Source organism: Apodemus sylvaticus, chromosome 9 (assembly GCF_947179515.1).
Source record: "Apodemus sylvaticus chromosome 9, mApoSyl1.1, whole genome shotgun sequence".
NCBI classification, from domain to species: Eukaryota; Metazoa; Chordata; class Mammalia; order Rodentia; family Muridae; genus Apodemus; species Apodemus sylvaticus.
The window spans coordinates 43,490,769-43,779,126 of NC_067480.1; the positions used below are offsets into that span (position 1 = coordinate 43,490,769).

At 39.2% G+C, this 288,358-nt stretch overlaps 1 protein-coding gene across 9 annotated transcripts; it reads left to right on the forward strand.

The window, feature by feature from the left end:
- The first annotated feature begins 31,516 nt into the window (after positions 1 to 31,516).
- On the forward strand, positions 31,517 to 180,335 carry Ikzf2 (IKAROS family zinc finger 2). 9 transcript variants are annotated; one of them, XM_052192542.1, is made up of 9 exons: positions 32,973 to 33,076; positions 33,397 to 33,500; positions 34,997 to 35,045; positions 35,877 to 35,984; positions 136,504 to 136,770; positions 143,952 to 144,119; positions 165,818 to 165,955; positions 172,302 to 172,445; positions 177,974 to 180,335. In XM_052192542.1, exons 2-9 carry the CDS (start codon positions 33,471 to 33,473, stop codon positions 178,696 to 178,698), a joined length of 1,629 nt encoding a protein of 542 aa, XP_052048502.1. In that variant the 5' UTR covers positions 32,973 to 33,076; positions 33,397 to 33,470; the 3' UTR covers positions 178,699 to 180,335. The 9 variants fall into 9 exon arrangements, with proteins under 9 accessions (XP_052048507.1, XP_052048505.1, XP_052048504.1 ...); XM_052192548.1 differs by having other exon boundaries at positions 136,504 to 136,692; XM_052192543.1 differs by having other exon boundaries at positions 35,880 to 35,984.
- Positions 180,336 to 288,358: the final 108,023 nt, after the last annotated feature.

The following is a 288,358-nucleotide window of genomic DNA, read 5'->3' on the forward strand; positions in this document are numbered from 1 at the left end:
AAGGACTTTGGAAGAATGTCTTGCCTTGTGGGACTGAGCAATCACTAGATCCTTGGACTTCCATTCACAACTGCTGCTAATCATTTTTGGAGCTGGACTACAGACTGTAAGTCACCAACAAATTTCCCTACTATATAGAGACTACCCATAAGTTGTGTCACTCTAGAGAATCCTGACTAATACACTGCCTCACCACAGCAGAGAGTTATAGGTGAACTGATAGATAGAGATAATCTGGGCTACGGGTAAGATTAAAATGTTCAACATTCAAACTAATTTCTTAAGTAATATGTTATTGTGATGGAAAGATGATTACAACACAGGGCTACCTGGCTCATTTCATAGTAAGCTGCTTGCTTATTTATTTATTTATTTATTTATTTATTTATTTATGAGACTAAATTTTGCCATGCAGGCTTGTTTGGCCTGGATCTCACTATATAGACTTGCTGTATAAACTTTTGTCCTTTGTGTCAATTCTATTGTTGAAAATGACCTCTTCATAAAATAGATGTCTTAGTAATAAAAATGATTTTATTTTAGTTTTTTACTCGCACACATTTTATTTCACTTCCAGTGTTTATTTGGTCAGAGGTTGCCATTAGAGACTCTTTGCTCATGCACCCTAATAATCTGAGCTTTCTGAAAAATGAAGGTCCCTAACTGTGGATGTGGCAGGGGAAACCCAGTTTATTCCCATTTTCAGTCCCTTAGAGCTCACATGGATGTGGTTGAGTCATTCTATGGACGTGCCAGGTAACTTGTATTGGTCCCTCCGTGCTTACCCCTTGACCCTTCCATTTCCTCTTCATCTGGGAGTGAGCTTGCCCTCAAGGATTTTCACTCGTGGGCTGGCTTGATGTCAGATGCTGTAGTATTTTATATTAATCCTGGTTACACTGCCAAACAGATCTCTGCAAAAAAGAGAAATAGTCCTTACTTCTATGGTAGAGGTCAAATTTTAACAATGAGTGAAATAGTAGTTACCTTACTCTTTCTAAAGAATCACACTAAGGAGGGTATCCCTTGAAAGGAGACTTTTGCAAAGGTATCTACTATCACACAATTTTTGAAATGGTTGAAACAGTCTAAATAAATTTATCATTTTTTGTTTTTTGTTTGTTTGTTTGTTTGTTATGGGATAGGGTTTCTATGGCTGGATTCAAACTCACAGAGATCCAACTGCCTCTATGTCCCACGTCCTGGGATTTAAAGTGTATACCACCACTGCCTAGGTAAATTTCTCATTTTTAAAAAGCCAAGGTTCATATCCTGGCTGTTAGATCATTTAATAATACAATTTCTAATGTAGTTAAAATATTTCAGTAGGCTTAAAAGCTACATATCAAAATCAAAATGGTCCATATTACTCTGTGAGACTACTAGTTGAGATTGGGGAAGATGAAAATTTAAGTTTACAAGTAACTTTTTAACAAGCTCTGAACAACTTTGGAGACAGGATTGAAAATCACAAGCCTTTCAGTGCAGAAAAAATGAACACATTTTCATTCAGCTGTGTCTGTCATTGTTTGGGGTCTTTAACAATGGCATCTGTCATTCCAAAGTATTACAATAAGCAGAACTTCCAAACATATCTCTACATATATATATACAAATCCAACCAACCAACCAACCAACCAACCAACCAACCAACCAACAAAAAACAAAATTCAAAATAGAAAGAACCTATATCTTTCTATCACAACACTGTAGGCTGGCCATCATTAGCTCGCAGCATTGTTATGTGGGTAAAAATACACTTTTATATATTGAGCCACGGTGATTTTAGTGTTTAGTTACAGCAGCTATTCTGTCTTGATCAATATCTGCATTGGCACTCTGAGATGTGCTATAATTATAACATCCCCCATAGGCACACCAAATAAATGGCATTGGTTTAACTCGCGGCCAGCAGAGAATGAGGTTCAAGCCTTGGAAGCTGGATGTCTGTAAAGCTCTCCTGTGCCTCAGCAGCTTCAGTAGAGCTGTTGTGAGACGATGTGAAAGGCAATCCACACAGCTACCGAGTTCGTCGTTCTGGGGCATGTAGAATATTAGGGTGTTGGCCACAATACAAGCAAGAAAGAGATGCACCCCCAGGGGCTTGGAGGGTCGACAGTTCAGAGATCAAGGATCTTACATGGTTGAAATGCTGATTAATTTCAGATCCAGAAGAATAATTTTTAAAAAAGAAAAAAGGCTTTGAGCGGCAAAGGATTCTCCAACATTTCAGCCCCTCAGCAAACATCAGACTATAAGAATAAGGAGATAGTTTTCTACCCTGGCATGTTGTTTCAAATAGCCTTGAGGTGTCTGCCACTAAATCGAAGGAAAGGCATGGGAACTGGGAAACAAAGAGTAAGGCCAACTCAGTAACTGTCCAATATATACCTTGACAATGAGAAGGATATAGAAGCAAACATATCCAGTCCTTACTATGGAAAGTCTTAAGAAACTGCATTGTTAAAGAAACTATGACTCAGGGTAAAAAGGAGGAGGAAGAAGAGGTGGAGGAGAAAGATGAGGAGGGAAAAGAGGAGGAGTAAGAGGAAGAGGAGGAGGAAGAGGAGTTGGTGGAGAAAGAGGAGGAGGTACTCTCAAGCCAGAGAAGTGGCTGAGTAGCTAAGGGTGTTTGCTGCCAAGCCCAAGAACATGTGAGTTCAATCCCAGACCCACATGGTAGAAGAGAAAATAAATTCCATCAAATTGTTCTCTGATCTACATAAACACAACATGGCATAAGCCCTTCCCCAGGAAATAAGTATATATAATTTTTAAAATTAAAAGAAGAAAAATAAACTTGGTGAAAGCAGCTGTAGTGATTATTCCTGGTTGTCAACTTAACTATATCTGGGATGAACTACAATCCAGAATTGGAAGACTCACCTGTGATCCTAATCTGGAGGCTGAGAGATACAAGTTTCTGACCTGGATCGTGGCTTGAAGATCTTGAGGCATAGTGGCTATGAATCCCAGAAGATTAAGACCAGGAGATCTCTGAGTTCAAGGTCATCTAGGACAAAGCAAGTCCCAGATCCAGGTGAGGTGGCACACAACTTTAATCTGGGATACAACTTCTGCTGGAGACCTACATGAGGACATTGGAAGAAGGAAGATTTATTCTCTCTTCTCCTGCTTGCCTTGTGGTACTGAGAAACTGCTAGATCCTTGGACTTCCACCCACAGCTGCTGCTGACTATTGCTGGGGAGTTGGACAACAGACTCCAAGTCAACAACAAATCCCCTTACTTTATAGAGACTACCCATAAGTTCTGTGACTCTAGAGAACCCTGACTAATACAGAAGTTGGTACCAGAAGTGGGGTATTCCTGTAACAACTCAATGTTTTGGGGAGGACTGTTGGGAGGACTTTGGAACTTTGTGCTAGAAAATTAGTTTGGTGTTAAGAAACATTCCTCTATGGCCTCTGCATCAACTTCTGCTTCCTGGCCTGCTTGAGTTCCAGTCCTGACTCTAAATAAACCCTTTCTTCCCAACTTGCTTCTTGGTCTTGATGTCTGTGCAGGAATAGAAACCCTGTCTAAGACAGCAGCCAAGCATCACAATTTCAATGCATTTTCTTAATTAAATCAGGGAGATAAAAATGTGTGTCTAATTGGAAGTAAAATGTCCACCAGAAGGATTTAACCTTTTTCTAGCTCATTCTCTGCCATGTATACCCCCTTTCTGAATACAAGTTTTTATTGTAGTACACTGGATAGACAACATAGGCTACCAGGTCTAGGGCTGTGTATAAAATTTGCAGATTCTAAGACAAAATAAAAGACAAAATCACTTGTTTAATAAAAAGCAGAGCACATATATGATTGAAAGAGTTAAGATGTATATTTCCTTTTCTCCTAAAGAATGTTTTTTTTTTTTTTAACTTTTGGACATGCATATTACATGTCCATTCTACATCCCCAGGAGTTCAGTATCAGGTAGACCAGAGAAACCAAAACAAACACACCCTAGATACCCTGGGCTTAGAGCTAGAATCAGAGGCTAATGATGACAATGTGAATGACTGAATTAATTAATTAATTAATTAATTAATTAATTGTGAATTTAAAGAAAGAAATTTTCATTCACAAAGACTTTTTTTTTCAGGGCAGAGTCATACTACATATTCTAGCCACTCAGGGTTTGGTATAGTCTGTAGTTAGGTTCTCTACAATGGAACTGTACAAAATGCAAACAGATGTTCAATGTCCGACCAGTAGATGTTGCAGATTATCCATGTCCAATCATATTAGGGCAGTGAAAGGCCTGTGATTAGACAGAAAAAAGGAGGCGGAGATAGGAATGTGGGGGGCAGAGGTCACAAGAGGAGAAAAGATGAAATCAGATAGCTTTGGAAGTAGACCTGTGTGGCATCTACTAGCCAAAAGAGCTAAGTTTTTATAAGGTTAGAAATACTGGGTGTGGCAGTGGTGGTGCATACCTTTACTCCAAGCACTTGGGAGGCAGAGGCAGGCAGATTTCTAAGTTCGAGACTAGCCTGATCTACAGAGTGAGCTCCAGGACAGCCAGGGCTACACAGAGAAACCCTGTCTTGAAAAATCAAATATATATATATATAACGCTTTATCTTAACCAATTGACTGAAATTACTGAATGGCATCTTGTAAATTGTAATATTATTTATACATAAATCTGATTGGCTAATTAAGCTTTAAGAGCTTTGATTTTGCTGGGTAATTAGTAGGTGAAGAGGCAGATTGTGGGATGTGGCATGGTAGTGAGAGGAACTCAAGGGTCCCCTGCTAGAGAGATGGCTAACTGAGGGATCGCTGAGTAAGATGGCCCAGCACAGGCCCTATGGCCCTGCAGGGCTGGAGTGTTTGCCGGCCTAGAGACCAGCAGATCCAGAGAGTTGGCAGCAGCGTGGTCAGAACCCGCAGAGAATTGGCTGGTCGACTTCTTTAATATTTCACGCAACAGTAGAAACCTCCTCTAAGATTTTAACTCATTAGTCCCTTATCTGACAGGCATATACAGAAGAATCAGAAAAGGACTCCCCTCCCCAAAGGAGTTATTGAACAACAATTTTAAAAAGATCTGTATAAAAAGAATACAGATGGAATGCAGTCACTGATAAGTGGATATTAGCTCAGAAGCTCTGAGTACCCAAAACACAATTCACATATCACATGACTCCCAAGAAGAAGGAAGGAGAGTTCCCTGGTCCTGGTCCTGGAAAGGCTTGATCTAGCATTGTAGGGGAGTACCAGGACAGAGAAGTAGGAGGGGTTGGGTCGGAGAACAGGTGGAGGGAAGAGGGCTTATAGGACTTTTGGGGAGGGGGAACCGGGAAAGGGAAAATCATTTGGAATGTAAACAAAGAATATAGAGATTTAAAAAAAAAGATCTGTGTATCAGGAAGTGCTTTCAACGATACTGATATCTGGGGAAGTGGGAGAGGGGTTTGGTCAAATGTTAATTCCACACAAACAAAAGAAACTTTCCCTCCCGCTCAAACAACTTTTAATTCAAGGACTTATCATGGCGTGGAGGGGCTCACACAAGACAAGGCAAGGCAGAGATAATAACCTGACTTTGTAGACCCCGTGGACCTATGGGATCTGTTAGGTTTGTGAAGATTTTCATGGCATGAATCACTGGCCATCACCAGTCGATTATGGCATCTGCTGACTGTGAAACTTAACAGTTGCACTTTTAGTATGTGGTAGGCCAGGCTAGCTGGAGGAACAATTATTCCTTAAATCCTGTATGTCTCTGAAAAAGCCTTCAGTAATAGCTCACAGGCCCCCTTCACCGCAGAGTCTCAGTCCTAATAAGAACACGTTGTTTATTCCCTGGCCCACAATATGCATCATGGTTATCCATGTATTTGCTAAGTATTTCTTCATTGCCTACCTTGTGCAGTGTTTCCATGCGATTTTCTTCTTCACTCTCACTAAGCCTTGTGTCTCTTAGAACTGAACAGAAGAAAGGGAAATAAATGTAGGAATCACAGCCAGTCACTTAATATTGTAACCACTTCAGACTCTTTCCAGTTGGTTCCTGCCCTGCCCTCTGGGACCACCAGAAGAAAATGCCCTATTTCTAGGCTGAGTCTTGTGTGCATGTAGAGTTCCAAGGTGGACAACCTCTGACCATTCCTTAGGCATCTATATTTTGAGACTTCCTTTCACTTTCCTGGTATTTACCAAGTAGTCGAGGCTGCTTGATCAGCAGACCTTTGGGATCTGCCTATCTGTGGATTGAGATCAGGCCTTTGTCCTCCTGTGTCACACACTGTACTGACTGAGCCATCACCCAGCCCAAGTCTTTCTTGCCCCAGGCAGTGGGATCTTTGCAACACAACAACCCCCATTTTCTTCTTAATTAGTCTGACATTTTGGCATTTGCCATTGTCAACTTGACAGATGCTAACATTCGAATCCGTGTGACATGTAGCCAGGCTTACAGGACTATTTTCTAGATTAGTGATTGATGTGGGAGGTTCTATCCGACTGGGGCAGTGCTGTTCCTAGGAAGATAGTCCTAGATTATGTAGGAAAGCAAACAGAAGGAGCCAGGGGATCAAGCTCATCAGTAGTGTTCCTTGCTGAGTTTTGTGTCAGTTCCATGTTTCTTGTCTTGGGACCTTGTTTTCTTTCTTGTCTTACCCTTGGCTCCCTAAGGGCAGATGGTAAATATAAGCTGAAATAGATCCTTTTCTTCCCAAATTGCTTTTTCCTCCCCAAGTTGCTTTTTCATTCTTTTTAGAACAACAATGGAAACCAAAGTAAGACCTTCTCCCTTCCTCCCTGCATCCCTGACTTCTGCATAGAAACATCTCCTCGAGATGGACTCTTTGGCCTTGGTATTTGTAGCCATCCTCTTCATTCCTAACTTCTGACCTATATTGTGACTGACAGTTCTATGTATTTACTGCGAATGTAGCTGACATAGGCTTTATACCTAGGTCCACAAACTTTGTCTAATGGCCAGCTACTGCTCTGACTCCACCATCCCAGCAACCTGCCTCTGAGCCTTCTCTTTCCAAATCTTAATCCAAGATAGAATAGCTTGGCTTAGCTAATCAGCTTTCCTGAACTAACTATGTTTAATATCCAACACAGACACTGTTGAAAAGAAAATGAACAGCTTTAAAAAAAAAGATGAGGATTTAGTGGACAATTTCCTAGTAAGGCTAGTATTTAAGAATTAAACTCAAAGGAAAGAAAAGAACATGGATCTAGGGGTCATGTCGTTTTGACTTATTTCATTTGTTTGCTCCAACATAGTGCTATGCACATTAGAAGCACTCAGTAAGAGCTTGTTTATGGGTTGCTCCTTTATTATATCTAAAAAATCATAATTTTGAGGTGAAAACATGGCTCTGTAGTTAAGAGCACCAGCTGCTCTCCCGGAGGACTTGGATTGAATTCCCAACACCCGAATGGTATCTGACCATCATCTGTAACTCTAGCTCCAAAGGATCCAACATTCCTTTCCTAGCCTCTGTAAGGCATCGGGCATTTACATGGTATATAGACATGCAATAAGGTAAGGCATATATGCATATAAAATTAAATAATAATTTAAATAAACACGCATCATCTTAACAAATCTTAAGGTGATCAAGCTTGTCAGGCATTCTCCCTTATTCCTAGCTAGCATTAGCTGCTATGACTTGCTATCCAAATGATTATATTCCAAGTCCCTCTTTGCCACGTTTCATCACAGGAGTGACAACTCTGAAGTGGCTGAGGGAATGCAGTGCCTATTCATAAAAATGTTTCAGGTAAAGGACTTCAAGTTCCTTCCAGCTGTTATTTAAATCTCTGCTGTTATCTCCAGCAGAACATAAAACATCTAGGTCCCATATTGAACCAGCACCGGCCGAGCCGCAAGACAGGGCATTGAGAGTAAAATTAGTCACCTCAGAACCCTTTACTCAAGTATTCTGTTTGCCCTTCCCCCCATCTCTCTAAACTTTGCATAATTAGAACTCACAGTTACATGCATGTTAAGAGAATTAAATGCAACAGGCCAAAGCTTTGGACCCCATGCTGTGGACACAGATCTCTGAGTAGTTGACACAAATTAAAAATTGGACACTTTGCTCCTGCAAGCATCTTATAAATTTTATCATTAAAAAAATGCCAAGCTGGTTGCCATGGAGATGATTATGATGTCACAGAGGATGATGACTTCTCATAATCTATAAGCAGCGAGAGCAGATGTGCTTGTAAGAAACAAAGATCTTGTTTCCATACAAATGTTTCTCAAAATAAAACACAATGGGAGAAAAATACCCAGAGCACATAATGTGAAGAAAAAGAATTGCTTCTAAATAGAATGTTTTACAAAGTTTCCCATAAAGCCTCAGCTGTTCCTCCAAGTACAACCAGCTTGAACATGGATAGCAGACCTGAAATTACAGTATTCACAAAATTAGCATGCAGCCTGCATAATCTCTCCTTTCAAAGGCTTCATGCATACTTTATGTGTGCACAATCATAGAAGCAGGTAATGAGAGCGATTCTGACTCCCCCTTTGTTATTATTGTACTTTAGCTGGATAAGACTTAATAAAAAATGCTTTGTTAAAAATAAATCTAAGCAATAATTTATTAATTCTGTTGAAAAGATCTTTTGGCTCTTACTATGGGTCTTACTGAATGCTTTCTCTAAAACACATCTTCCCATAGTTATGGAATACAGCTTCTTTTAGTAGAAAACCAAAATCTCTTAGTAGGGACAAAATGTAATTTTTTTGTTATTACACACCACACTTAATTCACTTTAATTATTAGAGTATTTACAGTGATAATCAGTCTATGAGCATCAGCTTCTGAAATGCAATTGTTATGATAAAATGTATCAAATGAATGGATTGTTTCAAAATATAGTAAATCATTTCCATTACATCTCCTTATATCTTCATGGTCATGGATACTCTATTAAATTAATTCACTCAAATCTCTCTTTTCTCTCTCAATATTTTCAAATATTTCTTAGAAATAATCAGAGTTTATATAATAAAATGAGTTAATTATAATAACATACTTTGTCTTTGCAATAAAACCATCCAAAATACCTAATTCGTGTGACATGAGTATGCCAACAAAATTTCAATCTCTCCTATAACTAAATGAAAGCTATACATAGTAGAAAAGAGATGAATCAGCTGTTTTGATAATTTCCCTTAAAGGAAAACTCCCATAGGATACTTTAAAAAAAATAGCAACAAGGAAGATTAGGACCAAGACAAGTTAAGCTTGAGTCCTGAATTTCTATTAGAAATCTATATAGTTTACGTTGAAATAAGCATTTCGATTAGTTCTGTGTTCATTGAGAAACACAAAGTACTAGAAGAATTACATTAAAAGCAAAACAAAAAAAGGGTGAGAACTAAATGCTTACTGTGTTTTCCAGTATGGCTTAAAAGAAATTGAGACTAGTCAACAGGTGCTTCTGAAAGCTCAAACTTTAATTCTCGTTTTAGTTCAGTGACCATATTGAAGTCATATACTATTTTAAGACATAAGCTCACTTTTTAAAAGCACATCACACAATTAACGTATCCTAAGTGGACAGTAGTATTTGAGTCATATACTGTGAATTAAAACATTCCAATCAGTCATAATGTCTGAAAAAGAGGACTCAGAAATGCAACCAATAGGATGTTTAAAAATACTAGAAAGATTGAGGAGAAACTAAACTCATGATTGTTTCAGGAGTACAGAAGGCAGAAATGGCTGGGCTATTATAAGCTAAGTGCAAAGGACATCACAGGAGATAAATAGGCTTCTGAATTTAGCCAAAGAGAAGAGAAACGGCATCAAATAAGCTGTGAACTTCACAATATTGGAATATTGTGTTTAGGAAGAGTATCATGTCTATGAAAACTTTGATTAATAAAGGTAGTACAAAATCTGTATTAAGCATTGTATTCTAAGAAAGAAGGAGGAGAAATGAGGAAGGAAGGAAGTCAAAATAAAGACATACTATCTTTCTCTTTGATGGCTCTTAGAGTACAAAAGAACATGAGAAAATATATTGTATTTTCAGATAAGGGAGAATGCTATTGACATGGATAGCAAGTTAGTGAGCTAGTTAAGTTCACATTTGTAATTTCTGATATCGGCATAGTCCAGCTGCAGAAATAAAAATGGACTGTGCAGATGAGTTAGTGGAGTGGAAACTGCAGGTGAGCAGGGGTGAGAAACTGGGAGGCTGGTCTCTGTATGCTTTTCTTTTTCCTTTATTTTTTCTTTTCTTATCTCTTTTCTTTTTTCTTTTCTTTCCTCATTTTTCCCTTCCTTCCTTCCCTTCCTCGTTTCTTTTCTCTCTTTTCTTTCTTTCTTTCTTTCTTTCTTTCTTTCTTTCTTTCTTTCTTTCTTTCTTTCTTTCTTTCTTTCTTTCTTTCTTTCTTTCTTTCTTTCTTCTCTATCTCTCTCTCTCTCTCTCTCTCTCTCTCTCTCTCTCTCTCTCTTCTTTCTTTCTTCCTTTCTTTCTTTTGTATCTATGCTTTGACTGCATCTAAATACCTTTGACAAACTTAGCTAGTTTAATGATTCCTAATAAGGACAAAGAAAAACCAGTTTTTACTCTAGGGTAATGACAACTTATTTGACGAATTGTTCTAAACTGGATCAGTTCATTTTAACACATGAGGCCTTGCCAAGCCAGGACCTAACTGAGGTCTAAATTAAACCAAAGCAAAATAATGATAATAATGATGAATAGTAGTAGTAGTAGTCATAGTAGTAGTAATAGTAGTAGTAGTAATACAAAATGAACCCAAGAAAACACAACCCCAAAACTACATGTGACATATTTTATAAGTAATGCTGCATTTTGAAAATGAACTACCACAAAAAGAAGGGGATGTGCCCTGCTCCATGTAGAAGAAAATGTGTTTCTCATCTTTCCAAATTAACTGCTAAAAATGACCTTATCTATTTTGAGAAAAAAATAAGACAAATACTGATAAGAAAATCTATAGAAAAATAAGGTACAAAGCAATGATCAGCTTTTATGTTACCACCATCACAAACTATAATAGCAGACTGAAGAGAGGGCTCAGCGATTAAGAGCAGCACTGTTTGCTCCTCCAAAGGTCCTGAGTTCAATTCCCAGCAACCACTTGGTGACTCACAACCATCTGTAATGGGATCTGATGCCCTCTTTTGGTGTCTGAGAAGAGTAACAGTGTACTCACAGACATTAAATAAATAAATAAATAAATAAATAAATAAATCTTAAAGACAAACAAAAACAAAAATCAAAAAAGAAAAAGAAAAAGAAAAACTATAATATCTTCGAATTACGCTGAGTAAGAAGGCCATTTGCCAAAGTGCTAATCAGGCTGCTTGTTGCTTATTTTAAGAAAAAAGCATAAAACTCACCAGGGTGCAGCATTATTCCGGACTTGAAAGATACAATGTTACCTCATATCGTACTTTCCCAAAACATGTGGTGAGATAACTTCACTTATCTATATGTATTTGTAACAATGAAGAAGTAGGATTAAGAAATATGTACGCTGTGAAATAACCCAGTAGATAACTCCATTTGACCCTATCCTTTTAGATTGAATGGTCATGATCATTTTCCACCCGTGATATCATTGTCATTACACTCTAAGTCAAATTTTAAATTTGTAGCACTAAGACACAGGGGACCATACACACACAAATCACATGCTCACATGTGCAGGCACACACACACACACACACACACACACACACATTCTCAAGTGTTTGAAATTATTATAAGCATTGGTGGTATAATTCTAACAGTTTTCTATTTACTTTTTATAACGAGAATTTCTTGGATAATTTACCTCCTTGACTCTTAATTCTTTTCATTATGTGCATAAGTGCTTATATTCATTTTGTTATTCTCTGAATTTACTGTGATTTAGTTTTATAGAGCGTGTTGGTGAATGAATCAATCAACAATTTCAAAGACTAGCCATAAATCAATCTTGTATAATTCAATCAAAGAACCACTAACAGTCACTTAAAATGAACTATGGCTAAAGTGTATCTTTTAACTTTTAAGAAAATGTATGTCCATTAGTTCACTCACTCACTCACTCACTCACTCACTCACTCACTCACTCATTCATTCACTGCTCAGGTGCAGTAGCCATGAGGCTCCTCTCACAGGATGCCAATGAGGTTAATATCTTTTGATTTTGCCGTCCTAGGTAAGTGTGGAGAAAGAGGAACACTCCTCTACTGCTGGTGGGGTTGCAAATTGGTACAACCACTCTGGAAATCAGTCTGGCGGTTCCTCTGAAAAATGGGCACCTCACTTCCAGAAGATCCTACTATACTACTCCTGGGCATATACCCAGAGGATTCCCCACCATGTAATAAGGATACATGCTCTACTATGTTCATAGCAGCCCTATTTATAATTGCCAGATGCTGGAAAGAACCCAGGTATCCCTCAACAGAAGAGTGGATGCAAAAAATGTGGTATATCTACACAATGGAGTACTATTCAGCCATTAGAAACAATGAATTCATGAAATTCTTAGGCAAATGGATGGAGCTAGAGAACATCATACTAAGTGAGGTAACCCAGACTCAAAAGGTGAATCATGGTATGCACTCACTAATAAGTGGATATTAACCTAGAAAACTGGAATACCCAAAACATAATCCACACATCAAATGAGGTACAAGAAGAAAGGAGGAGTGGCCCCTGGTTCTGGAAAGACTCAGTGAAGCAGTATTCGGCAAAACCAGAACGGAGAAGTGGGAAGGGGTGGGTGGGAGGACAGGGGAAGAGAAGGGGGCTTACGGGACTTTCGGGGAGTGGGGGGCTAGAAAAGGGGAAATCATTTGAAATAAATTATATCGAATAAAAAAAATTAAAAAAAAAATGCCGCCATCTTATGCCTTTACTCCAAAGGTAGAAAATAAAACTCAGTGGATCAGGATATCTCATCTCCTTTTAGCCTTAATTCTGCTACTAATGAGATGGTTAATTAAGAGGTATCAAATCATTTCAATTATAAGAGACTTATTATATGGCCACAATTTTATGACAGAATCCTACTCCTTCCAGCTCCCTACTCTGTTCATGTGATAGCACCATTCCTTTACGTCACATATAAAGGAGAAAGGTTAAGATTAATAAGACAACCCAGCCAGAATGAAACAGTTAAGGACAGAGTCAGAATTTGAACACAGGTCTTCTTTGGCATCTAGGACTATTCTTTATAAAATTAGAACTTGCAGATACAACCCCTCCTCCTGTCCCTTACATTGAAGTTATTCTCAAAATGATGTCTTTTCTATTTTTGTAAAATTTCCACATGTAAGCAAATGATGGATATTATTTCCTGTGTTATAGATTAATCAAAATTATAATCTAAAATTCTTTCAAAATTGATTCATTTCACTCAACTCTATATATACATAAATATTTTACAAACATATACATAAATATATACAAACATAAAATCATATGCACCTCTGTCTCATGGAATGGCTTAGATTTCCATGTTTTACAGCAATGAGCTTTACATCACAGCTATTATTGGCAGATTTATGACCTCATTGACTCACAGATCTTCTATGTAATGCTGTTTACATATAATATAGATCATATATATATTATATATCTGTTTTACATATACATGTATATATAGACAGAGCAAGAGAGGTACATAATAGATATGTATTTATTGATAAATGCTGTATATGTAGATGTGATATAGTATCAAATATATATAGTATGAAATAGTAAATCACATCAGTGTACTGTAATACACAGTAACAGCACACCAGTACACCTAATTTATCTATTCTCTTGGCTTCAATTCTTGTTTTTTACTCCCATATATACTCCATGGGAAATAAAACTGTGTTTATAATTTTTATGAGAACCAGAAAATGCATATATCTCTGAAGTAAAAGTTTATTTTTAAATTATTTTTATTCTGTGGTAACATATTTTTCTTCATTTTCTTCAATTTATTTCCACATTCTGGTGATAAATCAATAAATATAGAACCCACTGATAGGTTTAGCTAGGCAACCGAAAAATGCTGTTCTGCATGTATAATTTTCACACTGCTGTAACACTTCAATTTTTTTGATATTTCAGTAGGAATGAGTGGGAACCTGGGACAGAAGGATAGTGCAGTTTAGAAAGTTTTCAGACAATGAAAGATGCAACTATGTAGCTATCATGTTGTCAGGGATATATTAAACATGTGGTTGCTTAGTAACAGATAACATGCATATGAACTATGGTTTCTTGGCTGATGTCTTATTGTGAGATAATACTAGGAAGAAACTGGATATGGATTTTTAAGTAAGCAAGTCACAGTTTGAAGTGATGTTACAAGCTTATATTAAAGGATTCTTATGCCCAGCTAGCACTTTTTTTTTTTTTTTTTTTTTTTTAAAAACAAAAAGTGCTTTTTATTTTTAGTTTTGAGGGATGGAAAGCATCTTTTTATTATGAAGTATAACTCTTTTTTTTTTTTTTTGTCTTTTTTTTTTATTTGATATAATTTATTTACATTTCAAATGATTTCCCCTTTTCTAGCCCCCCCCCACTCCCCGAAAGTCCCGTAAGCCCCCTTCTCTTCCCCTGTCCTCCCTCCCACCCCTTCCCAGTTCCCCGTTCTGGTTTTGCCAAATACTGTTTCACTGAGTCTTTCCAGAACCAGGGACCACTCCTGCTTTCTTCTTGTATCTCATTTGATGTGTGGATTATGTTTTGGGTATTCCAGTTTTCTAGGTTAATAACCACTTATTAGTGAGTGCATACCATGATTCACCTTTTGAGTCTGGGTTACCTCACTTAGTATGATGTTCTCTAGCTCCATCCATTTGCCTAAGAATTTCATGAATTCATTGTTTCTAATGGCTGAATAGTACTCCATTGTGTAGATATACCACATTTTTTGTATCCACTCTTCTGTTGAGGGATACCTGGGTTCTTTCCAGCATCTGGCAATATAAATAGGGCTGCTATGAACATAGTAGAGCATGTATCCTTATTACATGGTGGGGAATCCTCTGGGTATATGCCCAGGAGTGGTATAGCAGGATCTTCTGGAAGTGAGGTGCCCAGTTTTCGGAGGAACCGCCAGACTGCTTTCCAGAGTGGTTGTACCAATTTGCAACCCCACCAACAGTGGAGGAGTGTTCCTCTTTCTCCGCACCCTCTCCAACACCTGCTGTCTCCTGAATTTTTAATCTTAGCCATTCTGACTGGTGTAAGATGAAATCTTAGGGTTGTTTTGATTTGCATTTCCCTAATGACTAATGAAGTGGAGCATTTTTTAAGATGCTTCTCCGCCATCCGAAGTTCTTCAGGTGAGAATTCTTTGTTTAACTCTGTACCCCATTTTTTAATAGGGTTGTTCGGTTTTCTGGAGTCTAACTTCTTGAGTTCTTTATATATATTGGATATTAGCCCTCTATCTGATGTAGGATTGGTGAAGATCTTTTCCCAATTTGTTGGTTGCCGATCTGTCCTCTTGACGGTGTCCTTTGCCTTACAGAAACTCTGTAACCTTATGAGGTCCCATTTGTCAATTCTTGCTCTTAGAGCATACGCTATTGGTGTTCTGTTCAGAAACTTTCTCCCTGTACCGATGTCCTCAAGGGTCTTCCCCAGTTTCTTTTCTATTAGCTTCAGAGTGTCTGGCTTTATGTGGAGGTCCTTGATCCATTTGGATTTGAGCTTAGTACAAGGAGACAAGGATGGATCAATTCGCATTCTTCTGCATGCTGACCTCCAGTTGAACCAGCACCATTTGTTGAAAAGGCTATCTTTTTTCCATTGGATGTTTTCAGCCTCTTTGTCGAGGATCAAGTGGCCATAGGTGTGTGGGTTCATTTCTGGATCTTCAATCCTGTTCCATTGATCCTCCTGCCTGTCACTGTACCAATACCATGCAGTTTTTAACACTATTGCTCTGTAGTATTGCTTGAGGTCAGGGATACTGATTCCCCCAGATTTTCTTTTGTTGCTGAGAATAGTTTTAGCTATCCTGGGTTTTTTGTTGTTCCAGATGAATTTGATAATTGCTCTTTCTAACTCTGTGAAGAATTGAGTTGGGATTTTGATGGGTATTGCATTGAATCTGTATAGTGCTTTAGGCAAAATGGCCATTTTAACTATATTGATTCTACAGATCCATGAGCATGGGAGGTTTTCCCATTTTTTGAGGTCTTCTTCCATTTCCTTCTTCAGAGTCTTGAAGTTCTTGCCATACAGATCTTTCGCATGTTTGGTAAGAGTCACCCCAAGATACTTTATACTGTTTGTGGCTATTGTGAAGGGGGTCATTTCCCTAATTTCTTTCTCAGCCTGCTTATCCTTTGAGTATAGGAAGGCCACTGATTTGCTTGAGTTGATTTTGTAACCTGCCACTTTGCTGAAGTTGTTTATCAGCTGTAGGAGCTCTCTAGTGGAGTTCTTTGGGTCACTTAGGTAGACGATCATGTCGTCTGCAAATAATGATAGTTTGACTTCCTCCTTTCCAATTTGTATCCCTTTGACCTCCTTATGTTGTCGAATTGCCCGAGCTAGTACCTCAAGTACAATATTGAAAAGATAAGGAGAAAGGGGGCAGCCTTGTCTGGTCCCTGATTTCAGTGGGATTGCTTCAAGTTTCTCTCCGTTTAGTTTGATGCTGGCTACCGGTTTGCTGTATATTGCTTTTACTATGTTTAGGTATGGGCCTTGAATTCCTGTTCTCTCCAAGACTTTAAGCATGAAAGGATGCTGAATTTTGTCAAATGCTTTTTCAGCATCCAATGAAATGACCATATGATTTTGTTCTTTGAGTTTGTTTATGTAGTGGATTGTATTGATGGATTTCCGTATATTGAACCAACCCTGCATTCCCGGGATAAAGCCTACTTGATCATGGTGGATGATCGTTTTGATGTGTTCTTGGATTCGGTTGGCAAGAATTTTGTTGAGTATTTTTGCATCGATGTTCATAAGGGAAATTGGTCTGAAGTTCTCTTTCTTTGTTGGATCTTTGTGTGGCTTTGGTATCAGCGTAATTGTGGCTTCGTAGAAGGAATTGGGTAGTGTTCCTTCTGTTTCTATTTTGTGGAATAGTTTGAAGAGTATTGGTGTTAACTCTTCTTTGAAGGTCTGGTAGAATTCTGCACTGAAACCATCTGGTCCTGTGCTTTTTTTGGTTGGAAGACTTTCTATGACTCCTTCTATTTCTTTAGGCTTTATGGGACTGTTTAGATGGTCTAGTTGGTCCTGATTTAATTTTGGTATTTGGTATCTGTCAAGGAAATTGTCCATTTCCTCCAGATTCTCCAGTTGTGTTGAGTACAGGCTCTTGTAGTAGGATCTGATGATTTTTTGGATTTCCTCAGTTTCCGTTGTTATGTCTCCCTTTTCATTTCTAAGTTTGTTAATTTGGATACTTTCTCTGTGCCCTTTGGTCAGTCTGGCTAAGGGTTTATCTATCTTGTTGATTTTCTCAAAGAACCAGCTCCTAGTTTTGTTGATTTTTTGTATGGTTCTCTTTGTTTCTACTTGATTGATTTCGGCCCTGAGTTTGATGATTTCCTGCCTTCTACTCCTCCTGGGTGAAATAGCTTCTTTTTGTTCTAGGGCTTTCAGGTGTGTCATTAAGTTGGTAATGTATGCTCTCTCCATTTTCTTTTTGGAGGCACTCAGGGCTATGAGTTTTCCTCTTAGCACTGCTTTCATTGTGTCCCATAGATTTGGGTATGTTGTGTTTTCATTTTCATTGTGTTCTAAAAAGTCTTTAATTTCTTTCTTTATTTCTTCCTTGACCAAGGTGTCATTGAGTAGAGTATTGTTCAATCTCCACGTGTTTGTGGGTTTTCTGTTGTTTCTGTTGCTATTGAAGACCACTTTTATTCCATAGTGATCAGATAGGAGGCATGGGATTAGTTCTATCTTTTTATATTTGTTGAGGTCTGTCTTGTGACCAATTATATGGTCGATTTTGGAGAAGGTACCATGAGGTGCTGAAAAAAAGGTATATTCTTTTGTTTTAGGATAGAATGTTCTATATATATCAGTTAAATCTAATTGGTCCAAAGCTTCAATTAGTTTCATTGTGTCCTTGTTTAGTTTCTGTTTTCCTGATCGGTCCATTGAGGAAAGTGCAGTGTTGAAGTCACCAACAATTATTGTGTTAGGTGCAATGTGTGCTTTGAGTTTTAATAAAGTTTCTTTTATGAAAGAGGGTGCCCTTGCATTTGGAGCATAGATGTTCAGGATTGAGAGTTCTTCTTGTTGTATTTTTCCTTTGACCAGCAAGAAGTGTCCCTCAGAGTCTCTTTTGATGACTTTGGGTTGAAAGTCAATTTTATCTGATATTAAAATGGCTACTCCAGCTTGTTTCCTGAGACCATTTGCTTGTAAAATTGTCTTCCAGCCTTTTACTCTAAGGTAGTGTTTGTCTTTGACCCTTAGGTGTGTTTCCTGTAAGCAGCAAAATGTAGGGTCCTGTTTACGTATCCAGTCAGTTAGTCTGTGTCTTTTTATTGGGGCATTGAGTCCATTGATGTTAAGAGATATTAAGGAATAGTGATTGTTACTTCCTATCATTTTTGACGTTATTTTTTAAATTTGATTGCTTAACTTATTTGGGTTTGATGAAAGGTTACTATCTTGCTTTTTTCAGGGTGGAGTTTCCCTCCTTGTATTGGTGTTGTCCTCCTATTATCCTTTTTAGGGCTGGGTTTGTGGATAGATATTGGGTGAACTTGGTTTTGTCGTGAAATATCTTAGTTTCTCCATCTATGGTGATTGAGAGTTTTGCTGGATATAGTAGTTTTGGTTGGCATTTGTGTTCTCTTAGAGTCTGCATGAGATCTGCCCAGGACCTTCTAGCCTTCATAGTCTCAGGTGAAAAGTCTGCTGTGATTCTGATAGGTCTTCCTTTATATGTTACTTGGCCTTTTTCTCTTACTGCCTTTAGTATTCTTTCTTTGTTTAGAACATTTGGTGTTTTGATTATTATGTGACGGGAAGTATTTCTGTTCTGGTCCAGTCTGTTTGGAGTTCTGTAGGCTTCTTGTATATTCATGGGCATCTCTCTCTTTAGGTTAGGGAAGTTTTCTTCCATAATTTTATTGAAGATATTTGCTGGCCCTTTAAGTTGTAAATCTTCACTCTCATCTATGCCTATAATCCTTAGGTTTGGTCTTCTCATTGTGTCCTGGATTTCCTGGATATTTTGGGTTACAAGCTTTTTGCACTTTGCATTTTCTTTAACTGTTGAGTCCATGGTTTCTATGGAATCTTCAGCATCTGAGATTCTTTCTTCTATCTCTTGTATTCTGTTGTTGATATTTGCATCTCTGTCCCCTGATTTCTTCCCAAGGCTTTCTATCTCCAAAGTTGTCTCCCTTTGAGTTTTCTTAGTTGTTTCTACTTCTGATTTTAGATCCTGGATGGTTTTGCTTAGCTCCTTCCCTTGCATGTTTGTGTTTTCCTGTAATTCTTTAAGAGATTTTTGTGTTTCCTCTTTCATGAGCTCAGCCTGTTGACCAAAGTTCTCCTGTATTTCTTTAAGAGATTTTTGTGTTTCGTCTTTCATGACCTCAGCCTGTTGAGCAAAGTTCTCCTGTATTTCTTTAAGTGTTTTTTGCATTTCCTCCTTGTTGGCTTTTGTATTCTCCTGGATTTCTTTCAATGATTTTTGTGTTTCCCTTGCAAGGGCTTCTAACTTTTGATCCATTTTCTCCTCAATGACCTTCATGTGTTCCTGTACCAGCATCATGACCAGTGATTTTAAATCCAAATCTTGTTTTACTGGTGTGATGGGGTATCCAGGACTTGCTGGTAGAGGAGAATTTGGTTCAGATGTTGCCATATTGCCTTGATTTCTGTTAGTGACGTTTCTGCGTTTGCCTTTTGCCATCTAGCTCTCACTGGTGTTACTTGGTCTTGTCAGTGCTGGACTCACCAGTGCAAGCTGCCCCTTCCCCGTTGGCCTCTGGTGCACAGCTTACACTCTGCACTGCCTATAGACAGGGTGCTGTTTTCCAGGCTGTTCAGATCCCAAAGCAGGCACCTGAAGGCTCTCGCTGGGGCCCGCAGGATTTATCGGAGCACACCGACTTTTCCCAGCTGGCCGCCCGGAAGCCCCCACTAGCCTCTTGAGGGACCTGGAGATGTGGCGGCCACCCAGGCTGATCTGAAGCGGAGAGATTTGAGCTGGGGGCTTGCCCCAGATTGTGTCTGTGGACCAGGTGGAACCCGTGTGCACCCCCAGGGAGCTCCGAAGGTGAATGTTGCTGTGACCTCCCCTGTGCTCCGCTCACTCCGCTGCGCAGCCGATTTCCCCAACCGGGCTGGCGCACACTAGGTTAGCCTTGTCGCCTGGGCCCTGAGTCCAGGCAAACGCCTGGGAGGCCAAGGTCCGAGCAAAGTTCCCCTAGGGCTATGTCTGTTATTTGGGTCCGCCAGGTGACCCGGATGGCGGGCGTGCGCGTCCGCGCTCCGCGAAAGCACCGGGTGAGTCTGTTGTGCTAATAACCTCCTGGGCTGGTTGACACACAGATGGCCCACCAAGCTGCCCAGTTCTTGGGGTCAGTCCTGTGCCTTTTGGGGCCTAGACCCCCGTTTTGTTAGCCTCAGGCTACGCTTGTTAGCAGTCTCTGCCCTCCCGAGCACTCTGGCTCCTGTAGGCAAAATGGCGGCGCGTGCACCGGCCGGGGCAAAAAAAAAAAAACTCCTGGCTGGGTTGGCGCCCCGATGGCCACTCGAACAGCCCAGGGCCTGGGTGCAGGCCAACGCCCGTCTGGCTCAGACCCCTGCGGTGTTGGGCCTAGGATTATGTTTGTGTACCTCAGTCTGACCGATCTCTGGAGCCCGGGATCAAGATGGCGGTGAGTCTCTCCTGACTGGCGGGCAGCCGAGTTCTGAAGTGGCTTCCGTGCAGCGAAAGGCTCCGCAGAACCGCAGTTGCTTGCCGCCCGGCTGGTCAGCGAAGGTCAGTGGTCGTGGGCGCAGGGCCTAACTGGACCCTGTGTCGCCTTGGTTCCACTGCTGATGGCCCTTCAGCTGGAGCAGCCACTGCTACCGCCGCCGCCGCCGCCGCCGCCGCCCATCCAGCTAGCACTTTTGTAAACTGAATTTTTTTTAAATAAGCAGGTATTTTAACTTATGTGTGTATCTGTTAACTGGGATTTTAAACATAAGTACCTCTTTTTTTCTTATATGCCGTGGCTATGGAACTCTGTGGCTGTGGTTCAGAGTGGCTTTACTTCCATTTCCATATGTTACAGTAATGGTCTTCAGATCTCAGTTACATTAGGGTGTATTATTTGTATGGTCCCGTTGACTGGACCATCTATAGTCATGCTGTCATGGGGTCCTCTATGTTTAACAGAAAAGGATCATTTATTTTAAAAGAAAACCATGAGTCTGATGTGGTGCTTCATGCCTTTAATCCCAGCACTCGGTAGGCAGAGGGCAGGTGAATTTCTCTGAGTTCCAGGCCAACCTGGTTTGTAGAGTGAATTCCAAGATATCCCTGACTGTTACCACAAAGAAATCCTGTCAAATATCTGTGACTACTTGAAAGAGACTCTTAGGAAATCAAGCCTCTATGGCATGAGGCAGGGAGCTCATGAACCTTCCATGAGTTCTATAGGAGATCATTACACGTAATCGCCCCAATTATAAGATTATAAGAGATAAATGGCTGGTGTGTTGAGACACACTAGGGCACCTTTCCATGCCTTACCTATGCTGGGGTGAGGGTTTTCCAACGATGTAGTTGCCCCTTAGTCGCCCATGCTCTTAAACATAAGCTCAGAAAATTTCATTGGTTCACCAAGCTCTACTTGGATTGAATTCTTTCTTTGGTCTGTCCATGCTTTCCTTCTGCAGTGAACAGATGTTTCTTAACATCATTCTGGAGAAGTCACACATCATGGGTGCATGATAGATTGGACTTAAAATTGCCTACGGATGGGACTAGAATCATAAGAATAATTTTATGTTTAACAATGGCGGCAATCTCTACTTGCGTTTTCTATTTTCATGTGATTTAAGCACGATCATCCTTTTGTCATTAGCACTTAGTGTACAATCTAGTGGCTTGAGGAATAAACCAAAGTCCTCATTTGGTCCAGAGGTTTTCAATTGCCTCATTTTCTTATTCTAATTTTAAAATCAGTAATAGAGTTGAATTAGCAGAGAAAGCCAAATCTTGCCTGAATTTAGAACAAAGAACACTTAACATGTAAGTACCAGGGCTGGAGGTTGATATTTCAATCAGTGACTGCCATTTGTGCATAGTGATTTGTGGAAATGTATATTCTGGGGGAATGTATTTGGTTATCAAGATCTCTTAACTGATTCTGGCTTCTTGTAATACAATAGCTGCTGTACCTATAGCCATAAAGTAAAGATTCAAATAATACTGACAATATTTAACCTCACGTGGCTTGACTATCCATCTGAAAACAGATTTGAGTAAGGAAATTGAGAGGGAGCAGAGGGGAGAGAGAGAGAGAGAGAGAGAGAGAGAGAGAGAATGGATATGGGGATGTCTGCTCAGGTCAATTCGTCAAGTCATTCTTCTAAAATCTTGGTTTTTCACATTGCCTGGTCTCTCCCCTATCTTGAAAATCCACTTCCATACCCCCTACATACTCTTAGATTGGCTCCCAAGAGAAGTAAAACAAAAATAATCTGCATCCTCGTGTTCTTCAACAAGGACTTTATTTCCTAAGTGAAACAGATCTTTTTTGAACTGCCAGCTTCCTTTTCACTAGGTTGAGCAGGTTCATTCACAAAACAATCTTTACTTTTAAATTATATTAGTAATTATGCTAAGACTGCAGCTATCTTGAAACCACTCATTGAAAACTAAGTCTTAATCTCATCCCTCATACAGCAATCTCCCATGATTCATCTCCCTCTGGATTTGAGTATAGAGTCAGCCCTAACAGTTTAGATAATTCTGGGACATGCACTTCCATGAAATACCCAGCTACCCTGACGCTTGTTATTTCCTACCACCCTTTCCCCAAACACCCTTCTTACTACTATTCGCCCTCATTATTACCAGCTGCTACACATTCCTATTCATTATACATCTCCGGATTAGTCCAACATTCTGGCTAATACAACTCTTAGCACTCTTCTCTCCTCTTCTCTTCTCTTCTCTTCTCTTCTCTTCTCTTCTCTTCTCTTCTCATCTTCTCATCTTCTCATCTTCTCATCTTCTCTCCTCTCCTCTCCTCTCCTTCCCTTTCCTCCTCCAACTTTTCCTCCACCTCTTCTTCTCTTCCTCCTTCCTTCCTTCCTTCCTTCCTTCCTTTCTTCCTTCCTTCCTTCCTTCCTTCCTTCCCTCCTTCCTTCCTCTGTCTTCCTTCTCTTTCTCTTCTTCTTTTTTTTTTTTTGTATTTTTTCCCCCCAAGACAGGGTTTCTCTGTGTATCCCTGGCTGTCCTGGAATTCACTCTGTAGACCAGGCTGGCCTCAAACTCAGAAATCCTCCTGCCTCTGCCTCCCAAGTGCTGGGATTAAAGGCATGCGCCACCACAGCCTGGCTCTCTTCTTTTTTTTAATACCTTCTTTTCTATCAGAATGTCAACTCTTTGTACAGCCCTATGGTGTATTGTCATTCCCTTACCTGAAAGCTCATGGGGCCTGCTTAGCCTATGACTGTTTTCTTCCTCTCCCTGTTCTGGATCTGTCACTATCTTTTATGCAGCTTATTTTTTGCCACATTATTCCAATATTCTTCTTTGAATCAAACTGAAGTTTTTTGATTCAATGTCTTCTAGTTCCCTCTCTAGAAGAACTACTAGTTTTCAGTCTGTAACTTGTTCTTTTCCAGATTATCCCTGTTTGGTGAGCTCAGAGGCAACTATTCTATTGTGCATATTTATAGCTTCTTTGTGTCAGCTTTAGCTGGATCTTTGACTATAACTTTTTCTGTAACTTTTTAATTTCCATATTCTTCTAGTGGCTGTTCCATTTATTCGTAGTTAAAAAAAATAATTGACAGTGTCTTAAAGCTTTCCTAATTTACCATTATGAAAATTAATAAGCTAACTTGCATCTTTGTTCATTCTTTTCAAGCCCAAGAGGCATGTTTTCTTACCTGATGCTAATCAGGCCATCTGTGTAACAGAGACTTTTTTGTCCTTGCCCAACAAAGTCACCTCTTGATCAGTCTTCTGCTACCTTCATTCAGTCCCTTCATCGCTGTTGATACTTTTACATCAGCACTAGGAAATGATGAAGTGTTCCTTTAAGAAAAAACAATCAAACAACTAATCAACCAAGCGCATGTTCCTTTAGCCCTGAGTGACCTTCTAGCGAATTCTTTATCTGTTATTGTGAATCTGGTCATTTCTTTTGTGTGAACTCCCGGCCTCCATCAGCTCTCTTCCTATACTCTCCTTAAGCACTACCTTGTCTGCAGCTGTCATAATTAATTCCAGCATTTCATTCCAGTCCAAGCTCTTTTCCCGTTTTAAACTTTGTTTGGTTTTCCCCTTACAGTTCTGAGGACTTCTATTTGGACAGGCTGTCTCAGAAGTCATGAATCTCCCTCACCAGAGGGAATTGGTGGAGGCTGAAGGAGCCATTGAAGTTCTAAAGCAGGCAACAGGGTGAGGCCATTATCTTAAGGAGTACCTTAGAATGACTCAGTCTTGGTGTGTTCCACGGTCAAGGATTTGGCTATTAAGCATGAAGGGTCACAATTACTCAAATTGAAAGTCACATTAATCCACTCTTCTAAGAAAGCAGAACCATAAATTTTCAAACTTATACAAAATGGATATAAAAATACCATAAACATCATTTATTTATGAAGAGATAAATGATTTTTCAAGTATGTTCTATCCTCATAGAAGAATCATATAGAAAATCAAAATGTCATCCAGTAATTGTTACTATTGGTTTTATTTTTGACAATGGGGTTTTTGGTAAACTTTGATATGGCAACAGGATTTAATGTCCAACTCTATAGAAGAAATTCTGAAACAATTGTTTCCACAGACTTGAAAGACCTCTCTTCCACCCATATTATGCTGTTTTTGTCTAAATAGTCAACAGTGTTATGTAACACATTCACTCTCTAACATAAATATCTAGAAATTAGATTTATAAAACAACCTTATGAGCATATAAATATAATCATATTATTTATCAATTGATTACTTCCAGATATTTGAGTAGCTCTTCTGTATGTGAACAGGTAATCCTATAAGTCTTAAATTTTAGCTAAGTTCCTCTGCAGCCACTAATAAGCTTCCTTAACAACATCTTTGTGTTCAAAGAAAAAATACCATTTTATTCTTAATTAAAAATAAACCCTTCTATAAGAAAACCTGTCATCTGCATTGTTTTAAATGTAGTGGTATTGAGAAAAATATATATTATACAGAATTTATAGAAATTTATTTTACTTGTTTTGTTTTTTTGAAACAACATCTTGCTATGTAGCCGTGAATGGCATAGACCAAGATAGTCTCAAATTAATTGATTTACCTTTATCTGCTTAGTTGAAAAGAATGCAAGCACTGGGAATGGAATTCAGTTGGGAGAGTCTGTAAAGGCTTCATTCAATTTCCAGGAATGTGTAATATTGGGCATAGAGGCACACACTTGCAACCCTAGTACTCAGAAGGGATGGTGGGAGGATCAGAAGTTCAAGAACATCCTCGCCTATATGGTGAGTTCAAGGCTAGCCTTAGATACATTTCTCCCATTGGACAGTTACTCAAAGCACAAGATGAAAACAAACAAATAAACAAAACCATTTTTTGTTTTGTTTTGTTTCGTTTTACTAAAAATGTAGGCAATATAGGCATGATGAGTTCAAACACAGGTGTTTTAGAATTAATCTGAAGCTGTAGAACTTGAGAAAACTTAATTAAATCTCCAAGCTTCAACATCATGTGGAAATAAGGAATATACCACTTTATGAATGATAGTGGGTTTTAAATGAGACGATACACACAATGTTCTTTCTTTACCTTGGTACCTGGCACAAGTAAATGCCTATAATAATGATGGTATATGTGGTCTTTCTAGTAAGCTGATACTCCAGCTTTTTGGAAGTATAAGTCTAGAGTGCTGGCTAGCCGCCCTGTCACTGAACCCCTATAATCCCAGCACTTGAGATGAAAGAACTGGAGAATCACTGACAATTTCAGGTCAGATTGGTCTACAATACTGAGTTCTAAGACAACTAACACTATATAACAAGACCCTGTCTCTTAAATAGAATGCTAAAGAATCTGCATATGTTTTTATTTCTCAACAATATCCCATTTAAAACAAATTATTCTACCATCTGTAGAAGTTTCTGGATCAAACTTTATAGGACCCTTAGTGATGATCTCCTGGGTTTCCCCCAGGTGTCTAGTTTACTGTGATTTCCCAGGTGTCTAGCATATTACCATGACATCAAATGTTAACAACTCTTTGAAGGTTCAGCGTAGCTGCTGGGGAAAGGTACTGATGGTGTTATTCTCCCTATCTATATCTTAAGACACACAGTTCAGAGTGGAACACTAACTCCTCTATTAAGCTAACCTTTCTCTAAACCACAGTCTTGAAGACTGGGTGGAGATGACATTTGACTTTACTACCAGTAGATGACCTTTCTTTGAGTAAGATACCCTTTTTATGGTATACATTGCTGTGTAGAATTGTCAAACAACAAATGGCTCCCCGGTTATATTTCCCAAGACTCTTAGTTACTGAGGTTGTGCCTGTCTGACAATTAAAGAAGGAAGGCTGAATCCCTGGATCACTGCTGGCAACACAGTTCCCGTGTTCTTTTCCTTAATTGAGATTGATTAAGTGAGCAATTAGACTGCAGTGCTGTGAACCAAGTTGGTTTTGAAGTCCTTGAAGCTCCTCACAGTCCCAGGACAGGGACTTCCATGAGCTTTTCACACATCTAAAAAGACAGGATGGGGTGGCTGCCGATACTGGCTTGGTTATCAGATGCTTCCTAGGAGATATAACTTCTCAGGCATAATCCAGCCATTGCTATACAGAACTTTCATCCAGTGCATTGTACTTCCCCCTCCAAATTTCACAACTAAATGATCATTTTGGGTTTTCCATCCCATTCCTGGCAAACTTAAGTTTCCCACCATTTGACTTCAGTTGCTAAATATATTCTGGGCTTCTGGGGGTGAGTTTTGTTTTGTTTTGTTTTTTTTTGTTTTTCATCTATGTCTGAAGAAATCAGTGTTCATGCTCACTAGACTAATTTTCCATGTTATTGCTATCCTCTATTTCTGAGATATGTTCCCAGACAATTGATGTGCTTGTCTCCTTGGGTCAATACTTTATCAGGCATCTCAACAACTTTACTGCAGTTTTTGTGTGCTAACATCTTGGGTTTCTTAGAATTACCTTCTAATGACTCTTAGATAGGGTTGGTTTTGCAAGGTACCACTTATTGTAGCTTGAAGCTCCAATTTTGTAAAAATAGAAGGCTCTAAGATTTTTCAAACGCAGAACGCATTTGCCTTTTTAAAGCAATTATGATGGGTTATAATGACAGCTTTAAAAATACATGCTTCCATTTGTGTTCAGAAACCTGTGAAGTCCTCACCTTCTTTGTCTGTCTCTCGATTCATAACTCTCATCTGTGATAGTCTGAGTCCCTCATCGGCTGTAGGACAGATGCCTGCTCCCTACTAGAAAACTCTTTCGAAGCGTAAATTCATCACGTTCTCTTTTCTAGGGATGTGGGTATTTGAACAAGAGTCTCACCTCTAACTGCAAAGTAATACTCTTTCTTTTTTTTTTTTTTGGATTTGTCTCCCCCACCCCCCAGACAGGGTTTCTCTGTATAGTCCTAGCTGTCCTGGAACTTACTCTGTAGACCAGGCTGGCCTCGAAGTCAGAAATCCGAAAGCCTCTGCCTCCCAGAGTGCTGGGATTACAGGCATGTGCTACCAAAGTAATACTCTTTTACAAGTGTTAACAAGACAATGTTGCAGAGAGGTTGGGAACATGCTTCAGATTTAGACCTCATGGGGCAAGCAACCAGACCATAGACTCCTCCTATACTTGGAGAGGCAAAGCTGGCAGATACCAAATATGCTGATTTAGCAATTTGGGATTTTGGATCTTAGAACGTTTCCCCGGAATTCTGGGAAGCCAGAAACAAAATCTCAATGAAAACATTCTATTTCTGGCTTCCTACTTCTTCAGTGTGCAGCTAAGTGGAGAGAAACAGCATCATTCCTTCTCCTGCTTAAAAGGATAATATTAAGAGTGTCCATATACTTACACAGTTTTAAATTCTGTTTCCCTAAAGGCCAAGGGCTGCTGCACCATGGACCACGGAACCATCAAAAATGTATATATACTTTTTAAAAAAACCTTTGTTATTACATAAGAGTTATAGTTCTCTGATTTGTTCTCCTACTACACACACGTACTGAAAATAAAACCAAAACTTTAAAATGTAGATTTAATTCCCAGAGCAAAACAAGATAAAAATGAGATTTCTATCTAAGTTTCTTTAAAGGGAATTGTTTTTTAAAGCTAACACAATTAACACAAACCATTTAGGGGAGAAAAATTCTTATTTTATAATGTGTCTTTTAGCCACAGTACCTTGTAAAGTTTTCATTTTGCTAATTAAACTTAGTGGTTATAAAATTAAATGGGCTGCATTGGCTAGTCACCTGGTTTCCTGAATTGTCAGCGAGAAGTAATTTGTTCTGAAGTTGAAGCACCATGGAAGTGCATTTTAATGGACACTACCTTTATAAAGATTTTTTCATTTTTTAAAAATACAATTTGGCTTCCTTTACAATTGACATTTTTTGATCTATTTGATAATATCTAGGAAGACACTAACAGCTGTCATGTTGACAAGCCAGAACTAACACACTAAGGACACCTGTATCATGACTTACAAGCTAAGAACTGACCCAATTCATTAGGAAATCAGAATTTGTCATTGCCATTTTCATTCCTTGACAATAGCTTAACACATGGGAGGAGTATATGTGTTTTTCCCTTTATTCAACCATTCAGTAAGTGTTTATTACAAATTTAGTGCCTAACAGTATGCTGGTTCTGAGAAGATGATGACCTATATAAGACATAATCTTGCTTTTTACAAGAGTAAACTCAGCCAGGCAGTGATAGCACATGTCTTAAATTCAAGCATTGGGGAGGCCTAGGCAGGGGAATTTCAGAAGCCAGCCTTGTATTCAGTGGGTTCCAGGACAGCCAGGGATACACAGAGAAACCCTGTCTTGAAAAACCAAACCAAACAAACACATAAGAAAAACAAAACAAACAAACAAAAACCAAAGAGTAAATTCTAGTTGAAGAGCTAGGCTTTATTTTGAAAACCAATACCTGAGTAGAATACCCACAACCATGTTGCATAGGAACAGGCTCTGGAACGATGGTGGGAAGGATCAGCTTCCAGTTTGAACAGAAAGAATGAGAAGGAAACAGAAATTGGAGAAACAGCGGAGAAAAGCAATGCTTTGCTTTGTTGTCATAACTGTCCCCAAAGTGAAGATTGACCCTTCCAGTGAGATAAGGAGGACTCTCCCCTCTGGTGCTTTCTTTTCTTGCACAATTCAAGCACATAGCTGCTTAACAAATTGCATACAGGGTTGCTATGGCTAAGGGCATAAGTAAATCCATTCTTTAACCACTACCAAAATATTGTGGAGGGAAATCTTGACCAAAATGAATTGCTACGAGTTATAATATGTCACTTTCTCATGAATGAATTAGACTCTGAGTGAATTTCATAAATGAATTAGAGTCTGAGTGCCACGATCAAACTTCAGAGGTATGAAACAGAACTACCCAAATTTAGCTTGTAAACAGAAAAACTGATGAATCGTGGTCTGTGAATGAGAAAGGAACATGGGACGTTTTTAAAAATGTTCTCAAATTCTCACTCTTCATAAAGCCCTCCTAAAATTTGGGCTTCATTAGTGTCTGCTTAAATAGCTTGCTCTTGGGGGAAAGACTGTGGCTGCTAGTAAACTGTCCGAAGGTTTAACCACTAGAGGGAGAGGGTGTGCCTCTGGTGGCTGGGGAACCAAAGACAGCAAATCAGTAAAGGATAAGCTTGGGAGGATCTAAATCAAGCAGCTGTCAGGTAGGTGCAAGGACCACATCGACTATGGGAGCTTGGTAACTTTAGAATGGTTCTTCCAGATCTCACAATGAATCTTCTTCTGCAGATGGATTCTGCTGCTTTTAACTAGGAAGACCTTTCCCTTTAGTACTGAATTCCTTAAGTCTTTTCTAAGGACCACTGTGACTTTGCATATACTCGAAACCACTGACACTTTTCAAGTGGGAAGGAACACTCTGAGAACTTCTTTCACACTTCATAGTATGTCACCTTTTCTATACTGTAGAGTCACACGTGCCAGCTTTCTGAATTTTCTGTCTGTTGCATTGATTTGAACGACTCCTAGACTCTCTTTAGTTTGACCTTTCCAAATCTAACTTTACAGGGGAAAAGCATTTTATTCAGATAGCTGACAAGTAGGTTAAAATGTCAGTTTTAACAATGTCACATATATTGCAACTTTAAAGAAAACCATCAGGAAATTATTGAAAACCTGAGCACTGGTGGTTTACTTCCAATGAAATGGTTTGTTTGCTTTAAATCATAATTTTCTATAATTAAAAAAAATGAACTGAGCCTATAAGTACAATTGCTTAATAACAGCTATAGATATAATAACATTTTTAAAAGTAAAAATAAATACACTGGACGCCATTTGGGTATTCATTGTGTACCACTGTGAACCTTTGTTCACACCAAAATCTAAACACAGGGCAGAGTTGCGCTTAAGGTGAAAGTTGATTTTATTTTCAATGTGTCATATGGCTTGCTTCCACGGAAAAGGCGGGGAGGGAGAAAACTCTTAGCAACTATTTCTGGGATTCTTTAAAGGAGTGGGAGGTACAGCGCCTGCTCCTCTTTCAGCATTGATTTTCTACACAATTTGCGATATGGTTTCTCAGAAATGTTGTTTGGCACTCCTAATAATTTCATGTGATTTCAAACTTAAACCACCCAGACTACAGAGTTTAATATTTTCAGCTCCTTTCATTTTCCTTTTCTCTTTAATTATAGAGGTCTCTATTCCCTTTTCTGTGGTAAAGAAAGATAGTAAATGCTGCTATTTGTAGATTGAACAAATGCATTTGTTTTTCTCAGAACGATTCCTATGTTCTTCCTCCAACAATCGCAAAGTCGTGATTAGCAAAAGGCTAGGCTACAGTTCCAGGCTAACAACTTTTTCGACCCTCACGGTTCCTTTGCCTCGGGTGGATGTGGCACACGCCAGGACAGGGGTGGATATAAACAGCAAGTAAACACTCTAATTTTAAACTTGCACTGGAAAGCACTTTCACAATGGGGACAGTGGCGCTCGCTCCGTGTCTCCCAGCGCACTCGCGAGGGCCCCTCTGCCGGGTTCAGTGTCCCAGATCCTCCCGGTGCCGGGATCTGGGAGTCCGGGGAGGTGCCGGGCCAGAGAGAAAACTTCCTGCGGCCGACATGAGCCGGGGGAGCCCGAGATCTTCCCTCCCGCGCGGCCAGCGGAGAACGTGAGCGGGGCTCCGGGAGCGGGGGAGAGGGGCGGAGCCGGCGCGGGGGGCGCGCGGGGCGCGGAGGAGGCGCGGAGCCGCGCGGCACTTGTCCTGTAATCGATTGCCGAGCGCGCCGAGCAGGCGGCCGAGCGCGCAGACACGCGCCCCCGCCCCGCCCGCGCGCTCGCTCGTTCGCTCGCCGGTCTGCCCGCCCCGCTCGCGGCTCTCACGGACCGGGCGCTCGCGTACGACACCCCCACCCAACCCCCTCCGGGCGCGCGCCTCCTAAGCCTGTGCGCGCCACCGCCGCCACCGCCACCACCGCTGCCCGCCCTCCGCCCGCGGGCGTCTGCGCGAGCCCGGCCGGCGGGGGAGATGTGCTCGGGCTCCGCCGGATCGGTTTCTCGGGGTTTGACCAGCTGTCCCGGGCTAACCCTGCTCCTCGCTGAAGATGGAGGAAGTAAAAACAGGATTACCCTTAGCTACAGATCCACTGCCTTAGTTTCCACCACCAACTGCAGTGCACAAACACACGTTAGGCACAGGAAAGAAAGAAAGAGAGAGAGGGAGAGGACACACTAACAGTAAACACAAACAAAAGGGTGATGGGATTATTTTACTGCATGCACTGCTGAGGTAAATCTCCGCTTGGCTTTTTGCGTGGGGAAGAACAGCTCTTATTTGTCTTCTGATTCATAGATTATCTATCAATTTGTGTATGGTTTGCAAAGGGGTGGGGGAGTGTTTTCAAAGTTAAGTGTAATGATATGGAATCTTGTTTAACAGTGTGGTGTGATCGAATGACTTGTTGCTGTTAACCAGTGGTAATAATAATATAGGCGCTTTTCTTTGGGGAGGGATGATGGGTTGTGGTTCTGATTAGGGAAATGATTTCTGTAAAGGACGCTCAGGGAATTTCGTTGAAGATGATGTCCTTTGCCTTAATGTATTGTCCCCTCCTTGTAATCTGCTTCTGGGATGTTAATGGATTAATCAGTCTTCGTCTTTATAGCTGTCATGGATTTAGACTTGTTTTTGCTTTGTTTTAACTTGAATTCCAAGAAGAAAGATCGGATAGCCTGGCATAGATTGCAGCTGTCTAGATAGAGGCTATTATACTGTTGAGATTGAAAACAAAAACAATAATAATAATAAAGATCTGGTGTGACACATTGTATAAAAGCTGCAGTTAAATCGCTTTGACAGGTTCTGGTATGGACGAAATAGATGGAGTGAAAATTTAATTTCTTTTTCTTTCTTTCTTTCTTTCTTTCTTTTTTTCTATTTTGCCAGAGGCCACAAAACAGTCCTGTGAAGTTGGCCTAGGTTCCTTGCTGGGTTCTGCCTGACTGTCCCTCCCCTCGTACCCCCCCCCCTTCCCCTTTTTCTTTCAGTTTTCTTGTCTTAGCTTTTGGTCGATTCTTAAGGAACCGGTGGATCAAGTTTTTTCTCTTCTTGTTAATCGCATTGCTGTAGCACTGACTGACCTCTCTCGTTCTCTCCCTCCCTCTCTCTCTTTTTTCCTCTTTCCTGAAAGTACGTGGTGCCATTCCTGAGTGACTTTTCCTACTAAGACCATCCCAAAGGGACGAGGGGGCGGGGGCGGGGGAGGAGGAGGACGAGGAGGAGGAGAAGGAGGAGGAGGAGGTGTGGGGGGGAGTGTTCCTTCTCTCTCATTTCTTGGTTTTGTTTATCAGCCGATCTGTTTGCTGGATTTGGTCTTGGAATGACCCACCTGTAAAGGGCTTTCCCTCCGCCTCGCCTTCAACTCTGCAGGGGGCTTGGCCTGGAGGGGGCCAGGGAGGGAAGGGGGGGGCACAAAAAACTTCTTTCTTTCTTTCTCCGATTCTCTTCAGCCCGACATTGTCACCTCCTCTTTGAGGGGTTAGAAGAAGCTGGGATCTCCCGACAGAGCTGGAAATGGTGATGAATGTTTTTTAATCAAAGGACAATTTCTTTTGTATGTACATTTCGTTTCTCTTTCTCCCTTTTTCTTTTTCTTTCTTTTCCTTCACTGAGGGTTTAACAACCCTTTCACTGTTGGGGCAGACTTCTTTTGCTTCTAACTGACGCTTCTTTTTAGTATGTGTGTTAAATGTGTACATTTTTAAAGAGATAGACTCATTTGTAAGATCTCGGTAGAAACTGCTCCCCTGTAAACTTTACAGATCCCTTTCTTTAAAACCTTACGTAACCTAATTGAAAGAATTTGATAAGAGTAGAGCAGGTCGGAATTTAACTGCTAGGTAGTTACTGAGAATTTGATCTGATTATACCATAAAGAAAGAAAGAAAAGTTTTTGGGGGGTGGGAGGGGGCAGGGAGGCTGGTGGTGAAGGGGAGGGGAGGGAGAAGGGAAGTGGTTTTGGAGACAAGAAGTGAAGCTGCCTGTTTTCCAGTAAGTAATGGAGAAATTCCAGGAGCCAGGGCTAAATATACTTGGCGATCAATACAGAAATGGCTCATTGTGAATAATTTAGCTGCTGGTGCTGTGAGAGTTTTGAAACTAAAGGCAAAAAGGACCCGGGCCAAAGGGGAAAAAAATAAGTAAAAATCTTTTCAGGACTTGTCAATTCTTTAACTTTTCCCCTCAAAGAATACAGTTAGATTATCGATCTTCTCATTATGTGAATCAAAGCTAGGGGGTGTTGTCTCATAGAATTTACTTTTGTTTCTGGAGATTAGCTGCTATTTTGTGTTATTGATGCATGAAAATCATTCCTCATACTTGGGGAGAGGAAAATGATTCCCTCGTGCACAGCCAAAGTTTCTGAAATGTTGGAAATCCAAATGTCTTAAGTAGGCTTGGCATTTGTGGCCAGCCATAGTCTGGCAGGAAATTAGGGTACGTTGAACAGGTGCTTACACAGAATTTGGGGTAGGCTAAAATATCAATTCAAGCCAGAGTTGGCCAACTCCTGCAGAAGTCTTTGGGATACCGTCTAGTACTGAGTAGTTTTGTTTTGTTTTGTTTTCTTATGTTTTGTTTATCCTCCGCCCCCACCCCATTAGAACACGATGAACCAACTTGCAACAATTGTGAATAGAACCGTCTGTATACTAGGGAAGTACTCAAACTGCAGGGCGATTGTGGGAAGTAGTGAACAGTAAAAGACTTAGATAGCAGTTAAAGTTGGCAAATTCAAGATTACCACCTCCTCCTATATTCCCCCCAATACAACAGGTAAATTTTGTTTAAGAGAGTCTTTCTTCTCTTGCTACAGCCCATCTCACAGGACACTTAGCGTCCTTATCCTATCTCCAGCAGGAATCAGATCATTTGCAGTGAGTTCAGTGACTTGCAAATGAGCACGCACAGTACATTGTAGCATGTTTCTTGGGCACAGGTTGCAGGAGCAACATGGACTACCTGCTTGGGGCTTGAAATAGGTGAAGAATTTAATGGCAGATACGGGGAGGAATCCTTGGGTAAAGGTTGCAATCTTCTGTGTTCCAGCGCTGCACTTTGACTATGGAAACAGACGCTATTGATGGCTACATAGCATGTGAGTATTCCTTTTCATTAATTTGCTGTGGGCAATTAAGTGAGCTTCGTGCTACCTGTGCGCGAGTTCCGGAGCCATGAGTTTTTAGTACGGGCGTTCTAGCTTTCTTTGCTGGTCACCATTTCACCTTGCAATGGATACAAGGAAGTATTATCAGAAGCAAACTAAGAAAGGGGCATAGAAATCTACTTATTTCAGAAAAGACATTATTTAAGGCTTGTAGCCAGCAGATCTTTAGTTTCTTATTTGATTGGTTTCCCTGTTTAATTTAAATTTAGAATATGTCAGGTTATAGTTATTTCTTCTAGTGTGTGTATGTGTGTGTGTGTGGGGGGGGGGCATATACTAAAGATTTACTGCTAGGTAACCTAATTTTCCCAGACACATAATATGAAAGAATTAACTTTTTAAGTTCATCTTTTTTTTCCTAAAAAAGCAAGCTCATTTGAATCATCCAGCAAACATTTTTTAAGATACTCACTTTAAGTACTTCATATTGATTAAATTAGATTATTAAAAAAGTCTTACTGTTTTCACTACAATTATTTTGGACCTCAGATGGTCTCTATTGCCATTGACCTGTAAGAGTGTTATGATAATAAAGTTTGTTCACTTTTTTATTATGGGCTAGGTATGTGTGTGTGTGTTTTCCCTGCATTTCATTCATTTGCTGCGTATTTTATTTTCTTGTAGTTTCTCTTTAAAAAAAAAAAAAACCAGCATGTTTCTTGAGTGTTCAGTTCTGCATGTTCTCTGAATATTAGGCAGTCTGAGTAATTAGATGTTACATGACAATGAACAGAAACCAAAAGAATGTATTTTTTTTGAAAGCAGGTGACAATGAGCTTTCACCTGAAGGGGAACATGTCAGTATGGCCATCGACCTTACCTCGAGCACACCCAATGGACAGCACGCCTCACCAAGTCACATGACAAGCAGTAAGTCTTCATTTTATGATTGTTATTTTTTTAAATTCTCAAGTGAGAAGTTTAGATTTGTCAGGTCTGTGGGGTCTGCTCACTCTGGAATGTAGCTACTGCTGGTGGCTTTCGCTAAGAAAAGAACAACCCAGATTTATTTCCGTTCATTCTAGTATCATAAAACATGAGCCTACTTACTAGTCTGAACTGTCCCAAGGTGGCGTTTGCTAGCTGGTGCCTACCTCTGCCGGGTAAGAAATGTTATTAGCATTGGCTGACTATTGTTTTCAATTTGAGAGTCACGTCTAGATTTGTTGTTTGATTAAAAAAAAATAGAGAAATGTAGACTTACCAAAGGACTCTTCATGGTTATTTAAAAAAAAAGAAAAAAGAAAAAAAGCCAAAAAAGCCAAAAAAGAAGTAGAAGAGGAAAGGTTTTGCTGCCTTGGTATGAAGAAGCATCAGTGGTAAAATTGAAGTGTTATTTGCTTTTTCAGAAAGGAAGAAAAAGCAATGTACAAGTTTCTCCTCTGGAGGATTTGAAGTGACATGCCATTGAACATTTGTGGAACTTGTCGTTCGCATCCATTTCTTTAAAAACATCATTTTGTTTTACATTGTTCGGAAGTGGGGAAAAGAGTGTTGGAAGGATGTTTTTTGGTTTGTATGAATGGCAGTTTGGCTCTTTAGTGTTTCTGACATGGGATGTCATAGACAGTGTTGAGTGTGACAGAAAGGCATGCTGTCACTGTGAGAGGACAAGGTGCGTTTATTTGTTAAGTTTGTCTTTTACCTAAAATGTCTTGTCAGATTAGTTAATTCAGCGCAAGTGGTCTGCCACTCTGACTCAGAAAAAGCTTGAGGTGTTGATTCCTTTGGACTTTGGGTATATGTTGCAGTCTTAAACTGAAAGGTTGATAGTAAGTTTAGTTTAATTTAGAACTTTTCTTTTTTGGAGATGAGGGAGACTTTTCTTCTTTGAAGATTTAACAACTGGAGAAAACCGAACCAGCATCTTTATTACAAGCATATTTTTAAGTCAGTTCTGGTTATCTGAGAGAACTTTTTTTTCCTCCTCTCTTCTAGACTGACTTAGGTTATTGTAAAGTTAGAAACTTTATAATTAGTAAAGACTGCTGAATTCTAAGCACAAGTATATAAGTTACTCTTGGATATATTTTATATGTCTTCACTCTCAGGTGATTTTAGCCATTGGCTTGAAATTCTGATTGAGCTATTTGACTTTACTTCATTTAAAAGTTTTCTTTCTCTTTATGAATGAGGGAAACTTATTCAGGACATTTCTTTCTTGAAGCAAGCCTTTTTGATGTAGAAAGGAAAAAATATTGGTGTTGTTGCGATTCATGCTGAAATATATTGTTAATCTCTTGTAATGGATTTGTAGCACTTTGTTTTTTTGCTTATTGATTTGAGAAAAGTTATATTACTGTAATAGTATATTGAGATTTTTCACTTTAATATTTAATATTAGTACTTTGGTAGTCTATGGTTCATTTGTTAGAAACAACTTTTTCATAAAAAATGTCTAGTAGGTTAAGTTACATTTACATAGAGCTTCTATGGTATTGTAGTTACTTTTTACCTACTGTTAAAAAGAATAACAGTAATAATTTTACATTAAGTAATTTGCATTACATACATAATTACATAAAGTATGTAAAATACAGAGTAGTTGTTGATTGGACTAGCCTGTAGGCTCTAGTCACAACCAGAAAATTAGCAAAAGAAAAATAAATAAATAAATTAAACGCTTTCATACTTAGTTGGTACTTTGTGATCTGCTTTTCTTATTGCTTCAATCAAAAAGGCATTTCCCTTCTCTTTTAAAATAAACATCACAAAGTATAGAAATGGTTAATTTGAACAAATAAGCTGCTTTTGTTTCTTTGTCCCACACTAGGGCTTTTCTCACCCAAGAAGAGTAAACTGAGGTTTGGTAATTTTGTGAGTTTTGTTTTTTTAATTTTCTAGCCTGTGGCAATTCCATGTTCGTACAGTTTTTGGCTGAGTGCTACAGTGTTTTCAGAGTTGCTGCTTAAATATTTTGGCTCTCACTTCAGAGCTGTCTGGTGCATCCTTTCTGTAGCCTCTATTTACAGTATCTAGGTTACCCACTTAGGTGTTAGATGGGGAAGATACCCAGTTTTCCTCTCTGGTAGATCTAGGAGAATCGTCAGCATTTCACATTGCCAAAGCAAGTAGAGTTTGAGAAAGACTCTTGTCTGTTAATTAGAACAGAGTCCTAGAATTGGTCACTCTGATGTTTGAAACTTGGAGTAAATTTTGTATGCAAGGCCAAGCATCACTTGCTTCGTTATCTATTAACATATGATGTTGCCATTAATAAATGGGAATGACATGTTCTCTGCATTAAAAAATATATTCAGATATATTTCTTATGAGGCTGTTTCTTTCATGGAAGGAGTTAAAGTTTGTATTGGAAGTATTAAAGCTAGAAGTCAGTGTGAAAACTTTTCTGATTGCATAAACTAGTGTCTAGTAGCAGGAAAGAGGCATTTATGTGTAACTCCATTAAGGAATGATAACCTATTTACTCTGCCTTCACGAAAGGGGTCAGCATCACTATAAGGTACCGATCATCCGTTTAGTGGGCATGGTGACTGTTCTAAGATGAAGAGCATCTGTACACTGAGTGCCATCTATAGCATAAAAATAATGACAGCAGCCATCATTACTTGACAGTCCTAGAATAGAGCCAGAGCCACTCCGGAGAGAAGGAAGAGGGTTAGGAAGTCCTGACACATACAGGGTTTGGGGTTTTAAATTCACGAGTAAGATAGCCTTCAAGGAAGTAGCAGATATTAGTGATCCTAACATCTTGTAATGATTCCTTCTTGTGTTTTTAGGGTGATTTTTTCATAGAACACTTCAGGCTTTTTCTTCCTGGAATACAGATCTCTTCCATAAGAGGATGAGCACTGTTGCCTGAGATCATTAGTGTCTCTGTTGAGATCGCTGACAGTCTTTGGTGTCCGGGATGACAGTGTGTGCCTTGATGGCTATTGGAAACACTCAGAGTTAAGCGATTTTAGAAACAGAATCTGGAAGTTAAGGATCTGAACTAGACAACTCAGACAGAATGATATAAAAATAATCTGTATGATGTTCTGGCCTGTGAGATGAAACTTAACCTCGTGAATTTCAGTCTGCTTTCTGGGTTAGCTCATTCCCAATTCTTGGATTCCCACTTCTTTCAGTATCAGTTTTAAGCTACTCCATACTTACAAATGACTGTTTTTAACATTTAATTGTTTAAAAACAACATTATCTCACTAACTAATGTGCATGTGTGTGCACATGACACGGTGTGGACAGCAAGGCCACAGACAAGGCCAGCTCCTGCCGTCCACTGCGTGGATCTCGGGGATCAAACTAAGGCTCCCAGGCTCGGCCACAAGCTTTTTTGCCCACTGAATCATCTCAGTGGTCTTTGAACATTGTTTTAAGGTTCTAAATTCATAATTTTTCTTTCATCTACTCTTATGGCCATACATGGCTTGTCTTAGCAGGTTATAACATACATGATAGGAAACTACCCTGGGACTTAAACTTTAACGTTTCTATGACTTCCAAGCTCCAGGAGGAGTGGCTCTGCAGTCAGCGCTGTTGATGGCCAGCCAGCCTGACGGCCAGGTGGCATGGATGGAATCGGAAGAAGTAGTCATTCTAGTTTTACAAGGCCCCCACCAGTCATCAGGTCAGGGAACCCAGTTCAGTCTTCTCATGGTGTTTGTTTCATTCCTTCTTTTCACAGCGAGTTTCCATTTTTAGAACACAGTGAGGCAGACGTGTATTATGAGGTTCTAGTTCTTACATGTGCCAACTGAGGCTGGAAGAAATCACTTGACCTCTGGCATCGCCTAAGAGAGACCAAATGCCCACAGTTAGGATGTTATCTGACGAATTGATTAGCTAGCTGTCTCTGTAATGTCACCCTGGATGGTGTCTGCTGAGTCCAATGTGGAGTTTTAGTGACCAAAAAACAAAAACAAACAAACAAGACAAAAAACCAAAACAAAACAGAATTTCAGAAGTAGTGGAGAATTGTTATGAAGGTGGCACAATGTCAATATTCTTGTCAAGCTGCCCTCCAGTGGGATTTGTATAATTTAGCTCATTGTAGGATTCCTTGGCTTTCTGAGCTTCTTCTGCCGCTTAATTTGGCAGTCACCCTCGGTTGCATTTCCATAGGGCACACCCTAATGAAACACCAGATTAGTTTGATATAAAGCTTAGCTTTACATTTTTGGACGCTTTGCAATGAGGTTCGGGTATGTGTGTGTGTGTGTGTGTGTGTGTGTGTGTGAGTGTGTGTGTATGTATGTATGTATCTCTCTTTGTGTAGGTTTGTGTGCATGTGTGCATTTGTGTGTGTATGTGTATGTGCAGGCAGCTGCATGTGTGTCTGTGTATGTGTGTATGCTCTGTGTGTGTCTGTATGCATGTATGTATCTCTCTGTGTGGATGTATGAATGTTTGTGTGCATTGGGTATTTGTGTGGGTATGTGTGTGTACAGGGGGCTACATGTGTGTCTGTGTATGTATGTTTGTGTGTGTATGTGTGTATGTATCTCTCTCTGTGTGTGTACGTGTCAATATATATTGACATTTAGTTTTCATTTGCTAGAATTTGAAAACCACAACCAAGAACCCTGATTTCCCAGCTGTCAGTTAAGTGTCATGACTGTATCAAAAGCAGGAAAAAAAAAAAAAGGAAAAAAGTTTAAAAGAAAGTAAGCAGGCCATTGACAGCAAGCCACTGCATCTCTTCCTGTGTCCCTCGTCCAGCCTGGCCACTCCATTTAGGCAGCTTAGAGGTGCGAGTTAAGGTCTTAGGCAAATAAGACAACTTTCTGTCGAGAAGTTATATACCTGTGTTGAACTCTCTCCCTACTATTGGAAGTCCCTTTTTAATCTTTTTAAATGTGATATGGTTGATTAAGTTCACTGGGAATCTTCCTGAGAGCCAGAAAGGCCCGTGGATCTAGTGCTTCTCTTCCCTTTGATATATTGATCAATTTTGAATACTGATCTATTTTGATCTTATGATATTCTAGAAACTAAGTATTACAGTCCAAAACCGAATCAGAATACACTGTTGTATTTTCCTTTTTTTTTTCATACTTGGAAATGATATGAAATATTTAGGAATACTTGTGAACTTCGTTTTCTTTACAACTCTTATCACTGTTGGATTGCGGGGAGGGGGTCGGCTTGCCAATGCTATTGAGGCCACACCAGCTTCTTAAAGACTGTGCGAAATGCTTTCCATACTGTTTGCTCAATCTCCACTGCACTGCTCTGAGGAGGGGAAAGAATTTCTCCATTTGAGAATTTCTCCATAAAGCTGAGCAGCAAAAGGTGTGTGAGCAGCCAGTGACTTGTGTTAGAATTTCTGCTTCTTTGATAATCTACTAGCTGACCCCTCCCCCACCCGCCTCAAATATGAAGCACGCCATTTTACTTGACACCTGTTGGCTTCCACGGCTCACCTATAATTTGAAGGTAACTGAAACTGACCCCACCGGACTGTTGTGATGAGGTTTAAAAGTGGTCACTGATGAGAACTGTTCAGCAGATCTCCCGACATATGGTTGGATCTGATGCATGGTCACTGAGGGTATTGCCCAGAAAAGTCCAGTTAGTTAATTCATTAATTAATTTTTACCTATAAATGGCTCACAAAAGAAAGGGGTTGGATCTATTGATCCAGATACATTTGGAATCTGCATCTATTGGTCTGGCTGTTTACTGCATGGGGCCATGAGACAGAGACAGTATTTCTGATAATTTAGTATAAAAATAGAAGAAAGATATCAACTGTTCTTTAGTGCATCTACAAAGCTTTTAGCTAGAAAGTCATAGAGTTGGTTCACATGCTGGATTTTTCTTTTACTGATTTCTGCATTCATAAGTAAAAGTTTTTCATTTGGGTCTATCTATTTCAGTTATCGTTTGTGCCCCAAAGACACCAGTCAGTAAGAGCAAAGAGAAAGCCCTAATGGAATTTTCTATCCATGTGTACGAACAGTTCTTTTCTACAGTTCCCATCAAAAACTTAATATCATTGAATGCTTCTGAATTTAGTATGATAAATTCTGTTATAAACATATTATTTTCATTATATTCATGAGTGTGTCTATATGGGGATAACTTGATACAAGTTCAGGTGCCCATAGAGAAGGGAAGAGAGTGTCTGGTCCCTTGGAGCTGAAATGATTAGGCAGTTAATTGGTTCTGGGAACCAAATTCAGATCCTCTTCAAGAGCAGTATATATTCTTAGCCCTTGAGCCATCCCCCCATGCCAGAGTGCCAAAAAATGTATCTCATAATCACTTTGCAAGCCACATTATACATTTTTGGTGTGATAGTTTAGTTGTTTTTAGTCAATTTAAAATATGATTGTCAGTCTTATACATTTGGCACTTTGCTTTATTATTCTAGTTGTTCATTTAGCAAATGTTTGTCCGCTGGTCTCTACAAGGTGAGATGGATGGAGAAGTATAATATACTTCTCCAGTACTCTGGAACAGTACTCTGATGGAATACACAGAAATTTACTCTCAGTATCGTACTGTGGAAGGCACAGTCTTGATTATAGGAGGTGAAAAGTCATATGATATCAGAGGGAATTTTCTAGAGAGAAGCTCTTTGAGCTGACATGTTGTAAGTATAAAGGAGTTAGGGGGAAAGTGAAAGACTTTTATTAAATGGCAACTCAGAGTGAGGGGTGAGAAATACCATAGGCATTCTGGGAAACAGAAGCAAGAAGGTTGGTATTTCTGGAGTGTAAAGAGGCTCCAAATTCTTTAGGAATCTGAAGTCAGAGGTGGCTCTGGAGAATTAATCAAGGTAGGACACTGGAATACCTTGTGTGACAGGAAGCCTGGCTTTAACTTTTAGTGGAGCCCAGGGTGCTAACAAAGCAGGTGACTTGAGGTTTTTGATTGCCGTGGTTTTAGTGACTGTAACATAAGGGGTTTTAGGCTGTGGATGGGCAGTCGGGGAGAGGGGCATCTTGACCAGGCTGCTGTAATGATTACGTGGATGAGACTTTGACAGTGGAGTTAAGGAAGACTAGTGTTGAGGATGATCCTTCAATTCCTGGTCTTTTTGGAGTGCATTCTGTCAGTCAGCAAAGACAAGGAATTCTTAAAGCTAAGTTACTGGGAAAAAATTCTAGTTTTGAATTTGGGAGACTATAGTACTGGGACGGGCTTGATGGAAGTATAAAATCTTCACTGGTGACTGCTCTGCCTCTTCATTTCCATTACTTTGCCCCTGTTTTACTTTAACACTAGTTTAGTGTTTCTTAAAAATCCATTCATCAGGAACTGTTAGAATTTTGATCAGTGGCCTCATTTACACCAGTAAGTAAAAATTCTCTGTTGAAATGAATAGCACATAGCTTTGTAAACTCTTTGCTTAACAGAATCCACCTCCCCCTATTTTTTTTCTATTTTCAGAAGTTAACTTGTGTGATTGACTCACTGGTTTTTAAATAAAATATTGCAACCCTTCTCTTTGTAACATTTGTGGTATATTTAGTATTATAAGTTATATATATTTAAAAGCCACAATGCTAATATGTGCCACAAATCCAAATGTTTATACTCTAGTAAATTACCTTTATTCTGTAAACTGTATCTTTCTTAACAGCAGTATAGTTTATAATACTTGACTAGTTGCTAGTTAAGTGCCAGTTAGTTTTCTGCTCCATAGTCAAACAGTTTTAGCATTCTAGTCCAGATTATTTTTGAGAACTTTGAAATACACATGTGGCTTCTATATGTATTATTTATTTAAAAACCTATAATATTACTAGGGAATAATGTGTTACAACTTATTCCTTAATTAACATTTTATTTAAAAATATATATTAGAGAATTCGATCTAAAATTGTAATTTCTTAAAATGCCATCATATTTCACATTAATGTTAATGACAAAACATCTGAAATTTACTTTACGTATGAACTTCAGTACTCTCTAAAATATGTATTTAATTGACCTAATAAACATGTATTAAACACTATCTTATGTAATACATGGCTGATATTAAGGAATTGAAAACCCTGAGGTGTTTTGAACAGACCATCTTTAAGGGTTCAGGTGAATTGCTATTTCATTCCAGAACACTGGGTCCCCTAGTCTTGTGAACTGACTGCATGAGTAATGAGCAAAGGTGCGAGGTACAGATTCAAGTATTTAATGGTATAGTGCATTCAACCCCACAATGGAGATAGTGCTGTCTATGGCGCTGAAGTTCTTTGATCCAGTTTCTTCCCCTTTAAATGGTAGTGGCTTTAGGCTCCCAAGCTCTGGTTTCAGCCCAAACCTCAGTAATAATAATAATGATGATGATGATGATAATAATAATAATGATAATAATAATAATAATAATCTTCCTCCTCCTCTTTTTCTCCTACCTTCCTCAGCTAACTCAGCCAAATCCCATTTATTACCTACATTAACACATGTAATCAAGTTATAAACAATACTTCCTGGCTTGATATCTATTCATTTTCTTTAACGTGATTTATATCTGTCTTAAATGTATTAAATGTTGGTTATATAGCTCAGCTCCATGAAGGCAATATCACATTGTCTGCACAGGCTTCTTCAACTCCTACTGTCATCAATTTCAACTCAGATTCACAGAAATGTTGACCACAGGTGGGGTGGTCAGCAGTTTAAGAGGCTTGAATGCCGCCTCAGAGCTCTGATACCTGGAAAAGTCGACTTTAGTGAGCTCAGGATTGAAAGCACAAAACCAAAGCATCAATTCCCTGGAACCGCTGACACCATCTGACCATCGCAAATGAGAGTCTATCTCAAAATTACAATACTAAATATTAGCTATTATAAAAGATACTGTAAATACTGAGTGTTACGTAAAGAATATTTTTCAGAAGTATTTATATTATAGGACTACCTTAAAGAAACAAGTCTGAAATTTCTTCTGCTATCATTGAAGCCTGTGGTCATATTTTAGCTGTCTCTCTAGTTCCCATGTGTAGCATACCCTATAGGTACTTACTTAAGCTCATCATATTGCATATCTATTTGAATGAGGTGATTTGACCAAGTTGAATGAATTTGGAATTTTGCTTTCTTAGATGTTAAGTAATATAAAAAAAATTGCCTATATTTTTCTAAGTATGTGTTTATTTTATAATATCTCTTATCATCTTGAAGGCAGTCCCCAACAGATGATCTGTTCGGTTTTATAGCCCTCTTTATGTTTTCCTTTATACTCATTTTCAGCGGGGCCCAAGATAACGATGCTTTAAGTGCTTCCATGAGGTATCATCGCCTCTGTTGCTATTGTGCTGTCTTTATGCAGAACGTTTAGAATTTACGGATTGAATTCTATATGTAATTTTAAAGGCAGCTCTCTGTCACTTACTTAAATCTGTTTTTAGTAGCATATACAAGATGAAATGCTTCAATTAACTTTTCTTGTGCTCTGAAGATATTTTGAAGAGCAGGCAATTAATCAGTGAAAAGTCACGTTCTAATAAATTAGCATTCATGGTGTCGACACCCTTGACACTCTTGTCATTCCTCTCTTATTATCATTGAAGCCGTAGATCTCCTTACACCTGACTGTGTCAGCTCTGCCTACTTCGTACTAAATGGAAGGCTTGGCAGTGTTCTGAAATGCTGGAGGTACTACTGTGTCCTCTTCCAGATGAATTAACATGAAGCATTTCTAATTGAGTTCTAAAGAGGCACCAAATTCCTTCCTTCCTTCCTTCCTTCCTTCCTTCCTTCCTTCCTTCCTTCCTTCCTTCCTTCCTTCCTTCCTTCTCTATACTATTTAGAAAATTTCTATTATGGCCATTCTTGTAAGGGTTCAATTTTTCCTTTTGTTTTCTAAAATGTACGCATTTCACTGCATGATAGTTAAATGCAGAAATAGATTTTTCTTATAAACTGCCTTATATATGATCTTTGAATTAGACCTGCCAAATCTTTATCTTTTAGATGGTGAGGTGTCACTTAAGTTCGAATACACTGATTACTGTTTGAGTTGAAAAGTGGACTGAAAATTTGTTTAATTAATTAGTTAATTCATCCATTTCTTTTACAAAAGGGAGAAAAGCCAAGATCACTTCTTTATCATTGGAAGTTGAAAAGTAGGCCCTTTAATAGAATTTGTACCTGTTAACTAATAAGTAGGCAGTACCCAATCATTTAGGGTAGTTCCTTAAAATTACACACAGCAAAACTACTACAAATACATTATTTTGAAATATAAAGTGAATTCTAGTATGATATTAAACCTTTATAAAGTTTTGAAAACAGTAGTTAACTCTGCTGCTGTAGACTGAGACCTAGAAAAAGAATACTGGCATTTGTTGTGTATCTGAAATTCTCAAGAGTGTGATCTGTACTCTGTTCATCTGTCTCGAATTTAGGACTCAGTGACTATGTAGGCTCCAGATCTAAGGAACCGAGCAAATTAATAAGTAGATGCCCGTGCATCTTAAAGCAACATGAAACCGCAGGTTGTTTTTGTACAAGTGACCACAATGAAGCTAATTCTGTTGATGTTCTAATGAGCTTGAGTGACTTTAGTGTGAGCAAAAATCAACAAATCCGATCCTATTAATTAATTAGACAACAGATCTCATTCCGTTTTATACACGATAATTCTTGTTATAGTTTATATATGAACATGCGCATAAAACTACAACTAAGATAAAACTTTATTCTTTGTACGCAGTTTTACGATTTGTAAGTGTAGGCAGGCCTTCTTTTGTTTTTAATTCTAAAGCAGTTTACATTTTTTTCTTTTTAAATTTGTTAAAACATTTATAAAGAAAAAATTACATTTGTTGCTTATGCAAATAAAATAACAATAAATGAATGTAGGTAGCCATCTTTCAAAGAAATAAAGTGTGGAGCTGTTCTGTAAGAGAGCTGATTACACCTGGGGTACCCGGAGCGTAACCCCAAGTGATAATGACATTGCACCCTCTGAAAATGGTCAGGTGCTACAAAAATACTGAGATCTGGGGGAACTTCTGCATGCAAATATTATCCTCATATCTACTGAAGCCTAATTTGGTTTCTGTAAAGTTTTGAGATTTTGAGTTTTGTTCTGTTTTGAGACAGGGATTCTCTATAACATTGGCTGTCCTAGAACTTTCTCTTTAGACCAAGCTGGCCTGGAACTCATGGGGATTTGTCTGGCTCTGCCTCTTTGTTGCTGGGATTAAGGGCGTGTGCCATGCCCCCTGCTGGGTGTGTGCCACCCTCCCGCCTCCCCTGCTGTGTGACATATTTGTCTTAATGACCATACCACAGTTGAATTTACACATAATGTTTTATTCCCAAATGTGGGTGATATTCATTCATAGGTTAAGATGGCGTGCACTTAACAGTGCACATCAAGATGCTAAAATGATTTCCAGCAAAAAGCCAAAGGAGACATTGTAGCAGATAATGGCAAAAGAAATCCCAGTAGGAGTTAAAATTTGCACAGAGATTTTCTGCTCCGTTTCCTATAGGATGACAAGCTTTCTTCTCCTAATAGCCACCTTCTCTCTTTTGTGTGCCCATCAGTGTGTGGCTCCATTGAGTGTTGCTTCTTTTTTTTTTTTTAAACATTTTGTTTGTCTACTTTCATTTCTGTGTGTAGGGGCATGGGTGAGACCAGCAGTCAGTGTAGGGATCTTCCTCTGTTTCTCTCTATAGTGCTGTTATGAGAGCAGACCTCTCACTGAACCCAGTGCTCACCAATTTGGCTAAACTGGCTGCCCAGTAAACCCATGCGATCTGCTTGTCTCTAGATCTTCCAGAGCTAGGAATGCAGGTGCATACATCTGTAACTGGCTTTTTTTTAAAAAAAGTGGGTTCTAGGGATCTGAACTCAGGTCCTCATGCCTGTGCAGCAATCTACAGCAAGCAGTTTAGCCTCTTAGCCGTCTCTCCAGACTAAGTATCGCTGGTTTTGTTTTTGTTTTTGTTGTTGTTTGTTTTGTTTTGTTTTTAATGTGAACATATTTAGACAGAAACTGGTTTTAGTAAGATGACTGTGGTATACTGTTAATGTATGGCATAGAACCAGTGAAATAAGGATGGGGGTGGGAGAGAGAGAGAGAGAGAGAGAGAGAGAGAGAGAGAGAGAGAGAGAGAGAGAGAACACAGAGGTAATGGGGTAGGGAGAGTGAAATAAGAAAAAGAAAGAATGAGAGGGTGCAGAGGTGTAAAGTAACAGAAAAATCAAAAACAGCTCAAGAATCAGAATAGGGAATTCATCAATGAGGAAAAAACTACTCTATTGAAATTGGTAAAATAAGAGTGAGCAGAGTCAACAGGCAAATGGAAAAGGATCCCGCTGTTCCTTTTCTCTCAGAAAATGTAAACAACAGAAAAATGAAAATTTATCAATCAAGGACACTTCTTCCCTGAGTGAGTAATCTGCCATTAAGAGTGGCTCCCATGGATAAACACTAGATTCAGACCACGGGCTTCTTCGGATACCTGGATGTGGAAGGATGCGTGGTTGGGGAAACTGGTGTCTTCAGTGTTTGAGCCTAGAAGCACTGGCTGGTAAAACTGCATCGAAGGCAAGGGCAGGGCTTGCGATGGAGCTCAGTTGGTGCAGCGCTTGTCTGGTGTGCACAAGGCCTTGCGTTCTGGGTCCAGCAGCACGTAGACCAGGTGTGGGAGCATGGGCTTGTCTGTGATCTTGGCACTCGGAAAGGAAAATCAAGATCAGGAGTACAAGGTCATCCTGTGCACAACCAGTCGGAAGCCAGTCAGTCCAAGCTAAGTGTGTGTGTGTGTGTGTGTGTGTGTGTGTGTGTGTGTGTGTGTGTGTCTGTGTGTCTGTGTGTATACATATATAGCCAGCAGTGCCTACAACAGATTGTCTAAGGAACTGGTGCTGTGACTGAAGGCCACCTTGGGCTCATTGATGGGTTTTATCTTTTCCACAAGGCTTTGATACTGTACTTTGTATATGAGCTATCCCAACTAGTATATTCTAAGATGGCCAAGGCTGCCTTAAATATAAGTCTTGTTACTAAGCCGCCATTTTCCTTCAGTGCAGTGGGAAAAGGCCGGGGTGAGACCTGAGTCTGACAGTAACTGTGAGGACTCTCCCTGTCCCTCCCCTTCTGGAAGGTGACAAGGACAAAGGCACTTGATGCTCCTTCAACACAGGAGATGGGTTTTTGCATCCAGGTGTGTTTCCAACCTGTTGTCATTGCCTCCTGAAGTGTCTCCTACCCAAGTACTGAGTGAAAAGAGTCTCTCTGTAAGTCATACTCCTCCTTCTGTCAGGGTTTCAGAACCCCCATCTTAGCTTTTACCCGTTGAACCATTTTTTTTTTCCTGAAATTAACCCTGTGTTAATTCTTCAATAAAACTTTATGAGTCACGAGATGGAATTTATGTGTAAAGAATAAGTTTATGGAGCTCATAAATAGTAAGGTCAAGCTGAGCATGGAGGTTCAGGTTTTTAATGCAAGGATTAGGAGGCAGAGATAAGTGGATCTCTGTGAGTTTGAGGCCAGCCTGGTCTACCAAGTCAGTACTAGGATAGCCAGGGCTACCCTCTTGAGAAAATAAGAAGTGAAACAAAATCAAGGAATGTGCTTAACATGCTCAATGAAATGATTTCTAAAATGTATTAAGAGTAGCCAGGAAGTTGTTCTATGTGCCTTTAATTCCAGAACTTGGGAGAAAGAGGCAGGTGGATATCTGAGTTCAAGGCCAACCTGGTCTCCAAAGTGAGTTCCAGAACAGCCAAGGCTACACAGAGAAACTCTACCTTGAAAAACCAAACCAATAAACAAACAAACAAATAGACAAACCTATTAAGAGTAATTATTTTATTTGTAAGATATATTTTGTAAAATAATTTCACATCCCAAATATAATATCTAAATAACTAAAATTACATGCAATATTTAGTTAATCTCTCTTAGTCAATCTCTTTCCCTGACCCTGATTCTTTTTTTAAAAAATATTTTTATTTTCTATATTCTTTGTTTACATTCCAAATGATTCTTACTATGTGGGTATCCTGGAAAGATCCCTTGGGATCTCAGCCTGATTTGTAAAATGCAGGCATTACCCAGTCATGGTAGTATTAAACATTAGAAATGAGGAGTACATGTTCTCTAGAGTGATGACTAGCATATAGTAAGTTGCACAGAATGATAATTATTAATGAATTGTTTATAAGATTTGTAAGTTGAGAAAAGCTGAGGAAAATGCTAAGAAGGACCCCATGTCTCTGTTAAATTCAAGTTATGGTATTATTGCAGGGTCTTTTAAGAGAGGAAAGATTTTACTCTTTAATTTTCATTGACATCATTTTTTTTAAAGTAGCCTAAATAATTATTCAAGAACTTAACAAGCGACCTGAATCTCTCGCTAGATATTTTCCTTTTCATATGTATGGGTGTTTTCAGGTAAACAAACTCACAAATATTATTTGAAGCTAAACATGTACTCAGATATAAAGCAGTTATTAATGCTGTTGTATTCAAATCAATTACTGAAGCAATGAAAACGAAATTACCTAATTAAAGCAAATCACAAACAAACCTTCGATGTTTGTGTGGGGAATAATTGAAGTGGTAATTACGCAGTAGTAATGCATTTCTTTTAAGAATGGCGACCCAGAAGCTCTGTTTGGGGACAGGGCAGAGCTGCAAGACTTACACGCCTTCCTACTTATCTGGGTCCAGAGTGATGTACTCTGCTTCGCCTTTGTAATTCTTCTTTAAGGTGAGCTTGTTTGCTTACATGCTAAGATGAGGCCGTGAGCAGGCTCCTGAGGTGGGTTCTACTGGTTCACGAGTTGCAATACTAATCGTCCTGTATGCCCTTCATTATACCGCCTCTCTGTTCCATACCGCAGAACTTTGTGTCAGACTGCTTTCTCTCTTATCCTCTGAAGAGTCAAGGGCAAGACAGAATGTCCTTCCCATGGATTTCATAGCAGAATATATATAAAAAGGTTTTTTCATGTATAGACATTAACTGGTCTTTGTTCAGTTTCCTAGGTGGACACATGATCGATATCTATTGCCTACCCTTTGTTTAGCAGAGTTGTCTCTAAAACTTGGGAAGAGTTCATCTCTTCTCTTCTTTCTCATTACTTGCTGACAGTGGCCCAGCTTATTTCTCCAACTGCTTGGGGGCAGGGAAATGACCATCTATGTGTGATTTGTGTAACCTGAAGGCAGCAGACAGGGTGAAGCTTTGAAGTTGGGTTGCACAGTGTTTTCTTTGTTTTTTGTTTGTTTGTTTGTTTTGATTTGATTTGATTTGATATGAATTACTAGTTTGTAAACTAGGGCAGGTTGATGCTTGTCTTTTCTGGCTGTAGGGATCTATACAGGAACCTCAGAAAGCTTTTCTTACAGTATCTAAGGCATTTCAAAAACTCTGTTGGTTGTTGTTTGTTTGTTTGTTTGTTTGTTTGTTTTAATGAGTTCCCCATTTACACAAAGGCTAGCCAACATGGTGCCCAATGTGGTCTCTAGGTAAAGAAAGCTGTCTATGGACTTTGGGGTTCATATCAAGCTAATCTGTGTGAATTGGCTGAGTGAATTAAACCCCTGTCCTAGTTAGTCTAATGTCTCCTGATTAAAAAATAAACAAACAAACAAACAAACATGTGTTTGGTCATTTCAATTATGTTTTCTGTGGAGAACACCAGAGAGCACATCCTCCAGTTTTAAGATGGCTGCTGAGTGAGCTCCAGCTTAGACTTTGGTTAAATGTCTTCTCTATACTCATCCGAGCAGAACACTCAATTGGAGTAAAAGCTCAGGGTGCTTGGGGAGTTTATGTGGCTTCAAAATAAAACACTTCTTCCTGGTGGCATCACTACTGTTCAGAGTGTTTGGTGCAGGAGTGTTTGGTGGATAATAGCCAGATGTTCACACCACCCAGACAACCGTTATATAACATATATATATAACTTATATATATATATATATATATAAGTTAAGAGGCAGAAATGGTTGGAGTTGTAAAGTCACTTTTATTAGTCTTCTTTCTAATGATGTTTCAAATCTCTCGGATCCAAGTGCTTTCAAATATAAACTGTCCCTTCAGAAGACCCATGCAACACTATTGGTTTTATTTAATTTTATCCTGAATTTAGAACTGAAAGATCCTTGAGAAACGTAGGACTCCAATGGGTGTTTTTAGAACTGTCGGGCTGCTCTGTCCATAGTGGAGGGGAGGCCAGACCTCATTTCTCCTCCAGCGATTGTAATTATCACATCTGTCCGTGATGTCCTTATTACAGTAGTCTGTGGGGTGAGAGACACAACCTTCCCAGAAGGTTTCTCCCTCAGTTTAAGCTTTTCCTTGAAATATTGTTTAAATGTGTCTAAAACATGTCTAAGCTGTTTGTCAATGAGCATCCCTTACTTAGTCTTGCAAGATCCCTAGAGCTGAAAGGCTGTGAGCTCATTAGTTTAGAGAACATCGAACTGTCATTGTTTCTTAACAGGGCATCTTTTCATTGAAATTACTCTCTCTCTCTCTCTCTCTCTCTCTCTCTCTCTCTCTCTCTCTCTCTCTCTCTCTGTGTGTGTGTGTGTGTGTGTGTGTGTGTGTGTGTTTGTGAACATGCAGGCACACATAAGGTAGTCATTGGACAACTTTCAGGAATAGGCTTCCCTTCTTTCCTACAATATCTTCCCTACCATCCTGTGGGTCTCAGGATGAACTCAGGTCCTCTGGTTTGGTGGTGAGCATCTATGTCTGGCCATCTCCCCTCCCCAGGCCATTTCTCAATATGAAATCTTTTTCTACCCATAGCTTTTTTTCCCCTTAATGTTACAGCAAAATTGTGTGCCATTTTGCAAGCTTATAAAATGTAATTTGGTTGGCACAAAGATCTGTGAATTAAGTCTTTAATATTTAACTGGAAAGCAGCAGGTTTTATCCTAACTGAAGATCCAGGCTTGAGTTTGTAAATCTGTAGTAGCAATTTAATGGTAATGGGTCCTATGCATTTATAGGTTGAAAAGAACCTTTCGTGTTAATCAATATGTAGTTGTCTGTCTGTTTTTTTCCCTTTTCTTTATTTTGTGAGTGTTTGAGCCAGTATAAAATATTTTTTAATGTGCTGTAATTGTTTTAAATCTCAGTTTCAAAATTTGGTGCCCCCCCCAGATGCCCCAGGACTCCCAGGGACTAAACCACCAACCAAGGGGTATACACGGTTCCAGCCAAAAAATGTGGCAGAGGAATGCCTTGTTGGGCATCAGAGGGAGGAGTGGTCCTTGTTCGGTGAAAGCTCAATAGGTCGCCCCAACAAAGGGAAATCGAGGCAGGGGAGGTGGAAGTGGGTTGGGTGGAGGGACATATACTTGGAGTCAGGGGGTGGGAGAAGGGGTTGGGGGTTTTTGGGGAGGGGGTAAACCCGGGAAAGGTTTTAGCATTTGAAATGTAAATGAAGATTATATTCAATTATAAAAAAATTTGATGGCCCCAGGTGTCCTTACCTTGCTACAGTGGACAGACATTTCCAGTCCTATCGTGACATAGATAGCCCTGGTTAAACTAAATGGGTCACAAAACCAATCCAAAAATTGTGACCCTGGGAAAAATAGGTCTGAATGGGAGGTGAGGGTTAGTGGAGGCAGAAAAGAGTTAAGAGAGAGGGTGGAAGAGAATAATCAGGATATATTATATACTTGTATAAAATTGTCCAACAGCAAATTCAGTTTTTTAAAAAAATGGTTCAGTTTTAAGGACAAAATCAAGGAACTGCATGGCCCTCAAGGACAGTCGGAGTTTACCAGCTCCACCTGCTTCCTTTTCATTGTTAAACTTATGGCTATTTGAAATTGTGTTTTCAGGATTATGTGTCTGAATAGTCACGACTCTGTAGACTGTTGCTATTAATTGTGCTTATCATCTTATTGCAAAGCATTTACTGTTTTAAAAGTCCTCATGCTTTGAATGTGGTGGGCTCACTTTGTGAGCCCCCAGCTTAGCCATGAATATGGTTTCCGGTTTTCCTTTTCTACTATGTTTGCATTTTCTGCATTGTTGTGTATTGAGGTAGAGGAGTTGACCCACCACTGAGTTAGCATCAGCCAGGAGAAGTGTGAGATGTGTCATCTTTTCTAAGGGAAGGAAATGGGGGAATCGTCCCCTTCTGCAGGCATTGTGTAGTCAGTGGAATAGAGAATCTACTGTTTCCCTTCATCTTCAGACAGTCTGTCTCCATCAGCAGATCCTCTTCTCTCAGGATTTCTATAGAGGCTTTAGATAGATTTGACAACAACCATCTCTAGGACCTTTGTTTTCTCCAGACTTTCCAGTCATTCGTCACCCAGTGATTCTCAAGTAGTTCCTGAATGGAGGCTGGTTTTACCATACACTGTCCTGTAACTTGTTAGCAAGTATTTATGCCTAAAATGTCGAGGCCATTTATAACTGGTGTTCTGCCTTCCTTATTATTTCCAATAATCTCTACGGTCAATAGAACTGGATTTCCTAAGCCAGACTCCATTGCTATGAATGAACTTTGCATTGAAGCAGAATAAATGCAAGTCTGTTTTCAGTCTGTAAACCTGGCTTTTTGTTTGATTTTTTTTAACACATAAGCATATTCTAAATATTAGAGCAATCAATTAAAAAAGAGACATATATTATTCTATTCATTCTTTCCTGCTTTCTCTTGATTTGACAAATTAATTCCCTTCTCAACACTCTTCCTATATCTTCACTGAAGATGTCTTTCTTTCTTAACTCATTTCTTTGGTTGCCTCTTGACTGAAGCTCAATAGTTGTATAAGCCCTTCTTAGACATTTGTTAATTTTTTCAATTTTATTCCCTCCACACTGTCTGAAATAATTGAATTTATGTTTTTTTTCTCCCAGTACGTACTTGAGGACCTTTATCAGTCTTGGTTGCTGTGGTAGCCTCAATATAGAGTCATGAATTAGTTGATGAGAACTCTCTGTGAAGCAAGCATGGTATTTTATACTCTGATGTCCACTCCAGAGCCCGCACTGTAGAGATCTGTATGCAGAACCAAGATCACATAGGAGAGACATGGTGGTAAAAGTGGGCTGTTGCTTTCTCCCATCCCATTTACCTGAGTGTTTGCTTCATTTATAACACAGTGGGTACTTGGATGCTCTGGACCACAGCTGACCATGGATAATATATTTCTCTTTTTGAATTGATTGCTATAATATTTAGAATATGCTTATGTGCTAAAAAAAAAACCAAACAAACAAAAAGCCAAGTTTACTCTCTCTAAATTTCACCCTCACAAATCTGTTTTTTTCACAAACCTATTTTTGTTAATTTTACAATGGTAACTTTATTTAGCTTTCCTATTTGATTTTGTATTATACTTAATAGTATTTTAATTATTATGGTTCATTATCATTGGAATTTAATGGTCTTATAGTACTTAGGAAAGTAAATGCTTTATAACAACAATCAAATCTCATTTCTTTAGTTCCTAGAATGTTTGGAAATACAGTTTTTTAAAAAGTTAGTTAATTCTATAAGAAATACCTCATTGCATTTTAGAAAATCAAATGTATATAACTCAAAATTTTGATTAGGACATGAAAACATGCATATTATATAACTATTTTCATTATATGACCATTGCCCATCATGGCTCAAATAAGGTGTTCAGAGTGGGATTAATTGTCTGGAAGCAGGTGGTATTATTTAAACCCCACAACTGGAAAATATGGGTATTAAGACGTTAATTGATTAGTACTTTTACACGTTGTTATCCAGTGATTAAGGAATGCTGGGTGGAACCAGCATGATGGGATTTTCTTTTGGAAAATAGACTCTTAATTGTGATGACGTCCCACTGGGTATCCAATAAAAGTGATATTTAGCAAGAACAGTTTAGGGTTTAAACATACCTTTGTGTTGTGGTCATTTACAAAGCTTCTGATGCAGATCTTGAGAGAGGCTTGATGTTTTATGAAGCATAGCTCTCGCCAATGTTCCATGGACCCTGTCACCACAACCTGCCAGTAATGAAAGGCCTTTAATAAGCATAACTGTCTTCTACCTGCTTATTTACAGTTTTCATAGCTAATGAATTAAAAGAAAAGTCCACAAGGACTTGATTGTTCACCTCTCTAATAGCAATTTACAGATGATAGGTGCAGTGGCTCTTACACACAGGGCCCTATAATAGCTTTTGATGTAAGGAGCTGTTCACCATTCTGTATTGTGGTTGGAACCAGAGAAACAGAAAATTGGTCATTTCCCGGCAGAGAGCAGTAAGTTTCAATTCAGTCAAAATGTTGTATGTACTGTGATAGGTTTATAATTATTACCCAAAGATTGATGTTTTTTTGGGTGAGTGTAAATTTGTGCAGTGGTAATCCATTAAGAAATCAATAATCAGGCCACTGTGATGTGTGGTTCCTATTCACTGTTATAAATGTGTGCCAGAAGCTGAACCTAAGGTTTTTGTTTTGCTTGTGTGTTTCATGTTTGTGAGTATATGTGTGTGCATGTGTGTGTGTGTGTGTGTATGTATGTGTATGTGTGTGTTTGTGTGTGCATGTGCGTGTATGAGAAATCATAGCTGGCACGAGAAATAAAGAAAAAACATATATGTATATTTCTTTTTATTCTTATTTTTATGTGGTCTATGCATTTGTTCATGCGTATGCATGTGTGTATGTGTGTGTATGTGTGTATATGTGTGTGTGCATATACGTTCATGTACTTGTGCATGTCAGAGTATGATCAGGTGCCCTTCTTGTTACTACTTGAGACAGTCTCTTACGGAACCTGGAGCTCACTGATAGCTTCAGGGATCCCTGTGTCCCTCTCAGCACTGGGATTACAGGTATAGGGCTCTGAGTCTAGCTGTTTCTCTGGATCCTGGGGATCTGAATCAGCCCCATGCTTGTGAAGCTGGCATTTTACCAATGGAGTCCTCGTCCCAAGCCATTTTACTCTTCTCTTTTGATCAAGTGTCCCCATATGGAACATTTGCTTAAAATTTGCTTGTTTCCCCAAAGTTTTAGAAAACTTCCTTGGATCTCTTTTAGATGGTCCCGTCTCTTTTGCTTCAATGATGCTTTGTTGTTTAGTATTGGGAATAGTATTTGTATGCTTTAATTAAATAGTCGTTTCTCTAATCTGGAAGTAATTTATTGCCACATCTGCATGGTTAGGGAAGTTAAAGATGCATGCTTTTTAAATTAAAATCCTAACCTTAAAGCTATGACCTCACGACAAACAAATGTAAGGTTTACTTATAGCCAGTACTTTTTAAGCTCTAAGTTGGATGTCAATGGAAGAAGTCAGGCATAATGCAGAACTGGCCCTGTTCTCAAAAGAGCTTGTGTTTCACCGAGAAACAGCAGAGATCTGGGGAAAGGCAGCTGCTCTGCAGCCTTCCTCTCTGTAGCTAGAATTTCGGAGTTAACGTGTAATAGTGCTGGACATGATAAGGTGTGCGGTGAGTTTCATCCCACAGGATATTGCAACATTCTACAGAGTCTGAGACTCAAGAGCCAGCCATTGAAATAGAGATTATAAATCAAAATGTTGTAAGAACCTAATATTCAGTTAAAACAGTGAAGAAAGATGTAAACAAGAAGTGAAGCCTGACTGGTTTTTGCAGCACCAATGCTTACGTATCCATCGCATCTTTTAATGTGTACTGCCACGTGCACTGTCTGCGCATATATCCCCTTTCTTGGTGACAGTGCTAACCGTGTGGTGTGTATCGACCCATGGCTTGATATTTTTTATTTATATTTTTTTCATATTTCTTCTTTGTTCTTGCCCTCACATACCAGCTATATATTGGAGGTGTATGGGCCTCTCCCTCACTGGAAGGTTTATTTGTTATTTATCTGATCTCTGCGGATGAACATCTAGGTTGTTTCTAGCTTTCAGAAGGAATGTCTGTGTCCACCCCTGTCAGTGTGTGTCCTATGTCCCGTAGAATGACATGACTCAGTTCTTTCAGGATGATTAACTCTGCTGGAAGTCCTCCAATGGGCATTTCGGTAGATAAAACAGAAAATTGTCTTTTGAAAATATTATTGTGCATCACCCCTAACATTGTGTGAAGTTTTGGGATTGGTTTTTGTTTTGTTTTGTTTTTTTCATTTGACAAAAGTGTATCTTCTCATTTTGAGGGTATCTAAAAGGGAAGAAAATGGTATGTGTGCATAGTTAATGTTTTTGAAATGATATACTTAAACATCATTTCACTTTTGTTGGCGAAAAGTCTGTTTAATTTTTGCCCCAGACAAACACTTCTGCCTAATCATTTAGGAGGTATTATAGTTTAAAACAATATTAAGAAATAGCAGCTGGGAGGTGGCACACACCTGTATTCCCAGCACTCTGGGAGGCAGAGACAGGCAGATTTCTGAGTTCGAGGGCAGCCTAGTCTACAGAGTGAGTTCCAGGACAGCCAGGGCTATACAGAGAAACCCTGTCTCTAAAAAACCAAATCCAAAAAAAAAAAGAAAAGAAAAAGAAAAAACCAAAAAGAAAAAAAGAAAAGAAAAGAAGAAAGAAAGAAATAGCGAAGAAAAACCATTTTTGGGGGGGAGGGGTAACCCTCCGTGTAGTGGACTGTGGACATGGGCTGTGGACTTGATTTCATTTGAAACTGTCCCCAGGCTGCTGGAGTCTGCATCGCTCCATCCACATCTGTTGAGTTGCCCAGAAACCCACAGCCTACGCCTAGTGCCCAGGAGAGCTGGGCTCTGGCAGCTTGTCCTTTATGGCCTCCTCATGCAGGAGCCTTGAGTCTGGAGGAGAGCTAAGACAGCTCATCGTGTGACGCGGTTTTTACAGGAGCAAATATGCATGGAAGTGTGTTGTAGCATTTGGCTTCCTCTGAGACTGTCCCAAGGGAAAAAAATGGTTCTTGACCTGTTGAGAAATATGCATATAGGCACAAGTTTGCTCCTTAACATGAAGAGAATCCTGAGGTAGGAAAATCCTGTGTGTCCTGCCCTTCTCTCAGAATGGCAGTTTGAGGGAATAATTGACAACCCCCTTTTGCTCTGTGCCTGTGAAACCATTTTTTAAAATATCAGATTGTCCAAGTTGGCTTCTGGAATACAACTGTGTGTGTGTGTGTGTGTGAGCAAGAGAGAGAGAGAGAGAGTAACATCTCTGCTGAAAATAACCCTTGAGTCAAACACTTGGACAGGACCCCAAAGGTCATTTAGAACAACTTCCTAAACAAAACAAGAATGTCCTTGACAGCTCGAGTGACAGGTGGGCTCTGCAGTTTGAGTTCTCTAGTGCGGTGCTGGCTGAGGGAAGACTGTCAGGTTGATCAGCTGGGATTCCTAGAAAGCCCTTCCTTATGGCTAGTCCTCTGACTCCCAGAATGCCACTGTTCCTTTTTACTGTGCATTTTCCCTCTAATTATCAAGAGACAATTGTCTGTCTGTTTGTCTGTCTGTCTGCCTATTTGTTGACTTGGTGCTTGTGGACCAGGTTTTCTTGTAGATATTTTTCTACAGGTTGTTTGTTTTAACTTTTATGATTTAAAATCTATATTAATTGCTTATGAGGAATAATAACACTTTAGACACGCTTCATGTTGACATTTTTGTCACTTGCCACCTTTGTCCATGTACTTGCAAATAAATCATCCCGGTGTGCTAAATAACAGAAGGAAGATCAATCCTGAATGGGTTTTCCCTCATTTATATCTTATTTATGCTACCTTTAGACATTTTAAACTTAAAGCTTTCAAATTGTTGACTTGGCAATTCAAATTTGTTTATATTTAAAGTAGTATTTTGCTTGAAACCACTACATGTTTTGGACACAAATATCCTGTTTTCCATTCATAATGTAACACAAAGCTGTGTGTGTACATGGGAGTTTGGATAGTAAGCCTGTTATTCTAAAACCAAACACTTTGTGACATAAAAGTAATAAAAAGGGAATGGAGGAACAGGGTAGTGGTGCTGCATATCTTTAACCCAGCAATCGGGAGGCAGAGGCATGCAGATCTCTGAGTTTGGGGTCAGACCAGTGTACAGAGTGAGTTCCAGGACAGTCAGGGCTACAAAGAAATCCTGTCTCCCCTGTATAAAAAGGCAATCTCCAACACACACACACACACACACACACACACACACACACACGCACGCACGCGCGCGCGCACGCACACACGCACGCACAAGCATGCATGCGGGTGCGCACACATACACCAAAGCAAGGGAGGGAAATATAGAGACATGTTAGAAAGCTCATGAAATCATCTTTGAAGGTTTCGTTCAGCATTGGATGTGGAAATTTGCCATAGTTTTCCAGCTGACATTTCTTATGAAAGATTTCCAGGTGAAAAATGATAATACCAAATTTCTAAAAGTGCTTCTGGTCCCTGGCCTTTATCCCTCTGAGGATATTAGCAGTGTCTGAATTGGCTTACAACCCTGCCTTGCTCCCTCGCCTGAGTGGCAGTTTTACTGATCCCTTATTGGATTTACGGTTGTAATTCGATATAGAGTTGTGCTGGGAAGCATATATTTCAATATGTTCACCTTAGCAGTCTAGATCGTTGTTAGGTCGGTGACTCACTCACATTTACTAGGGAAATTAGCTGGCTCTGTCTGTGTGAACATTTCAGGAGGAGCTGGCCCTAACTGCAGGGATACCATCTTCCAGGTCACCTGTGGCAAAATCCAGCACTAAACAGGCTGGAATATTTTTTTGATTAGCCAGGTTAAATTTTGTTAGGTATATATTTGCTTTAGTTTGGAGAATTATCTTCTTTGGAGAGTCACCGGCTGGGAAATGATTAGCTACTCAGGTAAGAAGTCCATTAGCTCTTTTAGTTATACTACTGCAGACTTGTTAAGGATACACGTCAGGTCAGACGGTATCCTGGAGGCCGTCCATCACAAAGAAATTATGGAATTTAGGGAAGTAATTATCCTCACAGACAAGCTGTTTAACAGTCATTATGTCACACAGGTCCTGTTTGCCAGTCTGGTTTGGTCATGAGAATCATCGAGGATGGCTTTTCAAGCAAAGGTCTGGAAAGACCTTACCCGAGGTATTCCGAATCAGAATCCTCTAGGGAGGAGCCTATAACTCAGATCTAGATCATCAGGAGGGCAGGTTTGAGAAACTTTATCAAGCAGCGTTATATGTGGGGAATGGGAGCAAAACTGATTGGGACTGTAGGTGGAGGCTGCCGTGTGCATCAGACAGTGGCGCTAGCTTTGCAGCAGAAGGCAGAACGTGACCAGACTGTCCATAAAGTTCAATATAAGAAAAAAAAAGAATTAAAATGTAAATGTATATCACTTGTGTAATCTTCTGTAATAATAATAATAATAATAATAATAATAATAATAATAATAATAATAAAACTTCTCTTCCCTTTCCTTCCTGCACACACTATTTGTACCCATGTTTCATTTTTTTCCCTTTTCCTATCTTTGTTTGAAGTGCTATAATAGTATCAAGTGTAATATTTTTCCCCTGAATTTCATGAGACTGAGGTTTTTTTCCTCTCTACTTCTAAGTTGTATTCCTTCAGCTTGTTGATACAAAATATATACATGTTTCTGTTTCGGCAAGGGGCGGGAGTGGGGTGGAAGTGTGTGTGTGGGAGCTTGTACATCTGTTGACACTTCAGAAGTAATCAGTTTAGATTTCAGCAGCTGATTAGAGCACCCTTAACCAAGCTAAGAGCCAACTCTTCAGAATGACACGAGGTATCATTCCACTTATATTTCTGTGAAACAAATGCAATAATGGCAAATTTAGGCCAATTCCAAGGTTACTAAACTCCTGCTGATTTTTTTTTTCTTTATTGGATTGTATAAAAGTTTTAAAAAAAACACTTAGTGGCCTGTCCTACACAAATCATACACCATAATTAATCGGGGCCTTCTAGTGGAAGCCTTCCATTTGTAACAACTCTACAGATGTTAGAAAGAATGCTGGTAGAGTCTAGGAATATCCTCTGCAACCTGCTGCAGTTTGTAGGGACTCCGAGCTTCCACATTGAATTGAATTACTGGTGAATGTAAGAAATATACCCGATGGTGTCAGCATGGCACCCAAGTCCTGATTAGCCTAAGATAGGAAGTCATAGCCCCAAGACCTGCAGCCAAAACGAAAGCAGAGCTGTGTGTTTTAAATAAGCTTGTGCAAACACTCACCCAGCTGACCTTCTGTTTCTTCAGCAGCCGAGAGAATACATGTAGAACACACGATCTAGACCAAAGGCCCCGCAGGGTGATGACTACACATGCTATTTAGCAAGTGCTTTTTGAATAACTTAAACAAATGCCTAGCATAGGCGAGGGAAGTTTGGATTCTTCTGTTAAGGAGAAGGAAATTTTGCAGGATGAGCTTGTAAATTAGAAAATTGAAATATTTGAATATTTTAGGTGTGGCTTTGAGACACTCAGGCAGGTATAATGGCTTGCAAATGATATCCATATAATTAAAATACAAGATCACACTGCCTGCTCAGGAAGAATTGGAGGGCGTCTACCTTCTGGTTAAATTCTTAGAATTACCATTTTCCTTCTATAATCTTTTCATCATTTTCTGTAATAAAATCTGTTTGCTATCTCCTTCCTGCAAACGTTAATGACTCCCTTTACCTATGACATGAAGTCTGATACACTCCTTTGTGTTTTATTCTATGCTCCTTGTTAAACAACCCAACCAGTCTTTTTATTGTTATCCCCTGAATTGGCCCTATTGTCTGCTTCCAGTCAGACACTTGTCATGTCCCCAACATAATATATGTCCTTTCATTTTTGCCTTAATGTTGCACAGACCTTCTTTCCTGAGTCTCTGTCCCCTTTTCAATCCCTGTACACTCCCAATACTTCTCTGAAACATCAGTCAATCTTATTATCCCGTAGCTCCAAGCCTGGACAGTTTCCATTATGGTATTTGGCCTATTGTATTGTTATTGTTTTATGGTTTTGCCTCCCGGGGTGGACTTTGAGATCCTCCAGGGAAGAGGCTGCAGTCTCTTTTTCTCTATGACCTGTTGTCTTCCTGCCTATGTACCTCACACAGAGTGAGTACAGTCTTCTGTCCTGTCTTCTGGACAGCCGACAAGGGGAGGGCCTAGGGGCAGGGACCTGAGGTACGGACCATTTAGGGAAAGAGTTGGAGTGACTTCCTTAACTAGGAAGCAGGAGGGGGGGGTAGGGTGAGAGAGGGGTGGGGGAGGGAGAGGGTGGAGAAGAGAAAAGGGTGAGACCCAGGCTCTTGTAGCATAGCTATCTTCAACACAAAATCCTTTCTCCAAACAAATAGTTATGCCATTACTAAGGTCAAATAGGTAAGGTTTCTCCTTCCCAGGTTGGGCCTCTCCTTCCTTCCCTGGATACCTTCCTAAGTGTATGGCACTCATAAGTTCATTAATGATTTTTTTCCATGCTCTATAATCCCAGAGGAGATTTTACCTGCTCTCGGGGTAACAGGATACAATAGAGATCCATATATGTTGGTGAGCCTTGGACCCAGATCACAATGCAGGTCCACCTTACAGTCAGTGCTAAGAGTTCAATTCATGTTTGCTCTTCTAATTTGGAGCTAACCAAGATGGATGTGTCTGCAGCCGTTCTTCTAGTGGGGTAGAGTATTAATAAGCACATTCCTCTGGACTTCCTTATATGTGTCATCCGTAACAGAATAGCAGTGGTACACCCTTTCTTCTTTGTCCTTCTCATGTTTCTTCTTCCCACACTTTCATCTGTCCTGTTTGTGCTGGCTCATGGCTTTTGTCTTCTAATGAAACTTCCTCTGGCTGAACTCAGGGAAATGTGTTTCAGCTTTAGTCATTTGCCGTTTGTCAGGCTGACCTATTTAAAAAAAAAAGAAAAAGAAAAAGAAAGAAAAGAAAAGAAAGGAAAGGGAAGGAAGAAACAAGATATTGTGGTGGGGTCAGTAGCCAGGGGAGCACGCCAGGTTGCTCCCACTGGGGTTCTGGAGTGCCAGGCTTGCCCTAGCTAACGTTATATGTGTTCTGTAGTTTGGGCTGACTCTGATGAAGTCTACGGATTGTCTTTGGGCCCCCTTTAACATTCTATTTATTTTTCTTATCCTGTTATTTATAAACCCACTTCCCCTCAGGGTAGAGAAACAGCTCAGCTCTTTCAAACACCTGCTGCTCCTCTAGAGGACCGAATTTGGTGCTCAGCACACATACACAGCTGTTCACAACCACCTATAACTCCTTCTCTAGGGGATCCAACACCCTCTTCTGGCCTCTGTGAGCAAACAAGAGGAACATGTGCACACACAGACACAAACTGTATACATACATAAAAATAAAATAATTATTTTGTTATCTGTCTGCCTGCCTATCATCTATCTATCTATCTATCTATCTATCTATCTATCTATCTATCTATCTATCTATCTATCTATCATCTCTTTGTATCTATGTATAAAAGGATCTCACTATGTAATTCTAGATTTCCTGAAACTCATTCTGTAGACTGGGCTGGCCTTGAACTCACATCTGCCTTCATCTCCCTCAAGAGTATTGAGATTAAAGGCCTTTGCAACTACACACCTGGTTTAAAACGAGTCTCCAACCAATGATAAAAGCAGTTCCTCTGTGATTCTTGTGTGCTCTCTGCTGCCCTGTGGGCCCCGCCATCTTCGTTTAGGATTGCACAATGCTGACATGAGTCTTCACCATCCTTAGTGCAATTCAAAACCTGTCGGGAGGACCAGGCACTCCTGTCTCATCTTTCCATCTTGTCTTTGAGCAGTTTGAGGCAGCTAATCCAGGCAGAGGATTTTAGAGAGTGACATAGCTTAATGGATCACTGCTACTTTATGGTGTGTATGTGTGTCTGTCTGTCTGTCTGTCTGTGTGTCTCTAGCACTTCCCACTCAAACCACAGTAGTAAATCTCAAGTAATAGGAATTTCAGGTAAGACATTATGCAAGAGGGCTCGAAGGAGATTTTCTAGCAATGAACAATGCATGAAAGATTAATTTCTTCCCATACAGTAGTATCAGATCTGAGTTCACATTATAAAAGCATCAAATAAGTGAGGTCTGAAACAATAATTTTGAACCAATAATCAGATTAACAGTTACTTTTCTCCGCTTGTTTTGATAGTGCTTTTTACTTTTGGTTTTAATATAAAGACCCTTTAGCTATAGTTTTGTATAAATGCAGAAGAGACTTCTTCAATTTCTGCATAAATATAATGGAATATTATACAGATTTGTAGTTGACACCATCAGGAGGCCGTTTCAACCAATGACAAGTAGCGCTCAGTACTCTACTGTTAAAGATGTGTGCTTGTTAAATCATTGTCAGTGGTTAAAATTCTTTTGTAGAAGAGAATGGGCTGTTTTATAAGCCCCCCACAAGTCCACAGCTTCTAAATACCCTTAAAATCAACAGGCCATAGTTACAAAAACAGTATAACTGTGAAAAGGTATACCAGAGCTTTCTGCAGGTAAAGAGTGTGCCTGTTGCAGGTAGGTGTTAAGAGCTGTGGGAAGGAAGACAGAAGAGAACCTTGCTCTTGGTTTCCTTAGAGGCTACTCTTCTACTGTAGTCACACATGTTTCCATTCTGCCCTGACTGTGGTGACAAGCATACCCTTCCATAAGAGTTGCAGACTGATGTGGTTGTTTGCTGGCATCTCCTAAATGTTTTTGTTTTAGAACCTTAATACCTAAATTCAGGTGCTGATGGTGTTTGTAGGTGGAGCCTTCCCTGAGACAACTGAAATCTGAGTTGGGTTTTCATGAGTTCATGAGGGTGGGACCCCCATGAAGGGGTTAGTAATTCCCCAAGACAACTGAAATCTGAGCTCTCAAGATGCTCTCCGTGTTATGAGCATGTGATGTCTTCCAGCATTCCGAGCTGGAGCTAGCTCTCTGCCTGTGCTTTTGTGTGGCGTCCTAGCTTCCAGACTATGAGGACTATGCCTCTTCTTTTACTAAATTCCCTGGACTCAAAGATTATGCTTTAGTAGCATAAAAATGGACTTAGAGAACCTGTGTATTGAATGGAGAGACTAAAAGCCTAGTTTCTCTCATTAACTTAAAAAAAGAGAGAATGGAAGAAGATTTTTCATTTAAAGTATTCTAGAAGTAAGTGGTTATATTTCCCCCAAATAATCAATGGACTGGCTTAATTCATGTAGAAATAGCAAAATTACACAAATTAGCACTATTTTCTTAGGAATTTGAGAAATGCATTTTTCCCATTCACAGTTAGAAATGGGGAACAGAGCTAAGGTACCTAGAATTCTGGTCATGGCTGGGGGTGGTGATGGACACCTTTAATTTTAGTATACTTCTGAGCAGAGGCAGGCAGATCTTTGTGGATTTGAGGACAGCCTGCTCTACATAGTGAGTTTTAAGCCAGCTAGGACAATGTAATCAAGCCCTGTCTTAAAAGGGGGAAAAATAATTCTGGTCAAAGTGGTGGTGCAGTCAATTGCCAATAGTTGTTGGGCTCAGAGTGACACACAGAAAGTACTAGAGTGAGGAGATGGGTAGGAAGCACAATGAGCTAAGTGAGAGTGAACAGCGAGATGCTCTGGGATACTGCTGTGGCCAAGTAGGGTGACTGGAATACAGCAATGCACTGTATATTCTAAACAGCTAGAGTGATAGAATTTTAATGTTTTTCTCCATAAAAGCAAACATACTTTAGAGGGGATAGCTATGTTTATACACAACCTATATGGATACCAAAATGTCACAGTATCCATTAGTTGTATAATTTCCTCATTAATATAAATCAAATTATGACAAAACCAACAAATATATATAATGATAGGTGGGTGATAACAGTTGGAGACCCTGGGAAAGCTGAAACCTTCACTCTTGGACCTATGTACTAATGTGTCTTCCGTTACTATAATAAAATAGTTGAGGCTGGGTAACAGAGAGAGGAAAGGAGTTTATCACACAGTTTTAGAGGTTCAGGCAAATGGCTTATATCATCTCATATCTGGTGATGGCCTCACGTGCTATACCTCATGGTGGATAGTATCATGGTAGGTGGGTGTGTGTACAGGAAAAGGCAAAGGGAGAGATCACACGGTGAGATAGGAAACCAGAGACTAGGGAGGGGTCAGTCTTGCTCTTTTAGCATTCTCCCAGGAGAGCTAGTGTCTCATGAGAACTCCCTCAGTAGCTTCTGAGAGACTCACTCCCCATGACCCCCATGGGGGTCATCATTTTTTTCCCACCATACCCACCTCTTCATGGTTCCATTGTCTTTGTCATTGACACACCAGGGCCACACTTTCTACAAAAACTCTTGGTACTAAGTCAAAGTTAACCCATAGTAGCAGTTCTAAATTCTGCTTCACCTGACATTTAGTCCTTACTTAGTAGGTCCTCAGGAGAGAACCACTAGAAACCATCATGCTGAAATACAACCACTCACCAGCCCTACAGTCTTGACAAGTCGTTCTACAGAACATGGAAAGCTCCTCCTGGGACTGTTGGAAGGGTTGACTGACATTAGGCACTAAAGCTGGTAACAGAGGTTGGGACACCCAGTTGTGTCACACACTAGATGTTGCAGTAAACGTCGGAGGTGGTTGTTTGCTAACTGCGGGAGCACATAGCAACTCTGAGGTCTCATAGAGTTGTGGATGTCCTGTTGTAGTAATTACTTACCTACTTCTTCACCTGGGCTTAGCCTTTCCATGAAATTAACTTATTTCATAGGAAAGTACAGATTTCCAAGATGCTTAAAATTTTAACAGTTATTCTCCATACATCCTTTTGATTTTGAGCCAGTTTCACTTTGGGATTTTTTTTTTTACCTTAAAGGTATTGAGCAAAATGTATTAGGTACATCAGCTACATAAGGGGTTTATAGTATGGGCTTATTTACTTGGACTGTGATTATTGGATGAAAACTGTGATTTTTCAAAATGTGTGTGTGTGTGTGTGTGTGTGTGTGTGTGTGTGTGTGTGTGTGTGAGAGAGAGAGAGAGAGAGAGAGAGAGAGAGAGATGTATTCTGTTCTTTGCATGTTGCATGTGGCCGTCAGAGGCGGGGTCAGCTCTCCCTGTCCACTTTGTCTGCAGATCAACTTCTGGTCATCAGCAATTGAGCGAGTGTACTTTCTACCCTCCGAGTCACCTCACTGGCTCCTAAATTGGAGATGAATGATATAGAATTTATGGTAAGTGGGATGAAGCTATGTTAGTTAAGGGAATAACAAAATAATTGATTTTACAAGTGACAAGCATCACTAGGAAGGCGTAAGCAAAAGGAGAGCGTCACGTGCAGTGGCAGCCTGAGTCACATAGTGAGTTTCAGGATAGCCTGGTCTACAGAGAGCGGCCTGCAAAGTGATACCAGTGGAAAGCCTCATAAAGTATTTACTTAATCAGGCAAGTCCTAAACACTTTGCATATCATTTTCTTAACTGCTCCAAGAATGTCTGTTTAGGTTTTTTTTTTTTATTCCCATGTATACACATGAGTGCAAAGAGTAATTAATAGAAACTATTCATGGTATAATTACATATTCTTAACACTAGACATTCCAAGCCTTATTTTGCTGCTAAGCATGTATATAATATAGTTTTAAACAGCTACAGTTTTGTTGTTGTTGTTAATTTTGTTCTGTGATAATCAGCCTAGTGGCAGATAATTTCTGTGCCCCTGCACCTAAAGGAGAGTTTAACATTTAATACATTGATAATGTGATGTCACTCTGTACGTGCTGTATTATGAACTAAAGAGACAGTAACTCTGATCTGATGTTCCTTCGAGGTCAGTGAAGCCCAGTCAGTCACTTACATTTTTAAGAGTTTTACTTTGTTTGGTATAAGACTTCTGTATTTGTTTTGCCATGAAAATACTTTGGCTTTCTTGGTTGCTGACATTTGCTGGCTGCATTTTTAAAAGGACTTTTGAGTTGTATTGACAAATAGCCTCAGAGCAAGAGTCATTCCCCGTGACTGGAAATGGGATGGCCATGCTGAAATCCACATGGTTTGAGTCATATGGTGCCTTCGCCTTTTCCCTTAACTTATTTTTAAGGCAGAAGATTAGAGTGATGGATCAGTTTCAGGGTGTGAACACCAGTCTCTGATTATCATTCAGGAGATATGTGGATCTGAGGTTGATGGGCAAGCTGCCTGCTTAGCCACGAAAGCTTCCATTATGTCAAGAAGCTGGACTGATTAGTCCTATCATTTGGAGAGACTTCAGTACGAAAGCAGACATTTTCCCAGGGTAGCAGAGAGCAGAGGGAGATGTCCACCTTGAGATTTAATTCTCTCATTGTTTCGAGCTGATAACATTGTGTCTCAGTTCAGCCTATTTAAGTGGGTTCAAAGAGTTTTATTATTTGCTTACCACTGACTCTTCTCTTCCAATGTCAAATCGGGACCTTGTCATATTTAAGGCACCAAAATGCCTTAAGTTTAATTTCTTGTACCAACTCATTGGCTACAACTTTAGTGAACTTACCAGAGAGCCTTTGAGCAAAATTAGGTTAAGACCCAGATAGTAACATAAACGATGACTTACCATGTATGATCATCCAGCTGTTTCACAGTTGCCATGTTCTGAACTCAGCTGTGGATTTGCCTTCATTGAGCCAGATGTGAAACTGCTCTTTCGCAACTTTAAAGACTTATCATGCATTTGCACTAATTTTGGAACTCTTTCTCTGATGGGTTTATGCTTTTGTTTCTTAATGGGTCCATGGGTCGGCCAATTGTACTGAAGCAAATGTTACAAAGGGCCTTTGTATTTTTTAATGGGACTTTAGGGATATTTTTTTTATCTGACAAGTGTCTAATAGAACAGACAGCTCAATGGATATGATCACTCCTACATTTCTCAATTCTCCCCAACAATGAATGAGTGGCAGAAAGGTGTGAGGGCCAGAGCAAGGGCCCAGGGAGAGGCAGGTTTTCCTTAATACATTATTTAATTTGAACAGTGCTATTAGCGTAACATTTTAGATTCTATCAGATGAAGACTATTGGAGTATATGTTAAAAATAAGTAAACAAAATCCCCTTATGTCTGAAACTTATCAATATTCTCTCTTTTTCTGCCTTTCTGTTTCTGGCAGACATAACTTTTACTTTAGAGCAGTGGTTCTCAAGCCGTGGGCCACGACCACACAGAGAGGTCACCTATCCAATATCCTGCAAATCAGATATATTTACATTACAATTCATACAGTAGAAAAATTACAGTTATGAAGTAGCAACAAAAGTAACTTTATGGCTATGGGTTGCTACAACAGGAGGAGCTATATTCAAGGGTCCCAGTCTTAGGAATGAGAACCATTGCATTAGAGGAAGGCTTAATGTCTCTGAGAAAGAAAGCACTTTTCTCTTCCAAGAAACTGTCCTTTGCAGACAGGAATAGTAAAAACACGCTACAGAGTTTCATTTAGCTGGTATTTAGATTCTGAGATTTGGAGTTGGGTGTTGGTGAAATTCCTGAAGACACCCAAGGGCAGAGAGTGCTACCAATTGTCCTAAGTCCGTGTGGTATTCCAGGAATATTAGGATGAGATACCATCCTGGTTGTGGTGCTGTGCCAGCTTTTATAAGTATAAAAATACCCATTTATGTTTATTTCTGTCAAACTTGTGTACCTTTGCCTCTCCTTGCCCAATGCATGCCAACTGCAAGACTATAATCCCGGTCAGGTTTAGGAACATGATGAAACAAACAAACCCCTCCTTTCACTCAAATGCTCCTACAAAAAGGGAAATGCATATGCTCAATGTCAGTAGAAGTGATAAACAAAATGAAACAAAACCAGACGTCTTGTTTCCAAAGTGAATTAACTTTGAACATGACTTAAATTTTTAGAAATAGCCCTGTGCATTACTACCGATTTCTTCTCAAGACTGTATGTGGAATTAAAGTGGTAAGCATGCTTGGCAAAGTCCGCTTACGTATCAACACTGTTTGATACATATTGAATGGGTAAATGCCAGCAAAGTGGTATTGCAGTAAAAATATGTCTAATTCTTGGCCTCTCTAAGTTTCACTTTAGGTTAGCGCTGCAATAGGTTTCTATGTCCTTAAATACCATAAAGATTGTGAACCTGCCACCACAACTTCCCCCACACATCTGGAGATTTACTTGTGAAGCTGGGCCGGGAGCAGGCTTGGGTATGATAGTCTGGGTAAACACAGAAACAAACAAACAAAACCCACCTCATTTTCTATTACCGTGGTGGAGCTCGATTACTAAGGCCTGGTACGCTTGTTCACTCTCTACCCTACGCTTGTCTCTCATCTTCCCTTGGATTTTCTAGGTATTGTGTAGAAGGTAGGTATTGAGAAGTAAAGCTTACTTCTACCTCCTATGAGGATTGTTGACTAGCTCAATGTCACCAGCCTCTTCAGTCGGCAGTTCAGGTGACAGATATTGAGTTCATGGATTCCAGGAATTGTGTACTGAGTCCCCTATGCTGACCTTAGTTGTACTTTCTTCACTACTACATTAAAGGGAGTAGGAGAAAACAGAGAGGGCTCAACAAGGTTCCGGGAGAGCAGCTCCCAGCAGCCTAGAAGACAAGTGTTTGCTTTATCATGTTCCCAGATCTGAACTCTGGAGTATAAAGCTATCTATCCTATTCCAGAGAGCATTGGTCACAACCATGGAATAGTTAACAAACACACTGTGTAGTTAAGCTATGCACAGTGCTTTAAGATGAGCTGCTAAGTTATAATTTCTTAGTTAGGTTAGTGGTTTTCACAAAAGCCTTAAGATAAACCATGTGTACTTGTGTGTAAAGAAGGAAAGAGAAAGACTTGCTGTTTATTTAATCCAGCAAGTACTAATTCCTTAGAAAGAAGGCATAGCCCAGGTCTAGTTTTAAAACAGACATTTAGATGTTATTGGCACGGTGGGGATTATTTTTATTAGATTATAAATAACTTCTTTTTTTAAATAATTTGTTTCTTTCAGGATTTATATTTGAGGGATGTTGGTTTCCACTTAGCAACCGTAGAAACAAATGATTTTCTTTAAAGAAACTCAACCTAATCAGATATATTTTAAAAGAAATGTCTGTATTACTTCACTAAAAGATCTGTGAGGTAAATGTTAGCATTGCTTTTGTCTGTCTGTATGCATACATACAATTGTATTTGTTATTTATTTATGTATTCTGTGTACCTTGATCATATCCTCTCCCATTTTACCATTTTATTTCACTTTTTTTTTTAGATAGGGTCTCATTATGTAGCGTAGACTGGCCTCCCATCTATGATCCTTGTGATGGAATTTTATATGTTCACCACACCTCTTTGCGTTCCTTCATCCTATGAATTAAAAATTAGATTTAGTTAAAGGCTGACAGGCAAGGCTATCCAGATGTCACAACTCAAATTTGTAACCCTAACACTAGAAGCTGAGGCAGGGGGATTAGGACTGTGAGGTCTTCTGGCATTCATAGTGGAATTCTGCCTTAAATAATCAGAGAGGCAAGGTGGTCAAAGGAGGTAAGATGGTGTGGATAACATTTAGCTTATCTTGCCTTCAGATCTTTGTCCATAGCTAATAGGACAATATTTCTCTAACAGAAAATTAGTACTGATTATCAGTTCGAAAATCAATATAGTCTACGGGAGTCAGAATTTTAGTAAAATAGCATGGGATGGAGTGGGATATGAAAGTTATGAAGTAGGTGTATCGTTTTAGAATACTCTTCTCATAAATATTCTGAAAATATTCAGACACACAGACATGTGTGTCTATACCGCTTTGCCATAAAAACATTTTTATTGTTTATCTGATCAAGTCCATAAACTTAGTAGTTCACAGCTTAAAATCTTCTGAAAATAGTAGGAATTCAGTGATGCTGAGTTGAGTTGGTGTGTTGTTAAATAGTGAACAAACAGAAAATAGAAACTTCAGACATAGTATTTGTATGACATTTCTCTAAGGAGTAAGACTCAAAATGTTAATCCGTGTGTATAACCAACGGGGCACAATCAGCTAATTTATACTGGTTCCCCAAACAGATTCAGAACCTTGTCCACGAACCTTTCTAGAAGATACTAGTTTCTTGCTTTCACTTTGGTTTCTCTTACTCTAATATTATCAAATATCACAATTTAAATATCAATGACAATTGCAATATAGTAAATTAATGTAGATTTCCCTGAGGTAACATTGCATTATTAACAGATAAGGTTTATTTTAACAACGTGAGGATGGTTCCTTTATGGGAAGTCGGCTAACATTTGTTGTATGAAAAGGAAGAAAAATCACGATTGTATTGAGAAACATAAAAAAAAAAATCCTAACAAAAGTTCCCTGTATTCAGTAAGGTATGAATAAAGGGACACATTTCTGTTACAATAAAATGTGTTTACAGTCTATCCAAAGGCTGCTGTGATTTATGGGAGAGAGCACAGATATGTTCAATAGTACCAGAAACAAGACCAGTGCTGTGCACAGTATCACTTCGTTTAAGTACTGCTCTGGAAGACATTGTTAAAGCAGTTAGAATGGAAATAGGCCTAAACAAATGGAATGGCAGTGGTTTTAAAAAAATTTCTCACAAATGGCAAAGTGCTTTACCCAAAAACGTCAGATAAGCAGCTGACTGGCAGTTCCCAAACAATGAAACAGTCCCGATAGAACGGAAACCTAAAATTAAGGTACATCTCTTGGAGAAATTTGTTTTGTTTGTGTTAAAACTTATGTGAAAGGATTCTTAAGAACTGGAAGACGTACTTTATTAGATGCACATGGGCCCATGTGCCAGCATCCATATCTCATAATGAACTGCGGGATACACTCTGAATTGGAGCAAGTGGAAATGAAAAATATAACTTGTTTGATGAGTAAAGAAATAATCTCCATGATGTGTCCCATTGCCTAGTGATTAAGAAGATAACTAGGGGAAATCTGGTCAACTTCTACTAAAATGTAATTCAAAGAACTACAGAATTGGTCCTTTCACATGTAAAGAGTGATTTAGCTTCACTCCAAGTAAGAGAAGCCACATATTGATTGGCATTCAGCATGAGTCAAGGCCCTGTCGTAAAGGATACTCCACTGACAGAGATGCAGGCCACCAGGGATTCTCATGGGATGTTAAATGGATGTATACGTAAGTTGGAACAAACACATACAAACTTAGGCATTACATATACTAACTAAATGTCAGCTGTTCAAATTTATTCATTGTTTTTGTACGTATGAGAAGACGAGGAACATTTTGCAGGCAATGTTCATTAGTAGGGGATTGGAGAGACAAATTAAGCAATCAACCGTAAGGATATCATGCAGGACAAACATAATGAGAAGACTCTTGCGAGGATGAAAAATTTTTTCCTAAATTTCGTAGTAAAAAAAGGAGGTCAAAGTATTAGGGCAGAAAATCTTAGTTATGTTTGTGCAAACGGAAAGGGAAACATTTTCCGGCAGGTGTACAAAATGGAGATATAGACATGAAGTGGCTCATCTGTAAACTCAGTAAGGAGTTTTCAAAGTCAAAAGAGAAAAGAACAAAGGAGAAGTGACTGGTAGCACGTGAAGCTAGAACAAGCGTGCGCTCTGCAGGTCCTAGCCATTGCCAGCGGAAGGATCTGCTACCTGCTAGCGGGAGGATCTGCTGGAACGCAACCACGTTTCCCAGCACTCACCACCACTTAACATGTGCTTTCTTCTCTCTCCAACCATTCAATGATAGCTTTCTTTCTTTCTTTAGTACATTCAGTGATTCTGATTGCATTGGATATCTCGGTTCTTTACATTTGCACGCAACATGCACTTGCCAACTGTGTATAAGTGACGCTCTTTAAACATAATCTGTTGGAAGGCTTGGGATACAGCATAGTGCCAGAGTATGTTCCTGAAGTATGTGAAGTCATGGGTTCAAATCCTAGTGCAATTACTAAAGAAGATAGCAGACCTATTCCCAGCTTGCAATCCCAGCACTTGAGAGGCCACAGAACAAAGACCTCTCAGATTTGAGGCCAGTCTTAGTCACAGCATGAGACCATGTCTAGAAGATAAAAATCCAAAGCCAATCACAGCACCACCATGATACCTCACCAGTTGTATAGAATCAAGACAGATTTTCATTTTAGGAAAAGAAAAGAAAGAGTAGAAAAGAAAAACGAGGCATTTTTATACAGTGTGCATTTTGGAATCTATAGAGTTAAAAATCTGTATATGTTACAACATGTCTGATCCATGTAGAAAACGGTGTTGCTGAATTGTTATACTTCAACGATAGTAGTAGTGTGTGTTCATTAGCATCATAGTACAGCTGATAACTGTGACTAGAGATTACTGACTTCATGTGAGAATGCTGGAAGTTGTTCAGATATGGAAATCAAGAGCTACCATATAAGTTTTGGTGTGTGAGTAGTTCCTCAAAACTGAAGTGTGTTCAGGCATACTTAACATAGTTTCTCAGACATAATAGAAACCAAGTATAGACATTTATCATTTATTATGTTAATTATGATCTGTGCCCCTCTCATTGGAAGACAGATGTAAATAAACTGGTATGCCGATTTTTACAACTTACATTTCATCTTCTTGAATAAATAGAGGTATTGATTATAAAAATTCCACTGCTATGATTTTGTTTGCAGATATTCTCATTTACTGAAAGCTTGTAGTTTCATCTGTTAAAATCCCTTTAAATAACATATCCAGAGTGTTTGATAGAACAATCAACTATTACACTGAAACACTCAGTCATCCAAACAATACATAGCCATCAAATAGAATAAAACAAAGTATTAAAAACCATGTTCTGGAAAGAATACTGTAGTGGAAGAATTTTCCAGGATATATACACTTGAAAAGTTGTGTGAGTTTGTATCACATGATTTCACATTTTTAAATAAAAGGCTGGCATATAAATGTATATATTATTCAAAGGAGGAGATAAGTATCATTGAACATTTCATGTTCAGGTTCATCGTGGCTTTTTTTAAAACCAGTGTCATTCTTAGATCTATTGTCATTATCAGTATATTTTACAGTGAAAAGTCCACTGCCTACTTAACAAGGAAAAATATAGTAGTATACATGCAAGTATTTGCTGAGACTGCATTCAGGATGAATAGTATGAATATAGGAGCTCCTTTGAAAGAAAAGCAGTCCTCCACTATATTAGCTTAGTGGAATCTTATCCCAGAAGAGTAGAAGTTGGCACCTGCAAGTACCCTTGGAACGTGTTCCTATTGAGGGGGGGATTATTTTGGTAAAGTAACACTATCACTGTAGCCTGAAGGCCACGGCAGTGGAATCAGATCTCAGGTCACATGAGTTCAGTAGCTCAGCATGGAGCTCAGTACTCTGAAATTATGGGCCACAGTAGAGTTTCTCAGAAACTCTGATCCCAATATCTTTCCATGCACATAACCTTCTGTTCACAACCACAGGGAATTGAGGATGGAAGTTGCAGCATGGTATACTAATGTAAGCTAAATTATTTTGTACAAGGACAGAAGAGACAGTTAACATGTGTGAGGGTCACCATGCCACTGTACACATCCTCTGTCATTGTCTCCACCACATCCCTTACCAGGTGTTATGTAGTAGCCACCAGAAAAACCATTTTGGGTACTTGAAATTTCAATAAGATTTCCTCAGTTCAGCCTGTCTTCCTGAAAACACATTATGGTGTCATTGTTGCTTGCCTAATTTGACAACATATTCCTGATTATTTATATTTCATTTAATCATACCTTTAGTGCAATACTTCTGAGAGAAAGAGAGAGAGGTGGGGAGAGAGAGAGAGAGAGAGAGAGAGAGAGAGAGAGAGAGAGAGTCAGACAGACAGACACAGAGACAAACAGAGACAGGGACAAACAGACTGAGAGTCAGACAGACAGAGGGAGAGACAGACAGAGACACACACACAGAGAAATGGGAATAGACAGATAGGGACAGATGGAGAGAAACAGAGACAGACTCAGGAAACATTAAGGAATTTTTCTCAAGTTATTCAGTCCAAAACTTTGTCCTTTGACATACTGGTCCAGAAATTCATTGTGTTCTACCACATTCCAGAATGTATGTTAATTCTCTAAACGTTACCAACAAGCCTCTAGGACTTTTGTGATATTTTTCAAGGAGTGAGAAATCTGTCTGTCCACATTCTGTCTCTTCAGTTAAGAAGGCATATCTAGATTGTTACACACACACACACACACACACACACACACACACACACACACACACTCACCAAGTTTTACATACTCTTCCTGTTAAGTTCCACCCCAGGTTCTCATGCAGTTGAGCAAATCTGCAGTTTTTGCAGGGAAAGAAACATCTAGAAGTAAGTTTTAGATGCTAATGGAAAGTAAACAACCAGGTGTGGGCACAAGTACTTAAAGCATCACCAGGGCTTGTCAGGGTATCTGCGGTCCTGTTCTCCACTGGAGATACGGCTGTAAAGGTAGGAGACTGTAGACTTAACATTCTTGATATGAATGTAATATATCTTATGCAGTTTAGACAGAATTATGCTTTTCTCTAAGTGTTAGTCTTCTCCAGGGCAAAGGTTACAGAGCTTCTTCTGAGGACTGTTACTGCCTTGTCTGCTGCCTTTTGGTGGCCCTTGTCTTCATCGCCATGTGTGAGGGAATCCTGCATATTTCTGAACCAGGGTGGTTTACTGTGGCCATTAAAGACAAATGGGACTACTGGCAAATGGGAGAGTCCTTCTCACTCCAGCCGCTGTACATGATCAATTTAATCTAAAAATTTATGATTTCCTCCCTTGTCAACTTCATTATATACGTTCTCTTTACCATTTGAAGATTTTCTTGATGAGTGACATAATTTGAATGAAAAACTGTAACAGTTATTTTATCTAATAGAGATTGAAGACTCTTTTGTTCTTGTGTGCAAGCATTACATATTAATCATATCCATGCCTTAATGTGTTCATAGTACTAAATGTGAGAGATCAAAGAATAAAACTGCTATAATTTGCTTTTAGAGTTTTTCAGGTAGAGAAGAGCTTGTAGATATTGGGTATCTATAATGGAAAGTGCGATGAAGATACAGTTCAAGGTTAACTGTGTGAGTAAATCCCCCAGACCAAGTCCCCAAAAGAGAATCTACCAGGAAGAAATATTTTCCTTACAAGTAGATCATGCTTGCACCTTTTTTTAAAAAAAGAAAGAATCTCTTGAACACACACAAAAAAATAGGTGTTCTTGTTCTATGCATTTTTCCAAACCACAGAAGAAATAAAAAGTTTGTATTAATTTTCTGAATATTTAAATAATAATTACTCTATTACTTTAAGTAATTATAGTGGAGATTTTTTTTTTTTACAGATAAGTAGTCACTCAATAGGTTAAGTAAACTTATATCCTAATAGGAAAAACACCTTATCCTTATTGCTGTATTTCTGTTTGTTAGAATATATTATTAAAGAGATATTAGCAGATTACTCAGTTACCCTTTGCCCTGGAGATCGTGTTATTTAAAGTAGACCAAAAGTTAAAACAATGTAAGAGACATTGTTTAGAAATCTTCAGCACTTAGAGCCAGTGTGATAGTGAAATAAGATTCTGAAGGTGCTTGGAGAAGCAGGATCTACAGGACAGGCTGCTGGAGAGGGATATTCTGACCTGTGTCAGTCTAGCAAGAGCTTTATCAGAAGGCTTTTACTGTTATTTGAAAATATTTCAGATCTCCAGGGCTTGATAGGAGGTGTAAATGACTGTACTTGCATTTTGATTTGCTCATAGTTTTCTAAGGAAGTTTTGTAGAAAAAGATGATACATATACATATGACTCATACATATACACATATTCTGCACTTATTTACGAGTTCCCAATGGAAGCATTTCATCAAGAAATTTGTGCATGTTTGAGTGTAGCCTAGGTGGTAGGATATACCTCTATATGTTGTATAGAGATGGAAGTAGGAGCAAATGTCAGGAATTATGGTGCCATTAAGATATGTATATGTATGTATATATGTATATGTACATGTATATGTATGTGTATATGTATATGATGTATGTATATGTATATGATATATGTATGAGTATGTGTTTATATATGTGTGTATCTAAACAATATATGTGTATGTATATAATATATATGTACATGTATGTGTTTGGGTGTGGTATGTATGTATGTATGTATGTACGTACATGTGTATGTATAGAGATGGGGAGAGAAGTGGGGAGAGAGAGCACTGTTGTGCTTCCTTCGCTCTGTGGTATTCTTCCACCTCCTCGGACTCTCTGGGGGATTTTCACTCACAGTGATGTCAGGTTAGGTTCTTCTGGGAGCAGGTGGAAAGGAAAACAGCAAGGGAGAAGAGGACTGGATCTTGAGGGGATGCCTGGGAGGAAGGCAGCCTTGGGAATTGGTTTCTATGGGAAGCTCATGGGAGAGAACTTGGCAGTAGAAGTCAAATCTTTTGGGAGGTTCAGGGAAATAGAAGGTGCTTAGTTAGGGTTTCTACTGCTGTGACTAAACACCACGACCAAAAGCAACTTGGGGCGGAGAGGCTTTTTCCATCTTACACTTCTGGTCACAGTCCCTCACCTAGGGAAATCAGAGCAGGAGCTCAGGACAGGAGTGTGGAGGCAGGAATTGTGGCAAAGGCCATAGAGGAACACTTCTTACTGGCTTGCTCTTGTATACAAGCCTGGACCACCTACCTAGGGGTGGCACTATCTATACTGGGCTGAGCCATCTCCCGATCATTAATCTAATTATCAATTTAAAAAAATGCTCCCAGACCTGCCTATAGACCAATTTCATGATAGCCTTTTCTCTGTTCAGTCTCTTTCCAAATGGTTCGCGTTCATGTCAAGTTTGCATACAAGTAACCAACACACAGGGTCAGGATTCGATTCTTTAGGGAGTTGCTGTTAATTGAAACAAGGAGAGAGCAAAAGAGTAAGAAAGCATCTTTGGGATAAAGCTAGTAAGGGGAAAATTGAAGGACTATTTCCTCAACCGCCCTTGTTTATGTCTTCAGGTTAGACCTGGTGTTTGAGGGTCTACAGTGTGCAGGCGTATCTGTGCTAGCTGTCGAAGTCTCTTTGTGTTTGAGGATGTAATTCAGATTGATTTTCCCCTTTTCCTACAGTCTCCTCTGAATATGGGAATGACTGAAGGCTTTATTGCTGTCTGAGGGTTGCATGCTATGTGGATCTTTCAAGGTGTGACCTTATCAAAGTTGACATCTAAATGCAAAGGAAAATGCAGGGCAAGCTTGTTCTAGTTGAGGTTCCCTGTCACCAGACCGTAGCTGTGTGGAACAATGGATGCATTACCTGAATTCACTGGGTGCGAACAGAGTCCCTGTTTCCACGAATACCCACCCTATCAATGTTTCAATGTTTCAAGTAGTACCCAGGACTGTGAGTCCTGTCCACTGAAAGAAACCCAGCCACCCAACCAAGCAAAACTCCCAGACACCTCCTTCTCATTCTCTTCCTTTCCTTTTCATTCTTTATTTGGGGGTATTTGGGGGAAGGTTTTGGTTTGTACAGTTAGAAAATGTGGAAAAACAAGATTACTAAGTCAGGTAGAAGAATGAAACTTTTCCCCCACTCAGTAAAATGATACTTTTGGCCCCAGGCCAGGAGCACAGGAGAATTAAGGATGGTGCAGACTGGACTAGTCTGTTAAGGAATGGGCTTAGCATGCCTTGTCTCTGCCCAGTGGTTTCCTGATGCAGTCTGACTTTTAACTCTTTGTTGACTGGAAATAGTTCTCCACAAAGCCTTAAAAACCACAGTCAAAGGAGCCGTTTAAAACACACTGCTGCATAGTCTAAGAAGAAAGCTCACAGGTTCTGTTGTGATGATACTTAGTGGGTTGCTGAGGGTTTCTGATAACCCTCAGGTATGAGAGAGTTATCTGTTTTCTTCCTTGCCATTTTCTCTTTGGTGCAAAAAGACATGTGAAGTGCATGTTATTACATGGATACCGTACACAATTCTACCTAGAAGCCATCTCCCTGATCTATACTCCCTGTTGCTACTTATGTAATTGCAATCACTCAATATGTTTCAAAACATCCTATTATGAGCAATATTCAGAGTACGTTTTAACATATCCTTGTATCACCAATCATGATGTTTATAGCAAAGAGAGAACTTTAGGAGCTTTTTTTGAGCTTTGTGTATTTCTCCAATAACTGTTTGAAGATACAGTGTCTTCAACACATTCATGGACACCTTAAAATTACTTGTTCTTGATATTCTTGATATACGTTGCCTTCATATATTGTATTGCTGTCTCTCCTAATTACTCAAAGTTTACAAAGTAAATGCCTTTTGAAAGTCCAGTCCATAGTTTTGTATCAAGAAGATATTTTCTTCCACTGAATGGAAGAATAAGAAATATCTAGGCATCACGTGCTTGTTAATGGAGCCTGCTGGATTGCAGATGTACTTGCTAGCATACACTTAAGCTCTGTGTTGGATTCTAAGCATTGTATAAAGCTGGTCATGGTGGTACATGGGAAGTAGAGGCAGGAGGATCAGAAGCTCATCAACTATATAATGAAACCATCCACCTACCCCATCTCAAAACACACGTCCCCCTGACCTGCCCTTCACCAAAACATGCCCAAAACCAAAAAGAAAAATCAATAAATTAAAAGGCTTGATCATTTATCACTAGTCTCATAAACTTATTCATTCTTCAAGATACTGAACTTTCATTAATTGTTTCTCTTTCAGTATGTTGAGTTGGTAAAGTCAGTTATTTTGTAAGCATCAATAAAATATTTTATTAATCTTTTATAACTGTTTATTAAACTATCAGCTTGGAGTCTGGAGACAGTTAGCCTCTCCTAGACTCAAATCTAAGTGTTACCATTGGCTGTGCTATTCAAGAAAGATGTGTCTGTTTACACAGATGAATAATTAGCTTCTGAGTGACCTTGTATGAATGAGTTGATATCTCTTGGCCTTGGGTACCTGGACGTATGGTTAGGAGACATATTTGCAGAGACTGTTAGAATGAAGTGGAATCTTACTTCATCTAGGCTGCTGTCATCATGCTCACCCTCAATACGAGCTGGGTTCAATGCTGGCTTATACCTATTGCCATTAGGCTGAGTCCCACACTATTCCCTAGATAAAAATAACTGTGTGTGGAGGGTGGGGAAGATGTTTCTCATACTTGCTTCTTCCTGGATGCCCCAAGGGCCTTTGGTGCCCACTAGTGAGCTGGGAATATGAAAAGGTGAGCATAATTTGATCCTTTAGAGTACTTCTGTAGAGTGACTCTAATCAACATCCCCTCCTTCATTATTGTATTTTTTATAATTTATCTTATGTAGATTTTAATGCATTCTAACTCTAATGATGAAGTTATCAAAACCCTATAACTGTGATATATATATATATATATATATATATATATATTGTTCCATTTAAGTTTTCATATTGCTCGTACATTGAGAACAAACAAGTAAGTGTATACAAACAAACTTAATTGGTCTTGCCTATAACGGACAAGGGCTGTCTGCCTATTCATTCAGCACTGCAAAGTCTCTCTGTGAAGAGCTTTGGCTTTTCTACTTTCTCTTTGTGTATCAAGAACTCCCTACCTTTGCTCCAGCTGGATAAAAGTTGGGCAAACAGATACCTTGACAACTGCCAACACCACCATGCATGACCTTCCTGGGTACAGAAAGTAGTTGGTATTTCTGAGAGTAGCTTTATGTCCCCTGTGAAAAGATTCAACCACAAAGTCCAATGAAAAGATAATATAGTAGATTTGAAATTCTAAACTAGTGTGTATTAAGATACCTATATTATATGTGCTCTTTCCTGGTCTTATCAAAAACAGTGAAAAAGTCTAGGCAGCAAATTAAAGTCGATAGCCTGCAAATTGCTTCCTGTTGGCTCCTGTGGTGACACTGTTCTACTGGACAGTTTTGAATACTAGTAACCTGTCACGGATCAGCTACCTGAAATGGCAAGCTTATTTGTTAAGGGAGGAATGACATTATTTCATGTACTTTAGACAGAACCGAAGTGAGAATAAAGGGGTAAGAATGTTCCTTTGCACTTTAGGTGTGAATGTCCGATCATTTGTGCTACTGATTCGATGACCACAGCTACTATCATTAGCGTCTTGGATCAAACGTGGAACAAGCTGTACTGTGTTTCATGTATGGTGGGGCCCGGAGGCTGATTAAAAATACTCTGAGAGGCATAAGCTTATTACCCAGTAGCTGGCTGCAGCCTTACGTCTCTGGAGACTTGAAGGTTTTTAACTTTTGGACATTAAACATTTGAATCATTGCTTTAAAAACAAAACAAAAATTCGGATCCTGACACCAAATTTTTATTATTAGAAATGTTAGAATTGTCTGAATAGTTGCTGAATAGTTGCAGAAAACCTTAGTATAAAGAGAATTCATATATCTCTTTCTCCTGGTGTGTTCTTTAGGTGGATTGGAATTAAGATTCCATTTAGACTCTGTTGTGTTTTATGTACTATCTGAGGTAAAGATTGTCTTAATGTAACATCTAAAAGAAGAAAACCATCTTCCAAGTTGAAGAAATAACACTATTTCTTTCTGAGATAGAGACTGCCCCTTGCAGTTCTTTCCAACCACAGTCCACTAAAGTATTTTCATTGAAACCAATGTGTTTTCAGTGTAACCAATGAAAATTTTCATGTTTCCTTAGATGTTTTTAAGTCAGGCTTGAAGGTAAGATGTGACTTACCTATGACAAACCAAACTGAATTACAATAATATTTGTCCATTTAAGTTTGTTGTGCTATATTCTCTTAAGGATAGGGAATGTACATTTTTTATTATTTGCTTGTATGTGTATATATGTGCATATATGCGCATGCATACATATATATATATAGGTTAGCCAGAATAGGGTTCAATTCTATTGGTATGGTCTGTTGCTAAATTGCAGTAAAACCAGAACTGCTAAAGTGTTCCATTGAAACCATTATGTAGTAGACCACACTGAATAAAAATTTTGTTTTCCAAATAAACTTTTAAAACTAAACTTTAATATATATCATGGACGTTGGTGTTTTATAATTTCAAGGATTCTCTTTATATAGGTATCCCTCTCACATTCTTTTCTTACAACCTAATTTAATAACAATTTGCCACATGTCCCAAGTTTATTATAATGACATAATCTGAAAACATATGAGGTTACTTTATTGGTTGTGTTTTGTAGTTATTCTGTAATGTCCTGTATATTAAATTACAACATAGTAGCTTCATTAAATAGCTTTATATGACAGTGCATTAAATATATATTTTTGAAGGAGACAGTGTGGTGTATGGGCTGTCTTGCTGCCATTTTCTTTCTCTCCATTTAGTATGGAGATGTGTTCAAATGAATATCATTGCTAAGAGATTTTAGTTTATTTTTTACTTGTATCTATTGTTTCTGATGTCAAATGTATTTTTTACACTTTAGTTTCCTATGTGTCTGCCTGATGTACCAGATATATGCAGATGAAGGAGCTGAGAAGGTCAGAACAGAGAGTTAGTAGTGGACTTAGGGATGCTTGTGAGCCACTATGTCAGTACTGCGAATTGATCCCCGGCCTTCTACTATAGATATAAGTATTTCCAATTGCTGAACCACATTGCCTGTTCTTCAAGTATTCTTTAGAGGAGTCTCACACTACAGTCTGTGGATTAGGCTGTGTTTGTTTACAGCCTCCCTTGACATTATAAGAAAAAGTTTAGAGTTTTTATACAATATGACATACTAATAAAAATTGAAGGCTGAGTGCAAGAATTGGTCAATTTTTCACTTTTATTGTCTTATACAAATGTATTTGTGATGAATTTAAGATTTAAAAGATTGGACTTTTCCCATTCATCAGTTGAAGAGTGCTATTTAAGCTACACAAGATTGAGTGTGTTCATTGTCCTTTGGCTTAAATTCTACATGTGAAATACACACATATCTTTAAACCAAATCGTATTGCTGGCCTATGTGCAGATAGCAATATGGTTTGTGTGAAGAACGCCAAAATACAAACAAACCTTTCACTAGCTTGCAGCATCGCTTCTGCTCATACCCTTAATAGTAATGTCGTATACTGGGTGCTCACAGTGTGTATGTATAACAGGGCTGGTCTTCTAAGTCTCAGTTAATCCTATAAAAGAAAAGTGGTCTAATCCACATATTACCCTCATACTAAAGGTGTGGAATGAACAGTGAAAAGGGTATAAATTAATGTTCTGGTGATCATGCAGCTAATGATTAGGCTTCCGTACTTACTGCCTTTCCAAGAGCAAGTGATATCCCTATACCACGAGAAGATGCTGCTTGGTACACATATGTAAAGCTTTTCTTGTTTGAATTAAAAGAAAAAATTCATTTTATTTTCAAAATGTAATGCTGTAATTCAACTACCATGTGAAAATCTGGTGTTATATGTCCTTAGTTAGTTTGCTTTTTCTTGTGGGGGGGACAAAATATTTTGAAGCTGTTTTATGTAGCTAGGTTAATTCTAAGTTGATCATGCTGTGGGTAATGGCAAAGCCTAGTGGGTATTTTATAGATTCACCTCACAAGTCCCAAATGCCCATATACCTTTCTTAGGGTGTTAGTTATAGGTTCTAAACAGAAACTGATATATTCAGTATTAACTGATTGAGCCAAATATAAGCCTCTGCAGGCTGACTTTAGTCTGTTCATAATCGCTTTCTGTATACAACTTCCCAGGGACCGTCTGTTCTACATTTTATTTAACAAATCCCCTTTGGATATGTGTCTCGATGATTTCTAGCTATTTACATTATAAATTTGATCACTGCAAGTAACAAAGTAGCTACAAGTTTTAGTGTCTTAATCAAAGTACTTCCTTATGATAAATTCAGCATGTAGATGTGTATTGTTAAATCATTGTAAAGATTTGGGTATTTTAAAATTACTTTTCAGGGGTCTTGTGTCAATTAGTAGTCTCTCTGGGAATATGCGTAAGTGTCTGCTTTCACACAAATGCTGATTTTACTTGTATTACTTTTACATAGAGTGAAGGATCTTAGGAATTTGTAATATTAAATTTCAGCTATTCTGTAGGGGATTGTAATTGTATTAGGACATACTATGAAACTGGAGACTGATAGGATAGGCTGTTCCCTTCTTCGTCAAAGGAGTGAAGGAGTTGCCAAGTGTATGTCTGCCTTCAGTGAACATATGCAATTCTGGTTAATTCTTGTCAGTCATTCTGTGATGACATCTCTGGCTTCCAGATGGGAAAGCCGGTGAGTTCAGAGATGAAGTAACTTGTTCTAGTCAGATGGTAGAGCCGGGAAGTAACCGTCTCACCGAACTCTGTGAATCACATGCAGTTATCTTGCTTTGCACGTTTTTTTCCTATCTCTTGGAGAAGAAGTTGGGGATTTGTTAATTTTGTCTGTTAGGGCCAGAGATGGCAGTTTTAGATGCGCATGTTTGTTTTAGTAACAGGAGAAAAGTGATTACATAATGTTTGGTGCCCGTGTGGGTTTTGCTATTTTTTAATGTGCCATCTTCTGATATCAGGACCTGGTGAGAAGTTACAGAGGAGAGGTGAGGCATTTGTAAATCTGCAGTGTTGAGTCTATTGGCGGCCTCTTCAGACACAGGTTGAGCCTGATCTTATAGGACACTAGCTCAGATTTTTAAGGTTAACATGTGCAAATGATAGAGACACAGTGCTACACTATTTAAGGTGAAATATATTCTCCAGACAGTTAGAGAGGTCCTTTCTGAGTGGTATCTTTGTACTTTCTGTAGATGTGATAGTCGCCTTCCAGAAAACACACATAACACCCGCATAGTACTTAAGATGTTTTCTCCTCTAACTTCTTTAGTTGTCTCTGCAAAGAAAAGAGAGATAAAAGAAGGCAAAAGGGGGGGGGTTAATGGTAGACAGGTGGGTGTATGGTCTTCTATTAAATATGATGTTAGAGCCTCATCAGTGGGCAGGTAAAGTCAATTTACTATATGCTTTGCATTGGTAAAATTACATAATTTCATTACTAATACTTCATTGGATTTCTATTTTGTTTGTCTTCATGTGATAAACCATGCTGCTGTCATGGTCCTCTGCCTTATTCATTCTGAGCTGACTTTCAAGACTGAGAATAAAGGCAGGCAGCAGCTGAGGAGGTAACCAACTCCAGGGTTCTCCGCTGCCCTTCAGGGGAACAAGTGCCTGCATGTGTTGGATTTTGTTAGTTGGATCCAGCTCCAGCAAAGAGACACCCGAGGTCACAGCAACACCTTGGAAGGCTGGGAAGCGGGAAATAGAGATAGAGCAGCTGAGCCAATCCCCAGACAAACAGGTTTTAACCAGGACAAGAGTGAGAGCATGCTTGGCTTGGAAGCTCTTTGCCCATCACCTCAGGCAGTGGTTCTGTTTGTATTTGTTTTTCTGATGTTTGCACATTTTTATGGAGACTCATTTCCCCTTATATATGATAGGAGATAATTACTAATTGTTACTTTATTCTTTGATGGTGTTATTGTTGTCTGTTTTCTTCAGAGTGAGAATGAAAGTGAAGTTTAGAAATTAAGGTTGCCTGTCAGGAGCACCAAGGCTGTAGTGAGGACTATGATTGTTGGCTGTCAGAATTTTGTGTAAGGATAAATGTCAGTTAAGAGTGGCAGCTTCCTCAGAAGTGGCTTTAACTATTTCTAGATTATGTAGTATTATACGCTTAAATGTTCTGTGACACAGGAGTCAAAGTTTCTTATGATTCATGACAACAGAGTCCTGGATTCTAGTCTCTGAACCTGTGGGTTACGACCCCATTAGCAAATGTCTGTCTCCAAAAATATTTACATTCTGATTTGTAACAGTAGCAAAATTACAGTTATGAATTATCAACACAAGGAGTCACAACATGAAGAACTGTATTAAAGAGTCGCCACATTAGGGAGATGAGTTTCTCTTGTCCCAGGGTTTATTTTGTACTGTTTTTAGTAACTTCATTTCCCTGTACCTTACAATATAGTGATACTCAACTGCAAACATGAGGACCCCTGGGGATGCTTAAAAAGCAATATTCTGGCCTTACCTCATACCAGTATGCAAAAGATCCTTTCAGGTTATACTTGGACATTTGTTACAATTTGTAATGTCTTTGAATAATTATGATGTATTTTCAAGACCCAGAACCTTGAAAGGTTATAGCTGTGCTTACTTCTGTGATCATGTTGGGTTCACTGGCTCTTACTAACTCTTCTAATCATCCATGCAAGGTCTGTTGATTTCTCCAAAGATTGAAATGGTAAAACATCTTTAAAATGAACATGTACTTAGATAATACTCAATAATTAATAGATTATAAATATGTTTGGCAGTGGATATTGTAAATTCGTGATTATGTCATATTATACCAATGTGAATGTTATTGATTGACCTCTGAATGCTATGGCTGCACAGATGTTTTCTGTAATTCATTAGCCTCTAGGAAAGAAATCTTGCTTCTTTTCATTGTGAACAAAGGAGTCAGGACTCTAAGAGTTTGTTAAGTAATTGAATTTGACTGACATAGAATCTCCAGACTGTAACTTTACAAGTCACCTGAGTAGCTCATCTGTATTAAAAAAAAACTATATGATTATGCTGGCATTCTAGAAAAACGGTAAAATTAGGAGTTGGAGAGATGGTGCAACTATTATGGGGACATATTGCTCTTCCAGAAGACCTGAGTTTGTTTCCCTGTGCCCACATTGGGTCGATCTGTCATGTCTCTGGCCTAGGTGGCAACTATACTTACACGCACACTTGTCTCCCACATACACATAAGTTTTAAAACTTAACCTTTAAAAATATAGTATTAGGAAAGAGTTATGGGATTTAAATTGCAAAAGTAAACAGAGAAAAATAGTCCTGCAAAAGGCTCTATTAAGTAATATATTACAGGTTTATGTAGTAAGGTTGTTTAATAACTTAGTTTGTGTGTATTTTATTTGGTAATTATAGCAAAGAGTATATCTTTGCTATTCTGGATATAGTTATTCAATAGTGAAAATATTTAAAATGTCATATGCTGGTCTTTTATTATCTAAGGGGGTATGCTCCGAGATCCTAGAAGGAACCGGAACCAGGGGCAGTATGGTACAATGTGCATATGTTTTTCTTATATGTACTTATTCGTATAACAGTTTACTTGTGAGTCTGATAGGGTAAGAGGCTGACAGCATCCAATAATAAAATAGAATAATTAAAGGAGAAAGCTAGCAGCATGTTCTTTCACAGTATCTTCTGAAAGTCCAGCTTTTCGGTTGCAGGAAGCACCTTGCACATTCTGTTTAGCCAAGTAGATAGATCAGAGCCGTTGCCGATATGCTTTCAGCACTGTGATGCAAAAACCAAAGATTGCTTGGGCACAGGTACTGCAGCAGCACAACATTGATGTAATAAATAAGACAGTAAGCAATTCAGAAGACTTGTGTCCTGGGAGGTATGGAGCAGGACAGGGTGAGATTTAACCATACTGCTCAGAACCATTTACAGTTTAAAACTTATAATTTCTTCACTTATGGAATTTTTCATTTAGTATTTCACAATATGTTTGACTGACATAAAATAACTATAATATTAGCAGTAAGCCCCCAGATTAGGAAATGCAGCAGTATTAGTTTTCTATATAAATGTGTTTGTTCATAACCACTGCATATTTTTGAGAACTACTGTAGTCAGATCGAACATTCAGAATGATACTTCAGTTGTATTAAACAACACAGTGATCTGACTGTCCTGCCATCACATAGGATGCTATGGCTTATTCAGCATGCTGTCTTTTTTATTTTAGATATAAAGTCAAAGTTAGTTTTGTTTTCCAGTGACTAATAAGGTAGCATTTTCATAAAGTATTTTAATTATGGGAGTTAATGAACCACACAACAAACTCATCATTGTAATGCCTCAAAAGATAAATAATAAATGTTCCAAATGCACAAAAGATACACCATGTTTCAAACACACAGGATATTTTAAAAATTACTCTCCTGAGATTATCTTACAATAATAATCTGTTGATTTTGTAACATGACACTATACTAATAGACTTGATTATTTTAGGCATTAGTGATAATAATGCAAATTAATGCCTTGTTTTAGATAGAAATTCTATAAATTAGTATATGTATATTTTGGGGTTTAATGAGATTTCTTTTAATTCTCTGATCTTAAGAAACTAATAAAAATACAGACAAAGGCTTATGTTTGCCAGATATTAGAATAGTCACAACTTGTTGCTTATTTTCATTTGCTTGCATACATTTATTACATCCTTTTACAGTGGTAGCTATCATTGATGGTGAGGTGTGTTTCAAACAAACAAGAGCAAAATTAGATCCTGTTTCAAAATCTAATCTGTTATTCCTTGTTATGTTATCATGGAATTAAACCATTAGTATTGATAGTTACTGTTGAGCAGTGTGTATTGATTCCTAACCCTTTGTTGTTTATGGGGTTTCCTGAACATATTATGCTTGTTCTGGAACTTTTTGTTTATTCTCCATGACATCTTGGGTATATTTATCAGATGCTCTCTGTACAGCTGGTTTAGTGGTCATATATTCCTTTAATCTGTTTTTTATCATGGGAAATTTATCTTTCTCCTTTAATTTTTGATATATAATTTTTTTGTGTGTAATAGTCTGGGTCTACAGCTTTCATTGTCCAGGATTTGAAGTGGTTTTAAAAGTTTTTGTAAAAAAACCTTGTTTTATTCTGAGGGGCCTGCCTTTATTATTATTTGGTCTTTCTCTCTTACAACTTTTAATGTTTTTCTTTATCATTTTTTAATGTTTTTAATGTTTTTACTACACTATGTTGTGAGGAGTTACTTTGCCGGTCTTGTGTATTTGGAGTGCTGTAGGCCTGTTGAACCTAGATGAGCATTTCATTCTCTAGATGTGAAATATCTTATTTTCTTCTATGCTTTTACTGAAAATATTTTTGGGCCATTGTTATGATATCTGTTTCCTTGTATATCCTTAATCTGAAGGTTAGATCTTTTCATGATATCCTGTAGCACAGATTTATTTATTGTTAATTTTAACTGAGTGACCCAGCCTGTCTACCTTGTCTTTTTGTCCCCATTCTGTTATCTAAATGATCCTTTCTGTCAATAAGACTTTGGATTGAGATTTTTCATTTGGTTTATTTAGTATTTTATTTTCAACACCTTTCATTTTCATTTTCTTCTTTGAGGTGTTTGAAAATACTTACAACCATTCTTTTGAATTGTCTAAAAGTTCTTCCATGTCATTTTCAATGAATGTCATTAATGGAGGATTAGTAATTTCTGGAGGATACATGGTACCTTGATTTTTCTTGTTATTTCTGTTCTTGCACTGGTAGTAGTGCATCTAACTTGGTGTTGTTTGTTTGTTTAAATTCATTCATTTCCTTTCTCTCTTGTTCTTTCTTTCTTTCTTTCTTTCTTTCTTTCTTTCTTTCTTTCTTTCTTCTCTCTCTCTCTCTCTCTCTCTCTCTCTCTCTCTCTCTCTCTTTCTTTCTTTCTTTCTTTCTTTCTTTTTTCTTTCTTCCCTCCTTTCCTTTTCCCTTCCACCCCTTCCCTGTCTTTTTTTTTCTTTAAGTTAACTTTTTCCTTACAGTGGAAGCATTTAATATATTCAGGAGAATAACAAGTATCAGCAGCATAGAAACACGCGTTTTTCTGTGTGGGGCTGTTGCAGAAAGTTTGGAATGGCACGGGTGGACGTAGGTAAGTGAAAGCCAGGGCCTCCCTGTTGAGGGGCACCATGCACGCTGGGCTCCTGTACAGCTGTTGAGATGAATGCAGACGGCTGTGGCCAGTGCCTAGAATGTGATTCCCAGGGGGTCAAGGGAGCCTAAGCAGGAGAAAGTAGGGCCTTTACTTGAGTCAGGAAGCCATGGGGGCAGGAAGTTCACAGGTACCATAGGCAGACCTCAGACAAAGGTCTATGAATAAATACTATAAGTAAACATTAATAGAAATTATTTGGGAGAGATAACATCTACCTTATTCCTTAAGGTAAACTAGGCTTTAGAATATTTTAGAGGAGTAAATTGTGATATACATCTATCTATCTATCTATCTATCTATCTATCTATCTATCTATGTAATATATATATATATATATATATATATCCATACTTTTCAATAAATACAATCTTAACTTTCCTTGAAAAGAAACAACAGAGAGATATAGTATATTATTTCTGTTTTCTCCTTGTGGCCAAAACACCTGATAAAAGTAAAATAAATTAATATTTAAATATTTATTTATAAGTTTTATCCATTCTATGTCATGGTTTCAGAGTCTCCGTTATGTTAATGTGATACTGTATGCTTGCCACATATCACGGCAGGAATGTGTCACACAGGAAAGGGCTCCATTTCATGACTGACTAGGCACAAGACAGTGACAAGATATAATTAAAGATAATATATCCTGGAGGATCTACTATTAATGACCCACCTTCTCCATGTAGGCTCCACCTACAGAAGTTTCCAGAACCTCCCCGAATAGCACCACTAGTTGGAAACCAAGCATTCAGTCCTTTGGGGGCCATTTTAGATTCAAACTGTAACACATACTAAAATGTGAAGAGTGTAGGCGTGCTTGGGTGTTAGTCTACAGAGATTGTTATATGCCAGTTTTGAATAATTAAGATGCTCCTACACTGATAATCGCGAAGAAAGTGGAGCAAGGAACCAGAACAAGATTTACACATTCTTAGAGCCATGATTGGGGAAGGCCAAGCTTGGTTTTCAATGAGAGATTCTGAGATTTGAAGACATTCATTGAGCCAAACTTTTCTGTCAGTCTGGCTGTGAAGTTGCTATCATGTGTGCTCTGTATCCAGTTCAAGGTGTGGTAGTCTCTGAATTGAGCCACAGATCATATCCCTTCAGCACACAGGCACAACAGTTTTCTTTTAACTCTTCATTTCATATACTTTCAAGAGTAGTTCTTGTAGACTTGTATAAGTGTATTCTCCCATGGACTCTTATATTGACAGGTTACTATCACCAGTGATGGCTTGCTTAGAGCTTTCAACTACTATTAAGAAAAGATCAATAAAGTGTTCTATTTATTTTAAAAAAAACTCTAAGTCAGTGGTTTTCAACATGTAGGTTGTGACTCTTTCGGGGTCAAACAACCTTTTCATAGAGGTTGCCAAATACTATTGGAAAACACAGAGATTGACACTGTGATTCATAACAGTAGCAAAACTACAGTTATATAGTAGCAACAAAAATAATTTTATGGTTGGAGTCATCACACCCTGAGGAACTGTATTAAACTATATTACACAGCTTTAGGAAGGTCGAGAACCACTGCTCTAAGTGAATCTGGAAATGATGTTTCAGCTGTGCATAATCATTTGTGTAAGCTTTCCGTCATCTCATGGAAAAAGTTCTTTAGATGAGCTAGGAACCCTACGTTAGAATCCCCCCACCCCAGTCTTGCTTCTTCTCATGGATATGCAGCAGCTTATTTTTCATTAGAACTAATCACAGTGAAATGTGCTTCTTAGCATGAACTGAAAGATTAATTTGCTCAACAGCCTTTTATTATATTTTTTACCATAAGTATCTTCAGAAGAACTAAAGCAATCTCACCAATATGATAACTTTTATGGAAATGTTATTTTTAAAATTATTTACTTGAAGGAGCCTACTATACATCTTGGATTGAGAGACATATTTTAAGTTGAATGTTGGTGAATTGACGAGATAAATCCACAGTTAAGAGCAGCCATTGTCCTTGCAGAAGAACAGGTGCTCCTAAAGAAACAAGAGTTTACAGAAACTAAAGGTTTAATAGTTTGTTTTATCCAGCATGTATCAAGTTATCAAACCTTTGAATTATGCTGTTAGCTGTTTAATTTTAAAGGTTGCTTTTTAAGTTGAAAATGGAAGTTTTATTAAAAATTGCGCAATGGATTTTATTTCAGGATTAGGACAACCTTTCCATCACTTTATCTAATGGTCTAGCCACGCTTTGCCCATTCTGTACTCCATATTTATAAGAAGAAGTATTTTTAGCATTGCTGATTATAAAATCTAAATATTGGTGTCTTGGTTGCTTTTCTATTGCTGGGATAAAACACCATGACCAAGGTAGCTTAAAAAATAAAGCACTGAATTGGGCTTACAGTTTCAGAGGTTTGGAGTCCATGATGACAGAATATGGCAACAGGAACATCTGAAGGCCCACATCTGAACTGGCAGGCAGGAGATTGCAAGGCACAGTGGGAATGGTTCCAGTCTTTTGAAGCCTCAAGGACACCTCTAATCCTTCCCAAACAGTTCCACCAACTTGGGACTACTAGAGTCAAATATATATGAGTTCTGGGGGACTATGCTTATTCAAACCACCAGAGTGGATCAACTCTGAAAACATGGAAGATGTTTTGTATTTTGTAGGATCACATTCAACCAAGACTTTGTCCTTTATGTAAAACTGCATAATAAGCACATCCACTTCATTGGTGGACATATTTGCTTTTATTTTTAAAAAAAAAAATGTAAAATTATCTATCCACCAAAATCGTTTTGAGGTAACTCTATTTTCACTAAATGTTTGATTTATTTCACATTGTGTATCTGTTAATGTCAACATTCTCTATCAAAAGGGGCAGTCACAGAATAGAAAAAATTAACAATCACCAGTGTCGAGCGTGGCGGTATTAAATTACAAGTGAGAATAAAAGGGGGCATCAGCAAGAGCTTCTGGGTCTTTGCTTCAATAACTCAGTGAATATTCATGGGACTTCTTGAATGGAGAGGAGTAGACTTGGAGATTAACAGGGAGAGCTCTAGCTGAAACAGGAGAATGTTCAGATTCATTTCTAGAAGTCATGCAGATGAACGTGTCTTCACCAAACCAAGTGTCTGAGCCAAAGGATTACAGAGTCAGATTGCTCTAGCTCACGGTGGCCATTGTGAAACTCCTAAAGAGTATGGTAGAAGACCAGGGCTGCCAGGAGGTTTTATGACTTGGCATCCTCATGTGAAAGTCACCATATATTCCTTGTTTCACTGGGTTGTTTTGAAGATTAAAGCGGATCATGTTGGTGAATCCCTGACAGTGCCTGACATGCAATTAACACCCAATAAATATCTTTAATTGTTTTTAATTGTTGTTGTTGTTGGCAAAAGGAGGACTATTTTTAAGCTGAGATTAAATGTTTTGGAATGTGATTAGGATTTGCACTGATCATATCTTACTTGAATTGTATTGTTGTCCTTCATGGAAGTATTATTACCCACAAATTTGAAATCTGTAAGTATATGGGGGCTTATGATTCATCAGTATGTTTACTGCTGTGAGACAGTGTTCATGGCCTCTTAAGTAGAATCTACCATATTTTATGCAAATCAAAGTTCTCACAGAAATAATGGGTCAAAATGCAATCAACAGGTCACCTTTGGATTGCCAGTTTCTCCTGTGCTGCACTTGAGTTAATCTTTAGGTTGAATTCCACAACCTTTGATTTTGCTCTGGTTTTCCACCAATGAGACTTTCCTTTACCCTTGACCTTAAAAGTTAAGATTACTGCTTTCAAGTGGATTCATATTCTAGAATACTTGTTTTGTCTTCTTTTTTTGTAGAGTCAGTGTATACTGCAGGATTTTGAGACACCCCTTATTGCATTAACAAAATCTTAAGGAGCAAAGGCCAGATCACTTAAGAAAACCACAGTCTCTTTGGCAATAGTGTTGAACCTGGAGGGAAGCCAGCCACAGCCAGTATAAAGTTAGATTCCATTCCATCAGCATAATAGTTAATAATAGTTGGCTGATAGGGATGTGGAGGGTCCCCCCTGTCCCTCCCCCTCCTTCCATTCCACACTAACCTCTCTACCTAATATACCATTCCTTTCCCCATTCCTAAAATTCTTTGCTTGAGCCTAGCTTGGGGGCTGCTGAGCTTGTGGCTGCTGTGTAAGTGGCCTAGTGGGGTCTTTCTGAAAGCACTGATAGTCCTGGTGGTGACTACTTAAAAAAAAAAAAAAAACGAGGAGCCATTTCCAGATGTCTTTAGGAATGTAAAAGAAAGCCTCCTCTGTTCCTGTTTATGTGCAAACAAAACTAAAGTCCTGTCACTCCAGGTTGTCAGGGTCATGTCTCCTTTCTTCTAGCCAGGTAGGAAAGTTGGGATTATTTTAATGAGTTTAGTCATAGTAAAAGTAAATTGGTTACATTTGCAGTTTCTAGCCCCTAAGTGCACCCCCACCTCTTTTTTGGATGCAGGTATTTGTAGGGTATGAACTATTCAAACAGTTACAGCATTCCAGGAATTCTTTCCCTGAATTCCACATGCTCACATTTGGAGTTTCATTTAAATAGTGAGAAACACTGCTGGCTGTGAGTGAGATCCACTAGTGTAGTGTTTATGGGAAAATTCAGCATCTTTTCCTGCACCTGAACACTTCTTAGCAGGACCATGTTCCAGTAGTGAGCAGCCTCACGTTGTGTAACTGTTGATGATAGCATTTGGTGCTACCTGTAGTTTAGGGTAGCAGTTGTCCTTTACCCTACATCTCACCACTACAGAGACACTTGCTAACTTTTAATCACCTGCTTCTCAAGTTTAAGAGCTTGGCCAGAGTGATGCCGGAAAGTCTCTGCATTTTCCAGTGAGTAACGTCCATCTCTTCTGGGGATCTTGACACCTACCTATCATTAACAAGTCCTCAGACTCCTTTAGAGAACTGAGCAAGGAGACCAGCTGCCTCCGCACCCCCCCCCCCCACAAAAGTATAGTAAAGCATAACCGGGTTGTACCTGAGGATAACTTATTTCTCAATAGAGTGCATTGTCCTGGCTGCCCGGTGGGCCCGATGTCTTGTTGCCTCCTTCCTTCTACAGATTATATTGTGGTTTCAGGTGTTGTTCCCAGGTCAGTTTCCTGGTCATTAATGCTGCAACACCTCTGCTGAGTAGATATCTACTCTGTGGTTCTTTTATTACACTACTGTGTAACCAGCACTGGAGACTCAAGGACTGAGGCTGTTTGTAAATAAAACTTTTAAAAAAGTTCCTGGGACAAGACTGTAGAGAATAAACTCCTACATTCTATTTTTGAACAAAGCTTCATTTAAGTGGAATCACACTGAACTAAGTCATTGTGATCGTTAATATGTTAATCTCCGAACCACTCAGTCTCTATGATTCCAGGGGTATTACTCACCCTACTAGTAAATGACAGCATGTGTCCAATCTATGTAATTATACAAGTAATCTAACAGTATATAGCTGCTGTCTCTAGCATCCTTTTAATAATAGCACATTCTTACCATTTGGTTTTAAGATGATTACCATCATTTTCTAAGAAATTTTATACCAAAAAGAAAAAGATGATTTGAGAAAGAATTCTGTTTAATTCAGTAAATGTTCTTTGAGCATTGCCGTGTGCTAGCCTCTGAGTTAAGTGTTTAGAATGCAGAATGGATGAACTTGTCCCTGGGTCACAGTGTACAGTATAATAGAGACAGTTGGATCATTTCATGCCCCTTACAATTGGACTGTAGAGTCGCTCTGCCGTTAAAAGCCATTAGTTTTGCCAGAATTGGTCAGAAAGGGTTCTTATCCTAGGAAATTACATTGGGTCTGAACCTTGAATGATGGGAGCTGGTGAAGGAGGGCAAACTGAGGTGTCCAATGCAAAGGAGTCATACACAAGCCAACTGAGAGCAGTGTACACTAGGGAGATGGAATTGCTTCAAGGTGGCAAAATATGACTTGCACGTGTGTCAATGTTATTCTTGTCAAAGAAGGCCATATATGACATATATAAATGACCCTCAGATTATGCTCAGGTTTTGGAGTCAATTTTTTTTTTCCGAGATGGGGTTTCTCTGTGTAGCCCTGGCTGTCCTGGAACTCACTCCGTAGACCAGGCTGGCCTTGAACTCAGAAATCCACCTGCCTCTGCCTCCCAAATGCTGGGATTAAAGGCGTGTACCACCATTGCCCAGTGATTGGAGTCAAATTTGTAAGCAAGTTAGAAGAGAGTTACAGAAGATAGATTTGGGCTTGGTTTGGTTTGGTTTTTAAAGGTGTGTGTGTGTGTGTGTGTGTGTGTGTGTGTGCTCTCACTCACTGTTACAGGCATTCCTGAGCTTCCCTGAAGTAGGTACTGGGAAGTGAACTAAGGTCCTCTAGAAGAGCAGCATGTGCTCTTAACCAGGAGCCCTCTCTCTTTCTGAACACAACCGTTTCTCTGCACATAATGTAAAACTAAAAGAACGTTTCAAATGAGTAAAGAGGATTTCCTGAGCTTGAAGGCCTCATGTTTTTGTTTTGTTTGTTTGTTTGTTTGTTTTTGTTGTATTGTTTTACCCTTGCATACTCTTCAACTCATAGGATACATAGTGCTCTGGGTGAGGACATCAGCTGTCTTAAATAACCTGATATCTGCCAGTGTAGAACTTTAAATGTATGCCAAGGCCATAACTTCTCTCAAGCATATTGTCATTTTTGAGTAGCATAGATGATGTTTAATTTTTTTCTCCTTGTTTCAGAAGCATTTTGTACTTTGACTTTGGTACTTTTATAAGATCTAATATGTGCTTATTTCCTTGACCTACATGCAATAATTGGTAAGTGATTTTCTAACACTGACTAAGGCAGTGGGTGAGGATTGTTGTGAGCAAACTCTAGCCTGGGAGAATTCTTTGGAGCAGGAAACAGGTGAAGCTAGAGTTGGCTATCTCTGTGGGCTAGACTCTAAGTAAGGACACTTCTTGTAACTATTTCATGTGTGTCACTCTTTAACGCATCCATCTCTGGAAAGCGGTGGTTATGTCTGGAAATTCCAAGATCAAAGAAATCTTCTAGGATATGGAAAGCAAGGCGAGCTAACAGACCCCATGACAGAGCCCTGCCAACTATCAGACTTGGGCTTTGAAATGACGGGTGAGGGTTCTACCTCAGGTGCTGACTTCTCTGTAGCATGAATGGGTGTTCGTCCATGACCAGTATTTAAAGGCAAGGCTTCAGTTATTCCAGCATCTGTGTTTGTACCTCTGAACTTCAAACACTGACTGACCAAATAACAGTCAGCATTCCCAACATAAGGCAACTGGCAGTTTGGGGGTGTTTTCCTATGGCTGTAGGTTTTAGTGGGTTTGTTTTGGCTTTTGTTTTTGTTTTCCATACACTTGCTGCATTTTAACAAAAGGGTTTGAGAGATCCTTTTCTTACAGCAGAGGTAGAACATTGCAACCATGTAAGCAGAAGCAAGAGCACGGTAAAGATAAAATGTGGCCCTAAATATATTATTATCTGCATAGCCAAGTCGCTCCTTTGGGATTTTATTTTGCAAGCCCATTTTGGAATGGCAAAAAAAGGAACACTTGAACGCTCAAATGTTGTAAAAGTGTCCCAGCTTTTATGGATGCTATAAGTTAATTAGCCGAAAGTCCCAAGTAAAACAATTATCGCCAAATTTATGAGGGGGTCCTTTGGTACTCAGTCAGGGCTGAAAACACTAACTTACCCATGTTCTCCTGATTCATAAAAAAAAAAGGTATTTGTAACTCCGTAAGATGTGGTCTAAGTAACTGTAATGGTGAGGGAGGTGTCTGTGCACATGTGTTCAGATCCAAACTCTGTTGCAGTCATCTTAGAACTGCCTGGACCTGAGGACTGGTCTCCTTGCCTGCAACAGCCCAGCTTTTATAATGGACATTTCCTCTGTTGCCACTGCCCTCTTCCTGTCACCACTGCTGTCTGACATCGGGCCACATGCCCTGTAAAAAGGACACCACCGGCCAATTAAAAGGACAGAATTCATGACAGGTTCCTGACTTTGTATAAATGCTCATCTGTTTAGGCAGCTGTTTTATTTCCTTAATTTGGCTTTAAGCTCTAGAGGGCAAAGCTCATTCTCTCTCATTGCCTTTATTCTGGAAAGACATCACGATTGTTTTATATAGCAAACCTTTAGTATGTTTCTTTATTGCTACTGGATTTTATAATCAGTTGTTTCAACATGCATTGTGTAACGCTGAATAGGGCAAAACTGGGGAGAACATAAGTATCTGATTTGTGCAACGTAATTCACTTTGACTTTAACCTCATCTAGGGATCCATGAGTCTTCAGTCTTTTATAGTATAGGCAATTCTTATAAAATATAACTTGTTTTAGTTCCTGAGAAAATACTGTTAATTCCCTGCCTGTCATTTTAGCCTCAGACCCTTGCAGCTGAACAGTCATATAGACTCAGCCATGATCCTAACCAGGGAGAGTATTAGGAGCTATAAGACAGGATCCAGGGTCACCATAGATTTAACTGTTGTGTTATGCATGGCCCCTCTTGGTATCTTACTTCCTCCAGCTCTGAATAGGTGCATGCTTGCAGGGATCTGGTTTTCTTGCCCAGTAAGAACTTCCTCACCACCAGCTGTGGTATTCATTCCTCCACACTCAATTGCATTTATACTTTTCATTCTCCCTGCCTGGCTTAACTGTCAAGTCCCTTTTTATGTTGGAAGGTGAGGTTTATTTCTCTTTGGCAACTCTTTTTTAAACCCTCCGAAACCCCTCGGGCACTCTCTGCTCTATCTCTGCCCACAGTTCATTTAAGGCACTCCTTGTGATGTGTTCTCACCGTCAGGCTTCCGTCTGCATTGCATCTTGAGCTGTCTGCATGTTTGTAAATGTTTTAAGTTATGAGTGACTTGGGCGGCGGCGGCGGCGGCAGCAGCGGCAGCAGTAGCGGCAGCAGTGGCTGCTCCAGCTGAAGGGCCATCAGCAGTGGAACCAAGGCGTCACAGGGACCAGTTAAGCCCTGCGCCCACGACCACTGACCTTCGCTGACCAGCCGGACAGCAAGCAGCTGCAGTTGTGCGGCGCCTTTCCTGCACGGAGGCCACTTCAGAACTCGGCCTCCCACCAGTCAGGAGAGGAGGATCCATCTTGGTTCCGTACTCCAGGAATCGGACAGACTGAGGTACACAAACATAATCCGAGGCCAACACCGCGGTGGTCTGAGCCCGACGGGCGTTGGCCTGCACCCAGGCCCTGGGCGGGTCGGGGGGCCATCGGGGTGCCAACCCAACCAGGAGGTTTTTTGCCCAGGCCTGCGAGCGCGCCGCCGCCATTTTGCATGCAGGACGACAGAGAGCTCAGGCGGGCAGACCTGTAACAGGCATAGCCTAAGGCTAACAAAGCGGGGGTCCAGGCCCCAAAAGGCACAGGACTGACCCCAAGAACTGGGCGGCTTGGTGGGCCATCTGTGAGTCAACCCGCCCAGGTGATTGTTAGCAAAGCAGACTCTCCCGGCGCTTTCAGGGAGCGCGGGCGCACACGCCCGCCATCCTAGTCACCTGGCAAACCCAATTAACAGTCAAAGCCGTAGGGGAACTTTGCTCGGACCTTGGCCTCCCAGGCTTTTGCCTGGACTCAGGGACTGGGCGGCCAGGCTAACCTTGTGTGCGATAGCCCGGTTGGCAGATCGGCTGCCCAGCGGAGTGAGCGGAACTCAGGGGAGGTCACAGTAGCATACACCGTCGGCACTCCCTGGGAGTGCACACGGGCTCCATCTGCTCCACAGACACAATCTGGGGCAAGGCCTCAGGCAGAAGCCCTTAGCTCTACTCTCTCCGCTTCCGGATCCAGATCAGTCTGGGCGGCAGCATTACATCTCCAAGTCCTGCAAGTGGCTAGCTGGGCTTCCGGGCGGCCAGCTGGGAGAAGTCAGTGTGCTCCAGTGAATCCAGCGGGCCCCAGCGGGAGCCTTCGGGTGCCTGCTTTGGGATCTGAACAGCCTGGGCAGCAGCACACTGTCTACAAGCAGTGCAGGAGGTAAGCTGTGCACCAGAGGCCAACTGGGAAGGGGCAGCTTGCACTGGTGAGTCCAGCACTGACAAGATAAACTAACACCAGTGAGATCTAGATGGCAAAAGGCAAACGCAGGAACGTCACTAACAGAAATCAAGGCAATATGGCAACATCTGAACCCAATTCTCCTCTACCAACATGTCCTGGATACCCCATCACACCAGTAAAACAAGATTTGGATTTAAAATCACTGGTCATGATGCTGGTACAGGAACACATGAAGGTCATACATAAAGAAATTCAGGAGACAATGGATCAAAAGGTAGAAGCCCTTGCAAGGGAAACACAAAAATCATTGAAAGAAATCCAGGAGAATACAAAAGCCAACAAGGAGGAAATGCAAAAAACACTTAAAGAAATACAGGAGAACTTTGCTCAACAGGCTGAGGTCATGAAAGACGAAACACAAAAATCTCTTAAAGAAATACAGGAGAACTTTGGTCAACAGGCTGAGCTCATGAAAGAGAAAACACAAAAATCTCTTAAAGAATTACAGGAAAACACAAACATGCAAGTGAAGGAGCTAAGCAAAACCATCCAGGATCTAAAATCAGAAGTAGAAACAACTAAGAAAACTCAAAGGGAGACAACTTTGGAGATAGAAAGCCTTGGGAAGAAATCAGGGGACAGAGATACAAATATCAACAACAGAATACAAGAGATAGAAGAAAGAATCTCAGATGCTGAAGATTCCATAGAAACCATGGACTCAACAGTTAAAGAAAATGCAAAATGCAAAAAGCTTGTAACCCAAAATATCCAGGAAATCCAGGACACAATGAGAAGACCAAACCTAAGGATTATAGGCATAGAGGAGAGTGAAGATTTACAACTTAAAGGGCCAGCAAATATCTTCAATAAAATTATGGAAGAAAACTTCCCTAACCTAAAGAGAGAGATGCCCATGAATATACAAGAAGCCTACAGAACTCCAAACAGACTGGACCAGAACAGAAATACTTCCCGTCACATAATAATCAAAACACCAAATGTTCTAAACAAAGAAAGAATACTAAAGGCAGTAAGAGAAAAAGGCCAAGTAACATATAAAGGAAGACCTATCAGAATCACAGCAGACTTTTCACCTGAGACTATGAAGGCTAGAAGGTCCTGGGCAGATCTCATGCAGACTCTAAGAGAACACAAATGCCAACCAAAACTACTATATCCAGCAAAACTCTCAATCACCATAGATGGAGAAACTAAGATATTTCATGACAAAACCAAGTTTACCCAATATCTATCCACAAACCCGGCCCTAAAAAGGATAATAGGAGGACAACACCAATACAAGGAGGGAAACTTCACCCTGGAAAAAGCAAGATAGTAACCTTTCATCAAACCCAAAAGAAGTTAAGCATTCAAATTTAAAAAATAACGTCAAAAATGATAGGAAGTAACAATCACTATTCCTTAATATCTCTTAACATCAATGGACTTAATGCCCCAATAAAAAGACACAGACTAACTGAATGGATACGTAAACAGGACCCTACATTTTGCTGCTTACAGGAAACACACCTCAGGGTCAAAGACAAACACTACCTTAGAGTAAAAGGCTGGAAGACAATTTTACAAGCAAATGGTCTCAGGAAACAAGCTGGAGTAGCCATTTTAATATCAGATAAAATTGACTTTCAACCCAAAGTCATCAAAAGAGACCCTGAGGGACACTTCTTGCTGGTCAAAGGAAAAATACAAAAAGAAGAACTGACAATCCTGAACATCTATGCCCCAAATGTAAGGGCACCCTCTTTTGTAAAAGAAACTTTATTAAAACTAAAAGCACACATTGCACCTAACACAATAATTGTGGGTGACTTCAACACTGCACTTTCCTCAATGGACCGATCAGGAAAACAGAAACTAAACAGGGACACAATGAAACTAATTGAAGCTTTGGACCAATTAGATTTAACAGATATATATAGAACATTCTATCCTAAAACAAAAGAATATACCTTTTTCTCAGCACCTCATGGTACCTTCTCCAAAATCGACCATATAATTGGTCACAAGACAGACCTCAACAAATATAAGAAGATCGAACTAATCCCATGCCTCCTATCTGATCACTATGGAGTAAAAGTGGTCTTCAATAGCAACAGAAACAACAGAAAGCCCACATACACGTGGAAACTGAACAATACTCTACTCAATGATACCTTGGTCAAGGAAGAAATAAAGAAAGAAATTAAAGACTTTTTAGAACACAATGAAAATGAAAACACAACATACCCAAATCTATGGGACACAATGAAAGCAGTGCTAAGAGGAAAACTCATAGCCCTGAGTGCCTCCAAAAAGAAAATGGAGAGAGCATACATTACCAGCTTAATGACACACCTGAAAGCCCTGGAACAAAAAGAAGCTATTTCGCCCAGGAGGAGTAGAAGGCAGGAAATCATCAAACTCAGGGCTGAAATCAATCAAGTAGAAACAAAGAGAACCATACAAAAAATCAACAATACCAGGAGCTGGTTCTTTGAGAAAATCAACAAGATAGATAAACCCTTAGCCAGAATGACCAAAGGGCACAGAGAAAGTATCCAAATTAACAAACTTAGAAATGAAAAGGGAGATATAACAACGGAAACTGAGGAAATCCAAAAAATCATCAGATCCTACTACAAGAGCCTATACTCAACACAACTGGAGAATCTGGAGGAAATGGACAATTTCCTTGACAGATACCAAATACCAAAATTAAATCAGGACCAACTAGACCATCTAAACAGTCCCATAATGCCTAAAGAAATAGAAGGAGTCATAGAAAGTCTTCCAACCAAAAAAAGCACAGGACCAGATGGCTTCAGTGCAGAATTCTACCAGACCTTCAAAGAAGAGTTAACACCAATACTCTTCAAACTATTCCACAAAATAGAAACAGAAGGAACACTACCCAATTCCTTCTACGAAGCCACAATTACGCTGATACCAAAGCCACACAAAGATCCAACAAAGAAAGAGAACTTCAGACCAATTTCCCTTATGAACATCGATGCAAAAATACTCAATAAAATTCTTGCCAACCGAATCCAAGAACACATCAAAACGATCATCCACCATGATCAAGTAGGCTTTATCCCAGGAATGCAGGGTTGGTTCAATATACGGAAATCCATCAATACAATCCACTACATAAACAAACTCAAAGAACAAAACCACATGGTCATTTCATTGGATGCTGAAAAAGCATTTGACAAAATTCAGCATCCCTTCATGCTTAAAGTCTTGGAGAGAACAGGAATTCAAGGCCCATACCTAAACATAGTAAAAGCAATATACAGCAAACCGGTAGCCAGCATCAAACTAAATGGAGAGAAACTTGAAGCAATCCCACTGAAATCAGGGACCAGACAAGGCTGCCCCCTTTCTCCTTATCTTTTCAATATTGTACTTGAGGTACTAGCTCGGGCAATTCGACAACATAAGGAGGTCAAAGGGATACAAATTGGAAAGGAAGAAGTCAAACTATCATTATTTGCAGACGACATGATCGTCTACCTAAGTGACCCAAAGAACTCCACTAGAGAGCTCCTACAGCTGATAAACAACTTCAGCAAAGTGGCAGGTTATAAAGTCAACTCAAGCAAATCAGTGGCCTTCCTATACTCAAAGGATAAGCAGGCTGAGAAAGAAATTAGGGAAATGACCCCCTTCACAATAGCCACAAACAGTATAAAGTATCTTGGGGTGACTCTTACCAAACATGTGAAAGATCTGTATGACAAGAACTTCAAGACTCTGAAGAAGGAAATGGAAGAAGACCTCAAAAAATGGGAAAACCTCCCATGCTCATGGATCGGCAGAATCAATATAGTTAAAATGGCCATTTTGCCTAAAGCACTATACAGATTCAATGCAATACCCATCAAAATCCCAACTCAATTCTTCACAGAGCTAGAAAGAGCAATTATCAAATTCATCTGGAACAACAAAAAACCCAGGATAGCTAAAACTATTCTCAGCAACAAAAGGAAATCTGGGGGAATCAGTATCCCTGACCTCAAGCAATACTACAGAGCAATAGTGTTAAAAACTGCATGGTATTGGTACAGTGACAGACAGGAGGATCAATGGAACAGGATTGAAGATCCAGAAATGAACCCACACACCTATGGCCACTTGATCCTCGACAAAGAGGCTGAAAACATCCAATGGAAAAAAGATAGCCTTTTCAACAAATGGTGCTGGTTCAACTGGAGGTCAGCATGCAGAAGAATGCGAATTGATCCATCCTTGTCTCCTTGTACTAAGCTCAAATCCAAATGGATCAAGGACCTCCACATAAAGCCAGACACTCTGAAGCTAATAGAAAAAAAACTGGGGAAGACCCTTGAGGACATCGGTACAGGGAGAAAGTTTCTGAACAGAACACCAATAGCGTATGCTCTAAGAGCAAGAATTGACAAATGGGACCTCATAAAATTACAAAGTTTCTGTAAGGCAAAGGACACCATCAAGAGGACAAATCGGCAACCAACAAATTGGGAAAAGATCTTCACCAATCCTACATCAGATAGAGGGCTAATATCCAATATATATAAAGAACTCAAGAAGTTAGACTCCAGAAAACCAAACAACCCTATTAAAAAATGGGGTACAGAGTTAAACAAAGAATTCTCACCTGAAGAACTTCGGATGGCGGAGAAGCATCTTAAAAAATGCTCAACTTCATTAGTCATTAGGGAAATGCAAATCAAAACAACCCTAAGATTTCATCTTACACCAGTCAGAATGGCTAAGATTAAAAATTCAGGAGACAGCAGGTGTTGGAGAGGGTGTGGAGAAAGAGGAACACTCCTCCACTGCTGGTGGGGTTGCAAATTGGTACAACCACTCTGGAAATCAGTCTGGCGGTTCCTCCGAAAACTGGGCACCTTACTTCCAGAAGATCCTGCTATACCACTCCTGGGCATATACCCAGAAGACTCCCCACCATGTAATAAGGATACATGTTCTACTATGTTCATAGCAGCCCTATTTGTAATTGCCAGATGCTGGAAAGAACCCAGGTATCCCTCAACAGAAGAGTGGATGCAAAAAATGTGGTATATCTACACAATGGAGTACTATTCAGCCATTAGAAACAATGAATTCATGAAATTCTTAGGCAAATGGATGGAGCTAGAGAATATCATACTAAGTGAGGTAACCCAGACTCAAAAGGTGAATCATGGTATGCACTCACTAATAAGTGGATATTAACCTAGAAAACTGGAATACCCAAAACATAATCCACACATCAAATGAGGTACAAGAAGAAAGGAGGAGTGGCCCCTGGTTCTGGAAAGACTCAGTGAAACAGTATTCAGCAAAACCAGAACGGGGAAGTGGGAAGGGGTGGGTGGGAGGACAGGGGAAGAGAAGGGGGCTTGCGGGACTTTCGGGGAGTGGGGGGGCTAGAAAAGGGGAAATCATTTGAAATGTAAATAAATTATATCGAATAATAATAAAAAAAAAAAAAAAAGAAAAAAAAAAAAAGTTATGAGTGACTTGTGTTACTCAGTTTGGGAGCATTGCAGATCAGCTGCCCTGCACCTTCTGGAGTTTAATGAAAACTAACTTTGGCACACTCACACACCTTTCTTAGTGGCTGTCACTCCCGCCCTTCCTTTCTCCTTCTCTCCCTCCTTTACCCACTTCCTTTCACGTCTGGTTAATAACTAATATCCGTGGACAGTTAACATCATTGTCTTGCTAAGAGAGCCACTACTGCAAATGCTCCTGAGCTTCCATTTGCACTCTTTTTGAGACTTACCTGTCTATCTTCCGAGGTTTTTAAGTTTGTCTGGCTCGACAAATAGTGGGCAGATAACAAAGTAATGATCTTTATCGGTTTCACTAAAAACAAATCCAACGCAACACTTTATAAAGGGATATTTAATCGTGGAACTAATTTAACAAAAAGTCAAAACTGTGCTAAACAGTGTGTGTGTTAAAAGGATTATAGAAAGAATTAAGCATGTTCTACCTCCCCCCCACCACTACACATATGCATTTCAACTGTCAAGGCTATAATTGGGAAGTTAAGGTAATGATGTTTGCTATTATATAGTTTAATCATCATTAAAGCATTTCTCGTCATGGATAACCCAAATACTTCATTTTATATTGTAGTTTTGAAAATGAATGTTGTTCCTCTGAAAATTTCTAGGGAAAGTGAAACATTACTTGATGTAAGAAACTATTTGCAAGCACTTGCAAGCATTTAGGAATTTTCATATGTATTCTGTCTGAAATGGTCAACATTAAGGTTTCCCCATAGTGCTTATTGTCATTGGTTCAAGAAATTTTTTTCCTTTTGATCTTTTCTGTTGCAAACATTTTTGAACGTGTTTGTTTTCTAGTTTAAAATTACTGCGCTTTCCTAACTCTTGCCCCTGAAATGATTGACTGCTCAGCTGATTTGCTATTCAATTTTCCTCCCTCTTCATAAAGAATACTTGATTTTGTAGAGATGGTAAATGAACCACTGTGACTTGATCACTTACCGTTGACAGTTATCAATTCATAGGCAAATCTTTTTTCTTGTTTATGAAGCCATTACTCCTCCAGACTGCTTTAAAACCCAAACCCCCAACTTATTTATAAGTTTATAATAGAATGCTTATAAATTACTAGGTATATAAAATACTACCCCTTTCCTGAAATGTCATACTAGAACCAAATGTTACAAGATTCCTATCTCTGCCGATGCGTGTCTGTTTAAGCTACTTCCCTGTTCATAGACGCTCATGTTTGGTGCATAAGTCTTTGGCTCCTGAGTGATGTTTTTCTTTTGTTCTCTCTGATTTCCTAACTGTACGTCATAGAAACTGGTATTGGGATATACATAGACTCTAAGTATTAATCACATTCTTTGCTAAAATTGCTTATCAGTTTATCAGATTAGGTAATTGGGTTCTTGAAAAGCTTTTGGCAGACTTCCAGACAGTGGGAGAGATGGTGGGAGCTGACAAGGAAGCAAGCATACACAGAGCATTGCTCCTTTAGGGTGGATAAGCTGGGTGTCAAAATGGAGGGCTGGAGCACATATGGGCAGTCATTCAATGGCTTGCACTTTAGAGACAGTGGAAAGGGGGAAGAGAGAGGCAGAGGACAAACTGTTTTATACTTTTACTCAGACTGGCAAGCATTTTATCCAATTTTAATGGACAATGCCAGCTTTCTCTTAGTGTAATGGAAGAAATTTATACTGGTGGTCTGTGGTGGAATCTGTTCCTCCATACAACAGAGGCATGGTGGAGTTGCTCCTCGCTATCTGTGCTTTCACTCTTTGGTGTTGGTTGACTACCATCAAAATTAGTTTGAAATTGCGTCCCATTTGGAAGATTCCTAAGACCTGCTTCATCTCACTCTGAGACTCAGTTCAAGCCTTTTCCAGCATAGCCTCGCTAGGGAACTCTCTGCCCATTAGTCATTTAGCAGCTGTCTGGACTGTCAGGTAGACTGTCATAGTGTCACGGTGCTTATATTCAAGTAACCCTTATTTTACCTAATGATGGTCCCAAAGCTCAATAGTCATAGCATAAAGGAACTACTGGGCATAAAGCATGGATGGAGAGGGTTCTGTGTTATCCTGTGACAAAGCTGCAGAGTGTATGGGGGGCAGGTGATCAACAGTTACAGAGAGTTTGATGCTATTCAGTGTAAGGCAGAGGCTTTGGGATGTGTAACCTGGAAATAAGAAAGATCTACTACTGTATGGGAAGGGGTTTTTCCTCCAGGTAGAATTAGTCTTAAGATGATCGGTTATTCCTTCCATTTTATCCTAATATAATATGCAGTGGTATCCATCATCCAATGCATTGTTCACCAGAGATCTGATGACAGAAAATGTAAAGAACACTATTGATCATGACCACAGTTGGTTACAATGACAGAAAGGAATACGTTATCATGGCAGGAAATTCACGAGGTCCGATGGCTATAATGAGCTTTACATCTGGCCCATGCACCTAGGACAGAAAATTGAGAACTGAGCCATCAAAGTTCACCATATTTTGCCACAATTTAAATTATCTTTCTAGACTGACTTTTCAAAGTGTTGAAATGTCAGTGTAATGTAGAGGCAGGACAGCTGAGCCCTGGCTTTCTAGCTACTGATCACGTGAATTTGCGGAAGTCATTTGAGTTTTCTGGGATTTGGTTTCTTTAGGTGCTGAATGTAGATAGCAACACAATGGCTCACATTGTTTTATTTATGTGTAATAAGGTGGAAGATTTGAGACTACTTAGTAAACCATATATACAATTATCTAACTTATATTTTCATATTAATTCATAAGCAAAATCGTTTTTTCTAATAACCCTGTAATTAGAAACACCTTTTGTTGCTAGAAAGCATAACAACTGTTATACAACAAATAACTAATAAAATGTCATGTAAGAGGAGAAAACATCCATTACCCTAGTTACCATTATTAGCACATGCTAACTACACACACTGGTGGGTTTCTCTCTGATGCTTTCATGCCTACAGCCCGAAACATGGTCATCTCCATTTCCCTCTGTCTCTTCTCCCCCATTTAACACAGCATCTGCTTTGTAAAGCAAATGGATGATACTAGCATTTACAGCAGGCAAATTGATGTCTATACTTTGTTTTCTTCCCCATTTCAGCCATTTTTTTTTTACTCTTCTAAAATACATGGGTCTTCTTAAATGTAAGTCCACATACCCATGACTCTTTCAAAAGATACATGAATAGTCTATTTAAAGTTTTGAGGACATAGAGTATCTACATTTAAATTTATTGGCTGGATCTGTTTTTGTTTGTTTGTTTGTTTTGTTTTGTTTTTCGAGACAGGGTTTCTCAGTGTAGCCCTGGCTGTCCTAGAACTCACTCTGAAGACCAGGCTGGCCTCGAACTCAGAAATCTGCCTCCCTCTGCCTCCCAAGTGCTGGGATTAAAGGCGTGCACCACCACTGCCCGGCTTTATTGGTTGGATCTTTAACAGAATAATGGATCTTTAAATTTGAAAAGAATTGTAAGAAATTAGATTTCAGATAGAAGTATTTTAAACAGGGTAAACACACACATACACATACACATACACACACATACACACACATATACACACACATACACACACATACACACATACACACACACATACACACACACACACACACACACACACACACACACATGAGCTCAGATGCCAAGGACATATATACATATATTTTTTTTTAATGAAGACACCAAATCAGAAATGTCAGTTTAAAAAAAACACACTAGTTTAAGTGTTAAAGTTTCCAGGTTTTTTTTGTTTTTTTGTTTTTTTGGATTTTTTGTTTTGTTTTGTTTTTAATGTTTTTTTTTAAATGAATATCATCTTCATTTATTTACATTGCCAATGGTAAAACCTTTCCCGATATTCCCCCTCCCCTAAGACCTCCAACCCCTCCACTTCCTGCTTACCCCTGTGTCCACTTATATGCCTCTCCACCCAACACACTCGCCCCCACCTCAGTTTCCCTTTATTTGGGCCTCTGTTGAGCCTTTACCTGACCAAGGACCATTCCTTCCACTGATGCCTAACAAGGTCTTCCTCTGCCTCATTTTTCTGGAACCATGTGTGACCCTTGGTTGATGGTTCAGTCCCTGGGAGTCCTGGGGCGTCTGGGTGGCCGAAATCATTGTTCTTCCCACCGGGGCTGTAAATTGCTTCGGCTTCTCTGGACCATCCTCCTGTTTCTTCATCGGAGACCCCATGTCCAGTCCAATAGTTGGTTGTTAGCATCTGCCTCTGTATTTGTAAGGCTCTGGCAGGGCCCCTCTGGAGACAACCATGGCATGCTTCTTTTGGTATACACTTTTTGTCGTCCACAGTAATGTCAGGGTTTGTTGACTATTTATAGGATGAATCCCTAGGTAGGGCAGTCTCTGGGTGGCCTTTACTTCAGTCTCTGCTCCATACATTGTCTCCCTTATTGCTCCTGTGGCTATTTTGTTCCCTTTCTTAGAGGAGCTGAAGCACCCTCACTTAAGTCTTCCTTCTTCTTGAGCTTGGTGAATTTTAACTTGTTTATTTTGAGCTTTTGGGCTAACATCTGCTTATTAGTGAGTGTTTACCATGTGTGTTCTTTTGTGATTGGGTTGTCTCACACAGGATAACACTTTCTATTTCCATCCATTTGCCTGAGAATTTCATGAATTCATTGTTTTTAATAGCTGAATAGTACGCCATTGTGTATATATACCATAGTTTCTGTATCCATTCCTCTGTTGAAGGACATCTGGGTTCTTTCCAGCTCTGGCTATTATAAATAAGGCTGCTATAATTACATGTAGGAGCATCTTCTGGGTATATGAAGTGGTATACCCAGAAGTGGTATAGCTGGGTTCGCTGGTAGTACTAGGTCTAATTTTCTGAGCAATTGCCAAACTGATTTCCAGAGTGGTTTTACCAGCTTGCAATACCACCAACAATGGAGCCAAAAAAGCACACTAGTTTAAAAAAAGCACACTAGTTTAATTGTTAAAGTTTCCAGTTTTAGCCACTCAGATTCTTTCTTTTTCTTTTTCTTTTTCTCTTTTTCTTTTTCTCTTTCTTTCTTTCTTTCTTTCTTTCTTTCTTTCTTTCTTTCTTTCTTTCTTTCTTTCTTTCTTTCTTTCTTTCTTTCTTTCTTTCTTTCTTTCTTTCTTTTTTGTCAAGTTCATACTCTGTGACCCAGGCTAGACTTAAATTCACATTATCCTACTTCATCACAGATAGGATTGCAAGCCTGTATTGCCATGTCAAATCCGTTCATTTATCTATCTCTCCTGCTCCTCCTCCTGCCCCCATCTTTTTGTTTGCCTATATTAATTAATGATGAGATAATTCAAGATAGTAGTTTAATATTAAATTCTTAGTGAAAATTTGATTGTTTAAGAAATAAGTATTTATATTACCAAAAGCAAGCAGGCAGGCAGGCAGACAGACAGACAGACAGACAGACATTAGTACTCTACTTGAGGTACAGAAGGCTCTTTATGTGCATTTCAGGAAGACACTTTAAGAACCATTTAAATAAACAAAATAAATTAGCACCTCTGATTTTGTTTTCTTCTTCATTTTTTTATATACACTTGCTTTCAAAATCCTGGAACTTGAGAATTTGGTTGCTAGGAGATTAATAAGTCTCTCTGCACAATCATCAGTGCCATGCACATAAAGTGTATATTTCTAATGTTAAGCAGGTTACCTAAAGATGTCCTATGATCCTTTTGCTGCATTTTTGCCATTGTAAAAAGTTCTGTTCTTCCATTCTTTAAAAACTAATTTCTCTGTCCCAAGTTTTACATTAGCTGTACACCTACTGACGTTCTAAGTTTATGGACATTGATTTCTTAAAGTGAATCTCATAGAATCATGGCATAGAAAAGGACATCAATCAGGCTTCCCCTAGATGTAAACAGTTGAAAATACCAATGGCATAGTGTTGCCTATAAGGAAATGAGACTATCTCATTTATTTCAATGTATGTATTAAATATTCAACTCAAAAGTGTAGTAACTGTATTAAATGCATTTGACTTTTGACTTGAAAGGTACTTTATACCAACATTTAACTTTAAGAAATGATGGAGTGTGAGTGCTGAGGTGATACATTATATATATATATATATATATATATATATATATATATATATATATATATAAAACAATCGTAGAATTGAACACACCTAATTCTCACAGTAGGATTATATTCCTAATACATTGTAATAATATGTGTCCAAGAGAGCTGACTCAGTTGTATCTTGTTTTAATCATACAGTTTGAGATTTTATTATTGTTATTTACTACTACTACTACTACTACTATTGAAAATGAGTTTTTAAAATATTGCCAGCATTTCAGTATCATCAGTATTTCACTGAATCGTGATCAGTGTTTTGAAATAAGTGGAATATCTATGAATATATTTTTCCACAAAAGTGAAAGTCTATCTGATATGGTGGCTTTCTCACCGTGAAAATGTTAAGTACTTTAACAGACTTGTATGAGACTTAATTCAGCCCTTTAAAAAGGTTGTTATTTGTATTCATGATTGCTTTTTAAAACCCTGTTTATGGGGATAGAGAGAAGAAAGATGACCAGAGTTCAGATACCCAGAAATCCCACAGTAAACATGCATCTACATCCCTATGCTCCTATGGGAAGACAGGAGACATACAGGAAAGTCCCCAGAATTCCATAGGCCTGTTGGCCAGGTGCACACACTGTCTAAAACAAGGTGCTCAGAGAGAAACAGCACCTGTGGCTGTCCTCCGACCTCCATTCCTAACCTCTCCACAAACCTACTGTACATTAAATAATTTTGCTTTTAGAAGTGAGTTGGAATGTTATAATTAGTGAGCTGAACATACGGATACACCTGTAGCCTTTGAAATATTCATAAGAAATGTGGCACCATTTGCCTTCCTCTTTGCCTGTGACCCAAATGTGATAAATACCCAGGTCGGTCACTCTACTGTTGCTCATGACTTACAACTGTACCAGCGCTTGAATCACATCAGGACAGAAGTGATTTGGAACAGCTGCTTTTGCACTTTTACTTTTGTTTTTTTTTTTAACCTCAAAATGGCTGATCTAAATATATATTGTGTTTAATATAAATCTCCTCATGGCTATTATGGGGCTATGTAAATATTTTCAGTAAGGGTACAAGTTTCATTTTTAAAGGAAAGTTATCTAGTACTTGAGAAAAGCAGAATTTGTGGAGAGTTTGCAAGGGGCAGTTTGTATCCAGCTAACTTTAGGAACAAACTGACAGTTTAAAAACCATTGCCAGATCATCCACATGGAGTCACATGTGTTTCATTGCATTAGATATAGTTCCTACTAAGTATCTACATGTATTCGGCACTCTCACTTACTTCCCAAGTAATCTGAAGAGTGTGTCCACTGATAGCCTAATCTTATGTGTTTGGCTGACTGACTAATGAGTATATCTGTAAACGTGCCCTATTGCAATGGAGGTGGGCACCCAGTAAGACCAACAAAATATATCTGAGCAGAGTCAGAACTTAGAAAAGGAAAGGCTCAGGGCTGGAGTGCTTGTCTAGTGTGTGCAGTAGCAACACTGTCAGGATCCATGCAGGGCTGTTTAACTGTTAGAAGTGTTAGTGTGTCTCTGCAGTCCTGCAGTCCCAACTCTCAGATCACAAATCAAAGGCCATCCAGAGTAACTTAGCCAATTCCAGGTTAGCCAATGCCAGGATAGCCTGAATTGCACACTGTTTTTTGTTTTCTGTTTGTTTGTTTGTTCTTTAATTGCAGAGAAAACAGAAATTTGGAGACATCTTAATTACACTAAATGAAGAAGGTGATACACTTTTTTAAAAAAAACTTCAACATTCTTCTTTATGTGCGATTTATATTGGTAACATCATGTAGTCGCATTGATAAGTGAGATGTTGGTAACATTGTGTAGTCTCATTGATAGCAATGACGATTGGTGACAATTGATGTCTGTGACATTTTAGGTTTGGTTTTTCCCCCCCTTTTTGGATGTGGTACAAATGTGAAATCATTAAAAGTTGGTTTTAAGAAAACAGTTTCTGTCATTAAGATCAAGACCTATCTACTGCTGTCTACTATTCTAAATGTTTAAACTTAATGTGTGTGTATGTGTGTGTGTGCATATGAATGTATAAATGCATATGTGTGAGTGTGTGTGAGTTCATATGTCGTAGTATGTGTGTGAGAGAGTATAAGCATGAATGTATGTGAGTGTCTGTGTTTGTGAGTGAATGGGTGTGGGTGTCTGTGTTTGTGAGTGAATGGGTGTGGGTGTCTGTGTTTGTGAGTGAATGGGTGTGGGTGTCTTTCTGTCTGTTAGAGGATAATAACCTTTCCACCTTCAAGTGGGTTCTTGAATTAAACTCACTCCATAGACTTGTCTGGAAAGTGCCAGTGTGCCAGCTCACTGACCCCCCCCCCCCCGAGTGTTGACCCCCCCCCCCCCCCCCCCCCGAGTGTTGACGTTTAAAGAGCATGTTAAAACTGTAATAAAATTCTCTCATCATATTAATAGTGCATTAAAAGTCTTGTTCAGGAACTTTTTGCAGTGAGTATGGGGGATGTTTCTTGAAATGTTTCTAGCATTGAAATAGCACTAGAGACTTCAGTATCCTGAAACTCTAGCAAACAGGGGCAAATATTGAAGCAAGAGCAGAATCTAGTTTCTCAGTGAAACTTGAATTTAGCATCTGTCTAATGTCATAGAACTTTCTCCATTTTTAAATGCATGCTTGCAAAAAGAAAAAAGTCTACAGGTTTGTGAAAGCACACCGGTAAATCTGAGTTAGGTATGCATTTAACTTTGGTACATGAACTGAATATTAGTATTTACATTTAATAATCGTAAACACGCCAGAATATTTTCTTTGATTTTTTTTATTAAGATGTCTCTGAAAGGCAAAACATGATGAACACATGTATGCTATGTTCTGGTTTTTCCGATAGTGATAGAAGTGTCTGGAAAGCTCTGTTCTGACATATTATTATTTTGCTTTCTTGTCCCTTAAGTGAACTTTAGATCAGGGCTCTGGACTTTCATAGCAAAATCATGAAAAATATTGTAACTTTCATAAGCTTGTAGGAATATTAAAATTTTTGCAGAGGCTCCAGGAATGTGATTATAGAAACTGGATCAAATAAGTGCAGTTTTCTACAACTTCAATATTATGAGATTAAAATTTGCTTTTTCTCAACTTGTGTATTTTAGAAGAAAGGTTTCGTGTCATTCTGAATGTTCTTCATTTAGGCTGACTGTAAGCTCTTCTAGACCTCTGGTATTTTTTTCAGATTCCACTTTCCTGATTTGAATACTCAACAGTTTAGAATGAGCTACCGGTTTGGAAAAGTTAAGGCATACACTGGTTTTCTATTGCTTTTCTCCAAGTGTAGAATCAAACCATCTGAGTATAATGGCAGTTTGTTGCCCATTATGTGTGGTTTGATTCTGTCCTAGTGTGGGACATGGTCATGATTATGAGAATGTGTGAGCCTTTGCATCACTCTTCCCTGGAAGTTTTTTTTTGTTTATCTCTCAAAGTACTTTTGGGAGTAATTATTGGAGTTAGTTTATTTCCATTAATTCAGTAACAAATCGAGATCCTAGCATTTACATTTGTTTTGACTTGTGAAATTCCATCAGTAACTAGTCAATAGACTTGGGCATCCTCCAATCTAGTTAGTCCTTTGCATAGATATTATTGATATTATTCTTAGTTTCTGGTGCCACAATGAGTATTGGTTTCCTTTGTTAACTCTTATTTTTGGTCTTTCTTAAGCAATGGAAAACAGTTATTATTTTCCACTCCCTCGGCTAAGGTGCTGCACTAGAAGATTCTAGATTTTTAAGTGTTTGTATTTTTTTCCTTTACACTTCCTGCCCTTTTGTGCCCAGGATAACACTGCTGTATTGCATGATAAGTATTCTGCATTAATCTTTTCTGACTTACACATTAGTAAATGAATTTTTAAGATGAGAAATTTATTAGGCATAATTTGAGGATATAGTATGTTTAAACCGTAAAAATTAGAGGCCAGAACATAATTGAGGCCCCGAATGAATATGCTTCAGCACCTTAAACTTCCTGCTTCTGCACCATTTGAGTTGAATTTTGACTTGGTATTCTAGACTGTACTTGACATTTATTGGATTACTATTTTTTAGTTTTCTATGAAATCTTGAAATATGAAAACTAGTAAACATAAAGCCTGTACCTTGGTTTAAAAAGGTGACCCACATGGGGAAGAGGGGCAAATAAATATACTTCTTCATGTCATTGGCTCAGGAAGTTGAGAATTAAACACAAGGTTTGTCTTTCGATTCATGTAATTTAGAATAAGGTACTTGGCAACCTATAAGACAGGTTCCCTACCTAATGTATGGTAATGATGATAAAGACTATGAAGTGTAGACTGTCTTCCACACCATTCCCTACTGTCTTACTGCACTACAAATCTTAGCTCGTTTTACTCAGCATACTGCCTGGTGGTGAAGGAAGTTTAGAAGACAGGTAGCTGACTGGCAACCCTCAGGACAATCACCAGAGGATGTCAAAAGGGGGCAAAGAGATCTGAAGATGACTCTTTCCTTGACCAATTAGGGGCAGGGAATTCGGAGTTACTTATTTCTTCTTTTCCATCATTAGACAATTTGATTGGGAGAAGAGAAGAGATTTTAATTTTACTCTTGTCATCCAGGACAAGAATTCACTGTTTCAAAATGGAAGTGACAGGTGAATTTCATTAAGATGGATAATAGGCAGCCCCGTACAAACTTGCAACTAATATCAGCGAGAAGAAATTTTAACCAAGCTATTACTTTTTGACCAATGTTCTATTACTTGTCTTGACAACCTTGTATTTAATGATGGAGGATATAATAGGCTGAGGAGCTTTCATTTTAGGTTTTCATTTTAACGTGTGTGTGTGTGTGTGTGTGTGTGTGTGTGCACGCCTGGAGTTTTTTAAGGTCTAGATTGTACTGTGGTGCTACTTTTCTGGTGGAAAAGCAAGTTAGATAATCATATGTATGTTTGTGATGGACGCAGTCTAGGAATTATTAGTGAGAGTTGCCAGCTGATGCTGCTATGTGTGTTTTGAACAGGAAGTATTCTGGTTTGTGTGTGTTTGTCTGTAAAATCTGAAATCCTCATCAGTGAAATACTGATGGAACCAAGGCCTTCCTGAGGTATGATCAGGCTAAGAGTCCTCAGTTCCAGCAATTCATGCATGCAAACTGAGCCCTTCTTCCCTGTTCTGGACCTTTATTCTGATTCCTTATGCTCAGACTCGTGTAGAGCTACTGAGTCCCGCATCTCCATTTGGCACAGGCAGCTGGTGAAGGCAAGACTACGTGTTTAATTATTGCAGAGCTGGGGCTGGAGAGATGGCTCAGCAGGTAAGAGCACTGACTGCTCTTCCAAAGGTTATAAGTTCAAGTCCCAGCACCCACATGGTGGCTCACAACCATCTGTAAAGAGATCTGACGCTCTCTTCTGGTGTCGGAAGACAGTTACAGTGTACTTACATATAATAAATAAGTCTTTTAAAAAAGATTAAAAAATTATTGCAGTGCTTTGGACACATAGCAGAGTATATGGAACAAAAGTTGTGAACCATCAGCCTCTATGCAGGGGACTAGTATTAGCATTTGACAGTGTAGAATTCAACTTTAAAGCTTCTCATTGCATTTGGTTCCTTTGCTCTGCAGAGTTTTGCATTGGTCGATGATGTCACATTCTGTGCATTTGTGTTTTAGTGAGGAGGTATGTTTTCATGTTTCATATTGGAATTTATCTTTAATATTCCACTATTAGTAATTGGTAAATATTTGTTGACTTAGTTGCTCGTAAAATGTGAATGGTGTGATCAATGGAGAATGGATGTTGAAATCCCATATTGTAGATGTTTGCTAATGAAATGCATTATGGGGGTGTTTGACTGGCTCACAGACATTGGTATATAGCTTTATGAAATTGTTCTGGTTCTTAACTTCATTTTCCACTAAATGAAGGCAGTAGCTACCAGAAAGACTGAGACAGTAGTTAAAAATAGCGATTGGTACAGACCACCCACCTAAATGGGCCTTTGTAGGATGTTAGTTAGCATTTCTTCATCCTATTCGTTCAGCCCTCCTATTGAGAGCTGCTTTTTCTAAAATGATTGAAGAACTATTGCTCCATTGATGATGACTTTAATTGTAAAGGACCTGATTCTTTTGTTTTTAGTAATAAAAGTTTGAGATTTTCCTAGATCCTTTCCTACTCCCAGACTGTAGTTTATTTTTGTTGTTGTTTGTTTCTTTGTTTGTTCTAGATAGAGCCTTTACTTTCCAGGCATTACCGTGTCCCTTTGGGGGAAGTAATTGCCTTGTTTGTATTCTCTGTTTCCACTGGTCTAAATTTTGGCCTTTCTTGCTCACACTGAGCCTCTAGCAAGTGTCTAGTCCAGTGGTTCTCAACCTGTGGCTCGTGACCCCTCTGGGTTGACTGATCAAATGGATTGACTAATCTCTTCCCAGGGATCACCTAGACCATCTGCAGATCAAATGTTTCCATGACAAATTCATAACAGTAGCAAAATTACAGTTATGATGTAGCAACAAAAATGGTTTTATGTTTGAGAGTCACCACAATGTCAGAAATTGTATTAAAGGGTTGCAGCATTAGGAACCTTGAGAACCACGGGTCTAGAGTGTGGATCACACATTGTAAATATGACCCTAGAATACAACTTCTCCCTGCATGTACTCTGTACATTTGATATAAATGATTATAAAGTGGTCTGTTTGTTCATTTTTGAGACATGATCTTCTATATCCAAGATTGACCTCAAATTTGGTGTATAGCTAGAGATAACTTTGAACTTCTGATCCTCTTATCTCTACCTCTGATCCTCCTGTCTCTGCTTCTCCACTGCTGGAATTATAGATATGCACCCATAACACCCAGTTTATAATAGTAATAAATTTAATGTAAGAAGAAAAATGCTAAGTTTTGTTTCCCTAGGGCCTATGTTTCTGGTTTTCCATGCCATTTAACCCCAACCTGATCTATTCATAGCTTACCTACATAGTCACATTGTTTTGGAAATAGTCACAAATAAAAGGCCAATGATTTCCACATTGTTTTAAAAACCTAATCAGATTTTTCTCTATTCTTAATCATGTTGTAATTTTGTTATTTCAGTGTCATCTGGACCATTATGAAAGTAAATTTGCTGGCTGGAAAAGCAGCCCAGAAACTAAAAGCACTTCCTGGTCTTCCAGTGGTTTTCCTGGTTTCAGCTTCCAGGAAAAGTCATAAAATGCCTCTAGCTCCAACCCCAGCCTCCATAGGCCCCAGATCTGACTGTGGTGTTTATATATATGTATGTATATGTATGTAGAGATACATATACATACATAGAGGCAAATACTCATGTACATAAAAACAAAAATAAATGAATAAATCTTTCAAATAAAGTTAATTCAAACTTTTAGTGAGTTTTTTCTTTATATATGATTATAAAAGTTGAACCAAACATTTGCTAATAAATTTAATACTGAAATGTATGTAACTAGTCATTGATTGTTGGGCATACCAGATTATGCTTTTACTACCAGAACTCTGTGAGATCAAAGCTACATAGAAAGTTCTAAGCCATCCAGGGCAGCATGAAGAAAAGTACTTGTTGAGATATGTGTGTGTATGTGTGTGGGGGGGCATGTGTGTGTGTTGGCATGTTAATACATATATACATGCATGTATTTTTAAATTGTATTGTTCAGTGAAAGGAAAGATACCTTGCCATTAGGTAAAGATATGTAATCTTTCTAAACTACATACAAAGCGGTATGTATTGGTTGAATTAGAGGAAAGCTAGAAGAAGCTGAGGAGGACGGTGACCCTGTAGAAGGACCAGCAGTCTCAATTAAACTGGAACACCAGCTTAATTAATTAAGTGAGGCCCCCAACACATATTACAGCAGAGGACTGCTGGATCTGGGTTTAGTCAGAGAAGATGCACTTAACCCTCAAGAGACTGGAGGCCCCAGGGAGTTTAGAGCACTGGTGGGACGGGAGGTGGGGAAATCCTTGTGGAGACAGGGGTACAGGGAAGAGGTATGGGATGTGTAACAGTCGAAGGGTGGACCTGGATGGGAATAAAATCTGGAGTTTAAAAGAAAAAGGCAAAGTAAATTGTAAAGGGGGAATATGCATTTCATACACTAATAATTTTTTATATGTTAATTTATTTCTCCATGTTTATCAATAGAAATCTGTAAACATCTACTAAATTACTCAGAGGGTATACTATTGTTTATATATGGATTATATCTATATATTTATAAATAGATATTTTGGTAAATATATGAATAAAGTTATAGGCTTTTCAGTTAGAAAGAAAGGGGATGATCTTGAGGAAAAATTAAAATAATTTAAGTGATAGTGTCAGATAACGGAAGGAAAATACTTTGCTTGTGCCGGATATATGATGTTCCCTCTATTCTGGTGGCGGTGTCTGTGGTTTGTTTAAGTTTTAATGTGTCCCAGAAGGTGTTGCTATACGGTGAAGGTGTTAGGCTGTGCTGTAATGAAACAGGGTCCGAAATGGAAGGCTCATAAAATATCTTATCATTTGGGCCTGCCCGGAGAAACCTAGCTGAAATTTCTGAGTGGTCAGCTTGACATTTTCAAGCAATGAGAAGTTGTGTCATTATTTCTGGACTGCCGCGGTAGTTAGAGGAAAGGATTTAAAGTTCACTGCGGTAATTGCTGACAGCTTCTCCGGAATGAGAGGTGCTTTTAGTAAGCATATGCAGCCTTTGGAGAAGGCAGCCTGCTAGGGACCTGAAAGGGAACCGTGGACTCTGCTAGATGAGAGGGACAAAAATGTAGATTGAAGCATTTCTGTGCCCCTGCAGTAATTACATTCATTTTGTAGGTGGAAGAGAAATGAGATGGCTTTTAATGGCCGTCCGTGTGTTTATGGTCTTTGAGCGAAGAACAATGCCAAGCTTCGGAAATGCCCCCTATATATTTTCCGTCACTAAAAATACAAAAACCTGGTGGCCAGGTTGTCACAGGGAGCCAGGCAGGTAGTGTCACTGGACTTGGCACGGCTCATGCGAAGTGCTAAAGCGGTGATCCCTGCTGTAAAAGCACTCCCCTCCCTGGAAACCTGCAATTTACCTCAGTCCCAGATGGGTAGGAAGCTCACAAACAGCCTCAAGCCATACATAATGGCAGGGCTCACATCCTGACTGAACCAGAAGCTGAAGAAAGGAGAAGTCCAAGAGTTTCCATGAGTGTCTGAGTCGAGATTTCTATGCTTTTAGTGAGGGTTGCAGCTCTTCTCTGCTGTTAAGTTGCATTTGCTCCGTTTGTTTTGCCCCGCCCTTCTCCTCTCCTGGATGCTGTCCAGTAGTCAGTGGGGAGCAACACGGGAGGGTGGCATTTTAATACGGCTGCCATCTCTTCCGCTTCAGTACCACACATTTATTGCATAATAAAGAACACCCCACACCCGTGCCAGCCAGCTTCCCAGTGTATATAACATGCACACATGTACATACACTTATAACTAGTTTGTTCTGTCTGTGACCTTCAGAAACATAGTAAGACACACAGAATTAACAGTTTTGTGTTTCTGCCAGAAATTTAATTGCATCACTTAAAGTTGTAGCTTTATCCAAAATCTAAACCTGAGCGTGGTTTTTTTTATGGGTAAGTTCACATTGCCCTTCAAATGACAATAGTTATTCATTTCATAACTTGTTATTTATATGAAATTTTAAATAGTCTGATATATTTGAGAAATATAAACTTTACAGACTAGAGGGCCCTCAAGAACCTGGCCTTCTGTAAGGTGGCTTACGACATAAGTAGGTAGCATTTCCTCTATCTCTCAGGTAAGGAGGTCTGGCCTCTTTGAAGGTAGCCTGTGTAATTATAGGTAAGGAGGATCAGACCTTCACTGATAAATCACAAATTAATAAAAGGATAGTAAAATGCAGTGCGTACAACTATTACTCTCTCTATTATCTGGACAGAGAGCACCATGTGGTGTCCATGAAATATTACTAGTAGGATAAAGTACTCTCTTACATTTGATAAGCACCTAGCTCACATTTAGGATTTGGGCAGCATTTATATTTGCTTCAACTTCATGAGGACTGCTTTACCCCAGTACTTAGAACATGAGGATGTCAATGTCCCAAGTACTACACATATCTGCTTCAGAGAGCAGGCTAGAGGGTGAATTGGGAATAGAGACAGACAACTCATGGGTAATCGAAACTTCCAGTGACAAACGGAAGGAACACATGCTTAAAGTGGCTACAGTTCAGATGTGCCTCTTTCACTGATGAATCGGTTTCTCGATCATTTATTCCTCATAGGCTGCACTGGCATTTTGTAGTAGTTCAATATGAGGGGTGTTCAGAGTCTCTGTGTTGTATAATATACAGTCACTCACATTTCAAATGGGATACAGTATAACACATACATACATACACACTTACATATATAATACATGCATGCATACACACACACACACACATATATATGCATGCCTACACACATACAATTCAGCAGAGAGCATGCCAGACATTGACCTGCAATGTTACCAAGCCTGGAAATTATTTATAAGATAATGTGATTGTTTCATATTCCCACACGTGGTGTGGTATTTAAGGTGGGCTAAATTTTTCCATCTCCTTTTAATTTATATCATCGTCATTTTGTTAACATTTAAAGTATGATCTTTAGCCTTTTTGAAGTATGTAGTACCCTCTGATACCTGTAATTACTTCCCTGTGTACACTAGCATGATGCAGCTTCCTGTTCCTGTTGGTCCATAACATGGACCCATGGACAGTCAGCTTCCCATCCTCCCCTCCCTCCTGCTTCGGGACTCTGCTGACCACAATCGATGAGGTCCGTTGTGTTAGATTCCATGTATGGATAACATCATACAGTGTTTGTCTTTCTGTGTCTGGCTTGCTTCACTTACTATAATGATTCCCTAGATACATCCATTATATAAATGACAGGATTTCATTTCATTCTTTTACAGATGAATAATAGTCAGTGGCACATCTCCCAAATTTTCTTAACCTATTCATCAGGTGATTGACATACAGATTGCCTCTGTATCTTGTCTATTGTTACCAGTGTTGCAGTGAACACGGGTGTGTGGTTGTTTCTTAAGCAGAGTAATCCATTTCCTTTGACTATTTACCAAGTAGTAAAATTGCCAATTCATATAATACATTTTAAAGAAACTTCATACCCTTTACCACAAAGTCTATCCTAAACCCAAAAACAGCACCCAGGGGTGTCTCATCCACTTACCTCCCCCTTGTTATCTTTTGTCTCTTTGATAGCAAGTGTTCCTCCACGGGTGATAGCTCATTGTGTTTCTTATTTGCACTTCCCTGAGGAGTAATGATGGTGAACCTTTCTTCCATATACACCTGCTGGACATTTGTATGTCTACCATGTATTAAATATCTAATTAATTCCTGTGTTTATATTTTGTGTGTGCGCAAGAGGTCATGGAGGTAGCTATCACATGTCCTTTCCATCTTATTTTCTGAGGTAAGGTCTCTCATTGAACCTAGAATTCACAAAAATTGGGATTACAGACATTTCATCCATACAATCGACTTTTTTTCCATGGTGCTGGGATCCGACCCCAGGTTCCCATGCTTGCGCAAAAAAAAAAAACACTTTACAAACCAATTCATCTCCTCAACTGCCTGAACTTCATTAAACGTGCAGTTTGCAAAGGATCTCCACTCCATTCCATTGTCTCTTTAGGGTGCTTTCACTTTACAGTGCAGAAACTTTCCTGCTTGGTAAAACCACACTCGATTTGGTTTTATTTCCTGTGACTTTAGGGTCTTCCCCCCAAACTCCATGCTGTGCCTAATGCCCTCCAGCATTCCCCTTAGGTTTGTCTCTTAGCCATTGCGTCATGGCAAGTCTTGGATTTCAGTCCTTACTATTTTTGGTTAATTTTGGTTAGTGTTTGTAACTGGTATAGAACAGGGTTGTAGTGTCATTGTTCTAGGCGTGGATGTGCTTGGAAATCGGGTGTAATGTGGGTCATCATTTGACCCTTCACTTTGCTCCGCCGTTCCATGCCAGTTTTTAACGGCATTGCTGCACTTTTTTAATACAAAAACTCTTTAGCCCAGCTTCAAGTGTGATAATGTAATACCTCCTGCTGCTTCTTGTAGCCTATTTGCTCTGGCATTTTGGGAGTTTTGTGGCTCTGTTTTTGGACCTCTTCAATTTTTTTAAAACTATATTTACACATTCTTTGTGAGTGTGAGCAAGTGTGCGTGTGTGAGGTCAGAGCATGACTTGCCGTAGGATCGGCTTTCATCTTTCCCTCATGGAGTCAAGGAATCAGACTTGAACATAAAAGTTTGACCACAAGCCCCTTCCCTCCTGGAGCCTTCTCACCAGCTATAAAGTCTTTCAATTGGGGCTTTATTTCCCTTGAAGCACTCTTTTGCTTCTCAGGCTAAATTTACTTGTAGGAATTTTGTTTATTTATTTATTCACTTTGTCATTATTGACAGTGGTATAGCATCTTGATTTCTGTTCCACATTATTGGCATATAACAATACTGATATCTGTTAAGTGTGCATATATATGCTATTTTATAGAGAATGTTCACTCATTAAGATTAGAAAATAACATGTTTGTAGTGATGCTACTACTTTGAAGAAAATCTGTATTTTTGCAGATCTGTAAAAGTTTACTTGTTAATTGTCCTTAATCACCACTTTTCTCCATTTTCTTTCTGACTAATCAAAGGGCTTTATTGGCTACACATTTTAACTTTCTAACCCATACCTTGGAACCACATGTAGACTTTTAATTTGACTTAAATTTTGAAATATCTGTAGAATGCCAGAGAAAGACTCCACTACCTTTATGAATAAAAGAAGAGCCTAAACTTGTCTGTGAAAGATGTCATTGGCATCTCACAGGGTGACATTGAATCTCTAGTGAACTTCAGGAGTGTGACCCCTTAAATAGTATCTACTTTTCTCATCCCTGAGCACACAATTTCTTTTTCACTCATGTGTATGTGTGTGTATGTGTGTGTGTGTGTGTGTGTGCGTGTGTGTGTGTGTGTGTGTGTGTTTGTGTTCTATAATTTCTTTATAATTTTCACTATATAAATTCTTTTTTTGTTTCTATACATCTTTCATTTTATTGATTTTTTTATTCAATATTTTTATTTACATTTCAAATGATTTCCCTTTCCTGGTACCCCACTCCCCAAAAGTCCCATAAGCCCTCTTCCCTCCCCCTGTTCCCCTATCCACCCCTTCCCACTTCCCTGTTCTGATATTGTCCTGCACTGCTGCACTGAGCCTTTCCAGAACCAGGGGCCACTCCTTCATTCTTCTTGGACATCATTTGATATGTGGATTATGTCTTAGGCATTCGAAGTTTCTAGGCTAATATCCGCTTATCAGTGAATGCATACCATGATTGATCTTTTGAGACTGGGTTACCTCACTTAGTATGATGTTCTCCAGCTCCATCCATTTGTCTAAGAATTTCATGAATTCATTGTTTCTAATGGCTGAATAGTATGCCATTGTGTATATATACCACAATTTTTGTATCCATTCCTCCATTGAGGGACATCCGGTTTCTTTCCAGCTTCTGGCTATCATAAATAGGGCTGCTATGAACATAGGGGAGCATGTATCCTTATTACATGCTGGGGAATCCTCTGGGTATATGCCCAGGAGTGGTATAGCAGGGTCCTTTTGAGACAGGGTTTCTCTGTGTAGTCCTGGCTGTCCTGGAACTCACTCTGTAGACTAGGCTGGCCTCAAACTCAGAAATCCACCTGCCTCTGCCTCCCAAATTCTGGGATTACAGGAGTGCACCACCATGCCCGGCTTGTTTTTTGTCAAACTTTTTCCTCAGAAATTTCTGAAGGAGTTATACATGGGATTTATGTCTTGATTTCTATTTTCCATAAATGGCTACTGCTATATTGCAATACTATTGGTTTATTTTTTGTTTTTGTTTTTTGTATGCTGATTTTGTATCCCACATCTTCATTGACTCACTTTGTAATAGTTATTTTTTAAATGAAGTCCTTGCGACATTTCTCTATATAAAAGACCATGTCATCTACAAATAGTGATAATTTGTCTTCTTCCTTTCCAGTGGAAATGCTTTCTTTCTTTCTTTCTTTCTTTTGTCTGATTGCTCTAGCCAACACTTTCAGTACTGTGTTGAATATATGGGGTCAAAGTAGGCATCTTCGTCTTATTCCTAGTCTTCAAGAACAAGCCTTTGGCTTTTTTCTTTCAGCCTTATGTTAGCTACTGACTTATTATTTATGGTCTTTATGGCTTACCAGTTTATAAACATGATCTTAAATGCTACCATAGATCCATTTAACCTTTATTTAGTAATGGTACTCTAAGCATTCAGTCTACCTGATGGCATACTTCTATGGTATGGTTTTGTTCAGCCTTACTAAGAAGCAACATACCTTTGTGTGTTATGTATACTATTATGCTAAATACTCCCCATATGGTACCATGAGACTTATTAAACAAGAAAATTGAGAGTTGAGTTTACAAAGGTCTTGTGGCTAATAAGTGAGTGAACTTGGCCTTAAACTCCAAGATCCGGCCCATGATCTTAATCTTTGCTTGGTCCAATTGACTACATGGCTCCTAGTCTTATGATTTTTGTATAGAAAATAAGATCTCCCACTATACATACATCAAGAAAGGGGGAGGTTTGGCAGGTGACTTAACATTGACACCTCAGTAGTTAAAGTTTAACCTCCCCTCTCCATTTCTTCCTGTGTTATTTCTAACTTTTTTCCTTTTAGTAGACATGTTCTGTATGCCTGCATAGAATGTTCAGACTATAGGACCAGGGGCTAAGTCATGAAGTTTGCAAAGAGAACCGCTGCTTCCATTTTGTGGAAAATGAAAAAATAAACTCAGAAATACTGAGATTTGTTTGACAGATGCCCAGGTTACTTCCTCTTAGTCACAGGTCTTAATCTTTGTGGCTACCGCTACTTGATAGGTTTTATAGACTCTACATTTATCATTGACCAAACTGCATTGCATGTTCCGCATGTGATCTTCATAGGGTGTAGACAAATCAGAGGGTGTTTATAAAGACCTTCTAGCTGTAATCGCCACATGTGTGAGCCACAGGTCATTAAAGAGCTTTGGCTTTCCCTATCTCCTTGAAGATAGCAGAGGTGCTGGAGAGCCAGGGCTTTGCATATTCACTCTGATGCAGTGGCCCCATAATAGAAACCCCTGCTCCATTCCATATCACTTTCTCCTTTGTGACAAAGCTGCCTTTGGACCGGGTTGCAAGTTCTTAATGGCCTCCAGGCATCCTGTGTCATGGTTCCCTTTGGGAGCATGCCCTCTGTGCTAGATAGTAAGGATTTTCCTTCTTACCTAAGTTAGGTTAAGAATTTTTGTTCTCTCCTCATTAAAATTATTTCCCAATGTAATTTGTTTTGTAAGCTTCCCATAGTCATGTTAGATACATGATTGCCAAACACCAGCGCATTTGCTCTTACATGAGGTGAAATCCATGCTCAGAAATCTTGGCAGGACAAGCTGGTCGTTTTTCCAAACAGACTCTCATACAATTTTCTCTTTACCCCAAACTGACAAAGTAATTACTCATATTAGACATTGCATTATACATGTACATACTGTGCTGTTATCATTTCTTAATGTTGGCATTCCTTTTGCGTTAACTAATAACTAGTCATTGCCCTGTAGGTAATGAGTATGTAATACATTGAGAATTTGGTCATCAGTGAAAGCTGGGTCCCAGCCTCAACACTGAATAGCTGTGCAATTCAAAAATGTTATTTTGCCCCTATTTTCACCAATAATATGAAGATGGAGCTAGACTCTAGTGGTTGTTACTATTAAATCTCTTAGTAGAGTGTGAATTCGCTCCTGCCCTATGGAGACGTTATATTGAAGATGTTTTGTGCTTAAAACTTATCTCTATGTGAAGTTTCTTGAGTGTGGTTAACTTTTTGCAAGTTTTCAGTAATATAAGAAGTAAAGTAAAATGCTCAAGTCAGCAGCAACTGCTCAACAAAATGTATAGGAAGTGGCTGGTGTGTGAGGTCATATAAGGATCAGATTGTTCATCACTGAATCTACACTATATTTTTATTGAAGATAATAATGTTGGGCATTGTAGAGTTAAAGTTTATGTATTAATGAAATTGCCATGTTAGGCCAACATAAGTTTCACAGAAAGAGTAATTATAGCCTGCAAACTTTGTTAAAAAATGGTGATGAGAGATTTGACTTCAGTGTTGTACCTACTTTGGATGGAGAAGGCTGGGGAGATTTTGTTACTTTACTAGATGCCTAAAGTATTGTTATAAAGACATGAGTGTGGAACTTCAGAACCTGTGTAATGAAAACAATATTCACAGAATCCAGGCTTGGGGGCAGTTGTCTGTAAACCCTGTGCTGGTGAAGGCCAGGTTGAAACAGGTAAGGCGTGTTTCTCTTAACCAGTCAGCAGAGGCAAAGGAATGAAGCCCAGGTTCAGTATAAGACACTGTCTCAAAAATAGGGCGGAAAGTGATCGAACAATACACCCAACTTGGACACCTCCACACAAATACATAGACAAGCACACATTAGCACAGTCATGTGCACACACACACACACACACACACACCTTACACATACTCTTTCTGTTATACACATGCACACACTGTCTCTTTCTGTCTCACATGCACACACACATGATGTGATGAGCAACCTCAGACTGCTGCCCACAAACTGTTCAGCTGCTGTTTGGTGACACTGGTGTCTGGATTTGCCTGACCCTTTATAAAATAAATAATTAAAGGATTTCATGAGGGAGTTATTGTGCAAGATTTATCCATCCTGTATCTACAGTGAACAGGAATAAGGTTTTTCATGTCCCTTGATAGTTCTCTGTGGAGTGGCATATACTTTAAGATAATACTGGTTGTGATGGTTTTCATTTGGTTTGGCCTGTTGGCAGAGTTTTAGCTATTACTTGTACTTTACATCAGTTCTGAAGTCATTTCTCTTTGCTAACACTTAACTCAAACAGCTACTAGCTAATAAATAACACAGACTTCAAGTTTGGTGTGTCTTTTCCCAACATTTGAAAAAGATTTTATAAGTACAGATTCAACTTGAGCAGATGATTACATAAAAATATTGAATCAATTGATGTGTTTGATGCCATTTCATGCAACTGGCATAGACTGAGAAAAATAGTTTCTGAGTTCAATAAAAAAAATCATGTAGGTGCCCACTTGAATTCTGACACAGCAGAAACCATGTATATTAAAATAGAATCACACATAGTAGCCATTTTAATTTGGAAAGAATGACATTTTAGTCTCCTTTTTATTTTCTTGTGAAACTCATATTACTTGACCTCCTTTAGTATTTGTTTCGATTAAAGCTTTTAGTTCTAAGATGAGTGCTGGGAGTACTCAGTCAGTGACTTACCAGGCAAGCATGAGAAGCCAAACCTGAGTTCAGTCTATAGAGCTTATGTCAAAACCCAGGGGTAAGAAGGCAGATACAGTGAATCCCTCAGACTTGCTGGCCAGCTAGCCCAGGGTACTTTGAAGTTTCCAGGCTGAGAAGAGAGACCCTGTCTTTTGAAGGAGTATTGGACCTGAGAAACTACTCTCAAAGTTGTTCTGGCCTAAACACACACACACACATACACACACACACACTGCACAGCACCATACCACACTACATCAAAACTGAAATTTTAAAATTACTTTTAGAAAACAGAAGTCACCGGTTTGGCAGAAAATAATCCAGAAAATTTATGCTGTACTCTATATGATTAACTTATACAATCTTGCAAATAAAGAGAAATCACAAGTCCCTTGTATTTTTTCTCAGTTTAGGAAGTTTACCCAATATGGGTGTGGGTTAGCAGAATCAGGTCATACTAGTAGTAAAATTTTAAGTTGTTGAAAGTTTATATAAACAAAATCTGTCCAAAGGAAACTCTCTCTAACCATGTATTATTTCATTCAGTAAATTTGTTGTGTAAGTAAATTATATTATTGAAATGTTCACTGTATTTAGGCAAGAATTCCTCTGTGTCCTCTTTCTGTGTGCATACTGTCTTGTTAATGTGAGTTTCTTATGGATTTGTTTTACTTTTAATCGTCAACCTCCAAAAGAACAAAACAGCAGCAGGCATTTTGATCATATTCTTCCCCTCCGTCAAGTCCTTCCAGATCCTATCCGCATCTTACTCACCCAAATTTATTTCTCAAAAAACAGATGAAAATCTAATTTGTAAGAAAGGTCCGTGTTTGTTTCTTGCTTTTGAGGGTGATGGTGCGAGTGTCACACTCAGGCGTGGAGATGACATTTAACTCTGTAGTTCACTCTCATCAGTAACTCTGCTTTTGTTTAGCATAACTCTGGAGGAAAGCAAAATTGCATTGCTACATACAACAAATTGAATTAATCTCTTAACAACTGTGATATTATTATGTTATTTTGCTCTGTTTTTAGATGCTACTGTGTGTGTGTGTGTGTGTGTGTGTGTGTGTGTGTGTGTGTGTTGCAGTAATCTGTATCTGTTTACCTGTACATAAATTTCCAATCAACATTTTCCTTAATGCCTTACTCTTGAATGGAAGGCAGGGGTAATATGGCTCTCCTCTCCCAGCTACGTATTGGACATGTGAGGATGCTTGGACATGTGAGGATGCTTGGATGGGATGAGGATGCTTGGACATGATGGGGATGCTTGGACATGATGGGGATGCTTGGACATGATGGGGATGCTTGGACATGGTGAAGATGCTTGGACATGGTGAAGATGCTTGGACAGGATGGGGATGCTTGGACATGATGAGGATGCTTGGACATGATGGGGATGCTTGGACATGGTGAAGATGCTTGGACACGGTGAAGATGCTTGGACAGGATGGGGATGCTTGGACAGGATGGGGATGCTTGGACAGGATGGGGATGCTTGGACATGATGGGGATGCTTGGACAGGATGAGGATGCTTAGACAGGATGGGGATGCTTGGACATGATGGGGATGCTTGGACAGGATGGGGATGCTTGGACATGATGGGGATGCTTAGACAGGATGGGGATGCTTGGACATGATGGGGATGCTTGGACAAGATGGGGATGCTTAGACAGGATGGGGATGCTTGGACAGGATGAGGATGCTTGGACATGATGGGGATGCTTGGACAGGATGGGGATGCTTGGACATGATGGGGATGCTTGGACATGATGGGGATGCTTGGACATGGTGAAGATGCTTGGACAGGATGGGGATGCTTGGACAGGATGGGGATGCTTAGACAGGATGGGGATGCTTAGACAGGATGGGGATGCTTGGACAGGATGGGGATGCTTAGACAGGATGGGGATGCTTGGACATGATGAGGATGCTTGGACATGATGGGGATGCTTGGACAGGATGGGGATGCTTGGACAGGATGGGGATGCTTGGACAGGATGGGGATGCTTGGACAGGATGGGGATGCTTGGACACACCGAGGATGCTGAAGTGTCTAAGTGTAGGAAGCTTAGATATCTCAGCATACTTACTGAAGAAGCTAATAGAAAATTATCTACCCAAGAAGTCACTTTTTTCGTGAAAAAGTTCTTTTATACTCTTGATATACACATCAGACTTACGTAAAGAGAAATTAGCTTCAGCCTTCTATAGAGTAAGATTATATAGAGTAAGATTAGTCTGTTTATGAGAACAACTTCCTAGAGTATATTGTAAAACTAATCCATATACTGAAAGTTAAAACTCCAATTTCAAAAATTTGAAAACTAAAATACTATTGATATTATATGTAGTGATTCATAGTTGCATTATGCTTGTAATTTGATTCAAGCAGTGATAATCTACTCTTTATTAATGTGAAAATTGGAACTTTTCCTTTTATCCTAATACGTGCATTTTAACATTAAATACTTAAAATATTATTGGTACTCTGTCATATTTAGAACACCTTATACTGATAATAAATTATATCATAGTTTTTGGAGTTAGAGTTTCTGTTTAGTAGTTAAGATTTTAATGTTATTTTATTTAAATTGTTCCTTCTTTAACAGAATTTCAACCTAACCTTAGATATAAACATTGAAATTTGAGTTATTATGAGATTGCTTTTCATGTGGACTACCATTTTGGTGAGGTTTAACCTATGACATATATATTGAAATATGTTATATTATAAGGAAATGTGTTAATCTGTAAGGAAAGTAATGGGACACAAAGTTACACGTGCTTAGCCTGATCTCTGACAGTGTCAGCAGCACATAAACACTACAACAATGTTATCACTTTGCTGTCTCAGTTACAGCAAAACCAAACATTTGCCCAGTGTTTGCATTTAGCATACTCTCCAAGAAAGAACAGATCCTCACAAATATATTTTAATCTGACAGTCTTTTTTTTTAAATGCCATTTTATCCACGTCCATTGTTGCTTTTAGACGTCCTCATTTTAATGTCCTCTCATTAAGGAAAAAGATAATCTGATGTTTAAAATCATGTTCTATTTTGTATAATTCCATCCTGTCTCGATATTTGAGCAGTCGATACTTGTATGCAAAATATCTGCACATGCTCGTATGTATTTCTTGAGTTCTGACAAGGAATTCTAGCAAGCTTTCTGCTGGCTAAACACTGCTTATCAAACACTAGCCAACTCATGTATAAAACGGTAAGCAGAAACATTTGGAAGCTACACCAGCAGTCCAGGACTAAGTTCTGGGTAAATGCCGGGGTCAGTGTTCCTCACAGAGTTTTCCTCCCCAGGTTTGGAATGTGCACATAAGCATAATGAGGTATCTCGGGGAGAAATCTAAAATTCAAGCAGAGGTAATGCTGTACAGCATTCCCAGCATGCTCTCTGGTTGATGACAACCTGTCTTATGGTTTTGGTTGTGGCTCTTCTTGTAGGTGTCGCACAGGCCCTACAATCACACTTTAGGTATTGGACATTTTCGTTTTTCTGACTTCCATATTTTTTTAAAAAAAAAATCAATTTGGTGAGAAAAGTTTGAAAACCTAATAAAAAAAAAAGTGAGCAAAGGATATTGCTAAACAGTTTTCAGAAAAGGAGGCAGCCTTTCAGCTTATAGGAAGGGGTGAACTTCTCTCACAATTTTAAATACATGTGAAAATACAAGACTTTTCACACAGATCCTTCTGTGTGAATGTCTGTATATGTAATAACAACAAAGATGGAGAGGTCATAAACCTGTGTTGATGATAGTCTGGATACATAATTTATATTACATTTTAAATGGATCCAGGTAGACTTCTAAATGTGAATATTATGATCGTGATGTCTTTTGAGGAGACAGAGGGATTTTGAGCGTTGGCTAAAAGTGACTTAATTTTTGTACTCAGTCCTTTATATTGTTTCGTCTTTATCACAATGGCATGGAATCTGTAATGTGGAGCTGGATTGGAGGAATAAAATTCATAATGATTTTAGTAACAGCTGTGACCACATACTGCATGAATATCTCCCACATAGCGCAAGATCTGCTGCATGCTTGGGTCATAGTGTTGAGAATGTTCTCTTCTCCTCTCAGAATCCAGTAGGATCATATCAATTTCTAAATTGCTAGATTCAGTAAGGGTGGCTGTCCTTTTGTGGATTTTAGAGTATTTACATCATGGCAGTCAGTTCATTGATTGTCACGAAAATTTTACAAAGTAATTTTACAAAGAAAAGTAGAGCTATATTGCCCAAAGAATAAGACAAGAAGTATGTTTACTGAGCTTACTAACGTACTGCTCAGATCAGCCCTGAGAAGTGGAGTATCATCTCCATTGAAAGGAGGACAGGAGAAACATTAAGTTCTTTAAGATGGCTAGCAATTTAAGGATCCATCTTCACTCCTACCAAACTGTTCTGCCCAAGCCTTGTTCAGCAATTTGAAGTCATTGCTACCTTTCACATGTACGATGTAAGATTCATAGGTTAAGTAATTAGTTTGGGGTTATACTATTGGCACGCTGTAGCCTATGGCCTCTGAATAGAGAGCACTGGAGAGAGCCAGCTGTTTTGATGCCACCTTGCTCCGATTAGCATCAGTGACCAATCACAGGCTAAGTAACTTCTTCAAGAAACTAACTGTGGTAGTAATAAGAACACACTCTTTTTTAACGAACTCATTCCCTCTATCCAAGTAGCAGTGAACTAACTTGTATGTTAGCTTCAGTGGATTCTTAAGAAATGTGCACAGGACAAATACCTGATGCTAACGTAAGGCCTGCCTCTGCTTTGTGAAAAGACTAAGCAGTTTAGATGGAGGGCTGTGTTAACAGAATTCCAGCTTTTCTGTGGGATGAACCAAAAACAGCAAACAGAAGGGATCGCATTTCTTAACAGTCCGCAAGTGTGTACACGCACGCTGCGCCATTCCTGTCGTGAGCCGCTCTTTGGTTTACAGGGATCAGTGTTCGTACGTTTTGGCACACAGCCTAGCATGCTCCATAGAGGACTATTTCTTGTTGCGTGTTAGGCAACAATAGTAGGGTCATTTACGATGGCAAGGCCTGTGCACTTTACCTCACACTGATACGGCTCTCGCCTGCTTGTTTGTGTTCAGTCTGACTCGGGGACATTTGCCTTGACAGTGTGCCTTCCTCTGTGACAGACATTTGTGGGATTAAGACCTTGATTTGTTTCTCTTGCTCTGTGCAGAAGCAGGTTGACACAGGTACTCCGACGTAAAGCAGGGAATGCGAAATAAATATGATTGTTAAATTAAGACGAAGCATGGCTTAGCGGGTTAAGCAATACTTAACCTTCTGTCGTCCACACATGCTTTTCATTCTTGTTAACTCTAAAAAACGCAAACTAAAAGAATGGGAGAATTAGCTAATGACTTGCATAAAGGCAACAGAGCTGAGTGAAATAAGTGAGCCTGTGAAGAAGTGAAGACCCTTTGTTCACCCGAGTGCTCCTGAGCTGTCTCCCCTCTCACCAAAGGCTCGCTCACTAGAAGAGCCTCGAACACAGTACCGCTTGACTTAGTGTATCATTTCCATCCATCCCGCAGAGTAACAGTGGGTGGGGAAGAAGTGGAGGTTACGGAGACTAACAAGTGTTTTTTGATTCCTTTTAAATCACAGCAAATTCTGTAAAGCTGGAAATGCAGAGTGATGAGGAGTGTGACAGGCAGCCCCTGAGCCGTGAGGATGAGATCAGGGGCCACGATGAGGGGAGCAGCCTGGAAGAACCCCTAATTGAGAGCAGCGAGGTGGCCGACAACAGGAAAGTCCAGGACCTTCAAGGCGAGGGAGGAATCCGGCTTCCGAATGGTAAACTGAAATGTGACGTCTGTGGCATGGTTTGCATTGGGCCCAATGTGCTTATGGTACATAAAAGGAGCCACACTGGTAAGCAGCTGAACGCGTAACCTGATGACTGCCCGTGGCGTCTGATGTTGATATTACCTGACACCTATTCTCTTTCCTTGTTATTCAGGGGTGGCGATGGGAAGTCACCTTTTCAGACTTCTGCTAGTAAGGGACTGCTGGGAAGCAGAAAGTACCCTGGGTCTTGACTTCCAGCCTTCAAATCTGAATAGCATGTCAGAAAAAAAGAAGTTTGGGATTCAGTTTCCACAGTTCTTAATATAACAGTAATATGATAAGGGTTCAAAAGGTATAGGAGACTGTCATTGCCTAGTTCAAACTTTATATATTTGCATACATATTTGACCATACCCATGGGGCAGGTAGCAAAGTTGCTTTTCTTATACTACAGAACAGGACCCACACATTTATATAGGGAAGGACTATTTCCACTTTAATCAACTTCCTGGATTCTTATTTCTCATCAGTCTTGGCCAACCAAAGGTCTCTGGAGCAGATGGGTACTTTTCTAGTTCAAGGACTCTACCATCTTGTGATGTTTAGTTTTAACTCTGGAGAAAGATGGGTAAGGTTATACATGCCAAAGGGTGGCAGGTATGTAGACAGAAACGTGGAATTGTAGAATTAGGTGGGGGAAAAGCCTATGAATAATTTAATGTAAGTTTTTAGGCTTGGAGAGATACAAGGAAGAAAGGGTGTTACAGAGGCATGCTTAGAGTTTTCGATAAAGAGAAGGAGGAAAGAAGGAAGGACAGTGATGGAAGGATGGAAGGAAAGAGTGGGTAAAAGAAGCACAATAAAATTGTGTATGTGTGTGTGTTTTAAAGAATAATGCCAGTCGCTTGCACAATTTAAAGTTTAGCAAGACATGGTGGCACACACCTGTAATCCCATAGTGTCTGGCAAGTGGAGGCAGGTGCATCAGAATTCAAGGTCATCCTAACTTACATATCATTTGAGGCTAGCCTGTGCTACATTGAGACAGTCTGCAAACTACACAACAACAAAACTTTTCAAGCCTGGCGTGGTGGTACATACCTTTAGCCCCAACACTTGGGAAGCCGAAGCAGGAGGATCTTTTTGAGTTCAAGACCAACCTGATCTACAAAGTGAGTTCCAGGCTAGCCAAGGCTACATAGTGAGGCCCTTTTGAAACAAAGAGTTAAAGGAATATATCTTTGAATAAACCATGGTATTGTTCAATAGCAAAATATTTAAAATTAATAGTCTCCATTTTAAAATGTGATTTTGTTTTGAAAAAAGAAAAATTCACATGAAAATTTTATTTTTAAATTTGACTTAAAAATAGTGAACCTGAAAATTTATCCTAAATGTGTTCTGCAATTAATCGTTTATTTTTTTTGAGACCTCTCATGACACACTGAAATAAAATCAAGTGGTCTGTCATGTATCTGTTGTCTGGATAAAGTCACAAGTGGGGCTGGAACCATAGCATTCTTGATTCCTAGAGTAGTTTAGTTTGGACACACAACTTATTGTAAAGTGTGACAATAAACTAAGGCTGATATCTTTTAAATGACAATTGAATTTTCACTTTCAGATTAATGTATTCACATCATCCACTTTCCAGTGTATGCATTTTTCTAACCATAACAATTAGTATTTTTGCTTTTTGTTTTGTAATGAATATTCTTTTTTAATGAATGTGATATATTAAAATGTTTATATCACCAGTGAATTTTTTCTCTAGTATTTTAAATTTCTTGGGAAAAGTTAGTAAGAATAAAGTAGGAGACTATAAAACTAATCTAGTCTTACTCCATACTCATGAAATAATACCGGCTTAGAAAAGGAGTTTTCAAAGCTACATTTATTATTTTAGAGTACATGCCCTGAAAAACATAAAACATTCATTTAAATGAGGAATTTTCTTCATTTGGAATATTAAAACAGTTCATTTACTTTGCAGCTGAATTTTATGTACTGATACTTTTAAGGCTGAAGTTTATAGGAAATACTAGTTTGGGAATATTTTTAATAAATCTTTCATGATTTTAGTAAAGAATATCAAATTTCATGAGAACCCTTTCTTGAAGATTTTAATTTGTATTTTACTATATCCGTTGTAAAATTCACTGATTTTTAAATAAAATAATTCAATGCCTACTCCTCTTTCCACTTCATATTTGCTACAAAAGTGAAATGGAATTATTTAAATATTGAAAATTATGTAATTGGTATAAGGCTTGAGTATAAATAGCTACACAGATCTCATAGGTCCTAAAATATGAGACTCACTAGGGAGGGTAAGGAAAATAAACTAAGGAACTATTTGAAGTTCATTCAACAACACAAACTCCTTTGCCTTACTGAACTATTTTAAAAACTAGAAATCCTTCAGATCTGGGAGACTTTTGTTAATTTCAGTAAATATTCACAGAGAAGCCTAGGAAACTGTGACATTCTGTTAGGAGCGGGATCTTAAATTAGGCCTTCCCTATACATTTCTAATCATTTAATGATTCCAGTTGATTGTCGTACTTTTAATTTCACTGTAATACTATTTGGTAATAGACTTATTTGTGTTTCTTTAAACGAGATAGGAGTCTCAGTTAGTCTTTTATTGCTGTGAAGAGGCACCATGACCAAAGCAACTCATATAAAGAAAACCACTTCATTCAGGTTAGCCTACAGTTGTGGAGGTTTAGTCCATTGTCATCATGGTGAGAAGCATGGCAGCAGCATGAGCTGAGAGCTCTACATCTTCATCTGAAGGCAGCCAGAGACTGCCACAGTAGACCTAGCTTGAGCATCGGAGACCTCAATGTGACTCATTTTCTCCAACAAGGCCACACCTACTAGTAGGGTCCATATTCCCTATGGATCTGGCAGCCAATCTTATGAGTCTATGGGGATCATTCCTATTCAAACCACCACAGAAGGCATTATCACAATCAACTGTTTTCTATATAACATTAGGAACTACTGTCTTCACTTTAGAGCTTCCCAATCTTAAAAAAAAAAAAAAAAGAAAGAAAGAAAGAAAATTATCTGTAGCTAAACAAAAGCCACCATCTTAAATCTTTTGGGAGGCCTTTGGGAACCTTGTTTTAACAGTTTTTAGCTCATAAATTATCTAATATACAGTTGACTGTGAATAAAAACATATGAACCCAACCAACTTCTTCAGATGATATGGGGTAGTAGATCTAAGGCACCTTTCTTCTTTCTCTTTTGTACTCTACTAATGTGCCAATTCTAGTGTCTTTTAGTGACTTGCTCTTAATTCTTTGCCATTGCTATGCTAGTGAGTAATCAGGTAATATTTTCATCAGATACTCCAGGCATTCTTCACTGGGAATACAGGGTCAGGGGAAAATATAGAGGTAGTAATTGATATGAATTGAATGTATGAGAAAAATATAAATATAGATAATCTTTACCTTTGGTCCTCAGGTCCTCATTGAGATATAACTCTCCTGTCCTTTGACTAAGCACCCAGTATTATCACAATCAATTTAATAATTGAATAATAAATTATTGAAATGTCATCTTTCCACAATAAAAATGATGTGTAAACTAATCCAGGTGATCAATAAATTGGTGGGCTGGCATTTACAGAACAATACCTGCTTAGCATAACGGAGTGCCCCTGGAATCTGGGAAAGCAGATGCAGGGAAGACCAGGAGTTTGAGGCCAGGCTCTGTCACACATCGAGTGGAAGGCCAGCCTGAGAGTCCTGAGACCTTGCATCCAGAAGCCATGAAACACAAACAAAACCCACAGTCAGCTTTACACAGCTTTACAACGGACATGAGGAATAGCACGCCCACACCTCAATTAAATGTCCTCATTGTTAGTCCTGTTTTCTACGCCCACCACTGGGAAGATCAGCTGTCACAAATGCAGTTACTTTGTTTTTTTAATCAGCTTGCTCTGTGGTATTAGAAATATAAGGAAGTAATTATGTTAAATACTTAATTTAACATAAAGGCAAGTTAAAACATTTGTTTCCATCTGTATGTGAAGAACATAATACTTTATACAAAATATATACTCACTCAAAAAGAGCCATCTGATTCTCTATTTGGTTCAAAAAGCAAGATAAAATAATTCAAATACATTGTTTAAAGATCTCTTCACATTATACAATTGCTTCCCATTTACGCAGAGAAAATGTAGATAACTTTTTAGCATAAATCCAAGTTAATTAAATCTGTATTTCCACAATTCCTAATTTGCGAAATTGACCAAAGCATTGAATAGTAGGATCTAATATTTTACCAATTTTTTTAAATTGAGTTTTTTTTTTAATTTTTATTTTCCAAGGTAGCTATGAACACACACATACACACACACACACACACACACACACACACACACACACACACACTGCATTGGAGTATTCCTGAAATTTAATTACATATACAAAGGCAAAGTTAATCTGGTTTATCCTCTCCTCCAATAGTAGTGTTACTGATACTGTAACTGTAATCGCAGTAACACAGTGTGCTGACAGAATGCAGTTAGTTCATTATAACCAAGACACAAAGCACAGTTAAGCAGATTTGATAGTGAAATGACTAAAGCCTGAACCTGACCACTGTCGAGTCGAGAACACTGACGGAACCTACAGTAACTCACACTTCCTAAAGGAAGATCCGTCAGACTTAGAGTGCCTTGTTGCGAGAGCCTTTTCTGTCCTAGAAAAGAACCTGTAGCTTAAACCACATCTGCCTTGTTCTTTACAGCTCATGCCTGTGCACCCACAGAGACCTCCATATCAAATCAACAACAGAGCCATATGCCCACAGCTACCTAGAGGCCCTTTCATTGCCCCACCCTCTCAGAGGTTTTCTTGGTAAAAAACTTCAGAGATATCTGTAGCATTTTGTAAATCCTAATGCTAACTGACCCCATCTCTAGTCTCATAAAACTTGATTAGATTAGCTTAAAGCTAGTTTTAAAACATCTTTTAAAAGACGGTTCTCTTAATTTTATTTCCTTTTCAGACTAGCATTATTTTAAATACTGGATTAGCCACTTTAGGGTAGCGATTAAAACTATCAATTCAAAGATTATAAATGTTTTGAAGTTGGTAAATCGGCTTGCTGAAAAAGCAAACATGATTTCAAATTTTGTTTTCAACAGAGCTACTAATTTAATTTCTTTTCAATGTTATCGTGTCCCAATTTATCCCTTTCCTAGGAAAAGCTTAAGAGTCGAGGGGCCAAACTGAACAGTGGAAGTGAAAAATACAACTTATATTAGTTCTTTTTGTTTTTACAAAGCTACTTTGTTGAAGCTCCCCTGTCTTTCTTTTTATTAAAATTCCATGTCAAGGTGGAGAATAGATAATTATGATTTTTAAAGTTGCACTCTGTTATTTCCTTGGAGAAAAGGAAATTCTAAGAATCAAAGCTCAGTTTTTATATGTGTATAAAATTTAAACGGATCTTAAAGACTTAGGCTTAAAAGCCAAAAATAGCAGCATACACCTAGAAACAAGCAGTTGGACACTCTTACACTGTGAGACCATAGGTTCAAGGCCAACTAAATCTACACAGCAAACCTCACCTCAACAAACAAAACAGCACATTTGATCAGAATGAGATTTTTAAGACAGGGTCTCACTATGTAGACTCGACTGGCCTTGAACTCTTGCAGATCCCACAGGCTCTGCCTCCCAAATGCTGGGGTTAAAGACATGTACCACCAACTCAAAACTAAGTTGTAAGGCTTCTTCTAGGTGTTTTTAGACTTAAGCAAATCAAGCTAGTTAAATAAAATTCAGTGTAAGCTAACTTTAATGTGATGATTTTTAGTGTTTTATCTTTTTTAGGACCTTTGTTTAGCTTAAAGGGGGCCAAAGCTCTATACACAAGCTTTTTGGTGTGTACGTCATTAACTCTCAAAAAAAAAAAAAAAAAGGCATGCCGCAGAATCCTGCATATAAAAGGCATACTGCAGAATCCTGCATATAAAAGGCATGCTGCAGAATCCTGCATATACTTGACCTTACCTGGTTTTCAATTCTGTAGGTTTTGTAACAGAACCGTTTGACGGACTAATGCAGGGGCTGCTGTTGGAAAGTGACCAAGGCTTGTCTGGTTTTGCTTCCTAGCTCTAATAGAGCAACCTTGAGCTTTCATTATATAATGGGCCAAATATATGCTGAGGTGTACCTCACTGTTAATATAAAGAGTCATGAACATGGCAATTCAGAGTAAAAATTATGAAAACTGCAAATTATACCTATCATGTAACAAATACAGAAAAGGATACTATAAACTATAAGGGAGTATTTAATTTTGGTTTCTCTCTAAACTTTGTGCTTTATGATGAGATATTTTTACCAATATGTTTATATGTTAGTTTGTCATTTATTTCATCTATGCTCAGCGACAGGCATGTGAATAGTTAAGAGTATTTTCTTCATGATTTAATAATGTTATCCATTTGATCTTGCCGGTTTTACTGACTTCTTGCCTATAAGGATTTTTTTTATAACCTTTGATCACTTTAGCTACTGCCAGTTGAGGGCAATATATAGTACTGATAGTATAGGCTTAAATAATTTTTTAATAGTTTTATTAATAGGGAAACATGAGAAAAGAGTCCTAGTATCTGTTTTTTGCAAAAATAATGTACAGAAAATTTCTGGAAAGATGATTTGGGGGGGGATTTTCCCAGATCTCCTGGGGATTTTTACCAAAGGTTTCATTGTTGATGGCCAAGAGAACAAGAAGTTGCCTCTGTTTGGAGATTTCATTGATGACTTTTGAAGCCTTATGTGTTGTTTCTGCCTGTTTTGGGTCCTCTTGCTGACCAGGTTCAGTACTCACTGTCAGTATCATCAGATATGTTGCTCCTGATGACTTCTGCTTCTTCATCCCTAAATTTAAATTGATACTTCCTATGTATTACCATGACTGTGAGGATTAAAGTACTGAATGAAAGACACAGTCAGTTGAGTGATGACAGCTAGCTGCCCAGCCACTGTTCTGTGGTTTTATTTCTACTCCCAGTCAACACCAGGACTCTTGTCAAGTTTATGTTAAATGAGGAAATGACTATTTGACCTGAAGTGTGAGATGTTAGTATTATCAGAGAGATCTTCTAGGAGAGTAGGACATGGGAGATGAGCGTTGTGAACCTGGAGGAATTGTCTATGGTTAACTGTGGAGGGCAAATCGTTCCCTTATAATAACCAGGCTTGTCTTTCCCACTCTGTCTACAGGTGAGCGGCCCTTCCACTGTAACCAGTGCGGAGCCTCTTTTACCCAGAAGGGCAACCTTCTGAGACATATAAAGTTACACTCTGGAGAGAAGCCGTTCAAATGTCCTTTTTGTAGCTATGCTTGTAGAAGAAGGGACGCTCTCACAGGACACCTCAGGACCCACTCTGGTAAGTGTCACTAAGTCAAAGCAGTCCAGAAAGTATTGCAGCATTACATTAAGTACCCAGTGACTTTGACAGAGAGAGCCTTGCATGTGTGTCTATTGGTATTGGTAGCATCTGGAATCCATTGGTCTTCATTTATCTAAACAGGCTTGAAAAGGGATGCTATCACTGAAGAGCATCTTGTAGTAGAACATAATTTTCTTTAACTTTTACGTTTCATAATCACCAACACAGTAATTATGTTAAATCCAGGGTTACTGGAAACTAGTGAGTGTCACACTTACTTTCTGACATTTCCAGAAAACATGAAAGCTGTTGAACTTCTTAATCAATTCAGTAGTAGTCAGGCTTAGCTCTCAGTGAGAAATCAAATATGCTTCTTTTTAAACTTGAGAGTACTGTACTCATTAGAAAAGGGACTATTGGAGGAATTTATATTTCATTTTTAACTTTCCTTGTTTGGCTAGTGTTCCAGTCTTTGGGAAAGATCTTAACATTTTATCTGCTTCATAAATGATTTAATGATCCAGAATGTTTAATGTACTAAGAAAATACTAAAATATCAATACATAAATGAGGAAGAAGAATCAGAAATCTGAATGAATCTCAATCAATTTCAGCATGAATTGACATTGCTGGACATTAAAGGTAGAAAATTACAATAAAATATTCTGTATATGCTTTGTCTATGAGTGCATGTTAAATTTTAGTCTTAATATGAAGATCTGAGAAAGTAATATTTGCCTGTGTATTGACATGTTATGTTACACAATGCTGTTTATTGACATGTTATGTTACACAATGCTGTGTATTGACATGTTATGTTACACAATGCTGTGTAAGGACATGTTATGTTACACAATGCTGTGTATTGACATGTTATGTTACACAATGCTGTGTATGGACATGTTATGTTACACAATGCTGTGTATGGACATGTTATGTTACACAATGCTGTGTATTGACATGTTATGTTACATAATGCTGTGTATTGACATGTTATGTTACACAATGCTGTGGAACATATGGAAATGCTTGAGCCTATTTGTCCTTATGTCTTGCTATCATTAAGGCTGAACTTAATTTTTAAGATAAATATGAATTATAAAGAGCAATATTAAACTGTTAAATTTGGGACAGGCATGAAAGCTAAATTAATGTGCATGTGAAAACAAAATATTCTAAGGAATGTATTTTACTTTCTTTCCTAACTGGACAATAATTCACTTGTCACATATATTTTTTAAAAATTATGCTACTCCAGTTATCACTTACAGTGGTACATTTTACTATGAAAATATGATATGTTGAGGCGTATTTTAAGAGATGTTGGTATTTCCTTTAGCTTCCTGTATATTCTAACTCATTGAAGTGTTACTGAACTAAGGACTATGCACCTCATAAGAGATCATGACTATGTCATTTTGCCCTGGCTTCATACAATAATTGTAAACATCGTAACTCTTTTAGTCTTAGACTCATATATAAAGGATATCTTTGGCCATGTGCTGCATCCATACAACACACTCAGCCATGTCTTGATGGCAGCCATGCTGGAGCCTTCTCAGTGATGCCACTCCACTTAGCCAGTTGATTATGGGTGGTGGGACACGGGGAATGTAAATGGATTCTGTTAAGTCTCTTCTCTTTCTTTCTATTACAAAAGGCTTTTGTTAGAGGCAGTGTGACTAGGGATATCATGGTAACTGGTCAGGTGTTCTGATAAGTCCACTCAGCAAGCAGCTTAGGGAGGAATGGCAAGTCCTCCTTAAACATCTTTTAGTTATATGAGGATGAGTCTACCCCTTCTCTGTGCTGTGAGGAGTCTATTATAACCAACAGGATACTACTGTCAGGTTGACCACTTGGGGAATATCAGGAACTCAACATTGAAAAAAGAAACCTCTGAGTTCAGCAGTGGTAGTAGCTGTATCAGTTATAGGAGAAAGAGGAAGAGAGGGAGGCAGGGAGGGAGAGAGAGAGAGAACGAACATGTAGCTGAATTCATAGCATCAATCCTTGCGTCTAAAAGCATTTGAAAACAGCTCTAATGAGCAGACACTAGAGCAGTAAGGTAAGAACTTTGACAGATGTCTGTAAGAAGCTTTGTCCATGTTACTTGGAGCCTTCTCTATAGTGGATTCATTTAAGAATTGTAGGATGTCAAAAAAAAAAAAAAAAAAAGAATTGTAGGATGTCATGTTGCCATATTTGGTTTCAATTCTGAGGGTTACATCTGTATAACTCTCCCTAGACCTCTCTCTATCAGCAGTCTGTTTGATGGCCATATAGCCATGTGTTGTATCATTTCCTTAAGCTCTCTCTTCTTCCTTGCACAGTATATAATCAAAAGGACTTGGTGAGATTCAGGCAGCTGAGTAATCTCTTTTCCATTATGTCAAGACTAGCTTCTTGAAAATGGACCTGAAAACACAATTGTCATAGGTAGTACCAAGTGCTATGCAATTTATTTATAAACTAGACCCATATTTTTTTCTATTAGTTTTATTGATAACCTGCCACAAGGTGATTGATGTAGGCTGAAGGGGACAGATTGTATAGTAGCAGTTACCATGAACACCTGAACCACTTGTTCATGAAGCATCTTTTGTTCTCCAACTATGTGATACAAGTTCATCGAACAGTGAAATACCATTATATACATCTTCTGTTATGATATGATTTATCAGACAATACCTAGTTCATAGGGTGTAATTTGAGTTAACATAAGTAGCATTCTTAACAAATTAAGAGCTGCTTTTTAAATAGAGAATAGCTGTTGGTCAAAGATCTTAACAAAACCATTAGAGCTTGTCATTCTGAACCTTACATGACAAGGATGTCATATAGCACCTCTTCTCCCCACCAAACTTTTTCCAGAAATAATTATTCTGTGCTAGATCTTAAAAAGCCAAGACTGTAAAGTACTTTTCATCATGAGAGTATATTGCAGGCCCCCTTTTTTTCCAGGATCCCCTTAAAACTGGCAGCCTAGCTTACTTGGGGCACATGTCAAACCACCATATTCATGTGTACCTTCTGCCACTTCCAGTATTGAAAAACCACCAAGGACTGTAAAACTGCAGGTAACAGAAATCCATCACAAGGCATAGAAGTTCTACTTCAGTCAGCCCAGACCACTGGGCTCATAATATTTCACCAGTGCAGAGTGTCCTTAGGCTCTAGAGGAGTGTATCTATGGTCCTCTAGTGCTTATCTTAGGACTGATTGTGGTTCTTCTCTTCTTCCTGGTCACCAAGTCCATAAGAGCACTAGTACCTCTAGGGTAGGTGGAGATGAAGATTTCTCTGGACTCTAATTATCATGAGAATTAACAAGGTAAGCTCATGAAAGTATGCTGTCCCTACAGTGAGAGGGCACACTTCTGAGTAGCATTGTTGATAAGAGCTGTTTTCCAAAGAAATTGAGTTGGCTCTACCCCTGAGGGCAGTGGCTATGGCCAAGACTTTAGTGTGAATGACATTGGATTTGGATGTTATGGTGTAATTAAGTCTACACTCAGTTCACAGACCTCCCCATCCCCACCCTGTGTTGGTTCACTCCACTACACAATTAAATAGGTATATGACTTGTTTTTCTACTCACACTATTTCCTTTTTCTGAACATTTCCCAGATGTCTGTATTCTCCCACAGATGCATGGCTTTTCCTGTCAGTTCCCCATGACGAAGAATTGTATTGCTCCTTTTATATAGCAGTGCAATTCCACAGACCTACAAATCAGACTTTGGGGGTGGCCTTCAGCCTTATTTGCTTTAGGTTTAGGGAGACCATGGTCCTTTAAAGCAGATAAACTCTCTCTGATTCCACCATTGGTATGATGAAGCACTGAAGGCTTTTCTTTTGGCTTTTCACTTTCCATGTCCCTTAGCGCCATTAAAACGCCCTTGTCACAAGGAAGCTTTCCTCTCTCTAGCCATTGCCATACATGTGACAGCATGCAGACACCATAGTTTCCCAGCCCTTATCCTAGCCACACTTCATTGCATGCCACCAGCATTAACAGAAGATCAGATTGCTATTTTAACGGACTGTAAAGCAGCAGGCCATTTCTCCACCCATAACTCTTGATCTGCTCTAGGGTCCCTAACCATACAACTATGCAGTGCTCTGTAGAGACCATTAAAGAGCACGTCTTTGCAAGAGAATGGTTAGATGTAAGGGAAACTAATATGGTTATTGCTACACTGAGGTATCGAGAAAACTGTTACAGGGTGCCATACCTGCACTAGCCTGAAGGACAAGGGACCTAGGAGTCAGGGCAAGCAAGGAGCAAGGCCTGATGCTGACCTGAAGTGGAGGGAAGCAGCCCCAGCCAACCTGTGACATAGCGCCTACTGTCTGCCTCCCCACCTTCCCATGTCATCGCGCCTCACTTTGACTAACTGGAACCAGAAGTGAGGGCAAGGAGGCCTTTTAAAAACATAGAGATGAGCTTTCTACAGAAACATCTCCAAGCAAAGAAGCCAAGGAAAGGGCTGTGGAAACCAAAGAGGTGAACTGACACTTAGGAACTAGTGCTTTCCGGTGACTCTCCATCTCATTTCTGTTTTGATGGCTATCCTTGATAGGAATAACTTTGACTGTCCTTCTTTCTGGGTAACAAGTGCCCATTGTTCTACCATATTTAATGATCACATTGGATATTAGTACCACGGATCTGCTTTCTGTGTTATGGATTTGAAACTTTTCAGTATTGATTTCAGTTAGCAGTTGGTAGCAATAGGCCCAGTACTGGTGAGCATTTTATATTCATGTCACAAATATTCTAGTTTAAGAAAGAAAACACATAAAATTTGACTGGAATACATAGAGTTATAAGTACTATATATACATGTATATGTAAAGTCTTGTATGATATCTATATAATCTACTTTTCAATGTGGTATTCACGTGTTTTAAAGGGCATAACATAGTCATGGGTTACGCATCAACTCAATAGTGAGGACTTAAAAGTAATACCTAGCATATATGGGTAATCATACCACAGCCCTGTACTAAGCACTCCATGAAGTATTTAATTAAAAGTCTTTGGTCTCACATCAGGAAGTGATGCTGATTCATATCAGCAAGACTAATAACGGGGACAATACTTTCAATGAAAAGGCTTTTGCATTAAAACATAAATATTTGTATGTACTTAACGTTGTATCTTTAGGTATAAAGCCCTTTTCTTTCAGAGTGAGGGTTAGGTTTAGTTTCTTTAAACTAAAGCGCACCCATAATGCCTCATTTATAATTATGTTTTTACAGACTTTTAAAGTGTTAAAAAATCTTTGTAAACCAACCAGACCTCTGTTCAATTTTTGATAACTTTTCAGTAACCCATATCTTTGTCCACCATTCAACTGGTTAACAATATTCTTATTTGGTCGTGTTTTGAATCATTCCAAAGTGGTGAAATTCACTCTAATAAAAATCTTTCTTTTTGTAATGATTGTAAATTGAATATATGAGGAATTATATGATCATAATTACAGGCATATAACTGACATGAATAGATTAGGCTATACTCATCCTTAACTCTTTGTGTGTGTGTGGGGGGCATGAGGGGCATGTGACCCTGATGGTACCTGTGACGTGGCAGGCATGTGCATGTCGGAAGGACCTCAGGGTCAGATCCTCACCTTAGACCTTGCTCAAGACAGGGTCTCTCTTCCACTACTCACAACTGCATGTCCCAGGCCAGCCAGCTGGCTCAGAAGTCGGCCTGCATCTCACTGATGGAGCACTGGGATTATAAACGTGCAGTGCTGTGCCAGTCTTTCTGGATTCTAGGGTGCCGGCTCTAATGTTTGCACAGCGAGCACTTTAGCCATTGAACCTTCTCCCAAGTGCCCATATTTAACTCTTAAACATTCGGGTTACTCATCACCGTATCAACAGAGAAACCAACAGGTGTTTAGCTAAGAGAACATCTTGCTGTTATTTCTATCATGCAGAGAAGGAGGCTGAGGCAGAGAGAATTCAAGCAAAGGCAGTTAGACTCCAAAGTGTGTGCCCTTTATTGCTGTGTGATGTAAGGAAGTGCCCAGTACAATGCTCTTAAGTTACTACCTGTGACAAAGGAAAGAAAGGGGGTGGCTCATGCATGTGCCCTGTAAGACAGTAAGTCGGGCATTTGGACTCAAGTATGCAGTTGCTGTAACTGAGCTATGTCAGATTGTTAGGTTCTGTCCTTCATCTTCTCAGTCTCCCTGGGCTGCTCTTTACAGTGATGATGAAGGTGAGGTGTTAATGTCCCAGCCTGTGACCTAGCCTAAAAGAGCACTCCCTGCTCTTCCAAAGTCAGGCTTTTAGCTTTTCCAGTTGATTTGAACTTTTAAAGTGGTCATGTAGGAAGTATTAAATATTGCCAGTCTTGTTTCTCTACCCCCCTGCTTCCCAGATCTAAGAGGGAAATTCCAATGCTGCAACTAGAGTGAAAGAAAGGGCTGGAGAGGTGGCTCAGTGGTTAAAAGCACATGTTGCTCTCCGGGAGGACACGAGTTTAAATCTGTAGTCCTAGTCCCAGAGAATCAACTCTATCTTGATGGCTTCTGAGGGCACTGCATGTGCACAGAGCACAGATGTACATGCAGGCAAAACACTTATACATGTAATTTCTTTTCAACAACAAAAAAAGAAAGATTAAAAAAGAAAAGGGAGCAAAGGAGAACTGCCACGTGTTATCCATTAACTGAAGATCAAGGACAAGTTTTCAGAGCATTGAGAACTTAGCTACACTTTGAAAAATATGTTCCAGATTTATATTATATAAAGTTGTAGAAGAATTGAAGATGCTGGCGCTGTCGTAAGCTCTTGCTCTCAAGAAATCTTGAGATTTACCATATAGTCGTCCTTATATAAATACCATAAAAGTATATATGTATGTATATGTATATATATTATGTATATATATATATAATTGTAGCATAATTTTTATTGGATTAGTATAAAGTCAGGTACCAGTACTCCTACTTCAAACACAATTTGTATTACGTTTGTGCTTAGATTTTCAATTTAACATATTATTGTAACTTTTCTTTGTAGATTCTAAACAGCCTATTGACTATTTATATAAAATATTTTGTTCTTTTATGAATTACAGCCAGTACTTTATGGAAATAATGTTGTAGTCAAATCCTTATTAAATAAAAATAACACACTTGTTATTTTTCAAAATATCATAAGAACTAGAATTGTATATGTATTTTTATAATTAATACTTCAATATTCTTGTATACATACACAAAGACACACAGATAATCTTAATTTAAAATTAAATAAATAAATAAAAGGAAAGTAAAATGTAAATGTTTTCAAATAAATGGTAAGCATATGCATATTAGTGGTTACAAAACATATTTTTTAAGTCATAAAGTAAAAAATAGTAAGAATTCCCTCACAGGGTCATTAGTATTGTATGCCATATGAAAAATTTAGTATTGGAGATGGAGAAATACACCAGTGGTTAATATCACTGGCTGTACATTAGAGGACCTAGGTTCAATTCCCAGTACCCACATGGTAGCTCTCAACTGTCTACAAGGCCAGTTGTAGGGGATCCAAAGCCCTAGTCTGTTTTTTGTGAGCACTGAGAGTGCACACTGTGCATAAAATAAGTGTAGGCAAAATACTCATTTATATAAAATAAATCTTAAAACTTAGCTTTTACTATAGAATGTTAATAGATTTGTTTTACTATGAGATTATTAAAACAATGGAATCACTTAAAAATATTTGAAAAGTAGACTGTTAATGCTCACAGAAATTTAGTTACTATCTAGTGAAATCTAAATATAAACCAAAATATTCCTTGATGTGCCATTAGGTCAGACACTGAGTTACGTTTCAAACATATATGTGAGTAAGAATTTAAACAGCAGATCAGCTAAGGCTTTATTCTAATTCAGGCTTTGACCCTCATTTTAATAATGAAATCCACTCACATCTGCAGCAACACTTTTCATTAAATTCTAAGTAAAATATTGACATTCACTTTAAAATTGTTTAGCATATCATTCTCTTTGTATATAGCTCTTAAAATAAATGTATCCATTGTAAAACTACTTTGCCATATATGTATGTATCCTCATTAGAACCTACCCTGACTTCAGCATTTGTTAAAGTCAATGTTAAAATCACTTGACTTGTGGCAAATAAGTCTGAATAAATACTGAATTTATTCTAAATACTCTAAAAATGTTGGAGGTTTTTTTTTTTTACAATGCTTTATGACCTCCCAATATTTGACATTTTTAGCTCAAGAAATTTGTTATTTATGTCTAATTGTTGGTTTAAAGCCATTTGTCCTATAAAAGGGAACCAGACCAGATGTGCCACACAAATGCCCATCTGTTAAAACATCATCCTCCCTATTGTACATCTGAGGATTTTTCAAAGAAGAACTGTCTTGATTACTCATGTCCTTGTTATTTTAAGGGCTATGTGATACACGCACACAAATCAGAACCATCAAATTCATATGTTTTTTTTTCAATGATTAAATCAATGATTTAAATAAAATGATTTAAAAATAACAAATAGTGCAATGATTGTTAAAACCTAATTTCCCAGGAAAAACTCTCATTTATACAAGTTGTATAATTACACCTTTATTATGCGAAATCCCTCTGGAATGCAATCTTATGTCTTATACTTTGAATATATTTGCACATTTTCCTCTATTGGGCTGGTAAATGAATCCACAGGAATTATAAAGGTATAGGCTTCTTGCCCTCGGAGAATTGGGTAAAATATTTGGCCTTTTTCGTTTACTTACAGTTCTCATACTTTCTGAAGGATTATCTGGCTTGGATGGAATGGCCAACCTTTGTCTGTATTGCTAAAGATCCAATGTCAATTGCTCCAGTTATAAATCTCATACGAAACAGTGTTCTGACTATATCAAATATAATTCATTCTGTTTCTCTTCTGTATGTGTGCATGCATGTATGTGTGTGCATGTGTGTATAAATGTAAGTGTGCACTGGGACCTGAGGTCCCTGCCTATGATAAACTGACTAGGCAGCTTGTCCAGGGCATCCACATGTCTCTACCATCACACCAATCACCAGCCCTGCGCTTACACACATGCACTGCCATTCCTGGCTACCTACATGGGTACTGGGGATCTGAGTTCAGATCCTATTGCTTCTGAGTACTTTGCCAAATGAGCCAGCATTTCAGCCCAAAATACTTCATTCTTTAAAGCACAGATCCATTGGTCAATACCATAGTCATACTAGATTAAATGATGCCAGCTAGCACAACTCCTATATATGGTGACAGTGTGTTTTAAAGGTGGTATAAATTGTCCTGAGGGTTTCCTATGAACAGCCTGTTTGAAACTGATCTTCAGCCAGCACCTGCACTATTTTCTAGGTCATCTCCCAAGTGTGAACTTTCCCCACCCCCGCCCCCTCCTTTCCTTTCTGGGGGTGGTTGATAGAACTGGATTACACTGATAATCACACAAACAGTATCAGTTGCACATATACTTTGCATAACCGTGGAGTGCGGAGTCCACCCATCCAGCCCTGATAATGACACCCCAGTGCCTCTGCCCTCTGCACAGAGGAGAGGAGATGTGATTCGGTTGCTTTTCCCTGACAGAAGGCTGTCACCAACAGATAAAAGCCACTTGGGGTTTTACCAGCTAGTAGGACAATCTGTCAAAGTTGACCAAGACCAACCAATCCCTCTTTTCCCACCTATGGTAATAGCCATTACCTATCTACTTCACCGCATACTACTTTATAAAACAAATCCTGACTTTATCAGCACATGAAACCCTGTCTTACAGGTAGAAGTGGTTGTGCTACTTTGAACCTTCCTGTACATTTCTCGAAGAAATAATATTCATGAGAAGTTTCGTTCGCGGTACATTTTCATCTTGTGGAGCTATTTTTTATTGGAAACAAATTTGTTGCCCCAACTTGGGCCTCTTTCCTCCCTTCCTTTCTCTGGTCTCCTGAGATCTAGAGAAACCAGAAGGACTCATGGACCACTTTGCCATTGTTCAGAGAACTCTGCAGACATTGATCCAGTTCCAGGGATTGCTAGCAGTTTTGAGCTTCTGTGGATGCTGCCACGGACACTCTTGACCCTAACTAGTTACACTTTCTCATTTTCCTGCAACACCGAGTCTTCATGGAGGATCCCAACAGAAGTAGAGAGGCTCCACACCAGTCTCAACTCTGAAACACCACAGTGGGGGATTATTTGGGACTATTGATTGATTGATTGATTGATTGATTGATTGATTTTTGTAGCTAACCTCCATTCTTGTTCCTCACTTGAAGATAGTAGTCAAACATATAGTCTTCATCAATAGCCATTTCTGACTTGGGAGAAAAATCAAACAAATAAACATACACCATAGAGTTCACTCTCACCATGTAAATGTTTAGAACATGACTAAAATTTCAATCACAGTATAAATCATCAGTCAGTGGTATCCCGGTAAAGTGCAATATAGTTTACCTAGGATTCATTTAGGGTTTGAATCTACTTTTATTGACTTATGTCATTTCTTCTTCACAGTGGACTAAAAAAGGAATTAGTTTTTTATCTTCCCGAAGTCGGTGATTTGTTTCGATTGAAGACCCCATTCAGAGTTGTTTTGGTTGTTTCCTAGTTTGTATGATTGCTCTGTTATTATTTTTGTGGTTTGGGTTTTGGTTTTGTTTGGTGGTGCTGGGGATCAGAGCTTAGAGTCTCATGCGTGCTGGGCACTTGGTCCACCTGTGCAGGATTCCCCAGCTCATCCACCACCTGCCCTCACAAGTGTAATTTCCCCTGCTGATTGAGTCTTTTGTAAGGCTTTTAGCAGAATTTTGAAGATGGTGTTATTAACATTAACACTGATGGAAATGTTGGAATGGTAAGAGTTAGCTTTTTTATGCAGGGACAATGTCTGCCTTGTTATCCGTCATATCCATCATGCATAAAAGATGTGCATAACACACAGTGATGTAGCGATGAAGGAAGCATAATTCTTAAACCTCATCATGTCCTACATAAGAAAAATAAAGTGAATCAATTAGAGCACCCTGGGGATGTTCATTATTAGACGTTTTCCCAAAACCTACGCACAGGCTATTTATTGGGAAAATTATTAATTGTCAAAATAGAAAAGTAGGTTTGCAGTAATTGGGGTAAACATTGGGTTACATAAATGTCCTTTCTTTGCCCCCTGTCTGGTTATAAGGACTATGAACATGCACACACACACATACGAATCACCCTAATTTAAATATACCTCTCATATACATACTTAAACATTTAACATTCTTCTCTGCAGCCCACAACCACACTAGTACACTTCCTGGAGAGAGGAAAGTTGTTTGTAATAAATTTTGACTGGCATCTAATTATACTGACATGATTTAATATAACAAGCATTCTCTGAGAAAAAAATAGCTCACTTTTCAGGTATAGACCTGTTTCCATTCTAATGCACTTAATCATTGTATTCAAAAATGTCTAAAGTCATCATACTTGTACAAATACAAAACTTTTTGGGTTTGGGGGAGGTGGGGAGATGGGAGCATTTCTAAAGCATTCTGTGTCAGGCAATATTTTAAAGATTGTATCAGATAAAATAAATTATAGAAGGGAAAGACGTCAAGTTTCTGACCACGTGAAAATAAAAATCTGAAATCTCAAAAAATGTTTGTTAGCTATTTATTACAAATGAGTTGACAAGTGACTAGCAGTTATATACACAGGCTGAGTAAGTTGATGAGAAAGTTATAGCACTGAGACATAATTAATAAGTAAGCAAAGCAAATCAATAATTTTTTAAAATAGCATACAAATGGCTACAATTATTTAGGTATTATTCACTTTCATGAATGCAAATTAAAAAGAAAAACAATTTCTATGGTCCAGCATAGAAGTTTCCAGGCTTTCTTGGTTCGCTTTGTGTCTTTATTGTCTTTGTAACTTTCAGGCTAATATAAGTATCCAGCAATTTACTACATGGTCAGACCATGTACAAGACCAAGGAACATGTACAATTTTTTGATAATATGTAAAATGAGAAGAGAGGCATTATTAAATAATCTCATTATTAAATAGCCCTGGTACATAGAAATATGGCTTTACACTTTCATGGGCACAACTCAGTTCTCAGACCTAGGACTTGGGGGGACCACAGCCATCCAATTCCTATTCCATAGTGATGTGTACACAGGACTCTCTTTATACATCACAAAAAAAAAAAACCTTGTTATTGAATGGACAGAGCGTGATAAACACGGGTAAAACTGAGCAAGTAGATTGCATTGTCTCTTGTGGAATGGAATATTATTGTGTCCCTCTGTAACGGAATATCTCATATGGACTTCCTGAGCAACTTCCTTTAGCACCTTAGTGGTAAATATATCGGTGTAGGAAAAGGCTTGTCTGATAGGCTACTAGGATGAGTATAAATCTTCAAAAGCCTCTGTTAGTTTATTATGTTGTGATAAAGGCTTGAAACCTTAAAACTGGGGAGTAGAGAAATAGATCCGTGTGTGAAGTGTTAGCTGCACAAGCAGGAGAATGTGAGTTCAGATGGTCCACTCCTCTATCTAGATTTTATATAGAGGCTGTGCTGCCTAGAACACCATCAATAAGAGCAAACAGAGATGGGCAGACCCCAGGGGCTGCCTGGCTCACTATAAAGGGTGAAAATAGAAAACCACTGGTTCACTGAGAGACTATGTCTTAAATGAAAGAATGAACGAATGAGTGAGTGAATGAGTGAATGAGGTAGAGAAAAGCCACGGAAAACACTGGGCATTGACCTTAGGTCTTCCACATGCACACACAAGACAAATACACCTGTGTGTGCGTGTGCATACATGCACACACACACACACAGACACACACACACACTTGCACACACAAATGCACACACACATGCACAATCACACAAACTTGAAATTGTTCCTGTGCAGAGTTCATACAATACAACAGACTACTAATTCAAACAAAGTATAACAATGTGTACCATGTTAGTAATAATCTTTCTTTGGGTTAATTTATAACTCTGCAAGTAATTATCAAGTTATCTTCCATTTTCATTCCAATTATCAAGAATACTTCTATTGCTAAAAGTTTTCATACGTGGATATATTTAGTTTTACTAAGAGAACATAAATATAATATCTAATTAATGCCCTCTCTCTCTGATTGTGTCCATCTTAAAATGGTATTTTCTGCATAATAGATGTGTGTTTCTACCTGTGTAGAAATACTTACATCAGTATAAAGAATAAGAAGTTACCAAAATATTAGTAGTTTGTAATGTGTTTTATGTATTCACTAGAAAAACTACTGAACTGAACTATTTCAAGAAAATATAAGTGAAGCCCACTTGGTTGGGCTATATTTGCCTTCATTGACACCCCATAAACTTACAGGCAGTATTCCTGATTCAAAGCCCCTTATGGGGATTTTTTTTGGCTTGTTCTTATTTTCAGATAGGGTTAAGGGAGTTCTGATACACAGGAACAGCTAATTATTTCTAATTCCTTATCAAGACAGACAGGGAAACTGCAGGCCAAACTGTAGGCCACACACTGCTGAACTGTAGGCCGGTTCATACCTTTGCTTTCTTTTGCCTTGTTTTCTAAACTTCCAATTTCCTATTTATTCCTTAGGTTAAGGATTTGCATTACAGCTCTAACAGGTTGTTTCAGTGAGTCTGTTGTAGGATTTTTTTTTTCTCCAAGGACTTTATGTTAGAGGAAAAAGCAGCACTAACTTTTGAAGAAGCTAACAATGCTGGCCATATTACCTTCTCTCAGAATCTTTGGTGTCGCAACTTATCTTCTTAGAATTATAACAATTATGAGAAACGTTGTGCCAGTTACCTGAACTGCATTGGTACTAAAACGTACAGAATGGGCCTGACTTCTTGGTATTGATTTGCATGTCTTCTCAGTATTCGTCAGTTAAAAAGTGCAACTTTTGCTTCCAACCATGGTGGATGTTGGCGCCATATACCTTCCCACCATAATCCTCTAGAATATCGCAAGGTCTATTAACCCAATTTTCCATAGGACAATAGGCAGTGTAGGACTTTGATGCCTGAGTGACAAAAAACAAAGATGTCAAGGACAATGAATTGTTCCAGCTGACGTTTTGGAGGCAGTTTCCACACATTCTCTCACCCAGAGAACCCAACCAGTTCCAGGAAGTTGAGCTGAACGCAAGAGGCAGAGGGCAGAGCATTGGAGGCTGAGAAGAAAGGGGGTCTGCATTGGCATGTGGTCCCCTTGACCTTTGGGCTAACTGGTGATCAGTTACTCTGAACTTCAGAAAATAACAAAGAAAGCAGAGGACAAATACTTTTGGAACTGACAGGAGGCTCAAAATGCTTAATTCCCACCCACCAAAACAGACCTGGCCATTTTCATATGCTCTGGACCTTCCACAGATCATAAAATTAAACTTCAAAAGGACCAAATTGATTCTAAACAGTGTAGTTAGGTATGGGAACATGTCAACATTTTAAGGAATGGCAATAAAATCTAGAACCACTAATATAAAACTCACAATATACAGCATCCTGTCATAAATCTATAGACATGAGAAGGAAAAATATGTCCATATTTAGAGTGACAATTTCATAAATCCAGATCTAGAAATGACTTAAGTGCTGGATTTAGCAGGGGAAGTTGATAAAATAGCTACAGTAGGTATACACTGTGTGTTTAGAGTAGGAGGAAGAATCAGGATGCTATTAGAAGAGATGGGAAAGAAATGCATGCCATTAAATGCCTGTATTACAGACAAAGCAAACGCTCAGCACCATCTCCTCTTTCTTCTTAAACAATATAGAAAGAACAAGTTAAAGCCGAGTGTATACTAAGGAAGGAAATAAGGGCAAGGACAAAAGTAAGCGAGTGTAAACCAGAAGGAAGGAGGGAAAGCTGATGCATGCAATGGCTGATTTTATAAAAGGAACCATTTCAAAAGGAGATCAATCCATGCTAAAGAGGGGATGTGCATCTGACTACACACGGACTGAAAGTTCGATTTCTGGCCAAGGTCTCAATGCACTAGAAGCAAATACAGAAGTAGTATAAAGAGTTTTATATCAGTACATTCAGTTGGGTGGCTACATTTCTGCTTTCAAGGAATTCATCAAACTTCACTCATAAAGAACCTGATACTTTAGCTAACCTTTATTTACTTGGGAAATTGAAACAGGAATTTAAAGCCTTCCTAAACCAAAAACTCCCCATAATGTCATTGGGAAGTTCTCAATTATTTGAAGTAAAGCAGTATACTAGGGAAAGCATCTGAGAAATCAACTCTTCCAAAGAGGAAGGAGGGTAACATTTGTTATTGAATTATGGGTTCAGTTGGTGCAAAAGCAATTCAGGGGAGTTCAGTCTGCTAGCCGGTCACAGCCGTGACAAGCTGAAGAGTATATAGCAGCAAGTCTATGGACTATAGGTGCACAATTCTTTAATAGAAATTCAACACAAAATTATTGAAGAAAACTTCAAAATTTTCTGGTTAGAACATTTTCAAAATTTCACCTTTCAAAATTTTCAAAATTTCAAAAATTCATTAAACTATAACCATCACAATCTACAGTAGTTCTTGTGAGCTTGGTTCTAGAAATTTAAGAAAAAGATAACATATCAGTCAAATAGGATTTAGTGCAAGAGTTTTTAAGTTGGTTTTGCACTGGCTAGTAATCCATTTATAGAATTCTTCCAGTTATCTTATAAATAAAGACCATAGTAAATCTTGGTTTTCTGATTTATGGACAAAGATAGAATGGAATACAGTCTACAAATATACTACAGTAAGTGGGCAATTGAATGTCTTCATTGGAATGGAAATAATTTTCTATCAGTGACATCAATAAAACTAAGTATCTCTTTTCAAAATGGGTAATATATATATATATATATATATATATATATATATATGTAATGTATATATACATAATATATATGTGTAATGTATATATACGCACACACACATATATATATATATATATTGCTCCTTCAAAAAGAGTTACAACTCTTTGTTAAGAGTCACAGACTAATAACAACATGTATATATCTATATATTTACATTATATGGTATGATCATATGTGCAAACTTTTCAATAAATATTATGTATGATGCACATACATTTTTAGGGTGAAATGGTATGCCTCAAACTCTAAATTAAAGACATACAATTCATATTTCAAAAAACACCCCAAATTGATATTAAAGAGCTTTGCAGTAAGCACGCTACATATAAAATCACATTTATATCAAGTATTTAAAAGAAACTAAAGATTATTACTTCAGTGGAACAAAGTCTTTGAAAATGTAAGGTGAAATTATTTCCAACCAGGAAATACTATACTGAAGAAAGGGAGAGAAATTCATTAGATTTAGAAAATCAGGGAGGCCAGTCAGAGAAACATTGACTGATGCCAAGACTACAAGTAATCAATAATCTAAGAACTCCATGGGTTCTGGTGACTTTGGAATATGCCTGACTGTGAGACAGCAAGAGGGGAGGATGCATGGCATAGACTTGAGAATGGTTGGAGATCAAAATGTTCAGAATTGTTATTATTAGGTGTGGGAAGTCTGGTGAGGAGAGAGAAGGAATACTGGGCACAAGACCACAATGCAGTTTAAAAATACAGTTGTTAACTAGGAAACATTAAAAGTTGGACAAGAATTGAAATGGAATTGGGTTCAGCCATATAATATGCTTTGATTAATATCTCCATTAATAATGGACATTTCTATTTTTATATTATTAACTTGAAATTTTCTTGTAATTTGAAATCAAAGGAGGCTTAAGAGGATGTTTATAGGGAGGTTGAATACTTACCAAAAGCTAATGTATCATCTCTCACGCTGATAAAGACAAACATATACATTGTTTAAAATAGAATATAATCACTTTCTAGTTGGAATCACTTCTGTTGGAGAACTGCTTTGGGAATTATGATCAGATTGTGAGGGCCAGACAGGAAGGGCATAATGTATTTCACTAACAGCTCTTAGTTTTATTTGTTTGTTTTTCTTTACATGTGTTTTTTTTTCTTTACATGTATAACTTGTAAAATCAAGAGAAACATACTGGAGAGATGACTCAGTGGTTAGGAGCATTTGCTGTTCTTCCAGAGGACCCAAGTTTGGTTCTCAGCACCCAAATGAAGTCTCACAACCACCACCTGTACTAAACGGTCCTACTTCAGACATACCTTCCCATTCTGTCTTATACTAAAGATTCCGTGTCTTATACTAAAGATTCCATATATTATACTAGCACTCTGTTCTTTTACCCTGAAAAACTGACCACAACCTGTTGTATTCTGTTAGTCTGGGTTCTTACCAAATTGTAATATTAACATGAGATCCAGGAGAATTTGTTCTGCACTTTACAAGTCAGTTTCAGCACTGAATTTTACTACTTTTGATAACGACTGCTCCTTTTGATAAATATGTATTCAATAAATGAGAGCTGTGAAAGAAGGGGTACAATATTTCCAGAGTGACTACTCTTGAAATAGAATAGTATGCACTCACTGCTAAGTGGATATTAGCCCAGAAGCTCAGAATACCTAAGATACAATTCACAGACCAAATGAAACTCAAGAAGGAAGACCAAAGTATGGATACTCTGGTTCTTCTTAGGTGGAGGCACAAAATACCCATGGGAGGAGATAAAGACACAAAATGTGGAGCAGAGACTGAAGGAAAGACCATCCAGAGACAGCCCCACCTGGAAATCCATCCCATATACATCCAAATCCAGACACTGTTATGAATGCCAACAAGCGCTTGCTTACAGGAGCCTGATATAACTGTCTCCTGAGAGGCTCTGCCAGGACCTGACAAAATACAGAAGTGGGTGCTCTCAGCCAACCATTGGACTGAGCACAAGGTTCCAAATGGAGGAGCTAGAAAAAGGACCAAAGGAGCTGAAGGAGCTTGCAGCTCCATAGCAGAAACAACAATATGAACCAACCAGTACTCCCAGAGCTCCCAGGAACTAAACAGCCATCCAACAAGTACACATGGAGGGACTCATGGCCCCAGCTGCATATGTAGCAGAGGATGACCTTGTTGGACATCAAAGGGAAGAGAGGCCTTTGGTCTTCGGAAGGCTCAATGCCCCAGTATAGGGGAATGACAGGACAAGGAAGCCGAAATGGGTGGGTCGGTGAGCAGGGGGAAAGGGATAGGGTGTTTTCAGAGGGGAAACCAGGAAATGGGATAATGTTTGAAATACAAATAAAGGAAATATCTAATTTTAAAAAAAGAATAGTATAATATGACGTTTCAGAATCCAGTATGTCACCCAATATTTGTTTAATTGGTATAAAATGGAGATAAAGATGTAATGAAATTGAGGAGGTTATACTTCTGAAACCAATTTTAAAAGTTAATTTTGACATCCCTATTGATGTTACTGACAATAGGATTCGATGAAGAAGAAGGACCAGTATTTTGTAAAATGGGAGAAGAATTAATACATGTGAGATAGAGTTCAAAGAAGAGAGAGAAGCTAGGAAATAAGTTGATGTCAGCAAAAAGTTGTGACAGTTAATGTCAATTGTCCTTTTGACAATTGTCCTCTTGACAAAGTGGGGAGAGAATTCATCTTGGAGTCATCTACAGCAGGTCAGCCTCTGAGCCTGTCTTCAGGTCATGCTAAAATGCTGCAGCATCACTCCCTGGGTTTGGGTCCTTGAAAGCATCAAAAGGAGAAAGAATGGTGAACACCGGTGATCATTGCTCTCTGCTTCCTGGTCGCAGGGCCATGTGACCTTCCGTTGCTTTAACTTCCCTACCGGGCTGGACCTTGAGCTGAAATAAACTTTCTTTTCCATTGAGTTGCTTCTGTCCAGACGTTTCATCACAGCAACAGGAAAAGAAACTCAGACAAAAGTATACTCATCTTTCATTATTCTTTTAACTGTATAGAGTAAATTGGGACATTACAGAGGTTAGAAACGGTTTCACCTGAAGAACTTCAGATGGCTGAGAAGCATCTTAAAATATGTTCAAAATCATTAGTCATTAGGGAAATGCAAATCAAAACAGCCCTGAAATTTCACCTCACACTAGTCAGAATGGCTAAGATCAAAAACTCAGGAGAAAACAGATGCTGGCGAGGATGTGGAGAAAGAGGAACACTCCTCCACTGCTGGTGGGGTTGTAAGATGGTACAACCACTCTGGAAATCAGTCTGGCAGTTTCTCAGAAAACTGGGCATGTCACTTCCAGAGGATGCTGCTATACCTCTCCTGGGCATATACCCAGAGGATTCCCCAGCATGTAATAAGGATACATGCTCCACTATGTTCATAGCAGCCCTATTTATAATATCCAGAAGCTGGAAAGAACCCAGGTGTCCCTCAGTGGAGGAATGGATACAAAAAATGTGGTATATATACACAATGGAGTACTATTCAGCCATTAGAAACAATGAATTCTATGAAATTCTTAGACAAATGGATGGATCTGGAGAACATTATACTAAGTGAGGTAACCCAGTCTGAAAAGATCAGTCGTGGTAAGCACTCAATGATCAGCGGATATTAGCCTAGAAATTTGGAATACCCAAGACATAATCCACATGTCAAATGATGCCCAAGAACGGAGGAGTGGCCCCTGGTTCTGGAAAGGCTCAGTGCAGCAGTGTAGGGCAAAACCAGAACAGGGAAGTGGGAAGGGTTGGATGGGGGAACAGGGGGGAGGGAAAAGGGCTTATGGGACTTTCGGGGAGTGGGGAACCAGGAAAGGGAAATAAATTTGAAATGTAAATAAAAATATATCGAATTAAAAAAAGAAACATAGCATAGAGCCATATTTCAGTTAGGTTGGCATTATATAAAGGATGTTTAGAATAACGTGGAGGAAGCATGTTGAAAAACACATAGGATATCATAGGATCCAGCATACCAAAACTACAAGCAGGGATGACAGGAGGTGACTGAACTGTTTCACAGTGGACTATACTTGCAGTGTCAAGTGTGTGATGCGTATTAATTGGTTAGACCTTCAGTATAATGTCATCCGTTTCTATGGTAATTGAAAATGAGAATATTGTTAGGCAGTGCCACATCTCGCAATATGCTTACATGTAGATACATACTGCTTAAACTACTTTTGTCTAAAAATAGTTTCTTATCTGTTAATACTCTCACAGAAGACTATGCCCTACACCTATATTAACAGCTACTTCCCAGAAATAGAACCATGAGTACCTAGTTTTCAAAAGTAGAAATTTTTCTTCAGTCTTTTTAAACCTTGCCTTAGATTGCTTTTGTCCAAAAAGCTTTATTAAATTTACATTTTCTAATGATTTAATGAGTATGTGCAGTGAATAAAAGGCTTGACTTTGTTGTTTTTTCCTAATCAGCAGTGCATAGGTCAGGCACCTGTGAGCACTTCTGCTTGATACAGTACTAAACAGTTTCTCTCATGACCAGTGTCATCACCTGGGTGTGTAAGGCCACCGCCTTGTGAAGTGTAAGGTGTGAGAGAGTGAGGATCTTCCTATGAGAAATGAGTCTTCTGTTTGTTCTCCAGGCAAAACTAAGTGATTCCTCAGGGAGTCAAAGGAGGTGAACTGGCCTGATTCGAACTGTCCTTCAGTGCTGAGGGCTCTGGCACCAGCCACTTACTGGTGTCTGTGAATCAGGATCCTTGTCAAACCAAGAACCAAAGTTCTCATGACAGCCATATGGATGATCCTGTCTTAAAACATCTCTCAGCCCACAAGGATACTTTTCTTTCTTTTCTATAAGTTTTTCCAAGTTGTTTCCCAAAAATATCACAGAATGTATTTTAATGGCTGTATTGGAATAATGGCTTCCTGATTATTAGGAAAAAGGAAAAACTCTCTTCCATAATATGAGATGTTTTGGAATACACCATTATCTTGCTAGCTAAATATGTCAGTGCTTCAGTGGTTCTTGTTAATAATCCAACTTGGAGGACCTTGGAGGGTGACCCTTGATATCACAAAGGCAGGATCTGCACAGAGAGTCAAATACAATTGTTGCAAAGTTTTGCTGTGTGAACAATTACTATCCAGTGCAAAGAAAACAGCAACTCTCTCGCTACTTAACCTATATTTTCAGTGCTTAGATTCTTTTTAATTTTCTCGGTACCCACGAATAATCTCTTTTGTCCCTTTAAACAGTGACATTTCAAGCTGTTGCATTTTTAGTGTTTCTTCAGAAAAATTCTCAGCTCTTACTAAAACTCTTGTATGCATGAGCTCACACACACACACACACACACACACTCACACACACACACACACACACACACACACACACACACACACGCATGCACACACATCTTGCCATGTATGCAGGATAGCCCTGCTGTGCCTATTTAATGAGTGAAACCTGGCATAGTTGTATAAAGGTCAATGCGTTAAGAATCACATAATGTAAAAATTGATCACCAGCCACCGTGCATGAGAATAAAGAGAACACAGTCAGACCATGAGTTGATTCAGTATTTCCCCTACTCTTGGAGGTGTGATCATCCTACCTTTTCATTTTGCTAGACAATTTATGGTTTTTGCCTAAATTGGAGTGTGGAGGTGGAAGAGACTGTCTGAAGAGCATATAAATGTTTCTTCCAGACTCCCAGAAGCTAGCGGTTCATTTGCTGAGGAGCAGTGCACACTAACCTTGACTCTCTCCACAGTGGGTAAACCTCACAAGTGTAACTACTGTGGCCGAAGCTACAAGCAGCGCAGTTCACTGGAGGAACACAAGGAACGCTGTCACAACTATCTCCAGAATGTCAGCATGGAGGCTGCCGGGCAGGTCATGAGTCACCATGGTGGGTAAAAAACGCATTTGTGGCCTTTGTTCCCTCCTCTTCTGCTTTCTATAGTCCTTCTCGTGGGTTAGACCGTTCCATCTCCCTTTCTACATGAAGACAAAACCTGACTCTGTTTCCCACAGTTTTCAACCGCATTTACTGTGTATGGGATTATCTCCCTCAGCAGTTGACAAGGAGCTGTTTTGGAACACACTGCGAACAAGATGATTGAGTTTCCGTGGCACTCCCAAATCAGTTCTGATAGCATGTGTTTGAATTAACACAGTACTGACAGCCAGCATTAAAGCCGTATTAAAATGCCACGGGAAAGTACTGCTTAGTTGCCTCCTGAATTTCTCCGTGGAATTAGTTCAGTGTGAGTCTGAGTTCCCTGAGTGAGCACAGAGGGTATTAACATTTTAGCTTCTCCCAGAGCTGTACCATCAGTGCTTCAACTTGAAATTTTACCCCGTAATTTATTTGGGAAATTATTAATTTTACTGTAGACATATATATAAGAAACAACTTAGATCAAAATTTGACCCCCCCACCAGCTCCTCCCTAAAACATATTCTGTCAGAGAAACATCTTGATCCTAACAATATATTCCAGCAGTGTGGAAGGTGGTCCTGATGGTGCGGCAGCTCTGACAAAGTTAATTCAGCTAATCGGTCCTACAAAAGAGACGAGTGAATTCAAGCTCTTCAAATTCTTACCATCCTTCTTGTCTCACTACTTATACCAATTGATTTGATACAAATAAAAACAAAAACCCCGCCTTAATTGGTACTTTTTGTTTTTTTGTTTTTATTTAAAAAAGATTACCCAATAGTAAATGGTAATAGTAAATGTTATAATATGCCTCAGTCACTTTAAACATATAAATATTCATTGACTTTAATATAGATAAGCCAGGGATCATTTGTGGAAATTTTTAGTTTGTTTTAAATGTATATTAAAAGTTTATATATATATATATGGCATATATATGGCATATTTCTACACATACATATACATTATACATATTTTTATATAATGTATTCAGTGTAAGTGTGCTTATAATGCAGTTAGTGACTTTGTGATTTCAATTTGATATTTTAAATAAATAGTCTGATTCCTTACATAAGGAATAGATTCTGTCAGATAATCTAATCTAGTTCTATTCATTGTTGTGACTCAATCATGCATGTTTATATTATCATCACTGGTAACTAAGACCTATCCATGTTGAACTCTGCGGATTTGACATTGTGAGTTCTCATTAACTGTATGAATGTGTACGGCATAGGGCCCATATGTTATACAACTGTGGGTCTTAGGGTTTTGTAAATCTGGACTGACTGTGTGGTGTTTAAATATGTTGGTCATAGATATACTGTGAGAAGTAAATGTAATAGGTTATATAAGAAATGTGTCCTAAGCAGCTGTTTTTGCTATTTGATTTTAGGACCTTAATACTAAGAACGAGTGAGTAGGCGCCCTTTAAGGTTATCACTGTTTAACACTGGACATTGTCTCTGCCTACTCAGAACGTGGTTTTGTTTTAAATCAGTGGTTCCCGTCCTTTCTAATGCCATGACCCTTTAACACTGTTATGTGTGTTGTGGTGATCTCAACCATAATTTTTTTTGCTGCTACTTCATTACTAGTAATTTTGCTACTGTTATGAATCATAAGTATTTTGGGGGATAAAAGATTGCCAAAGGGATTGAGATCCACAGGTTAAGAACCACTGTTTTAAATTGTTGGTTTTAGGGCCAATGGGAGGCAGAGAACTAAAGGAGCCTTGACAGCATGCCAAAGCTCCCCAGAGATGCTTCAGAGTATCCTTACTAGTTTTTCCATAGTTTTCCAATGTTTCCCTATTGCAATTCTGGCCTTCAATTCGAGGACATGTACAATTTCTACTAATTTATTTCTGTATTTGTTTATCTATAGAACTGTTGACTATATGTATATCCAAATAAAAGCCAGAGTTTCTCATAACTTCATATTGATGTAAAGAGGATATAAATACATAATTTTAACATTATCTATTGGCACATGGACCTACCGTGTTATTAGTGTTATATATTTTATAGAGAGAAAGATGTATCTTCTAAATGACTGGGGCTTTGGTCCTGTCCTTGTTTCCCAGATTGTGTAACTGTTCTCAAATATAGTCTCTTCACAAAGTTGTGATGAACCTAGAGCACAGTGGGAGGAGCTGGAAAGAGACAAGCCAGGGAGGAATGACAATGGTGCTAGGTTTTGTATTTTAGACTTTAACATCTATTCTTAATTATTAGATAGTGTGTCAACCATACTCACACCCAACTATATTTCAACCACAGTGTTAACACCACTTCGTGCTGCTCTTTTCTGGATTCATAGTAATATTTTGTTATTCCTCCTCTGCACATATTTAGTAGGGAACCGTATTGAGTGTAGGGGTAGTCGTTGGGAGATGCCCTAGAGGGGAACAGCATTCGTGGAATGCAGCTACAGAGGTTAATTTCTCATCTGCAGTGCTTGTCCTGAACCTCAGAGATCCATATTGATTCCCTCCCTCTGCCCCTGTCCTCTTAGCATGTCTGCTCCTCATTCTCTGTTAGTAGTATGAGTGACGGCTTTTATCACTGCGGCTGCCATCACCTCCATATCTGACAGTTTCTTTCCCTAGCCTCTCCTTTTCAAAGCTTGTTTGTCCCCACATTGGCTCTTCCCGGGAGAAGGAAAAAGAGGCAGGTATTCTCCACGTCATCCAGAAAAGACTATCAAAGACTTGCTATGGAACATTCTGGGAATAGAAAGACAAAAGATTATACCTTATATTACCTATATTATATTAGTGAGCAATCCATGTTAGAAATAACGACATGATCAGAAGCAAACACTGTAGTGGCGGTGCTTGTGACGTTCTCCAGGAGAACACACTTAGTCACGGGGAAGTTGAAGAAAGCTTCAATCGTGCAAAGCGTCAGACCTGAGGATGAGAGGTGAGAGGAAGTCGGTATCTCCAATGGCTAACAGGCTGTATATTCCATGCAGAAAAGAGGTGCAGGGGTGTGGAAGATCATTAGCAGACAGTTCAGGTTAAGCAAAGGAGTGATAGACAGAGGGTTGCAACCAGGAGGCAAAAGCACTGTGTGGTGACCCAGCCAGTGACTATCATGGTTTAACCGATAAGGAGTCGCTGGGTGATAAAATTAAGTGTCACCAATGTAGAGTAAGGTTAGATTTCTTCCCAGGGCAGGAGATAGTATGGGCAGAGACTGGCCACATACTGTGCCAAGGAGAGGATGAAAAGGCCTTGCCAGGCCCAGGTAGTAGGACGCCTTCAGGAAGGAAAGTGGACTCTGTTCTTAGGATTTGAAATTTGATAGTATTTTTGGTTAAAAGAAGCAGTCTTGGGAATGCTTTCATGGATCTGCCTTAATAGCTTGTTTATTCGTGTGGTATACGATATGAAAACAGAAATACATTCTTATCCTCGGTATTCAAATGGAATCAAAGCCCAATCTGAGTTATGGAGTTTGCTCAAACAAGTGAACCTATTATGAGACTTACATACACCTTGGGTCTAGATAAATGTCTTATCATGTGATTGATACAATTGAAACATGAAATATCTAGAAAATGAGTTTTGCATTGTAAACAGTAGAGATCCCATAACATTATGTTACATTGCACTTCCATTTATAAAAGGGAAATCTCAGATTATATGATTTAGAAAAAAGTGTCAGGTCTTTTCCCCATGAACTACAAGGCTGTCAAGCTGTCTTATAAGGTATCAGAATTCAAAATATATTTACAAAAATGTATAAAAAGGCCAAGACATTCCCTAAATCCAGACCTCCCAGTATTAGCATTCTATAATGGCTAGTGATGCACAGAAAAAAAATTACTGCAGATCTCTGAATCTTTGATTCCCTGCCTATAAAATGAAGAACACCTGTTTCCTGAGGCGTCTGGAAAGTATTACATAGACTGTTAAATGTAAAGCCTTGAAAAAGTATTTACTATCAAGTTTCTGTCCGTTGTTATTATTGCCAGGGCGGCAGAAAGTTTGTCTTTTGGTATTAGGAGCTGTTGTGATGTAGAACATAGACCAAACTCTGTCATAATCACTTTCAGTTCACATGAGCTTCATTGAACTTGAGACAAGCCATTTGAGTTAAGGTGGATGTGGTAGGGGACAGTCCCCACCCAGGTTTCATTCTGACTGTTAGGTGTATGTCGATATGAAAATCCAGTGCAATACCTAAAGCAAAACTGCCACACTTCAGGACGACTCATTTCAGAACCGATTAGCATATTCACTTCTGGGGCAAACCCCATCCGCTAGTCTTGCTGCCCTTTCGGCAAATTTTTACAATTTTTTTTTTTTTTGCCTGCCAATACTTTTCATCTCAGTTCTAGGCCTCTGATACATTTGTTCTTTGGTTCACAGGTTCATTTTGAACTTTTATAGGTTGTTTTTGCCCTTTTTTGGAACAGACTCTTAGTATGTAGCCCAGGCTAACCTATAACCTATGACAATTCTTCTGCCTCAGATTCCCAAATACTGCAGGTATAGGCATGAGATGTCCAACGTGTAGTTATTTTAATAAGCGTTTGTGGATTTACTACTGAAGACACACATGACAATGTTGGTCATCATCTGCATCCCGCTGCCAGTACGCTGGCCATATCAATGCCACCATTTCATCCTCCTGCCTCATGGCCTCCTTAGATGAGTTCTGTGGTTATGTTGACATTGTTTTTTAATATTTTGCTTCAAAATTATTTTGATTTTCTTCTACGTTATTTTACAGTAGTTAAAAGATCATATATAATGTCTTACATAATGCTTTGGGAGGAATTTTCCCCTCAATAATATCATAAATAGAATCAGTGTAAAAATGACCATATTACTAGATCTCACCTTAATTTTTTTTCTAAACTGACAACCAACTGTTAAAGAAGTTCTTATTGTTCAAAGTCAGAGGGTACCTTATTAAATATAGGTTAAACATTAACTTTTTTATGGTCAAGCCACTAGGTTACCCAAACATTTATTGTTGATTTATTTATCTTTTTAAAAATGGCTGAATAAAGGAACATTTCTGATTTTTTTTTATTTCAGCAACAGTAACATGTATTGCTGTGCATGGTATTCAATGCAGTGGTACGCAATGTATTAGTACGCAATAGGTCATGTGAACAAGAGATTCATTTCACTTTCATCTTTGCTTTAATTCTTGTAATGTTTACCACCACCACCATCTTATAGGCTAGAATGCTTTGGGTTTTGCACATAGGTCAGTCTTCAACGAACAAAAGAATCTAGGAGAATCACTTTACAGTGTGTGCTGAATAAGGAAAGAGCCCCTAAGAGATGGGCCCTTTTGGTCTTTCCTAGGAGCCCCAACTTAAACGCCTCATCTGCTCTGTGTGAGATGTTGCCCTGTCCTTAGTTAAATATCCTGGATCAGGATTCTTACTCAAAAGCATCTTTTATGAGTCACTTGTCCATCTGAGCACTGTCAATGCTGAAGCCAACAACAGTGGAGACAGCTGTGATGAGTGGGCCATCAAATGAATGCAGGCAATAGTTCAGAAACCAAAGGGCCAGTTTGAGCATGGATTGCTTTATCCTTCTGTTCTTAGAAAAAAATTACAACTTTAGAGCATCTACAGCTTACTATGCACAGACAAGTGCAGAACCAGACCTCACAATTCAAGGCTCCTGGGCAGGTAGTTATGCTGTCTTTAGGGCTAGGACCTCATCACAGAAAGCCAGCTGCAGGAGAACTCGTAGGGGAAGAGTCATCAAATATCCTGCTGCTGTTAAGCCTTTCTCCAAATCAAGGAGGCACGTGTAAGTTACTTTAGAAAAATAAAGTCAGTGGTCTTGGTACTAGTGCAGTCTAAAGTATTACAATTTTAATCTATACTAAACATACTTTAGAGAAATAAAATGAGAAGTCAGCTGAACATGTTCATCACCAGTAGTGGCAACACTTGATATCACTGAGCTGAGAGAGATTCATAAAAATAAATTATATGTGTGTGCTTGTGTGTACATGTCTCTGTGTGTGTCAGTGTGTTGTATGTGTGTGTTTATGTGCATGTCTCTGTGTGTGTATGTGTGCACGTGTGCATATATGTATGTATCTGTGTGTGGGAGTGTGTGTCTGTGTCAGTGTGGTATGTGTGTGCTCACACGCACGCCATGTCTATGTAATATTAAAGAATATTCTTTAGTACTGTGTTTTTTCCCTCTTTCCATTTGAATAGACAAATTTATTTTGGGTAACAAGTATCAGAATAGCATACTTATGTCTGTAATCACAAATGTTGAAGACATCACCACATTGCCTTTTTATATGGTTTCCTGTAGTACCGCCTATGGAAGATTGTAAGGAACAGGAGCCTATCATGGACAACAATATTTCTCTGGTGCCTTTTGAGAGACCTGCTGTCATAGAGAAGCTCACGGCAAATATGGGAAAGCGCAAAAGCTCCACTCCACAGAAGTTTGTGGGTAAGCAGAACAGACAAATGAGTTGATCCTGTGATGGTAAAAGACAAGATTCCATGTGTTAGACATATATATGCCTGGTGTGCTGTGTATGAAAAAAATATCTGTCTTTTCTCCATCATTCTCAACCTTCTGTGTACATCACATACACACACACACACACAAACACACACACACAGCCTGTATAGGAAAGTATTAGAAGAAGACTGTTAGATAGTAAATACTATCAACATGGTGTGCAGACAGGAATATAAAGGAGATCATATGTGACAGCTAGCATGTTCTTTTAACTCAGCTTTTTTGACAGTGTTATTTCTAATATTAAGTCTCTGAGCATTTAATCTAGAATTCATTTTCATTGTTCCCAAATTTTGCCTTCAAAAAATAAAGTACCAGTATCCATCGGAAATATTTTGATATAGGTCTGTATTTTATGGTTTCGTCCTAGTTTCTCACCCAGCTCATGAGTTTTGAGATGAAAAGGTGAAATATGTTTTTAGACTTTCTCCCTTTCCAAGCCCTATGGTGGCCTCTGGCATGCGCAGTGTTGGCATCATTCTGTATATGGGCTGCATGCTGAGGCCAGAGGAGCTTAGATTTTTTTAAATAATGTATGAGTGATAGAGGCTCAGTGGAATTGTCAGAGAAGCATTATCCCTTGTATATGGGATATAGCTTTCCTTGTAGTGATATGGTTAAAAGGAAGGTAAAAGTATTAAAACAGATTCTCACATCCTAACACCCGAGAACATGGCCGGAGACCTTTGCTGGGCAGTGGTTGGAAAACAGCCTTTTCCTTGGCTACTTAGGGAGGAAAGGGCTATGGGAATTCTGTTGTGTCAGGGAAACCTTTGAGAAGGCTGCTTTTGAGTTTTAATGGAGAATTAGCAAATCACAGTCACATTGGAACCAACCAAAGGGATTTAGTGGGTGAACCAAGCTGATGGATGAACCGTGCCTTGTGTGAGGCCAGTGCAGCATCCTCCTCGGTGGTACCCAGCATCCTCCTCGGTGGTACCCAGCATCCTCCTCGGTGGTACCCAGTGTCGGAGGTACCCAGCGGGACCTCGTGGCAGCGATCCGCTCTCTTCCTATTTAAATTACCTACGAACAGAAGAGAGGGAGACGTTCACTTGTTTGAGCTTGTATTGAGATTTTTTTCTAGGCCATGTCTCATGTTACCTGTAGTCAAATTTACAGCAATCCCCCTGCCTCAGCCAGCTATGTGCTAGTTAGTATTGCGGGAATGAAACAATGTGTCTAACACTTCATTTAGTTTAAAACATGGTGAGTTTGTAAGAGATAAATATTCATTTCGAACTGGCCACTAATGTAGTTGAACGTGCAATTTATTATTGTTTGTGACTTCTGGATTTACTTGGTCAACTTTTGTCAGTTTGTGTTAGCCATGACTCAGATAGTGTTCCAGATAGTATTCCTCTGGGTAGCCCAGGTTGTCCTGAAATTCACACTATAGACAAGGCTAGCCTTAAACTCACAGAGATCTGCCTACCTCTGCTTCCCAAGTGCTAGGAACAAAGGAGTGTGCCACCACAGCCCAGACATGAGATGGTACTTTTAATATAATCTGATCGTATTCCTTAAAAATAGAGCATTTTATAAAACTACTGTATGATTTCAAAATGATGATTTTTATTTAAACTTGATTTTTTTCTTTATTTGGAATGCATCTGGTAATATGCAGCAAGCAGTAGCTGCAGCAGTTGAGGTATTCTTTCTATAATTGCTCTTATAATGGAAATTTTCATCATTCCAAACTTAGGGTGAACCCTCTTCACATACCCCTCAGTTAAGCACTGCTGTTTGACCTACTACATTCCAGGCCGTGATGCCTGGCATTATGATCGTCTGTCTCTTCCACCCTTGTTGTGCCTCTTTAAATTCATTCTTTCTCCCTTTGACCCCTGTCCTGCCAGTATTCTTGCCTCTCCTGCCTTGTTGTGCCCCTTCTGGTGACTCCCACTGTCCCTTGACTGAGTCAGACTCAGCACCTTTTCTGTACTCGGTCTCAGCTGCCAATACCTAGTTCTGACGAAATCCCTCCAGACTTGTGAATGACTGCCACTTCAGGTAAATGTGTGATTGATCAAATACTAGATTGCCCACCCAAAATATGTAGTGACTTTTCTTTGATATATCCCTGAATGGTCCACCATCACCCCATTCTCCACCATGACCATTTTTCACATCTCTGGACTCTCTACACATGTGGCATGTCTCTCTTTGTAATCTCTCAGCTATAGTTACAGGGAACGAGATGCTATGATTTTATGATACTATCTACAATGCTGTAGGGTTATGGACTTCCATGCAAATACTTCATGTATTTTATTAGTCTCTGAGGGTTTTTGCTCCTGAATTCCTCTGTCCTGTCCTTGTGTTTTCAGTCTTTTGCACTTTCTTCCTGATAACTTCATAACTTTGCTTAACTTCAGCTGAAATCTCCCCTCAATCCCAGTCCTCCACCTCTGTACTAAACCCTCAACGGTTCTCTCTTCTTCAAAGATGGAATCATTGAAAGACTTTTCAGTGCTTCTCTCTGTGCGTTCCTTCATTCTGTTCATTTCCCAGTGCCCATAGTCTGCTGCTCTTGCTTGGATCCCCTTAACATTTTCTTCTAGCTTCAACCCACTTGCACGATTCTGAATCCAATGGGCCCTCTGTAGATTGTGTTCTACACACATGCTAAAGAGCATCTGCTACTATTGAAGCCTAAGTCCTGCTGAAAACGCTCTTCCCTCTGCTCCTATAACATTTGTCTCTTGCCTTTTCTCCCAGCTTCTGTGTGTCCACTCACCAAACTGTACCAATGTACGGAATTCTCAAGCCCCCTCACTAGATCTTGGGAAATAAAAGAGAACTGCCCTATGGAGGACTCATTACAGGTTCTGTTCATTTTCAAAATGTTACACACACGTACACATGAGTTGGTGCGCACACACACACACACACTCATAGATGCACCTACCTATATGTACATAAAAGTTCTTTTCATATCGGAACACACACATAGCATGTAGAGTAGCAGATGTTTTCTAAAGATCAGCCTGGGCATGTGCTTTCTGGTAGCACTGGGAGTGAATAGGATAAGCAGAACCTAGAAGCATGCTCAGAATCTGCTACTGAAGGATATCTGGGGTCTTTGTATAGAAAAACATGCAGCATACATTCTCTGACCTTACAAAACCCTCATTCCATGAGGAACAGGGCATAGGTCTTCTAAATATGCTGCCAAGTATGAAAGTCCAACTTAGCTCTGTCAGTGTGTTGACATGACAGTATTTTGCTAACACTAATTTTGACCCATTTTGCAGTTTGCCAATTGCTGAGTGATACTATCAATGGCCTTCTAAAGCTACCCTCTACCAACTGAGGCAGTCACGTCTCCTGTCTGTCTCACCCCAAGTACTTTCCAGTCACTGTTACACATACTGATCTTCAACCCGAATCTATCCTCTTTTCTATCTTGTTGCCATCCACACCCAAGGCTGATGAATGAGAACTCAGCTTCACATTTTTCTTTCTCCTTGTCTGTGTTCAATAGTCACAAAGGCCTAGAATTTATTTGTAAAATCGCTGGCCATTTCATTAACCCTTCTCCATCTTCACTGTCACTATTGCCATCCAGGCCTCTCACTACACCTTTCTGAATCCTCTTGTTGAATGAGTATCAGATCATGTCATGTTTCCTGTTTAAGTACAGTAATGCCTGAGGGATAAAATGCCTTCCTGTCTTGCTGCATGCAGGGTTACCTCTAAGAGGAGTCTTACATGGCTGTTTCCACTGTTGGCCATGCTGAGATGTCATTTCTTATTTGTAAGTTGCCACACTTGCTTCTGAGCCTTCCAGCCAGCAATGCCCCATGTCTGTGTTCCTTTCCCAGCCAGTGTTTTTCATCCGGTGCTCCATGGATAGGAGGATAGATTCTTTTTTGAAGAAGTCCTTCTTGACTCTACCTATACATGTTAGATATTCCTCTTGTTTGAGATAAAATACATGACAAGCTGTCATTGTCTCTAAATTTAAGCTTTTTGAGAACCTGGGTCAGATTTCCCTAGCTTAACTTTGAAACTTCAAAGTTTAATATAATTTGTTGTTGTTGTTTGTCTATTTTGGGTGTTCGGTTGCTTGTTGTTTGTTTTCAAAACAGAATTTCTCTGTGTAGCCCTGTCTCCTGAAACTGTGTTACAAAGACCATGCTGACCTTTAATTCAGAGATTCACCTGCCTCTGCCTCTGCCTCTGCCTCTGCCTCTGCCTCTGAGCACTGAAATTAAAGATGTATACCACCACACCCAGGTCAATATCTTAAATTGGATGCCAGGAAATGTTTTTTTTTTTTCACTTGTTTTTATTACTCCATCATTACCTTAATCGACTGCTTCTTCAAATCTGAAATACCACTAACTTGTTAATGCTGTCTCTTCCAGCATGCAGAACTATGGATCTACATTTTCTATCAGCAATAGGTATTAGGCCTTCATCCCCAATGTACTATAACATACAATAGTGCACTATTTCTAGAAGCTATATCTGTAAGCTTTCCTTGTCAAAATAACTAGGTAAATACTGTATGATTTTAAAGGGAAAACTACTCTGCCAAATAGGAATATTGCTTTTTTTTCTGTTTGAAGCTCTCAAAATGCTTCATGGTTAATGCTTAAAGCTTGTGTTGAAATTAAATACTGGGGAAAAAAATTAGTAATTTTTAAAGAAAAAATCCGTATGCTTCAAACAAGAAAAGGCCTGGAGACTAACAATAGATATTCTGAGTATCATCTTCACACATCTGGATACATCTGATACATCTGGATACATCTGGTATAAAAGTGAAAAGTGGCCAGTTCCAAGAAACAAAACTTCATGATCAAGTCTTTTTAAGAGTAATTCCTCATATATTTTAAGTCACCTTTAATTCCTTTTATTTCATCTGTTGATACAATTTCAAACTAATTTAGTAATGACCATTTACATTCTAATACTTGACATATGTTGACTCTGTAACTTTTCTTTTCTAGAGGGTAGTAGCTAAATCAACCAACCGAGCTTTCACCCGGCTCAGGAGTGAAGTGCCTGAGCTATAACCACATCCCTTCTGTTCTTATATCTGTAGCTCACACACTGTGTTTGAGATAGGCAGAGATGATTCTAGACTTGCTTCTTTTCACCTGACATTTATTCTTTCTCTATAATTCTGAAATTCACAGGCATGAAAGTTTCAATAGGAACTAGTAATAAGATAAAACACACACAGTTCAGGCTGCAAGCATTTCTGTGGCAGCATTAGAACAAGTGCAAATGCTTCTTACAAATACCCTTTGTGTGGTCATCTCCTGTGCATCTCCACAGTCCTAAAGGGGACCAGACACTTGTCCTAAAGAGTAAAATAGCATGATTTAGTAAAATGTGTGTTCAGTTCACTTCTTGCAACTTTTTATATTTTTAATCCCATCACTAATTTTGTTGTGTTTTCTTTTCTTTTTCTTTCTTCCTTTTTTTTTTAATGTTAGGGGAAAAGCTCATGCGATTCAGCTACCCAGATATTCATTTTGATATGAACTTAACGTACGAGAAGGAGGCTGAGCTGATGCAGTCTCATATGATGGACCAAGCCATCAACAATGCAATCACCTACCTTGGAGCTGAGGCCCTTCACCCTCTGATGCAGCATGCACCAAGCACAATCGCCGAGGTGGCCCCAGTGATAAGCTCAGCTTACTCTCAGGTCTACCATCCAAACAGGATAGAAAGACCCATTAGCAGGGAAACATCTGATAGTCACGAAAACAACATGGATGGCCCCATCTCTCTCATCAGACCAAAGAGTCGACCCCAGGAAAGAGAGGCCTCGCCCAGCAATAGCTGCCTCGATTCTACTGACTCAGAAAGTAGCCATGATGACCGCCAGTCCTACCAAGGAAACCCTGCCTTAAATCCCAAGAGGAAACAAAGCCCGGCTTACATGAAGGAGGATGTCAAGGCTTTGGATGCTACCAAGGCCCCCAAGGGCTCTCTGAAGGACATCTATAAGGTTTTCAATGGAGAAGGAGAACAGATAAGGGCCTTCAAGTGTGAGCACTGCCGAGTCCTTTTCCTAGACCATGTCATGTACACCATTCACATGGGTTGCCATGGCTACCGGGACCCACTGGAATGCAACATCTGTGGCTACAGAAGCCAGGACCGCTACGAGTTTTCATCACACATTGTCCGAGGGGAGCACACATTCCACTAGGCCTTCTCATTCCAAAGGGGACCCCTATGAAGAACTGCACATGAAGAAATACTGCACTTACAGTCCCACCTTCCCTCAGATGGTGACATGCTTTCTTCTTGATGCTGTCACTGTCTATAGTTCTTATTTTGTGGACAAAATGTCATTTGCTCTGCCTAATTATAATAAGGAAGAAAAAAGAGAAAAGGGATGGGATGTTCACTGATAACTTGGCTGGTTTATTTCGTGAGCATTTAGAGCAGTTCATTGCAGCCATGCACCCTTGTTAAGGCCTATCACGATTTAGGAAATCACTCAGTTTGTAGAGATTCATCTAAGATATTCTGATTTGCCATTCATGTTCAGGATTGTGATAGAAGGTGGGAAAATTGAGAGTTCTTTGGGTAGGATGTTTGGCAATTTAAAACGGTCTAAGTCATTTTATTCTCAAAGAAGCTGTTTCAAAATGTAAACCCATTTTATTTTCTGTTCGTAGAGATCATGGAACATAAACAAAATGTTATTTTCCATAACTACTAGGATGAGTTGAATTGTTGTGGGTTCTATGTTTACCTCCCCTACGGAATTTATAATTGAGTATGTTTTACACTGTATCATATAGCAAAACTTTTAAACTACAGGTCGTCAAGGGCCACTGCGATACATCTGAGGTCCTTTGATCTTATTTTTCTAAACTTGCGCACTGTTTTTCCATAGTTTTGATGACTGGCATTTTATAGACACCCTGGCAGCCTTACTTTTAACACCTGTAACAAATAGTATTTTTATGTAGTTTTCAGAATAACATATGGTCTCAAGAGTGGGTCAGAGGCAGTCAGTAATTTCCAGGAAGAATTCTACTTTTCAGGATTTGAGATTTTTTGTTTTAAGCTGTAATATGATGGGAGCCTAATATACATATTTGCTTCTAAAGGTGTGTTTACGATCGATCGTCACTTTATCAGCATTCAATCAGTGTTAACAAGTCAGCAGAAAAGTGTAATTAGGCAACAGTAGGGGGGAATTCCCACTCTAAGAACCCTTTTCTGGTATTTCTCTTCAAGCTGTGACCACTCAGTGTTCTGTCCACAGTCCATTCCTCTTTGACTCTTGGGATAGAAGGTCTTAAAAAGCCTTGCTAGCAGCTGCTTCTTTTTAAATCTTGGAGCAACTCTTAATTGGACCTGAAAGTGGTTATGTGAACCCTGGACGGTCTTTTATTTACTAGGGCTATGTATTCCACTATATCTTCAGTTACTACCTTTGCTGGAGACAAAAGGGAACTTCTTTGTTACCTAAATATCATAGTGCAGGTCAAACAAGCAAAAGGTTTTCTGTCAGCCTTCCTGGAGTTGAGAATGTGACAGTCTTCAGGAGAAGGCCCCGCACTTTAACAATAAAAACAAAAATTTCAACTATAGAGGTCCTTATCAGAAATGAATCTCAACCCCTTAGTCAAGAATCTTCTGTCTTCTCTTAATTTGCACATGACATATACTTCCATATCTCATGTTCAGGTTTTAATCTGATCTCTGTGAGTTCTCAGCTTTTTTATTTTCTTTTTTCTTTTTCTTTCTTTCCCCCTGAACTTCACTTGCATTTGTGGGTAGGACTGGAACACACTGTTATTCAAGGCATTCGGAGGAATCCATTTGGCAGACATATGGATTCCTCTTGTTTGAGGAAAACAAGACTGACCAAAACTGGATTATTTGACAGTCATTTGTAAATGCTCTCTGATGGATATGGTCAGTGGTAACACTTAGCTGCTCCAACAGACCCTTGAATGGCATGCCAAAACCATGGAACTGCAGTTTGCTATGGGAGGTATCAAATCAGGAGAAGTATCCACCAATGAGTGAGGTGCTCCTAACTTGCTTGCAGGTTTCCGTCTGTCCATTTTGAGCTCTACCATAGCCAGAGCTAGGTAGTTCTAACTTGCCTCTTTCACTAATTCTTATCTTAGTTTTTTTCTGGACAAATATCCAAATGGTTCCTTTACATGTAAGAGAATGCACCAAAAAGAGCTCTATCAAATGCCAACTGTTGGGTTTTGGGGGTTTGGGTTTTGTATCCCTTGGAACATTGTGAAATCACAGTTTCCTTGGGGATAAAACATCTCATCAGGCCTTCCTTATCCCCATTTACCCTGCCCACTCTGGAATCACAGTGAAAGGATATTCATTTCTGAATAAGGTAAATAAGTTTAAGGCTCATGCGTTTTTAACTGCAACTTAAGGAAGCATCTGGATGTCTGTCCGTGTGTTCCTTTTGTCTCTTTGTGAACACTTGCAGACATCCTCTATCAACGTTTCCTTCTCTCTGCCCGCACCTATTGTATTAACAATCATGTATCTACCTACCCTAGGATGAAACTGAATTTAGATGTACTGGAAGAGTTATGTCCTTCCCCTACAAAGGTGGTACCAATATGCTCTGCCTTTCTGATTCCATTTTATTGGAAAAACTGATTTATTCAAAGAAGTGAACTATAGGGTCTATCAGGTCTACGTATACACTTAGCATTTTCTTTTTCAGCTGCATGACACAAGGTACAGAAAACAGTAGATAGCTCTATGTGACAGGGACAAACGGGGACAAGTGAATTCAAGATTTGTGGGCTGTGATAAACTTTGTAGACTAGTGCTGTCTGAGGGACCCTCGGTGACTGCGTTTGCCTCTTTTATCACCAAAGAGAATAGGAGACATGGTAGCACCTAAAAATAAGCATGAAGGCCGGATACCAAATAAATCAAATTTACATAACCAGTTTATTTAGGTGAAATTTTACAGCTGAGAGAAGATTTTAGGGGCAGGAAAATGGGTTATCCTCTGTTTTCCAGTTTGTCGGGAGTTTATCAGATGGCTCTGCCCTAATTTTGCCCAGATTTTTTTTCTTTTTTATCACCAGTTCCTTCTGGAGAAACATGCTGCCTCTCTATAATCATGATGAATTGCTTGTTATAAAGGCTTTTTAGAACAATGAGAGAAGCCAGCCCAATGAGTGGTAGAGGGAGGTGTGAAGCGCTGTCATTCAAACATTCCGTTAAGAATTCTCTGGATAAAATGGGGATGTGAGGGCTGACCAATAATATTTAGGATGAAGTTAGCCTGTCTGGCTGGCATACATACAGGTCAGTGTTTGAGCGCAGTATAGTTTGCATGCACATGCGAATTGCACATTCTTTTAATGAAAATTCACAGAAAAGAAGCAATTAACATGACCAGTTGTATTACAAAAGCTTAGAGTTAGAAGTACAGTTACCCTGCCAGCGGTTGGGTCTAACTCAGCAGGTTGTATTAAGAAAGCTCAAAGTTGCCACTGTGTCTTTAAGATTAATGGCAATTTAAACTGTAAATCTCCATTGTCAGCATACAGGAAAAACAAAGCAAAGTAAAAACAATGAAACGATGAAAATATATCAAGAATATCTGAGGAAATATAAATTCTTTTTGTGAGAGGAAGAAGATGCAGGGAGTGATATAGAAACCTTGACTTGTGTCTGTGCTGCGCTGACCCAGTTGTACGCCTCACAAGTTCGATGCTTCCTAGCCTTCATCTTCTCTCTAAAATGGCAAGTTAGGGTAGAAAGATGCGCCAAGAGGCTGGAGAGGACCAGGAGTTGTCTGCCCCAAGATTCAAGGCGCTTACACTATCCAAGCCACCTGCCACACACTATTTTAGCCTTGAACTGTTCTTTTTACTATAAAATTGTAGATTGGTGGTCATCGTCAGTTGTATTTCACATTATTTTAATAACTACTGTCTGTATAATTATTCTACAGCAAAATCTCCCCAGATCCAAAAGGGGGAAAACCATGAGGGATGAATTGAAACTTTGTATATATAAAAGTTATTTTATAAATATTTTAGTCTTCCAGTTTCTGCAAAATAATTAAAATATACAGTAACTGGTCTTTTAAACCCTGAATTTAATGTATCAAATACTTATAAAATTTTATATTGGTGCCTTTTAAAAATGCATTGAGAGTGTTGGTTAGCTATTTAGCTCTACCACACTTTTACTGTGTATTTTTTAAGAAAAAAAAAACACATAAAATCTAAGTACTCTCTTATTCACCTTTGTGTTCTTAGAAGAAGAAGAAAAAAAAAACTGCTAAAAGAATTTCCAGACTTTCAGCTGAGCTGGCAAATGTAACAAGAAACTTTGAAACTAGATTTTAATCTTTTTAACTTGGTGATATTTCTGGACACTATTCTATGGTAGAGGCAAAATAGAAGGTAGACTCACAAGTCAGCAGTGAATTGGATTATGCTGTGTATTTTGCTTTCTTCTTGAGGAAGAATATGTTTTGCATCACACAGGGGGTTCTTTGTATAATTACAGTATTGTTTCCAGTTGTTTTAAATACCCAACTGGTGTTACTCTAGTCTTGGGTCTTCTGTCTCTTCTGTCTTCTAACCTGTGGTTGTTTGGTGAAATGACCTGAAAATGCAGATCCTTCTTTCCTCTTGAACATGACAAAGCTCAGCACTCAAGTCTTGTGTCTGGTCTCCAAACTGTCATCTCAGTTGTGTAGTACGAGGTTGTCTATCGCTTGTGAGGGGTGTCTTCAACTATGACAGCTTTTTAAAAACGCTGCTGGTTGTATAAGGCAGACATCATATGACCAAGAAGCTGTGATACGCTAGTGTTTCCTTCTGTCATAGTGTACTCTTAGGCCAAATAATGACACCTTGACTATTTTTACATTTATTACAGAAACCTAAAATTTTGGAATTTTCAAGGGATTTTATGTAATGTTCTATTTCACAACAGTTTCCTTTCCCCTTGCTGTACTGTAAGTTTGTGAGTATTTTTTCATATGTACTCTTGGAAATGAGTTAAAGCTGTTTATGGTGTTTCTCTCCCATGACACTCCCTTTATATATGTTCTGTACATGTTTGTTATGAATCCACCTTTCTCATGTATAGACAGTAAGAAGTACATGGACAACTAGTTTCCTAAGGTGACTTTTCTATTATGAATTAATATGAAATTTATAGGTCATGTGCTCAGTCATATTCAGTGCAGAATCAAAACTTCCTTTAAGTCCACAGAAGCAGTTTTCAGTGAATCGGGCCTTCGGTTTACCTCAAGTGACACGTAGTAAGGGGAGCTGTACAGATGGGGGTCACCCTCTCCAGCCCTGTGCACTTACTAGCATGTCGCTTAGTCTCATTTAAGAAATGGATTTCTTAAAGGAACACACTGGAAGGAGGGAAGGGATTGAGGGACTGATGATATTTTTGTTGTTGCTGTTGTTTTGTACTTTTCAAAAAATTATTCAAATTATGGAACTGTGATCTAAAAATAGGTTTGGCTGTGGAGCACCCGAGAGGATGCCCGTCAATCACTTGCCCTTCGGTACGACTAAGTTCTGGCTTTGCCTCCTCACCTTTACCTTCCTCTCTTCTCCTCATGCCCTCTCTGTCTGTAGCCCTCCCACCATTGCCTCTCCCGGTGTCTCTCTTGACCCTCCTACTAGTTAGGAGGTCAACTCTGAACTTCAGACTCATTAAGTCTTAATTTTTGTCTCAGTGGTTTTGGTTAGCTGTGTAGTCTGCTGGCATATTTTTATACCCAAGTGTAGTTTTGTATTTTTAAAGCGTGGTTGGGTTGACATTGTAAGCTGTATAGTCCTTCTGTTGTTTCACTCTCAAGTAGGAGGCACCTAATGTGACTCCAGAAATTCTGTAATCAGAGTATCCATGTGGCTCCTTTGTGCTTGGACTTTGACTTGTTTGGCTTTCTTCTTAAATACAAATCATAAGAGAATAGACTTTCTCCCCACCATGGAGGATAAAAATGTAAAGCAAAGAGTCTTAACTTTCTCCCAGTTGGGGAGCAGTGCAAGTGTTTTCACACTTCCAGCTGTGATGTTCCAGGCTCAAAGGGGTCTCCAGACCCCAGGTTTGCCCTCATCATCGGGTCTCTTAGACCCTGTGTTATTTGCGGCTTCAGAATGATTGCTTTTGCTATAGAGTTTAACAGCTATTCTTTTTTCTTTTCCATAAAAGTGCAATAGCCCTCTTGAAGTCTTAAAAACTGTTGTAATTTTCTTCCTTTCTTTCTCTGACATTTATCTCTTTAGCCCATGATGAAAAGAAACCCTTGGAAATTATAACTTGTCATAGGACATAACAAGCAAAGATGTAAAACCACTCCACTATGAAAAGTTGAAAAAAAAATGTAGTACCAAGTGACTTTTCTGACTTTCTGGAAACTTCATTTAGGCTAAATTTTCTTTGAAAACGTAAGTGAGAAGTTTATCCTGAGGCTGAAATATGATTTTTCTCCCACTCTTGTCTAATGCTTTTAAGTTAACTAATATTTAATGGTTTTGTTTCTCTCCTTTTTGGAAAATAAATATCAAAGCACTTAGGTCAGGTTTAAATCAATATTACCTGTTGAAAAGAAATTTTTTACATATTTAAAGCAGACCTGTTTCAATGCAGATGGAGAAGTATCTTTTGTATTATCCATATTTATATGTAGTATGTTCTTTTCTTTTTTTAATACCTGTGTTTCTGTAGTAAGACTGCTGTAATGTAAATACACGTTTTATTAAAAAGTAACATTTCTTTGGCATTTCTTTTGATGGCATATTCTGTATTTGTACAGTATATGTCTTGGCTACTTAACTTTTTTTTCTTTAATAATACCAAAGGTAATTAGACTATTTTAAGGACTAATTGCTTGACAGTTTCTAGAATACTTTGATTTTTTTAGAAGAAAAAAAGAAAAAAGAATAAAAAAAAGTCAAACCAGTGAACCTCATTTTTTCAAACTAATAATTTGGGGAAATAAAAACTATTGTTTAAAAAGAAATATATATAAATATATATATAAATATCTGTAAAATTAAAATCCCAGACCTTGTATGTCAGGTTTGCTCAGTGTAATGTAGGGGTTTTGTTTTTGTTTTGTTTTTGTTTTATAAGGCTCAAATACCTCAGAAAATGGGGTTTACTATGGAAATACTGCGACAGTCTCTGCAGCAGTATGGGTTGTCAATCTGCTGCACCCTGATTGTGAGACCTCCACAAAACAGTTTTATCACTGCAGACTAAAATGTGGGACTTGTGTTTTCCTTGTTTTTAATGCAGACACGTACATGCTCTGTGCATATATGTGGGTACTGTGTATATGTGTGGGTGTTGTATATGCATGTGTGAATGTACGTGTGTGTGTGTGTGTGTGTGTGTGTGTGTGTGTGTGTGTGTGTGTACAACTCAAGAAGCTGCAGAAACTTTGTAATACTTTGTGAAAGGGTTATATTATAAAGGTTTGTACTGTCTGAGTGCACAGCTACTGGAATAAACTTAGCCAATCTCAGGAACAAGCATATAATTTGTCCAAGATTTATTTCTTCTCAGAAGTGTAAGTGCAGTTTTTAATTCTGTATATTATTTAATATTTTACCAATAAAATAAACTTCTGACAGAAATTATTTGGTACAAAAAACTTTTTGTTGAAAATTGGGTACACACTACATCTCTCCAGTCACGGAAGACTGAACTTTGAGTAGTACCAGGTGTCTTGGTCATCCAGTGTGTGTGTGTGTCTCAGTCCTGTCCTAGGTAGAGCTCTGACATGTGTGATCTCACCAGTACTCGCCTTAATCATTAGCTGCTGCCCAGCACTAATAGACTGTAGAGTCTACTGTGGCAGATAACAAAGCATCACATGTTTGTTTTTTAACCAGGATAACATCTCTATGCTTCTGCTCATCATCATAGAATTCTGTTGTTACCTTTAAACCTAGTCTGATATCTTTCTCTCTCAGAGTCTCACTTCTTTTATAGAAGACATCAAACATAAAGAAAAGTGTAGCATAGCTTGCTCCAGATTTCCAGTGAGGAACACAAGTTGTCCAAACATTGGTCAATAGTCATGAGTCAGCATTTCTTAGTAATGAGTCAGAACAAAATTTGAAAAAAAAAAAGGCATGGAGTAAATCATAGGATTGGACTGCATTTGATGGCCAGCTCTGCCTCACATAGCCCTACCTCTATGCATGTGAAGGGCTAATGCCTCAGATTCCATAGGATTGTATCTTTTCTATGAGAAGATTGTTCTATTACAAAGATATCTCTAAGCGCAGATCTAAAAGGACCCGGATAACTGGAAATGTAATTTACTTAGCTTTAACTATCTGCTTAGCTCTTGTGCCAATTTATAAAGTCCCACACACATTTGAGCTAGCTATTACATTTTCATTGGTACATATTTACAGAATCTGTGGGTATTTGCAATAGTTCTCAATAAATTCACTTCCACGTGTCACACAGAATGAGAAATACTACAAATTCAAATGAATATCTAAATCCTCAACAGAGTGTCATTCAAAATACAAGCCTGTGGCTGGAGACAGGTGAATGAGAAATACCAAGCAGAATAAACTTAGCAAATTACTACTCATACACAGGTTAGGAAGGGCCTTTCTAGATCAGAAATGTCAGACTCATTTATCTGTTAAGAGCCAAATTTAAAAAAAAAAAAATTGAAAATCCCTTAAGCTTCTTAATTTTCATTCAGGTCTGGTCAGAAGTAGGATAAGCTGTTGATATGCTAAGACTTTTATCAGCATCCTCAAGCCAAAGGCCCAACTTTGAGGGAACCAGCCATTTGGTGAAGCAATTTCACTTAATGTTCTAATAATGTTCCTTCTTGTTTGTGCCCAAATGACAACAAAACCCCATATGCTGTCAATAGCTCTACAGGAAGTTTCCAGTGTACTTTGTTTTATCTTAATTTGACAGGTAGGCTTCTATGATGCCTAAGGAAGGTATTTTCCTAAACTATCGGACAGGCAGAAAGGATATAAAGTCACTTGGAAACATACACACACCATACAAAATTGGATAAAGGTAGGAAAAATCCAAAGAGATGCTCACTCTGAGAAATATAAGCAGGGCAGCATCTTTTCCCCTTCCGGGGATTTATACTCTTGGGTGGGGTCCCTCATCAGACCAATTGCTTTTAACTTCAACTTTACCAGGCAAAATACAAGCCCCTTGAGATAGTAAAAACAGATATTGCCCAAGCTGGTGTTAAGATGCTTATGCTGAAAACCCTTAGAAGAGCTGTTTGAATGTGACCTTCTGAACAACTGAAATGTTGACGAAGATGAGGATATTCAAATTCTCCAGGAAGATCTAAAGGTAAAGCAGGACTAAGGTAAGGGTGTCTGGGCTGGGCTCTGTGGCAGCTTAGGTGAGCCTATAATAAGAAGGGATGGTTTTCATTGTGCATTGAACAGCTGGTGTGGGAGTCAGAATCAGATAGCTCTATCAAAAAGGCTAGTGAATGCCTGAATGTTGAAGTAGGACTGGCAACAGTGCCCTATAATAGCAATGATCTAGACCCAAGTGTTGATTCTGGGCATAAAAGCTTATAGGATTGTGATTCATGAAGACTATTTTTATGATAGCAATTCTAATAGTCCCTTTTAATATGAGCAGGAGTAACTCAGGATATTTGGTTGTTGAGGTAGTGAAGGTGAGAGGTACATGCTTTGAAAATGGGATATCCCAGCAGGAAATAAGTGGCTATCTTTCTTTTTGTTACTTTCCTGCTTTTCCCTTCTTTTCCCACATTTTCTTTTTATATTGTATTTCTCCCATATTTATTTTCTATTTTCTTTGTTTCTCTACATCTGATCTGTTTTTCTCTTTCCCCTTTCTTCTGTAGAATCTGCTGCATCATTTGCTGTCTGCTCCCCCATGACCCTGTCACAATTTTGATTAACTACTCTGAAATACAGTCTATTTCAAAGTGAATGCTTTACTGCAACTAGACTATATGTGACTTCTAACCAGATCCTTTTGGGTAAGAGCTTCACAAATGAACACAGTTATCACTGGCTTCATCTGAGTCACTTTTACATTTTTTGTGCAAAGTAGATTCTATTTGGTCCTTAAATTTCATTTTATTGTCAAGGGAACAGATTCCACTTAAATTACAGTTTGTTTGTTTGTTTGTTTGTTTGTTCATTTTTTAAATATCCAAAAATCAGTCAAAAGTCTAAAAACCACCAGAAATATTTTAGTGTTTTTTTCTCATTCTGATTCTTAACCAGAATGGCCCCAATTGAACTCGCTGCCACAGGCAAGGCAGAGGGCAAAGAGAGGCACTGGGAAACACAGTACTAAGTGGTAAGGCAAGAAATAATCTGAAATTAAAATTTTTTACTAATGAAATTTCTACTAGACCTTTCTCTTAATTTTAATTAGTGTGGGTTTTTTCACTATCTTCAAAATTCCCTTCACAGTTAATAAAATTATCTCTTTCTATCCTTAAACTCATTTGCTTATTCTTTTTTTGCAGGATGTAAATTTCAGTGTTATGTTCGGATGGCTTACTTCTTTCCATTTTAATCCTGTACCTGACATATTAGGAATGTATGAATTCAGCCAGGCAGTCGTGGCACATGCCTTTAATCCCAGCTCTTGGGAGACAGAAGTGGTTAGATCTCTGTGAGTTCAAGGCCAGCCTGGCCTACAGAGCAAGTTACAGAATGGCCAAGGCTACACAGAAAAACTCTTTTTCAAACAAAGAAACAAGCAACAAACAACACAAAACAGAATATATGAATTCATCAGAACCTATGGCCAGCCTGTGTTTATCCCTCACAGGTGTTCAAACAAAACCTCTCTCCAAAGTTAGCATCTTTCTGTTAGTGGAAAGTATACCAGCATCCACTTCTATCTGCTTGCATCTTGAAGTGAGTGATACATTTATCATATAATTCAGTCTTCTGTTATCTCTTCCTAGGAATGAGACATCACATCTGCAGTCACTTGGACGTTCATGGCTTTGATCTGGAAATTGCAGCAGTCTTCCAGTATGGTTGCTGGAGCCATGCCTGCCTCTATGTCCTCCAGTCTTTTGCAATCTAAGTAAGTACTCATTTTTGGCCTTCAGTGACTCTATTCTTTACCCCCCCCTCTCTCTCTCTCTCTCTCTCCCCCTTGCTTTTTTTCTTTGACACTTCCTTGCACTGTTTACTATTTATTAATTTATATCAGATTGTAATCTGTATGCACATTACTTTCATTTGCTAATACGCAAAGGGAAGGGGAAAACTGGGACACATTATGAGTCATGCTTTTCCAGATGCTGGGCCAACTTGCCTTTTGATCATCCCGGCAAATGGTAGTTTGGTTATACCATAACACCAATGTATTTTCCAAGCTACATGTATATGCCCAGAGTTTTCTGCTTTCCTCTCTAATGTTTAGACAAGCCTGAATACAACTTAGTAAAGGATAACTTCATCATATAACATACATGAAAAGAAAAAATAATCTTCTACATGTATAAAGGCAAAAGATCTCCCCCCTCCCAAAAGAATTCAGGTCACTTTCCTGACAGAGAATGGATTATTGCCCAATTCTCTTTAAATAAACATGAGCTCTACAGAAACGTACGTGTTGTTTTTCTGCTTAGTTGAGGTTCTAAAATGTGCATACAATACACTGTTCAAACAATAGCAAGATAGAAAACAAATGTATAACATACATTATACTAATGTATTTTACTTTGAAAAATGTGTTCAATATCTTTCTGAAAGACTCATAACATTCTTTATGATATGTCTTCATTTTAATATATGTTCATTTTTGCTAAAGGATTTTAATTCTGGCTAATTTATCCTGTTTGTTAACTTCTTCTTTATAAAGAACACTAAAGACACTCTATTGATAGAATCTGGTAGCTTTCACAGTCTGTAGAAATTCTCTGACATATATCATTTGAGTTATCTTAATGGTGTAGTTTATTTTTCTTTTTTCTTATGGGCAATATGTCTGATGAATATGAGGCCACTTTGCCATGTATACACTACATTATAGTCCTATTATATATTACTCAGATTAAACCATGAGACAAGTATCCTATGCAAATAAAACTTAAGAATTCTTATTTAGGAAGCACAAGACATGAAGATAAAGGACACTTATTTTCCTTTCTCAAATTATGTTACATATTAATATCTATATACCCAGGTATCCACATTTTAAATATGTTCATAACCCAAGTATGGCAATTAATTAACATAAGGAAATTCATGAGAAGCTCTGGGTAATAGTAGTGCAGTCCCATGGCATTTTATGGCCAACTGAAGTATCATATACCGGAAATGGCAGACTGTCATTCTGCTGATGGACAGTGAGTATCACCCATAAGTCACGAGTGCAGGGTTCAGGTATAACTATCGTCACTTGAGTGCTTGCCACTTCATTTCAAATATGTAGACAGTGGTTTCTGCTTGCCAGATGTTTGTTCTGCAGTTCTCTGTGGGCTAAGTTATAAATTATCCTTGCATTTCTCAGAAGCAAATCATTTTTTTTGTTTTTCTTATTTTTAAGTCTGACTTATTTTCACTGTTTTACAGACCCTGTAAATGATTACTACATTAACCTGCTACCTCTTTTTCTTCTCTAAAATTGCTTATGTCTATGAGATCTGAATTAATTCCACTCATCCAGACTATTACTGCCAAAAATTCACAATAAAACCAATCTGTAGAAACAAGGACAGCTACATCATTGACTTTCTGAATGACATGTCACAATATACCAAACAGGCCTTATGTATATATAGAAAAATCTAATAGTAACACAGCAAGGTCTTTTGATACTATACTGTAAAGAAAAGTGGACCCACGGTGAGTATAAATGTGAAAATCATCCTATCTCATCAGATTGATACCGAATAAAGAATATCTAGATATGAAAATACACACATTTTAAAATCTAAACTTAAGCCTAAATTCAGTCTAACTGAAATTTTAACCCACCTTTAAACCTAAGTTTGTGATGAAAGGAATTCAATGTCATCATCCTTTGAAGGTGACAGAATGTTGCTTTTGGAGAACCTCAAACAAGTCACTTGATAAATAATTCCAGAAGGACTTAAAAAGGAAAAAAATTAACAGGGAGTAGTATATTTGCATTTTCATTCTGGGACACAGCCTTTAGAATATAGTTTATTGAGGGATTTTCAGAAAGGTTGATGTGTAGCCTTGAAGAAATCTGAGTATGTAGCTATAGATCTAGCCTGTAGGTTAAAGGCTTTAGAGTCCAAATGGAGGGAGGACAGTGGAATGGGGCAAAGGAGGATCAGACAACACACAGAGAAGCACAAAGGGTCACTTTTAGAGAACTGGCTGCTTAATAGAGTTTGGAAATGGGAAGGAAAAAAAGTATGGCAAGAGAGGAGTCCTGCCAGGTCGGAGGGCTGGGAGCATCTGAATTCTTATCAATAGAAACAGGGACTCATGAAAGTGGCTTGTGAGTAACTGATTAGATTTACAAAATTGCCTGAGGTTCCATGGGAAATCAGATTGGAAGGGGTGCCAGCCTGGAAATCAGAAATCCTGCAATAAGTCTACGGTAAGTCAGTGGCTTGTGTTCTGGGAGTGGTATGGAAATGGCTAGGGATGGTTAGATTCTGGAGATACTTACGAGGTAGAATGTGCTGGACTGGTTTGTGCTGGGTTGCATGTAGGCAGTGTGGGAATGCAGTTAATTCAGGATAAAGCTCCAGATTCTTTATGGGAAGGGTAGATTCATGGTGGCACTGTTTAGCATCATCCAAAAGTTTAGAAACATGGTGGTACTGTTTAGCATCATCCAAAAGTTTAGATTCATGGTGGTACTGTTTAGCACACCCAAAAGCACAGAAAATGAAGCAGATTAAGTATGAACAAAGATGAAGAGCTAATCAAACATGCTAAGTGGGAAAGGGCAGTGAGATATCCAAGAGGAGACTGCAATAGAAAATTAGAGGTGAATAGAAATTTAGGGTCAGAAGAGAGTACTGAGAGAGACAGACACAAAAGAGACAGAAAAAGAGAAAGACAGATACAGACATTAAATTCAGAGATTTAGTTGGGTTATATACTGAAACTGCACAAAAAATGAAAAGGTTAAAGTCTGATTCATTCAGTTCTAGTATAAGATTTGTATAAATGTGGTATAATAGAGAAAACTGTCAAGAAAAGCCATCAGTGAAGAGACACAAGCTTCCTGGGCTGTCGTGGTAGAGGAAAGTCTGGGTTGCAGGTATACCTCAGAGAGGGTGGTGCTGAAGAGAGGATTTGAAGCATTTACTTGGACAGATTTGGGAAAGACAGTTAAAAGGAATTTCAAGTAAACTGTACCTGGATTTTCAGTCCCTTTGAATCGGATTGTGTCTACAAAGATACAGTGGAGGACAGATCAAGTGTGCAAAGCTTCTCTGTTACAAAGCACTTTGGTCCAGAAAGTCTGACGCATCTCAATAGGGCCTGAGGGAGTCTAGTCATGTGCACCTCATCTATCATGAGTATTTGAATGTTTGTCTCTAAGAGGTAAGGTAGCTAGCATTCAATAGCATCCTGCAGAATGCAACCCATGCCCTGTGATCTCATTTCTTTTTTGTTTTTGCTTGTTTGGTTAGCTGGTTGATTTGTTTTGGTTTGGTTTGGTTGGTTTTGTTTTTGTTTTTGTTTTTCAAGACAGGGTTTATCTGTGTAGCCCCAGCTATACTGGAACTTACTCTGTAGACCATGTTGGCCTCAAACTCAGAAATCTGCCTGCCTCTGCCTCCCAAGTGCTGGGATTATAGGCATGCACCACCACGCCCAGCTTATGTGATCTCATTTCAATATCCCCTGCATCTCTGTCTTCCTTTGTAGCTTACTAGAGGTCATCTCCATTTACAGAGATAACAACTGAAGTCCTTGTTTTAAGGCTCTTGATGGATTTATGTAAGGTTTCTCTTCAGAGCTAATTATATAGAACAGGCCTGTATTTCCACACAGAATTTCAGTGTCATTTGCAGGCCTCTCTGGGACCACATTTTAACTGCAACAGAACACTAACCTTCTGGTATCCTAAATGTTTTGAGTTAAATTAAGTAGATCTTCTTCTATATTATTATGTTGGTATTCTGTTAACCACATATACTTAAATAAATGGGATTCATGAATATATTTGGTGTCCAGGTAATTTCTTACTGCTTTTCTTAGCCAGCCTAAGGAGGAAAACTTGCAAACATGAACCTTTAAAATCCTTTAATATCACATTATAATATAAAACACATTATCTTTCTCAGTGCCAAGATATCTACAGTATCAAAGGAGAATAAGTTCTATATACAGCATGATAAAAGATTCTACAATATTATACAATTTGAAATTTTGAAATCCATTCTTATATAGATACTGAGAATATTTTTACATAGACCCTGCATCACCACCACTCCCAGTTTATTCTGAATGAATTTCAAGATTTCAAATAATCTCTTCAGCAGATAAGAAATAGCTTTGGACAAGTTTTCTGAGTGAGACTAGGTGTACCCATGAGTTGGCAATGATCATTGGTCCAGCAGTGTTAAGTTGAGAGGCACAGAACAAATAGAAACAACCCAATGGATTCAAATTTGTCTCAGTCAACATGTTAAAAAATATTTTTTAAGTTAGTAACACTAACTTAAAACATTGTAACATATTTTTCTTATTTCAGGATGTCTAAATTATTCCAACCCATAAGTATATAAATAAATACTTATTAGCAAATTATTTGATCCTGGTGGTTTTTTTTTCACACTAAATCTTTGAAATCTGTTATGTATTTTAACACCTCAGTTCGGAACTACATCAGTTCAGAGCTACATTTTACTGGTTCAATTGCAGATCTGTGGCCTATCCTAACAATTATACTGAACTCTATATGCATTCCTGTGTGACAATCATGGCCAAGCTACCTAATGAATAATTATTTTCACAACATTTGCTGTAGTGATACTCAGATTTTCTTTTCAAGCAAATACACTAATGTCAAGTCTATTTTCTACACAGAATAACTAGTGGCTTAAAGACATTTTAAGTCTTGCCTACAGCTACCAACTTAACATGTGAAAGGCCAAGTCTCAAACAAAACACACACGTATATTCAAATGAGATTCACAATTATTTCATGTTTTCATATGATTTTTGCATGTGTAATTTTCAATAGACATAGTTCATTTTAGAGGAAAATAAACTTTTGCTAAAGTGATTTGAAATTTGGAAAACCAAGACACCACTGCTCTATGCCACTTATGGAATAAAAAGTAAATACCAAAACAGGAAAAAAAGAAAAATAGGAAGAAAGGGACTAATAGATACTGTTACAGAAGAGTGAGGTGAAGGGAGTGGCCTTGCATGGCATTTCCCAATAAAACAAGGAAGTGAATTAAGGTAGAAAGAATAGTGTATATCATGGATTTATCTTAATGAGATGGTGTAGGGCATGTGAGACCTTGTTACCACACAGGCATCAGAAATGATAGGACTGAAGGAGCTCAAACCCTGGGAATCTCAGAACTGAGGTTGGCAGGAGTGGAGCCATTCCCTCCCTGCCTCTACCTGCTCTGGAACACATAACCACAACACCATACGGAGGACTGTGGGTACTGCATCACTTAGCATATATACCTGGAATTCTTCTCCAGCAAATGATGTATCCAGATAGCCCCGAGCCTTTAGCCACTGAGTTTCCCTTCCTGGGTATTCCTTCCTGCAAAAAGTACTTAATTCCTATGTCACCTCCCCAATAACGTGTATGTATTCATATCCACTATGAAATAAACTAGTATTAACAAACAAGGATTATCTCACAGAGTTGCTTGGCTGCAGGGAAGTACTTAATCTTTTAAAAGAGTCTTGCCTAAAACTCCCAAGGAGGGCCTTCTCTCTTCCAGCCCCTCTAGTATACTCTGCCCTTGCTCCTGTTCAGACTGGGTTCCTCACCTCCCTTCCCCTCTCCACCTAGCTCCAGAACCACAGCATTTGTCCCAGGTCCTGCTGTTTCCCCTTCCAGTCCATCCCAGGAGAACACAGATTGTAAACACCCCTCCCCACCACCACACCCCCCATTCAAATTTCCTTCTGCCTCTGGAGGGAGTGTGGTATGCCAGCTGTGCTCCAAAAAGTGGTGGAATCTATGTTATTGAAGATTAGAAGAATGCGAGCAGCACAAGTGTTTTTAAAAATCAGCCAATTTATTTGGGTCTGACTTGTCTCAACCAAAAGAGCTTACACTAGTTTGTAAGCCAAGAAAATGAATAAATGATATAGTATTCTGGGAAGAAATAAGATGGTCCTCAGGTGAAGATTGATTTGGATGAAATGAAAGATGAATATGGGAGCCACAGTTATGGAGTCAGTGGCCCAGAAATAATTACCAATAATCCCTCCAGGGATGCTGTGGCGTGAACGTTCCAATGACACTCTGCAACACTGAATGTGCTCACCTCATTTGAATCAGTTTCTTCACCTTTTTCCTACAGTTTTTCTTTTTTTTTAAATTTCATAAATCAATTGTGTAAGGGCACACTTGCTCTGTGGTGTGTGTGTGTGTGTGTGTGTGTGTGTGTGTGTGTGTGTGTGTGTCAGACAACAACTTGTGAGACTTGTTTCTCTCCTCCATGTGCATTTCCAACATTGAACACAGCCCCACTATGCTCAGTAGAAAGTGCCTTTGCTTACCAACTGATGTCACTGGCCCAGTCCCTTAATCTTACTGTCCCTTCAACCTGCAAATAAGATCTCCTTTTCTGAATACTGAATTATAATTTCTCTACTATTCAAGATACCATTTGGAAATAAACTTATTCCAGGAAGTATTCCCAAACCACAAATAGGCCAGACAGTGTCCACTACACACTAGAAGAAATTGCGTGGGCAATTTATACTCGCGTGCTACTTCTATGAGTTAAAGAATACCATAGGATCCATCTCTAGTCTCTAGTCTGGTTTGCTTTCTGACCGTTTTGCCACCTCAGCCTCCATGACTCTTTGAGACCACACAACCTCCTGTGTTGCTTAGGTTTTCCCAGTTTTCCTTAAGCAGTCATCCCCAGCCCTTCTTGCTTACTGTTTACCTCTGTGTCCATAAGGGGAAAAATATCAAGCAAAGTGAATATAAATACACACAAGAAGCTGTTGAAAAAGAAAAGACTAAGGCCAGGGAGCCCTTTTCTCTAATTCCTTCAAAAGAGTTTATCACCCTAGCTGAGTAAAAGAGACTTCTTCGTAGTTGAAAGAGAACATAAGCTTTATATATTCACAGAGCAGGGGTCTAAGAGGGATTTGCTTTGTTAATACAACCTGTGACATTTCTTCTTTAGGGTCTTGCTTCCCTCACTTATAGTAGTAACAATAAAACGAGACAAGGTTGTTTCATCTATGCTTTTTTAATTTATTAATTATTTTGAAGAAAATGAAATAACATATATAATGTATATATTAAACATAAAATATAAAAGAATAATTGTTTTTCCTTATGAGGTGTGCCATAGATTAAAATAAAATAAAATAAAATAAAATAAAATGTTAGAGTATTTCAAAATAGCACGTTGGTTGTAAATAAATGATGAATACGATTGAGATAATAAAAGGGAAGTATTAGTTGACCATGCTGTACAAAATCTCTCAGGAAAGCCAGGCTCTCTTAAGCTGGTGAACTCTGAGTGGCAGGGAAAGGGCAATGGATGAGAGGTAAGTATCCTCTATTAGTTTATTCATTCATTCCTCATTCCCAAGCCATGCATACTTCTACAGTGCCTGTAGTCCACAAGGAGAAGACAATTCAGCTCTGCCGAACTCAGTCAACTGACTTGGCAAATTAACCTATACTATCAATTTCCTTTGGAAAAAAAACTGATGACTATTCTGAGCAGAAAGAAAATCATAGCCAGTAGGCCATGCTCCAGGAAGCCTACACACCACTCTCATTGGTTCACTTGCCAGCCTGCCAAGAATTAGTTGTGTTTATTCTCAAACTGGTGTTGCCAAGTGACTTATTGTAACCATGCAATATAATTAAACAGTACTTACATAATTCAGTGAAATAGAATGTAAAATGAACTAGTTGGGGGTTTTGTTTTTTGTTTGTTTGTTTGAAATAAGTTGAAAAGTATTTTGGAAAAAGTCAAGAAAATAAATTGCTAAAAAAATTTCTATTAACTGGACATACATTGGAACATCACTGCCTACAATTCCACATTCAGATTGGTGCATCAATGGTTTATGTTCACTCCATGTAGAAAATAGAAACAAGAGGTGCCCTATAACGAAGAAAGACTGCATGGGTCATCAATATCCAAATTAATGATCATTGACCTAAATCAAAGAGCTGGTGAATAAGTGCATTTTAGTGTGCTAAGTTAATGTAAACAATTAAGTATTGGTTCTTTAATTAGCACTCCTATTAGGTTCTAGCTGTTTTATGCTTCTCCTCATAGGATAAGAAGGCTTCTGGTAAAGAACTGTAGTATGTTATGATGCAGACATTAGAAATCTATGGTAGAAGGATATGGTACCTCTTAAAGAGTAGGAATTCTGAAGTAAAAAGGCAAGAGAAGGAGCCAGGGAAAGCCAAGTATTTACTTCAAGCAAACCATGGACAAAAAGTGAGACAAGGTTATGCAGAAGAACTGTGGGTAGCCTGGACTATGGTGGCATCAACAAAATTGGAGATGTATGATGGGCATTAGACACATACACTACAATCCAATAGGATACAACTGTAGTCCAAATATAGGGCCAGCAGATCGAGATGGAGTATATATGTTTCCAACTTTCTTGTTTAAGAAATGAGATGTGTGGTGCTGTTTATAGAAACAACTCTTCTGAAAAATCAGAAGGCAAGGAGAAGAAAATAACTTACTTAGACATGCTGTGCTTGTGACCCAATACCTGTCAGCAACTGTGCATCGTGCATATTGAGTTCAGGAAAGAAGAAAAACAAGCCAGGAGATAGCCCAGTCACCTGGGATGATGGCGTACTCTGGGATGATGGCTCTAGGAAGAGGGAAACAGACAGATCTCTGGAGCCCGCTGGCCAGCCAGCCTAGCCAAGTGGGTAAGCTTCAGGCTATTGAGAAACTGGCTCTGAAAACAAGGTGGACATCTCCTAAGGAACAACACCTCGGGTTGTCCTCTGACCTACACACGCATCTGTATAGATGCACACGCAAATGCACATGCATACACCAACAAGTGCAAGAAAGAACGGAAGAGGAAGAGGAGGAGGAAGCAGCAGCAGATATATATAGCAGTTGAAACCATAAAATGAAGAGTAGAACTAAGGAGGTTGATAAAACATAAAGAGAAAAAAGGACAGTTACCTAGGAGGAGACAGGAAATGTTAGGAAAGGAAACCGAGATAAGAACAACAGAACACTGAAAGAATGTAGAGTCGGGCGGTGTGACACAAGCCTTTAATCCCAGCACTTGGGAGGCAGAGGCAGGTGGATTTCTGAATTCAAGGCCAGCCTGGTCTACAGAGTGAGTTCCAGGACAGCCGGGACTGCACAGAGGAAACCCTGTCTCAAAAAACAAAAAAGAAAGAAAGAAAGAAAGAAACAAACAAACAAACAAAGAAAAAAATGAATGAATGAATGAATGAATGAAGAGGAAGAGGATATTCTAAACGTTCCTTGCTGATGAATGAAAACCACCCAGTAGCTCCCACAGGACATAGTTTGTGTATAGGTATCTCCAGTTGAGGTTGCAGTTTGGGGAGTGTGTAGCAAAATCTAAACCACCTACATTGTGATGAGGACTGAGGGAGGGGTGCTCGAGAGAAGTGGGTAGTGCCATTGTTTTCCTGTTTGGCGAATCATTTGCAAAGTGGAGTGGAGAATGGGAGAGCCTAAAACAGGTGAGAGGAGCAGATCTGAGTCCCTCTCGGTCCAAGGTAGAGGGGGATGAGGTGTATACCAGAAGATGCACAAAGCGCTACTGTGAATACAATAGAGATCACTCCACATAAAGGAAGCTAGCTGGACAAGACGCAATCAGCACATGGGAAATAGTAAAGGAGATAGTTAACAGTTTCTCAAAGCTTCCACGCAGGTGTATCACCGTAATTCGATATCAGAAATATGGCAATCAAATTTATGTAAGACCTAGAGAGAAGGAGGAGATTCAAGGTCACTCCTTTACCAATGGAGTCATCACTGCCTTTTTTAATGCATTATTTTTCTAGCAGAAGGGAAAAGGAGGAGTTGGAGCCTAAATTCTAACATTTCACTTAAAACAAGATTTGGCTGGGAGTGGGACTTACACACGAACATCGTCTCTCCTGTCTATTGACATTGGGAAAGGACCATGGACTTAGGGGACATGGTTGAGGCAGAGGTCCCCACTACCAACAGAGATGGTAAAGACAAACAGATGCTTGGGGTGAACAACTGAATTCAAAACCTGTTTGACTGTGAGAAGTAAGGGATTATCTGTAAAATCTTAATAAGTTGCTTTACTTTGGTTTTGTTTTTAGCTTTTTGTGGGTTGTTTGGTTTTTTGTTTGTTTTTAGAAGCAAGTTTTCTCTGTTTTACAGCCATGGCTGTCCTAGAGAGTAGACCAGGCTCACTTTGAACTCACAGAGATCTGACTGACTTTGTTTCCTTAAGCTAGCATTAAAATCTATATCACCACACCCAACAGTTTAAAACTCTTTACTGGGAGTTTTTGCTATGCCAAACAGTCCAAGAAAAGTCAACAATATCCCTTTCTTCTTTTCAATAACGTTGCATCCTAAATATTTTTATTCCCATTTTATAGACAATAAAACTAGAGTTTTGAGAATTAAGCCAATTCTTAACTTCAAAAAGATTTCAAATCACATGCCAGTTTCAAAAGTCAGTATCAGTCTTTATTTCCCAAACATAGAGTGGTTTTCACCTTCAGTCCTTGGCTTGTGTGAGGTTTATATACATGGAGATTATACACATGGGAAGAAAGTTAGATATAGAGAAGACATGAGGAGTTCAGGTTTTTTTTGTTTTTGTTTTTATTTGTTTTTGTTTTTGTTTTTTTTTTATAACCTGGAGAGTAACTGTGAGAATGTTTAATAGAATTGTGTATATATGGGGAAACTTTGGGAGAAATGTTTTTTGGGGGGAGGTAAAGATTTATGAAGTATTAGCATTTAAATAGTGGTTAAAGTCCTAGGAATGATGAGATGTTGCAGGGAGCCTGCAACAGGAGGAGAGAATCACATGCTGAGCTGAGAAACCCCAGCATGAAAAAGGAGGTCAGAGAAAAGTGTCAGCTAGGGAGAAAGGGAAGATACAAGATAGAGGGAAGTGACTGAAGATGATGTTACACCCCAAAAGGACAGCGTTCCAAGAGCAGGGTGTGATAAAGCCACATCAGCTGCTGTGGAGTGGCCAAAGGAGATAAAGACTAAAAAACCACGCAAGAGATTAAGAATAACTGTGTGAGAAAACGTCGATTACAGCGCCCAGGATGGTCTAGTCCAGCTCTAGCATTCTGTTCTGTATGGAAAATTCCAGACCTTTAGGACTATTGCTACATGCACAAGGATGTCAGTTTCATACGTAAAAAAAAAAAAAAAAAAATTGCATGCAACATTGGTATGACAACAGCCATATCACAGAAGTCAGGAAGGCAATCTCTGTATCCAGGCATCCTGTGTTAGATCTTAGGTTTACTGTCTCCTGGACTTGTAAGCATGGGCAAGTAGCTTAATATCCTTGTATCTTGGTTTCCTAATCTGAAAACTGGGAGCAGTAAAAATAGTGTGGTATTGAGGACTAAGTGAGTCTTACTCTAGTTAACAGAATAAATAAGGTGAAGTGTTCCTAACAGTTCTTAGCAATTCCTAAGAGCAGGTGAGGGTTTGTTACATGGATACTGCTCAATGCATTAAAAACTAAGATTGATTAAATAAAAAGATTGTAGCTACTCCATACCTGCTAAAGGCATTCAAATGTAGTTAAATATTTTTACAGCATAGAAAGAGAGTGATAGATTAAATTAGAAAAAATCACAAACCATATGAATAGAATGATCCCACAGGTGAGTGAAAAACATGTCCCAGGTTTTGGATATATACAAAATTATTAGAAAACAATATGCATCAATATTGTACCTAAATAGTTGGTTTATAGATTTATTTTGATTTTAATAATTACAAATTACACACACACACACACACACACACACATACACACCACCACCACCACCACACCACACCAAAAAAAACCACATTATTTTTATGATGTAGAAAAAATATAAATTACCAACAAGGTCTAGACATGGACTAGTAAGCTACTACAGACTGAATGCCTAAGTGCTGATACACACCATTGGAGAAACTCACACAGAGAGCATTTGCTGTCTTCTGGATGCTTCCAACCCAGCAAGGTTGCGGCTGTTAACCATTAAGATGCTGAAGTGTGGCTCTTCACACTGGATGGTTTCTGTGGGGTTGGGAAGGACTGTTTTCCTTAAGGAGCTGGCCACTGGGTACATAGGCACCATAAATCACCCTTCGTGCTCTTTAGTTTGTTTGGTTTTGTTGTTTTTGTGTGTGTGTGTTTTGTGTTTGTTTATTTGTTTGTTTTGAGGGAGGGTAGGGTGCGAGGGGGGAGATGAACTTGGGAGGAATGGGAAACAAGTATAATCCAGGGGTATGGTATGAAATTCCCAAATAATGAAGAAAAATATTATGTTGGGGAAGAAAAATATCTTCAAAACTATTAAAATTTCTGTTGTACCACGGATCAACAGACTAGCCCAGCACAGGAGGTTAGAGGATAAATAATAAATAAATAAATAAATAAATAAATAGATAGATAGATAGATAGATAGATAGATAAATAAATAAATAAATAAATAAATAAATAAATAAATAAATAAATAAATAAATACCATTCTGGGAAAAGAAGAATCCTGGCAGAGCCTTCTGGATTTTGCTGCTGGCTCAAGGAAGCACCCAGAACCAGCTGCCTTGGGAATTGCCTGAGGATCACAAAGAAGGTGAACTCAGATGCCACAGTCTGAAGGAGGACCAGAACGAAGGCCATGCAGTCTAGAGATGGCCTCTTCCCACACATGGTTTATACATACTTGGTCTTGTGCCTAACCTAAAATCTCTTGGTTGAATTTTCTTCTTTGTATAGATTATAAACTCTAATCCATGAGTGGACCTCACTCATCTGGTAATACTTCCTATGTGCTAATCTTCTCCAAAGATCAATAAAATCTACTCGAATGATGAATGGCTTCAGAAATGCAAATCCACCACAATGAAAAAAAATCATTTTAACTGACAGCAAATGATGGTAAAGGCCAATTTATAGATGGAATTTAATTTTGAATTTATGATTTCTGTTTATACAAAAATGCTAAAAAGTACTTGGGAATAAAATCCCAAAGAATTATGCCATTGTTGTAATTTTGGATCTTTGCCAACTTTAATAATTATGTAAAATGACCCATTACACACAGTTAACAATTCCACATCATAGATTGGAAGTGGAATTAACCATAATCTATTCTGTTTTATTGTTTTTAAAGGCCTTAAAATAAAAACACAACTTTAAGGAGATAGAGAGTATAGGGTGCATATATATCAAAATAAAAATAATAGTGATTTAAAAGGACAGTAACCTTCCATATCATTTCCTTCAGGCTTTAAGTCCATTCCATCCAGTTTGTCTCAGCAGTTTAGCCTCTGATAACAAGTCTCTTCAGGCTACCAGGCCATTCTTGATATGTAAGGTCTCACAAATACAGAAATTCACTCAAGTTATTTAAATCAACCTGCCTAGCACTTTGCAAAGTTCAAACACAGACAGGACACAAAAGAGGGAATGACAGCTACTTTAGCTGTGTGCCAGGACTCCACAGCTCCCCACCCCCCACCCAGACTTCCCTGTCCTCTTTCTGCCTCTCTCCCACCCCTCCTCCCCATCCTAGTCTATAGACAAACAAGCTCTCCAATCTACTTCTTATCAAGATGGAAACAAGGCCAGACCTGCTCTTCTAGATAAAATGCTTTGGCTTCTAACTGCCTGGTTGCTTATCTTTCATCTTGCAGTGTTAACCATAACCCCTTTCCTGACCTGCTCTACTTCTTGTTTTTAGATGAGCAGCAAGGACTGGTGTGGGGGTGGGGTGGAGGGGCATGCTTAAATGGACAAGTTCACTCTCCCAAGTTGCTTGCTTGATCTTGGTTCCTATTTGAGTCTATTCAAACCTCTTCATGTTTAAGATGCCATTCTGAAATTACCAGAAACCCCACAGCATGCCCATGTGATTTGCTGTGTTTCTCATTCTCTCTTTCTGACTTTTACTCTTCCACATTATCAAATTGTTTATATCCTTAAGTACTGAACTTCTCATGTTGATGCTCCATCTCAGGGACAGAGGAGGAGTTTCCTGAGGAATAGTTAATCCTATAGAGTTACCTTCTCTGTCTCTTGTCTGTCTAGATCAAACTGCACTGAATGGTTTTCTCATCCTAGCTGTGTGTCTTACCTAAGTTCTCATATTTTCGTACAAAGCACTGCACTTCCTGCCCTTTCTTGAGCAGACACTGGGAATGACATGCGGGGCTGGGCAGTCAGACCATATCACTGACACATGCGGGTTGTCTTGCTGTGTAAGGTTAACTGTGTCATGGTCCTCACTCTGCCCTCATTCTTCCTATGTGAAGCAGAAAATGAAACTGGCCTCCTTTTGTTCTGGAGAATCCTGGGAAGCTAATTGGCCTGTATTTTGAAATGACAATGAAGGTGAACTGTGTAATAGTGCACGGGACCCTGGTGTTGTAAACACTGTGTTCTGATTTATGATACCTTTACCCCATACAAATTTATGTACCTTAACCTGCACAGCCTTGACGATGTGGGAGTCATTCCAAAAGAACTGGAGCTCCTTGGAAGGGAATATTCTATCATGAGGTGTTTGCTTGGTTTTGATGTTTTACCCTTTTGTATTGAAAACAGCACTGATGCCACAGAAGGATCCCTTATGGGGTCCTTTCTCTGAGTCAAGCCAATTTTTTTTCTGTTTTCTTAGCTCACAAAGCACTGTACCTTAGAATCTTACTGTTTTCATTTTCTCCTTTGCATATTAGGAATCTGATTGACCTTCTGACACTATCTGTGTGGTGGTGCCAGCATTGGCTTTATTGATGAAAGAGTGTTACTGAACCCAGTATGGAAATGTACAGTATATGTTGGTGTGTGTTGTCTGCTTTATTTAATCCTGATGGGAATAAAAGACCAATGCCTGCATTAAAGAAATGGCAATTTTCCAGAACAACGAAGTGAGATATCTGCAGTTATCTCTGGCGGTTCCCATAAAAAGAGTTATTCCAAGTCTAGAGCAGAACATTCTGGAAAATTGAAAGGCAAAGATATATTTCATAGTATAGATCCCCTTATGTCCATAGGGATGGTTCTGAGGATTCTTTAATGTTTATTACCAAGTGGTGAACCATTAACATTAAGAAGTGTGTTACCTTTCTTACTTTTTCTACAAAAAAGCAAGCAATGTATATGTGCAAGTATGACTGTGGTGGGAAGAGGGAGGGAGGAAGGGAGAGATGAGAGAGAGAGAGAGAAGAGAGAGAGAGAGAGAGAGAGAGAGAGAGAGAGAGAGAGAGAGAGAGAGAGAGTTGCAGAAGACAGAATCTTCAGCTTTCCACCTGCTAGCAAGTGTTCTCTCAATGAGCTGAGCCACAGGGCCATATTTGAATTGAATTTTCTATGATTCTAACTTGCACTAGAAATTCGAAGGGAGAACTGAACTTGTTGCACTTTGAAAAGGGTGGGAAGGGATTCTTTGTCAAACTGCTACTTCAGAAATTCTTCCACCTTTGCCTATGGTCAAGAGATGTCCTCTTTCTTATTGGCCAACTTTTCACTACACATTTTCCCCCTATAATAGTTCCTTAAAGGAGAATAAGAATAATGATAGGTTTAAATTAAATTATTCACTGCCAAATGATTTAATAGCATTCCAGTACACAGAAACTCTGAACGTACAACTTAGAGGAGCCTTGAGATCAAATTGTGTGATGATGCATAGGTTTTACAGCCTTACTGACATACATATGATTAAATGTTTCTGAAAATCTCCATTTATGAAGAAAATCATTTTTGTGTTTGAATTTTGGTTTTTTGTTGGTCTGTTTTTGTCTTTGTTTTTTGTTTTGTATGTTTTCCTAAATAGCCTTGGCTGGTACTGTAACTAAGCGGTAGCTTACCTGCTTATCTCATAGGAGGCTGGAAGTGAGTGTGAAAAATCAGTTTGACTGGAACTCATTATTAGAAGAAATGAAAACTGAAGTGGGAAACTTTAGGCCAGACTGTGACTTAAAAAATAACTTTGGTGGGGGAAGAAAAATCTAAGACATGGATTGGAGCCATCTGGAAGTGGATTCTCAGTTAGACTTATAATCAGCTGCTTGGTCAAAATAAACAGGCATGTGAGCATGCTAACCATGGTAATGGGTCACAGGAGCAGGCATGATAGATAACTTAGTACCTGGAGGAAAAAGAACGCACCTATTATGTGGTTATTACGAATCCAGAGAAGGGCAGAGTTCAATCTAGAAAGTTGTTCTTCAGCCTGAGCAGCAGAGAAGAACATCAGGAAGACTGATGGTTTAAATGTCACCAAGTACACTCAAAAGTCAGACAGAGCTTGAAGGAAGGCAGGGTGGTTTGAATAGGTATGGCCCCCATAGAATGTGTGTGAATGCTTGGCCACTATTAGGAGGTGTGGTCTTGTTGGAGTGGGCGTGGCCTTATTGGAGGAAGTATGTTACTGTGGGGTCAGATTTGAGGTCTCCTATGTACTCAAGCTATGCCTAGTGTAGCAGTCTCCTCCTGCTCAAGATAAAAATGTAGAACTTAGAAAATACCTGAAAAGGAAAACTAACTTTATGTGGCAGGTACCATATTAGCGATTGCTTAGGGATAAACACTGGAGTGTGGGGAAAGGAGATATCTTTAAAAGCATTCATGAGTCAACTTTAGAGAGTAACAGATATGTTCATAAATGTAGTGATAGTCCTATGGCTATATCAAAAACTTCAATAGTACACTTTGAATATGTCCAATTTGTCAAGTGTCAATTAGCTGTTGAAAAACACTGAAAATCTCATTAAACCACTAAGTCATAGCAGATGTAAAACTAATAAAAATTTAAACAGGGAGAGAAGTGAAGCTGGCAAGAAGAGGCAAAAAAGAAGCAAGAATGAAGCAGTGTTTACAGGTGGGGGTCGTTAAAAAGTATTCATGACAAAGACATAGCAAGAAGAGGACAAAAAGAATTCCAATATGCATGAGGTGAAGAAAAAAAAGCAAAAGGAGTTAGAGACTTGGTGCGGTGACTTTAAAGCACTTGTTTAGAAAGCTGTGAAATGAACACTGGATAAATGAGGCCGTTAGCTAGAGGGGACGGTGAAGTGAGCTAAAGGTCTGATGATGAAGTTTGAAGGCAGAAAAAAAAAAAAAAACCCAAGTAAACGGAATGAAGAAGAAAAAAAGCAAAGATTCTAGAGATGACGGTAAAACGTGTGGGAACAAGATTCTTGAGGAATTTGGAAGGGATGAGAGGGAAGGCACAGGGGCCAGCCTGTGCCTCACAAAGGAGAAATCCCTAATTATTAACCCCTGAGCTGCCTGAGGAAGAGTAAACCATAGAGCATGAATGTTGATTGTTTAAAACTCTGAGAAAAATTATATCATTTCTGCCAGCGGAACTCTTGAAAATCCAAGTAAGCAGACACTCCCAGACTCCTTAAGTTCTTTTCTGTTCTTTCCTTGGCATTGTGGCATGAATGACGTCTCGCTGCGTCCTTTCACAAGGTCTCTGGGGGGCAACTGATTCCTGGCCAAGGAAACAAAGCAAATTTGTTCCATTATCCATTGGATTGAATGGAAATTGGCTATAAAATATAGTGCAACTGCCAGAGGAGATGCTAGAGAACCAAAGAGGGATCATCAGAAATTGAGCCTGCTCCATGGACATTTACATGGTATCAAAAACCCTACCGTCTACCATGTTAAATTTCAAATATCACTGTTGTCCGCTCAGAGCGACATGCTTTATAAGGAACCTGATTTTTCATTTTATCTATATGCCATACACTAGAAGGTTGGTTCGTGAATACATATGTGAACACTTTGGATGGGGAGTGGGGGTGATACTGAGAAGTCATATGAGTCAACATCTCTAACCCCAAACGGTGACTCTTCCATGCTGTGATCCACTGACCACAGCCCATCGGTCTTTGTCCCAAGCTCAAGTTTGTAATAATACTTCCGTTTCGTTTATCTCAGCTGCTTTCTGCATCAGGAAGATTAGCCCAGACAGATGTTTCAGGAGGAAGAGAGAGCAGGGATAAGCTGTGGGTTTCTGAGTACACGGAGATGGCAGAAATCTCCATGGAGATAAAGACAAGTGTATCTAGAAGACTGGAAGGCATTACTAAAGCTCACAAAGTAGGGAAAATCATGAGACCTGGTGCCACATCCAACCCACTTGTCTCTTTTCTTATTGGGCTATTTGTCCTGTTGCTTTGTTTTTCAGGTAGTCAGTGCTTGTTCAAAGAATTGATTAATGATGGAGTTAAAGATGCCATAGAAGAGAGGTGAACAGTTTAGAGTAGTCATAGATAGTGTATTAATGTCATATACTAGATAGTCTTTATAAAAAAAAAAGTCATGTATATATATATACATGTGCCTGAATTTATATATATACACTACTTGTATGCCAGTGCCTACAGAAGCCAGAAGAGGAATCAGATCCCCTAGAACTGAAACGTCAGTTACAGGTGGTTGTGGGGAGTCAGAAATGAATGCTGGTAACTGAACCTGAGCCTCTGCAAGAGCTAGTGTTCCTGACCATTGAGCCATCTCTACAGCCCCATAATAAGCATTCTTAACAACAAAGCATATACCCAAGGTATATTGATTCTGTTAGTTGCACACCATGGATGTCCAGTTCATGCCTGTTAATGTTTCGGTGGGTTATATCATCGTACTCTTTATTAATAAAATGACAGACTAGCTGAAGCTAAGATAACAAATTGTTGGGGAAGGATGAAGTCAAAATGCTAACATCTGGCCCTCCTCCTTATCAGAACGCTCCCTTCTCTTTTGATTTATAGTGGGACTTGATACCATCATTTTGCCCACTTGCAAGGGAAATTTTACAGTGGGAGATCTGTAATGCAGATATATTCTCTGTCCCTAGAAGACAAATACTCAAGGAGAAATCCTCAATGGATCCTTCCCTGTTTCATGTCTCATAAGGCCACACAGTTGGACTCATGTTCTCTATGGGCACATAATTTAAATTTCTTTTATCTTTTCTTTATTAGATATTTGCTTTATTAACATTTCAAATGTTATCCTCTTTCCTCGTTTCCCCTCCGAAAACCCCCATCCCATCCCCCAGCTCCCCCTGCTCACTAACCCACCCTTAAATTTCTGAGTATAGATCCTTATCCAAAAATTAGACAAAGTAACTCAAATATTTCCTAACATCCAAGGGAACATAGTTTTAAAATAAATAATACTTTAAATGCAAAATGCATAGTACCTTGAACTAGCTTCAGTTATAGTAAACCTACCAATGAATTATAGCATTTTGACATGATGAAGCTGAACTTCTAGGTCCAGCCTATACATTTTAAACATTCTCTGTTGAGCTGTTAAAAGCTCCAGAATGTATGGGTTCCATATATTGTCCACTTATCAAGGCAAAATGAGATGCTTATGACAAATTCTCAGAACAAATGCACAAATCCAATAAGATCCTGTCTGGAAATTCAAATGTGTTGCCTTTTAATGATCTTACTAATTCTGTCTTTGACGGAAAGCACAGTGGCCTTGAGTCTTTGCACTACCATCAAGCATTAGCGCAAGTGCAAGGTGGAATGGGGCTGTCAGTGATCAGGATACATCTGCTAAAGATAGCACACCCCTTGCCCATCTGATCCTCCCGGTGCCAGTGAGCTGCATGCTCAGTCCTATGACTTCAGAGCTATAAAGGGGCTGGCATGGGCATCCTCCCACTTTTATCATGGCTGGAATGAGCTGATCACCAAATCCTGCCCTTTGGTTTGTCTCTAAGCACTGCTAAATTTTCTATAACTTTAGAAAAATTTGCCAACAAAATATGTTCTTTTTATTTCTTTGGATAGGAGGTAAATGGGCAGAATATCAAAATATCAGAATAGCCAATATTTTCTTTGAGTCCAGTGAAGTCCAAGTTTACCCCATGAGTCAAAACTTAACAAAAGCCATCCTAAAGCTGGCTGCAAAGTTAAGACTAAGTTAGCAAAGTTAATTTGGCACTTGCTTAATGATACACATTATTGTACTACATGGTAATTAGGCGTAAGTGGCAAGCAATTAATATATGTGGCTGAAATTAGAAGTTTTATATAGTCAAACCAATTTGAATTGATCTTTTTCTTCTTGCTTCATTAATTTTCCATTTTCTATAAACAGCACCGATGTTGACAGCTTCTCTGACACGTCGCATTAAGAATCTCAGTAGGAAATTATTGTACTTTTTAAAAGATGGCTTGATATTTGAAGAGACATGCCTTCCCTGATTTGAACATTATACAATCTATATATGTATCAAAGCATCATTTGCTATCACATAAGTATGTGCATTTTTTATGTGCCAATTAAAAATAAATGTAAAATGTACTCAAAATCACTCCTTCAGTATGGGTTTGTGCTGTTTGATAAACCAGTGGTGATGACATAAATATTTATTTCAAAGTTTTAAAGGGCTGTTGGACAAAGTCATTTGAAGCTATTTGAATGTTGGGTACATTATTACTGCACTATGACCAGAAACATGGACGTCTGAAGTGAACCCTATAGAAAAGTTTTCTTATGTTCTGACTTCTAGGAAGGCAAGACAAATACAGAAGGGAATGGAGATGTGGGTGGGTATACATTCCCCAATCTCTAACTTCTGGGCTTTCAGAGCCTTCCTCTCTGTTCTAATGCCTTTTCTGTAGTCTCCAGGTTTTAGTAGCACCAGTACCTACTTCCCTTTCAAACCCTAGAGTGCTGCAGAGCAGTATGGTTTCAGGATGTACCACGCTGGTCTGATTTTTTTTTCTGTAAAAGCAGCCTTAACTCTTCTCATACATTCTGAATCTGAAGACAGTGTCTGTTTCTGTCTTGGACCCTGACTTATTTAAAAAGTATGAATTTAGCTAAAACATGGTTAACAAAAGCAATGTTCTCACAGCCGCCCGATACCTGATATTTGCTTGTTTTGCTTGTACTCTACTTTGTCAGTCTGGATATGTGGAATGGGGTAGGCACTGAACTTATGTGTTGAATTAATGAATGGACCCATGGGATTAAGGAATGAATCCATGTGATTATAACACATCCTGAGTTACAGCTTCTAATTCTTTTTTTAAACTTGGAATGCTCGTCTTTATTTTGTTCCTTATATTTTGAAAGTGAAAAGAAATGTTATTGAGTCAATTCCTTTTTTTATGTTTTTAAATATTTGTTGTATGTGTTTACAAGCCTTGAAGTTGCTCTAATGATTTCAATGGTATTAAGGATGTTTTCCAGGGTAACACTTTTTTGGAACAATTCTTGGATTTTTCTGATTCACAGGACTTCCTTCTGTTCCAAGGTTATGTATGCTTTGGTTACTAGTGTGATTTTTAAATTTTCTGAAGCAAGCTGAGAGGCAGGCAGAAAGAGTTACAGTTTAAATGCTCATATCATACGCTGAGAATGGGGAAATGATACTTAATGGTTGCTAGTAAAATAATTAACAAAGATTCTGCTGTTTTAGGTAGTCACCCCAGACCACCTGCCCATATTGTACCAAAACATTTTCTCAGTTGCTGACTCTTTAAATTCACAATTTTGTTAATTCACTCACAGCCTGACATAATTGTTCAAACCAGGACTACAGTTGCTTTTTTGTGCATGAAAATGTTTATCAAATTTAGGTAAACAACTAACTATTGAAGTGCCTAACATAGGATTATTTGACTGGTCATGGGGATAGTGGATTGGATAAGACAGATTGGGGGCAAAAAGGTTGGTTAGGCATCTACTGTGACAGTCAAAGATAAGCTAAGATATATGTGGAGCTTTGTCATGACCTTGCTGGATGGTTAGTTCTTGCTTAGCTGTGGGTGTGGGGGTGCAGCTTTGGAATAAAGGGATATTTTTGCTGTCCTGGCAAATTCATCAGAGTTACGGTGGCACCCCATCCCCTTCATTACTTTTTGTTTCTTTCAAGAACTTTGAGCTACTTACAGTTTAGCAGCAGGGAAGTGAAGTATGCACCTGAGAGCAGTATAACAAGACAGCAAAGCAGCAGAGGAGTTAGGGTGTTACTGGGGCTGACAGAGGGATGAATGGGGCAAGCAACAGGAAAAAGGGACTAAATGGATGGATGCTGAGAGCCTTAAGAACTTCAAAGGCCTCAGTGGGTAAGAACAGATAGAAAGAGAAAGACAAATACTCAAGGTAAAAGAACTACTAGGAAAGGTAGGGCTGTAAGAAATTCAATTTAAGCTGGGGTTGTGGTGGTAGAGAGTGGGAAGTGGAGGGAGAATTCTCACCTTTTCCTTGTAAGCTTTTCTACTCTTCCCTTTAAGTAGCAGGTTGGGAGGTCTTACTTGAGAGTCGAAGAAGCCATTCAACTAACTCCATCTCTTGAAATGCTTGTCCACTATGTTGAAGAATTACATATTTTTCAAGTGTGACCTTATGCCTACACTGAAGACCCACTTAAGTAACAGACAGTAACTACAATTCAATGTGTTTTTATTCTGGAATCCACAAGGAGGCAATTTCTTCAAAGAATAGTGGATAAATAGAAAGCATATCCTCTTTCAATCGCTCTGAAAGTCATAAAGAAAAATTACAATTTCTTGGGTAGATAACTGTGAAAACTTTGTTATTTGAGTTGCAAATGCTGAATTGAGTGCTTTATATGTAAACACAGATTTTTTTTTAATCCATGAGGAAGAGGTAATTCAACAAACTCCTGGCTCCATAAATGAAAAACAATGGTAGATAGATTAACAAAAGAGTATACTTAATTCCCCACATCTTAGCAAATGTTAGACCAGGGATCTAAAACTAGTGACCCAAAGTCATTTTCTGACTTCCAGGCACTTTAAATTTTGGCTTTGAAGTAAAAGGCTGACTTGAATCTTTGCTTGTAAACTCTGGCAGGCTGAACTAGATTGTCATGGAGGCTTCTGTCACTCTTGCATCCCGAGTTCACCTCTCACACCTTGACATTTGTCTATGTGTTAAAAATTAAGTGTTGGATTCATATCCACACTTCCTACTCCACTTACACAGCTCAGGGTTGGAGCTCTCTGTCCTCACTCCCAAAGGAGCACTCGCTTCACAGAAACTGACACCAAGCATTCTGGGTTTTGAATAACGCCAGGAGGATAAGATTCCAGGGCTGTGATCAGCAGCTCCTGTGTCAGATTTGCAGTCCTCCTAAATGTTCCATGGAGTGCAGGACCTATTTTCAGGATGCAATTGGAGAATTTCCAGTGTTAGGACACACTCAAACATACTACTGACAAAAAAGTAACTATTCTGTTTTGACATTAAGCAGATAGTCTAGTTTGAAAGAATAGCCCTACTCACAAGAGAAGACAGTTATTTACATGTTAAATAGTCTTAATATAGTTTTCAATACTTTTTACATTAATTTCTTCAAGGTAAAAGTAACTAGCTCTCCTTGGGACTAGCCCATAACCTTAATGAGTCACCAACTCTCTAGGACACATCCAGATTCCAGATGTCTGATGTTTGTGTATCTGAGGGAGAAAGGACATCATGATAGGTAAATCTAAAAAAGTAAGTCCTAATTTGTGGACAGAATAAATCGAGCTGTTTACCTTGTACTCCAGAGTTCACAATCATGATTCATGTGGTATTTTATGTATATTTATTATTATCCTGCCTTCTTAGACATGAGTTGTGTGCATCAGCTGAATTATAGCTAACTTTTGCTCTAGCACAGTGAAAATTGGGAGGAGCAGGTAGACACCATTCCCACCTACCACCATCCCTTCCTCCATCTTATACTGAAGGATGGATGTGTCCTTTTAGAACCTGTCTCTCAAGTAAATGAATGTGGTATGATGACTCAAATGTTCTAGAAATCTAGAATGATATTTCAAAATTCCATGCCAGGTTGAAAACAAACTAAAGAAAGAAACACACTGATTGGACTATCCTAGGCAAGGAAACAAACATCCCACGATAGAAAGGAGCACACTGATTGGTCAATCCTAGGCAATTGTGAATGAAAGAAGGAGGATGGGGCTTAAAGTTTTCTATTTAAAGATCTAAGAGTGGACAAAAAAGGACCGATTGTGGTTGAAATGGAAGGATAGACTCTGTTCACTTAAATTAATTTATCATTAAAATGATTCTAGGTACTATGATATCATAAATAGCAATGAACCCAAAAGGACCACTGACTGAATCTCTGGATCAGTGGTTCATTGTCTAAGTTCCCCATCATAAATGTGAAGCATTTAAATTTAGAACCACCCCCAGAGTCATCGTTATTGTTTCCTGTGACTTATTTTGTATCACATAAAAGGCAAGATGAACGAAAACTTGAGGTGGAGCAGAGTAGACATATGGGGATGAGATAGGTCTCTTTTCAGAACTGATTTCTGTTTGAGACACAACATGCTTAAAGCATAGGGTGGAGAATAGAATGTGGTGAGAATTTGGGCTGTGCTCCAAAAACTAGACGGTCTTTATTGTTGAGACCCAACAAAATGGTCACAGTGTTTCAGAGTATGTTAAGGTATCTGATGATTTACCCATCCCCACTGTTTATTTTTTCTTTTTCTAAGCAATTTCTATCCTCTGTAGCATAGGATTTAGCCTTCAGTATTTAGACCCACATAAAGGCAGTTTCTCTCTTGCATTATATTAGTTCTCTAAAACAACATTTACTGAGTTTGACCCACTATACCAACTTAGTGAAATGTTTCTCTGAACTTGTTTCTGATTCCCCCAGTATGACATCTACAGACTAGCCAGCAGCTGTCTTTGGAAAAAATGGTAAGCCAAGTTAGCCATAGTTTAAAAATATCTGATGGATCTTAAGATCATGAGTATTTTCCTGGAAAATATATAGGTATTAGATGAACAAATTTGTTATGGTTCAAAGGGCTTTTTTTAGGTCTTCACTCAAAAGCAAAAAAGTATGAATGTATTGGCAAAATTATAAATTAATACCACATAAATGGGGAATCACTGAGATAATGCTTACATACGGCTTCAATGGGGAGTAGAAAGGTTAATTAGATTTGTTAATAAAGAGAGAGATGTAAGATTGGGCTATCCAACACAATTCATTAACAATAACTATTTTATTTACACACACACACACACACACACATCTTTCTAATATTTTGAATTGTAACCAACATGCTAGTGTCTTGCCCAGCCTGCATACACCAGTGTCTCCCTGAGACCTTCCAGGACACATACAGTTATGGTAGAATGGCATACAAATGACAGAGAGGAGTGGCTGATACTCCTTCTCTGATGGAATGGGAATAGTTAAAAAGTCCAGCCCTGATATTTCTTTGCAAGCAGACTGAGCTGGTCTCATGAAGATGACAGTCGGTCTGCTCATAGGGTAGGGATGTACAACAAAGAAACCAAGTTTTGTGCCTTTTAATATCATATGTGTGAGTACAAACACATCAGACAAAGGGCAGTTTCAGGGGTTTCTCCACAAAATGCATCCACCATAAGTTGATGTGACTTTTACACAACCAGAGTGGTATGATGCTGACCTAAACCAGCTTTTATAAAAGTTTGAGTGATGGCAAAATGTACATGTTGGGTGGAGCACAGAAGTAAACAGAAAACATGTAACATGTCCAGACATGCTATATCTATAAACAAACTGCAAACAGAATGATGGCAGGTGTACTGGAAAGGACACAAGCAAACTGAATAGTTTAACATTCTTATTTTGAGAATGTTTTAAAAGAGAAGGCAAGCACGTTGAGTCTTCAAGAGTTGTAAGTCTTTTTTTAAGATCTCTAGATAGTTCCCAGATTCTGCCCATACCAGAATTCCTCATCTTCAGGATAGAGTGTGGGGCTGGGCTGTGTACATCTCAAAGCCTCCTTTCTGGGTTTTCTTCTTCATGTGATGTTGTGACTTACTTACATGATTTCTAATTAACTGTGGCTCCTAGTTCTCCCAGCATTACAAAGTACTTGCTTGCAAAAATCATCCACACGTGAAAATTTGTATGAAAGGCCTACTTCAAGATATTTTGTGAACATTTTCTTAGAACTATAAATATTCTTTATATTCAGAAATATTTTTGATGTTTTTCTTTTTCACCGGGTATATTAAAGTTGGCTCATGTCTTCATCTTTTATTCCTAGCTGCTGGATTTATAATAATTACCGATAGCATCTTGTTGAAAATTTGACCAATTTGCTGCCGACTGGTTTCTACAGAGTAACAAATTCTATCTCTCTCTCTGTTTTAGTACTATGATGTTTCCACTGATCTATTTGGTGATTCCGTATTTATTACCCTAATTATGATCTAATGATCACAGAGCTGTGGGAAAAAATTCACATTACTTGCTTAAGTAGGACAAGTTGACAGTTTAAGTCAAGATAAAGAACATCCTTTATCTTCTGGGACCTTTTAACTTACCAAAAGAGGTACCTTTCATTCAGCCGAGTTAAATCACCTTTCCAAGAAGAAGCTCTACTGCAACTTTAAGGAGTTGGCTTGGCATGGTCTGAAGATGTTTGGACGCTGTCTTATGTGCTCATTTAGGGACATGTATGCACATCTCCTACTCTTTATAAGTCAAAAGACTACAAAAGAAACCATTGACAGGTCTCTTTACAAGTCAAACGAGATTTAGGAATAACTTACCTATGAGAATACAGCAAGGGTACAGGCTTTTTAGGTCTCAAATAAGGAAATTGTCTTGTCTCTAAGTCCAAACTATTTCCCTGATATCTCTGGAAAAATAATAGTGGTACACCTTGAACTTCCATTTTCTCACTGAGAGAAGTGACTTCAAGGCTTCTTTTGGCATTGGGTGATTATCCCTTTATTAGAGGAAATAAAGGTCATCATTTAAAACTTCCTCTAACTGTGCTGGTCTATTCAATATTATCTGGCCAATTCTGAGAAGTATTATAGAGTAGCAGACCACCAAGGGCTCCCTAAGAGATTAAGAAAAGATGAGTAAGCAAATTAGTCAGCTAAATGAATGACTTGCTTCAGAAGACAGGAGCTCTTTGCCTCCGTCACGATATGCCTCATTAGTTCCATTAGCTGCTCTTCAACACAGCCATTACTCTGCCCACTTGTTTCTAAGCAGTTTCACTATGTCAATGTCGATTTCCCCTGCACCCCCAGCTTACAGCTATTATATCACCTTCCAAGAGCATTGATTTTTAAGTCAAGTGTCACAAATTTCACAGTCATCATTTCCTTGCAAGCCTGAAACTGACTACTGCTGCTTAGTGCTTTCATTATTTCAGAATTAATCACTTGCTCCTATTGGCCGGTCCCAGCAGCCTCCTGCCCTGCTAAACTCAATGTTTAATTGTTATGTGTTTTAATTGACAGATGCTAACATATTACCTCATCCTGTGTTTTAGCAAACATAACTAATTAAGAGGTAGTTAGGAGAGAGACTGAAAACACATTTTCTTATTAAAATGATTAGATGTTTGTAGGCCATCTCTTATATGTCTAAAATTGGAAAGATTACATTGGAGATATGACAGAAATTTATGCAATGATAAATTCCAATCCTTGAAGTCCTGACAGTTTTAGTTTATGAAGTGATGGAGAGGGAGCTAGAACCCATGCTATGAAGTGGACTTAAACTAATTTTACATTTCCTTACATTACCTTAAAATTTCAGGAAAATTCAATAACTCAGCAACTGGTGAAGACTTTTTTCCCCCAAAAGTATCAATAATTGCTAGAACTCTGAACACCTACTTTGAAATTTTTGGAATAAAAGTCTACATCTACAGTTGAAATTTAGGTCTAGTTGTCACTAAAGGAGATTATGTAGCCAAATTCTATAAAGCATATCTTGAAGACTGCTAAGCCACACCACTGCTTCACTATCTTAGCAGGATGTCCACATGCAGATCCTTCTCTCTTCCTCTACAAAAATATAATCAGAATCACTTTTTGCAGAAATTCCTACAACTATTTAACAGTGTTGGGTCTGTTTCAACTAGCAGAAAGAATAACACTTTAAGAGGGGATGGTACACATTTACATTGCATGGTCACACTGACATCATATCATCTATGAACAGTGTGTGTATGTGTTGGCAGAGAAGTGTGTTTATTAGTGACTATGCATGTGGTCTGTATTTATTGTCATGTGAGTGTATGTATATATGCATGTTGTACATGCATCACATGTTTACATGTCTATGGAGACCAGAGATCAATTTCAAGTATGTTCTCTGATTGACATCTTTCCAGTTCATTTTTTTGAGACTTCGTCTCACACTGACTAGTTCATCATTCAGCTTGTCTGACTGGCCAGTTAGCTCTCAGGATCTACCTGTAAGATCATATTTTTATAGGGATATTGGATATGGTGATGTATAACCATTACATTGTTCAAATGTTACGAATTAACTAGTAGGAAGTGGTTTAAAATTAAGTATGATTCTAAAGAAAAAAGAATAAAGATGGAAATAAGGAGGAATTTGAATCCTGACCAGGGAAATTTTATATTTTAAAATTTCTTTTGAGATATGTAGGATATAATGTTTGGTAAGGCAATAGTTTAAAAAAAACCAATAAGCAATACTATTAATCATCCAAAGCACAAAGACAAGTTAAGTTATAACACTGACCAAACTTCACCTGAAGAATATGATACATCTGTCCCCCCTCCACTCTTCCACATGCTTAGAGTCTTCAACTTTTGTACTGAAGTCCATCCTTCTATGTCTGACACTTAACCAACTTTCTGAGAAAGAGTTTTAAGATGAGAGAGCTGTGAGTTAAATACAAATTCCATACCTGCTTTTCCCAGGGCAAGTAATGACCTCACTTCTTCCAGTAAACAAGAATAATTCTAAACCCCAATTTTACTTGTGCCATACAGATTTTATGATACTAAAGGAAGGAGCTAGTGGATTTTGAAGGAAGAGCTTAAACAGATTTACCCAGAGGTTGGGAAATACTACTGTTTGTCCACAGTGGGCACGCTTCTAATTGTCTATATTTTCCAAGTCATCAATTCTGTGTTCACCTATCATATATTTTAGCTCAATCAATCTTGGAGAAATGATGGGAAATGTCACTGAAAACTTAATGGATGAATTCCAATTCAAGACAGATTTAAAGGACTTCCTGTCCAATCGCTGGGCACTCCTAACACTTGATCAGGCTTGTCATAATGTTTCTCTCTACCCACTGCTCTTGGAGATACTATTAGTCATTCTGAAGATCCTGAATTAGGATTCATTTTTCACTGAACAATATTGGTTGTAAATATTATGTTATGATATCTTAAAGACTTCCCATTATTCTCAGTATAGTATCTTGCTGATGTGATAATAGATAGCTACAGGTTGTGTTTGGTTCTGCTGGCTCATAATGACCAGTCCTTCTAGCAGCTTTCTTTAAAGAAATTGCCTGCTTATACACACATTACTTTATAATTTATTCACTATAATAACAGACTACTGGGATACCTGGAATTAGTTTTTCTCAGTCATACCTATCAATGTTATAAATTCCAATAAGTTTGACCTATTGCTTAAGACAAACTTAAATGTAATGTTGAGCTGACATTGTGCTAGTCTATAATTGTTTTTGGCTACAATACTTTATAACTGAAAGGCAGAAAATATGTCTTACTTAGCCTGACTTGGAATTAACCACTTATATATACTTTGTACTATATACATAGAGAGTATAGGAAATGCTAGTGCATATGGAATAATCAACACCTTAGTATTTTTCTCCTGGAATAATTATCTTTAAACATAATTTGAATAAATGTACTCACATGCTTTCAATTTTATCACAAAAGAACACACATGTTATGCATTCATTGATAAGTGGATATTAGTCCAGAAGCTTGGAATACCCAAGATAGAATTCACAGACCACCTGAAGCTCAAGCAGAGGATGGTCATCAAGTGGAGGAGAGGCCCTTAGTCCTGGGAAGGCTGCATGCCCCAGTAATAGGGGAATGCCAGGACAGGGTAGAAGGATGGGTGGGTTGGTGAGCAGGGGGAGAGGGCGATAGGATAGGGTGTTTTTGAAGGGGAAACTAGGAAAGGGGATAACATTTGAAATGTAAATAAAATACCTAATTAAAAATATTTTTAAAAAGAATGTAAAAAAGGAATGCACACAGTGACCAATGTAACGTAACTAGTATTTGTATACTCCACACATAATTCCTCATAACTAATGAATCTTCCAAAAAGGCCAACTTAAAGTCTTGGTTCTCAAATGGGAATCTTGCCTTAGATCATGTTGCATCTATTGCTTAAGATTCTCGTTGTTCTTCCCATGGAGAGATTAGTTACGTCATTGCAATATCCCAAGCACGCAATAGAATTCAAAATACCAAAATGGCAAAACTCTGTCCCTATGTTTCTCCTGAAACCTGGTCAAGCGTATCCATAGAACTCTCTACATTCAATACTTATAGACGTTTACTTTGCTGAATATTTTTCTTTTTCTTAAATAAAATAACCAGCAGTTATCTGTTCATATATTTTAATGTATATATTTATTCCAAAACAATTAAAAAGCTTTCATTTTTCCTAATACCCCATCCATGTCACTACTAATTTATACTCATTTTTATCCTAAATCATTCCTTCTTCTAAATAAATAAGCAGTTAATGGTATTATATTATGTAGGTTAGCCTATTATTTAAGCAGTAAGAGATTAACTTGATTAATGTTGACATAGACTATCTATCAACATGAAGAACAATAACAGCATATAAGGAAACAAATGTAACTCTCCTAGTATAATACCCACTGTGACTGACTATTAAACATTATCTTTCTATACCCTTCCGCCACTCAGTGTATGTGATTAAAAACCTTAAAGAACTGTCCCATTTCGTTTAATTGTGAGTTCTATGTTTTTTTAAAAAATTCATTTAAAGTATCCACTTCCAGAGGCGCAGTGAAAGGAAGGCAGACTGGGAGAACACGTCATTTGCTTCACGCTTGACTGGAATGAACTTTTATTTTCCTAGCATCCGTTTTTCCTGTTTCTAGGAAATAAAAGATATCTGGGCTCCAGCATCACAATCCCCAATAATGCCAGACTTTACTGTGATGACCACACCTCGTTCCTCCACGCTATGGTGACAGTCCTCAGTGGGGCTCTTGTCTTTAGCCTTAGCTACCGGCCTCAACATTCATATACGAAACCTATTTCTCTACAGGGATCTTTATCTAAACACTAACTAGTTTCTATCGCCACACCCAGGGAAATCTTTTATGAACATCCTCTAAGTACCTAAAAGAAGTTTGAAGTCATCTGTCAGTGTTCTTATTGTTGTACGCAGGCTTGCTCTGTTTCTCCTTGGATTCCCATGACCTGCCTGTGAGGCACACTCTCAACCTCTAAATGTGCTTCAGTATTAATCATATACTACAATTTATTCCTGTCCTGATGGAGAAAATATGAACTCTTTCTAGAGACATTGCCTATTTGGTTACAACTTTGTAAATTTACCCTTTTCCTTGTGTGTGTGTATTGGGGGGAGTAGATGATGTGTTCATTGCATGAATATGATCAAATGGTTTTCATTGCCCGTGGTGTTATTAGAGTACCTCAAATGTAGAGGCTGCCCAGAACTACACACATTTCTAAATCTCATACAAGAGCCTACAAATAACATTGAAGTATATTTTGGGCAAGTCTATGACCTAGTGCATAGCTATATAGCTATGATATAACAAACATTAGGATTTCATTGTTAAAAGCTCTCTAATCTACGGCACAATTCACACTTGTACTGTATTTTTCTCAAGATCCGTTGAAACACGGCTGGCATGCACAATGACACTTCATACTGGTAAGTAAAGCACAGAGGATTTTTGCTGGAAATTTCTATCTTACCCTTTTGTGTTATTTTGGTTATGTTTTTCTGTCACAAATAGCATTATAGCATATAGTGCCTGCCTTAATTTCTTTATGGTCTCCTAATCCTTAGTAACAAACACACATCTGTTAGCCAAAGGCATTTTAGCCTCAGAGTAGAGCTTGGAATACAACCACTGTCTAAAGAGCTTACTACGAGGTACCATTGAACTCAGAGAAATGCATGCTAGGTGGGTAACATTGTGTGCTAGTTTGTCTTTGCACAGGAGGAAGTGTCTATATGCTGTATACTCTACAAGGTGAATGCTTAGAATCTTTGCTTAATATTTCAGGTGGAAATAAATTTCACATGAGGTGAATGCAAGCATTCAAATGAATAAACAAGTCAAGCTGTCTGTGGAATTGGGAAACAGGATGTCAAAGTGGAGTAATTTCAAATGACATAAAGTCTCTGGATAAGCAAGTAGGAAGTTCCCTTTTCGGTTCATACCACATCTGGGGTGGGAAATGACACCTTGCTGTGGTCTGTATTTAGTGTCTACATAAGCTTAAGACCTTCTTATCTGTGGTCCCACAGTGTGAAATCCTTTGAAACTTGCATTGCCCAAGAGAGGGCTGGAGAACAGTAGATAGTAACGGCGGGAAAAGCCATGTTAAGTGGTAGTCTGCCTAGGGCACTTCAGGATAACACATAAATTGTATGGTCTGGCTCATAGTTCTGAATTGAAAACCAACCTCAAATTATGTGTGCAAGAAATAGTTTATTTCTTTAAAAATAAGGATCTGATGGCTCAGACATTAAGAGTCCCTGTAGCCAAATAAAATTCAGAACTTTGTTTAGACAAAATGTCCTTTGTCTTCTGAGCTGGACAATTCTGCTATTGTTTTTGCAGTTGTTACTAATGAATGAGTGTGTGCCTGTTCATAATTGAGTGAGGTACATAAGTGACATTAGTGTATGCATCCCAGTACTTATGGAGGGCAAAGGAGGACCTCATGTGTAATCCTCAGATACGATACCATCTGCCTCCTCTGAGACGTGGCATCTTGTTGGCCTGGAGCTTAGCAATTAGGCTAGACTGACTGCCAGTGAGCCCCAGGGATCTGCCTGCCTCTATTTCTTCACCACTGGGATTACAAGCATACACCGCCATGCCTGGTGTTCCTACATGGGTTCTGGGGGTCATGCTAAGGTTCGTATGCTTCTGAGGCAAGCATTTTGCTGCCTGTGCTAGCTCCCCATCTATGAGTCCAATGTAGTTCTTGAAACTATAATTCCCTCACCTTGGATATTGTACATGTGCTGGCAGGAGTAGCTTTTAACCTGTTTCTACCCAAAGTTTATTTTATGCTTTAAATTTATGTAGCTCTTTCCACATCAGTCTTAGTCCAGTGACTTTTTTCCCTTAAAATTAGTCATAAAGAAAACATTGAAGAATAAGTCCTATTTGTTTAAGTTAAAAATATATGTAAGAAATAGGAGGTGTACAGTTTTATAATCAGAGATAGTGCCTTTCTCTAAAAAGGTACTTATTGTGATATTCATTAAAACACGGGGCTTCTGATACAACAGTTGTGGCTTCATACTATACAAAACAAAACAATACAATACAAATAAGCAAACAAAATCAATATATCAGACTTTAAAGCTATAGGAGTCTTTTGGTACCAAAGAGATGAATCTTCTTTGTACAAACAAGAGCGTTCAAAATCAAAAATGCCAACAGAGCACCCTCAAGGTGGCACAGCCAGTGGAAGCTGCTTCTTTCCTGCTGTCATGTTAGTGCCCTTTCTAGGGATCTACTACAGGGGCATTCCCACTGAAGTAGAAAGGGGAAACTATTAAAAAAAAAACAGTAAAAAACCACTCAACCAACAAAAGTATAACTAATAAATAAAAATGGAGGCCCATTCAACAATCAAAGCAGAGTCTAGTTGTCCTCATCATACAGTAACTTTAAAAAGAATAGTCTGGAGGGGTTAGGGTGAAGAGATTGCTGCACAACAATGAAAACCTGAAGTAGATCTTTGGTCCACAGATAAAAGCCAGATTCTCTGGCAAGTACCTCCCATCCCAATGCTAGTGGGGAAGACACAGGAGGATATCTGGGCTTGTGGACAGCCAAACCAGCTGAGGTAGATGAGTTCCAATTACAGGGGACCACCTGTCTCAAAACCATAAAAGTAGAGATTGATTGAAGAAGATACTTAACATTAACCTCTGACCTCCACATGCTACATGTGCACATAACCATACCGAAACAACTGCACACACATACATATTGCATACATACATACATACATACGTACATAAACACACACATATAAGCATATACATATACACACATATACTTATGTATATAAAAACACATATATATAAACACATATACACACATACACATACACATAAACACACATACATATACATGCACATAAACACACATACATACATATATAAACACATTCACATATACTCATACATACACATAAACATATATATAAGCATACTTATAAACACACACATACACATGTGTATACACACATAGATATACACATACTCATACACATACACATAATGAGGATTATAGAATGTTTTAAGATAAGCAAAGCAGTCTGTTGTTCCAATTCATTACAATCATATGTAATCCCTTAAAATCTCTAAAATGTTAGAGGCGAGACATGACTAAGCCAGTTTTTACTGTATTCTTGTTCTCATATAGGATTCTTTACAAAACGATTAACTTTTGCTCCTAAACCTGCTTTACTTTTAGCCCATTTGCAACATAGGGCTTCCTTCCTCTTTCTGAACCGATAAATCCAGTGTTATCAGCCTCAGGGATCAGACAGGATCCTTGGGAAACTGATGTGCCCCACAGAAAGCATTTCGCATGGCATCTGATAAGGAAAAAAAAACACACTTGCAATCTTCAGATGTGAAATCGCCTGGGAATCTCCTAACATCGTTTAACATGTGACAAATAACCAGGGCAAGGAACACGATTGCATTCCCCTTAACCAACCAGGGCCATTTGGTAGGTGGAATATCACCTGGGAGAGAAAGATAACCAGGATGCATGAAACGTAATATACACTCCAGTGTGATTGCTGGGACAAATCCCCAGGAGAAGAAAATGTATAGTGCAGGGACTTGGATGCCATGGAAGGAGTTATTAGCCAGCTGGGCAGAGAGAGTGACATTTGGTTGAGGCAGGGTGTGGGCACAGCTCTCCAGGCAATCTGGCTTCCGTCTTCCCTGCTATTTGGCAAACTCATATACCCTTCTTCTGTACTCCCCCTCATATCTGAAGTCGTCATCTCGGGGCAAGATGATTTAATATACATTTCGCATATTGTGGCTTAAATAACTTTCCGAGCAAGACAGACCTCCTGGAAACGAGCACCAGGTCAAGAAGCAGTTTGATGTGTCCGCTTCGGCTCAGACCAGGTCTGATGGACCTCAACCGTTTTGAGCTTCCTTGTGTCCCTAAAACCTTCCTTTGTACTTTGAGGTGAGCCAGAATCAAATTGCAACCTCTTTAGATAGGGGAGGGTTGAGAACATGAGACGCAGGCTCCATTTTCCTTGCCGAGCCAAGGAGCTCTCAAGGCCGCACAGAAGAAAAGCCTGCAGTGCCTTCTCTGTTTACTGCATCTATTTAGGGGAAGGTCAGGGTTTCCTCACCCTGATAAAGGATGGCGAACACAGTGCTTGTTCCCAGGCGACTCTTGTGTTTTTAGCTTTCTTTGTTCTCCGATGTCTGACCTGTTTTTGTCAGGCTAAAGTTCAGGAGCCATCTGTAAGGCGTTCTTCAGTGTAACAAGGACAAAGATGAGATCCTTGTGCCTACTCAGACGTGCGGATAAATCCAGCTTATTTGTAGCGTGACCCACCCACCCACCCCATCTGTGTCATCCTTGTGATTTGCCTTACACTTTTCTCAGGACTATGAGTCCTGCTAGGAAGACAGGGATCGTAGCCGCGACGGAGCTAGCGAGGCTAGCTAGCATTTGAAGAGGGTGAAGGAACGCTTACATCTATTCCATTTCCTATACTGTTTGCATTCCGGAGATGATTATCACAAAAACGGATTTGCCCGCTGCGCCACTTCCTGTTCCCTTTACACTTTTTATCATGACAAGAAGGTACTAGGTTTAAACACGATGTATTAAACCATCTGCAGTAACTGTAGTATGACTCTTCTTCACACAGGATGGTGTCTGCCCAAAAAGTAAAGGCAATGCCCTCTAGGATTATAAACGATGCTGTGCTAAGTGGCTTAGAGCTTGAGACTATCAGGATGGAGGCTGACAGTGCCTTCCTTCTGCATCCTGTCCTGCCCTCCACAACTCTCCTGAGATGCTGTGTGTTGCATCTGCACATATCCACATCAACTTCCTACGCCCAATTTTTTTTTTTTGAACAGCCCAAATGACACTCCAGGTGACAGTCAGACTGTATCAGAGAAGAGGCAAGGCTGAGAGCCATTTCCAATTATCATCAAAGAATCTCTCCACTATTACTGTGCTGAGACTGGAGGGTGTTGATACAGGTGAGATCAAAAATAGAACACGGTATAAGAAGCTATGCTTCCTGCACTGCGTAAAATCAGAATAGCTAATGACACAACCCTTTCAAGCTCTTCCTTTTGAAAGGTGGGTTTGGTTCTCCTGAAAGCTGCTGAGTTGACAGCTCAGGATCCTATGGAGGGAAAACCGCTAAGCTCTTTTTCCTTGCTTCTCCAAGCACACCTTCAGCCTGCCCCAGAGGGCTGTCTCAAGATGAGACAGGTAAGTTCTTCCTCCAAACTCTTTTAGTCTTTGAAGGCAGAAATAGGTGCTTTATCCAAGCTGATTAGGAGGAATATTTCAAGATGGGGCTACAGTGTTTCTGCACGTATTGAGGCTGAAACTGACAGAACGCTTCATACAGGTGCCTGCAAAACCACTCAGCAAGAGTCAGATTTGAAACCATGTATGTCTTCTTATAAGCAGACTCCGCAGCTCTGCAAGTGACTTTTGCAATGCACAGTACATGGGAGAAGTTCTAAGAGCTCAGCTTACAATGCAATATAAAGTTAAACACTCGCTTCCTCACCAGCACTTGATTATGGAGTTCCAGTCATCGCTGATGCACGCGTCTTTCATGAGCTAAGCAGAGCTCAGAGCAGGACGGCTAAGTAGGCGAACTACTGACAACAATCATAGGTAGAGAGTATCAAGGCAGTCAGGCCTTCATGACATGACTTAGCTGATACTGAGATACTTTGTTCTACAGATCTATTAAAGCATGTTCGAGGGTTCTGAGGTCTGTGTGATTTGGTGGTGAGCTTCTAAACTTACTCTTTTTCCTAGGCGCTGTTGCTCCTAGTTATTTTTCTAGATTTCCAGATCTCCCCATGTTTAAAGCGTCTCTACCTTGGGTAGTGTTGAAGAATGCTAGCCAATGAGCTAAACGGCCATTATCTCTGTCAGAACAGCTGTGACAACCTTGAAACTATCTCTCAAGGACTTAGGCTATAAGAGAACCTGGTGCTCTTGTATAAGACTAAATGTTGCTTTTATTTCCTCAGATAAAGTAATGAGATGAGAGCCACGCCCAAGCCGTGCTGAGCCTGGAGGATTTCTTTGCTCTAACTATTCCTAGGCCTAGGCCTGGAAGCTTCTAGCTTCCACCCAATCCAGTCTTCCAAGCTGACTGATCCAATCCAGCTTCTCTCAGCTTCTGCCTGAATTGCTCTGCTTGACCTCGGACTAACTTTGGCAATATGTCCTAGTCTCCTGGCTCCTTCTCAGTCTCTGGCTTGTTCTGTCTTCTCCTTTGTTTAGCTTGTTCTTTCTGAAGCCTGCCTCTGTAAAGCTGTTCTGGTAAAACTGCCATCCCAATACCACACACATCACATAGAACATACACCTCTCTCTCTCTCTCTCTCTCTCTCTCTCTCTCTCTCTCTCTCTCTCTCTCTCTCTCTCTCTCTCTCTTTCTCTCTCTCTCCTATGAGTAGCCTGTCTTCCTCTGCCATTCTCATGTGAGTTGAACATATTCTGTCTCTGACTCATTCTGTCAAATCTTTCTCTGACTTTGTCTGCTCTTCAATTAGATATCACTTTCAAACATGGTTGTTACCTTGTATGAATTAACCATAGATTCATTGTTAGGGATTAAAGGTATGCACTAAGGGGATGCCTATATTCCATCCAGATCATACTGCAATCCAGGTCATATCTGGACAGATCTTATCTTTGGATGTGATCCCTTGACAGAGCAGTCATGTTGCTGGATTAGCATCCCTCTACATATGACCCATGTTCAGTTCCCAACACTTACATAGTGCCTCATAACCAAACACAACTCCATTTCCTGGGGATCAGATAGATATACATGAATTATGTCCATAAATATAGGCATGCAAATATACATAAACTGAAAATAAAAAAATAAAAAAATCTTCAAGATATCCCTGAGTTAGGGCTTTTCTTCATTCCATGAGGGGAAGAAGAGCACTAGAGCACTGATGAACAATCACCTGAGATTCCTGCAGCTCCCTCCTGAACTTGACAGCCATTTGTACATAACTTTGCCTTAGCTGCATGGTCTTGGGAAGCGCTAGACTATATAGAGAGTAGATGGTTAACTGAGAAGGAAGAAGGGGACAGACTCCATCTATGCATCTCTTTCCATGTTGGAGGGAGACTTTTCAGTGGTGTGGCTGCTTCCCACACAGGGGCCATTCAAACTCCTGTGAATAAGTAACTCCTCACGCAGGCTCTGTACACAAGCCCAGTGTGTGTGTGTGTGTGTGTGTCCAAGGAAACAGTTCCTGAACCCATAATCAAATCCTTTTCCCTTCATGTTTTGGGAGCATGTTAGCAACCCTACTCAGAAAACAGAGGAAAATGTTACCAGATTCAGAGAATGTACATTGACTTCCACTTTTTAAAAGTTTGGCTTCTCTCTTCTTTGGACTGTACTCATATCTGTCAAAGATGCTGTACTTCTTTTCATCTTGTGATGATGTGTGTACAATATACTTCACATCATAAGCTAAGCTATTGGAGTGCAGAACCAATAATGGCTGCCTTGGGTCAAATCGAGTAACACCATTTGACCCAAGAAAAGAAGGCCTCCTTTACAAAACAGTGTCTCTTTAAGGAACTGAAACAAAGAAGCTTATAACTCAATAATTAAAGCACAGCAATGTATAAAAAATATGGCAATTTTGGTATGCCAATTCAAACTCTACTACATTGTCTGCTCTTATTTTTTATATGTATATATTTCTCTAAAAAGCCAACAAGAAACAACAACAACAAAAAACCAGAAAGGCAGCTCCAAAGAAGTGTTCCTCCTGTTCTAGCAAATGCCATTCTGGGAGTTCATAAGGTCAGGAACTTGACACTGGTTTCAACTGGAAGGCCGTCAAGCAGCATTTCTCTGCCCTCTGGACAAATGGTTAGCCTGCTTCAGGAGTTTCGAATAATTATTGCTCCTCTGTGCAGCAGGAGAAGTTTACCTTTCACAAAGAAAAGAGCTTGTGGCATTAACTTAATCCCATTGCCCAGCGCACAAAGTCAGTTCTGCTTTCCAGTGATTATCCCTAATATGTGAGTATGAGATGCATTTTATCTTAGTCTTTGGGTCTTCGTGACAATGAAGTGCCTGAGGCATTACTTTTAGCATGATACAGTGCCCAGCCTCTCATGCTTCCTGGATGGAAATAGCTTCATGAACACAAGGTAGTAAGAGGAGCTGAGAGAAAGCTAGATGCTTAAGAGGGCCTTGCTGCTTCTTCAGAGAATCAGAGTTCGGTTCTTAGCATCCATATTGAGTGGCTCGGATCTTCTTGCATCTCCAGCTCCAGGAGATTTGAAGCCCACAATTGTCTGCGGGTACCCCTCTGACTTGTGCACATACATGCACAGAGACACACAAATGTACATAAACAGAAACAAAACAAAGATCCAAGATGCGGATTGCTTTTCCTTATGTGTCTGTCTCTGGCCTTGTTTGACTCTCACTGGCTTGGAAGCAGCAGCAATTTTATGCTGGGACCCCTGGCATTCATGCGTGTCCCAAAGCCTCTTTCCCCCCCCCCCCAAATTACACATTATCTCCACCCAGTTATCCTTCCAGCAGTCAAGCCCTTGGTGTCAAAGTCAGTTGTGTGTACTGAAACCATCATTGCATTGTTATGAAACCACAAGGAGTTGAGGAAACGGAATTCTTCCAGAATCTGGTTCTTCCACAACACTAGCATCATAGATGCTTTAAAGAGATCACAGCATTATACAATGAGCGACTCAAATTGCAAGCAGTTGTATTTTCATCAGAAAAGCAAAGATCCCTTCATTTTTACCTCCCTCTTACTATTCCCTGGTGACTTCTATTGTTTTGGAATCATTTTCTACCATACATAACAAGAGCCGTTACCCATGTGGGATTACCCATCCAAATTCCCAGGGGCCAGAGGAGCTGTGAATATTTTTGAATGCTACAATGTTATTGCGTTAATGATGCCTCAGATTACTAGAGCAATTTTCACCATGAATTCCCCCAAGCAAATTGGCACCTCAGGAATCATTCCACAGGCAATGGGAAACCTGTTGACTATTCTGAGAGAGAATATAGTATTGTTCTGCAAATACTGTAGATGTACACACACTTGCTACAGTAGAGCTACAACACACAACATTAACTATGTGCTTTGGGTAAGCTATGAGGGTAAGTTTTGTTTGTTTGTTTTCATTTGTTTTAATCCATTGTCTTTCAATTGTTTTATAAGAGTCAAGGCAGAAGATGTATTTGCTCTTTTATTTGGGCCTAATACAAGAACCCCTAAATGCAACCTCTGCAATTGACCTTGTATTCAGTTAACTAGACAACACACCCGGGGTTTTACAAACCTACTTATTTACATTATATTTGCTCAATAGTTTGATTTATGTTTGCTGAGAGCCATAATGTTAGGTCAACCCTAAAAGTGTTTCAAGATTTAAAAAACATAAAAATAAAAATCAGTTCAATGATCTTATATAATTAGCTTTGGTGTCTTGTCTCTTAAGCTTCTCAGTTGTGCTTTTTTATTTATATCAATATCAGGGACACGGAGAAGCAGCCTTAGTGACATTTACCTGCTTACCAAGTATTATGCACTCCTGAGAAAGGATCTACAAGGATCATTTCGTGTCAGTATTTAGTCACATGATTTGGTAAGCATTGGAGACATAACAGTTAAGTTGGTTATCAGGTCAGACCTTGGAACTTTGCTTTTTAGAGTATTGGTGAGGCTATGAGAATTCAGGTGGTCATAGATCAGAAATCTTAATGGAGGAACCTCTTCTTTGTTCAGAGCTGAGTGGACAGTTTTCCTTTCATGTGTTATGCAGAGCAACACTATGGAGATCTTTCCTCTTATACTGTAACATGTTCAGTGCTGTGCTGTTAATCACAGTGCTATGTGGCAATTCACGAGGACTTTTATACTGGGAAAGACAGACTTTCTGCCTGAGACCTGCTCGCCAAAGCTCTTGGTAGCCACTATTCTATCTCTGCCTCCTGCTACTTTTAAAGACTTCATCTGAATGGAGCCAATATTTGTCCTTCTTTGATTGCATTAATTCACTTACTGTAGTATCCCCAAAGTCTGTCATAATGTTCATAATGTTGCGTATGGCAACACTGACTACTTTCTAAAGGCTGGATAGTACTTCTTATGTGACTAGACCAGTTTTTTTATCCCGTTTGTCTTTAATGGACATGAACCTTGTTTCCCTTCTTCATTTTGGCCACTGTAAATAATGCTTTGGTGAGCAATGGAGGATAACTTTCATAATACTGATTCCAGTTGACTAACTATCCAGAACAACAGATTGTTGGATTGTGTGGTTTACCTAATTTTTTTTAAATCCTCATTTTTGTTTTCCATGAAATCGTTAACATTTTATGTTCCTGTCAACAGTATTGAAGGGTTCCAAATATTTGTCAGCAGTTGGCTGTGTTACTGTTTTCGATGCAGTGCCGTGATGACTTTCATTTGTGTTTCCTCGACTACTGGCCCTGGTGACATGCTTGCGTACACCTGTCAGCCATCCGTGCATGTCTTTGGAGAAATGTCCCTTCACTCTGCTGAACGTTTAAAAAGCAGCTTTGTTATTCCAGTCCCCTCTTTACCCGTGGAATTGTGGGAGCTCAGAGTCTGATAGTCAGTGGGGGCTTTCTCTCCTAAGATATTCATTCTTGTTATTCACACTTCTGTTGTTGCTGTTGAAATAATAAACACTGGAGCGGTCTCTTTTTCAGTCAAATGAAAAGACAGACAGACAGAAAAGAAATGCAGTAGCATCACATCGATGGAAGAAAGATAAATTGCTCTGCTGATTTTTGTCCATAATTCTACTGTCTCTGTTCTGCCCTGATTTTTAGCAGCACACAGGCATTGTAGAGAACCGCTAGGGAATGTCATACATGGGATATCTCCCCACAATAGCCAGAAGCACATGTCTCCAGGTCTCTCTCTCTCTCTCTCTCTCTCTCTCTCTCTCTCTCTCTCTCTCTCTCATATCAGTCTCTGTCTAATTTGGTGTCATTGGAGCATGGGAAATATACCAAGGGCCACATCCCTAAAGAAAACTGTCTTTTCCCTAGCAGCCAACAATTGTCAATAAATAGGCTCTTTGGCAAAGTAGGGAGAGGTGGGGTGCCCCTCCCCCATCCATGCTGCCATTCTAACTGGCTAGAGCTTGTATGAGTCTTCTGCAGGCACCCCAGGTCTGCTGTGAGCTCATGAGTACTCCTATCATGTTCAGATATGAGAAAACACTTTTTACCCGAGTCCTTCATAACCTCTGGCCTTTATGATATGTTTTATTTCTTAAGCCTTGGAAGAAAGGGATATACTCTAGGCATGGTACGTGAGGCTGAGCATTCCATAGGCACTTGCTCTCTGTACTGTTGTCGAGAGCCATGTTGGGGTGCCGTGCCACTGGCATGACTTGACATTGACCAAGGTGAAGTTCCTCTCCCAGTCTCCAAGCAGGAATTCCTGTGCTAGCCATAATCCCCTACACCTAGGGTGGAGTGCTCAGACCAAGGTGAAGCCCATTGTTCTCCTAGAATAGCCACTTCCAAAAGACACTAGCCACCTGATGCCAGCCTCCTGCCTGCCGAGCAAGCAGAACCAGTTCTGCAGATCTGTTTCCAGCTTTTGGGGGAAGGGTCTTGCCACGCCTATATACATTTGGAGACCTCTATTAAACTTTGAGTCTTGAGCAGGAAATCTTGTCTTGACTCCATGTTTCTCTGTTCTCATCTCCAGATTTCCTTCCAGATGACCCGGGTAACCCGTTCGAATGTAATCACAGGCGGCTACACATTGTGATTAGGTATCCGTCTCTGTGTTCTCTGCTGTCCACTGTAAAAGGGAGCTTTGGTGTTGTGGGTGAGAGCTGTACTAATCTGTGGACATAGAAATACGTATTTAGACATATTTAATACTATGTGTATCAAAGACAGTCTGACACTATATGTATTTAGAAAAAAATATAACAAGTTTACCCCTCAAGAGTATGGGCTCCCCATTCCTGGGTCCTTGACCACATTGACAGTATTAGGCATGAGTTTTTTCCAGTGGAGCAGACTTTAAATCCAGTTAGAAAGTATTTGGTTAGCCCCACTATATTTATGTTACTATTGTATACATAGGAATATCTTACCAGACCAGTTTTAATGCAGTTTGCAAGGTTCACAGCTGGTTACTTTCATCCTTCAACAGCCTGCGTAGCGCCTCGGGCACTATGAAAGCAAACCAGCAGGAAGAAACCTTCTGAGGTCAATAGCTTCTTGATTGCCTCTTGATCTCCTTTGACCAAACTCTGGAATGTCTTCATCAATGGGATCTTACAATCAATCTCTCCTGGCCAACCAAAAACAGTATCAAGAGCCTGTATTGTTTTGTGGGGAAGGTTTCTGGGACACCCGGCCCCTCCACCCCTGACCAACCATTTGGAGGAAGGTATACCACACTTAGCTTCGGAGACTTTTATTTGGCAGCCTATCTATCTGAAAACAGTACTACCCTCGGTGTTAAGTTGCTTCAGGCATACACTGCCCACTATGTGTATGTATATGTGTGTTCAGAAGCTTATACTATAGTAGGTTTTCTATATAGCCATTTAAACAATCTTTCATGTTTCTTCTGTCCTTCATCTGTCTTTCCTTCCCAGCCTCCTCTCCAATCTAAACCTCCCCAAATACCATTATTTACCGTTCGTCAAAGCTGGTGAGTTGTAGGGAGGGCGATTGAGAGACAGCTTCTAGCTATACTGCATCTATCTCTGCATCTAGCACACAGCGCTTGAGCAAAGGTCCAGCTTTTTCCAGTAAAGTCCCGTCTATGACCAGACACAGCAAAGCTAAACTCCTTGGGCCATCTTTGCAACAGAGTTTGCTGACTTAGCTACTAGAACTTTCTCAGTGCTCCACAATACAAACCATCTTTTTGTATGGAATCTTCTTCATCCTTCTCAGGTCTTAAGCCTGTAATTGTGACTTAAAGATCTAAATGCTTTCCCTAGATAGTCCTGCCCTCTTTCCTCATCATTTCCCCAAGATGCCATTGCAAGAACTGTTTGTGCTTTAGTTTCCATCCAGGATCTCCCTCCCAGAAGACCTAACTACTCTCTCTGGGTCTACAGTCCATTTCTGTCGTTAGTCTAGCCATTTCTGCTATATAAATAGCTAACAATAACTACTGGTAGATATAGTTCCACACCCCTTCTCCCCCAATACCTGTTCCATTGCTAATCACCATCCATGTATCTTAGACTGGGCCACCAGCTCTGCTCTGAAACAGCCATTAGGTAATGACTTTCCTTATGGTTTCATCTTATTTTGCCTGCAAGAGGTGGAGAAATTAGCAAAATAAGTGGAAAAGGAGTGTGAAGTCCTAGTTAGAAAAATAGTCTCTGGATTGACATAGCTTTGATTTGAATCCCATGCCTACCCCTTTACAACCCGTATAAAGTTGGAGAAATTTGTTAATCTCACCATGTCCCAGTTTTCTTGCCTATAATATAGTAATAGCTCTTAAAAGTCACTCTTGAGAATCATCAGATTGAGTTTAGGGCTGTCATAATAGTCTTTGTTAGTAATTGTCACGTCACTGTTCAGTCATTTGCTCTATGTCTCTGTGGGTCCTAGTTTCATCTTTGCTAGTTCTTTTTCACAAGTGACACCTCTGAAGACTAGAGTCTTCCACTCCTCTCAGATCTTAAGTAGATACCTAATGTTCTCTGCTCTTTGTAAGGTACCAGCTCTTCTCATCAGATTTACCAGCCCTGCAAAGGCATATGCTACATAGATGCCAATAATGGCCAAATCTCTTCAGACCCTAAGCAAAAAGGTATGCATTTGATGTTTCTACTGCATACAATTAACATCAAGTTTTACACACTAAGAATAATTTTTCACAAACTCATCTCAAAGTCCAATCTACCTCCTTCCAATTTTCCTTTTTGCCGAAGCTAAAAAATGTGTCTTGAATTCTTTTTCCCTTTTCTCTCACTTGACATACTCCATCTGTCAGTTTCTCTGTCTCTACTACAAGCACTTTAGTCTAAGGCATCCCACTGCCACCTTTCACTTTGATGGCCGTGTGCATCAGCATTCCGAGTCCTTAGCGTCATAGCTGTCTCCCAATCTTCCATGGAATATTCACTCAGCTCTCTGTTCATCTTCTTAATAGGTACCAAAATTTGTGTTTATTTTCCTCCTTAAAAGCCCTTTAACTTGTGATAGGATTTGCAATAAAATCTAAACTCTCTTCTTGGAATATGTGGTCTAACCCCTGCCTACTTTATCCATACACATCCTGGTTCACCCTCCTTACTGGTCTTTGAACCCTTGACTCTTGTCTGCCCCAAGGGTTCAGCCTCTTCTCCTAAGTGTGGACTCGTCCTTCTCGTGTTTCCTGGCTGGAACTTTTTCTCAGTTTCTAGTCTTAGTCCCAATAGTGTTGCCTTTGGGAAGCTGCCTCTGATATAGAAAGAACACATCCTAAGTTTATTCATGATTCTTCAGCTCTTCCTGCAGAACGTGAAAATTTGCAATTGGCTCTTTTTGTTGTTACTTATCTTTATTCAATAGTAGAATTTAACTCCCCTGAAAAAACAGGTATTGTCTTAATCACTTTAAATGTCTTCCATCTATAGAAGTACTTGATACATTGTAAGTACCCAATGCATATGGGCTGAACTGATATATGTATCACTACATCTTGAGAGACAAATAAACATGATGATGAGTAATGGCTTAAAGGGACCACTCTGGAGAATACAATATAGGTCCTTAGAGCTTAGTTCATGCACTAGTACCTGCAGATGTCAGAGAAATAAATAAAATGAGAATGCTTAAAATTTTAATATAAGCTATTATATTCAGTTTTTATTATTTGAGCAGTTGTCATGGTACACATTTTATTAGAAATTAAGTCACCAAAGTATAGAATGCACTCCATCCCCCAAGAGACTAGGGTCTCTGCAGAGCAGTGGTACTTGCTATAAAAGAACTATCAGTGGATTAGGCACATTCTCATGGTGTTTCACTTTCCTGGGCACTAAGATTTCACATGGATATTGAAGGAAAGCACCTGGAAGATCCTTGAGCTGATACAGAGCTTGAGTGAACCTTACCTACGCCTCCTTTTATAGAACTCTGCTTTGATCAATCCCAGATTTCTCCACATAGCTTACAGCAACCTCAGGAGCAGAGCTATCTGAACTTTCAGTTCCCAGAGAGATGGAAAGCCTCATCCCTTGGCAACCTTTTTGGTAGCCTGTAGGGTGACATTGATTGGCTCTAAACAAGTGAGACACCGTATCCAAATCTCTGGAGGAAAATATGATAAGAAAAAAAGAGAGAGAAAACATTCTGCTGGGTTTAAGGGGGAAAAACTCCCTTTTATCCATATTTTAAATGTTCATAAATCCCTAAAACAAATGTTCACCGTTTAAAAGAACCACTCCTAGCTGGGAGGTGATGGCAGTCATCTTTAATCCCAGATCTAGGAAGGTGGAGGCATGTGGGTTAAAGTTCAGGCTGGTCTACAGACTAATATCCAGAACATCAAGGGCTACAAAGAGAAACCCTGTCTCAAAAAAACAAACAAACAAACAAACAAAAAAAACAGAACAACAACAAACAACACAAGCAAGCAAGCAAGAAAGCAAACAAAAGAACCATTCCTTCTCAGAGAAGATAGGAAAGATAGGAAGTAAAACAGAAGCTAAGGAATCAGTGGGAATCCAGTGTAATTGTTCACTGATGTTTATGGGTAAGATGTTGACCCAAACAGTAAATGGACTCTTATTGAGAAACTGTCAGATTTGAGAATATATTGAAAGGACTGGAAGGTAATGTGGATGCCAGATTACTTAAATAAGAGTAGATTACTTAGATAAGAGGTGAGAAAGACTAAGGTAATAATTTAATGATGAAGTCCAACCATGAGTAGAATTTGGGAAAATCAGGGGAGGGAACAATTAGATGAAGGTAGAATTCTTTTGCAAACCTGTTAATGTTGAGACCCTTTTCGTCAATAAAGCAGAGTAAACGGTTATGTATAGACACACTTGTTTATCTGTGGGATAACCTCAAAGTAAAGATACAATTTTAGCTTTGTCTTCAATGGGATAAAAAGTTAGAAGCATTTAATTGCCCAGAGAGAGCACTATGAGAGAGAGGCACAATGGGATTGAGCAAACAGTTAAGTATGATTTACAGAAGATTAGATGTGACATAAGTAAATCACTTAAAATAATGCCTTCTGTAACACTGAAGGAAAAATACAGAAAACAAGTCACAGTAATACTGAAGTAATTGCTTTGTAATCTAAGTCACAGGGCTAGGTAGGTAGAAGAGATTGCAATTCAAGGACAGTTGTGCAGGAACTACAGTATGCCACCAAGTAGGCTCAACTCTACCCCACAATTCTAGATTTTTCTGTTGTAGTGCCAGGTATTCCGCAGTAATGGTCAGTAAAAAAATAAAATAAAAAACACTTGGCACCATCTAAATTCCAGGCTCACATAATCACTAACAGTGGGAAAGAGAAGGTTCATAAAACAAATCATTAAAAATAAAACCCCGAATCAAACACATCTTTCTTCAAAAGAAAGGCAAGCAAAGATATATTTTATCTCTTTCTGTTTTCTCTGTTGATTATAAGATACTTCTCAATTTGTGAGAGATAAAATAAATAAATAAATAAATAAATAACAAAACCGTTTCTCAGAATTCATGAAATACCATATTTTAACTTCTCCTTTTGACCTTGTTTGTATTGTTGACGGGAGCTATATGCATTATTTCTCTAGGAATGCATTGTTCATAGTACACTCTCCATTGTATTAGACCACAATAGATCCCCTGGCATAGAAATGACCTGGGAGGGGGCTAGTATTCATTGTAAGTACCAGAAATTCTTCATTTTTAACCCATGTGTTTCCATGCTATAATTCGTCACAGTTTAGAAAGACATCCAATGAAGGCTGATGAGAGGCACAAAACACATAGCTAACACTCCTTCATCTTTGCCATTTCACAAATGGATGATGCCTTACCGCCTATGTTTACACACCGGCAGACATGTCTGTTGTACAGCTGTTCTAAGGAATCAGTCCTGTGCCAGTTGGCCAAGAAAGCTAGGTGATGCTTTGACTCCAGTGTCCATCCATTATGGCCTAGGAGAGAACCAGTTTGCAAACAGTTCCTGGCTCCCTTGGGGAAGAACCTGCTTAGACACTTGGGAGATCTGGCCATCCAAGAAACAGTATGAAACAAAAATGTTCCATGCTGGATGCTATAGCTCACCTGGCCATCCTGGAGTTAACTAAAAAGGGAATATAGGTGTAAGATATCTGCACAATTAACCATCCATTGTGACTGATCAAAGACCAACCAGCTTGGGAGTGAAAAGGGCTTGAATAAAGGGCATAAACTAGGACATAAACGAGGATCTATGTAACTTCTTTGCACAACTGTGGATCCAAAGTATGATGTATACTTCTGAAGACCTGGACTTAGAATCCTTCTCCAGATTATTCTGAAAAATCATGCACACTCTCCCTCCCCATCAAAGTGAGCAGTATACAGCTCGCTGGCTCCCTCTTCAGTAGACCTCACTCAAAGATGTGATCTGGAAGGTAGCAGGTGTTCCTACAGACAATGGTGGCGCAAGTTCTATTATGGAAACCCACAGACCTGTTGCAAACAGCCTCCCCTCCACCAACATGACAAAAACATGAAACAAAGGCACAGAAATCCAGGCTACCCTATCAGATCCCCTACAACCACAGGATAAAGGAATATTTACATAAGGTTGACAGGTAGCTATTGCCAATAGAGCTGATGAAACTCAAGAATTATTTGAGGTGTCCCTCCATTTGCCAGTATGGACAACTGCTTGAAAGTCACCCTGGAAAGATGAAGTTGCAGATTCCTATCACCTGTTTCACCCTATGGCAGGAGCCATTGCTTTGCAGAAGTAAGGTATCATCCAAGTAGGAGTAACTGGTGGCCCCAACAATCTGAGTACTAAGGACTATTCATCAGTTCGGGACACATAGCCAGCAGTTCACTATCAGAACAGGTTCTCAACAGATGGGTGAGCAGAACAGACAGACACCAAGTCCTGAGGGATGTGGATGACATGATCCTGGCCGAAGTCTATGATCCTAGAACTGGCCAATGGAACAAGGACATCAGGAAGAGGAGAGAATATGTTGCTTCTTCCAACAGGAGCTTATTCAGACCCGGGTTTCCATCCCATCTCCACAATTAGTCAGAGCCCTCAGATGCGATCAGAAATCTACTTCTTGGCAGTCAAGGGTAGCAAGAAGTTTCAGCTTGAGACACAAATCTTCTCCTGTTGAGTTTGTGCCAGATCAGATTACCCACAAGGACTTCCCTGGGGACAGCAGTGGTCTGCAGGTGTGAGGCATCCCTGACAGCTCCAGGAGCCTTTCACCAAGTAAGATGCCAAAGACCTAGAGGACCAGCAGCTCCTCACAATCAAAACAGAAGGTGCTCTAGACCCCCACCTCTGCTGCTAGCTCTTGGCTCAAGATCCTGGGTATCCGGGCAACTCCAACAACCTGTTCTTGGGTGGCATTCACATCAAAGATGGCAATGTGTTCAGAGCCATTGTCACAGGAGTTTGGACTGGCCCCTGACACTGCAGAATAGCGTGAGGTGTGTAGTGGCTAAGGAGAGAAGACAATGGCAATGCCTAGAGCTGATTCAATTAGCACTGAAGCCTTACAGCCCCAGGGCCTAGGGTGTTATCAGCTTGATCTTCACTGGAACTACAAGACCCTATTGCCTTTACGGGCCCTACTGACTAGATGATCCACCTTGTGCAAAAACTAACCATCTGGGTCCTAAAGGACTTTACTTCCCAGTAAGTACCAGAAGTGTATTGTCAAGCATCCCAACAGAGTCCAGAAGACTGTCCATCCTGAACCAAGGCATCAACAAATCCTATCTGAAGTGATTATACACAGGCAACTGTAAGGTGGGAAAGGGGAGTTGCTTCAGAGAAGAAAGCCATGCTGTGACTTGTTCCCTGCCTAGATCCTCACTCTGATCTGTCACAAGTTTCATTCCACATGCTATCTAATCTGGATCTGGTCCATTCAGCCTTGGCTTCTGGCCGCAAGATGGTGTGACCAGATCCCACAGTGGGAGAGGTTAAACATTTGGTAGTTCTGCTTTCCCATTCATTAGCTTGGTTGGTGTCTTCAACACCCCTGTGTAAATGTTTTTAGTTTTAAGACCACACATTTTTTCATAGTTTTTTGTTTGTCTGCTGTTCATTTATTTGTCTTTAAATCTAGTCTCACGATTTCACTGGCAGATGAGTTTCTTTTAAAGAATATATGTTCTTGCAAGAAGAGTTAAGATTACAAGTTCAGAGAGAAGGAAAAGGGATGCAGTTTTTCAGATTTTTAAAAGTGTATGGTCATGGCCCTTTCTAAGTCATTTAAAATATTTTATTTAATATTTTACAGATGCTTATGATGTGTTTGGACAACCTTTCAAGGTCTGCACTCCTGAAGTAAAGTGACTCTTTCTTCTCCAACAGCCATCAGTTGCCCCAAACTCCTCAGATAGGGATAAGATTTCATGACCTCCTCCTCCATCTAGGCTAGGGTTTTTGCTGGCTTGACCTTGCACAAGTCTTGTGCCTGCAGACCCAGTTACTATGAGTTCCTATGTGCAGCTATATTGACAGACCTACCAAATTCTCCATTGCCTCAGCCATTTACTCTGTCTGACTCTTACAATTTTTCTGACCCCATTTCCAAGATGGTTTCTGAGCCTTGTGGGGAATGGGGTATGATACAGAAGTACTGTTTGAATCTGAGCCCTCTTCAGTCTCATTCTGTTCCTGTTGACTGATCCTGTGTCCTTATGTTAACTGTTATCTACTGCAAAAAGAAGCTTATCTAAAGAGGGCTGAGAGATGCAGTAATCTGTGGGCGTAAAGATAAGACCCAGGGGGTGAATTATTATTGTATCGATTTAGCAAAACCATAATTGATCATTTCTTTCCTAAGGCTTTTGGTATCAGTCATAGGTTCAGTCTTCTGGAATGAGATCTAAATCCAATCAAAAAGTGGTTGGTTTTGCTCAGTATTTTTAACACAATAGATGCTTGTTAAGTCTTAACATTTAAAAACATTTAAAGCAATTATTGCTGGCCTCAACATATTAGAATATACAGTGTGTACATTAAGCCCCCTTGAATTTTGCTGATGTACTCAATTGACAATATCTATGGATATTATGAAAACAAACATTTTTGTCCTGGATCAGTTGATGTGCACATTTTTAGTTTCTCCTTCTCTGGTGGTTCATGCAAGTCAGCAGAGCTTGCTATAACAGATAACTTGCCTCTTATGGTGACAAAGATGAGACTCAAAAGATGACCACTTGGTCATAACAGTGGATAAGCCTTAGATACAGTGCTAAGTGAAATAAGTCTGACATCAAAGGTCAAATTTAGCATGAGTGAAGGTATAGGATGAACACATTTATAGAGACAGAAGGCATCTGGTGGGAAGCAGGGTTCAGAGGGAGGGAAGGATGGAGACTTGCTTACTGCCTAGGGGATTTGTTAAGGGTGATGGGAAAGCTTTGGGCATGGATGAAACTGTTTAACACTGAACACAATGAGTGCCACTACAAAGTTCATGTTATTTGTGCTTTTCCACAACAACAACAACAACAACAAGCATGAAGGGCAGCCACAACAATGCACTTATCCATTATTCCTTAAGTAGCTTTCAATAGGCATATTAACAAAAGGAGGGATTTCTTTTTTTAAAAAAAAGATTTATTTATTTATTATATGTAATAGTTGCCTTCAGACACCCCAGAAGATAGTATCAGATCTCGTTAGAGATGGTTGTGAGCCATCATGTGGTTGCTGGGATTTGAACTCAGGACCTTCGGAAGAGCAGTCAGTGCTCTTAACCACTGAGCCATTTCTCCAGCCCCAAGGGTTTTCTTATCTACTTTCAGAAGCATGTGCGTACACACATCTGCCTGCAGGTCAGGCCTGGTCTTCAAATGAACGATTCTTGTACCTCCTCTAAATCTGAGTTTTGGTTTGTTTCAGGCATGCAATTTGCCGATTGATTTCAGGATATATTTTATAGCCCAGCTCTTGCAGAGTCCTGAAATGGAGTCCTAAGTGTGTCCTAGATCTATCTGATAGGGAAGAACTTCCTTGCAACAGCCTGCAGGCTCTGCTAACACAATGGCATCTCATCACCTGCTGGGAGACTAAGGAAAGGTTAAAGACAGTTACAGTAACAAAATTCCCCGCAGTTAGTAAATCAAAGATTTTGGAAAATACAATTTAACATCTTTTCCACCTGAAACTTGGATGTGGCAGAAAAGTCCTGTAGCTTTTTGCAGCTGTCAGATCTGGGTTCAGTCCTAAACCTGCTTCCATTTTTGTGTGATCTTGATCTTTAACCTCACTCTCGTTGGGTATAATTGGGAGCATAAATCCCTATCTTCTGGGTTTAGTATTGATGTATTATGTTTGGCACAAAGTAGATGATCAAAAAGTTGTAGATGTCTTTCTCTTCCCAAATTAAGCATCCAAGCAAAACCAATGTTAGGGTTCTGAGAGCATACACAAGGGCAACCCATAGGAAGTCTCCAAGTCTCTCTATAAGACTTCCTGTTGCAGTAAGATTAAATTTGTAATACTGAGTGCTACCTAGTATAATAGGGACACGTTAAATGACTAAATGGACATTTAAAACACACACACAGACAGACACACAGATACACACACACACACACACACACACACACACACACACTATAGCTACTTTGTCTAAAGTAGGGAATAACAAACTCCTAACTGGATTCAGTACTATTTCCTTTCCTGAAGGGTCTAATGGTGGAGGCAAGGAGAGCACAGACAAAAACATTTCAGTGTGTATTTCAGTGGACCTCTTTGGTACCTCTAAAGGGGCATACACTGCCCACTGAGCACCCAGGCTCTCCGGTTGGTGTGGGTTTTGTTTTGCAAAGGTAGACAACATCATTACTCAGTCAAATAAAGGGACTAGAAATGTGAGGACACTTTGCACTTTGCACCAGCTATACGACATATTTATATATCGAAATAAAAACATTTATCTTCTCCTTGCTAAAGTCTTTAAGGAAAATTGCTTTGTCCTTGCCTAACTACTGCATGTGATTTTTAGGGGACACAACACAAAGGGAGACTTTTCTGAGGCAGGAGTGATAGTGCATGGCTCTGTGGAGAAGTGCCATAGTCCAAACCGCAGATGTACCAGAGGCAATAGAGACCTAGGGTTGGCCAGAAAAAGCAGACACATCTTCATGATTCGGTTTCCTGTGATAATTTGTAGAAAGACTGAAGAATGCAAGGATCCTAATATGTATGGAGTAAGGTTCAAATCCATTCTGTTGGAGGGAGATAGGCCTGGAACTGCCTAGTCTCATGGATAAGGGGGAAATGGAAAGGGTATCAATGCAAGCCGGTATACACGTGGTGCACTGAATGAAACTTGAACAACAGAGTGTGAATGTGCAGTACAGTAAGCACGTTGCAAAGAAGAGCGTAAGCATCTCTACAGAATGCTGACTTTCCTAGAGTGTTTTTCTGTGTGCACACAGAAACCATCCTTGTACTTTTAAAACCAGAACTGGCATCACAAAGAGAAAATTTATCAAGGTCTCCTTTTGAAGCATTCATCAGCTGTGCGCATCTCTATTTCATGTTGGAATTGCAGTTCAGATAGGAACACAGCCATGACTTCATGAGATGCTGTTCCTTTTCCTTGGTGACAGGGAAAGGTCTGTAATGGAAACAAGCCTGCTTTAAGACAGAGCACAAATGTAAACGCAGGAGGTCTGCTGCCTTTATTTGTTAATATTTTTGCTGTTGTATAGATGTGCTCGCTCATATGCCACAATTTCATTGTGAAGCGTATAGACCCACAGATACACATCTGCAATCGGATCAGAATTCTTATATTTAGCTTCTCAGCAATTTTCTAAGGAATAATAAAACCAATATTTTATAATAATAAAGCAACCACAGATTTATCTGAGTTATTGGCACTGTGGTATCATTCTGATTCATTTCCAGCTGCTAGTCAGCTCCCTGACATTGTGAATATCTATGTGAAGGGTGCCGTGCTGTAGGCTCTTCAGAAACATTTTATTTTAAACAGTCAAGGTTTGGTAAACTAAGGAATAGAACAATGAATGAAAAGGTATAGGTCAATGCTCTGAGATTAAATAGTGACACCTGCGACCTGCTACTCTTTCTACCAGCTGCTCACCAGCTCCCAACAGGAGCACACGGCCTGGTACCAGCACGCTTCCAGAAATGTTGGTCTGAGGAGATGGATACATGAGGGTTTTGGAGGTCTCATCTGAAAAGAAGGTACTTGAAAAGATGTACTTCAAGTACCTTCTCTAATTCTAGTGAACTCTGCTCAGTTTTGGCTGTTTCTCTTATTTGGGTTCTTTTGACTACTCCGAACATTTTTATAAATGATATAAAACACAGTGCTTGGTTTTCAATAAGGCATATTTAATCACATTACTGTTTTTTTTTAACAGAGGTGAGATTAAATATTCCATGTACAAAATCTGATTGAATATCAAGCAGAGGGTCCCTCTTTCCTATTCCCGTCCAACTAAGTGTTCATCCATGGGATGTGGCTGTGTGAACCGCTGGGTCCTTGACTTCTCTACATTGAGTGAGGTTAGAGTTGGCAAGTGCCATGAGTTGAGTGGAAGTTCCCTGAAGGGCGAATCCGTGTTTTCATTAACTCTTTCTTCTGATGCAACTGGAAACAGGAGACAACATTTTCTTGGAAGTGACATGCTCTGTATTTCTACGTGGAACTTTGTCATTTGACCCTCTCTCAGAAACTTGATTGGGTCACAGTTCTGACCTCTTGTGTTTCAGAAACAAGGCTTCATCCACTTGGTACCCTCTGCCCCCATTTCTATCACCACATGACTTCTTATCCCTGAAGACACTTCCTATTTCAAACACTATAGAATATTTTTCATGATATTTTGAAAACATAAGCAACAGGAGACAGTGTGCATTTCTGCCCAATGTGTTCTTGAAATTTTGAGTTTCTATTATAAAAATTTTATTGAATTTTCTTTTCCTTTTTTGAAAGCATATGATATTTCATTTTCTACATGATTTTTTTATCATACTTGCTCTTTAGAAGTTAATGTTTGCTTGAGTTTTCATCTTTGAGGTTCTGGTAATGAATAGCAAAAGAGATAATATTGTCACGCAGTTATTTATCTCCCACTTGTTCAAAGCCCAGTGCCACTTCCTTATTAATATCATTCCTTTTATTTGCCAACACTAACTTATTTCCAACTAGTATAATTTTATCATTGAAATACCCAGATCTTCATGTCTGAGTCAGGGTTCTTATTGCTATGATGAAACATCATGACCAAAGCAACTTTGGGAGGAAAAAGTTTATTTGTATTGCACTTCAGGTAGCTGTCTATCATGGAGGGAAGTCAGGGCAGGAACCTGGTGGCAGGAGCTTTTGTCGAGTCCATGGAGGGGTGCTGCTTACTGGCTTGATCTCATGGCTTGCTCAGTCTGATTTCTTATGGGTTCCAGGACCACCATACTGAGTTCTTATCCAATATTATGGAAAACAGTGGTTTATTACCAACAATGGAGGAAATAACAAATTAGTGGGAAAACTCACAAATTATAGCCACATATTAAATAATTTGGAACTGATTTTGTGCTTGCTTTTAAGGTTTTTTTTTTTGTCTTGATTGAGAACCCATATTTTCTAAGAGTATACCTTAATCATTATTTGTCTGTGAGCACTAATCACTGATGATAATGAATGAGAAGTTGCTTTGTTACCAAGTATTTTAGGATAGTGACATCTGAGGTAAATTACATGGGAGATGTGCATGGGAGAAACGTTAGGGCTACCGAGTAAATGTCAGGTTTTTCTAATTCAATAATTAATGATGGAGTCCCATGGATGATGTCCCTTATTAAACATGCAGAATGCTTCCCAGAAATTTCTCACTTGTGTGAAAAAACTAAGTTCTTCAGAAAATGGTCATTTCACAATATTTTTAAGTATTTCCTTATCTTTACATGTATTTTGTCCTCATATATGTCTGCATACCAAATGTATATAATATATATAGTGCCCAAAGAGGCCAGAAGAAGGTGTTGTGTGTCCTGGAACTGGCTTTATAGACATTTCTGAACTGCCGTGTGGGTGCTGAGAATTGAACCTAGGTCCTTTGGAAGAGTCCCCATTGTTCTTAACTGCTAAGCCGCTTCTCCAGCCTCTCTCTCTCTCTCTCTCTCTCTCTCTCTCTCTCTCTCTCTCTCTCTCTCTCTCTCCCTCTCTCTCTGTATGTGTGTGTAATCTATATAATCTATATAATACATATACATCTTATTTTTTTCTTCCTCCTCTTCCTCCTCCTCTTCTTCCTTCTCCTCTTCTTCCTCCTCTTCCTCCTCTTCCTTCGTCTCCTTGTCCTCCTCCTTGTCTTCTAGTTTTTTAAAGGAACCCATATAGGATCTATAGATCTGCTCTAAGACTTTCCTGCTGAGGGCTGGGAACACAGCTTACTTCACAGAGTGTAGTTCAAGGCCATCCTTTACTACATTATTAAAACTATTGGGGAATTCACAAGAATCTGTCTCAAAATATAAAAATAAAATAAATACTTTAAATAAATTTTCCCTTATCCTTAGTTTTTTATTACTTTTTATTCTAAAATCTATTTACTCTAGCAACTCTGATCTCTTGAATTGTAGTATGACACACAGAACTTTAAGTGTTATAGAAGCCATATTGAATATTTAAAAAGAAAACAGGGCTGAATGTGGTAGCAGAAACAGATGAAACCCAGAATTCTGTGAATTCCAGACTAGCCAGGGCTGCATAAGCTTTTGTGCCAACAAAAACAAAAAAGGTTAAAAAGAAAACAGCAAAAAAAAAATCTTAATAAATTTCTTTTTTTGTAGGCATGACATTATATTTTATTGTAAATCTCTACCTACAATGAAATTAGTGCTGACATAAATAGAATTTTTTTATTAGATATATTCTTTATTTACATTTCAAATGATTTCCCCTTTCCTGGATCCCCCCTCCCCAAAAGTCCCATAAGCCATCTTCCTTCTCCCTGTTCCCCCATCTACCCCATCCCACTTCCCTGTTCTGGTATTCCCCTACACTGCTGCACTGAGCCTTTCGAGGACCAGGGGACTCTCCTTCCTTCTTCTTGGGCATCATTTGATATGTGAATTGTGTCTTGGGTATTCTGAGCTTCTGGCTAATATCCACTTAACAAAAACACATTATGTATAAATAATTTTAACACTCATATATGTAATCTTCAACTCCTTTTTGAGGCTATTAGGATCCAATAATGCTATGTAGCTTAAATTTTGTTTTTTAAGTAATTAAAAGTAATTAGAAATCTTTAAGTCATTAAACGTTTACAAATAGTTGAACAGCATTTTTTACCATTTAAATTAGAGGACGAACATAAATTATACCATTTTCTCAACATTTGCAGGGGTAGACTCTTTCACTCTTTCTTTTTTCCAGTTGAGACTGCAGAATGATTAGGATATACTTTTAAAAACAATAATGGTTGTCAGTCAAAAGAAAGTTAAAAACAAATTTGGTGGGGGAGTACTACAATTAGTTTCCAATGATATTCAGATAACTTGCAATTCCTACAGTTGTTAATCTCTTGATAATTTTCCTCTTGTGCCCAGTTCTCAATTAGGTTTTTAAAGCAGTCTTTAAGGACTGTAGAACTTATGGAACATCTCTTGAGTCTGGAAGCCTAGAGGAAGTGTACTCACATGTAATGTGCCCCTCTCCTCTGTGGTTTGATTATACAACTGCCCTGTGTGTTCTTCTGACAGCAAGACCCTTAGTTCAGAACCAGTAGTTGATCTGCCTTTCTCCAGTAAAAATTATGTCATTTAAGGTTTGCATTCACAATTTCAAATCACCTTTATTCATCTTAACCTTCTTTATCTTATTCTGCCTGTCAAAAACTCTCCTTGGCTTTTCTTTCGATATTCCTAGCAGTTTCTCGCCTTGAATAAAACTACCATGAATGCAGGGATTACTTTTACACTTCTTGGCAGGCTTTTGAACAGAACACTTGGCCTGTTGGCCATAGGTCTCTTCCTCACAGCCACAGGTAATCCATTTCCTGCTTGGCTGTTAGGGAAGGGCCTAATTAGCCAATCCAACAAATGACACTCCCCACCCTTTGCTTCCAAGGTTTGTCCTCTGCTCCTGCAGGCTTTTTGCCAGGCTGTCCTGAAAGGGGTCAAATTACCTTTTCAGCTGCAATACAAAGCTGACCATCAACCTTCTAAAGTTGTCTTTTTCTTCACTGACAGTTCTGCCTCACAGAACTTTTCATTCATTCATTTCTTTCCTACGAAAACCTAGCATTTCTTCCACTTGCTCAACAGAGAGCCATGATTTTGTTATGATTTTTTTTTAATGATGTGAGAATGGTGTATCTCTAGTAAGACATCACTAGATTTCACTGGAAGTGGTGAATGCTAATTTCAGAAGTTTCCTACCTAAGGAGAAGAAGTTTTTAATCTCCCCAAGTAAACACCTGCATGTATTAAATGTCGTATTAAATGTATTTAGAGTAAGATACACAGCAAAGGTTCAGGAATATTAGGTAGTTAGCACCAGTTGGTCAGTTAAAATGATCTCTGTCTATAATCGTCTTTGCTGAAATTAGTACCCGATAGATAGCACAAAGAAAGGAAATCTAGACTGTGTCATGGTACATAGCATAAAGGAAGGAAATCTGGACTGTGTCAATGTACATTTGGCAAAAAGAATGACTCATCTTTCTGAATTCTGGGTGTATTCACAAGAGTTCAACTGGGCAGCCAGGTGATCTGTAGAAATGGGCTATTTACCTGGGAGGACCTGGAAAGCTTTTCACACAGTGTCAACAGGATTGCTGTTAAGCAGCAAGTTGGCAAACACGGGAAGGTTGTCATCAAACACCACTGGGATTCAGAACTGTTGGCGTGTATTTGCTTTTCAACTCTTCAACAGCTCATGGAGTGATCCAAGCTATCTTGGACAAAGAAGCAAATGCATCATTACACCCCTTCTCTCTTCTTCAAGCTCTTGGCAACCCCAACACAGGGTGGAGCAATCCTTTAAGGCAGGAACACACACACACACACACACACACACACACTTTCCTTAAAGGGGCTTTGGAAGTCATAAACTGAAAATATATACATTGTATTGAATATGTAATTGGACGTATGTATATGAACTTCTGTTTGGAATAAAAAGGGTGTGAACAAAGCTTATTTAAGATTGCTAAGGGGATTTGAGAAGTAAGAGTTTACAAACTACATTGTACTGATGCACTAAAGTAGTAATAACGCTGATGCAGGAGGGCCTAGTAGTCCTGGCCTGGAGTGCAGTTCAAGGTCAGTGTGAATAATGGGTAGATCCTGTCTCAAAAAAAGGAAGAATATCTGGTGTTTGCAGAGAAGGACAGAGAGATGCTTCTCTGCAGCTTTTCAAAGCTTGACCAATTGAGTAGGTAAAAGCAGGAGGAGAGGAGAGGCCTGGTCAGCACTGTAAAGATAAAAATCGTAAGTGGGGAGCAGGTAAGTGGCGATTGGGAAATCACTCTGTTTATTCAAGCACACCAGGTTCCCTCATTTCATTTACCTAGGTAGGAGTTCCCAGCTGTTGCTATCTCTGAAAAAGCAAACTCTGCTTCTCTAAGGGTCGCGTTTGTCCATTGTGTATGAAGACAAATAGGGCCAACCTTTGTCAAGTCCTCAGACCAACAAAATAACACCCCCCTTTACTCATTATTTGTCAGATAAAAAAAATAAAAGATCTAATTACAGATTTTACACTCTTCCATCTTCCGATCCAAAGACTGCTTACCAAACCTTACCAGAATAAACACCTATGATCATACTGTGTGATTTTTGCTAAGTGTGGTATATGGACATTCTAGATGTTCTTTTTCCAAACAAGATTTCAACATTTAAGTGCTCCTTCCAAGGTCAGCTCAGTACATCCATACCCGTCAGCCTCTGGTGACCAGCGAAGCATTGCCCCTGGTAGCTCATTGGGTCTCAGATGAGAGAGACAATTAGCTACATCAGAATGGAGTTTTGGTTTATGGTCTACTTGTAGCACTTTACTGTATTACCTACTTACAGGTAATACTTCTCTTAAAGAAATTGCCTCGCCTGTCCGTCACCTGTTTACGTCAGCACAGTTTATAGTCCATGGACTGTGGTGAGCCATGTTCCCACACATCCCAGCTTCCTTCCTGTGTCCTCCTTCCTGGTTGTTTGTAGGTGTGTAAAAGTAGAGGGTAGAGGAAACCAGGCTTTAGGAAATATTTTTAGTATAGGAAGCTGTTTTATCTGGTTGGGGGGGGGGGGTCTGGTTTTAGTTACTATTATGGCATTTCCAGTTAACTACTCTCATGCGCACAAACTCCATTTGCACAAGATGGAAGCTTTTACTCATCAATGAGTCAAATAATCAGGATAAACTGGCAGGTTGTCTACCTCAGCAGAGCTGAATCTGTGGCACTGTTTTACACTATGTCGGTGCCCATTGGTGGGATCGTGTTTTCCAAGTCTAAAATTGTCCGTTAGCTTTAAGCAAAAACACTCCTATTGAAGCCCAGGTACCTTGTATATGAATTATAGCCATTTGATTATGGTAAGGAGAACCAAAGCTGTGAAACATCATGCTGTGGTCTCTGTTTTGGAGACTCTAGATACTGTTCCCCACACCATACAATTGGGGCAGATTTTTCATTGTTTTGCTTTATAGATGCACTTGTGTCTTTTTTTATCAGTTTTAATAAATTTGTGGCTAAAATACCATTGGAGTAATCACTTATAGGTCAGAAGTCTTTTCCTGGGCCACAGTTGGTGTGCTAGCAGGCTGTCTTTACCTGGCCTGTAGAGACTATGTGCGTTCCTTGGCTATGGACATCACATTTCATCTTCTAAGACCACACAGTACTTCCAACTCTTCCGAGTCTCTCTGCTTTGCTCATTCAGACCTCATCTTATAAGGACCAATTGACAATATTGATCATCCAGATTATACAGGCTACTTTCTCTAACCCAAAAGCTATAACTGGGCATAATCTGTAAAGTCACAGCTATATAATGCATCCTCTTTGGAGGTTCTGGGGATGAGAACATGGATATAATGGCAGGAGAACCTACCTCTAAGCCATTCGCACCAAGCAAATGCATATCTACCTTGTAAGTGCTTCTTCTAAAGAACAGACTTATTCTTTACACTGTGGTTAGAAAGCCAAGAGCCCATAGCTTCGCATTAGCTCCTTGAGTAAATTCTGGTGAGAAACTTTTGAATCCAGCTCCACAAATGGGTTTTGGGAACAAGTCTTGACTGGATCGCTGAGAAAACACAATGTTGTGTAAAAAGAAGTTGTCAAGGTAATTTCTTTCTAGTCTGTGGGTTTGTCCACAAATGCTACGAATAAATCAGAAGCAGGCGGAGTGATGGCACTTGAGCTCACTTTCCTCTGGGCTGGGCTGAAAGCTGACAAACCTGAAAGGCTCTTTTCCAGCCTCATTCCCAGTGAAGGAGTCATGCGGCTAATGTGCCCTGACTTTTCCCTGTTTTGTAACGCTGAGCCATCAGACAAGGAAAACACCTGAGGCCATGGCCAGGTCTTCAGGTAATTGCTGATTGTCCTTTTTCTGTTCCCTCCCTAAGCCACCCCCCACTCCCCCCCCCAATCACAATGATGAGTGATGCCTGTGGACAGTGGAGCAGGTGTGAGCGTCTTTTTTGACATGTTCAAGCAAGACTGGAAGAAGGAAATTCGGATATATATATTTTTCTTTCTTATCAGTGAGGGGAACCAAAGGAGATGACAGATTCCCATAGGAAATATACACACCTGTTTTTCTTTCTTTCTTTCTTTTTCTTTTTTCTTTTTTTTTTCTATAATTCGGTGCTTCAGGGCAGTTTCAGAAAACAAAACCTAGAGTGAAACCATCAACAGGAGAAAGCTTCTGTTCCCCTCAAAATTATTTTCAAAGCTAAATAACACTTTCCCAACAGGTGCAGAACTTTAGGCCCCAGCCCTGCCCCCATTTCCTAAGCACATAACTATTTTTTAATTAGTTTTCTACCAGTTAACACTAACAAGTTTTGAATAGTGATTTGGGGACTCATAACTTTTGGAAGTCTATTTTTGGACAGATTTATGTGTGGAAGTAAAATTTAATACCTGAACATTATCTCTCATGTATCTTATCTTTGACCTCATGTGATCTGAATTCTTCTTTGCAGGTGGTGGTAATATTCTTTGTGCTCCAACCTGCTTCCACGCTAAGGCTGCCTCTTAGTAAACTTCAGAGCCTTTGTTTAAAAGCACAGGATATCTACAATCTAATTTCTACACTTGACACCAAGTGCATGGGAGCCTACCCAGTAGCTTTGTATGAAGGACTTGAGTTCTTTCCAACATTGGCAGATGCCTGTTTCTGTGGAAATTTCCCAAGACTGCTGCTTTTAACTCTGACCTGTGTAGTTGGGTGAATTTTCCACTGGGCGATAGTCTCTGTATTTTCTCAGCTATATGGCTTTAAATTTTCTGAACTAAGCTACAAGAGCTCCTGTCAGCTTCATTCCAGCCCCAGCACTGCCCAGAGAAATAAAAGAAAACCTGCCCTGGATCCTGCCTTTGATATTTGACTCCAGTTACAAGCTGGCTGGGCCCCTTTCCCTTAATCTGTGCATTCCCTTCTGAGACCACTGTCTGGGCTCCAGAGGTAAATTCTCTACCTGCAGGGATATGAACTTTTTGGACCTGCACTAACCTGTTTGCTCACTGGCTCATGCTTTTTTGTGGGAGGTATTTTTCTGGTATGAGGTTATAAAACTTTACTTAAAGGCTACCATAGATGTTTACACAGAGTGTGTGCTTGTTAAACAGGACAATATGGAGCCAGGAGCATAAACATTAAGAAATTCAGCACAAGCAAAAAGTCTGAGGCCAAGGCTAGGTCTCCTTTGCATATTTTTTTCAGTGGAGACTTCTAAAGGCTGTGTGCATCAGGGATTTGAACCTTGCTCTCTACTCTAGAAACCAGGATGGAACTTTTTGTTTAAAACTATAAACATACAAATACTTAGATGGGATATTGATCTGCCTTTATACTTTTGTTCCAAACCCTGAAAACACTGGGTTAGGTCTCCTAAGTTAAGGATTGAAAAAAACTAATGTAGGAGACTAGGTGAGTAAAGAGGAGGTTTGAAACGGAGAGAAGGGGGGGGGGCTGGAGAGATGGCTCAGCGGGTAAGAGCACTGACTGCTCTTCCAAAGGTCATGAGTTCAAATCCCAGCATCCACAAGGTGGTTCACAACCATCCGTAAAGAGATCTGACACCCTATTCTGGTGTCTGAAGACAGCTACAGTGTACTTACATATAATAAATAAATAAATAAATAAATATTAAAAAAAAAAAAGAAATGGAGAGGGAATCCGGGCGGTGGTGGCACACGCCTGTAATCCCAGCACTTGGGAGGCAGAGACAGGTGGATTTCTGAGTTCAAGGCCAGCCTGGTCTACAGAGTGAGTTCCAGGACAGCCAGGACTACACAGAAAACCCCGTCTCAAAAAAACCAAAAACCAAAAAAAAAGAAGAAGAAGAAGAAGAAGAAGAAGAAGAAGAAGAAGAAGAAGAAGAAGAAGAAGAAGAAGAAGAAGAAGAAGAAGAAGAAGAAGAAACAGAGAGGTAATCCTCAGAAAGGAGGCATGGAAGTGCGTTTACCAAAGAATAGGAAGATTTGATGTCTAAGACGGGAGTTTGGTCCAGCCTGGGGCATTACTACAAGGATAACCAGTGATGTCAGGGTAGCTGCAAGATTGGTTGATGACAGCAGTCTGTTCGTACTGTAACAGTCTGGCCTGAATAGAGACTCACTGTTCAATCTTACCTCCTGACCCTCCTTCCACATGGTCATAACTTTCCCCCAAGTATGCTAATGGGAGCTAATTCCCTGCAGGGAATGTCTCAAGCTCTGCAGAGGCTAAGACTGTCTTGTAATTACTGTCAATTTAGTTCCATCTTTCCTTCCAGGGTCAGAATATGATTGGCTTAAAATCAGCCAATGGGCATGTTAGACATACTGAGAGGTTAGAATCATTTTCTACCTGGAACCTTCATTAGATATACCCTAGTATTTCCTGTAGCATCACTGTAATTGTCTCCTTGGCAATACAGCTTGATGTCTACTTGATTCTTGATATCATGATGGACACATGTATTCATGAACAAACCATCTCCTAAGACTTTTCCAGAAAAAAACACGTGTATAAATAATGAGCATATAACCACTCTCAATGATCTCATCTTACCTACCCAACAAAACAATACTACAGAAATTCACTATTGTCCTATCTAAGAAGGTCCCCAAATACATTATCAGTGGTCAGGTTTCAATAGCAAGTTCATTTGTAAGAATGATCCTCTAATGTTTCAATTAGTAAAAAAAAAAAGTACAAAGGTAGATATTTTCTGAACTTAGTTAGAAAAATAAAATGATTAGCTAGGATTTAGGGATATTTGCAGAAAAATATGACAAAAATTCTATTTGTTACCAGAAAAACAAACAAACAAACAAACAAACAAACAAACAAACTGCTGTCACCAACTGGGTAAATGCTAGTCTAACATATCAACCTGCTCTGAGCTGTGTATGCTGGAGGCAGTTGAGATTAGGAAGAAATCTATAAAGGAAAGCTTCCAGAGAAGATAGTTCTTGGAGATAAGTGGTAAACATGGAAGGAAGGCTCCAGGTCATGGGAGGAGGGCAACACTCTTCACTTTGAGCATCAACATCAACTTGACCAGGCCCTGGAAGGTTCTGATGTTTTATCAGAGACTAATCTGGGCACATCTGTCAGAATGCTTCCAGAATCAACTAGCATTGTGTGGATAGAATGAGAAAATTAGATTGCCCTATTGACTGTAGCTAGGTCTACCTAGTTAAAAAAGAAGTCCAGAACAGAGCCAAATAACTCCCTTTACCAAAAGTATAATAGAAGAGAATTCTTCCTGTATCATGTCTTTTGAAATGAGATATTGACCTTTTTTCGTGCCTTTGCTCAACCTGGACCACTGGCTCTTCATGGTATGTGAGAACAAAGAGAAAAGGGACAGTAAATGTGGAGCCACTATGAAAATAAGTTGCACCCGAATGCAAGAGATTTGTTATGACATTTCATTTTCAAGAATTAGCTCATAAAAGTAATTTTACAGGGGGGTCTGCCCCACTCTTACCCATTTAGCTCCCAAGTAAACAACACTGAGACATCGAAATTAATATATTAACAAGCTATAAGTCTAAACTGGGCAGATTCTGAGATCATCATAACCTGGCTAGACTATTAATAACTAGATAAATGCCCCATTGCTTTATGACTGAGTCTTGCTCTGTTTCATGTGTGTCCTTAATATGAGCTTCTTCTGGCCATGTGCTCATGGTCCATCCTCACAGTTCATCCTTCTACTTCTGCTGTCCATCTCCTAGTAGTCCCTACTTGATCTCAAGTCCCTCCTTCCTCTCATTCCTGATCAGTCATAGGCTCTAGCCTTTTATTAATAAATCTGAGAGTATTGGGGAGCATTCTTCAGAGCACATTGGTCAATACAATGCTTATGTCTAGACTGCAACCTGATCCTGGAGCACAGAACTCAGCATCTGAATACAGAGCACACAAGGTCAACCCCAACAACATTAGCATTTAAAAGTAGCTTGTGTATTCAAGTTCCCAAACCTGGTATTTGGTTTCTTGTTCGTTTATTTATCTTTTTTAAGAAAGCAATGCGTCCTGGCATATTGAAATTACTATTGAGCATATTTGTGCCTTAGATGTTCTCAATAAAGTTAACTAAAAGCAATGCTTCCAAAGTTGGCAAAGGGAACACTATTCAAAAGGGAGATTTCTCCCAAGCAGTCACAAAAGATGCAGGTGGTAGCATTTCAAGGAACTTAGAGGGGAAATGACCGCAGGCCCACTTCTCAGCCTTCCAACATGAAAAGCTTTCAAGCCTTTTCATTGAATTGGGTCTTTTACCAATATGAAGAACTTGATAGTTCTTTCTCAGTTTGTTTAAATATGTCTAAAATAGAATTGCAAAAATATCAATCATAAAAATACTTTTTCTGCTAAAAAGAGGAATTTAAATACTTGTCAATATGTTTTTTATAAATAAGTATGATGTGTCTAATTACTGTATGTTGGGATAATCTTTTTGTACATTGTGTAAAGATTGTTTTTCTATTATTTAATTTTTAATTCTGTACCTACAGAGAGCTGAGGACTGGCTGGATTTTGGTATTGTTATTCTTATGTCTTATCACCTGTTTCAGCATGGTAGGGTAAAAAACAATGCTGGTGTTGTAAACACTTTCCTTGATCACTGATGCCATACCAAACCCACTAAAATCTATGTGACAAGTTCAACAGACTGAGGCATTAGATTTCAAAAGAAGGAAGTCTCCCAGAACCATTTGTGGCCTCTCGGTGGGAATAAACATATTGAGCTGTAGTTTTCATGACAATTTTTTTTGTTTTGTTTTCTTTCATTCCTTTTCTTAGTTATAGACTTCTGGTAGCCTAGACTATGATCTTAAGCAAGAATAATGGGTAAGAAGCCATCCCTAGAGACCAGGGACCCCCATACCTGACAGAGGTGGTCCATGGTAACTGATTAGTTTAATAAAGATCTGATGGACAATAACTGGGCAGGAAAGGGGAAATGGAACTTGTAGGCTGACAGAGGGTCTCGGGGAGAAGAAGGGGGAAGAGATTCATCATGGTGACACAGGAATGAATGGGTGCTGGGACTGAGAGGTAATGCCATGTGTTGGGACCTAGGAAAGTAATAGGTCTAATTTGCATGAGCTAGCTGAGACTCTGCCCAGCTACAGTGCTTAAGAGTCTGAGTGTTCTTATTCATCTGCTGGCGGGTCCACAAAATCCCACTATAACTGTTGATTACAAGCAGTTGGCAAGTGTACACTGCCTTTCAGGATACGTAACAGGGATACAGTGATAGGGAACTCACTGTCACTGTTCAGGACAAGGCCACAGGTGATCCTAATACTGCCACTGTTTATTGCCTCTAATGTTAATCGAAGAAAATAGTGTGAGTCTGACGGCCTTGAATTTAAGGTTACTCTTTAGTTTTGTTTCCCATCTCCTGTCCAAGATCATGGGCCTTCTTAAGTCTGTTCTTCTCTTGGCCTCCTCTTGCCACAACAAGAAGAAACTTGTGTTCTGTTGTTATTTTACTGGGTTCTGTTCTCCAGCTATCATTGCAGCCATGAGAAGACAGTGCTGGGCCATTTGTTCATGTATATTCATCCTCTGGTTAGCAAATGATATCCAGCGATAACACAAACTTGTTTGGGGTCTACACAAAGGATGAGAGTGATAATACTTTGCTAAGAGTAGGGATGGGACAAAATTCCAGCACATGAGCGGCATCAAACTTGAGCCTTACAGGTCTTAGTGGGTGGGTGACAGACCTACCTTTTAAATGTAAGAGTGTGAAAGTAACCCTGATGTGTTGTTCTTGTTACAAACATCCTTAAGCTTTTTGTAATTCTCTGTGTGCATTTTATTAAACAGGCAGAAGGACTTTCAACACACTGTCCCAACACTCAAGTAAGAGAGAGTTAAGCTTGTTGGTTTATCTCTAGTGATGAAAATTCAGAGTAAGGAGGGCAGGGGGGCCAAAGAACACTGAAGGAGAACTTGTCTCTCACGTCATTTTTAGTTTCTTGTATCTATTAAGACACAGACTTTAGGTTTGGATAATCTATTCTTTTATTCAAGAATAGCTCATCACATGTAGACAATGTTAAGAGCCCAACACTCAGGGATGGGTTGATCTTGTTTAGAATGTTAGTGCTAAGAGAATTTAAGATTTCATTAATTGTGCAAGTTAATGCTCTTTGTTTAAAGGCAATAAAATATTAACTTTTAGAAAGAGGAATTTGGTGGAAGAATGTGGAACAGCTCAGAGAAGAGGGATGATATCTTTGGGAAGGTGTAATCAAAGACACCACCAACCAGTACCTGCCCTTGGGCCAAATTCCTGAGCTTCTATCTGATTGGTCTTCACAAGTGACAGAAAGAATGGAGAGTCAATAACTACTCAGATCTTTGTGTTTTGGTCAGCAATGCAGAAAAACCAAGGACACCTCACAGCAAGGGAAAGTGATACTTTTTCTCAAGGGAGAAAAAGGGTCACCTTTAGGTTGATTTGTGTGATCCAGCATTGTAGACATTTTTCTGAGTACTTATTTTACATGCTCAAGTATCACTTTCAACTAAAGGCCTGGGCTCATCTTATTATGCAACAGCTAACACGTTTAGAAGACCTATATGTTTACTGTGACTCATTTTGCAATTTTATGATTAATAAAGACAACAAATTTTTAAAAAAGATTCTGCCTTCCTGATAATTACATTTCTTGCAATAACCCTATTAGTATGGTTTTATGTAAAAGGATACATTTATATTACACAACCTGTAGACAAAATTAGCACAAACATTAAGATAAAAGCACTATTCTTTTTTTTTTTTTTTACCTTATGAGATATAAAACCTCCTTTTGAATTTCATGGTATATTGAACACATTCAATTTTCACTTTAATTCACTAATGCTCAGTTTTTACTTCAGCCATAATCTGGGTTTGGCTTGACTCATTTTCTTCTTAGGATTCAGTGATGTGGAGAAAGGGTAACGAAGATGTCAGATGTTACATGCTATTAACGTAAAAAGTATAGTTGATGAATCAGAGTGGTATTTCTGAAGAGGATGACTCAACAAGGGCTTGCTGGTCAAAACCTTAGTCACTCTCAGAGATTTCCTTGCCGATACTGTTGTTGAAATGCCTTTGAGCGAGATCTTTCTGAAGTGCTAAAGTATGGCCTCTCCAGGCACCAACTGTCATCCATCTATCTCAGAGGATGTGAGCCAAGTTTTCTTGAAATTTAGTATCATGGAAAGTCTTTACACACTGAGTTCTTTTCCTATCTAGGTTGTGAGTAGGTCCTTTTCGCTCAGCACTTGGAGTTCCAGAAAGTTACTTAAGACTAAGTACTTTTCTCTAAATTTCAGTTTCTTTGGTTGGGTAACGAGAACAATATGAATTCTACCTCTTAAAGGGAATGTCAAGTACTTAGTATTATAACAGATACACATTACATTACAATCTTGATCAATGGAGCTAATATAATCTTTTTCAATCTATTTAGAATTTATGCCTAATTTTATCACCCTGCCCGATTGAATCTGCTTCCCCATTCCTGTGGTAATTTTTATTCCCTAGGACCATTAAGCTTATTTTTCCAAGTTGTCCCCTCCTCTTTTCACTCTATTCCTCCAGGTATGTGTTTCACCTTTCGGTCTCATCACCTTTATAAATCTCCCTTTGTTCTCACAATCACCAATGACTAATATTCTCAGAAGTTATACTCCCATGCCCAGTGACTATGAATTCCATAGAGTAAATGGAAGTCCTTAAAAATGAAATTTGTACTTTACCTGAACAGAGTAATGATAGGAAAAGATGGCCAGTTGAGAATCATTAATATTTATCACAGATCTTCCTCAGGAAATATTAGGATCTTTATATTAATATTTTCCAATTGTTTGTACTATGTCAACTTTATTGTACTTATTTACTTAATATCTTAGAAATATTTTTAGGGTTACAGGATGCAATGATTAGAGTTGATTGTCAATTTGGAAAAAATCTAGAATCGCATGGGAAATGGGTCTTTGGGTATGACTATGGGAGGTTTTCTTAATTTTTAAAAAAATGTATATACAATTTTTTTTTTAATTGTGTGTGTGTGTGTATGTACCTGCAAGAATGCTGGTGCCATTAAAATCTAGAAGAGGGAGCTCCTAGAGCTGGAGTAACAAAAAGTCATAAACTACAATACAGGTGGTGGGTACTGAACTCTGGTCCTAAGACCAATACAGAGGAGGTCCTCTCTGTACCTCCTTTACTCACACTTACTTTACTGTGAGTGTGTACACATTGTTACAACAGATGTGTGGAGGTCAAAGGACAACTTGAAGGGTTGGTTCTCTCCTTCACTGACCACTTGGGTTCTAAGGATGAAAGTCAGGTCATTAGGCTTTGTGACAAGAACCAGCTCCTTGTCCCAGGGCATTATTTTAATTATGTTAATTGAGGTAGGATGACCCCCCCCCCCTACTGTGTGCCACAGTGCACACCCCTCCCTGTTTCCTGATTGTATATTAAATGTAACCAATTGTTCCCAGATACTGCTACCTTGATCTTCCCACCAGGATGATTTCAAGCTTGAACTGTGGCCTAAAATAAACCTTTCTCTCTTAAGTTGTTTCTGTCAGTATACTTTATTAAGTTGTTGCTGTCACAACAGAAATAAATTAACTAGGACACAGGAGACTGAGTGCTTCAGTCTACTAGAAAATGTTCACAAGTTGAGAGATTACTTTGCTAGATGCAGGAGTTGTCATGGCTGGACTCTTGATTTTCAGGTAAAAGGGTCAGATGTTAAACCCAGAAAAGGAAGAAAGAAAGAGAGAGAGAGAGAGAGAGAGAGAGAGAGAGAGAGAGAGAGAGAGAGAGAGAGAGAGAAGGACAGGAGGGAGAGAGGGAAGGAGGGACAGAAGAAAGGGGGAAAAGAAAAAGAAAAGAAAATGCATTTTAATACCTTGTTAAATATACTTGAAATTTCTTTTATTTAAATATTTAAAATAATTAGGAATAATTGTGATCTTCCTCTTTATAGACTATGAATCCAAGGCCATAGAACATGAGATTATAGCCAGCTTAATGGGAGAGATGGGCATTGAATCAATATATTATTAAATCTAACTCTTTGTGCTTAATTCCTATTCTGTATTATAATGCATCCTCTAAAAATGAAAGCAAATTTCATTTTCAACATTAGTTAACCCAGAAGATTCTACTAACTTTATTTGTGGGATTTTGATTTTCCTTCACAACTTCATAACAACGGATCAGCCATCTCACAGAGTGAGTGACTTAGGTTCCAATTGTCCTTATTCAGATGGAGAATGTGGATAAATCCCAAGCTGAAGGAAATGATGGAAGAAAACAGTCTCCATTCCTTCAGGGTCCAGGGCAGTCGATGGCCTCTGGGCATTCTTCCAGGCTCCTCTGCCTCCAGGACTTGCTTGATCCATCTCACCGGCTCTCAATAGGAAATGCTTTATTTTTGACCTTACTCTTGGACTCTGCTCAGTGGACTTGAAAATTAGTGATTTCCTTGCTCCCTGGTCCTTCCTGTGCCTGAGAAGCAGACATGGTATGATTCTTTTCTTTTCTACTCAACAGAGCACAACCCAGCAGCTTCCCAGCCTTAGTTCAGCTGTTGGAACCCTGCCTGGGACAAGAAGCCTTGGAAAACACTGGATATTCTTAGCCTGTCTCGTCCCTCAAGTGAAGAAACAGAGAGGGAAAAATTTTGGCATATACACACATAAAGCTGAAATTTACTTTGAAAGTCTTGAGACTCAATTCCTCAGTTAACAATTATTTGAGACAGTTGACCTAATGGAACATGGGATGACCTCAGTTATCAAGTCCTAATTCTCTGAACTCAAGTATTATTTTCTGGAGGTGAAAGGTCTTTGTAGATATAATTTCCTTTAAAGTTTGTCAACAGGAAGCTTATGAGGGGTTATCAGAGCTAGTCCAGCAGGTACACATGCCCATCTAAGGGGAGAAACATGCAAAATTAGAACATAGAAAAGAAGGAAAATAAAGATATTGTGATTTCAGATAGGTAACCAAGTAGCCATACATCAAGTACTGGCCTTCACCAGACAGTGAAAGGGACAGGACCAGGTTCTCTCTTAGATCTTGCAAAGGGCTCCCTGCTCATAAGTTATTTGGAATCTTGATATTTTGAAATCTCATGCATTTGGAATTTTGGAATCTTACTCAAAGGACTGTTCATATGTCCTTGGTCTAAACCTTGAGAGTTCAGTTTTGCCTTCTATTTTTTCAAACTTAGAGGATACATTTCTATTGTCTTTAAATCTCAGCTTGTGGAGATTTGTTCGGCAGTCACAGGAATTAATTGGATTCTATTTCCTGGTGGCTGACCTTTCCTTTACTTGGTTTATACCTGATATTTGAGCCCAAGCCTGTGGAGTCATAGATTTTGCTTTTCTAACTCTTGGCCTAGAAATGACAGACCTGTTTCCCAGGTTTCGGGGTTGGGGATAATCTCCAGGGGTCTCGAGAGGAGAAATACCTCCCTTCCCAGCTCAGTATAAAACATTGAAAACTAAGATAGTAGCACCCATGAAGAACAAAGTAACATTTTTATTGATAATGTTTACTTTGAAGGATAGTGGTCTGGAATCTCTGATCTGTGGAGACCCTCCAGCACTATTCCTATTCCTGAAAAACCTGGTTCTCTAAAACTCAGGGTTTCAAGCAGCAGAGTGGAATGCAAACATTCTGTGGGCACAAAAAGCTCCAAGAAGCAGAGAGATCAAGATTAAATCAAATGAAAGAATTGCCTCTTCCCCTGAGGGCAGTGGTAACAGGGCTAGAAACTAATAGAAGCCCCTTCACATAGAAAGCAACATAGGCAGCGTGCATATGATATGTTTTTGAGGGCTGCCGCTCAATATGGAGAAAGATTAAGCGCTACCCATGGACAGGGACAGGGGTAGTGAGAGTCTTACCTTCTCAAGCTCAGACAAAGGTAACTTGAGAAGTAGGTGACGAAGTCATAGCTGTTATCAACTCCCATCTGCACTCTGGACTTTGCACAGCATCCAAGATTCCCAATGACTCTAGGGAGGTCTGGCCAAGCCTTGTTTAACATCCTGAGTTCACACATGAGTCATTGTGCATATTCTATCAGCCTTCTTTTTAATCTGCTAAAGTGACATTCGGATTCCTACTACCCTGGACTATAACACTATATAAAGACCATTGCTGAACGCATGCATTTAACACACATTGAAGGGATATAGCGTTCTTTTCCAAATTATTCTGATTCTCAAAGCAAACATTATGGTATTAAAAGTCTAAGACCTCAATATGACATCTGAGCACCTTTTCTTAGGTTGTTTCAGCAACCTTGTGTTATCTGTAATAAAAGTTGCTTTTGTTTCCATGCTGGAGACAGCATGATTCAAGCCATAATATGAACAGATTCTGGGAACTCACAAAACTCATTTTACCACAAGTCCTTAAAAAATTCGAACTAATTATGTGCCCAACATTCAGAAGGCTCTGTGACCGTGGGTATCATTCCCAGGTTTCAGAGGATAAAACCAAAGAAAATAATGTCTAAAAATCAGAACCTTGATAATTAGCAAAATCTCTCCCAAGCCACATACCTTGACCATAACCCTAACCCTAACCCTGGGGGAACCTTAATGCTAACCCTAACCCTAACCCTAACCCTAACCCTAACCCTAACCCTTACCCTAACCCTAAAGCTAACCCTAACCCTAACCCTAACCCTAACCCTAACCCTAACACTAACACTAAACCTAACCCTAACCCTAACACTAACCCTAACCCTAACCCTAACCCTAACACTAAACCTAACCCTAACCCTAACCCTAACGCTAACCCTAACCCTAACCCTAACCCTAACACTAAACCTAACCCTAACCCTAACCCTAACGCTAACCCTAACCCTAACCCTAACACTAGCACTAGCACTAACACTAACCCTAGCACAAGCACTAACACTAACACTAACAATAACACTAGCACTAACACTAACACTAACTCGGGGAATAATGAGCTATTATTTTTCTACTGTTCTGTAAAATGAGGTGGCTGGAGGTAGCCTGGGCTACAATGAGGAAAGTCATTTTTCATAGCTTTCCTGTATTTCTGCTTAATGATTAAACTTTGGCATGAACACAGACTGAAGTACCTACTGTATGTAGGGCACAGTGCCATTTTTCTTAATCGTTGGAGAGTCCTAAAACTTTTACCATGATTTAGGGTCATATTAGGGGGCATTAGAATCTCCTGTATGATCATGAGCTAGTGAAGGTGCACGGTAGAGCTCAAAAAATATGATTCTGTCGTGTGCAAGTTGCTTCAGACATGGAGTGCCAATGTTGCTAAATGCTAACTTCTTCCACAGGTTTGAGGAGTTCCCTATCTGTCTGCATTCCCTTCTCCAGCTTCTGCATTCCCATGGGCTTCCTGAAACCAAACCCTTTTCTTTCTTGTAATAACAAAATGCAAGAGATTTCTCATTTGTTTCAATGCTACCTTAAAGGAATTACAGAAATTGTGAACAGACATCCAGATCACAAAAGCTTATTATTTTGATGACACACAGGATTGGATAAAGTACAAAAATTTTTGTTTTCCAGCATAACCTAAAACTATATTTAATTTACATCTTTTAATTGAAATATTGTTAGATTACTTTCCATTTTCCTTTATTCCCTGCAAACCCTCCCATGTTCCCTCCCTCTATGGTCCCCTCACTCTCATCAAACCTTTAAGTAGTACTAAAAGGTATGTGTGTGTGTGTTTGTTTATGTGTGTATATGTGTATGTATGCATGTGTGTATGTGTGTGTATGTATGTGTATATGTGTGTGTATGTATGTATGTGTATGTTTGTGTATGTGTGTGTATGTGAATACATGTGTGTGCATGTGTATGTGTGTATGTATGTATGTGTGTACGTATGTGTGTATGTATGTGTTTGTTTGTGTATGTATGTATGTATGTATATGTGTGTATTTGTGTATATGTGTGTGTATGTATGTGCATGTTTCTGTATGTGTGTATGTGTATATATGTGTATATGCATGTGTGTGTGTGTGTATATGTGTGTATATGTGTAAGAGAGAGAGCACGAAGAAAGATGCTAGCTTCGATTTTGCATTCTCCTTCCTTAGCTTTCCTAGTGCTTGAAGTGCAAGCATGCCTGTTACAAGCATCAAGTTCCAACTGTTCGTCTCACAATTCTAGAATATTGTAGTTTTCTGAAGAACTTTGTACTGATTTCAATGAGAAACCAAGATTTTAAAATAAAATATTTTTATAATACTTTTTCATAACCTTTATGGCACAGGACACCAGCAGAACATTCTGGTATTTGTAGTTTCCCAAGCATTCTTTTGTAGTAGATGTGATAACTGCTGAGGAGTCACTGATGAGCTAGTAATAGGTTGTTATTTTGTCATTAAATGTAAGATATGTTACAAAAACATCTTTTCATAATGATTTCCAAAGGAAGGAATTTTCTTTTTCAGAAGAAAGGAAAATGTTGTTTTTGTGTTCTACAATAGCCTGCATAGTCAGTACCTGATTACCTACCCCCTAAAACAGCAGGCCTACAGGCTTAGTTGCTATCTTGCCATAGTAGTCATCTTATTCATAAAACCCAGAGTGCTTTAGAAGAAACTTCTGAGTGCCCACTACTATATAGAATATAGAATCGAAAAAAAACAGTGGCCTTATATTAGGGCTCAAAAACACAATTGATGAAGTAAGCAATCAACTCACCAAGCTACTTGGAAGGTAACCAGACAGAGCTCACATTGTGAGGGCAGAAGAACTTCACTGGGCTTGAAAGACAGGGCCTTGTCCCGGCAGGCATGGCTGCTGTGAGAAGATGAGGGGAGGCTATGGACCGTAAGGACACAGTGATGTGGGATGGCTGAGAGCAGGATGATGCAGGAAAGCCTGGGAAGGCAGACACTGGGATGAAATGATAACTCAAGGAGTTACTAGATACGACCAAAAAATCAGTAGTCATCCGCAATTCTCTTCTTGGGTTTGACACACATACTTTAATTGTCATACATAAATTGTTATTTTGGCAAATTTACTTCTAACAATTGAAGCAGGGTGTCTGACTCGTTTGCCTGCTCTTGAGACCCTTTTCCTCCTACTGGGTTGCCTCATTCAGCCCAGATTTGAGGGTCTGTGCCTAATCTTATATCTTGTTATGCTATGTTCAGCTGCTATCCCTAGAAGGCATGATGTTTTCTGAAGGGAGATGGAGAAGGAATGGATCTAGGGGAGAAGGAAGATGGAGGGGAACACTGGAAGGAATGGAGGGAGAGGGATTTACAGTTGAGGTGTACTGTATAAGAGAAGAATTAAAATAAAGTAATAAAAAATATTTTTTAAAGGTCATTGTTTTTATAACATTGAGCTAGATGTGTAACACACATCTGTTATCTCAGTGCTCAGGAGGCTGAGACAGGGACTGCTGCCAATTTGAGGCTAGCCTAGACTACATTTCCTGCCCTGGGTACTCTTGGCTGTGTAGTGGTTAATGCTGTCAAGTTGACAGGATCCAGCACCTCGAGGAGGTCTCTAGGCCCGGTTTGGAGTGGAAAGATCCACCCTGACCGTGGACAGCATCTTTCCCTCGGCTAAGGCTCTGGCCTGAATGAGAAAGAGAAAGCAAGCTGAGCCTCAATACCCATTTCTTTCTGCTTTCTAACGCAGGGTAGGGTGTGACCATCCATGTTAAGGGCCTGCTGCCATGCTGCCCTCCTGTCAGGACAGCCTGTTCCCTCCAACAGTAACACAAAATAAACCCTTCTTTCCTCATGCTGCATCTGTTCAGTGTTTGGCCATAGCACAAAGGAAAGGAACCAACACACCATTGTTAATGTAATGAGTATTTATGTACATTGGTGATATAGAAAACTATGATTTTTTTAAAAAGTACCTAGAGGTGACTAATTAAAAAAAGCCCTCCCCACCGCTATTTTTCTGTTTATGACTATGTGTTAGTAACGCATCCATATACCTGGGTGATAAAAATCATATCCTTTATACACTTGCTGAAGAAAATCCACTATGAACCAAGCTTGCTTCTCCAAGATTGGCTTCTGGGGAGACCCAAACAGTGATGTGTCCCTCAACTTTTAAGTAGTCTGTCTATCCACTTCTTCCTTTTCTATTAAAATAGGGAGTGGAGAGTAAGAGATAAGCAGGAAGGCCGTGTCTTTCTCATGGTTGCATAAAATCACATAATGGGCCCACAGAGAAGTGGAAATAGATCTGTGCCTCTTCTGTCTAAGTTGAGGACAGCAGAGGTGCTGTATGTTATACTAGGTATGGTAAGGGAGCAATACAATCTAGCTCTCAGTGAATGTACAATGTTAGGAGGATTCACGTCAGACAGGAAATCCTAGAACAGAGGAATAATTACCATGGCTGAAGAATACAAAACATTACGGTAAGCCGCAATCCAGTCTGGTTCCGAAAGTCTTTGGAAAACACCGAGGACAAAAGTGACTGAACAACTGAGAGGTGACTCAAGAGTTGGCTCTGCACCAAGGAGGGACTGCATGGGTTCAGGAAGAGGGGATAGCATGAATGCTGCTTCTCAGCAGGTCACCAACTCAGCCTATGACAAAACCTCAGGAGAGTGGGCCTTGGAAAGCAGTGAGAGGTTTGAGGACAGAGATCATAATCAGTAGGGATGAAGGCTGGGGCTCTAGGAACAAGGGGGGCTTGCTAAGACTTAAAGTGGACAGCAACGTGACCAGATCATAATCGTACTTCAAAACTCCATCAAAGATGGTTGTTTTCTTAACTCTACCTGTGATTAACTAGGTTATTTCTCAGTGCCAGTCTTCACTTGCATTTAACGACTGACAATTCGAGATAACTCTTAAAGCTGATACCATCGCTCCAATATGTGCATGGAAAACTGAACAGAGAGAAGTTAAGCCATGTAGCTAATACATTGGAGAATAACTCCGAGGAGGATCTATTTTACTACAAACCCTGTGTTCTCTCCAGTGGGTCAGGCTGCCTTCCAATTATACTCCCAAGTGGCGGTTGGATGAGAACGCCAAAACTTATTTGAAAGCTAACTAGAACTGGAGAGTATTCAAGAATTGGGGGGAAAGGTGCAGTAAGCATAGGAGGGAACTGTGTGGGCACAAATAAATTGGGGGAATCTATTCCTTTCAATTAAGATTCTCCTCTGCTTAGCTCTTAGTCAAGAATTGTCCAACAACTCATTTAATAGTCCTTCTAGGAGATACCAGCTTTCTTTTACAAAGCAGGGCTTGATGGCTTCAGCAATGCCCAGTACCCACTCCTTCCATTGTTTGAGTTTCTAGGTTCATCTTCAATAAGGGAAATGCAAGTGTTTCATTTCTGACAAATGATGACTGGGCCTTTCCCCAGTAGACTTTGGTTTCTGAAGGATAGCCATTCCATCTTAATAAAGTGGCCAAAGGAGACTGACAGGCAACGAAGGTGAGTGCCATTGAAATGTAGGTGTCTGCCTTTTGTTTCTCTGGGTCACAGCCATACTCACTTGGAATTTAAATCCTGTGCCAAGCTTGGGAGATATTCATACCTGGTTTGTCTGAAGTACGATACCACAACTCAGTTGAGTCTATATATAAGGTATATCTAGACCTTATAAATTTAAGAATTTTCAGAGCAAGATTATTCTTGGAGAATGTCTAGTCTGATGGTCTTTTATTTTGGACACCAGGGGGAGATTCAGATTAGCTTAGAGACAGTCAACATCATTTCCTGATTCCCTGATCAGTTGTTTATCCCTATGTATATTATAGTTAACTATATTGTCAGTGGTTGATAAAAATGTTTTCCTTTTTCTTCAGTACTAGGAACTGAACCCAGGGCCAAGGAGTGTTAGAGTAGTGTTTTATCACTAAGGTATATCCCACGTCCTTCATATCTATCTACGCATCTATCTATCATTTATCCATCCATCCGTCAGTCTGCCAGTCCATCCATACACCCATCTATCTATCTATCTATCTATCTATCTATCTATCTATCTATCTATCTATCTATCTATCTATCTATCTATCTATCTATCATATATATGTATATATATTTATATATATTCATATTATGAGTATGGTTTTGTTTTTTGTTTTTGATTTTTGGTTGTTCTTTTATTTATTTTTATTTTTCTACTTTTCATGTATGTATGAGTACTACATGCATGCTTGGTGCTCACAGAAGTCAAAAAAGGGCATTGGATCTTCTGGAACTGGAGTTATAGGTGATTGTAAGTCCCTATGTTGCTTCTTGGAATTGAACCTTGGTGGGTCTTTTGCAAGAGCCCTCCAAGCCATCTCTCCAGCCCTTCTCTTTCTATTCTTTATTTTCCAACAGGGTCTCATTAATCTGCTAAATTGGCCTTGAACTTGTCTTCCACTCACTTCAGCCCCCCACCCCCCGAAGCTGGGATTACCACTAGGTTCAACACGAATGCTTTATGAAACTATACATGCCTAAGTCATAGAGAAGTCCAAATAGATGAGAACGGTGAGTCTAGAATTCAAAATTGTGTTTTATAGACAATATCAAATGAAATGTGGTTTGGTCTTTTTCCTTTATGAAGGAGTTTGCCAAGCTCCATGCTCCTGTAGGAGCAAGGGCTGATCCAGTGGAGGAATAAGGCTTGTGGGGGAAGAGGTTAATTTAAAGACAAAGAGAGAGAGGAGTAATTTTCACTCGCCAGAGTTGACTGCAGAGTGTTGCTCCATCGGGAGGAAGTGGAGCATTTAACATCTTGCTCACCTTCTGCTTGACCCCTCCTGCCACACCTGTGTTGGGAGACAAAAACAAATACAGGCTGCAAATTCCCAGGGCTTGAGGGCCAGGTAATCCTTTCAGAATGACTCTTACCTGATACTCCCTAACTAAGGTGGGACCCTGAAAAAAATAAAAGTCTCTCTCTTCTTTCTTTTCCCTATTCCTTATTGCTTAAAAAAAATAACCACCACCCTATTGCAAGTATTTTCAATCTCTGGTGGATAACTTTCTCTTGTACTTTCCTTTGTCAACTGTTCTCCTCAAAGAATAATAAGGGATAATAAGAGATGTAGAAAGGATCAGATTTGGTGACCTGGGAAAATTTAAAGGATGGGTAAAAAAAACAAACAAAAAAAAATAGAGAAATGTTTGTCTGACCTTCACCAGGACAACCAACTGAGAGTCTGAGAATTCAGCACAACTGTGGTGAGATTATTTTTTTCCAGTTCTCTCACCAAGGAGCATGAGAGATGAGAAAGGAAGTATAGTAGCTTGAGATCTAGTGTGTGGCTTCCTGGTAAGGGCTCAAGCTATCAGGTCCTTCTTAAAGGCCTATCCAACATAGGCTCACTTCCTTTCCTTGTGCTGGCAATAAGAGGCATTCCACTGCCTCAGAGGGGTCCTAACCCTTCTCATTTAAATATACTTCATAACCTTAGATTGAACCAAGGAAACATGGGGAAGCCAAACTTCATTCCTGAGTTCTCAGAATTTCCAGGTGGATGTTAAGATGTAACACTCAAGTTTTCTGATCTTATTTTGTGAGTTGTTTCCTGGGACGCTTGTTTGATTGGTTGGTTGTTTTTTTTTTTTTTTTTTTTTTTCATTTTTATTTGCTTTGTTCTTGTTGTCATTCTAACATTGTCTAACTGTGGAGAGAATTCTCTTTAATTTTCTCTAAAATTCTAATCAAAGAGTAGGGTAGGAGGCATGGATTCAGATCCCTGGTACCCATGTGACAAACCAGGCCCAGTGGCATGGGCCTGTGAATCTCACACTGGGGAAGTGTTGACTGGAGGAGAATTCTCAGGGTTTGCTGGCTATGCACACTTTCACAGATAGTTGTCTCCAAACATGCACAAGCATACTCGCTGGTGGGCATGCATGTGTGCAAGCACATGTACACACACACACACACACACACTCACTGTCTTTCATGCTCTTTCTCTCTCAAATAAAAACTGCTTTAAACTCATTTTTTTCCAAACCAGAACATATTGTTTTGAAGCCCAGGGGAACGTGGGCCAGGTTCTAGCACATAGAGTCTGATAAGCCTATCAGGGTTATAGAACCCAAGACTCATGAATCTGCCTCTGTGGCTTTGAACTATTTATTTATTTCACTTTACATCCTGATCACTATACCCTCCTCCTCATCCTCCCCTCCCACAATCCTTTCCCCCATTCCCTGTCTCCTCTGAGATAATGGAGCACCCCCCAGGTATCCCCCACCCTGGCATATCAAGGCTCTGCAGGGCTAGGCATTTCCCCTCCCACTGAGGTAACACAGCTGAATTAGGGGAATGGATTTTGTAGACAGGCAAAAGCTATTGGGACAGCACCCCACTCCAGTTCTTCAGGTCCTACATGAGGACCAAGTTGCACATCTGTTACATATGTTGGGCCTAGGTCCAGCCCATGTATGTTCTTTTGTTGGTGGCTCAGTCTCGGCGAGCGCTGAGTGTCCAGGTTAGTTGACTCTGTTTATCTTCCCATGGAGCTCTTATCCCATTCCGGGGCCCTCAATCCTTCCCCCAACATCAAACCACTCGCAAAATTTATCCTGCCTATAAGAAATGTGGGGAAAGGTGATGAAGCAGAGACTGGGGGAATGGCCAAGCAATATCCAGCCCAACTAGAGACTCATCCCATAGGCAAGCACCAATCCTTGACACGATTAATGCTTCTCTGTTGCATTGCAGTTACTTAAACTCTCCCGTCCTTCTAAATTAATTTCCAAAGTTGGAGAATAGTCTTTCGCCTTAGCTATGCATTAATGAAGGCTTTCTTTACCACTCATGCTGTTTATACAGTGTTCTGCTCTCTACCTCTTGCTCTGCGGTCACCTTGCCCTTCCTCTACCACATGAGTAAAGAAGACAGTCTGCTAACAGGTGACATGTACCGGTGTCTGTGAGCGTAGCTTTGGAGTTAGATTGACATCACCAAGCACAGATTTAGTCTTGTCATTTTGTTTACACATTGGGGAAAAATTCAGTTTAATAAACGTTCCATGTAACTGCATCCAAGTTTCCCCAGGCTGGAGATGTGGATCTTTTCTGTGCAGTGACTTTTTACTTCTAGTTTTCATAACCTGGAGATCAAACTGTTGCTTTCACATGATGGAAGTAGTGTCTCGTGACTGGAGTTTGCTTTGTTTTATAGTATCTGTACTCCTTGTATTTTTCAAGAGCTGTTTTGTAAACAGATGATGTATTTCTCCATTGAAAACACACAAAAAAAAAAATAGCACAAAAAAAATGTTTCTCTGTTACGCTTGCAGAGAGAAGTTTTGTTTTATTTTTCCAGACACAGTCTCTTTGTATAGTCGCTGTTGTCCTGGAATTGCTCTGTAGACCAGACTGGCCTTGAACTCACAGAGATCTGCTTGTCTCTGCCTCTCTAGTGCTGGGAGATCATCTTCCTCTTCCTTTTCTTCCTCCTTCTCCTCCTCCTCTTCTTTCTTTTTGATGGAGGGGCAGGATTTCTCTGTGTTGCCTTGGCTGTCCCACTGTCCTGGAACTCACTCCAGGTAGACCAAGCTGGTCTCCAACTCAGAGATCCACCTGCCTCTGCCTTCCTAGTTCTGGCATTAAAGGCACATGCCACCATACCTAGCATAAACATGAATATTTTTAAAGACGGGTTCTCTTTATGTAGCCCTGACTGTCAGGGAACTCACTGTATAGACCAGACCAGCCTTAAAAACTCTGTTATAGACTGAAACGATTTCTTCTGGAACTGGTAAATCAAACACAATTTATGCTTAGGACACTTAAAAGGAGAATGTATTTTTTTTTCTTTCACAAGATGACTCCGAGTCCTGAGACTCTTGTGTGCATACCTGTGTGGTAAGTTAACATAGGAACCCAAGTGGCTAAGTCCCTCCAGAATTAAATGGAAAACTTCCTTAATTTGCTGTTGATGCTATACTGTTAAACTCCTGTGAAAGCTGCAAATATCTTAAAACAGGGCTTTCAGTGTTGCTTTTTAAAGAATGAAAAATAAAACCAATGCATAATTATTGATCATGTACAGCGTACAAGGCATTGCATAAATATGAGGTTAGAAGAAAGCTATTCTGCAGAAAGACACTGCGTTATATAAACATGGCTTTCTGAATTTCCCTCTGCTTTTCCCTCCAAGAGATTTTCTTCTTTTCTTTTTTCAGTGCAATTTGTTCAGAAAATGAAAACAGTACTCTATCAGAAACCTAAATTTAAATTCATTGAAACTGGGGTCTATTTGTGTGAAAACAGACACACACACACACACACATACACACACAGAGCATTTCATGAAAATCTGGGCTATAGAATCCATTCACTTTTCTGTAAGATCCCAACCTGCCAAAATATAAAGTCAAGAAGTCTGCCCTAAATACTTAATTCCTAACTGGACTTTTCCAGACTCTTACAGCAGCAGCATTAACCATCTTGCCTGTCTCCCTTGGGGAAGTCTTCTGGCAAAAGATCCTTACTCACAGCCCGTCAGGACTCCGTGAGGCCCTTCCCTCGCCTGTCACCTGGCCAAGTCAAAACAAAGTCAGCCATCTCCTACAGGTGCCAAACCATTGACTAAAAAATACAAACGTGTTATTCATTTAGTATACACAACACCTCTGAGGCAGGGCATGCTCTTCTTAGGTGAGGATAGGAAGCATTCCAGGCTCCCACAGTAGGCAAGATGCAGATCTGGTCCATTGAGTGGTAGAGCCCAAGGTCTGGTGGCCCTCAGTGCTGGACTGCTCCAAGTTAGCGAGCTTTCTGAAAGATTTACCTGGGGCAGGGAGGAGAGCAAGTTTGCTTACTCTAGTCTCCTCATGTTATGCTTCAAAATTTAAAGGAACAGAGCAAAGTTTATTCCAATTGGGCCCCTGCAGTGGGTAACACCCTTTTTTGTGTGGGATTCTATTTGTATAACATTCACTTTTTCTGGTTTACTTTATCCAAAAATTAGTTTGACTCCACCTACTTCATGTATTTAAACAGTTTTTATGTTTCGGTAGTCCCGAGGTTCAGACCCGTGATCACTACACAATCGTAGTGTGATACGCTACACAAGCACCACACCACTGAGACACCCCACCAACCTTGATGATACTTTCATTCATTTTGTGTATCTACACATATGTACATACTTTTTATTCAGTTCATATGTGTACACATGCATGTGTGGGCACACAGAATGAGAGAGGCCAGAGGTCAATATCGTAAGTCTTCCGTTTCATCCTTTGGTTTCAGACAGCATCTCCCCTTGAACCTGGAATTCATAGATTGACGATTCTTGCTTGCCAGTGAGCTCCAGGGATCTGCTTGTCTCTGTACCCACAGCTACAGTGTGAGAGACACATGGCACTGTGCCTGGCATTCATGTGGATGCTGAGACGCCAAGCTTGGGTTCTTTCCAAACTGGGCCATCTCCTCAGCTCTCTAATGATGCTTTTCTTTTTAATTTTAATTTTAATTTTTTATTTAATGATATTTTATATTTAATAAAGTAAAGCATATCTGTGGATTACAAAAAAAAATGTTGTAAAACATACTGATTGAAATAAAATCCTGGAGTTTCCAAGTGCTCTGTACTTACCAAGAGGCAGTTACTTGCAAGTTTAAGTATTATGTTATATATTTTATTTGATTTGTAGTTCCTTGATTTGTGTGTGTGGGGTATTGTTGAGCTTTGAGGAAGGATTTCCTAGTGTAGCCTGAATGTCTTAGGACACATTCTATAGACCAGGTTGACCTCGAACCCAGAGATCCATCTGCCTCTGCCTCCAGAGTGAAGGGATTAAAGGCATGCGCCACCACTGCCAAGCTATTCCTAGATTTTATATAGACACATAAAAATTATGCATACATCTGCGAGGGCTAAGACAGGGGAGTGAGGGGCAAAGATGTTTGAAGTGCAATATAAACTTGTAATACAAGTTCAAAAAGTACAGCTGTGAACAAAAGACCTCAATATGATTGTAGGTACTCCACCAGGTTGTTCTCTCTCTGAGAAGCATTGCCTTGGACAGGAAGCACTACTGACTTCTTGTTCTAGCCCCAGATAAAACTGTGTCATAGTCCAAACCCTTTCTGCAAAGCAACCCAGAGACCCATTGTTTAGGAAAATTCCCTAGCAGCTGCTAAGGATAGAAAGAGAGAGAGACTAAGGATGGAGGGTAACAGGGAGGAGTCCCTACCTCAAAGGACAGGAAATAGTCTTTATATAATAAAGGATGTTTGCGTGTATGTATTCCAGAAGTGAGTTTCTTGAGCTGGCAAGAGGGTTTAACAAGAGGCTGAAGAGATGGCTCAGCTGGGAAGAGCTGTGGTGCTCTTGCAGAGCATTGGGTCCCCCCCATACCTCCCCAACCTCCCCCCCCCCCGGCACCCACATGGCAGCCCTCATTCACCTGGAACTCTAGCTCCAGGGGCTCCCCAGGGCCTGCACACATGCTGCACACACACACACACACACACACACACACACACACACACACACATACACCCCTGCAGGCCTAACATTAAAATAGATGCATTGCTAAAATAAAAAGGATGGCTTAGCAGGTAAAAGCATTGCACCTACAAAACCTGTGACCTCTGTTAGAGGCTTAGAAACCAAGGCTGAGAGAGATTCTGAGGCCATAGGAGCCACCTCTCCGCATGCGCACACATTTTGGATCAGAATTTGCACCAGCACCAGATCTCAAAGGGCAGGTTAGCCTGTCAGTCGTGGAGATGGAACACTTCCATGGGGTACATGCTCCCTCTCCCCAAGAGTCCAGAAGTTTCCTTAAGTTATTCACTGCAGTAAAATGTTAGTGTTGTGAGATTCTTGACTGAATGGGAACTAACCCATTGTCGACTTTTAACATTCCATCGCTTCTGATTCTCTATTCCACCTGCTTTCTTTGTTACCACTGAGGGGTGGGAATGGTCACTTCCTTGGTTAGGCTCTTCTTCAGTCAATCACTCTCTCCTGAAAATGGCCTGAGGCTCCTTGCACGCAAACATCGAAACCAAACAGACATATCATCACGGTGTTCCTAACCTTAGAGACACTCAGCATGGGTGTGGGTTTGCATAGCAGGGAAACTAGTATTGACCTGGTACAAATGCTAATTAAAATGTTGAAAACAAATCAGGAATAATGATACAAAGCGCTCTCTCTCTCTCTCTCTCTCTCTCTCTCTCTCTCTGTGTGTGTGTGTGTGTGTGTGTGTATGTGTGTGTGTGTGTGTAAAATATAGAGATGTGTATGTGCATGGGTATGTTCTATAGCTTCAATGAATCATGAATTAGTTGGCAGTGGACAAAAGCTCAGTCTGAAAGAATAAAAAAAATATGATTGCATTGAGTGGATAAAGAAAATGGTTCACCGTTGTCATGGGAGGAGGTGACTCACTGTGTCCTGATGGGATGGCTGAAGGTGCCCAGTCTTCCTGTTCTTTCCTCCACCTTTAGAACAGGAACTGAGAGACCTTACAATGTCACCATTCAAATGGTGTCTCCAAAGTCTGAGACTCACAGATTAAACAGCGATATACAATAAGCCTGCAAAACTTTCTGGGCATCTCTGAGACTAGGTTGCTAGTCTGAAAAAGCAAAATTTGGCTTTACAGACAAATGGAAAAGAGAACCTCAAGTTCTGTGGACGTGGGCAGAGTTGACTGGGACGGGGGTAAAGGCAGGGGAAAAGACTAATGCTCTTCAGGATAGCTTCTATGAACTTTACTTTTTAAAAGTATTTTCAAGGGAACTGATAGGTCTGCATTCCAGCCTCTGCCGCTCAAATTCTCCTCCAATTCACATGTCAGACAGCAGAGTGTCAGGACAGCTTGGTACCGAAAGGACAGGAGGTCACAATTGAAGTGTGAACAGGGCAAATACGACACCATCTTTCTGTTTAAAACGTCTATGACAATCCTGCTTTAACAGGAACTATAACAGTGAAATATAAAAATGAGAAAAAAATCATTTTTCTTTTCACCCCTTTGAATAATTTTTTTTTCCTTGTAGAAGTTTCTGGTGTCCTTGTGCTCTGATCCAATTAAACATTTCTGCTTGCTCCCTGTCAAAACGAGGAAGCTGCTTAGCCACAAATTCACTAAAGGAAGATTCAGAAGAAAAAGGAATTGTAGCTAATCTTTTCCCAGGTCACACCTAGAACAGGTTTCTGCTAATAGGGAAGTCAGTTTTATTTCAAACATAAACATTTTACAATGTCTTCAAGGGATCAGCCCAGAAAAAATAGAAGTCCACTTCTATGTAAAAAGATAAAGAACCTGGAAGATGCCTTCTAAGATGAAGCAGGGCTCCTGCTGCCACCCCTGGTGACCTGAGGCTTCTTCAGAGCCAGGCCCACATGATGGAAGCAGAGAAACAATGCTCACAAGTTGCCTTCTGACCTGCGTGCCTATAGGTACCCCACTCCCATAAGCTAAACAAACAAATACAAATTTATTTTAGAAGATCAAGTAGTGGGTAGAGTGGTGACTCAATGGTTAAAATTTGCCGCTCTCCTGGAGGACCCAAGTTCAGTTCCCAGCACCCATACGGCACCGTACAATAGCGAATCTGTTGCCTCTTCCTGCTCTCCATACATACTGCATGTATGTGGTGCACAGCTATACATGCAGGCAAAACTCCTACACAAATTTAATAAAAATAAATAGAGCTGGAGAGATGGCTCAGCAGTTAGGAGCACTCTGGCTGTTTTTCCAGAGGACCCAGGTTCAATTCTCAGCACCCACATGGTGCTGAGGACCCACAGTTACTACTGTCTGTAACTTCAGTTCCAGGGAATCTGACACACCGACACACATACAGGCAAAACACCAATTCACGTAAAAATAAAAATTAATTAAATAAAACTTAAAAACTGAATAAACCTTAAAAAAGAGATCAAGTAGAAATAGTATTTTCAATACCTCAATGGAGTGCTTGAATATTTCTGTTAGAGTGCGAGGAAAATAAACAGATCAACTGTTATTCTGGCTATTTTGTGGGGATATGCATGAAAGAAATTTGCTACCTTCTGAACAACTTTGAAGGATTTGATATGCTAAAGAATAGAATGAATTCTCAAAGATGGGTGTAGAGTAAGCAGCAATTTTTAAACCTGAAACTATTTTCATAGTATAAAATAATGCTTGTTTTAAGGAAAGCAAGCTGGTTATTGCTGGCATAAAACAAAATTTCCCTTTAAGATCTGCCTAAGCTTTCTGTCTGGGTGGTCAAGATCTTAACGTCTTGATGCAAAGTTCAGTTGTGTTGTGTGTGTGTGTTTGTATATGTGTGTGTGTTTGTGTGTATGCGATTGTGTGTATTTGTATATGTGTATTCATGTGTTTGTGTGTGCTTGTCTATGTGTCTGTGCATGTGTGCATTTTGAGGTCAGACAAGGACTGTCTATCACTTTTTTCTTTATTCCCTCCGGTCTCTCAGTGAACCTGTAGCTAGACTGGCAGGCAGCAAAGATCTGGTATCCTTCTGTCTTTACCTCTGAAGGTGCTGAGATCACAGTTGCCTAGATCTTAGTTTCTGTTTGCAGGGGATCAGAACTTAAGTTGTGATACTTTGAAGCAAGCACTCATACCCACTGAACCAGGATTGAGGTTTCTTTACTCCTAGTCACTTGTCAGTATAACGTTTATGCTGACATGGATCCTGATGGCCCATTCCTCTGTGTGGTGGAGGGCAGTGATACCAAAGAGAAGAATCCCAGTGGAATTTTCCAGAGAGACGTCCATGAGTACCAACAGCACAGATATGAGACCCTCGTTAACTAGTCAGGCAATGTCCTTTTCTGTCTCCAGTGGACATATGGCATTTGAGCAAAGTCTCCAGAAGGAACCCATTTCATTCTCTTAGTGCAGAATCTTACTGATTTCCCAACAGACCTCTCTTTCTCTAGCCCGTCTCAAGTTGGACTCTTGTGTTTCCCCTGTCCCATGTGCCAACCGCACCGGCCTTCAATGTCAATTCCAATAGATGTGGATCTATTCTGGTCTGAGCAGCACCTTAGCCAGGGAGTTTATTCCTGTCTGCTTGGTGTAACCTTCCTGTGAGAAGTTCTGCCTCTATCTGTGCATGGGAATCTCCCAAGCTCCACCCCATCAACAGACAAGTTCAGAAGAGGCCACAGCATAGCAGCTTCAGCAAGCTTTTAGTTATTGCCGACTGTGGGAATATTAAGAGAACATATTAATAAGTCAAGCAATGGACATCAGAGGATCCCATCAAACATTTTAAATAACTGCCCTTAAACAAACAAACAAACAAACAAATAAACCCAGAAGCTTACAGAGTATCTAAGGAGGGAGGGTAATTAAAAATAAGCCAAGAAATATGGAAACTACACGTTCCCTCTGAGATTGGGTCTCTAGAATGTGAGAAAAATGAGAAGAGATGTGTCATAAGGCAGGAAAACTGCAAAGGAAATAGGCTGTTTTGTAACCTTAGTCATACTCTCCAGAATCACAATTCAAGGAGAACATTTCTTCCCACCGTATGGATTCCTTCCCTTCTGTTGACTTGAGTCTTCCTTGACAACCGAGCAGACAAGCACCCTGGCACAGGCGGTTGATACAGGCAGCATGATGCAGCCCATCTGACACACCCCATGGCAACCACCAGTCTGATTCGAGGCAGGATAAGGAGAGTTCATGCACAATGTGGTGTTTAGGGAGGCGATCTGGAAGTACTAAACGCGCAGTGTTGGCAGAAACTGTTTTGTGAATGTGTCAGTAGTATCTCAAGCACACGAAAAACCAGATCTGCAGTCCCTGGACTAAAGATTATTATTATTATTATTAATTATTCCTGAAGTATTTACTATTGTATAGTAGACAAATATTATCCCTGTTTTTCAGCAGTAGAAACTGAAATGTTAAAAGGTTAAGCAACATTCACAAAGTTACTCAGTGAGTCATTTTCTGAATCAGGAAATAAATGTGTGCCTCTGATTCCCTTCTCCCTGACTTGGCCAACCGAGAAGTCATTTAACACTCTTTACCAAAGTGTTTTTTTTTCTTTATTTCCTCACATTAGATACTGAACAGAATTTTCTGAGACTTAAAAATCATAAAATGTGGTATGGGTTCAGGAGCAGAAGCATTCAGTCAGTAACATTAATTCATGCAACTAGTTGTATGGACCATTGGTTGAATAGAAAAGCCAAAATCTTCAGGTCTTGTATGGCCTATACCTTGAAAACGTGCACATAATATCTCTTTGTCTTCTGCAATATAGGAGCACTGTTCCCCACTGCAGATTTTAGCAGTTGTATGAATCCATTTTGTAACGTGCTTTGAATTGGATGGCTTGAATTATTGAATATAAATTTTTAAAATGATATTTCTTCTTTTATTTTAGAACTTTATGGAAAGGTTCTAAGACCCCTGACTAATTTTTTACAATTTGAAAACATTATTTTAAAAACGACAGCAAGTATAAAACATCACACAACAAATTTAATCATATCCAAAGGCTGTACAATGCAGTGAACTACTCAGTTAGGATTCCCATTCGAAACAAGCTGTGAACCTTCATAGTGGATATTATACTTTTATATTCAAAGTATATAATATATATGATAAACCAATTTTATTGGCAAATATATTCCAGAAGAGCATTCTAAGGGCTGAAGAGATAATTTAATAGGTAAGGCACTTGTTCCACGGTATGAGGGCATGAGTTCAAATCCCAGCACCCATGACGTGCCTAATTATTAAGCTCTGGGTTCAAGTAACAGACCCCCTTTCAAACATGTTAGAAAAGACTATTTTAGTACTACGTACTTGGTTCATGACAGTCTTTGTGGCATCCAGTCATCACTTCAGCACTCTTAGGGTGGAAGTAAGACACTCTGTTAGCCAACTGGGTTAAGTTTACAGCATATGATGGGTTAATCCGTCTGGCATCCACTCCATGTTTTCTGTCTCCATTATCATTAGCTACATCTCTTTTAAAGCCTTGTCAGAAACCCCAACCTGGGCTCCTTAGTATAACTGGAATTTTGCTTTGTGTAGGATTTGTCTTCTAAAAGCATTTTATTAGCTAATGGGTACGAATGACAGACACAGAAGCCTAGTGGATTTCAGATTTAATTACTGTTAACTAGAGGGCTTCATACTCCAAATGCTGGTTTTAAAAATCAGTACTGTGTCCCCTTCCCCCCCCCCCCCCCCGACTTCTAATACTTCAGTCTCCACCCTGTTCTGTGTAGACGTACCATCAAATAAAACACCCCAGAAGCCTCATTTTAAGACCTGTCACTTTGTATTCCTTACTAGCTAGTGAGGACTCAAAACCTTTTGCCTGCCTCAGTTGTACCAAGGAGAATCAGGATAGTGTGACTATGCTTACATCAGTTAAGAATAACATTGAATTGTATTCAGAGGAGACAGTGCCCAGAAACAGAGCATACCCGAGTACTGAGTTTCCCACCGTCTCATCATCAAGCTGGGCTGCCAGCTTCTGTATTCGGGTTTTGAGTTGAGTGGCCTCTGCAAGTAGGCGTCAATGTCTTTCCTTTACAGATGAAGGAACAGAAAAGTACTAATAGGCAAAATGCCATTCTTGACTATATAAGCGCATATTGGTAGATATTGACTTTGGGTCCCTTTTACCTTTAAAGGATGAGCACTATTTGTGCTTGGGAGCTGTACTCATATCCCTAAAAGATGCTGTCTATGTGACACATTGAGTGGCCAGGTGGTTAAAATAGTTCCTATGGAATGTCCTAAGAACCAGCCATACTCCCCTGAGCATTAACTCAGGGACTATCTTCAGTGATACCCTAGCAGCTGTAAAATAAGCAAACCAATTAGTTAATTAACTGAACAACAGCTCTTTTAAAGAGGCACTAGAGATGATAATGAGAAGCATACAGCAAGCATAATATGTGTGTTGAAACATAGCACCTCCTTAACAGAGTAAACCAGTTTGTTAATATCGGCTTGTTATCTGTCCATATGCTACTTTAAAAGAGGAGGAAAATGTCATGTACCATTTATTCCCATCATTAGTACAGTCTGGCAGCAAATTCTAAACCAGGGAAAATACAAGGTTCCTGTGAACTCTATTCCATCAATGAGGAAGACCTAGACTTCTCTGAGGTATGCTTCTGTTTAGAACTCCTTATTTAGGATATAGTTGGTTCATTAGCCTTGCACATTTAGCCAGTAGCACTATCACTCAGGGGTGAAAAAGCTTATCTAATAGGTGCATTTTCTCCTTGAGGCACAACATTTTAGATGTTTTGCATATAGGACCCTTAGACAGAACATCCAAACAATGCCCAGGGTTGTTTTTTAAGCAGTAAATCACAAGTTTTATCAAAGGGAGGGGCACTTGTTTATAGTGTGAGATCTCAAACAAAAAGGTGGGGCGTGGCTTTACTCTTCCTTGTCCTGCTGGAACTCCAAACCTGTTGCCATTTGCGCTTGCAGGTGAATGAACACAAAATGAGTTCTGAGTTTGAAGTTATGAATGTTAGTAAGCAGATTGAGCTCACCAAGACTGAACAGGTAAAGAGTGATCGCTGCAAAAACATGAGGACCTGAGTTCAAATCCTCGGCCCTGATATGAAAAGCTGGGCATGGCTGTACATGCCCATAAACCAATCATGGCAGGGAGGAGACAGTCAGGCCCTGAGAGCTTCCTAGCCAGCCAGTCTAACCAAAGTAGTGAGCGTCTGGTTCAGTGACAGGTCCTGACTCAAGGCAATAAACTGAACAAGAATAAAGGAAGTCTACTAGGATCCTCTGCCTGCCCTCTGCCTCTGCTCACAGGGGCATGAACCTGCACACTCATATACATGCTATAGGGTAGGGCAGGGCAGGATCAGGCAGGGTGGGAGGGTTGGGGAGGGAGAGAGGAAAGGAGGGAGAGAAGGAAGAAGGAAGGAGAGAGAAGACCAATACATAATATACAAAGTCAAAAAAAAAAAAAAAAAAAACATGAGAAGAAATTTAATCCTGTGGCCACTTATATCCCCATGGGATACAGTGAGAAGTCGGTAGACCCAGATCTCACCACCAGGAAGCTCAGTGGTCAGTTGTTAGCACGATCATTGACTTAGAGTCAAGCCATGCCATTTCAAAGCCACTGAGGCATTTTCGATGATAGTTCTGAGGCTAAGTCAATTCAAGCATAAGAAATTGAAAATTACTGTGTCACAAAATTAAATCAGTCCGAGGGATAACAACTTAAAATAAATGTTAGTAACAACATATGATAGTAGGTCCAAAATTGGAAAGGAGTAGGAATTGGAAGATGCTTTTGCATGCATGCCAGCTCTTCATTTCAGCGTAACTGTTACTATTATATCCTCCCACTAACTTTTTCATATGAAGTGCTATAATCCCACGCAGTCCACATGATGCTCTGTGCTATTAAGTGAAGTGACAGAAAAATAAGCGAGAGAACAGCAGGGTTATAGCTCCCAGTGACTTCAAATCCATACCCAGAAAACATGTGGTACAAATCACAGAATACGGAAGTTCAGGGCACGGTGTCGAGGAGTTGATACATGGCGAATGAACTTAATGATGCAGTTTTATTATCAGTGGGCTTGTATCTCATCTAAAGTCCATGCAAAATGATTGCTGCAGCACATCATGTATTGGGGTGTTCTATGCTCTATGGATTATAGCATGCTGGGTTTTCCTGGAAAAGTTTCAGTTTCAAGAGATACAGATAGAAATGGGTGTTGACAGGTATGGGAAATATGGTGTTATTAATGCTATTGTACAGGCAGAAGCTGATTTTCATGCAGGCAAAAAAGAGAATGTTTAAAATAGTTCAGATTAAGAGCAGGAGTGCGGACCCCTCTGAATGGCAGAAGACCTCACAGAGATCTGGCTTTGCCCAAACCTGTGAAGTCTGAAGTTCAAAGAATTCGACTCCATGTATAGCAAAGCCATCTCTCTCACAATTTTCTAACCAATGAGCATTGCGTGGGAAATTGGTTCCATATGGTTTCAAGTCATTTATGCAACTTGAATAATTAAAATATTCATTGGTAAGAGCCGCCTGGTGTCTTTAGAGTCAGGAAATTATCTTATGCCAAGAGTAGACAAACTCAAAAACCCAAAGGTCAAATTAAGTTTGAAATTTCACATTCCAAAATGTAATTATCCTAACAAAAATTGCTTGATGTTCCCCTCTTATCACACAGCAGAGAAATGAAAAGCCGCTTTATTCTTGTGCAGTGTTAGTTATTCGCTTTCATACTTAAAGAGGGTCTGCTTATATCTTTCTTTTGCTAAATCTACAGCTGAGTATTACTGGAAAAGTTCCTGGAGCAGTAATGACATTTTCAATAAAACTCTGTCAGCTGTTTTTATAATAATAAATACATTTTGTTTCAACGTATCTAAATATTTCTACTAGGAGTTGCAATTATAATTCCCATTTTGTAGATTTATGAATCAAGGACTTCATATATTAGGTAGACCAGGAAAGCATATTCTAACGAGTAGACTGCCTTTAATGGTTGAGACCTGGTTACTGTTTGGCAGGCTTTAAGGAGATAGAAAATAACATTAGTCCCAGTGAAAAATTGTTCAACGCCACAGTTAATCTATGTACTTCTGGAAAAAGAGATTTGAGTAAAATATGAAAAGGTGGAAGTTGAAAATTTGACAGTGTTTCTTGCACTTGGATAAATTTGAGTTGAAGACCCGTATTCAAATTCTGACTCTCCCATGTATAGCTAGCTATTTCACGACTCTAAGCAAGTCGCTTGATCTGAATTGCTATTCTTTTCTTCTAAAGGGTTTTATATATTGAAAACTAGGGGCTGGTAGATGACTTGGTTGCCTTGCAAGCATCTGAACTTAAAATATGTTTACTCAGAGCCCATGTTAAAAAAAAAGGGCTGACTGCTGGTCTACACTTATTATCCTAGTATTGGTTAGGCAGAAACTGGCAGGTCCCTGAGTCTGACCTAGTCTATCTAAAGGGTGCCAGGCCAATGTGCCCTTGTTACAAAATGATGGATCCTACTTGAGGAATGAAATTCAAGGTTGTCTTCTGACTTTTACATGCCTACATATGCAGAAGCACCCAGAGAAAATGAAAAGTACTATATAAATTAATAATAATAATTAATAATAATAAAACAGGAATAACAATACCGAAATAATAATATATACCCACCTATAATGAATCTGGAAATAAATGAATCATTCTTATTATTTGTTTTATCTGTTTGATATTAGAAACACCCGTTTCCTCATCATCAAAACATTAAGATTTTACAGAGTCCTAGACCATTATAAGAAATTATTTTTTAAAAAATTGCAAATTCTCTATTTCCCCATTTTTGCACTATATTTTAAAAAAGAGACAAAATAATAATAGCCCTTGTTTTGCCTTATTCACTCTAGGCTTAAAAGCTTTTTTAATGTCTTGGAAAACTAAGTGGACAAGATGAGGACTATCCTTTCAAACCTGGGGCTTCTTCAAGAAAAAAAAAAGGCTGTGGGGTGAGAAAAGATTAAAAAAAAAACCCCATTGGGCTGGAAACAAGCTGATACCTGCTGGAACAATCCATTGCAATCACCCTCTGCTGTGACTATTGTATGTATGCTATAATTAAAAATGGATTTAAAAGAAGTAGGGCAGAGCATCCCACATTGTTGCTGTCTTTCAGCTTCCAGAACAAGAAGGCCTGGTGTTAAATTTAGTCAATGGCCCTCAGCTAAGCCAAAGCTGTCTAGCCACGCTTTGACAATAGATAGACAGTTAGCTCCTCTCTTGGAGATGTTTCTAGTAAAACAGAAGAGGGAAGTTGTATCGGGAAGTTGTATCGCTTTTAACATAGAAATACCCTGAGTAGCTAAGATACTCAATGTATTCTTTCCTCCCAATGGGATGGCTGGAGCATTCAGCATGGGCAATTCTGAATATACTAGGGTCTTTTATGTGCTTGTATGACCTTTCAGTATGATAATTTGCTAACTCAATGACTCCATAACCCTGCCCAGGGGCTCTGCTAAATTGTATGCCATGGAATCTCCTTTCTCCCAGCGAAGGAAGTGCTAAGCTTTCCCCCAGGTGAGAAGGCTGCTTCTTTGCTCTTCGCCCTTCCCCTTTCTTCAAAAATACTGAGTTCCATTGTGTTTACCCAGAAACCGGGCTTTGTGGCAATTAAGAGATTCCTAAGTGGCAGAGGCTAACTTACCAGTAGAGCTGGATTCCAGCTTTCCATGGTAACACCCAACTTCCCTTCCTTAACCACCTCCTTCGAGTCACCCAGACAATTCTAATCCTATCCCTGTGGTTACTCTGAAAGCCATCCAGTTTGGTTATCAGAAAGGATCTGTCTTAAGCAAATATTTGCCAGAGTCTGTTTTACTCTTTTGAGGAGAGAGCAAAGGAAGGACTGGATTCGCTTAATCCCTTTTGATCACAAGATGTGGATGATGAGAGGGTAGTCAGGGCTACCAGTACTGGAGCCCAGCCTGCAAGGAGCCTGGCCCTTCATTGCCTAGATGATCTATGATCACAGACCTCAGAGGACTTGATGGACGACTCATCACCAGGGTGACTATCACCTCTTCTTGCGACCCAGGACACATCCCTTTCTCTGCATGGCAGGACTCCAGGAACATTCCATGAGGGTTACCGCATTTTCTTTCTTGCAATAATAGACCTTACCTTTTTCTTGGTTCCATGAACTCTTTAAATGTCAAAGTGATTCACACGGAAGGAAGGGACTGATCCTACACTCCTCACTGAAGAGCTCAAAGATTCAAGATCTCTCATGAAATGAAGCAAGGTTATCTTCTGGATAATCAGGCAGTCCATGCTTATCTTCAGCACACAATGGCCTGCACACAGCCAGCCCATCTCTCAGAGGAAAAGAAAAGGAATAGACAGGAGTGGAAAATTTTTCTATACCCCTTACATTTCTACCCTCCTCAGGTACCCTGAGTGACTATGAAGACTGACGAAAATCTTTCTCCAAATTTAACTACATGTCCAACAAATGTCGGCATTAACCCTTTCTGCCTTCCATCAAAATCTGAACTAAGCTATCCTGCATCAAGAGACATCAGGTCAGAATGAATATTTCTGTAAACTAATGAAGAAGAAACTCAAGACCTTGACTCGAGGGGTCGGGGGGTTGGGGGGAGGCATTCTAAATTTCGTGTATTTATTGAGTTGCTTTTCTACTGTGTGGTGGAACAGGATCCTGCTCCCTCCTTTCCCACCTATGTCCCACGGACATGTGCCCCATCAGGGATGAAATTCTGCTAACCCATCTTAAAAACTCTCTTTTGACAGGACTCACACTTACCCACTGCCCCATTTTTCTCCTCTCCAGAGACCTTGGAGATTTGGAATATACTAGAAACCCATGCTCCTTTTGTGTCTACTTAAGCTCCAACTTATTCCAACCAGACTTTTGTCCCTACATCTCCAATTAAATGACTGATCCTGCCAGAATCGTGAAGAGTCTCCAGGACTTAATGCAGATATCAGTTCTTAATCCATTAGCAACATTAACAGATTTAGTCAACCTATGAGCAGCATTTAAAGCACTTACGTCTAACAACTGTCTGGACTGTATAACCGTGGCCACTATTCTAGGAACCCCCATATTAATCTCCCCCTATCATCTGAAGATCCCCAAGTCTGCTTCTTCTACTTCTTTGATCCAGGCTTGAAGCAAGAATAGATGAACCAATTAATTTCACACCCAATCTTAGGTGTTTTAACAAAAAACTTATTAAGTATGAGGGGGAAACAGCATATGGCTTGACTTTGCTCATTTAACTGCATTTGGTAACATTTCCTTGTTAACAGCCTTACTGGTTGAAATATGGTTTTTTTTCTTTTCAAGAATTTTTTTTTTAATTGAAGATTATCAAACACTGAAATTTTATCCTAGGCTTTAGAAACATGAGAGCAGTACCTGTTCTATCACCAGGAGGCCATGAAAATTTTGATCAATGAAAAGAATTATGTTTGTGCATGTGTATATGAAAAGGTGTGTGTGTGTGTGTGTGTGTGTATTGTGTATGTGTTTGAATATATATCACTTGGGTGAGGGTGCCCTCAGAGTCAAGTAGTTGATGAATCCCCTGGGGCTGTGAGCTTCTTGATGTAGGTAAAGGAAACTGAACATGTGGGCCTTTCAGAAAGTTCTCTTAACCCCCTATCCATCGCTCTAGCCCCTGAAGAGAATA

What these genes read in the sequence shown, in the direction of transcription:
- Ikzf2 (XM_052192542.1), top strand. Translation starts at nt 33,471, where the DNA reads ATGTTTTTTAATCAAAGGACAATTTCTTTT. An exon ending in ATCAAAGGACAATTTCTTTT is followed by an intron (nt 33,501 to 34,996) that starts GTATGTACATTT and finishes TCTGTGTTCCAG; the next exon opens with CGCTGCACTTTGACTATGGA. An exon ending in ACATAAAAGGAGCCACACTG is followed by an intron (nt 136,771 to 143,951) that starts GTAAGCAGCTGA and finishes CTCTGTCTACAG; the next exon opens with GTGAGCGGCCCTTCCACTGT.